This window comes from Elephas maximus, chromosome 2 (genome assembly GCF_024166365.1).
Source record: "Elephas maximus indicus isolate mEleMax1 chromosome 2, mEleMax1 primary haplotype, whole genome shotgun sequence".
Classification (NCBI taxonomy): Eukaryota; Metazoa; Chordata; class Mammalia; order Proboscidea; family Elephantidae; genus Elephas; species Elephas maximus.
Window position 1 is genome coordinate 146,950,294 of NC_064820.1, and position 259,154 is coordinate 147,209,447.

Here is a 259,154-nt window from a genome sequence, read left to right on the forward strand (position 1 = left end):
GTTCTTATCTACTGATTAATCAATAAAAAAACCCTCTCCCACCCTCCCTCCCTCCCCGCCTCGTAACCACAAAAGTATGTGTTCTTCTCAGGTTTACTATTTCTCAAGATCTTATAATAGTGGTCTTATACAGTATTTGTCCTTTTGCCTCTGACTCATTTCGCTCAGCATAATGCCTTCCAGGTTCCTCCATGTTATGAAATGTTTCAGAGATTCGTCACTGTTCTTTATCGATGCGTAGTATTCCATTGTGTGAATATACCACAATTTATTTACCCATTCATCCGTTGATGGACACCTTGGTTGCTTCCAACTTTTTGCTATTGTAAACAGAGCTGCAATAAACATGGGTGTGCATATATCTGTTTGTATGAAGGCTCTTGTATCTCTAGGGTATATTCCTAGGAGTGGGATTTCTGGGTTGTATGGTAGTTCTATTTCTAAGTGTTTAAGATAACGCCAGATAGATTTCCAAAGTGGTTGTACCATTTTACATTCCCACCAGCAGTGTATGAGAGTTCCAATCTCTCCGCAGCCTCTCCAACATTTATTATTTTGTGTTTTTTGGATTAATGCCAGCCTTGCTGGTGTGAGATGGAATCTCATCGTAGTTTTAATTTGCATTTCTCTAATGGCTAATGATCGAGAGCATTTTCTCATGTATCTGTTGGCTGCCTGAATATCTTCTTTAGAGAAATGTGTGTTCATATCCTTTGCCCACTTCTTGATTGGGTTGTTTGTCTTTTTGTGGTTGAGTTTTGACAGAATCATGTAGATTTTAGAGATCAGGCGCTGGTCGGAGATGTCATAGCTGAAAATTCTTTCCCAATCTGTAGGTGGTCTTTTTACTCTTTTGGTGAAGTCTTTAGATGAGCATAGGTGTTTGATTTTTAGGAGCTCCCAGTTATCGGGTTTCTCTTCATCATTTTTGGTAATGTTTTGTATTCTGTTTATACCTTGTATTAGGGCTCCTAGGGTTGTCCCAATTTTTTCTTCCATGATCTTTATCGTTTTAGTCTTTATGTTTAGGTCTATGATCCACTTGGAGTTAGTTTTTGTGCATGGTGTGAGGTATGGGTCCTGTTTCATTTTTTTGCAAATGGATATCCAGTTATGCCAGCACCATTTGTTAAAAAGGCTGTCTTTTCCCCAGTTAATTGACACTGGTCCTTTGTCAAATATCAGCTGCTCATACGTGGATGGATCTATGTCTGGGTTCTCAATTCTGTTCCATTGGTCTATGTGTCTGTTGTTGTACCAATACCAGGCTGTTTTGACTACTGTGGCTGTATAATAGGTTCTGAAGTCAGGTAAGGTGAGGCCTCCCACTTTCTTCTTCTTTTTCAGTAGTGCTTTGCTTATCCGGGGCTTTTTTCCCTTCCATATGAAATTGGTGATTTGTTTCTCTATCCCCTTAAAATATGACATTGGAATTTGGATCGGAAGTGCGTTAAATGTATAGATGGCTTTTGGTAGAATAGACATTTTTACTATGTTAAGTCTTCCTATCCATGAGCAAGGTATGTTTTTCCACTTAAGTATGTCCTTTTGAATTTCTTGTAATAGAGCTTTGTAGTTTTCTTTGTATAGGTCTTTTACATCCTTGGTAAGATTTATTCCTAAGTATCTTATCTTCTTGGGGGCTACCGTGAATGGTATTGATTTGGTGATTTCCTCTTCGGTGTTCTTTTTGTTGATGTAGAGGAATCCAAGTGATTTTTGTATGTTTATTTTATAACCTGAGACTCTGCCAAACTCTTCTATTAGTTTCAGTAGTTTTCTGGAGGATTCCTTAGGGTTTTCTGTGTATATAATCATGTCATCTGCAAATAGTGATAACTTTACTTCTTCCTTGCCAATCCGGATACCTTTTATTTCTTTGTCTAGCCTGATTGCCCTGGCTAAGACTTCCAACACGATGTTGAATAAGAGCGGTGATAAAGGGCATCCTTGTCTGGTTCCCGTTCTCAAGGGAAATGCTTTCAGGTTCTCTCCATTTAGAGTGATATTGGCTGTTGGCTTTGCATAGATGCCCTTTATTATGTTGAGGAATTTTCCTTCAATTCCTATTTTGGTAAGAGTTTTTATCATAAATGGGTGTTGGACTTTGTCAAATGCCTTTTCTGCATAAGACAAGGTTTTTGTAAGGATGAAATGGAAAGGCTTGCAATGCACAGCACACAGCAGGTGCCCTATAAATGGTCTTCCATTTCCCTAGGTCATTTTATAAATGTGTGCCAAGGTATTTTCCCATTCCAGTTCATGGGAACCTGATGGCTAGGAGGAGGGAGCCTGACCTGTCCTCTCCTGCATATAAATGCTCTGCAGCCAGACCCAACCAGAGCAGACTCCCTGGACTCTGCCACTGTAGTCTGGCCCTTCCCTCCTCCTGCTGGGCCCTAGACAGTGTGGCTGAAACTACCGTCTGGACCTTGACCATATATTATGGTTTTCTCCCCTGGCCTTTTCTTTTGCTTACACTGGGAGATTTTATGTGTGTCTTTATAGAGAGAAAAACAGAAATTATTGTCCCCAGTTTTCCAGTGTTAAGAGCTTTCAGAAAGTATATTCACCCTTCCAAACATCCACACCAGAGAGAGTGCAAATATGGCCTCAAGAACCCTCGAATCACTCCATTCTACAGATGAGGAAAAAGAGGCCCATTCATTTGCCCATACCACACAGCTTCTGCTGAATGGCAGAGCCAGGATTAGAACCCAGGAATTTTACCATTTTGCTACAGTACCACAACCCTGACACCTGTTTCCAGGCACTGAGTTTGGGCTTAGGAAAATTCTGTCAATTGCCAATGAGAGCCAGAGCCAGGTCTAACCAAGAAGTGATACCCATTCCCTCCTCTTGCTAGAGGAGCCTCCCCAGACTTTGCCAATGTAGGCCAAGGATGAGAAATGTTGCAGTGACTCCCTTGAGCTCATATTTCTTTCTTGTTGCAAAAAGTGCTTATTTCAGCATTCATCATCTCCCTCTTTGTTGTGTAGACAATCTGCCCTGTCAGAGGATTTGTGCTGTTATTATGAGTTTGTTTATTATTAGATTTATTTCTCCTATAAGCAAATGTGTTCACAACATTCCATCGGGGAATCTTCTTAATTGTCACATAAATGTCATTTCAAGTGAACTGAATATTTATCTTTCCATAGAAGGGTGTGTAGAGGGGAAAGAAAGAATAAACAACCCTCAGTCTTGGAGAGAGAAGGAGGTTCCCGTACCCATTCACAACTCACCCACGTGCCTTCAAAGCCAAAGGTGAGCTGAAAAAAATTCTTGGATCATCTTTGAAGGGCAGCCAAGAAGGGGGGGGATAAGTTGGCAGTGATGCTTTGGGGATGTTAAGCCGAGCTCCCAGGTCTCCCCCTTCTCCTCCCCCGCCCGACACCAGACCACCCCCTCCCCAGCTAGGGGGCAACCGGAGGAGGCTGCAGCTCCATCCAGGAGACCAGCCTTTCTCCTTCCTCGAGAGAAGGTGAGCGCGGCGGGCGCAGCAGGCTGGGTGGGTGTGGCTCCGGGAACGGCCCCAAGGCCCAGCCACCGCCCGCGAGCCGCCCGCCCGCCCGCCCGCCCGGCGAGTGCAGGCTCTTCTTCCAGAAACTGCAAGGATCGAGCGCACTGTTTGTGCACCACAAGGTCAAGTCGGGAACTGGAGCCGGAGGAGGAGGGACGAGGAGGCGAGGGGTGGGGAGAGGGGCGCCCCGCTTCCTCGCCAAGTGCCAGTCTTTGGAAGTTGCCCCTCGGTTTTTAACCCTTTAGGGGGCACTGGAGAATGGGGTGGTGACCACGGGGGACGGTGTTACCCTGGGGTAAATGAAAACTCCTACCGGGGTCAGGACGTGCACCCACCCACCACCCATCACCGCGTTCCCCACCCCCCGGAAATGCGGGGCAGCAGTGGGCACCAGGAGGCACCCTAGCAGGGGGAGGGGGCGACGACCCCGAGAGGGACCCTCTCTACGGACCGCCCCTCCATTCTTGAGGTCGCCCATAATTTCAAGTTTCCCCCGCCCGGATGTTAGTTTCCATCTGCTGTGGGTGGAGGAGGAGGGCCGCGCCCCCTCCTCTAGACTCCCGCGTGCCCCTCCTCTCCGCTCCTGCCCACACTTTCTGCTCACTTCTGGTGCTGCAAAACGCCACGCGATTTATTCGATTCGTATTTTAAAACCAGCGATTCAGGAGCTGGGCCTAGGGCGAGGGTCTTCTAACGCTGGTTCCCCGGGGGGCGGGGTGCTCAGTGCAAACCTCGTTCCCTCCGCGAGTGTCGCCTTCAGGCTGTTATTTGCAAAGAAACGTCTTTTTGACGCAGGGAGAAATGGCAAATTTTAAGTACGTCATTAATATGGCGCCAAAAGATTTTTTTAAGTATAAGCTTGCCTTTTTTTTTTTTTAAGGTTGCGGGGGGCGCCGCCCGGGTCTGGGGAGCGAAGGGGGCGGGGTGTGAGCAGAAAGTGTGAGTGAGAGAGTGGAGGGGCGGGGTATGTATGTGAGTGTGTGAAGTGTGAGCAGACCTGATGGGACTTGCACGGGCGCTGCTGCCGCTCGGGCCCTGCCCTGGGGACAGGGCGGGCTGGGGGCGCCCCAGAGCCCGTGGGGAGTCCAGGCCCGGGGTGTGGGCAGGCGGCGGCCCGGCAGAGCACCCTCCCCCTGGGACGGGTAAAGCTACCTGGACCCGCTGCGGGAGCCAAACTGGGCGGGGGGAGGGGGAACGGACGATGGGGGCTGTCGGCAGAGATCGGAGTGAATAAGAAAAAAGTGGCTACTCCCCCTCCCTCGCTCCTCCCGCCCGCCCCCACCCCCACCCCAACACATTTTTTTTTTTTTCTAAAGAGATCACAAGGAAGTCTTGGTTTAAAAAGAAACAGAAACATACACAGGGGGTTGGTGAATGGTGCCGACCGCGGCCATCGCAGTGGGAGGCTATTTTGGGGGGGGGTAGTAGCGTCCATGGAGTTACTTTGCGCCCACTCATAACGGCGCCGGCTTGGGTCCGGCGGACCGACAGTCCTCTGCAGGGGCGCGGGGCCGGGGACGCCGTGGGCTGGGTTGCCTCCCTCGCCGCGACCCCGGATGGATGCGCGCCCCCCGCTCGCCCGCGCCGGCCCGAGGAGCTCCGGGTTTCGGGAGCATCCTTCCCGCTTCGGCCCCCGCCGCGGCGCGTAGCCGAGGGCAGCGCCCTTCGGGAGGGCATCACGTTGCAAGGTAAGATCCAGTCCCCGGCGGATGGGCCCTGCGCATCTCCACGGCGTTATTTTGTGTTTTTGCAACAGATCTGCCAGCGCTCCTTGCTCCCTCGCTCTCTCTCTTGCTCGCTCGCTCCCTCTCTCTCCTGCTGGCTGCCTGTTCTAGGAAGCCAGCGCGCGGGGGGTGGGGGGGATGCACAGCACAGGGGAGAGAGATTGCGCATGTTGGTCAGTCGTGTTTTAAAGAGTACAGTGCGGGGAGGCTGAGAGGGGCGCATGCAACAACTTTTGGAAGGGTGAGCTTGGCGACCTTCTTTATTAATGACTGCGGCAAAGCGCCCCCGGACCGGCGAGGGGGCGCGGGCGGGCGGGGGCGCGGCGGGGCTGCAACTTGCCCCGCGGGTTCGGGCCGGGCGGAGGAGCTGCGGCGGGGTAAGGGTGCGGGGGGAGGTCAAGTGCCTTTTGGGGGGGAACACTCGGAGGACCCGGAGCTATCTGCCCTCCTGTCGCCCTGAGTTTCATTTTGTTGATACGCAGCACGTCCGGGCGCCGAACCGGGTTGACCGGTGCACATGACCCCGCGCAGGGCTCACGTGCAGCGGGTCCGGCCCCAGACACCTTCCAGGGGCCACAGCCTCCGCCCTGTCTCCCCCTCTCTGGGCTGGGTGCACGCGGGGGCAGCACGCGGGGGCAGCATGCTCGGCTCCGGGGCGCGGAGGCTCTGCACAAATTAGACACAGTTTTTTGGAGGGGCGTGGGACACCCTTTCCAGGTGAGTGTGGATGGTGCTCGGCCCCAACGTAGGGGGTGCAGGCTGGGGTCTAGAGCAGCTCCCCCTCCAGGGCTGCGCGGGAGTCCAGCGGGGGAGAGGCGCTGGGAGAGTGGAAATGTACCGGCGGCGGCCGGAGCGGCGGGTGCGCGCCCGCGGGGCGACGGCAGGGGGCGTGGCCCTTGTTTACCTTCTCCCAACTCTGCTGGTTCGCGTCCCGCTCTGGGGACGGCTCTGCAGTCCCCTGCCCTCTGCCTCCGCCTCTGCGCCCTGGGTGGTACCAGGAAGATGCAGGCAAGCGGCAGCCCCTGCCTGGGACGCACACACCTGACCCCCAAATGAGTGATACTGCAGCCCCTGCCCCCACCAAGCACCGCTGCAGTCCCTCTGCCAGATCCCCGGCCCCGCCCCCGGCAGTGGCATCTTCCCGGCCTCACCTCCTTCCTCCCTCCCTCCCTCCCTCCCACCCACTCGCCTGCGTCTGCGGAGCGGCTCCCGCCCGCCGCCTCCTCGCCTGGGTGCAGACTTCTAGCACCCTCCGGTCCCTTCCCGCCCATCCCTGAGCTCTGAGACAACCCCTTCTCCCGACTATGGGATAGGAGGGGTTAGCCTGGCGAGTCTCGGCTTTCTGTCGGAGTATGGGGATGTCTGTGAAACCCGCAGGAAGGCTTCACTCTAGCTTCCAGAGGCCCAGGAACTCCCCCCACCCTCCCGCCCCGCCAACCCAGTCGCCCACAACACACTGCTACCCACCCCTCAAAGGGCGCAGCTGCCCTTCCCTGCATCACCTTCCACACCGGCGTCACGCCCACCTCCCTGCGCCGCCCGGGGCCCGAACAGCCTTTTGCCCTTCCTTCGCTTGGGCCAGAGCCCCCCGCAGCCACCTCCGGCTCCTCCTCCCTGCTCCCGCGGTCGGAATCACGCCGGCGCGCCTCCAGCCTGCTGTCCCGCGGATTGCCTCCAGGGGCAGGCTGGAGGCGCGCATACCCTCCCCCTTCCCAATCCCATTAGCCAGGCGGCCGGGGCACTTTTTTACCAGCTTGGTCGTAGACCTCCAGGCGGCCTAGGGCACCTAGGGGGAAGAGGGACGCCCGGTCTCCCTTTGCTCCATGATGAGGGCACCCTGCAGCGGGGGACTCTGATCTCTGCAGATTTCCAAACCTCTCCCCCTCGCCTGGCACTCCTGGCTCATCTTCCTGCAGGATTCCATGGCTCAAAAGTTTTATCCAGGGGCAGAGTTTGCAAGGGGTCATCGCAAGGCCTCAAGTTTGTATCCAGTACAGCGCCAAAGCGGATGGAGAGGGGCTGAATGGGGCACTGCTGACCTGCCGCTCTTGTGACCACCCTGCCTTTGTTGGAGGGAAGGATGCCTATTTGAGTTAAGGCAAGCTCTTAGGACACCCCCTTAACTTAAACGTTTGCAAACTAATCCTGGGACCTGGAGGTGGTAGGGCGGCCTGGTCCCTCTCCCAGGGTGGCATTAATTTCCTCCCTTTACTGGTAAAATTCCCAGTAGGACATTTGGCAAAAGAGTGTGGCAGGGAGCTGCCAACCAGGCCTGGCCCTGTTTCCTGGGTTCCCAGGGTGCTGGCTTATCCCCTCCCCTGACTTCCTCTCTCACCTTAGGGCCCCAAGTGAACACACCATCCCTCCTGTCCCATCTTCCTCAGGCAGGTTGGGACTCGCAGAGCGGGTTGGGACTCGCAGAGCGTTCTAACAAGCAGAGGAGGAAAATAACAACAGAATAACTGTAAGGGGACGGAATGAGTAATAAAGCTGACACAGGCAGGGAGGAGGGCTTTCATGTTTAAGAGATGCTATTTGCTTTTTAGGTCACAGGCTGCAAAAACAGGCTTTGATCCGAAGTGGGCGAATAATTTATTGAGAAATTTTGCATGGTAGGAAAAAAAAAAAAGGATGTTTGTTTGATCTGGAGCCCTCTCAGTTGTCCCAAGTGCTGTTGGCTGTTGTTTTGAGTGGAAAAGCATTTGGTTCCACAGCAAATGCCTCACAGAGGGAAGTCCTTGCCCCAGGCAGCGGGGCTTGCAGTGAATGTTGGTTTTGAGGCTGTTTGGCCAAGGGTCTTCCCAGCACTTTTGGAGATGAAGTGTTTAAGGATAGAGTTGTTTGGGCTCGGGACGCAGCGAATGTTTCCAGAACATTTTCCTGTCCAATATGCTTTTCCTTTCCCTAAATTGCTTGGCTAAACTATCAGTAACACAGATCCAAGAAGCCTTCAGAAATCTCCTCCACTTGGCTTTCTTTGACAGGTGAGGTGGGACTGCTGTTCTCTAGCCCCCAGCTGCACCTCAAGGTCTTTGACACCGACTCCCACATCCTTGAAGTTGGAGGGATGGTGTTTTGGTTAACTGGTGTTCCTGTTGAATGAGAGATAGTTGACTTATGCCCCTGACCCAGGTCAGAGGCTTCCAGTTCAAATTCTCTATAGCATATCCAGCAGGCTGTTTGAGGACCTCACAGTTTTCTCTTAAGGTTCTTCGAGAAGAAGCCAGATTAGAGTTGTGAGGAGGGGGATATCCCTGGTTTGTTCGGTCCTTTGTATGAGTCTTACTATGTGGATCAAAGCTTAGGATCCCAGGTCCCAGCCGAAAGCTTAAAAAAAAAATCCTGTTGCCGTCGAGTCCATTCCCACTCATAGCGACCCTATAGGACAGAGTTGAAGTGCCCCACAGAGTTTTCAAGGAGCGCCTGGTAGATTTGAACTGCTCACCTTTGGTTAGCAGCTGTAACACTTAACCACTACGCTACCAGGGTATTTAGGAATTCAGAAACGTTAATCCGGTATTCTGAGGGAGCCCTCTTTGCTTTCTTTCAAACAACCCACAGAAATCTGGAGTACCCTCACCCTTACCCTGGAGTTGTAGGCCTGTTTACTTCAGCTTAGTGGGAATGAGGGGTATACCATCTGGAGTCAGAACAGCCTAGGTTTGAATCCTGGCTGTGCAGTTACCAGCTGTGGCAGTCACTCTGTGCCTTGTTTTTTTTTTCTGTAAAAATGCGATTAATAACAGTACCCACCTCCTGGTGGTTGTAAGGATTAAGTGGTACATTGCACAACATCAGGCACACTTGATTAGTGTTAGTCATTATTCATGTTATTAATGACCTAGGGAGGGGTAGAATACAGCTTTGACCTTTGATCTCTCACCTTTAGCCTAGCCCAGAGAGCCAACTCCCTTCTCTAAAGAAGAGATCCAATGGGTCCTGCAGTTACCTATGGGCAGCTAGCTTGGGGAGCCAGTAGAATGAGCTGTGCCCTCCCTGAGGTAGGGAGTGGGTGAGAAGGGGCTGAAGGACAAAGGAGACATAGCCCCTTTCATTCTCTCAGAATCCCCTGGCTTATGCCCTGAGAACTGGGTCTCGGGAGTAGAGGTCAGCAGCATACTCTTGGTGACGAGGTGCTCTCTGGGACACTTGGGAGTTCCAGGTGGGCAGTGATGGGTGCTGGAAGAGGGCTCAGGCTCCCCTAGGCTTGGAGAAGCAGGTTGGGGAAACAGGCTTGAGGATCCAAGGCAGCAGCCCTCTAGTCCACATGTACAAAATCATTTTTGTACCTGCAATTACAAAAATGTATCTGAGAAGGCATTAAAGTTAATGAGAGATAGGAAAGAGTGGGGCTGTGACCCCGTTAAAAGCCGTCTAAGAGTGTGCAGCTCTTGTTTTCTGAATGTCTGGCCTTCCCGACACAAGGAGGCTCTGAGGACAGGTTTTCCAGCCGAAATATCATTAAATTGTATTAGCATCTTATTACACACACGCCTTAGCAGTCTGCCTCAGACAGGGAGAGTTTTTGTTTCTCTTTGAAAGATTGTGTCTGGAATGGTAAATTGCCTGTTTGAAAGCTTTTTTTTTCAAGGAGGAGGACGAAATCCTGCTGTGTGTGGTGGCAGGCAGGGCAGGCGTGGTAGCCCCTGGAGAGCAGAGGCTGGAGGCCAGGTTGGGGTGTTTTAACTGCCCAGGGAGCTGCTGCTGTAGTAGGCCTGAAAGACCCACTGTTCCCTGGGTCAGCTGGGAGGGCGTTAATGGAGGCCCAGGGTGTTTATTTGAGTTTATTTGCGGAGAGGTCTTTAAAGGGGGCTGGCATTGGGCATTGGTGTTTCAAGTCCAGGCCCAGGGCCCCCACTAAGACCAGTGGCTAGTGTTGCCAAGAAAACATCTGCCACCAAACTGCTGCCCTATTACCGAGTTGACACTGATCATTAGCCAGGAGCCCAATCAAATAAAGCCTCCTGGAAAATGTGTGAGGCTAAGACAGGGAAGGCGGGCTGTGAAAACAGGATGAAATCTTGGGCTCTGGTGTTTGTTTCTGCAAGCTGCAGGTGGCCAGCTGGGCTGTGTGGTCCCCACACTTCTTGAGGAAGGGGGTGAGAGCACACTGCGCATTCCGAATGTATCGAGCTCCCGTTATATGCCTGGTACAGAGCTAGGGAGGCTCTCTGGGCTCCCGCAGGGATGCAGACACGCTCCTTACACTTATGGCACGTATGTTCCCAAGGAGAAGGATGTTAAACAAGCAGATAAATAAACACAGATTGTGATTGGTGCTCTGGAGAAATTGAAGGACAGGGTAGAGAACTTTCTTTAGCTAGGGTAATAGGTATAGATCTCTGGTGACATTTAAGCCCAAATCTGAAGGAGAAAAAATCGTGCATAAACTGCATAGAAGTTTATAGGCAGAGGGAACAGCCAGAGCACAAGCCTTGAAACCTGGAATGCTTGGCTTGTTTGAGGAAGTTAAAGGAGGCCAGCTGGCTGGACAGTGGTGAGGAAGAGGATAGTGGTTGATAAGAACTTGTTCAGGCAGGAGGTAGGCAGGGGCCTGATCATATAGGGTCTTGTGGTAAGAAGTTTGGGTTTGGTCTTTTGAACAGCGGGAAGTAGGGGCAGGGCATGATGTGATTTATGCTTTTTAGAGATCACCCTGTATGTAAGTTATCTAGTACCATTATAACAGAAATACCACAAGTAGGTAACTTTAACAAACAAATTTATTTTCTCACAGTTTAGAAGGCTAGAAGTCCAAATTCAGGGTGCCAGCCCTGGTGGAAGGCTTTCTTTGTCTTGTTGGCTCTGGAGGAAGGTCCTTGTCTCTTTGAGCTTCTGCTCCTGGGTGATCTTCATGTGGCTTGGCATCTCTCTTCCCCCATCTCTGCTTGCTTGCTTGTCCTGATCTTTTATATCTCAAAAGAAATTGACTCAGAAACACCCTACACCAATCCTGTCTTATTAACGTCGTAACAAGACAGCCTGTTCCCAAATGAGATTATAACAGTAGGCCACAGATGTTAGGATTTACAATACATATTTTGGTGGGGGGACCTAAGTCAGTCTATAACACCCTGGCTGCTATGTGGAACCTGGATTATGGGGGAGCCATAGTGGAAGCTGGGGATGAAACAGGCATCCAGGTGAGAGCTCAGAGTGGCTTGCTTGTTTCCATGTAGCGGCAGGGAGGGAAAAACTGGTAGATTCAAGGTGTGTGCTGGAGGGAGAGCCTCCTGGACTTGCCAAGGAGTGGCTGTGGGGGTGGAGGATGCACAGAGAGGCTGTGGGTTGCTGCTTCTCCCAGGGGACTTTGGGACACCCGCCCTCTTAAAGGACAACTTTCTGCCTGTGTCTCCATGCTGGGGATAGCATGCAAGGCTGGGGATGGTGCAAATGTAAGGAAATTGAGACCCTTTTTTTCCCGAGAACCTCCTTTGTAGGTAGGATTTGGGGAGTACTTTCTGTCCCCAAAAGCCAAACTTTTGGAGGGCCTTGACCTGGCTGGACCAGTGAAGAGGGAAAACCAGAGACCAAGATCAAATCTCAGCACCCCCAACCTCTACCTGCATTTGCAGCCCTAGGGTTCCTGCCCCACCTTGCTAGGTTGGACGGGAGATGTGTGGGGCAAAGTGCTGGCCCATGGAGGGGCCTGGGCCTCATTTGGGCCTTCATCCCCCCTATTAAGACAGTGAGCGCTTGCCCGAGGCAGGGAGGCCTTTGGAAGACTCAGTTCAAAGGAAAGAAGCTTCACTCACAAAACAGTGGCTTCCCTTCGAAGCCTAGTGATTATTTTAATTAAACCACCACAAAATTTGCTCCCTTAATAACAGCCTCCATTGGGATGGCCCTGGCACAGGAGAGTGATTCCTGGGCACTCAGGGTGTTTCATCAAAGGCAAGTTGGAAGGGGAAGTGGCTGGGGTGAGGTGCAGGTCACCTGCTGATCCCTGGCAGCAAGGGACAGCTTCAGAGGGGAAGGGCTTAGGCAAGGAGGGATGCTGTTCTAGGGGACCTTCCTTACCACAGAGAGTTACTTCCCTCTTTGTTGTAAGCTTTGAGATCTCCCCAGCTGTGCACTGGTCAGAGGACTCTTTTCTGGCCGGAAGTTGCCATTGTATTCCTAACTACTAGTACCTCAGTGGAGCTCCTGCCACATGCTAAGGGATTTGCTCTGCTCTCATTTATTCTCACCAGTTGATTCTGGCCCACAGATGTGTTTAGTTTGGCCCTCTCAACGTGTTTTAAAAATCGGGAGTCAATTGCCAATATTTTAAATGCAAGAGATTTTGTATAAAAATCCAGATGCAGCTTGTGTCCTTTGGGAGATTTGTGTCCTCTTGGAGGCTAGTGACAGGGTAGAGGTAGTATTTAAACCCAGCACCCCCTGAATCCAGAGCTCTTGCGTTTAATGCTGAGAAAGACCTTGGGTTGGAAGTCGGAGGCCCAGTTACCATCTTTGCTGGAAATGAAGAAAAATGGAGTTGATGTACAGATTACAGGAGAAATTGGGTGGGAGCATTTATAGGACCTCTCTCTCTGTCCACACCCCATCAGTGACAGGGCTGGGCTGGGAAAGATGTGGGATAGAGGCAAAGTTCTGTCATAGTCTGCTTTTGTCATGCACTTGACACTCAGATCCTGGAGGGCAGTGAGCGTGTCCGCTGTGGGTAGCAGGGCGTGATTGCCCCATTCAGTACATGACCTGGGCTGCTGGACTGCTTGCACTGTGGTGCGCAGAGGCAGGGAAGTCTGAAGGTCATGAGCGTGGTCTCCTGCGTCAGATACACCTTTTACAAACACCATGATCTTAGGCACGTCATTTAACCTCTGAACTTCAGTTTCTTCATCTGCAAAAGAGTAAAAAAAAAAAAAGGCAGCCATTATCCCCACCCACAATGAAGAACTGTTCAGATGGTTTAGTGAGGTCCCTGGGTACAAGGGTGCACCCCATGAGTGCTTAGCAATTAGCCATCATTGTTCCTGCCTCCCAGGCATCCATGCTGTTTGCATCACCACATGTCCCACCCTGGAGAGCACTTTGCTTGTGCCCTTGGAGCTGGGCAGCAAGTAGCCCCAGGAGCTTGTCTGTCATCCTGACCTGCCCTTGTGGGAATGCTAGGGTGTAGAGAGAGAAGGTCCTAGCTAAGGCCAAGTCCAAGGTAGGAGTGTCCTCATGCTCAGCTAGGTCTGGGTGGTCATATCCCGGCTTAGGGAGCTAGCACTGCTGGGTCTCTGTAGGGCTGCAGTAAGATAAGGGGCAGCCCAGGGCTCAGCATGAAGAGATTGGGCCAGGGGCAGCAAGCAGATGGCACCCAGAGCAGGGTGGGGGGACCCAGTTGGCCTGCAGGTAGACCAGGCAGAGGGGCTTTCTCCATGACACTGGCAGCCTGTCCTTTGCTGTGGCCAGTGAGGCAGCCACTGTGCCAGGACCAGCTGGAAAGTGATGAAGAACACTCTGGACCCTGAGACCCAGATTTGTTCTCACTTTAGGACTCAGCCATGGGCAGGCTAACAAGCCACTCAGGTGTGCTCCCCTCAAGGAGGAGACAAGAGCAAGCTCTGCTGCCCGGGACTTTGAAGGATTAGTGAGAGTGGGCGGGAAAGCATTTCCAGCAGCCGGAGCTGACTGAGAGCTCAAAGGCAGCTCAGAATGGGCTCAGGGATCAGACCAGTGGATTCAAATCCCAGTCCAGCCAGTGACTGGCAGGGCAAGGCACTGAGCCTCACCTGCCAGTGGAGTTAATAGCCCACAACTCAGGGCTGCTGAGAAGGAGGAATAGTGCTGGTGGACAAAGGGCTGAGTGGGTGCAAGCTGCCCTTACTGCCCTGCACTTAGGTACTGGCATTGAGATAAAGATTGTACTTTTCTCTGAGAAAGGGGTGTGACAGTGAGAGAGGTGAAGCTGATGTTTGGCCCCAGTACCTTGGGCCTGGTGTGTCCCAGGGACTCAGCCAGAGAATCCCCCACCCCACTTCCACCCCCGCTGGCTGCCACTCTCAGGATGTGCCCTTTGGGCTGGCTTGAGTTCAGATAGCATAGTCCTCCTGGAAGAACCTGTTTTGTGTCCTCTCACCTCCCTGGCATGTCCTCTCACCTCCCTGGCATCCATCAGGGCACCATTACAACTCGGGGGCGGGGGGGCAGGAGACCATGAAGTGGACTCTCTGGGTGAGCCTGAATTTTCCTGAGTGGAAGCTGAGGCCCAAGAGGTCATGGTCACTGTTCAGTTTGGGGCTGCTGACCCTCCCTTGCCCTCCCCCATATCATCTTTGGCCAGACCTCTGTTCCTCAGGAGGTGGGAGATGCAGCTCCCTCTCCCAACCCCAGGGCCTCTGAGGGGGAGGGATGAGGCTGGCAGAGAAGAAGGCTGGGGGCAGGGTCTTGTTCCCATTCTCCTGCTGCAGTGGAATGTGTGTGGGGGTTAGGTTATGGGGTGATTTTCTGAGAGATCAAGGGTTTCCTAAGCCTCTGTGAGTATAATGGTCCTGCCTTTTGTTGCAGATGGAAGAGAAGAGGCGAAAGTACTCCATCAGCAGCGACAACTCTGACACCACTGACAGTAAGGCCTTCCATTTGGGGCCCCTGCAGGGAAAGCATTTAATACTCATCATGTCCAGGTGGAAGAAGGCTGCCCCATGGCCCTAGCTCCATCAAGCAGCCAGGGGCATGCTGGTAACAGCAGAAGTCCAGTCAGGTCCCTCTGCTCCTGAGAAAGCCCTGCACTCCACCTTGGCCTCCAGGCCTCCCCATCCTCTTCACTGTACTCCCCTCACCCTCTAGGTCTCAGCTCTGGTTTGAACAGATCACCTCTCCTCTGGGCATTTGCTTATGCTGCTCCCCTCTCCTGGGAACACTTCCCTCTCCCTCTGATCCTCCAGTTGGAATCAAGACCCTGTCAGAAGGTCTCAGCACACCAAATACAAAAAACTTGTCGCTGTATTACAATGATTTGATGGGTGTCCATTTCCTACCCAGACAGTGGTGAGCTGCTTGATACAATGGGTCATGTCTTACTGCTGTTTCCTCAGCTCGCTGCTAAGGTCCGGCACACAGTAGGAGTTCAGTAAATGTTTGCTGAAGATAGCAATGAAGAAACCTGACCTTCATGGTTTCTTGGCTAGAATCTCAGAGGTAGACTTGTGTATGGGTGGGCCTGTCAATAGGACATGTGGTGGGAGAGGGCTGTCAAGGAGAATATGGAGCTTAGGGAAACTTGTGAAATTTGGAAGACAGAAGGGACGTTTGTTTGCCCAAGGCAAGAGTCCTTCTGGAGTACTAGGTCACAAGGCAGCTCTTCCCAAATGCCCCAGGAAACCAGGCGTGCCTGTGCTAGTGGGAGTAAGGAGTAGGAGGACTAGGCCTTCCTGGGTTGGAGAGGTACCCTGCCAGGAACATCCCACCTAGCAGTGCTGGCCCTCCAGGGCCAAGCTAAGGAAGGGGTTGCAGTGCCAGAGGCTAGGTCTGGAGATCTGTGCCTCTAGACTTCAGTTTATTCACACATGCAGTAAGCAAGTAGGATTAGCAAGTTCTCTTAGGCTCCTTGAGGGTTCCAAATCCTGCAGCTCCCCAGGAGTCTGTGGACAGATGATGTAGGATGGTCCCAGCCCCTTCACTATGGCAAAGCCTCTTTGTCTGCCCTTTGAGGTCTGTCTACTCATTTTGGCTCCTGTGTCCAACCTGGTCAGCCCTTCCTCCCTGCAGTAGAGGATCACAGTAGCTGGCCCTCTGTGGCCACAGCACACTCCCTGTGGCCTGGCTCAGCAGAGCCAAAAAGAATCACATCGTCCACTTGTAACTTTGTTGCAGGCAGAGTAACCCTTTGAGAGTTGAGCATGGCAAGTGTGGGTGTCTGGGCAGCCTGAACCCTGTAGCTTCAAAGTTGGGCCAGGCTGTGGCACACTCTCCCCCCCACCAGCCCCCACCACCATACCCACTGTTGGATGCTGCTCTTGTTTAGCCAAAGCCTTGGGGTCTCTCTCTAGTCCTTCTTGCTGTTCCTTTAACCCACTGGGACAGGAGCCACAAACTTACAGCCCAGCAAGAGACTTAGACCGTTATAACAGCAGCTAATGTTTATTGAGGAATCACCGTGTGCCAGGGATCATGCTAAGACTTTACAGGCATGATATTATTTAATTCTTTCAGCAACCTTTTGAAGACAATTATTCTCTTGCTCCCATTTTATGAGGAAATAGGCTCAGAGAGTTTAAGTCATTTGCCCAGGGTAACACAGCCAGTAAGTAGCCTGGTCTGTGGGTCTTCTTCAGAGCAGCACTCTTCCTGCTACCCTGCCCTGCATCTGTGTACCCACTGAGTATCATCCCAGAGTGCTGTGAAAGTACCCAACCTCGGTGGGGAGGTGGAAAGTGGGGATGGAACGTTTATTGACCAACAAGCAGGGGCCCAAAGAGGACCCAGGGTCACACAGTAAGGCAATACTGAGCCCTGGTAACTGCCTTTGATTTCCCAAACCCCTTCCGGTTGGTGAGTGGAGGAGGCCTCCTGTCGCCATTCATCAGTGGCCCAAATCAGGGACAGTTCACCAGATGCTATCAGAGCTCTCCACCTCCTGAGCATCCAAGCCAGAGCTTTCTGTTCAGGCTTCTGCTCCTTGGACATGGGTGGGTGGTGGTCTTGGCCCTCAGGGGCCCCTAATAGGCTGTGCTTTTTTTGTAGGCCACACTACATCTGCGTCAAGATGCTCCAAACTGCCCAGCAGCACCAAGTCAGGCTGGCCCCGGCAGAACGAAAAGAAGCCCTCGGAGGTGGGTAGTGATGAACATCCTGGAGAGGGACAGGAGCAGAGACCTGTGGGGAGTGAGGGGAAGACCATTCCTGGCCAAGAGCACAGTCAGTGCAAAGAGAGGCCAGCGTGGCATGGATGGGAGAAGGGTGAGGGTGGAGGTGCCAGCATACATGTCTTGTGGGTTGTTGTAAAGATATTCCTGTTGATCTGAGCAAGAGGGAAGCAGGCCATTGAAAGATTGTGAGGAAGGTAATTGATATAGTCTGATGTTTAATAAACCTATGGCTGCAGTGAGGAGGAAGGGTTGTAGGAGGGAGGGCAAGAAGTAATCAGGGAGGCCAGCGACAAGGCTGTCGGGTTCCTCAAAGTGAGACAAAGTAGTGGCTTAGATCTGGGTGGTGGTGGTAGAGTAAGAAGCAGTAGGGTTCAGTTCATTTTGGAGGTTGAGCCAAGGATGATGGGATTTGCAGATGTGGGGGTGAAGGGTGAGGTCCTCAGAGTCATCCACTTAGTCCCTCACTCATTAAGTTCATTTCACACACATCTGCATTTTGAGCCTTCCATACTTTGACCTGGAATGTTTCTTACCACCAAACCAAACCCAGTGCCATCGAGTCGGCTCTGACTGATAGCAATCTTGTAGGACAGAGTAGAACTACCTGATAGGGTTTCCAAGGAGCAGCTGGTAGTCTCAAAGTCGTAGAGCTAGTGCCTGAAGTCCTTGGGGTCAACAGTCCCAAGGACTGGGAGGCCAGAAGTTCTTGGGCCAAAGCCCCATGAAGTGGGGGAGGGTGCCTTTGTTCTAAGCCAGTCCCTATCACTCCCCATAGGCCATTACCATCAGGTAATCTTGACATCACCTTCATTAGCCAGCCCCTGTGGGGGGTCTTCCGCTGAGCCTTGCATTTGAAAAAGTACACCACCTCGGGAAGCTGCCCTACCCCAAGACTCTCCCCTTGGGATGGGAGGGAACCCTTGTGATCTGATGCCTCTTCTTCCCCTCCCCCCACCGTTCTCCCTCTCTACCACACCCTGGAGAGCTTAATTACCTTGGGATCCCAACCGAGTGCCTTCCCAGGGATCCATGGGAGGGGCGGTGGAGATGGATGGAGACGTCTCCAGGAATGCCGTTGGGGCAGGAATGCAGTGCTGGGGTAGGTGGGGGATGGGAGGACGCTCTTTTGAGTCTCTTGCTGTTCTTTTGAGTCTCTTGTTGCTCTCCAGGCGTAGACTTGATGGGAGGAGGGGGCTGGGATGTGAAGCCAGGAAGGAGGAGGCTCAGTATGCTTGGTCCTGGGAAGCCCTGCCTCCTCATGGTTGTTGGGCACCGCATGCTTCCCCCATCCCCCACTCTTGAGACCACAGAGACTCCCCAATTGATATGACAAGTTAACAAGACAATAGCCACCTTTTTGTGCCTTTCTAGCCCCGGGAGGCAGGAATTGTGCACATTTTGAAGATAAGAAACCTGCCTCTCTTAGAATCCAGCCTGTCCCCTCTGCTTTCTGTGGCTGCTCTGGTTGGAGTGAGCTGGGGAAGTTCTGGGGAGCTCCCTGGGCTGGTTGTTTCTCTGACTCTAGGGTGAGTTCAGGTCAGCCCCTCCCCGCTGCTGTGCTCCCTTCCAGCACCAGTGGGAGGAGGGGCCACCTCTTGGGGCTGGAAGATCCCAGGGGCTAGGCTGCCAACAACACCCAGGGGCATGGGTGGGAGGAAACAGGTGTCAGCAGTGGCTGAGGGGAAAGAGCGATTTGCATGGGGCAGAAAATTCCCCGGCCTCTTGGGTTTTCCAGCCCAGAGCCTTTGTACCTTTCCTTACCTAAAATTAGCATCGAACCACTGTAAAGGGTATCAATGCCTGGCCCCGCCGGGACTGCTTGCCAAGCCACACTGTGCCTGGCTCCCCAGTGCCAGCCCAGGAGCCTCTGCAGGTGGCTTTGAGGTCTGAGTGGAGGACAGTCCCCTCCCCGCCCCAAGTTCTGGGGTGAGGAAGTCCTCCCTGCCTTGAACTGTTGCCAAGGACAAGCCTTTCCTCCCACGGTAGGCTGGAGAGCAGCCTGGGAGGGAAACCTCGTCCTCTAAGAAAAGAGCTTCAGCCGTGGCCGGCATAAATTCTGAGTTACCGTGGGGTGGAGAGGAAACCATCAATGAAAGCTTCCAAATTATTTGGCTCATGAGAAGGCGGAGATGAAAGCGGGGATTTGGCGGCAGATAATGTTTCCACTAAATCTCCTCGCTGGGTTGCTCTCCTCCTTTTTTGTGAATGGACTGGAGAGCGGGGGCCTTTATAGTCTTCTGCGCTTGGGGGCCAGGGTCTTTGGACACGCTGCTGGAAGGCGACCTGGGGGCCCCTCGTGCTCATTTCCCTGACTAAGAAGCCTGTGGGGTGGTTGACAGGCTGGTCACCAGTTCTGCTCCCAGTCTGGCAGTCCCTGGTGGGAATGCTTGCAGAGTAATGTGTGTAGGGCAGGAGCCCCTGTCTGGTGGAACCATGGTTTTCTTTGACTTCTCATCTGTAAATGTGGACAACGACGGAGGTGGGGGAGTGAGGGCAGGGTGCTTGGCAGAGTACCTGCACTGGGCACACTGAAGCCAACAGCTATGGGAAGGGCTGGATTTGGGTTTGGGAGACAGGCGGGGCTGCCCCTGTGGTGAGCTGTCAGGGTGACACTTTCCAGTGTACCTAAGGGTGCACACCTAGGGATGCCCTCTATATCAGAGTGAGAAAAAAAAAAAAAAAAAAAAAAAGGAGTCAGGACCCTGGACAGGGCTGAGGCCTTGAGGCCGAGCTTCCTATCTGGCCCTAACCCAGTGGGTAGTCCCTGCCTCGGCCAGAGTGGGGGAGGGGCAAAATCTAAGTACTAAGAGTTGAAGGGACAAATCCTAGGGTTCTTGGGAGGCTGGGTTAGTATTTTTGGTGGAAGTGCATAAAGTCTTAAGTCTGCTCTAGAATCCCCTGAGCCAGTGAAAGGAAAAAGTGGGGCTGACCCCCAGGACACAGGCTCCTGCCTTCCTCTATTCTTTTTACCTGTTGTATCCCAACCAAGCTAAGGTCTGTCCCTTGGAGTGTAAGTCTGCCAGGGCACCCCTGAAGGAGGGGGAAGGGATTGGCCTGGCTTGGGGAGGTGGTACAATTGTGTAAACGTTGCTGGGGCCTTGGGTTTTTTGGCCTGATTCACCAAATGGCATAGCTGCTGTTGGTGCTTAACCCTTTGTGGGACATGGTTCTCTGAGAATGGAAGCCACGGTCCAGAGGTTCTCCATTAGAGGTTTTTTTTTTGAATAACCAATATCAGTAACCTATCCCACCCCCGCCCCCATCCCAGAGCTTGTGACTTAACTGGTCTGGAGTGAGGTCCCAAGTACCTGTAAAACAAAACAAACAGTTGCCATGGAGTCGACTCTGATTCATGGACCCCACGTGAGAGTCTCTGGTGGTGCAAATGGTTAACGATGCTCAGGTCCTAAGCAGAAGGTTGGAAGTTTGAGTCCGCCCAGAGGCACCTCAGAAGAAAACCCTGATGATCTGCTTCCAAACAGTCAGCCATTAAAAACCCTATGGAGCACAGTTCTTCTCTAACACATGGGGTTGCCAGGCACCTGTGCTTTTCAAAAGTCCCTCCTGCTGGGGTCCATAAACTTTTTCTCCTCAATTTGCCTAAGACAAGGATTCTCTGGCTTGGTTGCTCACAGGAAGCTTCCCAGGGGGGTGAAAGCTGGGTCTAGGCTGAAGGAGGGGAGGAGAGGCTTTCCAGCTGGGGTCAGTGACCTAAGCACAGGCATGGAGTGTGAGTGAGGGCAGCCCCCCACCTCCTCCCCACCCCACGGAGGAGGCGGAACTAATTTCTGCCAAGCCCTGACCCTGGAAGGGATATGAAGGGCAGCTTGGAAAGAGACCTGAAGGCCAGCCCTGCGGTTTGGAGGCCACTGTTTGGAGGCTGTGTCTTCCTCAGGCCTGGGGCAGAGAGGCAGGCGGAAGGGCAGGGCAAGCCATGGGGGTTTCCCCTGGGCAGGCTGTCTTGAAGTATAAAACAGTTTTCAGGAAGTCTGAGTCCCCAGAAGTCAGGTAGCAGGGTAAGACTTAGGTCTTGGGGCCCAGGAGCTACTGATATTGATACAATTCAGCAAGCATGGCCCAGTCGAAGCGCTAGGGTGACAGAAAGAGCGGGCCCTGCCCCCAGGTAGCTTGTCCTCTGACTAACAGCAGGATACAGGTTCTGCATAGCAAAGTATTAATTCTGGGAGGTGCAGCCTGTATGGGCTGCAGGAAACACCCAGGCTTTGCCACTGGGGTGCTCTGTGACCTTGGGCAAGTGACTGTGCCTCTCTGAGCCTCAGAGTCCTTATCTATAGAGCGCTTGCCTTCTTCCTCCACATTTGTGTAGTGCCTTTTCCTGAGGTTTGAGGAGGCTGGGGCAGGGGCCCAGAGGTGAGTGGAGAAGAGGGGTCAGTTGAAGCTGGCCTCCCTGTTATTGAAGCCTGAACAGGTCCCAGAACGGGATGGGTGGGAGCTAGGATCCAACAGTTGGCTCCTTTGCATCCCTTCGTGATGTGTTAGTATATCCCTGGATGAGGACATGGGCCTCTGTGTGTACTGGCAGGCAGTGCAGGATCCACAGGGGCCCTTTGAAGATACCTAGCCCCTTGCCCCTGGGGACAGGGCCTGGGGGTAAGAGGTGATCCCTGTGAACAGCCTCTGCCACCAGAAAAGGGGTGTCCTCTAGACCCAGTGTTCATTCAAATCTGTATATATGGACATCCTTTTTTTTTTTCCCCCTAGAAGAGGTAGCAGGTGAAGATGCATAACTTTGTGCTTTTAAACATGGGGCCCCTTTACCTCAGGTTAAGGTCGGGGCGGCTGGATTGTGTTGGGGCTGGAGTGGCGCTTAGAACTGCAAGATAAATAAGATGACTTCCTGGAGGAGCAGAGGTGTTGTCCAGATGTTTGGAATAGCATTTTTATGTTAAAATAATGGCATATGATGGAGCAAAATGCTCCTAAACTTGAGAGAAAACTGGAGAATCCAAGCATAGGTTTTGTGCTTGCCTCTGTGGTTCTGAGCCAGGTTTCCAGCCCACCAGCAGTTCCTCTCAGACCCTGTGAGGCAGGCAGGGGAGTGGGGGACAGTTCCTCTGCTGGGCTAAGTGCCTGCTTTCTGAGACTCATACTGCCTTCCTCTGGAGGTGGGGGCAGAATCCACTTCCAGTATAGTCGGAAACATTGCTGCTCCCGCCAGCTGGAAAGGCCTACTGGCCTCTGGGACTTGTCTTGCAGAAGAAATGTGCGTAATAAATTCTCTTTAAGAGCAGGAAGTGCTGTTATCCTCATGAAGGTAGGAGAAAGAGATGTTGAGTGGTTTTTTTTTTTTAAGTTCCTGACCAACTTAGCTTAGTGGTAGCTTGAAACGCAGCCTGGCTGAGGGTGGCTATCCCCAGAGCCCTTTTCTGGTGTTTTATACCTAAAGAGATTTTTTAAAAGAAGAAATATCTGGCTAGTTTGCAGGCAGTACTGCAGTGTTTAAAGGACACTACAGGCTCTCCTACAAGGTATCAGACCTGAAACAAGTGGTTTAACCTCTCCAACCCTCAGTTTTCCTTTCTGTAAAATGGGGGTATTATGGATTAGGTGAGACAATATATAGAGAGCATTTAGCATATCACCTGGCCTACCATAACAGGGCAGTTACTTCTCACCATTAGCTATTGTTTCAAATGATTTGACACACTCCATTTAGCAATTGATTGAGAAAAAAATCTGTTGCAATTTGAGGAATCTGGGGCATCGGTGGAAACCCTGGTGGCATAGTGGCTAAGTGCTACAGATGCTAACCAAAAGGTCAGCGGTTCAAACCTACCAGGCGCTCATTGGAAACTCTATAGGGCAGTTCTACTCTGTTCTCTGGCGTTACTACGAGTCAGAATCGATTCAACGGCAATATGTAATGGGGGGCATTGGTAGTTTAGCGGTAGAATTCTCACCTTCCATGTGGGTTTCATTTCCAACCAGTACACCTCTTGCACAGCTTCCACCTGTCTGTCTGTGGAGGCTTGTGTGTTGCTGTGATGCTGAACAGGTTTCATTGGGGCTCTTACAGTAGGGTAGACTAGGAAGAAAGGCCTGGCAATCTACTTCTGAAAATTAGCCAGTGAAAAACCTAGGGATCACAACAGCCTGATCCACAACCAATCATGGCGAGGGCACAGGACCAGTTACGGAGATGGCACAGGGTTGTGCATGTGGTCTCCAGGAGCTGGGATCCAACTTGATGGCAACTAACAACAACAGCAATCTGGTAGTAATTTAGTTTGTCTTTTAGGACCTTCAAACATTCTTTGAAGGTGATGGCAGTGGGGGGAGGAGTGTCGCTCTTAACTTTGCATCAAGACTTCTGGTGTAGTCAGAGGTCAAGGGAAGATGGTCCTGGCCCATTGGCTTCGGGACACTGACCAAGCCCATTTCCTGAGATCCGTCCACTTGGAAGAATCTCCCTGCCTCTACTCACCTTTTTGGGACAGGATAGGAAGTTTCAGAGTTTAATCCCACTTCAGACAAATCCTGGGATTTATTCATTCATTCACTTGTTGCACAAGCATTTTTGAGCACTGGTGTGTGCCAGGCACTCTGCCATAAATGGATAAAGCAGGATAAACGTAGTCTCTGCCTTCTTACGGCTTGATTAGTAGAGGTATTGGACATTAAACAAATGATTCCACAAATAAATGTATTTTGTAGTTGTGATAACTGCCGGGGCCTTTCCTAGTCATTGAACTTCTTGGTGCATCGTGATCTAAGATACTCTTTAATACGGTAATTCGCCCCTTGAGAAAAGGAAGGATAGAACTAGGTCCCAGGATAAAATATTCAAATAACATCTACGAATCTTGCAGTCTTGTATGAAAACTGTTAACATGGTCCCTACAGGCCATGACGTCAGCTCACATTGGGAGTTGCCTATTATTATCTTCATTTGCTTTTGGAGGCGACTCAGACTCAACTGCAAGCCTGTTTTTAGCTCTTCCTGCAGAAAGTTAGATTTTTTTGATGGTTGTAGCCTTCAATCTCAGAGGAAGCAGGGGTCAAACACAAGTGTCTTAGTTATCTATCTAGTGCTGCTGTTAACAGAAATACAACAGATGGGTGGCTTTAACAAACAGATTTATTTTCTCAGTTTAGGAGGTTAGAAGTCCAAATTCAAGGTGCCAGCCCTAGAAGAAGGCTTTTTCTCTCAGCCAGCTCTGGAGAAAGGTCCTTTGTCTCGTCCTGGTTCTTTGGAGATCTCCTTGTGTCCTGGCATGTGTCTTCTCCCGTCTCTGCTCTGCTGGCTTGTTTAATCTCTTTTATATCTCAAAAGAGATTGACTCAAGATACACCCTACACTAATCCTACCTCATTAGTATATCAAAGACAACCCATTCCCAAATGGGATTATAACTACAGATATAGAGGTTAGGATTTACAACACATTTTCTTGGGGAACGCAGTTCAATCCATAACGACAAGGTAGTGTGTTTCCAGAGCAGTGTCCCTGTATCTGGGTAGAGTAGGGTCTTCGGCCCTTCTAGGGCTGCAGTGGCACCCGTGGCACTCAGGTTGTTTATTAAATTAGTGTTTCGGACCTTGAAACATTCTTTATACTTCTTGAAGAAGCTACAATTAAAATATCCCAAGCAGCTCGGCAGAACTTGGTTGCTAGGCAGCAGACCTTTAAAGACAATTTGTCAATTTCTGCCAGAAGAGAGAAAAATTAGTAAACATTCACATTCTAAGTAAATTGCTTGTTTTTAGCTCCTAACTTTTTCACGGCACCAAGCCACCAGTTCATCAGTGTCCATTTTATTTCTTAGTTTAGAAGTTCTGCGAGAATAATTGAGCTTTTTTTCCCAAGCCTAACCCCTGGCAATTCAAAACAAAAAGGAGTTCAGATGGCAACCATATTTGTGGACAGGTTTTATATTAATGTACAGAGGCTCTTTTGGTAGATATGGAATACCCAGTTGCCCAGCTGTTACCAACCATGGCCTTGAGCAATAACCACAGAAAGTTGTGGCAGACCCACTGGGCTCCAACGTTGAGGCCCAGCCAGGCCCCACCGAGTCTTATCTTCTAATGGAATAGGCACATAGCAAGAAACCAGGAGATTCCAATACAGGGGCTATGGGATTCCGATGAGGCACAGAACCCAGCTTGGGATCGGGGAAGGCTTCCTGGAGAAGACCTGGGCTGGAGTGAGATCTTAAAGATGAAATAGGCCAGCCCATTTGGCAAAGCACACAGTGCTGGGGAGGCTGCCAATGTATCTGTGGCGACGGGGCCAGGGAGGAGCCTGCAGCCCTTTCTGAAGGCACTGGAGAGCCACTGGAAGGCTTGGGACCTGCAAGGGCTGCTGTCACATTTGCATATTCCAGCCTTTGGGCAAACCATCTGATTTGACCTAAAGTTAACTTGGGGTGTTGGGCCAAGTCCGAAAACCCCCATGAGCACGTGGCTGAAGGGGCAGGGAAGCTGGAGGTGGGGGGCGGGGTTTGATGGCTCAAGAGTGTTAGCCTGGGCTTCTCTGCAAATTCCAACCTGTAGGACCTTGAGTAGGTTACTTAACTAACTTGAGTCCAGGGTTCTGAACTGTAAAATGGGGATGTTGGTAGTACCTACCTCATAGAGTTGGTTAAAAGATTAATAATAAATTTAAGGGTAGTCCTTAGACTGGTACTCGGTACCCAGGGCTCTTCAGGTGTCATCTGGTATCATCATGAGTATGCTGTCTTCTCTAGGCTCCCAGGAGTCCTCTTCCTGAAAGGGCCCATAGTGTCTGCCTATTGCTCCCGGGGTGACACAGGACAAAACTGGGAACCCTTCTTGGAACCAGACACCTTCCTCTCTTGACTTTCCCTAACTGCAACAGGAGGGGCCTCTGGAGCTGAGCCCAGGATCCCTTCTTGCCCCCAGTTCTTGGTGCCAAGCCTGTGCCTAGGTTAGGGCCCCTCCGCTTTTGTGGCTTGGCACTCTGGTCTTTCTGAGCCCTGGTCCTTGGGCTTCAGTCCCTGTGGACAGCACTCAGGTTCACACAGTTGAGGATTTCAGCCTCCGGATGTGTCTACAAGGTGTCTTAGCCAATGTTGTTGTACGTTGTTGATTCAATTTCCAACTCATAGCGACTCCATGACAGAGTAGAACTACCCCATAGGGTTTGCTAGGCTGTAGTCTTTATGGGAGCAGATCTCTAGGTCTTTCTCCCATGAAGCCACTAGATGGGTTCGAACTGCCAGTCTTATGGCTAGCAGCTGACCACTTAACTATTGCACCACCGAGACTCGTTGCAGCCGGTCAATAAAAACTCAAACCTGTTGCTGGCGAGTCGATTTGGACTATAGCGATCCTATAGGACAAAAGAACTGCCCCATAGGGTTTCCAAAGATTGGCTGGTAGATTTGAACTCCTGACCTTTTGGTCAGCAGCCGAATGCTTAACCACTGCACCACCAGGGCTTCAGCTAGTCAAGAGAGATTCAAAAAGCACTGCCTAGGAGCCCACTGGGGGCCTCGAATTCATCAGATAATACCCCAGGGAGACCTTTTCATTTATACGTTTATTCATCACTCAGCTACTCTTTACCAAGCGAGTACTATGTGCTAGTAATCACACCAGCCGCTGAGAATACAGCGAACAGGACAAGTGTGGCTGGGGCAATAAGACAAGAAACAAGACATACGAATGGACCAGATAATTTCCAGGCATTTAAGTGTTGGGAAGAAAATGAAGGCGGGTGATAGGGTGGAAAGTGTCTCTGTCAAGGGCAGTCGGCACTCTGAGTCGGGGTGATAGGGACGGAATTCCCAAGGAGGTGACATTTAAACTGTAGCTGAGAATGAGGGAAGAGCAAGAGGTTTCTTGTTCACCTGGGCCTCTTTAGGAGGGCAACAATATCAGGGCTCCTGAAGAGTTGAATTCTGGGTAAGGAGATGGGCTGTCCCAGGTGGGCAGCTCCCTGTGTCATCTGAGGACAGCAGGGCTTTAGATGCCACTCCCCTTGGCCTGACTGAGTCTGGAGAACTTTGAGGCAGCCTTGAGCCTACTTCGGGTTCAGTTCACCCGAGGCCTACGAGGAAGTAACCTAGCCCTGGGCCTGTTGGGCATGGTAGTCTCCCGAGGCCTCAGCTGGGAAAGGCCCCAGGCAGAAAATGGGGATTGCTAGAAGACACCAGAAAGCACCCAGCCCCCCAGGCTGCACTCAAGTATTGGCTGTCTTACTGCTTGCTAATAAGATATGCAAATTATCAGGGCTGTGAAATCTTAGCCACATTCCTTCTTCTGTTTAATTAGCATTTAATCGTAATCTCATTTTAATTTTTTCACACTAGCACCCTAATTAAATGTTAGGGTGTTAGTCTTAACAATTAAATTGTATTGGCAAATAGAGTCTTCAAGAAACTTGACCTTTTTCAAGCCAGGGACCTCTCCAGCTAGATGTAAACGTTAATTAGGTTACTTCTGCAAGATGGTGCTTCCAGCCCCATCTGGGCACTATTTTAGTCTTTTTTTTATGTGTGCTTATGGCCCTCGACTCAAATGAGGCCCACACAGCCAATGAGTTTGGCCCCCAGCAGGCAGAGATTACCACTGACTTCGTGTCTCATGAGTCTCTGGAAGGCTGAGTGAGCTGACTTGGCCCCGGGGCATGTCAGTGGGCGCTGATTTGGGATGGAGGGGGTTGGCGTTTCATCTGAGGACTGGTATTCTCCTTGAAGTGGTTTTTCTTGACTCAGAGATGTGAATTCTTCTGTGACTTGTGATTCTCAAGTGATGATCACTTGGTACCTGAGCAAGTCTCATGCTGTCTTGAGGTGCCATCAAGTCCCACAACAGACCTTTGTGGGGGCCACAGTGAGATCGGTCAACTGGGGCAGGCAGCATTGCCAGTGCTGGCTGGGGCTGGGTTTGGAGATTGTTCTGGGATGGAGGGAGGAGGAGCAACAGACAGCCAATGTTGGAAAGAGCAGTTTCCTCGAGTGAGCCAGCGTCAGAAGTAAACCGACACTTCGTTGTCTAGTTACTTATGGCCTGCCTTGAGGGGATGTGGATGAGTTTGATGAAGATAGAAGGAAACCCTATACTCCTTCTGCAACACACACAGAGGGTGGTAACATAGAGTCAGTGGCAAGTTAGGAGACGTGGTATCCCTGCTCTTGAGGGACCTTGAAGGGCCTGACCCATGTGAAGACATTCTCTAGGCTGCCCCAAGCCCCACCCTCACCCTCAGCTATTTGCATAAGCTCCTGGTATTCAACCCTTGTACTCTTTCACACCTCCACTTGTGCCTGTGGTTGCAAATACACAACGTACTTTTAGGCCTCAACGGAAATTCCCTAAACAGTCACTTAATGGCAGCATTGCATTGACAGAAGCCTCTCTGCCATCCATTTTTTCCTCAATTTTTGCCTTTCTTTGCAAGTCTTTTCCTTCCATTTAGGTGCTACCCCCATCCATCACTCAAACTCTGTCCCTCAGTAGGTCAGAACACATGTAAATTCAAGCCAACACACTTATTGAACACCTACTGTTCACAAAGCACTGTGCTGGGTTTAGCCTGAAGCCACTCTTGCTCCTGACAGGTTTTTCGGACAGACTTGATCACAGCCATGAAGATCCCGGACTCATACCAGCTCAGCCCCGATGACTACTATATCCTGGCGGACCCATGGCGACAGGAGTGGGAGAAAGGTGTGCAGGTGCCCGCTGGGGCAGAGGCCATTCCAGAGCCCGTGGTGAGGTGAGCCAGGTGGCCCAGGCTGGGAGCCCATAGGGACAAGGGAGAGCAACAGAGTCTGCTTCCTAGGCAGGGGACCTACCAGTCCTGGGCTCCCTTTCTAGCTCATCTCCATTCTGTATTTGATTCTCTTGTCCCGTAAACCACTGAAATGTTCAAGAAATACTTGCAGTAGATCTTTGAGGCTAACAGTTTGGGCTTGGGATCAACTCTGGAGCCAGACTGCCTGGGTTCAAATCCTGCTTCTTACCACTCAGATTCAGTGTGACCTTGGGCCAGGAGTTTAATCCCTCTGGGCCTCTGTTTCCCTGTCGGTAAAGTGGAAATGGTAACACCACCACCTACCTCATATGGTTGTTGAGATGATTTAGAGAAACAGTGTGTGGAAAATGCCTGGCACACAGCAAGCTGTCTATGAACACTGGCCATGGATTAGATTGAAGTAGATCCAAACTGGGTCCCGAAAGCAGATCTTACTAAGAAAATCATCAGACTTTTAACTCATTTTTAACGCAGCCATGGTCTTGGCTTCATGAACTTTTCAAAAGGTTCTTAAAGGAGGAGTCAAGGCCTGGCACACAGCCGATGCCTAGGATATGGTGGCTACTACTAGCCTCCGTGGAGGGCCCCTTGCCAAGGCCAGGTCAGGATGAGTCCTCTCTGGGCTGCGAAGCATTCTGGGTTGTGTGGGGTAGAGAGCCCTTCCTGTGGCTGGAGGCTCTTGTCAGGAGGCTGCCACATGGGCACGGACTTTGCCACCAGCTGCAGAGTTCAGCCAAGTGCTTCTTTCTGCACCCTGGGAAACCCTCCGAGTCATGTCCTCAGCCAGAGGGGCCTAACGGCCCTGTATTATAGTCATGTGGCCTCAACTGGGCAGCTTGGGTTATTGACAGTTTATTCATGGCGTTGGCAGCCCTGTGGCTCTTGCTCGGGGCCATGGAGACCAGGCCTGGGACAAAAATTGCAGCTGTCACCCCCCTTGACATTGGCGCTGTTGCTTCCCTGGCAGCTGCACCCATGGCTGGCTCATATACACTGAGTGCCTGCTTGGTGCCAGCCCTGTGCTAGGCATGAAATCAGAGAGGCGGAGTAGATCCTGAGCCCGCATTCAGGTGCTATATGAGGACTGTGTGTTGGGAAGGACCACTCCTCCTCCATTGTCTCCTGCCACCCACTCCTAAGGGCCAAATACCTACCAACACTTGTCCAGAGTCGTCTGAGGATCAGGGGAGCCCAGGTCTCTCTGGAGAACCTGGGGGCCCCATGGGGGGTACGTGTGGGATTTGGAGAATAAATCTATTTTCTACACCCTTGCCCAGGGTCAGAAACCTGGGTCACACCCCCAGCCAGTCTCACGCCTTCACCTCTGCAGACTAAGGAGCTGTTTACTACCTGAATTCTTTGATCCTGCTTCTTCATCTATAAAGTGGGCATATTAACATTACCTGCCTGACCCTGTGGTTGTGAGGATTAGGTGAGACTATGTGTGCTAAGTTAGCGCCGCAGTGCCTGGCTCATGCCAGGGCCCAGGGCAGTGGGGGAGGAGCCAGCCATCAGCTGGGCAGAGAGAGGTGATTCCTGATTAGGCTCGACCCAGCAGTCTTGTCCTCCCTCCTTGATGTCAATGTCAGGTGGTTCTGGAAACATCTGCTGGCCTGGGTACTTAACTGCAGATGCTTCCACACCAGTAGCTTGGCTTCAGTCTGCCTATACGGTGTCTTATCTGTTGACATCAAGAGGAGAGCACACGTGTGCAGGCAGTTTTGGTGTTCAGATACATTCCCAGCATACATGGCTGCCCTAAGCCAACACAGCCTGCCCGTGATCTTTGCAGAGGATAGGTAGGGAGGGGGAAGGGAGGTGTTCTCTTGGAATGAGCTCATGCCGTTTTCCCTCTCCAGCCCAGCCCCTCCATCCTGGTGGGTGCGTCTCACCACACAGCCCTCATCTAGAAGCCAGCAAGGCAGTCAGCATGATCGTAATTGTTATAGGACTTTTGTTTCCAAGTACTTGCTAAGCTGAGCCTGTCATGTTCATTTTCTCATTTAATTATCATATTAGCCATATAACGTATGTATTACTGTCCCCGTATCATAGATGAGGAAGTCGGGAAATTCTGGGGACTTCCCTGAATGATCGCTAGGGCCTAGTGGGCTGGGTCAGGAAATCAGAGGCCACGGGAAGGAGCCCAGGGTGCCCCCGTGAGGCCCAGAGAGAGAGAGAGAGAGCCTTGTGCCTTGGTCACTCTGGGATGCTGACTCTGACTGCCCTCCCCCCAGCTTCTACCCTAGTCTGCCTCTGTCCCTCCCTCCCTGCCTGGTCCTCCCTGTCCACCTCATGGGAGAACCTGTTCCCGGAGACCATGAGCTGAGCTCCGTGTGGCACAAAGACCCAGCTTCTGGTGTCTGGTCTTCTGGAGTAGAGAGACCCATCCCACCTCCCCAGACCTCAGTCCCACCTACCTCCTTCCAACTGACCTCAGCCTTGCTACTGCAAGACTAGGATCAGGTCAGTCCACGCCTGGTGGGAGAGCTTCCTCCATAGCCAGAGCCAGAAGGGGCCAAACAGATGGAGCAGAGAGCTCCAGGAAGCACAGGAAGTACCTTTTGTGGTGTGAGCCCCCCGTAGCCTCAGATCCCCAGAGAGAAGATGTGATCTTGGGCCTCAAGGGGCCTGGCCAGGTGGCAGCCAACAGGGCCAGCAGGTATGAGTAGTTAGGCTGGTAGGTGGTAGGATTTCAGAGGAGGGCTGCCCAGGCTAAATACATGCTTGGGGCACAAGCAAAGCAAAGTCATAACAAAATTAGGGGCTTTTTTTCTTTCTTTTTTTAAGCATGTGTTATTTCAAATAACAGCCTCACAAGGAAAGTGAGAACTTGTTGGACTAACAATATTGCTTCTGTTTGGAATCACTTACTGGAGAGGAGTGGCACCATTATTGCTTAAGGTCTTTCTTAATCTGTCCATCTTACGTAGTACAAGGTAGTGCCAAGCTGTTTTCCCTTTCTTCCTGACCCCTCAGCCTCATCTGGGCATCCTTCCTCCCTGTTTGGACCTCTGTTTCCTTCATCTTTCATGGCCCTCTTGCAAACACCCAGGGCATTTTCTGGAGCCCAAGAGCTGGCCCCACAGCTCAGCCATGTCTTTGTGCCATCCAAGGTCCTGCCCTCTCCTCCCCAGTCTGCAGCTGAGTCACAGACCCTGGCAGCCCTGCCTGCGACCCCCAGGAGGCCTCTCCTGGGCAAGTGAGGGGCCTCTCAGCCCTGGCAGGGATGACCAGATGGAGGCCAGGCTCCGCAACAATAACCATAGCAACCAGTTGAGGGGGTGGGAAGGGTTGGCATTTTGAACTGGCTTCAGGAACTGAGGGACAGCACGTATGTGAGCCAAGGGGGGAAACTGCCCTCCCAAAGCAAAAAGCCCTTATATTCCACTTCAGAAAGTGATTAGTGATATCCAGAGGTCTTAAGATATACACTCTCACACACACATAGTGCTTGCTCTGTGCCAGGCCCTTTTCTAAGAGCTTTACATGTATTAATTGATTTAAACTTCACACCAACTTTAACAGGTAGGTACTATTATTACTCTTCCACTCTATGGATGAGGATGCTGGGCCGCAGAGAAGTGGTTTGCCCAAAGTTACACACTGAAGGGTGGAGCTTGGGACTTGAGTCCACCACACCGTGCAGCCAGGGCCCTGCCAAGATGCCTCAGAGACAGAGCCGAGGTCCCAAGGGAGGGCTGAGCTGTGGATGGGACCCTGGGACTGTAGTTGATACATCTTTGTATCCAGAGTCTCCAGTTTCGGGTAACACCATAGTGAGGGACTCCCTGATCACGGAACATTGTATGTAGGGGAAGTGCTGGCTATGCTGTGTCCCCTGTGGTGGCTGTGACCTGTTACCTAGCAAGAGTCACCCTGGGCTGCAACTATGTAGCAGGGTTGGGCAACTCAAGACCATGGAGTTTTCAGGCTGTTGGTGAAGGAGGGGCTAGGGCATATGAGGGCATGGAACCGTCCCTGGCTCCTTCCCAGCCTTGAGGGGTATGCCGAAGTACATGGAACCCAGCTGGCCCTATTCCCCTTGTACCAAAATGGCTGGCAAAGGGGTAGCCCAGGACAGGACTTGGGACACCTCCTACAGTCTTGGTCAAGGCATAGCCAGATCCTTGGGCTTTATATAGCTCAGGCCCAGCTCCGCTGATGGGAGGGCTAGCGGATATGTGCTCCAGGCAGGTAGGATGTTTATAGAATTAGCAAGGGCTGTGAATCAGCCCACTTCCATCCCCCGCTCTGCCCCAAGCCCTTTGGATCTTCAGTGTCCTTACTGTTTACCCACAGTCATGTCAGTCTGTGCTGGGCAGGGATGTGGGTAGAAGGAAATGTAAGTAGGAGATGGAAGAGGGGGCTGCTTGGCATCAAAGTCTGGTAGCCTTACTTGTCTACCAACTCCTCAGCCAACTGATGAGGGGCAGAAATTCTCACTGGAGTTCCCTAAACCCAGTGTGGGTGGCAAGCTGAGGGTCCCTCTCCTCATGACGCCCCGTCTTGATTTCCTAGGATCCTGCCACCACTGGAAGGCCCCCCTACCCAGGTGTCCCTGAGCAGCTCTGAATTTGGTGAGGGCTCCCAGCCCGATTGGCCAGAAGGCAGCCGCTATGACCTGGACGAGATTGACGCCTACTGGCTGGAGCTCATTAACTCAGAGCTCAAGGAGATGGGTAGGTGACCCACCAGGCCAGGAACAGGATTGGGGTGGGGGGACAGGGAGGGCTTTCTTCCAAACCCCAATATCCTATCTCAGAAGGGCAGTGGCTAGGACTGGACTTTGGCACATATCTGGGGCGTGAGGTCCCTACACCATTATAGATTGGAGAAATTATTTGATGTCAGTACGCCTCAGTTTCTGCAGCTGTTGATGGGAAAACTAATAGTATACGTAAATGACATTCTTGGTTCCGGGGACTACGGTAGTAAGAATGAAAGTTGTATGAAGAATACGGAAGCACACAGTGAATCTAGAATGACAAATGGGACCAGGGGTCAGCTGGGTCACTTGGTCAGAGCTCCTAGCTGGAGCCCACTCGCATGTCCCAGGGAGGGCCAGCTCTGCCATACTCAGCCACCTTCAGAGATCCCCCCATACACACAATGCAAGCAGTAGATTCTCTGGAGCCAGCCGGGACACTTCCCTACACCTGGTGATCTGCCTGTGCACATATATCTGTGTGGTCACAGGGAGGCTATCTAAAGTCAGAATTCCACAATGGACAGGGGCCTTGGAGATTGCCTGGTCCAGCTCGTTGAGCTGCCAGACAGTGGAGCTGAGGCCCAGAGACGGAGGCTGCTTTTTCACAGATCACACAGCTGATAAGTGGGAACCTTCCTGTACCTCTGGGCTGCTAACACCCTTCCCTGCTCTCCCTGCAGAGAGGCCGGAGCTGGACGAGCTGACCTTAGAGCGTGTGCTGGAAGAGCTAGAGACACTGTGCCACCAGAACATGGCACGGGCCATCGAGACGCAGGAGGGGCTGGGCATCGAGTATGATGAGGATGTGGTTTGTGACGTGTGTCGCTCTCCCGAGGGCGAGGATGGCAACGAGATGGTCTTCTGTGACAAGTGCAACGTCTGTGTGCACCAGGTGGGTAGCTCCTCAGTGTCCCGAAACCCCACACACATACACTGCCTGGGTGGGCCTCCATCCCTCTGCCTGGAGCTGGCCTTCCTGGCTGTAGGAGCACTGGGGCACTGAGCAAAGACCCCTAGGGAGGAGGGAAAAGGAGGGAGGAAGGGAATGGCGTGAGTGCCCTGTGGTGCTAGGGACACCCAGGGCCCTTTGACCCAGCCCTGCCAGTCAGACTTGAGTAAACTCCGATTGGGTGTTCTTTTAATTCTCTCTCCTGACTTCTCTCTGACATTTTCCACGGAGCACCCGGGTCCCCCTCCCCTGAAGCCCTGCTCCTCTGTTTCTTGCCATCCTGTACTTAGAAAGAGGCAGCGCAGCGTCGTGATGGAGAGTAAAGCCTGGAATCAAGCTGCCTGGTTTCAAATCATGGCTCTACTCTTCACGAGCTGGGGGACTTAGGGCCAGTTTCTTTTTTTGTTGTGCTTCAAGTGAAAGTTGACAATTCAAGTCAGTTTCTCATACAAAAACTTATACACACATTGTTACGTGACCCTAGTTGCTCCAGGGTGGAGACAGCACACTCGATTTCCCATGTGCACTCAGCCAGCTCTTATCCCCCTCTGCCTTCTCATCTCACCTCCAGACAGGTGTTGCCCAGTTAGTCTCGTGTGTCTACTTGAGCTGAGAAACTCACTCCTCACCAGTATCGTTTTATGTCTTATAGTCCAGTCTAATCTTTGTCTGAAGAATTGTCTTTGGGAATGATTTTAGTTTTGGGCTAACAGAGAGGCCGGGGGCTATGTCCTCTGGCGTCCCTCCAGTTTCAGTCAGGCTGGGCCAATTTTTTAACTTTTCTGGGCTTCTGTTTCCATAACCGTAAATAAAAGTGAGAGGATTAAGTTACTTACTTTGAGTTATTTGCTTAAAACAGCATACTAACTGACAGGGACCGTGAATATTTGTTACCATTATTGGTATTATCAACCAGGTGTGGCCTAACCAGCCCCCACCCCCTTGACCTTGGGCCCCAAATTGCTAGGTTTTTTGCATCTCTGGGCCTTGTTTACAGAAGACCTGACTAGGACCCAGGGGACCCTTCTCTGGGAAAACCACTCTGAATTTGACTTTGAGGCTGCCCTTACCCACTGCTGATGGAATCGCTGCTGGGGAGCTCAGAGTCAGGGGCTTCACCTGGCTGGCAGGTGGGTAGGTAGTACACCCCTTGTGCATCCATATCCCCAGCAACTCTTAGGCCCACATGTCTTCCCCAAGCCCTGGGTACATCAGGAGGAGCCCTGCTGACAGATCTCTATGTAAATAATCTGAACCCTCTGGGCCTTGTCCCTAGGCAGTGTACGTACTCAATTGTGTATTCAACTTAAGGGCTTCATGGACCTTCCTAAAGTCCATTACCCATTATGAACCTCTGGTTAAAGTGACTGTCCCCAGCAGGGGGCAGACCTGAGCGAAACACAGAGGACTTTTACATAAATGGTGACATTTTAGGCACACTCTGCAGGCAGAGAGCTTCCCAGGAGGCTGGAGGCAGCATAGCAAGGTAGTTCGGGGCTGGGACTGGGGCTGTTCCCAGTAGCCTGCTGACCACATGTGAATTGGCCAACGTCTCTGACTCATGACCACCCTGCTTTCTCCCCAGGCGTGCTATGGGATTCTCAAGGTGCCCACGGGCAGCTGGCTGTGCCGGACATGCGCCCTGGGTGTCCAGCCAAAGTGCCTGCTCTGCCCCAAGCGAGGAGGAGCCCTGAAGCCAACAAGAAGCGGAACCAAGTGGGTGCACGTCAGCTGTGCCCTGTGGATTCCTGAGGTGAGCAGGTGTGGAGGTGGGGCCACCCTGGGGGAACAGTCCGTAGGGCAGTGGGTCTGCATGAAACTCAAAGGTCAGGCAGCAGGGCACTGGGAAAAGAGTGCTGGCCCTCAGGAACTGAGGCAGTGGACCTACATTAAAACAGGAGGGTGTCAGGCAACAGCCCCCAGGGAACTCCGCTTGTGGACTTGGGCAGAAGTCAGATGGTAGTTCCCATGGGACAAGGAGTTATGGGGCTTGGGGGATTCAGGTCTGGGGTCTGGACAAGCAGCAGCCCGTAGGGGAAGCAGATTGTAGGTCCATCCAAATCTAGGCAGTGGTTCCAACCAATGTGAAGTTGCGGGTTTAAAACAAAAATGAGCCATTGATCTTAAAGAAAATCAGGCAGTGAGCCTAATTAAAGTTTGGGTAGTAGGTCTGCTCCAGCTGTGGGTGGGGTGGAGGGGCAGGACTGCGTCTGAGTCCAGGTGGGAAGAGTGAGCTAGCAGAGACGCTGGGTTCATGGAAGCCCATCCGATTTTATATGAAATGTGAAGTACTGAAGTTCACCAGCATTTCAGCCATGGCCCTGCTATGTGCCCCTGACCCAGAATGTTGCCCTGCTTCAGTGCTGCCTAAGCCAGGAGCAAGCAGGTGGCCCTGTCAGCAGGTGGCCCTCCCCCTGCTGAGCCTCCCATTGCAGGCTTCTGTCATGGTAGCTGTTTGTGTCAGCAATAGTCACTTGCTCCCAGATCAGCATTTAAGGGCTGGATCTACTTCTGTGTACTCTGGGCTGAGCATAGTAGGGACAGAGGAACCAGTGAGGGTCCTTCTGTGGGCCGTCTCAGCCTCAGGGTGTGGTATCCATGCAAGGGCCCTTCTTCCAGTCTTAGGTAAGAACAGTAGGGAGCAAATTGCTCTGTCTCTGGGGTAGGTGGATGGGCTGTTCCCAGTAGGAGGGAGGGTTATAGGTTCACCTGCCTCAATAGAAGCAGAAGGGGACTGAATAGAGGTACATCGCCCATGGGCTAGGAGAGCCCTGAAGTTCCCCCAAGAGATGCTGTCATGGGGCCCTTTCCTGGTGCCCAGAAAAATACATAGAATATATAAATGTTGTAATAAGAACTCTGGAGATGCTATTAGCAAAGGCCTGAGGTATGGAAGAAAGGAAGACCCTTCATACACATACACACATACACAGATGCACCTCTACCTCGAGGCCCACCCATTCACAGACACACACTATCAACCAGTCATGTGCACTGATGCACATTCTCTGGTACATTTATAAGCAATTGAAAATGAGTCACTGATGAGGACACATTACACACTCACCCAGATGGTTGACCTGGGACCGCTAGAAGGGACTTGGGCCTTTGAGCCATGCTTGTTTGGAGTCAGGAAGGATCTGGATTCGAGGCCTGTCCTATCTGTCCTCCACCTGGTTTCAGCAGACAACCCCTACTTTGGGGTCCTTGGAGACAGGCTGGGGACGAGGGCCCTGATGTAGCTCCTTGTGTCCTGCCCAGGTCAGCATTGGCTGCCCCGAGAAGATGGAGCCCATCACCAAGATCTCACATATCCCAGCCAGCCGCTGGGCTCTGTCCTGCAGTCTCTGCAAGGAGTGCACAGGCACCTGCATCCAGGTACATGGCTGACTCCACCCCCTGCTGCCAGGAGCCCAAGAAGGACCAGTGCACCCAGGGTGCTCCTGGGCAGCCTAGGAAACAGGAAGCTGCCACTATTCACCTACCTCCATGGTCACTGATGGGCCAGGGAGGCGTGGGACTAGGTCTCTACCGGGGGTGGGAGGGGCGGGGGTCATTACTCTATCCCCCATTCCTCCGGGGAGGGGTGCGGAGCTGGGGAGCTAAGGTTCACCATCCCAATACAGTACTGAGAACCTTGGCTTTCCCCAAGAGTAAGTGCTTTGGGCCTGATAAGTACATTGATCTCTCTTCTGATGTCAAACTTGATTTGTGGGAGGGGCAGCACTCAAACTTCTACTCCAGCTGAGGTAAGAGGCTCTTCCAACACAGGGCAGGGCTGCTCTAGTCTGCCTATAGCAGTGGTTCCTAAACTCTAGCGTGCATTAGAATCTTCTGGAGGCCTTGTCAAAACGGATTGCTGGGCCCCATTCCCAGAGGTTTTGGCTCAGTAGACCTGGAGTGGAACCTGAAAATTCACTCTTCTAGTGAGTTCCCAGGTGATGCTGATGCTTCTGGTCTATAAGTTGGGGGAGTCATCCTTTCTCCCCCTTATCTGTACAGGAACAGAGTTGTCATTGCCACAACTAGATGTGTCTCATCCATTCATAAACCAAAAACCAAACCCGTTGTTGGTGAGTCGATTCCGACTCATAACAACCCTTTAGGACAGAATAGAATTGCCACATAGGGTTTCCAAAGCTATAAATCTTTATGGAAGTGGATCAACAAAAGTCTTTCTCCCTCAGAGCAGCTGGTAGGTTTGAACCACTGACCTTTTGGTTAGCAGCGAAGCATTTAACCACTGTGCCACCAGGGCTCCTATTCACTTGTTCATAAGACCTTCAAAATGCCTTGCAACTCCGACATAAATGGCCATGGATAGTTGGATGGGCTGTTGCTGAACTAGTCTTCAGCCGCCCACAGCTGTCATCTGAGGCTGGGAGGGAGGCGCAGGCCCTGAGCTCCCAGGGCAAGAGGAAAAGGAAGGGGTCCAAGTCCAGCCCCACCTCCCAGAAGACAGAGCAGGTGGTGAGGGGGGTGGAACAATTGTTCTTATCTTAGATAACATTGCAGAAGAGGTAACGAGCCATGATCAGCTTTCTTTTGATGCCTTCTGATCTCAAAGCTGTTTTGCCCCTGCAAAAATGCAGCTTGTCCCCAGAGGGGTTGGCCAGTCATCTTCTGGTCATCTTCTGGTGGTCGACTTCCTCAGGATATATGGCGCTGAGCTCCGTTTCTTTCCAGGGCTCCCTGTTTCCCACCTGTCACAGCTTCATGCTCATTAGGATATTGGAAGTCCTATCAGATTTTATTTAGGGTCTCACCAGTATTCTGGGCTCTCAGTAGAACACTGGGGGAAGCACCCAACATCCTCCTTGGCCCCCACCAAGGCTCCCTTCCTGCCCGTGCTCAGCCTGACGCTGCTCTTCCTCTCCCGCTAGTGCTCCATGCCTTCCTGCATCACGGCGTTTCACGTCACATGCGCCTTTGACCATGGCCTGGAAATGCGGACTATATTAGCTGACAACGATGAGGTCAAGTTCAAGTCCTTCTGCCAGGAGCACAGTGACGGGGGCCCTCGGGGTGATCCCACATCTGAACCTGCAGAGCCTAGCCCAGCTGGTGAGGACCTGGAAAAGGTGACCCTACGAAAGCAGCGGCTGCAGCAGCTGGAGGAAGACTTCTACGAGCTGGTGGAGCCAACTGAGGTAGCTGAGCGGCTGAACCTGGCAGAGGCGCTGGTCGACTTCATCTACCAGTACTGGAAACTGAAGAGGAAAGCCAATGCTAACCAACCGCTGCTGACTCCCAAGACCGACGAGGTGGACAACCTAGCCCAGCAGGAGCAAGATGTGCTTTATCGCCGCCTCAAGCTCTTCACGCACCTGCGGCAGGACTTGGAGAGGGTAAGTACCCCTGCTGACTACCACTGCTTGGTGGGCCATCCCAGGAGCTATTTCCACTTCACACTCACTACCCGAGACTAGCTGTGGCTCACCAGGGTTCAGACTGTGAGCTCTGGCCAGTTGGTCCTGCCACAGGCACTAACCAAGGGGCTGAGGACTTCCAGGTCTTGGAAAGAATGGGGCTGGCTGATACTTTGAGGAACAGGGAGGACCCACCTTGTTGAGTCTCTGAGTCTTTCTTGTCCCAAGCCTTTCTCAGGCCTGGTGAAGAATGGGGGTCCTGCCAGGATCATGAGGCTGGGGAATACCAGCAATGGGGCAAGGACCCCAGGCTTCTGACTTGTAGGCGCTACTAACTCAGTTTTGGCTTCTCTAGGCCTTGCGTTCAACACAGGAGCTTCTGGTTAGCATCTGTGGCAGGGGAGGAACTCGGGTCTGCCAAGCTGCCGCCTTCGCCTGTACCGAGAGTCTAGGCCTCAGGTGCAAGGATTGTTGAATCAGCACAGCAAGTGTGCACTGGGCCAGGCAGGACAGACAGATGTGGGTGCTAGACAGAGGCCCGGAGGTGTCCAGTGTGCGTGAGGGTTGGCAGCAGCCTGTGTGGAGCAGGAAGGATGAGGCTGGAAAGGCCTGTCTTCACTGGTAGGTCTCAGGAGCTGGGTTGGTGAGCAAGTGTACCAGGAAGCTGCAAGAAGTGTTTTGAGCAGGAAATGCCCTGATGTGGTAGGAACTTCCGAGCACTCCTAGAGGGGGAATCACAGGGCCCTAGGTGGATGAATTGGCTGATAGCTCCCCAGCTGTGTGCTGGGGCAGAGAGGGGTAGTGGCTTGATCCAGAGTGGTAGTTTTGGGGTGAGATGAGGGGACGCAGGTGCCCAGATTTTGTGCTAGGCTGTGGAAGAGGGCAATGAGAGCAGGTTACCTGGAGCATGGAGGCCCCTCAAAGCCTCCAACTCCTCCCAATCCCCCGGAAGGAAGGTGAGGGAGGGGGCTTGCCTTCAATGGGGTGTGTCCTTGAACTTGGCTTTTCTGGCACCCCAGGCCACCTCCAGCTGGTAAATTACCCAGTTCCCAGGTTGGGGACAAGCCAAAGACAAGGCAGGATGTTGAGTCCTTGGTCCAGTCTAGTGAACCTCAAAGGCTGTTCTGGCCTTTCTTTCTCTGGGACGTTCAGTTCTTGGGTCCCAGAGCATGTGGTATCAGACACGTCACGGTGCCCCCCATGTGTACAGACGTACATGCCACCCTCTCCCCAGGCTGTGCTAGGAAACAGCCCTGAGTGGAAGCATTAAGGGAGCTTTGTGTGACCTTAGGCTGCTGCTTTTTTGTTTGCATCTCAGTTGGCAAGTCTGTAAAATGGGCAGAGCAAGTCAGCAGGTGTTGTAATATGCTGTGTAGGGGTATACCCAAGGTGGAGGTTCTAAATTTGCCTCACTCCCCTTCACCATACTCATCCGTCCTTGGGCCTGGTCAAGGGGGAAGTGACCCTGATTGACCTGGGAAGGAGCCAGCCTGCCACCAGTTCAGGAAGGGGCAGGCGGGAAGGAGAGACCACATGCCCTGGGCTCCAGCCGCCTGTCACATACGGCAGGTGTGTCAGGTACAATCCCTCTGAGAACCACAGCTGCTTGTAGAGTTGTGCTCAGGCTACCCCGTCTCCACCCCTAGCGTCTTCAGCACAGACCCCAGCTTTTGTTCCAGACCTGTCCCAAACGACTCAGCAGATCTGACCTCCCTGGTCCGTACTGGGCATCTGTGGAGTCTGCCCACGTGCCTGGCCCTGGCTAGGCTGTGTGGGGAGGCCATGGGGTGGTCTCACCTCTTTAATCATCACAGTCGCCCTGGGAAAAGAAAGGTGAGGTGGATACTGCCAGCCCTACTGAGCAGATGAGGAAACTGAGCTCAGAGAGATGAGATGACAGGGAGACTTAGGGGAACTTGTGTTCCCTAGGGTTTGAGCTCAAATTTGGACCTGAATGCTGGAGTTCTTAGAAAGAGAGATGTTGGCTTATCCTCTGTTCCGTAAATGCCCTGGGCAAGAGCATCCTTTATCAATCCCCCAGCACCCCTTCGCCAGTGTCAGCTAGTACAGGTGGGGCCAGGGGCTGGGATGCCAGTGAGCCTGCTGGGGCAAGTCTCGGGGGTTCCAGGGCAACCAGAGCTGCTACACACACCCCTTTAATGGGGGGACAGGGTCCTCGAAGGTGAGGTGTGAGCCAGTGCACTCGTCTCCAGGAGGAGGAAGCAGGGGAGACTGAAATCTGTGCAGCTTCTTAGGGCCCAGGAGGACCCTATCAAAGTTCTGCTTCCCTGGCAGCCACTGAGTTGGGCTTGGGGACACTAGCTTGATGGGATCCGGGACACAGGGCTCCAGGCACCAGCAGAGAGCAGGGCAAGGGAAGGAACAGCCCTGGCAGGACCGAGGAGAGGAATGGCATCAGACACAGCAATGTGCCAGGCTCACCCTGGCCTCAGGGCCTTCCATGGCATGTGTTGGTGACAGTGAACGAACAGGGCTGAGCACTATGCTTGTGGGGGAGGCTTTCTGGGGCCATCAGAGAGGTGTTAACAGTGGTCAGGCAGGGGTTAAGAGTGAGGCCTGGGGTAGGCTGGGTTTGCATCCAGTTCCAGCACTTCCCACACCGAGTCTGTTAACACTTCTTTCAGTTTCCCTTTCCTTGTCTGTAAAATGGGACTAAGGATCATGCTCACGTTGCGGTTGCAGGGAATATGGGGGTACAGAGCTTAGCACAGTGCCCTCAGCTGTTGGCCATGATTATTGTTGTTGCTCTAGCTGTACAAGCAGTTTGACTTCTAGAAGAAGGGAGGCCGTGTTTTGCACTCCGAGGGTGGGCTGCACCGGGGCCAACGGGGCAGGGAGTGTCTTCCCTGATTGATCATTTGCCTCCTCCCTAAGACTGAGGAGGGTGTTCTCTGAAAAGTAGGAGCTGGGACCATGCTGCCGGCCCCAGCATGAAATCCCATTTTATGATCGGCCCGGAAAATTTGCTCTCTTAAAATTTCAGCTTTAGGCCTTGGTCCTGGCAGGCAGCTCGGGAAGGCATGGCTGCTGCAGCTTCCCGGAGTTATTCACAGCTAACAAAAAAATTGCAGCAGTGACAATTAGCCCGACAAACGCTGACTGGTGTCCCCTAGCAACCACGCTGGCAGCCAGGCTGTACAGGGGCCTGCTGGCTGTGGCTCGGGATCTGGTTACTCTGAGTTTATTGGAGACTTGGCCTGGCTTGAAGAGGGGCCAGGAGAGTGGGCCAGCTCCTGGACACACATGCCCTAGATAATGGACATGCTGGAAGTCCCAAAGGCCTCTCTTCAGCAAGCTCTCCCAGGGAAAGGAAGCCTTGGCTGAGAAGTAGGTCCTGCCCTCCCCTACACTTGCCACCTGTCTCCTTGTCACTTGGCCACACCCCACTTATCTGTCCTTGGTGCCTGGATAGTGGTCCCCTTGTCCCCCTGCACCCCCCGCCAAAGCCTGCCTTGTCCTGGGCAGCCTCCGCTTGCAGACCTGGCTCCTGGGCTCGCACACCTCCCATCTCTAGGGCTTCTCCAACACATTAGCGCCCCAACCCAACCCAAACCTAGTCACCCCTTGGACTGCTGCTCCCAAATCAGTTACTTGGAAATCCTCAAAGCCCCCTTTTGACCACAGCTCCTCTTCTCCCTGTACCTTTGCCTCCTGGGCACTCCACCCTTCCCTGTCTTCACATTCCCTTCAGTCCCACCCTGTTTGGCATTAGCCCACTGCCCATGCTCTTCACACTGTGTGAAGGCCACACCCCTGTTGGAGTCTCAGCCAGGAGGAGCCGCTGTCTGCCTGGGTGTTGCAAGCCTACCAGGAGAGATCTGGTAGCAGTGAGCAGCCAGGCGCCCCCAGGGTACCTGTCAGCCAGCCTTGGGAGGGCACACCGTGAAGGAAATGCCATTCCCACTCAGCCTTTTTTTTTTCCAGTTGCTGTGGAGTCATTTCCGACTCGTGGTGACCCCATGAGTGTTAGCGTAGAACTGTGCTCCATGGGGTTGGAGATAGCAGATTTTTCAAAAGTAGATTGTGAACCCTTTCTTCTGAGGCACTGCTGGGTAGACTTGAACCTCCAACCTTTCAGCTAGCTGCCCAGCACGTTAACCATTTGCATACCCAGAGACTACTCTTTTTTGTTACTACACTAAAATTCAAGAAAGTGTAGTTTTACTTAGCCTAGCTGCCCATTTTTCCAGGAAGCTTCCTCACTACCCCCAAGTCTGGTTCTGTCAGCACTTGTCTGCTCTGCTGGATAGAGAGCCGTGAGAAGAGAGGAACCCCTGACATTATTGCTCACCGCTGAATCCAGGACCCAGCACAGCACCAGTTCACAGAGCTGCAACCTGTCCTTAGGGGCGTGATAGGGGGATGCTAGGGGGAGGGGTCCCCCAGGGTAATCACGAGGAAGTCCAGGTTTTGAGAGGAAGTTAGACCAATCTGATAGGCCACAGGCTGGGGCCAGATGATCGCAGCCGAGAGCTGCCCCCTGGGGGATGCTGACTGAGGAGGGGTTGGTAGAATTGTGTTGCAAAGGTGGGTGGTGCCATGGCTTGGTCTTCACCATCGAGGCCAGAAAGCCATGTGTCCCAGTGCCGAGTGCCACCAAGAGTCCATGCAGAGTTTATCCTGTGGAGGCTTGAGTCTGGACCAGGTATTCTGAGGTCTCCTTCGTGATTAGGCTCAAGAAGGAAAAGAAGATGCCCGTGCCCAGTGGAGAGGTCTGAAATCACGGTTACTTCCAAGCCTGGAGAAATGGTCATGCTGAGAGGCGGGGGCTCTGAAGACTGAACTAAGCCTTGAAGATGGAACCCAGCTGGAGAGAGAGGTACTAGCCTCTGTTGGAGAGACTCTGGTGGGACCCAGGATTCAAGCTTAGCAACTCTTGGCTAGCTGTCTCTACTGCTGGATGCTCTGTCCTGAGCTGAAGATGACCCCAGACCAACGAACTTATTCAAGGGTGGGGGCCTGATCTTGGCCCCAGAAGTGTGGCCCACCCTGAGAACAGCTGATGAGGGATGGCACACTGGGCTGAGGTGCCAGGTGAGCAGGCAGCAACATGACCCACACTTCAGGTGCTTCCATGCCCCATGCGCTAAGCACACTGGTCTCTGAGGCCCTAACGGGCTCTTCCCACCTGGCCTAAGAGACCTGGAGAGGCCTCTGCTCCCTGAGGAGTTCTGTGTCAGGCTGAGTGAACATGGCCATGTGGATGTGGGGCCCTTGGCTAGAGCAGCCTGGCCATGGCTTGAGTCCCAGTGCAGCGGGTGGGTATGGGCCAGCCAAGCTGGGCACTGGTGGGGCAGGGGCTACCTGTCTGCTCAAGGCTATTCTGTTGGAGCTCTCTCTAGCTTCATGTACCATGGTCATTTGTGGTTCAGGACAGGCGTTGGTTTTTGCTATGGGGTTTATGGTTGAAGAGTTTCTTTGATATGAAGGAGAGGAGACGAAGTGATGGACCTTGAGAGGCTTTGATGAGCCTTGGGCCACTGTTTCTGTAGGGGAGACCCACCATGCTGGAAGGGCCTTGGGAGGCAGTGTGGCTGACTACGTCAAGAACTTAAGACTGAGAGGAAGAGAGGTGGAATTACCATCCTGAGCTCACCAGATGCTCTCTCGTGCCCACTCTGGCTCAGCCAGGGGCCAGAGGGCCAAGGCTGTGCCTGGGCCCATGGTTTGGATCTGAGAAATGTGGTACAGGGCTGGGGTCTGGAAATTGATTCCCAGATGTCCTGGGCAGGATAGGCAGTGGTGGCAGCTGAGGCCTCTGCCCCGGGCACTGCCTTCATCAGCACAAGGCCCCCCAGAATTGGGAGGTCAGGGATGGCTGCCCATGAGTAAGGTGGAAAATCTTTCTTGTGTTTCCTCAGGTTAGAAATCTGTGCTACATGGTGACAAGGCGCGAGAGAACGAAACACGCCATCTGCAAACTCCAGGAGCAGATATTCCACCTGCAGATGAAACTTATTGAACAGGATCTGTGTCGAGGTAGGCGTCTTCCCTGCTGGCCACCAGCCATACTCTCTCTGGAATGGGTCTCAAGGAGGGTACGTCTTCAGGGCCTGTTGGGGACATGTGGGGGGAGCCAGAGACCACTGGCCCCCACCCCTACCCTCCACCATCCAGTTAATAGGCTGAGAGGGGGACTTCCCAGTGTTCTAGTTGTGTGTTGGTAGGCAGGGAGCCAGAGGTTGGAATGTGGGCATCAGTCTTCCCTCAGGGAACCCAGGCAGCACCAGGGCCTCAGTGGTTCAGGAGCAAACTGCATGTTAGCAGGTGCAGATCAGAAGTCCTAGTAGCTCTATGTTAATGCGGAGGAAGGAAGGGCCAGAAGCTGGAGAGCCTCCTCAAAGCCTACCACATCTGCCTGAGTGTTGATTCTGAAGAATGCACCTGCACCAGCGGTAGAACGTGACCTGTGTGTCCTTTCTAGCCCTTGGGACTCAGGCCCTGTACCAGTAGGTTTTTGCTTCATTTTCTTTTGATTCTCTTACCATCACATGCATTTTGGAAATCCAAGGCCAAAGAAGCTCTGATATTGCTCTTACCTATTAGTTGTAGATATTGCCAGACACAGGGCCCTTCCTGGAGTGTTGATATTTTAAGGAATGTGGGCATCAGTCTTCCCTCAGGGAACCCAGGCAGCACCAGGGCCTCAGTGCTTAACCCAAAAGAATGGTGCTTTAATGTCAAATTACATACCACAGAAATAGCTGGATGAAAAGAGCTTTTGAAATGTTGGCTGCCACTACCGGCTCTGCCTCTGAGTAAGGCTGGGCCTAGAGTGGAGGAGAGCTGTTGGGCTACCACTGAACCACTTGATTGAGGACTGGTACTGCCCAGCCCTGCCCAAGAGCTGAAATGCCTCAATTGTCTTTGGTATCACCACCCACTCTGGCGCAAGACATCAACACTGCAATGTGCCTGTGCTGAATCAGGGCAAGTTGCAGCCATGTGGATATCAGAGCTCACCATGGACCCCAGGACTGTGGCAGCTTCCTGGTTTCTCGAACTTTCCAGGCTTCCTCTTGTGTCCCCTGGTGGTTCAGTGAGCACTAAATGAGCACCAGCTGGCTTCCCTGCCAAGGCACACTGCAAGGAACTAAATGGCCAGGGTTTCTGCCCTCATGGAGCTCACCATCTGGAAGGATAAAGGAAAGTGGAAACATTGAATTGGCATCTCAGAGGCTGAAGTTGGTGCTGATGCAAGACAGAAGACATCAGGGTGGCTCCGCAGAGGCGATGGTGCTGAAGCAATATCCTAAGGCCTCCTGGCACCTCTGCTGTGGCCACACATCCAGGAGGAGACCTTTCCCAGGCCCCAGAGGCCCCACACACAATGTGCTCACAATCAAGGAGACAGAGAATGGAAAGGCATGAGCAGTGCCCTCAGGCACAGGATTCTAGAAATGTGGTCGAGAGCTTGGAGGGATCCAACCCTGCATTACACTGGTGACATTTGCAGCTCCCTGGTCTGAGTGGCAGCAACAGGCAGCCCTTTGTTCAGGGCAGGGCATTTGGAGAGAAGCCTGGTTCACCCCTGCCGGAAGCTGATGTCCACTGTTGTGACACTGAATACCTGAGGTGTGATATGGGCTGTGAGCATATTGCCAAGGCCTATTCTGGCCTGGGGGCTGAAGAAGCCCTCCCAGCGGAGGTGATATTTAGGCTGTGAGCTGAAGCAAGTAAAGGAACAGGTAAAGGAACAGCATATTTGGAGAAATAGAGGCCAAAGCATGTCTTGTTAGAGAAACTGGGGCAGAAGGAAGATGTGTAAAGTGAGGCTGAGGGGATGTCAGGGTGAGGCGGACAAGATCTTGTGACATAGGGAAGGTGCTCAGACTATTCTGAGGGCGATGGGGAACCAAAGAAGCCCCCTCCTCCCCAAGTATCTAGGCATTGATCCCATGATATAGAAGAGGAGACTGTCGTTAGGTGCCGTCGAGTCGGTTCCGACTTGTAGTGACCCTGCGTACCACAGAACAAAACACTGCCTGGTCCTACACCATGCTCACAATCATTGTTATGCATAAGCCCATTGTTGCAGCCACTGTGTCAATCCATCTCGTTGAGGGTCTTACTCTTTTCCTCTGACCCTCTAGATTACCAAGCATGATGTCCTTCTCCAGGGACTGGTCCCTCCTTACAATATGTCCAATGTATATGAAATGCGGTTTTGCCATCCTTGCTTCCAAGGAGCATTCTGGTTGTATTTCTTCCAAGACAGGTTTGTTCATTCTTTTGGCAGTCCATGGTATATTCAGTAGTCTTTGCCAACACCACAATTCAAGGGCGTCAGTTCTTCTTCGGTCTTCTTATTCATTGTCCAGTTTTCACGTGCATATTGATGTGATTGAAAATAACGTAAGTTAGGTAAGGTACACCTTAGTCTTCAAGGTGACATCTTTGCTCTTCAACACTTTAAAGAGGTCCTTTGCAGCAGATTTACCCAATGCAATGCATTGTTTCATTTCTTGACTGCTGCTTCCATGGCAGTTGATTGTGGATCCAAGTAAAATGAAATCCTTGACAGATTCAGTCTTTCTCTGTTTATCATGATGTTGCTTATTGGTCCAGTTGTGAGGGTTTTTGTTTTCTTTGTGTTGAGGTGTAATCTATACTGAAGGCTGTGGTCTTTGATCTTAATCAGTAAGTGCTTCAAGTCCTATTCACTTTCAGCAAGCAAGGTTGTGTCATCTGCATAACACAGGTTGTTAATGAGTCTTCCTTCAATCCTGATGCCGTTTTTCTTCATATAGTCCAGTTTCTCGGATCATTTGCCCAGGATACAGAGTGAATAGGTATGGTGAAAGGGTACACACACCTTTCCTGACTTTAAACCATGCAGTTTCCCCTTGAACTGTTCGAACAGCTGCCTCTTGATCTATGTAAAGGTTCCTCATGAGCACAATTAAGTGTTCTGGAATTCCCATTCCTCACAGTGTTATCCATAATTTGTTATGATCCACACAGTCAGATGCCTTAGAATAGTCAATAGAACACAGGTAAACATCCTTCTAGTATTCTCTGCTTTCAACCGGGATCCATCTGACATCAGCAATGATATCCCTGGTTCCGCAGCCCCTTCTGAATCTGGCCTGAATTTCTGGCAGTTCACTATCGATATACTGCTGCAGCCGCTTTTGAATGATTTTCAGCAAAATTTTGCTTGCATGTGATATTAATGATATTATTTGATAATTTCTGTATACGGTTGGATCACCTCTCCCGGGAATAGGCATAAATATGGATCTCTTCCAGTCAGTTAGTGAGGGAGCTGTCTTCCAAATTTCTTGGCCTAGACGTGTGAGCACTTCCAGCCCTGCATCAGTTTGTGGAAACATCTCAATTGATATTCCATCAGTTCCTGGAGCCTTGTTTCTCGCCAGTGCCTTCAGTGCAGCTTGGACTTCTTCCTTTAGCACTATCGGTTCCTAATCATATGCCACCTCTTGAAATGGTTGAACGTTGACCATTCTTTTTGGTATAATGACTCTGTGTATTCCTTCCATCTTCTTTTGATGCTTCCTGTGTCTTTAATATTTCCCCCATAGAATCCTTCACTATTGCTACTCAAGGCTTGAATTTTTTCTTCAGTTCTTTCAGCTTGAGAAATGCCAAGCATGTTCTTCCCTTTTGGTTTTCTATCTCCAGGTTTTTGGACATGTCATTATAATGCTTTACTTTGTCTTCTCAAGCCACCCTTTTAAATCTTCTGTTCAGCTCTTTTACTTCATTTCTTTCTTTTGCTTTAGCTGCTTGATGTTCAAGAGCAAGTTTCAGAGTTTCTTCTCACATCCATTTCGGTCTTTTCTCTCTTTCCTGTCTTTTTAATGACCTCTTTGCTTTGTTCATGTATCACGTCCTTGATGTCATTCCACAGCTTGTCTGGTCTTGGGGTCATTAGTGTTCAATGCGTCAAATCTATTCTTGAGATGGTCTCTAAATTCAGGTGGGATATATTCAAGATCGTACTTTGTTCTAATTTTCTTCAGTTTCAACTTGAACTTTCATATGAGCAGTTGGTGGCCTGTTCCACAGTCAGCCCCTGGCCTTGTTCTGACTGATGATAGTGAGCTTTTCCATCATCTCTTTCCACAGATGTAGTCGATTTGATTCCTGTGTATTCCATCTGGTGAGGTCCATATGTACAGTCACCGTTTATGTTGGTGAAAAAAGGTATTTGCAATGAAGAAGTTGTTTGTCTTGCAAGATTCTGTCATGCGATCTCCAGCATCGTTCTATCACCAAGGCCGTATTTTCCAACTACCAATCCTTCTTTTGTGTCCAGCCACTACTACACTTCACAATTCCAATCACCAGTAATTATCAATGCCTCCTAATTGCATATTTGATCAATTTCAGACTGCTGAAGCTGGTAAAAATCTTCAGTTTCTTCATCTTTGGCCTCAGTGTTGGTGCATAAATTTGAATAATAGTCATATTAACTGGTGTTCCTTGTAGGCATGTGGATATATTATCCTATCACTGACTGTGTTGTACCTCAGGATAGATCTTGAGATGTTATTTTTGACAGTGAATGCAACGCCATTTCTCTTCAAGTTGCCATTCCCGGAATAGTAGACTATATGATTGTCCGATTCAAAATGGCCAGTACCAGTTCGTTTTAGCTCACTAATGCCTAGGATATCCATGTTTATGCATTCCATCTCCTTTTTGACAGTTTCTAATTTTCCTAGATTCATACTTCCTACATTCCAGGTTCCAATTATTAATGGATGTTTGCAGCTGTTTCTTCTCATTTTAAATCATACCACGTCAGCCAATGAAGGTCCCAAAAGCTTTACTCCATCCACATCATTAAGGTCAACTCTACTTTGAGGAGGTAACTCCTCCCCACTCGTCTTTTGAGTGCCTTCCAACCTGGGGGGCTCATCTTCCAACACTATATCAGACAATGTTCTGCAGCTATTTATAAGGTTTTCACTGGCTAATTCTTTTCAGAAGTAGACTGCCAGGTCCTTCTTCCTAGCCTGTCTTAGTCTGGAAGCTCAGCTAAAAACTGTCTGCCATGGGTGACCCTGCTAGTATCTGGATACCAGTAGCATAGCTTCCAGCATCACAGCAACATGCAAGCCCCCACAGTACAACAAACTGACAGACACGTGGGGGATGAGGAGTCTAGAGCCAACAAAAAAAGGAAGCACCTGGCCTGAGGTTGTACAGTGGGTTAACAGCAGAGTTAGGAAGATTTTTCAGAGCTGGGGCCACACATCTCATTCAACCTTCTCTTAAACCCTTGTTTGGGAAGCCGTCTTTACTCTAACTGAGACGCTGGTTCAAGAGTCAGAGTGTTGTGGGGCTTTGCCCTCCACGTGTCCCTCCTCTGCTCTGGTGTTCCCTGTGGCTCCCTAGACCTAAGTGGTCATGGGCTGAAAGGATATGAGGACCAGGTGTGTACTCTGAATCTCTATCTACTACCTGACCTCAAAAGTAGACCAGGAGACTAAGGTAGGGGGCTGACCACTGTGTCAGGACTAGAAGCCAAGCCTGTTAACTCCTCAGGTAGTGTTCTTTCCACTTTCGTGTTCCGCTCCTTGACCTGCCCAGATCCACCCTTAGTTAGCCTTCCCACCCAACAAGAGGCCCTGTAGGATCCATAGGGTATGACCTACATGTAGGTCAGATCTATACGGGCCTCTCCTCCTGGCCTGTACCCTTCCCAAGACCCCAAGCCCTTCAGAAGCAGCAGTGGGCAGGTACCCCTCTTTCCTGCACTGGCTGTCCTCTGATCTGGAGTCCAATTCTCCCAAAATCCCCACAGCTCTCACCTGGGAAACCGGGGCAGGGCAGGGTAGCCTGGAGGGTGAGGCACTGGGTTGGTGGAGGACTCCTTGGATGATAACACAGTGATCTTGGTTCTGACTGAGACCACTTGGGGTAACCGTTGTCCCCCTCCTCTCGCTCTCCCTGATGCAGAGCGGTCTGGGAGGAGAGCAAAGGGCAAGAAGAATGACTCGAAAAGGAAAGGCCACGAGGGCCCGAAGGGCAGCCCTGAGAAGAAAGAGAAAGTGAAGACTGGGCATGAGTCTGTCCTGGGGCAGCTGGGTGAGTGAGTGGTCATGCTGGCCTGGTGGACGTGGCCGGGCTCCTACCATCACCTCGCTGTGCACCCCCCGACCCTGTAAGGCCAGGAGGACCACAGCACACCCACTGCACAGAATGGGAGACTGGGGCCCAAGGAGGGTGTGACCAGACCCTCCCAGGTGCTCATGTCTTCCATCCATAAAGGAGACCAGGGTCTCAGAGACACGTCTGACAGCCTGAGAAGCCCCCATTCTGTGAACTGGAGGCTCAGAAATTGTTTGGTCATACCCCTGGCTGGGACCCTGGATGCTAGATTTTCCCGGAGGCCTTCAGTGGGCCTCAGGGCCTTCTAGGCCCTTCCAGAAACCCAGCCCCGTGCTAGGAGGTGAGGGTCTACCAAAAGGCTCCATCCCTGTCCCCACTCTGGCAGAGTCCTGTTGCCTGAGCCCTCAGGCCCCATTTGGTGGGGAGTAGAAGCTTCAAATGGTTCTACCCCTCAATGCCAGTGAACCTTTCTGAAATCGCCCAGAGAGTAGGAGTGGGCCCTTTCCCAGCTGCCATCTTCACAGTAACCTTACAGGGTCCCCAGCATTGGGCTCTGGCCAAGCCTATCTCCCCAAGATGTTACCTGCTTCCTCCAGAGTGCTTCTCAAGGGATCCGGCTGGAGTTCCCTTCCAGACTTCTTCTCTAATATCGCAGAGGCCCGAGGTCATCTTTTGTCCTCAGTCTAATGACGGGGCAACTTGAATGGCTAATGGGAGACTCAGTCCCACAGCCATCCCCTCCCAAGACCTCAGTAAAGGAGGGAGGGCCCAAAGACAGAGCTGCCCCTGGCATCCAGGAGAGACCTCCTACGCAGATGGACCCCATCACCGCATACACGCCTGACATGTTGCTTTGGAGTTCCTGGCTTTGGAAGCTTTGGGAGGAGACATGGCTCATAAAAGTCCAGCATCCCCTGGTGGCCTGAGAACGTTACCCTCCATCTGCCTCTCCCAGGAGTGGGGGTGAGCTGGGCTGGGCTGGCTTCATGGGCATGAGGCCTGTGCAGTTACACAGGCCCCGCCCTTAGAAGGGCCTGGGCTTGGTTTAATCCTCTGCTCTTGCCAGCTTGAAATTCTTCATAATTTCTGAACAAGGGGCCCCACACTTCCGTTTTGCACTCTGCCCCACAAATTATGTAGCCAGCCCTGGAGGTAAGTGGTCCTTCTGGGAAAAGGGGTATATGGTGTGGCTCCTACTCCTTGGTGGTGTTTGCTGAAGGGATGGACAGAACAAGATACTCACTTGGGAGGGAGAGAGGGTGGGAAGCACCCAGCTGTGTGCTGGGGATGATCACAGAGGGCTGCCTGGAAGGGGGAGTGGGACACATACCTGCTGACATCTGACCTGCCTCCTCACTCTCCTTGGCCAGGCCTGTCCACTCCATTTCCCATTGATGGCACCTTCTTCAACAGCTGGCTGGCGCAGTCAGTGCAGATCACAGCAGAGAACATGGCCATGAGTGAGTGGTCACTCAACAACGGACATCATGAGGACCCCGCCCCAGGGCTGCTGTCAGAGGAGCTGCTACAGGATGAGGAGACACTGCTCAGCTTCATGCGAGACCCCTCGCTGCGGCCCGGAGACCCTGCTAGGAAGGCCCGCAGCCGCACCCGCCTTCCAGCCAAGAAGAAGCCACCACCGCCACAGGATGGGCCAGGTCCACGGACGACTCCAGACAAATCACCCAAGAAGCCCTGGGGCCAGGATGCAGGCACTGGCAAAGGGGTTCAAGGGCCACCTGCCAGGAAACCACCACGGCGGACACCTTCTCACCTGCCGTCCAGCCCTACAGCCGGGGACTGTCCCATCCCAGTAGCTCCTGAGAGCCCCCCACCACTGGCCCCCGAGACCCCAGACGAGGCAGCTCCTATGGCTGCTGACTCGAATGTCCAAGTGCCTGGCCCTACGGCGAGCCCCAAGCCATTGGGCCGGCTCCAGCCGCCCCGTGAGAGCAAGGGAAGCCGGAGGTCGCCGGGTACCAGGCCAGATACTGGGACAGGACCGCCTTCTGCTATGGCTGAAAGGGCAAAGGTCAGGCTACACTTTGACACTGAGACTGATGGCTACTTCTCGGATGGGGAGATGAGCGACTCAGACATAGAGGCCGAGGACAGCGGTGTACAGCGGGGTCCCCGGGAGGCAGGGGCTGAGGAGGTGGTCCGCATGGGCGTACTGGCCTCCTAACTCACCCCTACCCTGTCCTGGGCCCTGCCCTGGCCACTCACAAGGCCTCAGCCCAGTCACAACTGCCATTTCCAATCTCTGCTGAGTGACCCAGACCCACGAGGCTGCCACTCTGTTATGGTTTTATTTTTAATATAGAGAGAGTTTCAGATTCCACACTGTTGTCTTTCCTCTGTACTGGCCTAGGACGTTAGGATTCCTCCACGGCTCTGGCCACAAGGGCCACGCCAGGTCCTCTGCACCACTCCTGCTGGGGCAGCCTTCTTGTCCCAGGCTCGCACAGCCCCACCGGCTCCTCGCTAGATGTAGGCAAGGTGACGAGAGCCCAGGACTGCAGTCCGCTGCCACTGGTGACACAGACTTGTGAGGGCATTATTTCATGGCAGATGGGCCAGCCCAGGGCCTGCCCTGCCTTGCCCCCAGATCCCACTGGGGTCCATTTGGGGGGTCCTGCTGCATTCTACTGATCCCCAAGGAAGTATAATAAGCGATCCCTGGCCAGAGTCTACTCACTGTCACAAGCACAATGAGCTTCTATGAGAAAGCACTGAGGGGGCGCAGAGGGCCCGCTGGTTCCAGGTGAACCAGAAGCTGTTCCTGATCAACCCACATCATCTGAGGCCTGCCTGCCCACCCTGCGACCCTCCCTCCCTTGCTGCTCCGCCCTTGCCAGCAGCACCCAGCCCAGTGGTTCTGGGAAGGGGCTCCCAGAATCCTTCCTGGGCTGTGCCATTTACTCAGGAGACTCCCAAACAGCCAGCCGCCAATGCAGGCAGGGGGCTGCAAGGGAGGGCCAGTGCCCAGACAGGGGTGTGGGGCTCCAACCAGCCCACTGCAGAGAAGCACTCTGGGGTTCCAACTTCCTTCTTCCTTCGGGGCCAGTCTCTGCCCGAGTCTGGTCACTCCCAGACAGAGCTGACCAGACCATTTGCCTTTTCAAGTTTCCCAGTCCTGCTAAGAGATGAGCTGCTTCCTTGGTTTCCTTTCGGAAACTCGTCCTTCCAACAAGCAGTGGGATCCCGGGGCCCAGGGCAGGCCAGTGCTGGCCTGCTGGGGCTGTTTTAAGTCTTGCTGGATGTTCTTGTGTTCCTCTGTCCCTCAGAGCCTTAACGCCCTTCCCCAGCCACATCCCCCTCCCCACTACTCCTGCCCCACCTGTCCGCCCCACCCTTTATGTCCCAGGTAGTTGCTCTGAAGAGTTTTAGCGAGTGGCCCCAGGGTGATAGCTCAGGGAACAAACAAAAAAGGAATTCCGTGAAAACATTTTTTTTTTTTTCTTTTACGAATTACTCCTGGGTCACTTCTGCCACTGGTAAAGCCAGAACTTCTCCAACAAGAACCTTGTAAAAGTCCAGTGAATAAGTCGAATCATTCTGTGGATGCCAAAGAATATTTTGACCACAATACAGCACAGCCTGGACCTGACAACTTGTCATTTGAACTTTTTTTTTTAAATGGAGTTCTTTAGCAACCAAGTATAGCAACATGTTCGCCACACTTACCCAAGGAGACAGAGCCCAGGCTCTTCGATGCTTTTCTGCTGCTGACCTGCCCCTTGGGGTTGGACTTCAGATCCTGGTCTGGACCCCCTGTGAGCTGTCCTAATTCTGAGGCTCACAGGGGGGAAGATCTGACAGTGAAATCAGCCTGGAAAAAGTCTCATGTGGTTCCCCACACACAAATACAAAAGGCGGATATAAGCGGGATGGGGAGCAGCTTGACCACCCACCCTGACTCCAAAATGATCAAGGTACGACAGTGGCGTTGTCATTGACACTCAGTTTCATGTGAATTTTAGCAAAACAGGAAACAAAGATAATGACTCAGTTTAGAGGATGGAGCAAATGTATCCAATTGGAGTAGACTCTGAGGGAGTGGGTGGCATGGGTTCTGGGTGTTGGGATAGCATGAGCCGCCCCATAGGGCTTAGTGTACGTGCCTGTCTTGGTAGCAGTGGCCAGTGCAGTATCAGCATCAGTGTCCCAACCCCGTCTGGGTTTACTGCCTTTGAACAAACCTTCCTCCCCAATGCTTTGAGTCACAACCTTGTCTATGTTGGATTGCTCCTCTGACCCCTCAGGAAGCAAAGGGACAAGTTTAAAGAACAACCAAATTCTGCTAGGGGTTGGGCGTTCCAGGCATGGCTCAGGTCAAACAGACTAAGCGCTTGCTCCCTTACCCCTCCACTCCATCAGGAACCAGGGCCTGGGCTCTCCTGGGGAGAGGGGCCGTGAAGAATCCGGAGAGAGTGCAGAGCGGAACTGGACTGGTTAGGCCAGTTAGGGCAGCCTCCCTGCATTCTTCACAGAGCCTCTGCTCTAGCTGGCTGGCCTCTGAATTCTGGCCTCTCTTGATTGGCTGTTGCTTTCCAGTGGCCCATCCCTGAGGCCTCCCTGCCCCACCCCGTCTGTGTCCTGTGCAGAACCTAGATGTAGCTGGCTGGCGGCACCTTTGTTCCCAGGCCAGGCCCTAGAGCTGTCCTCCCCAGCCAGCTGTTCACCTCCACGTTGTCCACCAGGCTGCAAGGAGGATAAGAATACCTGTCCCTGCCCTTGTCCCCTCCCCCATTAGCCACAGTCCCTTCACTCTTGTCCTGGCCTACTGTCCACAGTTCAGAGGGCTTGGCCATCCCTGAGGCCACAGTAGGCAGCAGGAGAAGGCAGAGGCCTTTTCTAGGCCAGAGGCAAAGGAAGATCTCTCACTTGACCACCTCTGCCCACACTCACTGGCCCTCCTCAAGGAGGGAGAAGCTGCTCTGTAACACATTCTGGCCGTCAGCCCCTACTCCCGTCCTGGCCTCCCACCAGGAGAAAAACGTCTTTACCGTATGATAAAGACCCACCACGTCCTTCCCCCTCATCATGGTGAGAAGGGATAATGTGCAAGGAAAGTATTTTTATGTATCATAAATGTATTTTGAAACAAATGAAAGGTAGAAGGTTTTATTTTATTAAATGAGCTCTGACTTTGTGAAAATGTGTGAGCATTTGTGATGTCAGGGCCACAGTGTCCTTGGAGAAGCCACCCAGGTCTCCAGACATGGGTGTTCGATGTGGGCATCTGAGTGTGTACCAGGGCACCACTCGTGTGTCCCTATGTGTCTGCCGTGTGTGTGCACACTGTGGAGCCTGCTGGGGCAGCTCTAGGATATCAGCTGCACACTTCTGATGGGCGTTGGCAGCAGCTGGACTTGGCATTTCCTTGCTCTCTGCCAGATGTAGCCAACCTCTGCCCATGCCCGCACACAGCTCTGCAGAATGATCTGGACCCCTGCAGCCAGGTCCTTGGGAAGGCCACTCTCCCATGCCCCTGACCCAGCTGGCCACATTGGCCAAAGAGCCAGGGCTGGAGACTGGAACTTTGGTTGTTCTTCGAGGCACTTCCTGCCACCTTCTCCCTCAAATGCACACAACACTTTGTGCTCCACATCAGTTATGGGGGGGTTGATATGAATGTCACAGGAGGAGTTGCCTTCTGTCTTTGTTTCAAAGAAAGTGATGTGCCATTTGTTAATATACAAGAGAAATATTGAAAATATATTGAAAAGAGCAATTTTAAATTATTTTTGGCTTATGTTGCAATATTTATTTTCTTGTATTAGAAAAGATTCCTTTGTAGAGAAAAAATGTATTTTTCATTAACGCAAAGACCTATTTCCCCTTTTTGTACATTGTCCATGTTCGCAACCCTTAACAAGCAATAGAATGTATGGCCGCCTTGGTGTGGCCGACGCCCGCTGTGCCCTGCATGATTCTCTGTTGCTGCTGCTGCTGCTGCAAAGCTCCCAGCCCCATCCTGTCCTGCTCACTCCATGGGGGCCTCCAGACCCCGGCCCCTGCCAGGGCCTGGGTCTTAAAGAGCCCTTTGCGCTCCTCGTGTGTTGGCAAACGCAGTTAATAAAGCAATGTTTTCTGTGCTGGCTGGTGTGAGGCTCCATTGCACTGGGGTAAGGGACTCTGGGGGTGAGTCGGGACTGCCTCTATGTACACACCCAGCAGTGGGCTCAGTGAGTTTCCCAAGGGGACCTGCTGCTACCTCCTAAGGAATGGTAATAGTGATGCTTATATTGAGCGCTCCATATGCTCCAGGTCCTATGCTTTAAGGGCGTTATTTCATTCGACGCTCGCTGTTTAATCCCCTGCAGTTTAGAGAGGATGAGAGAGATACGTAACGTCACACATCTGGTAACAGATAAAGCTCAGCATCAAAGCCAGGACTGTTGGACTTTCCACCCCCAGTGACAGAGGGATCTGCAGAAGATGCAGTGTGAGCGGCTCCCGGACAGGGGCACCTTCACTTACCTGCTTTGCCAGGGAGAGTGGGAAAGTTTAGGGGGAGCCAAGGGGATCTGTCTCTCAATAAAAATTTTTGCCCAGGTGTATGAGTCAGAATCGACTTGACAGCAACGGGTTACTGAGCACCTGCTCCATTCTTGGCCCTGGGAAGTGTGGGGACTGTAGCCGCCATCCCTGCCCTGGGGCAGCACACCATCCAGCAGGAACACAGATACAGACGGAGGCCTGGGCTGAGCTGGGCTGGGCTCAGGAAAGGCTTCTCTGAGGCAGGGACATTCCTTTAGCAAGTAGTCTCTTGAGTGTACCCCTTACTCTGTCAGTGTGCTGGGCTGTATACTGAGCATATCACCAGACCCCTGCTCTCCTAGAGCTTCCAATCAACTGAGATCTGAAGAATAAATAGGGGTTGCTAGCCAAAGGGCCACTGGATAGGAGAAAGAGACAGAGCTTTCCTGATAGAGGGCTCAGCATGTACAAAGATGGATCAAACTAAGTCCGGAAAGGGTATTGAACCACCTCTGAGAGCCCAAGGGGAAGCTGTGTGGAAAGGGGGTTGAATTGGGACTTAGGGACTCTAGTTTGTGTATCTACTGACTTAGTTGTCAGCAGCATGGAATTGCTCCATTTCTTCACTGGTATGACAGGGAGTAGGTTGCCAAGGGCCCTTCTGGCTCCAAGGTTCTGTATGTTCACAAGGCAGAAGTCTTGGAAATAAACCTCGGGTGGATTGTGTTTGTGCCCAGCTCTGAATGCCTATGGAGGGAGGCCTCCCTCAGTGACAGTCACATCCTTGCATGCGGCCCCAGGGAACACTGACTGACTAGGGGATATGGGAGTTCTCTCAGGGCACCAAGCCAGGGATCCAGCAGCTTAGCTGTGAGTGGGAAGGGCTCGGTGCCCTCAGCTGCAGAGTCAGCGTGAGGTGCTGGTGGGAGATTGGTCCTGAGGCTGAGGGAGCTTGTGGGTCAGCTGCCCTGGGTTTGGCACCCTGGTCTCTCCTCCCAGTGCCAGCCCGAAGCCAGGCCTACTGTGGAACCACTGGACCACAAGGTGTCTGAGAGAGTGCTGCAGGGGCCCCTCCAAGACCCACAGCTGATAAATTTGAGACAGGTGGCTGCGAGGCACCTTGTGGGCCTAAAATAGCACTATTCAATAGAAATAATGCCAGCCACACACGTAATTTAGAATTTTCTAGTAGATACATCTTAAAAAGTAAAGAGAAACAGGCAAGTTTAATTTTAATAATATATTTTAACCAACCCATTACATCAAAAATATCACTTCAACATGTAACCAATATAAAATAATTATTAATGAGATATTTTACATTCTTTCTTGTACTAAGTGTTTGAAGACCAGCAGGTACTTTACACTCACAGCACATCTTAATTAGGACTAGCCACATTTCAAGTGTGCAACAGCCACGTGTGGCAAGTGGCTAAAGTATTGGGCAGCGAGCCCTAGAGATCCTATGATTCCCCCTGGGTTGTCCTTGGTTGGCCCAGGCTTGTGTGGAGAGAGGGACAGACAGTGCTGGCCCTCCCTTCCCTGCCCACGTCCCTCTAGGATGCCCTCTGCACCCATTCAAGTCCATATGGCTGCTTTAGGGTAGGGTTCTCTTGTCTGACTGGTGTTCCTGGGCCTTCTCTCCCTGGCCATCGCCTCTGCTGTCCCTGCCCTCAGAGAGCCCTGAGGACAGGATGGGCCAGGAAATGCTGGTTGCAGCTCCCCCATGCAGGCTGGTTCACTCCCAGCCAGGACTGACAGCCGGTGACATAGTGATCTGCAGAAGATGCAGTGTGGGCATCTCCTGGACAGGGACACCTTCACTCATCCACCTTCATTCATGCATTCATTCAGCCCCCGTGAAGCCCCTGCTGCTGGCCAGGAGGACGCCGTCATGACCACGGTCCCCTCATGGCCAACCAGGCCAGTCAGGAGACAAACAGATCATCCCAAATTACATAGAGACTGGGCTGCAAACAAGGGCATGGGGCAGTGAGGGAGAATAGGGAACTGGGGGCTGAGGGAGGTCTCTGCTGTCTCTGAACTTCCCTGTCTCTCAAAACTCATGTGAAGCAGAGTCTGGGGCGCCACCTGCTGCCCATCCAGGCCAGGCCCAGATGCCTCCAGCTCCAGCTGCCAAGGTGCACAGGGCCAGGGCCACCCCGTGTCCCCAAGGCTCAGAACTCCAGCCTCCCTCTTCCCTGTACTCCTTAGGCTCCTACACGCCAGTGCCTCCCTCTCCTTAGCCAGCTGGGGCAGAAAAGGTCCTCTGTCTCAGCCTTCAGGACAGGGAGGCAATTAAGGGGCAAGTTGCCTCCTGGAAGAAAAAGGTGTTGGCTGAGTCCTGCTGGGTGCCCAGCCCTGGGTGGGGTGGGGAGGCCAAGCAGACCCAGGCCCTGCCTTCTTGTTACTGCTGAAGAAAGGAAGTCAATCCTGGGTTACAGAGGGTGCAGCACTTGGTGTTCTCAGAGCTGGCCTTAGGCCCTCTTGCTGCAGCCTCTGCTAGAGGAGGAAGCAATGGCTCTGATTTTCCTGGAGATGAAGGTTTCATGAATTATAGAGGGTCCTTCGACCCATGCTGGGAAAGGCAGGTTCCTTGAAGTGGTCTGATAGTTACCCACTCCCTTCTCAGAAGACCCCCCGTTTCAGCCCACCCTGGCCAGGCTTTCGAGAGCATCCCAAGGGCCAACTGCTTCACGGTGAGAAGGCCAACTCCTTAGCTGCCCCATGTGTGGCTGCCCTGGACACCCACTGTGCCTTCCCCTGATGAGGGAGACAGCCAGGGGGTGTGAGCCTTCATGATGACTATGTGGGGGTTGCCTGATAAAAGAAGGGTCATAAAATGTGAACGCTAGGGTAACCTTTTGGGGTTCAGGCCAGTCTCCCTGCAAAGTATCAAAGGGAGGGAGGAAAGGATGGGGGTAATGTCAAGGGACAAGCTTAATGTAGCAGAATGGTGCACACCACTCAGTGCTCCATGCAGTCCTGGAGCCCAGAAGCATCTACACCAGCCCATTTTGGGGGAACATGGAAAGGGACATAGATGTCCTGGCTGCTGGCTGGTGAGGGAGACCTTCGGCGGGTGGGAAGTAGGGTTGCCAAATTTAGCAAATAAAAATATAGGATAGTTAGATTCAAATTTTAAATAAGTAACAAAGAACTTTTTAGTATAAATATGTCTTAAATATCACATCGTATCCTCCGTCGCCACTGTGTCCCAGGCAGGGGGCTGATGCTGGTGAGCAGTTGACTGTTGTTGATAAACTGGAGCAAATCCAAGACTATGCTGACAAGCCCACCATGGTCACCTGCAGTGTGAGAGCAATTGGAAAGGGGGCTGCAGCCAGGGCTCAGGACACAGAACCCAGCAGGCACCTGGTTTACCTGTGCTACAGCCTCTGTTGCATCTCATATCCCAACCCAGGGCTGAACAAAAATTCCACATCCTTCAAGGTACTCTGCTCCCAGGAGGTCTTTGAGGCCCACAAGCCCATTTACTCCCAGACTCAACATCAGAAGAATTTGGGTTGGGTCTCTGTCTTTGCTGGGATACCCATGGTTCCTTGAGTTCCCCCAACTCAAACTCAACCCCAAGCCTTTAAAAAAAAAATTATTAAACTTCTTCCCCCCAAGCACAATGCTACAGGGAAATATGGCTGACCCAAAAGTGAGGAGACCAGGGTTCTAGTCCTCTCTCTACCACTAACTTGGTGTACTCCGGTTTCCCCATCTGTACAATGGGAGAAGAGGTTAGAAGATAGCAGGTGATCTCTAAAGCCCAGCTCCTGGAAGGAGGATCTGTGATCAGAGGACGTGGTCAGTGAGGGCCATGTGAGAGCTTACCACAGCCCTTTAACTTGAAGCCAGCCAGGTGAGGTGGAGCTGGCTGGCAGATGCGCTTAGGTGATCCTCCAGATTGGATTTGACAGAGGGAGAGAAGGAAGAAGCTTTATCCACTCAACTTGAGACCTTCGCACAAGGAGAACGCCATTATGGCTGCTGAGTCATTTGTCACCAGGAGAGGGGGCCAGTAGGAGCATAGGATTAGCCACAGGAGTGATCATGGAATGATGCCAGTCCTGGCTGGGGAGGTGACAGGGTTAAGAATGGAGCAGAGCCTTTAGGCATCTGTCCTCCAGGTTCGGGAATGGGGCCCAGGTCTTTCTGGCAGGGCCAGCGCCTCTGTGGTCTGTGCAACAGCCATCCTGGGATGAGCTTGCCCCAGGTCTAGCTAGGGGTGTAAGTTCAGTGGGTGATCCCTATCCCCCTCATTCTTCTGTCTACCCTCAGCTTACATTAAGCCACATATGGCCATTCAGATCTAGAGAACCCATCCATGGATGCACCATTAGTGGGGAAATGGCTAGAAATGGAATTTTGTGGTCCTTGGGGTAATGGAAAATTAGGATCAGAATGTTTATTAATTAATAATTAATAAACATTCTGATCCTTTCTGGGCCTCAGTTTCCTCATCTGTTAAATGGGGGTGAGTTTCTACTGTGCCCACCAGGTAGGGTGGTTGAGAGGCTCAAAGTGGGCAATAGGTCTGAGAGGGACAGAGCAAGCAGCCACCGAAGGTGTTGGAAGAGTGTGGGACTAGATGGTTTTAGGAAGAGTGCTCTGACCCTGGCGGACTGACCAGAGGCAAGGAGGCCAGAGAGTTTTTTTTTTTTTTTTTTTACTAAAGATCACTCCCTGGAATTTGAGCTGGTAAGCCCCATTTGTTTACAAGTTCTCATGGGCCTCCCTAAGCCCAACCAGGACAACTGTGGTTTGGGGTCCAGGCAGGGACTGGCGGTTCTTGGATAAGGGCTAGTTGTAAACAGCTGGTGGTCATCAAGGAAGTGGTTCAAGTGATGTGTGTGACAGAATCAGCTACTTGGGCCTAACATTCACCCAGCTCACAGCATTCTGGGCTACTCAGGCCCCTCCACACGCCAGTAATGGGAGGCTCAGCCCTGTGACTGGCCTGCACACCTGAAACCTTGTAACCTAAGAAGCTGGAGGTAGCCGAATAGGAGGACATCCTTTCTGCCTCCGTCATCTCCTCTTGCACAGAAGGAACATTCCATTGCCAGGGATTGGATGTTGCGATCAACATGAGACTTAGAAGAGCAGCCAAGAGTTTGCAGGAGAAGCCAAGGGAGAAAAGTGACTCAGCATAATAAACCATCACCTGTGGGTATTCTGAACTGACATTTTGAAACTCTCAGAGATGCCCTGGTTCCCATGCTTGGCATACAAAACCTTGCTCCCCACGTGTATGTCAGACATACCTGTTGGCTTACTGGAGTGAGGTCCTAGGAGGGCGGGAGGTCTGTGGGTGGGCATGATCTCTGCCACATCCAGCATAGGAGTCACAAACGGGCTAATATCAAAGGGGAGCAGGATGCCCCTGTGTGGGCTTCAGGAATCAGAAGAGATGCTCAAACAGAAGGTAAATCTTAGAGACCCCTCCCCCTTCCAGGAGCACTTCCTTCAGTTAAGAAAAGAGATGGGCCTGGCACCGACCTGCACCACCAATCCTGGTTCCTGCTCAGCCCTCCTTTGCAGATCTTCATCTAGATTATAAGATCTGAGATTGGAAAGGCGTGGGAGTTCATCTAGTCCAACAACCACCCAGCATAGGCACCTGCTCTCAAAAGAGCCTCTGCTGCAGTTCTAGTGGCAGAAAGTCAAAGCAACTCCTGCTCCACTGTTAAGATACCTATGACAAAAAGATCTTCCTTAAATTCAACTGTACAATAATTATCTCCTTGAAACTTCTATCCAAAGGTCCTCGTGAGTCCTGGAGCCATGAAGATCAAGTCCAACCCAGCTTTCACTGGGTAACTCTGGAGCTCTTTGATGACAGCTGAAACACCCTACCCACCTTACTTTTCAAGTTCAGTTCTTTCCTAGAGGGTTAAAATGGTGGGTCTTCTCCTCCTCTGCCCTCATTACTCTTCTACTACTTGAGATAGAACCACCATACCCCTGCACTGTTCAGGCAAAGCCAGTCCCTGGTCAGTGGCTTGTGGGGAAAGAAGCCAGAGAGAGGACAGACACTGTAATATTCTCTCAGCTTCCCCCGCCAACCACCCCAGCTGTATCTTCAGTGAACTCCCACTCCCCAGCCCTAGGGCTTGGTCAGCTGTTTTGTGGGTTGGCAGTATCTGCTGTTTCAACAGTTTCAGCTTGTGTTTTTGTTTTACTTCAAACCAGAATCTTCCCATTGTCTGTGCCACACAATCTTGGGCACTTGTTCAACAGTCAGTCTGGCATTTTGAGGAGGACACATGTCTACCTGGACAGCCCCAACTTCAAATGGTCTGTCCTGTTCTGATGGCCCCATGAGCAGACTGTTTTGGTGAATCACTGGCTCCAAACTCGACTTAGAAAACATGGTCATTTGTCATAAAATGTTGGTGCTGGCATCGATGTTAGAAATAATCCAATTATCATTATAGGTGAAAAAGGTTGAAAGATGGGAATGGACCTGCTCTGGTCTCATGCTCCCTCTTTAGTTCAAGCATCATACTCTCAAGTCTTGCCTCTCTACTCTTGCTTCCTTCTAAGATGTTCTCCACACTGTACCCTTTCAGGTATCCTGAACTCTAACAGCTCTAAAATCACAATGTGCCCTTTCTGACCTCCCTGTTTTTGTCTTTGCTGGTCTATCTGCCTGGAATATCCTCTCACCAGTTACTACTCCTTCAAGATTCAGCTCTGGTGCCCCTTTCTGGAATCCTCCTCTATAACCTCAGTGTTTGAGGCCTTCTCCTTTTGTCTTCCATGCCTTGGGCAGATCCCTACCTGTTCCTGTCTGTGTGACTCCAGCCCAGGAGAGTTGACTGACTGACTGACAGACTGACGGAAAGGCAGACAGAAAGTCATACCAAGTGCCGAATCTTGAATCCAACACTTCAGCCCAGGTCTTGGTAATAACTAATGGTTTCCCATATGTAAGGCTTTTTGTGTGAGAGGGAACCTGGTAAGAACCTGCTCCCTGTTTTGCCCAGTCCAGGACTGGCACATGGAGTGCGATACAATAAGACTGCCTAGTGCCCATGCAATCAAGAGAAGGGTCAAAGCACTGCTTCTCCAAGGATGGCACATTGAGTCTTCCAAGAATCCAAGAGGGGTTCCACTACTACCCAACTCCCAGAGGACGCAAAGGGTCTGATAATTCTGAGCCTGTCCCCAAACAGAGGCTGGAGTGGAGAAAAACTCAGAAGACAGACTATTTTCTAAGTAGCTTCGTGCCCCCATCATCTGCTGCCAGGCAGTCAGAAAAGAAAGTAGCACTGCATGGTTTTCCTTAGGAGCTGTCAGAGCTGTGTCCTGTGTAGTGGATGGAACCAACAAGTTCCCCTCTACCTCTATGGGCCTGGGAGCAGGGCTAGAGCTCTCCTGCCCTACCCCTTACCCAAAGAGGGGTCTTCAGCCTCTTGGTTCTCAAAACTCCATCCTGTACCACTACCTCCCTATAGTAGAGGAACACCAACTGGCTTTTCTCCAGCTTGTGGTCAATCTGGTTTGGCTTCCTAACCAGGAGGTAAGTCTAGAGAGGCTCCAACCCAAACCCACGGGCTAGGAGAAAATCCTAAACATTGTACTATTACTTAGAAACGTTTACGGTCTCTCTGGTGTATTGCTAATCCCAGATGAAATGGGACCACAATTCCACTGTTGCATTTCACATAAATTCCTTTTAGCTCAAGAAAGCAGTGAACAAAAATCTCCATTTTGAGCCCCAAGTGCTTCTCTCCCCGTTCACCTCCAATTATTTTTTTTTTCCCTTCTTCATTTTTGACAGGCAGGTAACATGCCATATGCAAAGGTTTTTGATGGAGAAATCTGCCAATCATTAACCCAAGCCCTTTCAATGCGATCAAAGAAAAAAACTCTTCAATCTCTTTTTGCAACATTATCAACTTGTTTGTAGTGGCATATTGCCATCACTGAAGTCATAAGGACTTTAATAAACATCTTAAATTGTTCTCTATAATGCCCCTATAAAAGTTCACGTTCCATGGCAAGATCTGCTTCATTTGTTTACTAAATAATAGCCAGGAAATTATTGAGCCTGGGTGTCTAATTTTAAATAAATAAGAGAAGCTGGAGTTAAGAGGCCTTGTAAATGTAGGCCCCGACCTTTGTCAATTAACTGAACCCTCAGTTGAACACTGCATAAGAGACACTGCAGAAATAAGCCGTTTTAGGACCTTTGTTTTAATTATAAGTTTTCTTTTCTGTGTGTGTGCACGTGTGCGTGCGCTTTATGTGAAAGTTCACAGCTCGTTAATTTTTCATTCAAATTTATATACATATTGTTGTTGTAACATTAATTGCAATCCACACAAAGTGACAGCACACTCCCCCTTTCCATCCCAGGTTCCTGTGTCCATTTGACCAGCTCCTGTCCCCTCCTGCCTTAAAATTATCAGGTTTCTGAGCTGTGGCTATCACCTTTCAATTAGGATAGTGTCCACCTAGGAACTTTCCCTATTCCCCAGGAAGGTGCTGTGATGCTTGTATTACTTTACCTTTGGTAAAAATATCAGATATCCTAGTAACTAATTTTGAGAAAATGGGCTAAACTGGATTTTATATTTTCAGCATTGGTCCCTTCAGTGAAGTCACTCCTACTTGTTAATTTCAATTCAACAAGTAACTTGAGGGCCCATAGAGAAATCTCTACTTTGATGGAATGACGCGCACCCAATTGTAATAGAAGTTGTGACTACTTACATTAAAAGAGCTACTAGAATAAAGTTTGTTGTCACTGCTACACAGTCAGTGGGAAGGTAAAAGGGATGGGCGTAGAAAGGTTTTATATTTGGACTTAAGTCTCAAAACTAGTTTTTATAATCCTTACTGAAATTTTTATGCTTCAATGATTGGTCAAGGATCACTTAATATTATTAGTATTTAGTATTATTATACCAATGTTTTCTCTAAACGAAAAACCACAGACTCTAGCATCAGAAAAACCTGGGAAGCTTGTTAAAGATTCAGATTCCTGGGCCCCCAGATCCACTGAATCAGAATCTCTAGTGGGAACTTTTTTCCTTTTCTTTTTTAAGCTTCCCAGGAGTTAGAAAAATCTTGATGTAGATAAAGCCAACTGGTTGCCTTATTTTTTTACATTTCAATGGAATCAGCATTGTATAAATCCTACTTCAGTTTGCCCATAAGTTATTTTCTGTCTTACAAGGTAAATTAAGCCTTGGTACTCAAGCAAAGGTTCCTTGGGATCCTTTTACAGAAGGAAAGTTCTACCATCTTCATAATCTCAAATTCCAAGAAATTTCTAATGAGTAAAATGAAAATTATAATTAGATGATAAAAATGGAACTTGACACTGCAGTTCTTCAAAGACCAGGTTAGCATTTTATTTTTATATTACTGACAGTCGAATTCATAGGGGGTGAAAGGTAATAGAACATAATCAAAATAACATACAAACACAATTCAAGAACATTTAACAATCTATCATAATTGTTCTTTGTAAAATACATAAAAGTAAACAGAAACATCTTTATATAAATTATGCTTAATAATCTGTACACACTGTAAACCAATTGTTAAAATTCACACTAAGAAGCTAGTGCAAGCAGTGGTGTTCAAAAGTGCAAACAAGGTTAGTGATGAAGAACTTATCACTGACTTACCAGGCCAACATACTCTGCATTCAGCCAAATACTGAAGGCCTCACCACAGAAACATTTTTATCACTTTAAAGTAACCTGACTACATTCATCCTGAGTGCTCTTGCCTCAAATATGGCAACGGATTATGAGTTCAGGTTAGGAGCAGCACCAGGGAATACAGAACCCATGTGAAGTTGGCCATGCTAATGTGCATCTTCATGCTTGATAAAGAAAACAATTCAGAAGGAAACCTGTATGTCAAAAGGTACAGAATTGTCAACCACCTTTACCTTAAAATATTTAAAACTAAATCTAATTTCCCACTCCAAATGCAACCTGGAGAATCTATCCACTCCAGTGCAGTTTTTCCAAAAATAATTCTGCGTGAAATCAATCAAAAGCCTTTCTCATTTCTGTCCTAAAAACCATTTGGGGAGGGGGAAACTCCTGAAACAATAGAGTTTAGTTTGGATAACTTTGATTATCTTGGATTCTACTTAAAAGTGTGGTCAGAGCCCTGGACAATCAACCAGTAGCATTAAACAGCTACTCAGTATTCTAAATTGAGGACAAAAATTAGGTGGTTCAGAACTGCACCTTCAATAAACTAGATTCCCTTCATACTCGGGGATCTCTTTATCAGCTGGGGGCCATGAAGGAGGATGGTTGTAGGGTTCAAGAGTGGAAACCTAGTTTGAACAAAATCCCAATCACTTTACACAGAAGCACAATCACATATTCTAAGAGCTTGTTCTTCTGTTGTTGTTAAAAAGCACTAACATTTCAAAAGGAAGGATAATAATGGAAATAACCAGAAATATCAACATGTATCTTTCAGCATCTAGTCCTTAATTGAAGAAATACCATTTTCTGAACTCTCAAATTTATAGCAAAAGCTTTGGAGTTTATATTAATAGGCTACTTTTAATTCTCTGTCAATTTTGCTTAAGGAATTTATATTTGCTAATCTTTATTTTTTTAATGCATTCTTGGAGATTTTTTGAAGCTTCATCAACTTTTTTTTAGTTGAGTTCATTTCTTGAGGTCCTATTTGAGACAATGTAAAAAAAGAGAATAAAAAGATGAATCACATATGGTCACATTGGTGCCAATTCCGTCCCTTCCTCTCTCCAACATAACAGAATGGCAGCATATCTAGGGAAAGAGCAAACATCAGCTGATGACCTGCTCCGGCCAGGCCTTGTGCTAGGCCCTGAGGCTGCCAAGTGCATTAAGAAGGTTCACGTCCTTAGGAGCTAGTCGGTGACTGCCTTTTTTGTTTCTTTATAAAGAACACAAGCCCTCATGATCGAAATGGTCATCATTCGGTACAGGAATGAAACTCTGAAACATGCTAAAACTTGATCTATTTGAGAAAATGTTTTGGGAAAGCAAACCACACAGAAATACAGGGTATCCAGGAAAGAGAAACAGAGAGCAAAGGAAGAGGGGAAACTCAGCCATTTCCTTGGCATCAAACTCTAAGGTGGTGGTTGTTGCGTGCCCTTGAGTTGATTCAGACTCACAGCGACCCTATAGGACAGGGTAGAACTGTCCCATAGGATTTCCAAGGAGTGGCTGGTGGATTCCAACTGCAGCCAGGGCTCCAACTCTAAGGTACTACATATATAATCTGGTTTAGCACACTTTCATCTTTGGTGGCCGTTGTAGTCCCACGTATTCACAACAGGACTGTAAGACTTAGGAAAAGAAAATACAGGGTACTCATATAAATTAAATTTCAGATACATTTATTCATTCTTTATCTGAAATTCAAATCTAACTAAGCATCCTGTATTTTATCTGGCAACTCTAATTAGGAATTATCTCTGTATTTATAGATGCAATGTATCATCAGCTTTTTACATATGTTTAAAATGATCCAAATAATACATTCTAAATAAACTGAACACAAGGTATTTTGAGAGGCTTTCCTCTTATATAAGCTACTCTCAGTGTATCTGGTCAAATTTTATTTGGCAATACATCCTTGCAAACTTAAGTTATGTCATCACCGTGTCACAAACAACACTGAAATGTCACATGAAGTCATATTCCAAATACAGAGTTTCAGAAAATATAAACCTTTCCTCTGAAACTCTCAAATCATGTCAACTAGAAGTATACTGATTTTATTTTAGAACTTGTGAAAATGCTGGGCTTTGAATGTGGGAGATCAAATAATTTTGAGGCAGGAAAGAAACACTATTATCACAGCTATCACCCTATTGTAATGATTTACAAGTAGTTTACAGGCTGGACAGGACTAGAGAAGTGTGAGCCAGTCGAAAAGAAAAGAAACAATGTTCTGTCTTTATGTCATAAACCACAGTAAGTTTGTATATGCAGGCAGGCACATAAAACTAAAATTTAGACGTATGAAGGCAATATCTGAATTTGTACTTCTTTGGCACTCATACAAAGATACTGGTTCAACTAAACCAATGGTGAATTTTTTTTTCATATTCTTTAGGAAATGTATACCTCCAAATTAAAAAACTTCTAAAAATTCACTGAGATAAAGAGAAATTGGAACCTATCAATTTAACCAGTTATGATCCAAAAGTGTAATTAACAGTAGTCACTGATACAGATGTGAAATAATCTCTAAAAATCTAAAAGTGGGCTGAGACTTCATGCTTATAGAGTTTTGGACTTAAGATTTTAAAAACAGCAACAAAAATCTTTTGAACACTGCCCAATTTATATGGAATCCAATCTTAACTTGCATACAACTGTGTTAACATGAAATTTATCTATATCCCAACACTAGCATTTACCTACAAGATACTCCACAGGTGCACACACCGGCACATACAGAGTACGTATGTGTTTTCCCATGTGTTTCTACTGTTCCTTACTGCTCTCTCTGAAAGGGAACAGGGACCCAGTGCATGTGCTCTGGAGGAATTCTCAGCACTAGATGGTAAGCCCAGTGGCTAAGGAGCTCTGTAGACCCATCCCCCTAAAACTGAGAGGAAAGTTGGTTGCTGCTAAGTGCAGTTTCATTTCTAGAGGCTCACGCCATAGGGCTCACTTATCATTGGGAAAATACCCCCAGTGTAGCTGTGGTCCACAAAGTGACTATTTGCTTCTTTGGCCCCAGCGTCAGACTAGAATGAGGGTTCTGGAGCAAGATATTTTTTTACCAGGAAACTTTTTCCTCATTATAGGAAATACTTGAACAAAGGTATTTCCCTGAAGTTACTGATGACAGATATTATCAATAAGAGGCAGTTACTATTTTACTAAGGCTTAGTTCTATTTAGTCTTTGGGGGTGAGTAATTTAAGCTTAACCAACAGGCTGACGTGTCATTTTCCTACTTTCTACTTAGTGTTACTTATGTTTCTAGGCAGGTAGGAAGCTCTTTTATTTTCATTTAGGAAGAAACTCAGAGTGAAAAAGAACAGCCAACTTACTAAAGCCAAATTTCATGTTAAGAAATGACCCTGCCAGTTTAACTTCTCCAGTGAAATAACCAGTAATTCCCTCCACTCTTATTCCTCAATCCTTACCTGCCTCATGGGTTACACTATCAACAACAGAAAAGACTGTAACTCTGACTTGGAGGATGGCTACAGAAAATACCAATTCTGATATTAAAATTATTCTTGATGAACTGGAGCAATTTATTCTCAATGGAGTTGGTTAAATATACTATAAAATACTTGGTTTATAATCAAGAGAGAAATCTTAAGCTTGAGTCTTTAAAAATACATATTTGGCATTTACCTTTCATCTTATCTTACTAATTATGGGAATCTCAGACATATGGAAAAAAGAATTCAATGAAGAGACCACATTTTTATGAAATCATAACACTTTAGAAAAACGAACTAAAATTTTATTCCTAAATCTATCAGTGAGACAAGCATTATACCTAAAACAAAATTATACCTTTACAAAGTAACAACTAGCTGAGAGTAACTAAAAAAAAAAAAAATTCATTTTCTTGCTACCAAGAAATAAAATACACTAAAGAAAGCAAAAGAGCTATAAGATCAGAGCAAAATCCCCACGCGTCTCAGTGATGACTGAAGCAGAGCAGGTTGTTTCTTTTTCCGAGGATATGCAGTCCTTCACAAAGAACCTGTGCACAAGGCTCTACTTGTTGCTTGCCCTGGGGAATACCATTAAATGTAGAGACTGGGGAGTACCTCTAAATGTGGAGAGACAGTATGGATAACTACTTTTGGTGACAACGCATAGACTGTCAAACCTGGTACCAATAAAATTGAAGCATTTCCAAATTAGACCACTGAGATGAAGGTATAAAACCAGAAAACCAAACCCATTGCTGTCGAGTCGATTCCAACTCACAGCAACCCTACAGGACAGAGCAGAACTGCCCCATAGGGTTTCCAAGGAGCGGCTGGTGGATCTGAACTGCTGACCTTTTGGTTAGCAGCCGAATGTGTAACCACTACACCAATAGGGCTCTGAGATGAAGCTACAGGGCCTCCCAAACCAAGAAGCAACCTTGTGTTGTACTAGTAGAAGTGCCATTTTTTTTTTTTTTTTCCAGAAGGCCGATCTCAAAGGGATTAAGACATGGACCCCATCAGCACTGGTAATGGTAGCCTTACTGATAAAAACACACATGATTCAGAGATAAACGTGGTAGCAGGTGCAACCAGACACCACTGTGCTCCTGGTAAATGCAAAAGCCTCTAAAGGCTTAAACATTATTCTAAATTTTCTGAAGCAATCTTCTTTCCCAACAACCCTCTGATATGTATAATATTAAATATTCAAATTTTCAGAGGCTACTAGCTAGATAAAACACATTAAAATGAAACATTTGCCAAACATTATAGTTTGTTTTATTGCATGACGTTGGCATAAGACAAAATATTATTGAAAACTGTAGGCATCATGCAATCATCGATAAGCTAATTATTTAACTGTACTCTTAAGACAGGTAGACATATAATCTAAAATTTTAGAACTAGTTCCAAAAAAGTACATAAAAAATTTAACATGATGAGCTTTTAAATGTGGGTTATAGTTGTAGTTTTACGTAGTTAAAAAGTGCTTCAAATGTACTGCTGGAAAGTTGCTCTTTATAAATAGTGCTGGGGGGTAATGTTCGATTACAAATTGTAATAACTAATTATTTTTATGGAATTAGAAAGCTAACATTGTGATATTCAAACTTACTTGAATCAGTTTTCAATTTTCACTCAAATTAAGTGGATAAAACATTAATAGTCTAAAAAACACCTGCTTTATAGCCAACAAAAGTCTATTGAATTCAAGTTATGTATGCTGAGTGATCAAATCTCTGAGTAGGCCTGAACGGTGAGACCTGGAAGCCACATGGGTTGGTGCTAATTGATGTATTGTGCCATCCAGCGGAAGCCTTCTCCATAGCCTTGTCTTTTGAGCACACTGCACATGAAGACTTCTAAGGGTCGGGCGTTTAGTTCTTTCAGAGATATATTGCCCTAGAAGAGAAGACAGACATTATGTTGGGAGACCCCTTTATAAAATAAAAGATCCACTCCCCAGTAGAACTGCATGTTATACACCTTAGAACAAAGGGCGACTGTATAAAGCCATGGTTGCTAAGCGTCCAAATCCGCTAAATACACACAGAACCTCTTCTGTAAGTCCACCTTAGGACAGGATGGCCACTCAGTGAAAAAGACATGAGCTTGTGAGCACACGGGGATAAAAAATAATCTGACTTACACTGAAAGTTTTGATCAAAGATTCTATAGCAGAATCCTGATCAAAAAGGGGAAAATGTAGAAAATAATTTCAAATTATCACGGAATACAACCTTTCTGGCGTCACTGAGGCTTGATGAACCCCTGCAACTACTGCCCTGAGATAATCTTTAAAACTTAAACCAAAAATATCACCTGAAGTCTTCTTTAAACCAAGCAACACAAAAAACAAAAAAAACCAACTCACTGCTGTTGAGTCAATTCCAACTCATAGTGACCCTTGTAGGACAGAGCAGAACTGACCCACAGCATTTCCAAGGGGCGGCTGGTAGATTTAAACTGCCAACCTTTTGTTTAGCAGCCAGGCTCTTAACCTCTGTGCCACCAGGGCTCCTGAACTATCTCCAGAGATCTTAAAACCAAGCAATATAATTAGTAAAAAAAGTCGGCCTTGAGCACTGTGCTCTTTTAAGAACTACATACATGGGATCAAAATAACAACAGCAACTCAAAAAGTAAGAGTATAGGAAACCCTGGTGGCATACTGGTTAAGTGCTACAGCTACTAACCAAAAGGTCAGCAGTTTGAGTCCACCAAGAGCTCGTTGAAAACTCTATGGGGGCAGTTCTACTCCGTCCTATAGGGTCACTATGTGTCGGAACTGACTCAGTGGCAAGAGTTTGGTTTTGGTTTTTGTAAACATAAACTAAGGAAATGTTGCTTGTAAACTCTGGGGTTTTTCCATTGATTATCTGGGATTTTTCAACATGAAAGAGCTTTTTTTCCCCCTTAACAAATTCTAGTAAAAATGAACACAAAATAGTGCCTGGGGTCTTAAAAGCTTGCAAGCAGCCATCCAAGCCGCAACAATTGGTCTCTATTCACCTGGAGCAACACAAGAAGTATCAAGAATAAAAGGGGGATATGGAATGTGTGGCTAATTGCCTCCATGAACAACTGCCTCTTTTGCCATGAGCCCAGGAAGACCCAGATGGTACCCAGCTACCAATACTGAACATTCTGATCAACGATTCTATAGAAGAATCCTGATTAAAAGGGGGAAAATGTAGAACAGAATTCCACATTCTCATAGACTCTAGACTTCATGGAGCAATGAAGGTTGGATAAACCCCTGAAACTACTGCCCTGAGATAATCTTTAAATCTTAAGCCAAAATTATCCCCTGAATCTTCTTAAAACTGATCAATAGTTTAGCTTAACTAGTAAAAAAATGCCTGCCTTGAGCATTAGGCTTTTTTAAGAATTATCTAGAAGGGATTAAATTGACAACCACAACTTAAAAGATTAGGCAAGAAATTTAGGGGGCAGTGAATTTTACGTTAATAAAGGGAGGAACAACTCAGAAAAGGAGTGTGAGAATGGTTGTACAACTTGAAGAAAGTAATCAGTGTTACTAAATGGTACATGTAGAAACTGTTGAATTGGTTTATGTGTTGCTGTGTATATTCTCAACAACAACAAAATAAATTAAAATTAAAAAAAATTATTTTAATGTACTTCATATCTTTTCAGACTCAGGTATTATAAAACAAGTAAAATAAAATTTTCCAAGTTAAAAAAAAAAAAAGTCTTAGTTTATTACAAAATGTATAGTTCAAAAACTCCAAAATACTCTTATGCCTATGTTTATGTCTATTTATCCCTAGTGCAATCAGGACCTAAACACTGAACTATAGTGTTTACACAACTCTTGGTAGGTTTAAACTCAAGTATATTATTTGGTGGCTAATTCTGAAAATGCATGATAAATAAAACTTCAAAAGCTTTAATTTAGTTCCCCACAAACACTAGTCTTAGGTAAAACAGACTTCATACAGTGGTAGAAAGTAAAGAAATGACATTAAAAAAAGACCAAATGGTATAAAGGAATTTTTTGTTTTTTTATTGTGCTTTAAGTAAAAGTTCACAGCTTAAGGTAGTTTCTCATACAAAAACTTATATACATACTGTTATATGACCCTAGTTGCACTCTCTGTAATGTGACAGCACACTCCTCCTTCCCACCCCAGATTTCCCCTGTCCATTCAACTAGCTCCTGTCCCTTTCTGCCTTCTCGTCTCGCCTCCGGACAGGAGCTGCCCGTTTTAGTCTCATGTATTTACTTGAACTAAGAAGCACACTCTTCATGAGTATCATTTTATGTCTTATAGTAAATGACAACTTTTGTTTAATAAAAAAATAAATGATAATGGGCTTGTGCTGTTGGGACAATAGTGATTTAAGAAGACATTTGTACCATAAAGTGAAAAACTTACACTTACCAAAAAAATTTTTTTTCTTACTGTCATATATTCAATTATGTGTGTATCGATTTGGCTTGGCCATGATTGCCAGTATTGTGTGATTTTCCCGTATGTTATAAATTCTGCTTCTATGATGTAAATGAGGGCGGATGGGCCACAGTTGTGTTTGTGAGGCAGAACTCAACCGACAAGATTGGATTGTGTCTTGAGGCAATCTCTTGAGATATAAAAGATAGAAGCAAGCAGAGAGACAGGGGGACTCACACCACCAAGGAAGCAGTGCCCAGGGCAGAGCACGTCCTTCTGGACTCAGGGTCCCTGCACAGAGAAACTCCTAGCCTGGGGGAAGATCGATGAGAAGGCTGAAAGAGAGAGAACGCTTTCCCCTGGAGCTGACGCCCTTAATTTGGACTTTTAGCCTACTTTACTATGAGGAAATAAACTTCTCTTTGTCAAAGCCATCCACTTGTGGTATTTCTGTTATAGCAGCACTAGATAATTAAGACACTTGCCTTTCCTGTTGTCTGACCATATAAACCAAACATCTCTCGTAACCTCTCTTCACTGATAGCTTCAGGTCTGTCAATCTTATTCCCAAGAATCAGGATAGGCACATTGGCAGTAGTTTCATCTGTCATTAGTGACTGAAAAACAAAACAAAAAATAAGAAATTGATATGAAATCATCTAAAGGGCTTATCTTGACAAGACACCAAAATAGTCAAGGACTCACTCTCTACCATATCATGTCAGCTTTGCCAATTTTGTTTGGCAAACTCTCCCTACATTTTAAAGCGAGGAAAATGAAACCGTAAATTCACTTCTTTTGTCTTCCTAGGGCTGTTTCTGTAAATGCTCATTCTGCTCACTCTGTAAATACAGTGGCTGGAGCCAATACCTTGGAAGTAGGCAGACCAGGTTTAATTTCTGGCTTTGCTGCTTCTTTGTTGTGTGACCTTGGAGAAGTTAGCCTCACTGAACCGCAGAGAGAAGTGGGAATAGTAGCACCTACCTCATGGAGTTGATCTGAGAATTAAATGAGGTAATATATGCATAGTGCCTGGCACAAAGTAGGAACTCAGGAATTCCTCGACCTCGTTCCAGGACCATAGAACCTACCTGACCTTTTAACATAAACAAATATTTGTTTGCCTGCTCTTGGCAGGAACATGGTGAGGTCAACCTGCAGTCAAATCTGTGGCCCCAGCACTAGTGCTGACCTTGCGTGCTATTCTGGAGGCCCTTTAGGAAGCATCTGGCCAAGACAAGAGGAGGTGAGGTGAATATACATGCCACTGCTTACTCCTAGGAGTGGTGACAAAAGTGATACGTCATTCAGGTTCTGGCCAACTCCTAAAAATACTGACATCTAAGGTTGACCAGGACTCAAACCAACCCACTCCAGGTATGTAGCAGATAATATATACTACAAAAAGGCACACACTCTGCACAGGGTGAGCTCCTCAAGTGTTCAGGAAGGAAGTCTGTATTAGTACTTCCTCAACAGTTACAATTACTCCAGGTTACTCCCTCGGCATTCTAAGTAGAGTAATCACTACTTAAAGCAATTACTGAGCTCACCAAATTGCTAGGAGTTACATTAGAGACTGCAGGAAAAGCTTCACTCTGATATTTAGATCTCCAAACTATTTCCTCAGGCTTACCAGGATGATTTAACTATGTTTAGTTTCAGTTATTTAACTTACATCAAGTTCTTCTTTTGATTCTAACAGCCTTTCATGGTCTGCACAATCCACCAGAAATACAATGCCATTGATAGCAGGAAGGTAGTTTTTCCACACTCTTCGAGCTAACAAAAACAATCAGGAATTAGATTTTATTTGCTGGTCAAACCTAGCAGTTGGTTTGATGGAAAAGCCCTACAAAATAACAAGCGCAGTTATCCCTCAGCTGCTGCTACTTCACTATACACCTACTCCTTACTTATCGACTATCTTGTTACCTGACATTTCACACTTAAGACAATAGCAAAAAATCTATTACTCAACCGTTTCGCACAGTAAAGACCTAGTAACAAATGACAAGGCGCAAGCCAGGAATAACAGTGACTATGATGGTTAAGGTTATGTGTCAGCTTGGCTGGGCCACAATCCTCAGTGGTTTGGTAGTTTAGCAGTGATGTAATTTGGCAGTTATATAATGATGTGGTCATCCTCCATATTCGCATAATGCCGATTTTCATGTAACAACCTGGTCTTTGGAACCCAACCATGTCAATAAGTGAGAAGTGGGTGCATACTCAAGTTAATCTTTTACCCGACGGTACCAAAATCTTTCCAGAAGTCCATAAAAAAATTTCAGGCTTTCCTTAATTGTGGGAAAGACAAATACTTCACAACTGCCGTAATTTTCCCATATGAGAAATAAAATATTTGTTACCATTAGACAATAATGCATATTAAGTTCACTGCAGGATTGCTACTATATAAATCTAAAATATGTTGTTGTTATTAGTTGCTGTCAATTCTGACTTATGGCGACCCCGTGTGTGCAGAGTAGAATTGTTCCATAGGGTTTTCAAGGCTGTGACCTTTCAGAAGCAGATCACCAGGGCAGTCTTGGGAAATCTAAAATATAAGCAGTTAAATACATACATGCATATACATGTATATATACATACACACATATATATGTATGTACGTAATTGCAGCATTCATTTTTTCTTTAATTGTGCTTTAGGTGAAAGTTTGCACGTCAAGTTAACTTCTCATACGAAAACTTATAAACATTGTTTTGTGACATTAGTTGCAATCCTCACAATGAGTATTCATTTTTTGGACATTTCTAGTTTATTAGTTTTTTATCAGTGATAAATCTGAAGTCAGTGGCAGAAGGAAATTAGTATTAGGTACAAGCTTGTTAAGTTTAACAAAAGCAAACTATTCACAACAGAAAACAAGCTCCAGTATTAATAATTAACTGAAGTCATGAAACTATAAGGAGATTTTTTTCCTTGACATTCCTTTTAAGGGGATAAAACCATTTTGGGGATACCCCAGGGGAAATCCTAGTGGTGTAGTGGTTAAGAACTACAGCTACTAAAGGTCGGCAGTTCGAAACCACCAAGTGCTCCTTGGAAACCCTATGGGGCAGTTCTACTCTGTCCTATAGGATCGCTATGAGTCGGAATTGACTTGATAGAATTGGGTACAGGCATCCAGGGGAAAAAAAACTTTTTTTCTATGACTTGAGTTTTATGACATACTTTGAAACAATACGGTAATGAAGTCTCAGACAAACTCCATTAGGTTCCAATTCTAATTACTGTATTCTAGAATTTATATATATATTTCCAACAATCCTTATGTCTCAAATGTAACTGCTTTCACCAGCTACAACCGCTTACAGTCTTTTCAACTATAGGTCATATTGGGTTTTCAGAACACCCAACAATTCTGTAATACTCATTAGTTATCACTTACTATGTGCTGGGCACTGCCAAGTACTTTTGGAGACAAAAAAGATGAGTCGGATTTTAGTCCCAGAAAGTTTAGCAAAGGAGTCTTTTCAAACTTGTTCTAGATATGTACATAAGTGTGTTAGGTGCTATGGAAGCACAGCTGAGAGCACTCCTGCTCGGGAGCGGCTCCCTGGTGAAGGTAGCAGCACTTACTCCGGGCCCTAAAGGGGCTTACTCCTGCAAATAGGGGTAGCATGAACAAAAGCACAGAGGTGGAAGAAGGCCAAACAGGTTTGGTTTGGTTGGGGCAAAGAGAATGGGGGGTGGGGGAATAATGGGAAAGGTAGACTAAAAAAGTAAACTGGGATCAGTTCATAGAGATCCTGAATGCCGATGAGTTTGGCTTCTATTTTGTAGGCAATGAGTGAACCACTGAAGGGTTTTTTATGGAGCAGTAACGTGTTCAGAACTGTGATTATGACAGTTAAGAGGTGGATTGGAGCAGAGAGAATGGGCTAAATTTGACTCATATGCGTTACCACCAAAAGCAACTCAGAATTAAATAAACTGACCAGAGAGGGTATCATGAAAATCAGCCTCTGCTTTTAAAACATTTACCTGGGGGTAATAATTCCTAAGGAGTCCGAAGGTAACTCCTATAATTTAAGTCTACTCTGGCCTTGTTTGAAGAGAATGAGATTTCATGCATTGGAACACAATGGTCACATTTTTATGATGTTAAAATAGAACAAAGTGACTATAAGAGTAGCAGAATCTTACCTTGAACATGTCCACCCAGATCAAAAGTTGTAAAAGTCATGCCAGCAATGGTTAGTTCTTCTGAAGCTAAGTAACAATAAAAATATTTCAACAACATGAAAATCATGAATCCATTCATGGAATATATTACTACTTCATGTCTGACTGACTTAATTGCAAATAAGGTCAAGTCAAACATTTAGGAACTGATACAAGAATGCTTTGTTGTAATTAGATACATTTCAATTCACACTGATGATATAACACAATTAGTAATATTATTCTATTCTGGTATTCACTACCTACCACAAATCTAACATTTACTTATCTTTCCCTCTCTGTCCCTCCTGCTGAAAATGCTATTCAGACAACCACTTGCTGTGAATGCAAATGACTGCTTTAATCTAATAATTTTTCATGTAATTCCTCTTAAATGGCTCCCATGAAATATTTTCTCTCACAACTGCCATATCTTACAGGTAACATTAATGATAAACCAATAACGATTTTAAAACCTGACCATTATTTCTTCAAATATTTTTTCTGTCTTTCCCCCCTTCTCCTTCTGGGACTCCAATTACAGGTTTGTTACATAGCTTGCTCTGTTCATATTTTTGTCCAGTCATTTTTCTCTTGTGCTTTATTTTGTATAGTTTCTATTGCTATGACTTAAGTTCAATGGTCTCTCCTGCAGTTGTTGTTGTTAAGTCCCGTTGAATCATTTTCGAATCATAGTGACCCCACGTACAACAGAATGAAATACTCCCTGGTCCTGTGCCATCTTCACAATTGTTGCTATGGCTGAGCTCATTGTTGCGGCCACTGTGTCCATCAATTTTATTGAGGGTCTTCCTCTTTTTCGCTCTCTACTAAGCATGATGTCCTTCTCTAGGGGCTGTTCCCTCCCTGCAGTACTGGTACTATTTAATTTACGTGGGATTTTCATTTCAGGTATTATATTTCTCATCTCTAAAAGTTCCATTTGGTTCTCTTTTATAACTTACATTTCTTTCCTCATTATGTTCATGTTTTCCTTTAAAACTTTCTGCACTATTCATAACAGTTGTCTTCATGTCCCTATCTTCTAATTCCATCATCTTTGCCACGTCTAGATCTGTTTCTACTGATTGATTTTTCTCCTGGTTATGAGTCACATTTTCCTGCTTCTTTGCATGTAATTTTAGATTGGATGCTGGACTTTGTTCTGGTAGGCAAAAGAAAGCTGGACTTTGTTCTGGTAGGCAGTTAACTACTTACAGATTGGTTTTTAATTTCTGATAGGGTAGACCCAGAGTAGCCTTTACTTGGGGCTAACTTAGCCCCATTACTTAGGTATGATCCTTCTGGGGTCTCTATTGAATGCCCTGTGTATTCAACCAGGTCTCTCTATCCCAGCAGCTGGGAACCTAAATAATTCCCAGCCCCATGTGTGCTCTAAGAATTATTTGGCTAAAAGCTCCCCTATAATTGTTCTTTCTCTGGAAGTTGTTCTTCAACTGGCTTTGTGGACTTTTGCCCTACACATGCACAAGTTGATATTCACCCATGCAAATTTCTGAAGTTCTTTCTCTGCAGTGTTCTCTCCTCTCCAGTATTCTGCCCAGCAAATTCTAGTTATCTGGGTCTCCCCAAGTCTGGTCTTGACTCCTCAATTCAGCAAGACTACTGGGTTTTGTTTGGGTTCCCTCTCATTGTACCTGGCATAAAGAAGGGCTTGTTTTCCCTCTCTCAGGAATCACAGTCCTGTGCCAGCTATTGCCCAATACCTGAAAACAACTGTAGTATATATTTTTGTCCAAGTTTGTAGTTGTTCACAGCGGGAAGGAATTCCAGACTCTCTTACTCCCTCATGGCCTAAAGCTGGAGTCCCCCATAATGACAATGAAAGATTCAGTATAGCTGTTTTGGTCCCGGAATAGCTTATCTTGTTAAGAAATTCTGTACGTTAACTGCCAGCTGAATGAATAATGAATACAATCTGTGTTCAAATCATTACCCACAAGGAAAAGGTAATGCTTACATGTGGTTGGCAAACTACCTTTATGGTTATAATCCCCAATGTACTCTCATCTTTATAAAAGAAGTTCCAACTTAATTAATTAAGACATAGAACATTTTTAATATCCCAGAAAGTTCCCTCTTGTCCTTCCAAGTCAATTCCTACCCCTACTCCCAAAAACAACTACTGATCTGAATTCTATCACCATAAGTTACTTTAGCCTATTCTAGAATTTCATATAAATGGCATTATACAGTATGCAAGTTTTTGTGACCAGCTTCTTCCATGAGCATAATATGGTTGAATATGTTAGAAGTTTGTTTCCCATTATTGCTGAGTAGAATTCCATTGTGTAACCATTCTCTTTTTGATGAACATCTGGGTTGTTTCCAGTTTGGGGGCTATTACAAATAAAGCTGGTATAAACATTCTTGTACAAAGCTTTTGATGAACGTATGTTTTCATTTCTCTGGGATAAAAAATCCTAGGAGTAGATTAGAATTGCTAGATCATAGGGTAGATGTGTGTTACCTTTCCACATATGCTTTTTTTCCCTAAATTTTATTCATTTTGTTGTTGTTATTGAGAATATACACAGCAAAACATACACCAATTCAACGGTTTCTATATGTACAATTTAGTAACAGTGATTACATTCTACAAACTATGCAATCATTCTCATCCTCCTTTTCTGAGTTGTTCCCCCCTCATTAACATAAACTCGCTGCCCTCTTAAGATTTCTATTTTTTTGAGTTGCTGTTGTCAATTTGATCCCACATAGACAGTTCTTAAAAGAGTATAATGCTCAAGGCAGACATTTTTTACTGGTTAAGCTAAACTATTGTTCACTTTTGAGATGACTTGAGGAGACATTTTTAGTTTAAGGTTTAAAGGTTATCTCAGGACAACAGTTTCAGGGGTTCAACCGCATTCCATGGCTTCAGAAAGTCTGGAGTCCATGAGAATATGAAATTCTGTTCTGCATTTTCCCCCTTTTGATCAGGGTTCTTCTATGGAATCTTTGATCAAAATGTCCGGTAATGATAGCCTGGCATCATCCAGTTCTTCTGGTCTCATGGCAAAGGAGGAGTTGTTCATGGAGGCAATTAGCCACACATTCCTGACTTTCCTTTTTCCTCTGTTGCTCCAGGTGAATACAGACCAATTGTTATGCCTTGGATGGCCGCTTGCAAGCTTTAAAGACCCCAGACACTACCCAACAAAGTAGGAAGTAGAACAGAGGCCAATTAACTGGAACGTCCCATGAAACTATGACCCTACACCTCCAAACCAAGGAACCAAATCCCACGAGGTACTTGGTTGTACATAAGCAACCTCAGCAGCTACTCTTCAATTTTTGTCATTGTTGTAAATATATCCATCACACAACTTTTGCTAATTCAACTTTTTACAGGTATACAACTTACTGACAACAATTACAATAATCAGCTGTGCAACCCTACCTTTAATAGATGTGATTTTTCCATCACTGTTAACCCCCTTTTTCCCCTCCTTCCTACCCCTGGTAACTGCTAATAAACTTTGGTCTCTGTACATCTGCCTTTTCTTATCTTTTTAAGTAAGGTCATACAATATTTGTCCTTTTGTGATTGGCTTATTTTGATCAGCATAATGTCTTCAAGCTCCATCTATACTGTAGCATGTATCAAGACTTCATTCTTCCTACTGGCTGAGTAGTAGTCTAGGGCATGTATGCACATTTTGCTTATCCATCCTTTTCTTGATGGGCATTTAGGTTGTTTCCACCTTTTGGCTATTGTGAATAGTGCTGTAATGAACTTTGGTGTACAAGTCTCTTTTTGAGCCTTTGCCTTCAAGTCTTTTGGGTATATAACTAGGAGTGGAATTGCTGGGTCATACGGTAGTTCTACTTTTAGTTTTTTGAGGCACCACTACACTTTTCCACAACAGCTGTACCATTTTGCATTCCCACCAGAAATGGATAAGGTTTCCAATTTTCTCACATCCTCCCCAACATTTGTTATTTTCTGTTGTTGTTTTTTTAAATCTTAGCCATCCTAGTGGAGTGAAATATCTCATTGTGGTTTTGATTTGCGTCTCTCTGAGCATCTTATCATGTGTCTGGTGGCCATTTCAATGTCCCCTTTGGTGAACTGTCTATTCAAGTCCTTTGCCCATTTTATAACTGCGTTATTTACCTTTTTGTTGTTGTTGTTAACCCCTCCCCTTTTCCCCTACCTCTACCCCTGGCAACCACTAATAAACTGTATTCTGTACATATTTGCCTCTTTTTGTTTTTTTATATAAGTGAAGTCATACAGTATTTGTCCTTTAGCGATTGGCTTATTTCATTCAGCATGTCATCCAGCTCCATCCATATTGGAACATGTATCAAGACTATTTCTCCTACTAGCTGAGTAGTACTTCATTGTATGTATGTACCACATTTTGTTTATCCATTCATCTCTTAATGGGCATTTAGGTTGTTTCCACCTTTTCGCTATTGTGAACAGTGATGCAGTGAACGCTGGTGTACAAGTCTCCATTTGAGTCTCTGCTTTCAATTCTTTTGGGTATATACCTAGGAGTGGAATTGCTGGGTCATATGGCAGCTCTATTTTTAGTTTTCTAAGGAACTGTTACATTGTTTTCCACAATAGCTGTACCATTTTGCATTCCCAGTAGCAATGGATATGGGTTCCAATTTCCCCACATCCTCGCCAACATTTCCTTTCAGTTTTTTTTTTTTTCCATCTTAGCCATCCTAATGGGAGTAAAATGGTGTCTCATTGTGTTTTGATTTCCATCTCTCTGATGACTAATGATGCTGAGCATCTTTCCATGTGTTTGGTGGCCACTTGAATGTCCTCTTTGGTGAAATGTCTATTCAAGTCCTTTGCTCAGTTTATGATTTGCCTTTTTTCTTGTTGTCAAAGCTTTTTGCTTTTTGTTTTTTTAATTGTGCTTTACATGAAAGTTTACAATTCAAGTCTGTTTCTCACACAAAAACTTATACACACTGTTATATGACCCTAGTTGCTCTCCCTACAATGTGACAGCACGCTCCTTCTCTTGACCCTGTATTTCCCATGTCCATTCAACCAGCTCCTGTACCCCTCTGCCTTCTCATCTTGCCTCGAGACAGGAGCTGCCCACTTAGTCTCATGTGTCTACTTGAGCTAAGAAGCACACTCCTCACCAGTATTGTTTTATGTCTTATAGTCCAGTTTAATCTTTGTCCGAAGAATTGGCTTGAGGAATCGTTTTAGTTTTGGGCTAGCTGAGAGTCTGGGGGCCATGACTTCTGAGATCCCTCCAGTCTCAGTCAGACCATTAAGTCTGGTCTTTTTACTAGAATTTGAGGTCTTCATCCCACTTTTCTCCTGCTCCATCAGGGATTTTCTGCTATGCTCTCTATCAGGACAGTCATTGGTGGTAGCTGGGCACAATCTAGTTCTTCTGGTCTCAGGCTGACAGAGTCTCTGGTTTATGCGGCCCATTCTTTCTCCTGGGCTCACATTTTCCTTGTGTCTTTGCTGTTTTTCATTCTCCTTTGCTCCAGGTGGGTTAAGACCAATTGATGCATCTTAGATGGCTGCTTGCTAGCTTTTAAGACCCCAGAAGTTGTCAAAGTTTTATATATATTTTGGTTATTAGATTCTTTTTTTTTTTTTTTGAAATTGCGCTTTAGGTGAAAGTGTATATCTTAATTTCTCATACAAAAATGTATACACATATTCTTATGTGAAATTAGCTGCGATCTCTATAATGTGACAGCACACTCCCCCTTTCTACCTTTCTATCCCCGGTTTCTTGTGGCCATTTGACCAGTTCCTGTCCCTCCTTGCTTTCTCATCCTGCCTCCAGACAGGAGCTGCCCATTTGGTCTCCTATATCTGCATGAACCAAGAACCACACACTTCATGAGTATTATTTTACGTTTTATAATCCAGTCTAATCTTTGTCTGAAGAGTGGGCTTTGGGAATGGTTTTAGTTCCGGATTAACAGAGCGTTCAGGGGTAATGGCTTCAGGGGTTCCTCCAGTCTCAGTCAGACCATTAAGTTTGGTCTTTTTAAGCAAATTTGAGTTCTGCTCTACACTTTTCTTCTGCTCCACTAGGGACTCTCTGTTGTATTCCCTGTCAGGGTGGTCACTGATGATAGCTGGGCACTGTCTAGTTTTTCTGGTCTCAGGCTGATAAAGTCTCTGGTTTATGCGGTCCTTTTGTCTCTTGGGCTAATATTTTCCTTGTTAGCTTATTTATCTTTCTGTTGTTAAGTTGTTGAAGTTTTATATATATTTTGGTTATTAGATTCTTATCAGATATATGGTTTCTGAACATATTCTCCCAGTGAGTAATTTGTCTTTTTACTTTTTTGGTGAAGTCTTTTGATGAACAAAATTTTTAATTTTTATGAGGTCTCATTTATTTATTTTGTCTTTTGCTGTTAGTGCTTTTGTTATTATATTAGATAATCCACTGTTATAAGCTAGGCCTGACAGTGTTGTCCCTGCATTTTTACATATGCTTTTTTGATTAATTGAAAAACGTAAGCTGAAATAAATGTGAGGTGCAGGAAGGTTGTGACAGCTGTATCCCAGTGCCTAGAGCAATATCTGACATAAATTAGGTTTTCAACCATACTTGTTGAATAAATGAAAGAGAGCAACATCAAAAAATTAAAAAATGACTTACACCTAATATAAGACCACTCTGTAGTCTCTTCCAATTCTGCTGTTTTTGCAGACAAATTTATATACTCAATTTCATCATGATCATTTTTTCTTTAACAGTATTGTTCTTGTATCAGAATCTTATTTGCCAAGCCCCACTCTTCTCCTAATATAAAAAAAGATTTATCAATTTTATGAAATCTTCCTTTTCCAGCCTTACTTACTAACAGTTTTATAGGTAAAATGATAATTTTGGGTGTGTTTCTTTTGTCCTGTTCTCCTTTGTTCTTTGAACATTTACTGAACTTTAAATAACTATAGTATTATCTACATTTTGGTCCAGCTCCCAACTTTATACTCATTATTAAGGAGCCCTGGCGACGAAATAAGCACTCAGCTGTTAATCGAAAGGTCAGTGGTTGGAACCTACCAGTGGCTCCATGTGAGAAAAGTACTGACAATCTGCTCCTATAAGGATTAGAGCCTAGGAAACCCTATGGGACAGTTCTACTCTATAATGTAGGGTCGATATGCATCAGAATCGACTCGATGGCACACAACAACATTAAGGCCACACTCATTATTTCATAATTTAATCTGTAGATTAACTTGTCTTTAAATTCTGGATCCACTTGATTCATAATCTTTTCATTAGTAATAGCAAGGTCATAGGTTTTTGTAAGTTAGGTTTTATTTCTAATAATTTTGTCACTTTAACATTAAGTTTACTTTTTCAAACAGTACCCATTTATATAACCCATTTATATACAGGATGGCATATATCAAGAGATTTATAGAGTCATTATTAATGTCTTTCAAGTATTCTTTCTAAAACTTTCTGCATTTAAAAAAAAAAGCCCGTTGCCAATTCCAACTTACAGCGACTCTATAGGAGAGAGTAGAACTGCCCCATAGGGTTTCCGTGGAGCACCTGGTGGATTCAGACTGCCGACCTTTTGGTTAGCAGCCATAGTTCTTAACCACCACACCAAAAGAGTTTCCTCTATAAGTATAGGAGGAAAAAAAAAAAGCTCTGCTTTTTTGAGAATAATTCTATGATCTTCATATTAAATACTGCTGAAGTTGTTAGAACTAGAAAAATAACAACTGATTAATAACTTGTTGAGAGTTACAAGCAAAGTATAGTACTATAATCTGTCCACTGAGTTAATGATTAAAATAATAGTTTTAAATTTTTAAAGACATTCAGGTTATATAAACAAGGTAACAGCGTCTGTTTACAGCCTTAGCAATATCTGGTTGGACAGATCTCAATCATGTTACAGTCCTTGAGCCATTAACTCTTTAATTCCTCCACCTGGAGAGAGAAGTACTAGCTGATAAAAAGCTATAGGTATTATTTTAAGATCTAAATATACTCCTTGAGAGCTGTGTTACCTATTATTTACTATACTATGTTAAGAACAGGTCAAATCACCTGATCATAATTTATCTACCAAAAAATTTTTTAAAAAAGACCTTTGGTTAGTGCTTATAAATCAGTTATCACTTGATAAGGTGCTGCACTGTATGACAAAATATACTCACTAGGATGTAACGTTGGGACATGCTGTCCAAGTCTGTCATCTTTGAGCATGTGGAGAAGTGTTGTTTTTCCCGCATTATCCAATCCAAGAAACACCAATTTACCAGTTTTCTTATATAATCCTATAGAGTAAGAAATAGGTATTATTGCCTTTCACAGATAAGGAAACTAAAGCTAAGGTAGAGAAAGTAATTTGCCAGAGGATACGTAATTTATAGGTCTACAAAATTTTAAAGCCTCATCCTTAACTATTGGGTTATGTATGAAGAAACTCTACACAAACAAGCACTATTACATAACAGGATTAAATGGGATAACTACAGAGAACAAAGGGCCACCATTACCTAAAAACTGCAGCACACTGCTGAAACCACTGTAAATCCAGTCAAATATGAAGGACATATCCAAATCTTATAGGATCTGAAAGAGTTACAAATTTAGCAGTCAACGTTAAGTACCAATACACATTAAACACCAACAACATTAAACATCAACCCTTTGAGTAAATAATCCTAGAAAGATCTTACCACAAAGAGTCAAATACTCTTATCCAGGCTGGTCTAACCTGATCAACAATGATGTATAAAACAAAATACCATTAAAATACAAACTAAACACTATTTTTTGTCCATCAAAATATCAAAGATGAAAAAGAATTTTAACAGCCAGGGCTAGAAAGGATGTGGTAAAAGAGGCACTGCTGTGGCAGTATAAATTGGTAGAAATTTTTTTCAAAATCAGTTTGCAACAACACATCTATTGATACCATTTGAACCAAGAAGTCTGCTTTTAGAAATCATCCTGAATACAGAAAAGCATTATGTATAAAGATGTACATCACTCAAGTGTTAGGTAAGACAAATTTTGGAAATAATCTATGTTCAACAATACATTAAATTATTGTATATATGGACTGGAAACCCTGGTGGCGTAGTGGTTAAGTGCTACGGCTGCTAACCAAAGGGTCAGCAGTTCAAATCCATCAGGCGCTCCTTGGAAACTCTATGGGGCAGTTCTACTCTGTCCTATAGGGTCGCTATGAGTCGGAATCGACTCGACGGCACTGGGTTTGGTTTTTGGTTATATATGGACTATGGAATATATACCAAAACCTTGTTGTTCTTACTTGGATAGGGAGAGAAAGCATAGAAAGAGCAGGAAAAGAAGAGAAAGAGGAAGGAAGTTTATGATGAAATAGAGAGTATTCAAGTCTGAATATATCTGTGTGAATAAAAGCCCCCCTCCTTTTTTTTTTGTTTCTTTTGGTCTTTTATAGTAGTTGGTACTAGGTGGTAAGTTTCTGGGTTTGTTATCTTTCTGCATTTTTCAAATGTTAATAATATTACTGAATATTAAAAATATATATTTTAACTCATAGTGGAAAATACAGAGTATAGTTAAATTCAGCATTTGACATGTGCCTTGATAAACTAATTGGAGTAACATGGAAAATAAGAGGAAAAAAGCCTCTCGGGAAAAGATCACACATACAGAAATATACTTTTACATAAACAAAATTCATTTTCTAGAGCTCAACGGAAGAATCTAGGCCCAAAACTTGGCCCAAGTCAAAAAAGTTTGAAGGGTTGTGCTGTCTTTGACATTCTTTAGACAAAATATGATACACAACACTGCTTTCTTCTCACTCTAGTGGGCTGCCAAGCTTGACAAACATGGGTTCACCATACTCAGAATTCCTGGAGGATATGGTGTCAAGAGACCACACTGCCTTGAGAGTAAGAGAGGCAGAGAAAAGAGAGCGAGCCTACCTCATCACTTTCCAGTTTGTAAGAGATTACCTGGATCCTAGAAATAGTCTCTACCCTTTCTCCTCCCCCTTACTTGAACTAACACAACCAGATTTTTGTTCTTGCAAACAGTCGAATGCTAAGACAAGGTGTTTGGCAAAATTATGAATCATTTCATGTGTCAGTATCACAAGAATGAGAGCGACAACAGCAGCATATATATACAAGAATCTAACACCTTGGAAGTTCCTGTTTTATTCAGGTTGAAAATTTTAGTGCCTTCTGACTCAACGGCACTGGGTTGGGTTGATTATCATTCTAGGTCACGTAGAAATTGAAACTCATAATCAGAGAGAATATATACATGTGGCTTATGTTCCCTGGAGATTTTAAGATGCGATGTATGTTTTTTGAAGAGAATCATAATAGCCTTCACTGTATAGAATTAAATAAAGCAGTAGTGTGTATTATTTTATTCAATACATGTTTTTATGGATTGCACTGTGTTCCCCAAAAATGTATGGCAACTTGGCTAGCCCATGATTCCCAGTATTGGGTGATTGTCCACCGTTTTGTCATCTGATATGATTTTCCTGTGTTGTAAATCCTACCTCAATGATGTTAATGAGGCAGGATTAGAGGCAGTTATATTAATGAGGCAGGACTCAATCTACTAGGTGGTATTTTGAGTCAGTCTCTTTTGAGATATAAAAGACAAAAGTGAGCAGAGAGACAGGGGGCCTCATACTACCAAGAAACAAGAGCAAGGACAACAGTGCTTCTTTTGGACCTGGGGTCCCTGCGCTGAGAAGCTCCCAGACCAGGGGAAGATTGACGACAAGGACCTTCCCCCAGAGCAGAGAGAGAAAGTCTTCCCCTGGAGCTGGCACCCTGAATTCGTACTTCTAGCTTCCTAGACTATGAGAATAAATTTCTCCTTTGTTAGAGCCATCCACTTGTAGTGTCACAGCACTAGATAACTAAGACATGTTTACTGAGCAATTTCTTGCAGTGAACTCTCATGCTTTCTTTGGTTTCCACAGGAACCACCTAGTCAAGAATCTTACTGCCACATTCCTAAACTACCACCTTAACCTCAAAATTTGTCTCTACCCACCTAGTATACTCTCTCCAGAATGGCCTCACCAAAATGTCATCTTGAGCTTGACTTACTGCATAGTCAGGGTGGCCATGTCTCAGTCTGCCAGAGATAGTCTCAGTTTATACCTGTTGTTGTTAGGTGTCATCGAGTTGGTTCCAATTCATAGCCACCCTATGTACAACAGAACAAAACACTGCCCAATCTTGCGCCATCCTCACAATCATTGCTATGTCTGAGCCCACTGCTGCAGCCTCTTTGAGGGTCTTGCTCTACTTTATCAAGCATGATGTCCTTTTCCAGGATAACATGTCCAAAGTACATGCGACAAAATTTTGCCATCTTCACTTCCAAGGAGCATTCTGGCTGTACTTCTTCCAAGACAGATTTGTTCGTTCTTCTGGCAGTGCCAATGGTGTAATTCAAAGGCATGAATTTTTCTTCAGTTTGTTACCCCAATATAATTATTAGTAAAGCTTCCTTTCACTCTCAAAAAGGTCCTGATTTAGTTGATAAAGTATATGGCCACCCTGTACACTGTGAGTGAAAAGCCACAGGAGGTTTTTGAGCTGAGAAGTGATACAATCAAACTTCTGGTCTAGCATTCCAGAACTTCCACTATCTACCTCTTAGCTACCTTTCCAAGCTTAACATACATTAGTTCCCTATTTATAGCCTTCCCTGGGTCAAAGTGAACTGACAGCCATTCACTGCAGGTGACTTACACTTTACCACCTTAAAACCAATGTCCATTCCTCTTCCCAACATCAGAATGTTCTTCCAACATTCTGCCTGAAGTTCTCCTGCCTCAAGTACCAGCCAAAATGAAAGAAGAAATGAGTTCTTACTTGAGTTGGTATTTAAGGGATAGATGGGGGTGGAAGAACCAACGGAACCCAGAGAGTGTAAAAGAACTAGAAGAGATTTGCAAAAGTGCAAAGAAGTTAGCCATATCAAATATAGCTATAGTCACAGCTGGCTTTGGTGACAAGGAGACAAATGTTAAGAGCGTGAGAAGCCTGAAGTAGAAGAGTAGTACAGGGCTGCCTGTGGTAAGTGCTCAAGAGCAGAATAGAGCAGAGTAAGAGCCTATCTCCAGGATTAACTGCATAACCTTGAAAAGGCGTAAGTTTCTCCTACAAAATCTCTCAAGGGTTGTAAAGATCAAATGAGCTAAATTGTAGAATTTTTAATACTAGGCTGCTGTGATTATTGAGAAGTGAATGGGGTAGGTGGTAAAAGATGGAGGCAGTGAGGAGAGATTCCTCTTTCAAAAAGTTTGAAATTGAATAAGAAATAAGACTTTCTTCTTAAGGAAAGGTGAAGCTTGAGTATGTTGATAAAAGAAGAGAAGGAGCTAGTGGGAAGGGAGAAGTTACAAAGATGAAGAGAGAGAAGGAATTAACCAAATGAAAGGCACAAGGACTCAAGAGAATCCTGGATTAAGCATGCATCCCTGCATCCCTCCCTCTAGGATTAGAAGAAAGGAGGGCCAGGAAAAGTGTAGTAGAGATGGCAGGAATCCGACTTAAAAGTGAAAAATAGGTATAGAGAAATCTTGATCAACATAAAAGATTGCTAAAAAGTGCCAAGGGCTCAGCTGGGGTGGAAAAACAAACATTTGTTTCCTCTACTCTACCACCTCCCGACCCTGCCCAGCAAAACTCAGCTTTAGAGAAAGTGGAGTGACTGGGGATTAGGGACTCCAGGATAGGGGCTGAAAAAGGGCAAGGAGAACAGGGAGTTGAGAGTACTGCAGAGAGGAGCTGAAGTGATCTGATCAGAAGTTTGGGCTGAGTGGGTAAAGGTATGAAGGCAGGTAGTACATGGGGATGGGATGCAGATCAAAAACAGGCTTCTCATAGAATAGAACTGGGCACACAGGGACAAAGTCTTTAAGTCTTTAAGATGTAGGAAAACTGTGAGAGGTGGAAGGTGACCTAGAAGTGTTTCAGCAATGGAGGAGAATGTGGGGTTCAAGAATTCAAGAGAGGGTCAAATCTGGGTGGTGGCAAGCTCTAAGGCCTGGCTCTGGCATGGACAGCTGAAGAGAACCGGAAGTGAAAGATATGAGAAGCCAGGCTACAGGGTACACTGTCCACCCTAACAAGCAACAGAATCTCCTAGAAGAGTGGAGGGTATTGCTATAGAAAGCAAGACTGTGAATCAAGTAGCAAAGTTCTCACTGAAGTGGCAAAGTCCTCACTGAAGGTGACTGTTGGTAGGTGATAGTCATGAAGACTGGTGGAATGGGGTCAGCCTTGAAGGGAAAAGGATTACTACATAAGGATGGTACAGATGTGCTGTTGTAAAATCTATCCCAAGGGAAATAATCGAGTGACACATACCGGGAAACCCTGCTTTACAAGATAATCAGGGAAACATTTTTATGAAGTGGTGGTTTCTAAGAACTTCAAACTAGGAGTCATTAGAAACAGAATTAATTATTTTTAAGTAGAGGTAAAAATGCCCAACTGAGAATAAAAGCTACTTAGCTACAAACAGATATCTGAGCCCTGAGAACAGGTTACACAACACCATGAACACACTATTAAGACATGTGAAGAGCAAAGGTCAAGAACAAGGAAAACACGGACACGTCAGCAGATTTATTTATTGCATGAACACCAAACAGGAAAAGTCCCTATACAGATTAGAAAAGTGATCTACTCAAATAACACAAAAATCAGGGCAAAAGGTATAATGGAACATAACTTCTCAGATTACGAATAACTTCTTAAAGCCTTGTCCCACTTAGCTTACATGGATGATTCCATTTATACAAAATGCCCAGAATAAGCAAATTCTTAGAGAAAGCAGATTAGTGGTTGTCAAGGACTAGGAGGGGGGGAATGGGGAGTAATTGCTAATGGTTACAGGGTTTCTTTGGTGGGTCATAAAAACATTCTAAAAGTGGACAGTGGTGATGGCTGCACATTTTGAATATAATAAAAAACACCGAATCGTATGCTACAAAAGGGTAAATTTTATGGTATATGAATTATATATCTCAATAAAACGATCATATAAATTTAAATAAAAGCAAATAAAAAAACTTACATTGATTTTTAATATTTACAACTGATTTATACAAGCAACAAACGAAGCAGAACCATTTAGGTATGAACTTTAAAAAATATACCCAAGAAAAAAATACACATAAAGAAAGAGGCAATATGAAATCAGATTATGATTACAGAATCAATGTATTAATAACTTTGGAAAGCAAAGCATGATACAGTCATGTACCTAGTATAAAAATAAATCTGGATTTAAAATGCCCCTTTTCGGAATACTATAGGGTTGCTGTAAGTGGGAATCAACTGGATGGCAACGAGTTTGGGTTTTTTGGTTTATTATTTATTATTTCATTCTGGGAAAGTCACTCTTTCTGAGCCCATTTCTTCCTGTGTACACTAATGGAAACACCACCTGCCCCACAGTTGTAGTAATCATTAAATATGCTAATAAACACAGAAACACTTTGAATACTACAGGCACATATTTTAACTCATGCAGGCCAAACTTATTGCAATTGAAAACAACGGACTTTAAATGCCAATTTGCACATTAACTTCAACACTAACAACTCTTTATATGAAAAAGTTTATAACGATGTTCCAATTTTATTTTAAATATTAACACCCCATCATTGACAAACGCCAGAGAAGGTACTAGAAAAGTTTCCTTCAACTGCAGGTAAAGAAATTTCGCTAGAAACATAGTTTTCTACCAAATTGTGTCAGGTTTATGATTAAAATGTGTACAAATTCCATAAAACCAGAACACAGAATAAGTACTGTAAACTAATTTAGGAATTATGTAACCCCCACCATCACCAATTTCCAATAGTACTAGAAGAATAAAAATGTTTTGTATAATTTCAGCCAGGTCCTATGTATTACTAAAGACAACTACAATGGTGAATGTTTCAAAACAAGCAAATATTTTCCCCTAAAATTCTTAGATTTTCTTTCTACAAGCCTTTAAAGTTTTGAAACAGTGATGCAAAAAAAAAAAAACCTCAAGAAAACATCTTAGGATTGACCGTACAGCAATTATAATAATGGAACTAAGTCTTTTAATTCATATATCAACAAAAAGTACATACTCAAATTTCCTTTAGGGAAAAGTGACACTCATTTTAAAAGTGGTTAAAACCAAGACAAGTATAAATATTTGTAATATTTATTTTTAAGAATAAGAAAAGGAGAAATCTTTATTAAAAAAAATGTGAATTTGAGTACTGAACTTGCCAATACTGAAGAAAAACCAAAAAAAAAAAACCCGTTGCCATCGAGTCAATTCCGACTCATAGCGACCCTAGAGGACAGAGTACAGCCGCCCTATAGGGTTTTCAAGGAGCACCAGGTAGATTCGAACTGCCGACCTTTTGGTTAGCAGATGCAGCTCTTAACCACTACGACACCAGGGTTTCCAAATACTGAAGAAAGAACATGAAAACCTAGTAGGCAATGACAAATTCAATCCTTAAAATAATTTTGCTATACACAAGGAAGAGAAACTTTTCAACACTGTGATTTAAGATTTTCTTAGTAATGTTTTGCAGAGAAACCATTTATACGAGTTTCAGTCAAGTACTTAAAGGCAAGGGAAGACACATAATGAATCATTACTACAGAATTATGATTTGTAAGCTTCAGATGATGTGGTAGTGATTTTCATTTCCGACAGCCTAATCTTTTTGTCTCAATTCCTGCTTGAATTTATACTGCAGCACAATACTGCAAGGTAAAGAAAGGTAAACATGTGCTTTATTTAAACTGTTAATCTTCATGACTGACAATGCTTCTGCAACACTTCCAGAAGAAAGGAAGTGCAAACTTTCCTTTTCTGCAAGCTCAGAAAATACCGATTTACTATCTTACAGTCTAAAGTTCAAAATATTTTGGTGACAAAGGCAAATCCACTAAAAGGTACAATATTAGATATCGACGTTGCTTTGAACTATCAGCAGCACTAATCACTGACAAATTGTAAATCTTCCTTTATCTGTCATTTGTAAAAAAGGGATGATACTACAACCTTCTTAGGGGAACACTGTGTGCAGAGCTAGCCCTTTACACATAATAGTAAATAAATGTTCCTTTTCTTTCCTTCTTTCAACTCATTTGCTTCAGGGAGACTTAAGGGATATTTTACCGTTGAATACAGTTCAGAGAAATACACTTAATAATACAGAGTGTAATATAAGAACATGCAAATAAACAACACCAGGTTTAATTCAAGCTAAAAAGATTTCTTCACCTCATATTGCCCAATGTACCAAATATCTTAAATTCCTGACGAACTTGATTGTTTCATCCAACGATGCCACTGCCTAGCTGTTTCAAAACAAATTTCTATCTTACTGGAAAATCTTGGAACACTTTGTAAATCATTACAGTTTTGCCCCACAGAATATCTTTTTCCCACTCGACTGCGACTTGGGCTATAGAAAATGTTAAGCAATACTAGTAAGAAAACTCAGTCCCTGCCCCACCCCCCCCCACCCCTTTAAATGGAAAAGCTGAAAAAAACTCGCCCCGTCACAGCCTCTTGGGCTGTCAGTGATCTCCGCCACCTTCACTTTCCCAGGTGAGAAACTGAGGCCCAGGAGAAAGGAGCCTGCCTGCCGTTTAAAGCCGTCTTATTCTTTCCGACAATGACCAGCCTCTGACAGCGGCGGTGTCCTGCCCAGAGGGCCATCAGAGCCCCCGCGGAGCAGGGCAGGGACCCGTCCCCCTCCCGCCGCTTGATTCCGGGGCGGAAAAAACGCGCCCTTACTCGCAGGTTCACAGGCAGGGGCCCTGGGCCGGCCCAGGGCCCGAAAAGCGCGCCTTCCCTGGGATCCATAGCTGCCGCCCGCCAGTTCTCCCTGGAGGCCTTGCAGCCACTGACCTGCTACTGGAAAGAATTCAATTCCCGGCTCGGCGTCTGTCCTACACCCCCCGAGCCGCTACGGCACAGAGCGATGGCTGCCGCAGCGCCAGCTCGCATCAGCTTCTTCCGGGCCGGTGGGTGCCTCACTCGCGACGGTCCGCAGGGCAGCAGGGCCGCATGCCCACAGTTCCGCCTCCTCTCTTCCCGCCGCCAATCCTCTGTTCTAGCGCGCCCACGGGTTGAGTCCGGCATTCCTGCCGCCAGGGACCCCCTGGCTGGCAGTAAGGGGTTTTAGGCCCCGCTGGTTTTTTGGCCTAGACAGAGAAGGGACCACCAGCCCCTCGAAATTATTCTTGACATCGGTTTTTTTTAATACATTTTTAAAGTGCTCGTTTAAAAAAAAATTTTTTTTATTGAGCTTTAAGCTCAATAAAAGCGAAAGTTTACAAATCAAGTCAGTCTCTCACACAAAAACTCATACACACCTTGCTACATACTCCCAATTACTCTCCCTCTTAATGAGACAACCCGCTCCCTCCCTCCACTCTCTCCTTTGTGTCCATTTCGCCAGCTTCTAATCCCCTCTACCCTCATGTACCCCTCCAGGCAGGAGATGCCAACATAGTCTCATGTGTCCACCTGATCCAAGAAGCTCACTCCTCACCAGTATCCCTCTCCAACCCATTGTCCAGACCAATTCATGTCTGAAGAGTTGGCTTCAGGAATGGTTCCTGTCCTGGGGCAACAGAAGGACTGGGGGCCATGACCACTGGGGTCCTTCCAATCTCAGACCATTAAGTCTGGTCTTATGAGAATTTGGGGTCTGCATTCCACTGCTTTCCTGCTCCCTCAGGGGTTCTCTGTTGTGTTCCCTGTCAGGGCAGTCATCTGTTGTAGCCGGGCACTGTCTAGTTCTTCTGGTCTCAGGATGATGTAGTCTCTGGTTCATGTGGCCCTTTCTGTCTCTTGGGCTCATAATTACCTTGTGTCCTTGGTGTTCTTCATTCTCCTTTGATCCAGGTGGGTTGAGACCAATTGATGCATCTTAGATGGCTGCTTGCTAGCGTTTAACACCCCAGACGCCTCTCTCCAAGGTGGGATGCAGAATATTTTCTCAATAGATTTTATTATGCCAATTGACTTAGATGTCCCCCAAAACCGTGGTCCCCAAACCCCCTCCCCTGCTACGTTGGCCCTCGAAGCATTCAGTTATTCCAGAAACTTCTTTGCTTTTTGTTGCACGTGTTTTTTAATTCACCAATAATTTATGCAATATTAACTATGCGCCAGATCACGTGTTGGATGCTGGGTATTCAACTTTAAACAAGACTGTCTTGACTCCGGTGTTTTTGCCAATGGATTAGTGTCGCTTCCTTAAATATATTTAAATTCAGAATATTTGGTTGCCTTGAAGGGAAGTAAGATGTCAGTGTTTCCAGCCTGCTTTCTGGCCTAGGATTCTAGGTGATGGGGCCAAAACCAGGAGTTGTTTTCGGATTAAAGCAGAGGTCAGGCGGTTGTTATTCCTCAGGTTCCCAACAAATCCTATAACTGGCTCTGCCGTCTTTCCGCTCCAGCCGCAGGAAGTCTCTATGCCCCACTCCGTGCACTTTCCCTTCCCTTTCACCACTCACTCTGATAGAACCATTGAAGTTATCTTGCTTATGACTATACACTTAAATATGTGTGATTATTTTGTCTAAAGTGTGCCCCAATAGACAGTCTATAAACTTCCTGAGGTCATGCCTCTTTCTCCCCTGAACCTATTTTCAGCATCTGGCACACAATTAAAATAAACACTGGGCTGCAGTCAAGTTAATTCCGACTCATAGCAATCCTATCGGGCAGAGAAGAACTGCCCCATAGGACTTCTTTTACTTTTTTTTCAGTTGTGCTTTAGGTGAAAGTTTACAGCTCAAGTTAATTTCTCATTCAAAAGTTTATACACATATTGTTTTGTGACATTGGTTGCAATCCCCACAATGTGACAGTGCGCTCCCCCTTTTCGTACCGGGTTCCCTGTGTCCATTTCTCCACTTGCTGTCCCTTTCTGCCATCTCATCCTGCTTGCTTTTGGGCAGGAGCTACCCATTTGGTCTCAAACCCGTTGCAGTCAAGTCGATTCCGACTCATAGCGACCCTATAGGACAGAGTAGAACTGCCCCATAGAGTTTCCAAGGAGTGCCTGGTGGATTTGAACTGCTGACCTCTTGGTTAGCAGCCGTAGCACTTAACCACTACGCCACGAGAGTTTCCCCACACACAATAGGTGTTCATAAATATTTGTTAAGCAATGATTCATGCACACCATGAAGGACACGTAGGTACATTTTTGCCCTCAATGGTTGAAGAGTTTCCCTAGAGTCCATTGGTCTGAGCTGGAGTTGAAGGAGCCACGATGAGTTAGAATTGACTGGAAGGCAACAGGTTGTTCCAGTCTGGGTTTCCATCTATTCTGATTCTGCATTCTACTAGTCTTGAATTCAGTTTAGTAAATACTTTTAACTGGCTTTAGGCACTTCGCTGGGCTCTTTGGGATTACTCTATAGCTCTTGTCCTGGATAGCCTTTCTTTCCTGTTATCCCTGGCATTTTAGTCAGCCTTTAAACCAAAAAAATCAAACCTGTTGCCATCGAGTTGATTCCAACTCATAGCGACCCTATAGGGCAGAGTAGAACTGCCCCACAGAGTTTCCAAGGAGCGCCTGGCAGAATTGAACTGCTGACCTTTAGGTTAGCAGCCATAGCACTTAACCACTACACCACCATGGTTTCCAGTCAGCCTTTCAAAAATCTAAATTATGATTCCTCCTGGCTTCAACAAATTGTAAGATGACTAAAAAAAAAAAAACTAGGAATGGAGAAATGTGACAACAGGCAAGCCATAATCTCATCCCTCAAGGAGCTTTCAGTTTAGCAAGGAGATGTGCTAGGTCACAACTAAATATAAAAACAGGCAGGAGGAGAGAAAGGATAAATCCAAAGTGGTGGTGGGGTGAGGGGGTAGGAGGCATGAAATGCTAGTGTTTGTCTGAGGTGAGCCTGAAAGAATGCATAAGATTTTCCCCCCAAAATTTTTGATGATTATTTTTCTTGTTATGAAAGCAATACATGGTAATTGTAAAAAGTTTTGAAAATTCAGAAAAATTTAATGGGAATAAGATTCACACTTAGTCACACCTCACAGATATAACCAGCTTTATAAGATTATAATAATCATACTATATGCACTTAAAATTAAAAATTTAATTATAGATTTTGGGCACTTTCCCATGTAATTAAGTATTTTCTAAATCACGAATTTTAATGGCTAAGTATTTAATGGAATATAATAATTAACAGCAAAACTTCTAGCTAGAAATCATAGTTCAACGACTGGTTTCAACACTACCAGCCACTCAAAGTTTCAGTTTCTGCATGTGAAAAATGAGAACTAATATCCAGGAGGAATGATGTATCATAGTGAGAGAAGTAACATACGTAAAGGAATAGAGATGGAGAAAGCACGAAGCAAATATAGTGACTTGACTGAGTGGGTTTGGGCTGGACCATGGGGGACCTCAGCTCCCAAACCGGAGAGCCTTTTGGGGGTTTTGAGAACAGGAACATGGTCACAGTTGTGTTTTCGAAAGCTTGCTCTAACAGCAGTGTGTGGTTTGTACTGGAACAGGCCGAGACTGAAAGATCTGTAATGATGCTGCTGAAATCTTGCAGGTGAGAGGTAACAAGGACCTGGGTGAGGTCACCGGGAACAAAGAAATAAGCAGTGATGTGTGAGAAATTGCAAAGGTTGAAATCATAAAGGAGATATCAAAGTCCAAAGCTGAAACTTGGATTAGTAAGTATACTTCTTATCTCCACTAGGACCACCTTCATGCAGGTGCCTGTCATTTCTGGCCTGGGTTACTGCAACAACTCCATTCCTTCCCCTCCAATCAATTCTCCTCACAGCAGTTGATTTTTTAAAATTTTTTATTACTGGATTCATCTGAAAGCATTAATGAAATCAAGTTACTCACCTGTTTAAAATTCTCAACTGTTTCCCAAAGCCTATAAACTATTAATTCCTTTCAATGGTTTATAACGCTTTCACTGGTCTGGCCACTTCTACTTCTTCACTCTCATGCCACTCTCTGCCTTGCTCACCACAGCAAGTTCATTTCTGCCTCTGAGCCTCTGTAGGTGCTGTTTTCTTTGTCTGGAGCTCTTCTTTTCTCCATCTTCTGTATGTAGCTAGCGTTTTCATTCTTCAGAGCACAGCTTAAACGTCATCTCCTTTCTTAACCATCCTATCCAAATCATGTCCCTGCTTGTTAGTCTCTATCTCAGTCCCTCTTCTGCAATAATGCTTATCACAATTTGAAATTTTAAAATATATATTTATCTACATTTTTATTTTCTGTTTCCTCCACTGTAAACTCCACAGAAGAGGCCTTGTCTGTCCTATTCTGTTTTTACTTGGTGCCTAACACAGTGCCTAGCCTATGGAAGGCACTTCATAAATATTTCTCAGGTGAATGAATCAATTAATAAAGGAGCTGGTGAGGCCATTCAGCAGAAGTAGTCATCAGGAAAAGACAGATATAGAAAAGAAGTTAAGCCTCAGATTTCAGATACTCCGGTACTGGGGGATGGGGGGCTGAGGGAGGTACTTGGGAATAGAAAATGAAGAGTTGATATTGTATGTACTTCCAGCCCTGTCCGAGTGATACGGATTCTGACCAGAGGCTCATCATTTCAGCTACACTATCAGGCCTGTGAGTATCAGATGGGATGTAATGTAGCGTAATAGTTAAGAACCTGGAAGAAAGACTAACATAGTTCATTTAGAAACAAGTGCTATAAGTGCTGTAAGGACTTACAGCAGTGAATTAAAAGGGTCAAAATAGAACATTGGAAGAGAAGGCACTTTAAATTTATTCATTTGGAGTGTTTATTAAATACCTGTTAAGTACTAGGGCCTAAGCCACTTGCTGAAAATACATAGGTGAATAAGATATAGTCCCTGTTCTCTACTCTCTGACAGCCTGAGCAGGGAGACAGACATGAAATCAAAATGAAATGTCTTAGGATTCATGGGATGTATATAGACTTATGGAAACCTTTTTTTTTTTTTTTTTTTATATAGACTTATGGAAACCCTAGTGGCATAGTGGTTAAGAGTTCAGCTACTAACCAAAAATCTGGCAGTTTGAATCCACCAGGTGCTCCCTGGAAAACCTGTGGGGCAGTTCTACTCTGTCCTGTAGGGCTGCTATGAGTCAGAATTGACTCCATGGCAGCAGGTTTGGTTTGGTTTTTTTGGATATAGACTTACATTCCATTAATGAAAGATAAACAGAAAAAAACATGTAACAATGATGAGAAGTATGGCACAAATGGTTAAGCACTGGGCCACTAACTGAAAGGTTGGTGATTCAAATCCACTTGGAGGTGCCTTGGAAGAAAATCCTGGCAATCTACTTCCCAAAGGTCACAGCCATTGAACTCTATGGAGCAAAGTTCTACTCTGAAACACACGGGTTTGCCATGAGCCGGAATCAATTTGACAGTAATGGATTTTTTTTTCACTATCAATTTATATTCCATTGAGGAAAGAAAAACATAGAAACAAATAAGTAACAATGATGAGAAGTACCATGAAGAAAACTCAGCAGGGTAAAAGGGCTGGAGTGAGCAGGGATAATATGTTGTTGTGTAAGGTGTTCAGAGAAGGCCTTTTAATAAGGTAACATTTGAACAAAGGCCTGGAGAGTTAGGAAACTGAGCTACATGAACGTCTTGGGGAAGAGCATCCCAAGTAATGGGAATAGCAAGTACAAAGACAGGCTTGTGCTTGGGTAGCTAGAGAAATAGCAAGTGTATCTGGAGTGGAGTGAGTGAGAAGGAGTGTAGAAGAAGATAAAGTCAGAGAAGTAGCAAGGTCAGGTCATGTGGGGTCTTGAAGGCCATGGGTGGAACTTTGGATTTTACTCAGCATGAGATGAGAAAAGCCATGCAAAGAAATTTTAACTTGATGCAGTGGGCACTGGGAATAATTGCAGGCTTTGGGGCACCAGAAAGTAAAAACCGAATCAGTATTTTAGGAGCTCAGTTCAACACGTGGAATGTTCTGGAGGGAGGGAATCAGAAAGACTATTCCAATAGTTCAAATTCAAGCTGATGAAGGAAGCTAACCAGAGTGGGCAGTGAAAATGGCAAGAACTACATAAAAATGAGAAAATTCCAAAGAAAGCCATGGATTTACTGCTTGGTGTGAGATGAGTGTACATGTGATGTTGCGTCAGAGCTACTGACTTCAGATACCGACAGATGTCCCATCAGAGGCAAATGAGGCCAAAGGAACCGTGCCTAAAATGGAGCCACAGGACAGTTTCAGTGAGTGAATTGTTGACCTGTTGTTTGTAATTGAAACCATTTTTGTGTATTTGTTTGAAACAGAAACAGAACAAACTTTTTTCTAATAACTAAAAGACCTAAAATAACTTCTCCTCTCCTGAAAAGTAGACAAAATTGGTGCTGTTCTTCAGTGAACAATACAATGGTCAGGCAAAGGGGCTCTGGTGTGAGCCTAAATCCACCTTTGCATTTCTAATTTCATTTTTAGAGACAAAAATTTCTAATTTTATTAGAAATGCTTGTCTCCTTCTTTTGAGCCTGAATAAATGATCAAATGTACTGGCACAGTCTTTGTATAGTGCTTCTCCCTTTGATGAAGTACTGGTGGTGTAAGGGTTAAAAGCTCATCTGCTAATTAAAAGGTCGAAAGTTCGAATACATCATCGCTCCTTGGAAAACCTAGGGGGCAGTTCTGTTCTGTCCTATAGGACTATAAGTTGGAATCAACTCAATGGCAATGGGTTCGGATTTTCTCCCCTTGATGATGTTGTTCCTGGTCACTTATTTTGTTTATAAATTTCTTAAGAAGTGCAGAAGTTTCTGAAAATAACGTGCAGAAAATCAGTTAACGGACATGTGAAAGGTATATATGTGGCAGAAGGGTCCTGTTGTTCTAGAAAAGAAAGATAAAAAAGTGTGTATAGTATTAGGTTACCCAGAAAAACCCAGTGCCGTCGAGTTGATTCCGACTCATAGTGACCCTATAGGACAGAGTAGAACTGCCCCAAAGAGTGTATTAGGTAGATGGCACTGGGTACTGGGTAGGTAATTAACCATCTTTAACAGCTGCTAACAGCACCAACGGAAACCCTGGTGGCATAGTGATTAAGAATTCGGCAGATAACCGAAAGGTTGGCAATTCGAATCTACCAGCCACTCCTTAGAAGCTCCATGGGGAAGTTCTACTCTGTCCTGTAGGGTTGCTATAGTCAGAATCGACTCGACAGCAATGTTTTTTTTTTTTTTAATTGTACTTCAGATCAAGGTTTACAGAATCAACTAGCTTCTCATTAAACAGTTATTACACATATTGTTTTATGACATTGGTTAACAACCCCATGACATGTGAACACTCTCCCTGAGTTCCCCATTTACCAGCTTTCCTTTTCCCTACTGCCTTCTCATCCTTGACCCTGAGATGGTGTGCCCCTTTAGTCTCATTTTGTTTAATGGGCCTGTCTAATCTGTGGCTGAAGGGTGAACCTCAGGAGTGACTTCATTACTAAGCTACAACAGTGTCTGGGGGCCATACTCTTGGGGTTTCTCCAGTTTCTGTCAGTCCAGTAAGTCTGGTCTTTTTTTGTGAGTTAGAATTTTGTTCTACATTTTTCTCCAGCTGACTGCTACCCTTTGTTGTAAGCCCTGTCAGAACACTCAGTGGTGGTACCTGGGCACCATCTAGTTTTACTGGACTCAGTCTGGTGGGGGCCGTGGTAGCTGTGGCCCATTAGTCCTTTGGACTAATCTTTCCCTTGTGTCTTTCGTTTTCTTCTTCCTTGATCCCAGTGGAGTATCTTAGATGGCTGCTCACAGGCTTTTAAGACCCTAGATGCTACTCATCAAAGTAGAATGTAGAGCATTTTCTTCATAAACTATGTTATGCGAATTGAGCTAGATGTTCCCCAAGACCATGGTTCCCACAGCCGTCAGCCCAGTAGTTCAGTCACTCAGGAAGTCTGAATGTGGCTATGGAGCTTCCATGGCCTTGCTGTGGACAAGTTGTGCTGGCTTCCCCCTATATCGTGTACTGCCTTACCCTTCACCAAAATTACCACCTATCCATTGTCTATTTAGTTTTTCCATCCCCACCCTTACTCTCCCTCCTAACCATCAAAAATTGTTTCTTTTTGTGTGAAAACCTGTCATGAGTTTTTATAGTAGTGGTCTCATAAAATATTTGTCCTTCTGTGATTGATTTATTTCACTCAGCATAATACCCTCCAGATTCATCCATGTTGTGCGATGTCTCACAAATTTATCATTGTTCTTTATCATTCTGTAGTACTCTATTGTGTGTATGTACCATGCTTTGTTTATCCATTCATCTGTGGATGGGTATCTAGGTTGTTTCCATCCTTTTGCTATTGTGAACAATGCTGCAGTGAACATGGGTGTACATATGCCTATTCATGTGGGGACTCTTATTTCTCTAGGATATATTCCTAGGAGTGGGATTGCTGGATCATATGATATTTCTATTTCTAGCTTTCTAAGGAAGCACCAAATTGTTTCCCAAAATGGTTATACCATTTTACATTCCCATCAGCAGTGCATGAGTTCCAATTTCCCCACAGCCTTTCCAGCGGTTGTTATTTTCTGTTTTTTTGATTCCTGCCAGTAATGCTGGAGTGAGATAGTATCTCATTGTGGTTCTGATTTGCATTTCTCTAATGGCTAGTGATAGGGAAGTATGTCCTCTCGTGCCTATTAGCAGCTTTAATGTCTTCTTTGGTGAAGTGTCTGTTCATATCCTTTGCCCATTTTTTAACTGGATTATTTGTCTTTTCATTGTATTTGTCTGATTTGTAATAGCCAAATTTTTTTTCCCAGTCTGTAGGTTCTCTTTTTACTCTTGGTGAAATCTTTTGATGAGCATTAAGTGTTTAATTTTTAGAAGCTCCCTGTTATCTGGTTTATCTTCTGGAGTTTGTATGTTGTTAGTTATGGTTTAGTCCTGTTGATGCCGTATATTAGGGCCTCTAGAGTTGATCTTATTTTTTCTTCTATGATCTTTTCAGTTTTTAGTTTTATATTTAGGTCTTTGATCCATTTTGAATTAGTTTTTGTGTATGGTGTGAGGTATGGGTCTTGTTTCATTTTTTGCAGATGGGCATCCAGTTTTGCCAACACCATTTGTTAAAAAGACTGTCTTTTTCCTGTTTGATGAACTTCGGGCCTTTGTTGAAAATCAGGTGACCACAGGTGGATGGATTACATCTTGGTTCTCAATTCTGTCCCATTGGTCAATGTATCTGTCATCGTACCAGTACCAGGCTGTATACCATAGCTATATAGTACGTTTTGAGGTCAGGTAGTGCAAGTCCTCCTACTTTATTCTTCTTTGATAGTGCTTTACTTACCCAGAGGGTTTTTTGTTGTTGTTGTTTTTTAATAAAACTAATGGAAACCCTGGTGGCATAGTGGTTAAGAGTTCTGCTGCTAACCAAAAGGTTGGGAGCTTGAATCCACCAGGCGCTCCTTGGAAACCCTATGGGGGCAGTTCTACTCTGACCTATAGGGTCGCTACAAGTTGGAATTGACTCGATGGCAACGGGTTTGTTTGTTTGGTTTAATAGCACTAATGGAGCCCTGGTGGTGCAGTGGTTAAGAGCTCAGGCTGCTAATTAAAAAAGGTCAACTGTTTGAATCACTTGGAAACCCTACAGAGTGGTTCTACTCTGTCCCATAGGATTGCTATGTGTCAGAATCTACTCGATGGTATGGGTTTGGTTTTCGTTTTTTGATAGCACTAATGGGAGTCTGTGAGTGGTGCAAAGGCTGACATAAGTGCTCAGCTATTAACCAAAAATCAGTAGTTTGTGTTCACCCACAGGCACCTTAGAAGAAAGAACTGGTGATCCACTTCCAAGAAAGTCACAGCCATTGAAAACCCTAAGGAGTGAAGTTCTCTTAAACACATATGGTCACCAACAGTAACTGGTTTAATAGCACTAGTAAAATATCCATGCTATTTATATGGCCATATTTTAAGAAGTCAGAGAAGGATTTGATATTGTGTGGATAATACTTAATATGAAAATTACTTAATTTTTAAAATAATTTTTATTGTGCTTTAAGTGAAAGTTTACAAATCAAGTCAGTCTCTCACACAAAAACTTATACACACCTTGCTATATACTGCCAGTTACTCTCCCCCTAATGAGACGGCCTGCTCCCTCCCTCCACTCTCTCCTTTCCTGTCCATTTCACCAGCTGCTAACCCCCTCTACCCTCTCATCTCCCCTCCAGGCAGGAGATGCCAATATAGTCTCAAGTGTCCACCTGATCCAAGAAGCTCACTCCTCACCAGCATCCCTCTCCAACCCATTGTCCAGTCCAATCCATGTCTGAAGAGTTGGCTTTGGGAATGGTTCCTGTCTCGGGCCAACAGAAGGTTTGGGGGCCATGACCACTGGGGTCCTTTTAGTCTCGGTTAGACCATTAAGTCTGGTCTTTTTATGAGAATTTGGGGTCTGCATCCCACTGCTCTCCTGCTTCCTCAGGGGTTCTCTGTTGTGTTCCCCGAAAATTACTTAACTTTTTTAATACGTTGCCCTACCTTAATTATTTAAATTTATTTTCCTTCTATCCCTGATGGTGGACAGGTGACAGATGCAGCTTTCCTCATCAATATTTTAAAGCTGACTACATTGAAAATGGAAAAATCATTTGAAAAATTAACCATAATTTGGGGGGAATAATAGCAACAGAGAAACTTAGGGGTGAAACAAACTGTAGAAAAAGTATTATTTACTTATCAGTAATCTATGTTTATTTAACCTGATTTAACCAATCAGATTATTTACTTTTTTTTAAATTGTGCATTAGGTGAAGATTTAAAAAGCAAATTAGATTCCCATTTGATAGTTTGCATAAAAAGTGTCTTATAGCCTTGGTTTCATTCCCCACAGTGTGTCAGCTCTCTACTAATTTCCACCCTGGGTTCCCCATTTCCTTTCATCCTAATTTTCTACCCCTTTCTGCCTTCTCATCTTTGCTTTTGGGCAAATGCTGCCCTTTTGATCTTGTATGGTTGATTGTTCTAAGGAGCATGTTCCTCTCAGATGTTATTGTTTATTTAATGAGCTTGTCCACTGTTTGGTTGGAAGGTGGTCACCCAGAATGGCTTCAGTTCAAGGTCAGAAGTGTGTCTTAGGGCCATAGTCTCTGGAGTTCCTCCAGTCTCTGTCAGACCAGTAAGTCTGGTCTTTTTTGTAAATTTGGTTTTTTGTACTACATTTTTCTCCTGCTCTTTCTGAGACCCTCCGTTGTGATCCCAGTCAGAGTGGTCAGTAGTGGCGCCAGGCAACATCTAGTTTTTCTGGTCTAGGGGTCTCGTAGGCTGAGGTTCACGTGGTCTATTAGTCCTTTGGACTAATCGTTCCCTTTAGCCTTTGGTTTTTTTCATTCTCCTTTGCTCCAGAGGGGAAGACACCAATAGTTTTATCTTAGATGGCCACTCGCAAGCTTTTAAGACCGCAGACACTACTCACCAAAGTAGGATGCAGAACATTGTCTTCATGAACTATGTTGTGTCAGTTGACTTAGATATCCCCTGAGACTGTGCTCCTTTGCCTTCAAGCCTAGGAACTTCATCCCACGAGGTATTTGGTTGTGTCTATGAGGCTTCCCTGACTGTGCCCCTTGTGTGCCCTATTGTCTGTATTAATATATGGGGAGCACCTACTGTCATGTATGTAGAAATATCCACCACTGAGCCTGTATCTTTCAACGGGTATACTCCCTTACACTCTTGCACACCTCTTGGCATATCTATCTACCTACGTATCCATTTGTAAATTACTGCTTGTTAATACTGTTGTCATATGATTGTCTATGCTATAGTAGTTCCATTGTTGTTGTGTGCTATCAAGTGGATTCTGACTTATAATGACCCTATAAGACAGAGTAGCAGGCTGAACTCTTAACCACTTTGCCACCAGGGCTCCAGTAGTTCCATAAAACAAAAAAACCCAAACCCACTGCTGTCGAGTCAATTCCAACTCATAGCGACCCTAGACCCTATAGGGTTGTAGTTCCATAAAAAAGAAAAAAAAATTTTTTTTTTTTTTTTTTTTTTTTTTAGTTCCACAATCTACCCTTTATTCTTGTGTTCCTCTCAGTGTCCTCTCTTGCCTTGGTCATGTTGTGCTGACTTCTCCCATATTGTGTATTGCCATTCCCTTCACCAATATTAACATATGTCTTCTATCTATATAGTAATTTTCCCTCCCTCCCCCTCTCATCCCTGGTAACCATCAAAGAATTTTTTTTTCCTTTGTGTGTAAATCTTTTGTTGTTCCTTTATACTAGTGGTCTCATACAATATTTGTCCTTTTGGGATTCACTTATTTCACTCAGTATACTGTCCACGTTGTGAGATGTTTCGTGGATTCATCATTATTTTTTATCATTGAGTAGTATTCCATTGTGTGTATATACCAGTTTGTTAATCCATTCATCTGTTGTTGAGAGCTTTGGATGTTTCCAATTTTTTGCTATTGTGAATAATGCTGCAAGTAACATGGGTGTGAATATATCTATTCATGTCATGGCTCTTAAAAAGTCTACCTAGGAGTGGGATGGCTGGATCATATGGTATTTCTAGTTTTAGCTTTTTGAGGAAGCACTGTACTGTTTTCCATAGTGGTCGTACCATTTTACATTCCCACCAGCAGCGTGTAAGCATTCCAATCTACCTACATCTTCACCAACATTTGTTATTTTCTGTTTTTTTTTTTTTTAATTTGTGCCAGTAATGTCAGGATGAGATGGTATCTTATCGTAGTTTTGATTTGTATGGCTAATGATAGTGAACATGTCTTCGTATGTTTTTTTAGCTGCCTGAATGTCTTCTTTGATGAAGTAAATGTTCATATCCTTTGCCCATTTTTTGATTGGATTGTTTGTCTTGTATTGTTGAGGTACTGAAGTCTTCTATAGATTTTAGAGATTAGATCCTTGTTGGGTATGTCGTAACCAAAATTTTTTCCTAATCTGCGGGTTCTCTTTTCACTCTTTTGGAGAAGTCTTTTGTTGAGTGTGTTTAGTTTTCAGGAGGTCTCATTAATCTAATTATTCTTTTACTTTTACTTAGGTTTGGTATTTGGTTATTTACTTTTAAAATTGGCTATTCAGATTCATCAGTTTCCTCTGAACACAGATATATTGCTTAAAGAGAACAAAGTCCAAGAAAGCTTGATTTAACTAAATCAAACCCCTGTGCCAAAGTCAACAAACCAAGGTCATTCAGGAGTTGCATAGAAAAGAAAATTAAATGAACACAAATTTTTTAAAAAATAATTTTTATTGTGCTTTAAGTGAAAGTTTACAAATCAAGTCAGTCTCTCACACAAAAACCCATCTACACCTTGCTACACACTCCCAATTACTCTTCCCCTAATGAGACAGCCCGCTTTCTCCCTCCACTCTCTCTTTTCGTGTCCATTTCGCCAGTTTCTAACCCCCTCCACCCTCTCATCTCCCCTCCAGGCAGGAGATGCCAACATAGTCTCAAGTGTCCACCTGATCCAAGAAGCTCACTCCTTACCAGCATCCCTCTCCAACCCATTGTCCAGGCCAATCCATGTCTGAAGAGTTGGCTTCAGGAATGGTTCCTGTCCTGGGGAAACGAGGTCTGGGGGCCGTGACCACCAGGGTCCTTCCAGTCTCAGTCAGACCATTAAGTCTGGTCTTATGAGAATTTGGGGGTCTGCATCCCACTGCTCTCCTGCTCCCTCAGGGGTTCTCTGTTGTGTTCCCTGTCAGGGCAGTCATCGGTTGTAGCCAGGCACCATCTAGTTCTTCTGGTCTCAGGATGATGTAGTTGCTGGTTCACATGGCCCTTTCTGTCTCTTGGGCTTGTAATCACCTTGTGTCCTTGGTGTTCTTCATTCTCCTTTGATCCAGGTGGGTTGTGACCAATTGGTGCATCTTAGATGGCTGCTTGCTAGTGTTTAAGACCCCAGATGGCACTTTTCAAAGTGGGATGCAGAATGTTTTCTTAATAGATTTTGTTATGCCAATTGACTTAGATGTCCCCTGAAACCATGGTGCCCAGACGTCTGCCCCCTGCTACGCTGGCCTTTGAAGCATTCAGTTTATTCAGGAAATTTCTTTGCTTTTGCTTTAGTCCAATTGTGTTGACCTCCCCTGTATTGTGTGCTGTCTTTCCCTTCACCTAAAGTAGTTCTTAAAAAAAGTAGTTCTTATCTACTATCTAATTAGTGAGTGCCCCTCTCCCACCCTCCCTCCCTTCCCCCTCTGGTAGCCAGGAAAGAATGTTTTCTTCTCAGTTTAAACAATTTCTCAAGTTCTTATAATAGTGGTCTTATACAATATTTGTCCTTTTGCAACTAGTTTCATTCAGCATAATGCCTTCCAAGTTCCTCCACATTATGAACTGTTTCACAGATTCCTCACTGTTCTTTATCGATGCATTGTAAATGAATACAACTTTGAGACCAGGTATAAACATCTGCCTCTTTGAAGAGTGATCCTGATTTTCTGTCTGACCTCAGGAAGGTTCAGTTTCCCTCTGAGGTCTATTTTATCTTTAAAACATTGAAAGGCTTGTGTTTGTGTACCTTCTTTAAATGTTCTTGGGATATATGATTTGGGATCTTGTTATAGAGGTTCAAAACTGAAACTAGTTTGACCAAAAGTATCATCTTTATCCAAAAGAAGCCTTTGTACTTGGATCTTGTACAAAGGAGTGGTTGAATTCCACTTAATTCAAATATATTTTTAGTAAGGTTCTGAGGCAAAAAGTAACAGAAATAGAGTTAAGATAAAATATTCAGTGACTTGAACTCTTACTGCTTGTTTTTCAGGCCTGACGTAATATTTTAGGTCACACTCTTTTTGTGTGTAATATATTTAACGTTATAGAAGGCATTTGATATTAAATGAATTAGGTTACATGCACTTCACCCCAGTGTTGTAAAACTGTGGCATAACATTTAAATCAAAGATATAAATATGTAGTTTAAAAAGGGCTTTATCATCAGCTCAGGACAGGAAAAACCTAAGTAGACTGAAAGTAGCTAAGATGATTATCAAGATCACTAATGAACTATGTTTTCTAAGTGCTCTAGCTTCTGTCTCTGATCTCAAAAAAAAAAAAAGTCTACTTGCTCCGCAAAGTTTTAATTTTTCACCTTACTGTAAACTCCTAGAAGGAAAAAAAACTGCCATTTAAATGACTGATCAATGTGCTGTTAATGAACTTTAGCGTGACTATGCTATGAATCACCGAGTTTCAAACTAAAAATTACCTCTAAATCCTCCGGTCAAAAAGCAAAGGTCTCCTCCTTGACATGATTACACTTTTTAACATACGTAATTACCCGTTGCCGTCGAGTCGCTTCCGACTCACAGGGATCCTATAGGACAGAGTAGAACTGCCCCATAGAGTTTCCAAGGAGTGCTGGTGGATTCGAATTGCCGACCTTTTGGTTAACAGCTGTAGCTCTTCACCACTACGCCACCAGGGTTTCCACATAGATAATTAGACACCCCTTAAAAAAAAATTATCTTACAATTTACACCTAGAATATGATGACAAAACGTGAACATGAAATACTGTGATGAACATTAACTGGTTCGGCTACTAAAGGTGTTTAAATCTCGAGAGGGCGATAATGTCTGTCGTTTTAGGTAATCTTCACAAAAACCCGAGGAGAGGAACTGTCAGTCCTACCCCACGAAAACGGCTATTGAAACCCTGATTGCCCTTCGACCTTGGTCCTGCCCCTGAAATGACGTTTACGATGGCGGGGATTTCCGTAACGGTGACACACGCCGCTTCCGGCCAGCAGCAAGAGTGAGTGACGTGGCAGGCGAGGCCAGGCACCGTCCGTCTGCCCGGGACACCTCAGCTGTCAGGTGGCCTGGGGGCAGCGCAGTGAGGAGAAGATTGTGCTGGCAGCCGCCCGGACCGAAGCCGGAAGTGCCACGTGTCCCGACTGCGCCTGCGCAGCCGGCTGCTGACAGGCACTTCCGGCCGCGGCCTCCATCCTTCTCTCCGCTTGGCTGCGGCCTCCCGGCCTGCGGTTCAGGGCCTTACCGTCCCGACTTCCAAGCCTCAGCTCCCAGGCCAGGCAGAGGCCGCCGGTGGGCTGGGGAGAGTGCGGCGTCATGCCTAGGGCTTGATGCGCTGCCGTATCTCCTCCCCGCTTCCAATCGTAAAACGTTAGCCCCCCTCCCTCAGCTTTCAGCAATCTTTCAGTTCTCCTCGGGTCCGCTGTGGCCGACCCCCACCAGGCCCTTCCAACCCGGATAACCGCCGTCGTCATGTCCCAGCCGGGAACACCGGCCTCCGGGGGCGCCTCGACCGGTCTCCAGTCGCAGAACGGGGCTGCCTCGATCTCGGGGTCTCCCTACACCAACGGTGAGTGCCGCCCGGGTGCTGGGGTGGAGAGGCCGCAGCCTGGACCCGGGCTCGAGCTGACCTTTAGTTGCTGCTGCCGCCTGAGGCGACAGAGGAGAGTGACCTCCCGGCCGGGTCTGGAACAGGTGGTGGCGGGCGGCTGCGTCACGGAGACCGCGGCGAATGTGCGCTCGCATTCCCAGGCTTGTTTTAGTGTTTCACATTTATTCATTCCTTCAACAAATAGTTAATGAACACTTGCTATATTCCGCGCCATGGGTCACACACACACACTCGTTCCCTTCCGTCAAAACTCATTTACAGGGATCGTAGTGTGTGTTTATGTCACTTTCCCCTCTGCGCCACCTTACCCCAGGCTCCCAGAGAGTTGGATTTGTGGTCTGATTCCTCTCGGTTCTGCAGGGCCAGCCGTGGGGAAAAGGAGACATGCCACGTCTGAGTTTGCAGAGATGAATGAACGGCTGTTCTTTGAGAGACCCCCTTAAGACTTGCTCATTTCCCCCAGAACCTTTCCAGAATTGTACTTAGGCCATTTGTTCCATTTTTCAGCTTTGGAGGAACTAAATAGAGGGGAGGATTTTCTGTTTGATTTCTAGAGGTCTATTACATCACTTGGAAAGTGGTTGGACACAATTCTCTGAACCTTTGAGGAGAGTGTACATGTGGCACTATAGTTTGTCATTTGGTGTGAGGGTGTCTTATAAGTAGAATTCCTTAAATTGTCTTACAGTATGACTTGCTAAGCATAATTGTTGTAATATAGAAAGATATAGTCTACCAACAGCTTGCCTACATATTTATCTACAAATCTTTGGTTTATGGAAATAAAACAAGTGGAATAATACTAAAATTCTAAAATTGCCCATTGGTATTATGATTGCCGTAAAGTTTGAGAAAATAGCCAATGACCAAAATTGCTAATTTATGGTGTTTTTACAGTGGAGTGGGTTTGGGTGGGCTTTAGAGAATACTACTGTTTTCTTTACAAAGGATGTTCTAAAAGACTTTTAAAAATGTCTATGAGTAGGCAGATATGTGGGCTGAAGCAAGAATAAGGATAAGCACTAGGGAACTGCCAGAAATTCAAGCTGGATTCAGAAGAGGACATGGAACCAGGGATATCATTGCTGATGTCAGATGGATCCTGGCTGAAAGCAAAGGATACCAGAAGGATGTTTACCTGTGTTTTATTGACTAAAGGCATTTGACTGTGTGGATCATAACAAATTATGGATAACATTGGGAAGAATGGGAATTCCAGAACACTTAATTGTGCTCATGAGGAACCTATACATAGATCAAGAAGCAGTTGTTTGGACAGAACAAGGGGATACTGATTGATTTAAAGTCAGGAAGGGTGTATTTCAGGGTTGTATCTTTTCACCATACCTATTCAATCTGTATGCTGAGCAAATAATCCGAGAAGCTGGACTATATGAAGAAGAACAGGGCATCAGGATTGGAGGAAGACTCATTAATAACCTGTGTTATGCAGATAATACAGCCTTGCTGAAAGTGAAGAGGACTTGAAGCACTTAGTGATGAAAATCAAAGACCACAGCCTTCAGTATGGATTGTACCTCAACATAAAGAAAACAAAAATCCTCACAACTGGACCAATGAGCAACATCGTGATAAACGGAGAAAAGATTCAAGTTGTCAAGGATTTCGTTTTACTTGAATCCACAATCAACACCCATGGAAGCAGCAGTCAAGAAATGAAACAATGCATTGCATTGGCTAAATCTGCTGCAAAGGACCTTTTTAAAGTGTTGAAAAGCAAAGATGTCACCTTGAAGACTAAGGTGCACCTGACCCAAGCCATGATATTTTCAATAGCATCATATGCATGTAAAAGCTGGACTGTAGAAGAATTGACACCTTTGAATTGTGGTGTTGGGGAAGAATATTGAGTATACCATGGACTGCCAAAAGAACGAACAAATCTGTCTTGGAAGAAGTACAACCAGAATGCTCATTAGAAGCAAGGATGGCGAGACTGCGTCTTACATACTTTGGACATGTTGTCAGGAGGGATCAGTGCCTGGAGAAGGACATCATGCTTGGCAAAGTACAGGGTCAGCGGAAAAGAGGGAGACTTTGAATGAGGTGAATTGACACAGTGGCTGCAGCGATGAGCTCAAGCGTAACGGCAATTGTAAGGATGGTGCAGGACTGGGCAGCGTTTCATTCTGTTGTGCATAGGGTTGCTATGTGTCGGAGCCGACCCAAGAGCACCTAACAGCAACAACAACAAGCACTAGATGGTGGTAAGTTGAATCAATTATTCTTTCTCAAATTTATGGTAACAGATTATGTAAACTACATTTTATTCTAGGATATTTAGCAACATAAACACTGAGATTGAAATAATTTTAAGACATTTGTTTTAAGGTAAGAAAACATTAAGCAACATGTCATATGGAGTTTTCTTATTATCTGTAAATTGTAAATTCACATGCACTTTAAATGGCAAATCCTACAAGTATGCTTGTACATTTATATGTCAGTATAGTTTTGATAATTTTGAAATGTTAAAGGAATTTAACCTCTGATGTACTTTATTGAAGATGCTGTCACTATGTTGATTTGATTCAGTCCAACAGACACTTGTTACACATCTTCTGAATTCTGGTACTTGGGGATATGGAAGGGAATAAGAAAGCAGTTCCTGTTCGCAGGTTACCCAGAGCCTATTTGGGATTCAGATATGTACCCAATTGTAATGCAGGGTGATAACAGTTTGAAAAATGTGACCTGATGTGCGGAGGGAAATCTTTGTTGTTAGTTGCTGTCAAGTCGATTCTGACTGATGGCAATCCAATGTGTACAGAGTAGAACTGCTCCATAGGGTTTTCAAGGCTGTGACCTTTCAGAAGCAGGTCGCCAGACCTGTTTTCCAAGGTGCCTCTGGGTAGATTTGAACTACCAACCTTTTGGCTAGTAGTCACATGGTTGAATGTTTGTGCCACTCAGGAAAACCATAGGATTGCAAATACATTTCCCTTTCAAGATATAATTTGACAGTGTTTTTAGAAGCCTGATTTCTAAAATTTTTAGAAAATAGCATTATTCTTACTAAAATGGATAATGTTCTATATTGGGTTGCTTTATTGTTCATCTCACTGATAATTCAGAGTACGTATGTGGTGAATTGGAGGGGAGAGTATTTTTTTAGAATGTGCGAAAGTTTCAGTGCTTGAATATAGTTTCGATTAACTTTTTCAAGACAGTAATTTGCTGCTTAAATATTGAAAGTTTGAAATATTGAAAGTTCTTAAGCTTAAAATTTAATGTATCTTGCTTCATTTACATGTTATAGTATGGTTAGATCTTCAGATGTGTTTTAGATCATAATCAAAGAACTAATAGTCACCTTTTTCATTTTCCTATAGCTTGCTATATCATACACCAAGACATTTCCCCACACACCAAGACATTTCTCTCTGTGGTAGATTGTTACGTTATATTCCAGCCTAGAGGTTGTCCAGACAGGTTTTACTAAGTCTCTGTGTAGATTTGTATGTATGTGTATATATATACACAAAAACTATATATGTATATGAAAAAACTGATTGTGAGAATGCAAGACTACTTAAACTACCGATTTTCGTCTGATTATCCTGCAATAAGGCTTAAAAGCAAATAATACCACCCACTGTTACTTAGCTGCTTCACTGAGTATTTGAACCAATTTGTCAATGCAGTTTTATTAATTTTATTTTTGTAATATTTATATATATTTTTGTGTATGGAACTATATAGAAGGGTGAGAAGGATATTCTCTTCCCTCCTTCCCCCTTCTTTGCCTGCATTCCCCTGTTATATTGTAATTTTATAAAATAACATGTGTTTCCCTTTTAGACTATAAGTCCTATGAGGGCAAGAATATCTGCTTTTGTACACCATTATCTCTAATTCCTCACATGTTGTCTTATCACATTTTAGGGGTTCACTAATTTTGCTGAAGAGTTTAGGAATCGGATATTTTACAGTTCTGTTCACTAACCTTGTATTGAATTATTCATAGTAAGATTAGGCTCACTTCTAACCTATTTATTTTTTCTGGTGAATTTTTCTGTGAATTTTTGCACAATATTGCCACCCAAAACACAATAGAATATATGGATTTTTTTTCCCTCATCAGTTTAAATGCTGGAAACCCTGGTGATGTAGTGGTTAAGATCTACGGCTGCTAACCAAAAGTTTGGCGGTTTGAATCCACTAGGCACTTCTCGGAAACTCTATGGGGCAGCTCTACTCTGTCCTATAGGGTTACTATGAGTTGGAATTGACTTGATGGCAATGAGTTTGGTTTTTGGTTTGGTTCACTAACCTTGTATAGAATTATTCATAGTAATATTAGGCTCACTTCCAACCTATTTGTTTTTTCTGGTTAATTTTTCTGTGAATTTTTGCACAATATTGCCACCCAAAACACAACAGGATATATGAGTTTTTTCCACCTCATCAGTTTAAATGCTAGGCTTATGCTAATACCTGTTTTAGGAGTTACAAAAATGTAGATCTCTTTTAGATTCTCTGTGATGTAAACCATGTTTATAATTGTGTATTTAATATAGGAAGTCCTTAGGTACGATCAAAGCATGCTGTGAATAGAAACGGGCATCGTAATCTCTAACGCTGGTTGTGGCTGAGTTGCCTTTAAGTGTTTTCAGTGGGGAGGAGGGGTTTACTCTACGATTTCCATGAGATTCTTTGCATATCTCTTAGAATTTGTTGAATTCTATGTGGTAACCTTTCAGTTTCTTGTTTGTTTCTCCTCATAAACTATGAGCCCCTGAAAGACAGAAATAGTCGTAAGAGCTAACATTTATTCACTTCCTATGTGCCCAGGCACTGTGCTAGGTTGCATTATATGCATCTTCTCCTTTAATCATCGCTACAGCCCTTTGACTTCAGAGCTGTTATTTTTACTGATAAGGAAACAGGGATGAGTGGTTAAGCAACTAGATCAAGGTCACACAGCTAGTATATTGTAGAAGCCAGATTTAAACACAGACAAACAAACAAACAAACCAGTTGCATTCCAGTCGATCTGACTCATAGCAACCCTGTAGAACTGCCCTATAGGGTTTCCAAGGCCGTAGTCTTTACGGAAGCAGACTGCCACATCTTTCTCCTGCGAGTGGCTGGTGGGTTCAAACTGCTTAACCACTATGCCACCAACCACTGTACCTAAACCCAGCCAGTCTTACTTAACCCGTGTTATTCTACTTAATCTCGTTATCTCTGGATCCCAGGACCTAACACCTTGAATTAATGTCTGAACTGAGGATCCGATCCTTCTCTTTGGTTTCTCTTTTTTTTTTTTAAATTGTGCTTTAGGTGGAAGTTTACAGCTCAAGTATATTTCTCATTCAAAAGTTTATACACACATTGTTTTGTGACATTGGTTACAGTTGCCACGATGTGACACCATGCTCCCCCTTTTTGTCTCTGGGTTCCCTGTGTCTATTTGTCCAGTTCCTGTCCGTTCCTGCTTTCTAATCCTGACTTTGGGCAGGAGATGCCCATTTGGTCTCGTATATTTGTTTGAACAAAGAAGCACGTTCCTCATGTGTATTAATTTTCTTTGGTTTCCTTATGTAAATTACAGTAAATATTTACTGACATTTTTCAAAACTGGCACCTAGCTTTTTTTCCTTTGGATTATAATTAATGCCTGGCCTGCTGCTAATTTATGTTGGTGTTTAGTCTATTTCTTTGCTGTTCCAACATTATATTTCATAGATGTAGGTCCTGAAATTGCCCCTGCCCACACTTTGATTTCTGATATTTGCTTTTCCCCTTGTGTTGCTTACTTTTAAAGCCCTTATTTTAATGACTGACCCACAAATTGTACTCATGCAGTGGCATGATTTGTTGTATTTATACTTCCGTTTGGTTAACTCTTAAAGTGATCAGAGTGTATTTTGTATTTTGATGTATCCTGTGACATGACTGCTGAATTAATTTTTTTTTCCAAATAGTTAATTAGTTGTTCTTACCTGTCGTACTTAAAATCAAATACATAGAAAACAGAAACTTTGCAAGCTTAAAGTAACACATTGCTGTCTAAAATGTGATGTTTTTGAGTATTTGGCTACTTTTCTGTGACTTTTATTTCCTACCTTCATGTAGGACATGATAATTAATAGAATTGTATTTTGAAGAGCCTTGAATTGACTTCAAATTGGTGAATCACTTGGATTCAAGTATGATAGGTGGAAAGTGTGAATACTGCTTAGCAAATAGTACCTCAGTGTATATTTATTAAATGGATTAATGAATGAATGGCTTAAAAAAAATACTGCATATTAATCTTACTTGGAATTTCAGGGAAAGCCAGTCTGGGAGACATCTTTTCCCCTTACTGTTAAATTTATGTGAAAGGAATAGTTTATTTAGTGTGTTTCTGTCGCTGTTTAGTAGGCTTTTAAAAAAATTTTTATTGTGCTTTAAGTGAAAGTTTACAAACCAAGTCAGGCTCTCATATAAAAACTTACACACACCTTGTTATATACTCCTAGTTGCTCTCCCTCTAATGAGACAGCACACTGCTTTTCTCTGTTCACTATTTTCGTGTCCATTCGGCCAGCTCCTGGCCACCTCTGCCCTCTCATCTCTTCTCCAGACAGGAGCTGCGCACATAGTCTCATGTGTCTACTTGATCCAAAAAGTGAACTCTTTACCAGTATCATTTTCTATCCCACAGTCCAGTCTAGTCCCTGTCCGAAGAGTTGGCTTTGGGAATGGTTCCGGTCTTAGGCTAACAGAAGGTCTGGGGACCATAATCTCCGAGGTCCTTCTAGTCTCAGTCAGACTGTTAAGTCTGGTCTTTTTACGAGAATTTGGGGTCTGCATCTCACTGTTCTCCTGCTCCCTCAGGGGTTCTCTGTCTGGGCAGTCATCGGTTGTAGCCAGGCACCATGTCGTTCTTCTGGTCTCAGGCTGATGTAGTCTCTGGTTTATGTGCCCCTTTCTGTGTCTTGGGCTCATAATTACCTTGCATCTTTGGTGTTCTTTATTCTCCTTTGATCCAGGTGGGTTGAGACCAATTGATGTTTCTTAGATGGCCACTTGCTAGCATTTAAGACCCCAGACGCCCCTCTCCTAAGTGGGATGCAGAATATCTTTTTAATAGATTTTAATTTGCCAGTTGACTTAGATGTCCCCTGAAGCCATGGTCCCCAAACCCCTGCCCCTGCTGCGCTGGCCTTCGAAGCTTTCAGTTTATTCAGGAAAGTTCTTTGCTTTTGGCTGAGTCCAGTTGTGCTGACCAGTCCTGTATTGTGTGTTGTCTTTCCCTTCACCTAAAATAGTTCTTATCTACTGCCTAATCAGTGAAAACCACTCTCCCTTTCTTCTTCCCAGATCTCATGACCATTGAAGAATATTTACTTCTCTGTTTAAACTGTTTTTCGAGCTCTTATTATAGTGGTCTCATACAATTCTTGTCCTTTTGCAACTGACTAATTTCACTCAGCATAATGCCTTCCAGATTCCTCCATGTTATGAAATGTTTCATGGATTGGATTCATCATTGTTCTTTATCAATGCGTAGTACTCCATTGTCTGAATATACCATAATTTATTTCTCCATTCATCCATTGATGGTCACCTTGGTTGCTTCCATCTGTTTGCTCTTGTAAACAGTGCTGCAGTGAACATGGGTGTGCATATGTCTGTTCGTGTAAAGGCTCTTATTTCTCTGGATATATTCCAAGGAGTGGGATTGCTGGATCCTATGGTGCTATGGTAGTTCTATTTCTAGGTTTTTAAGGAAGTGTCAAATCGGTTTTCAAAGTGGTTGTACCATTTTACATTCCCACCAGCAGTGTGTAAGTGTTCCCATCTCTCTACAACCTCTCCAACATTTATTATTTTGTGTGTTTTGGATTAATGCCAGCCTTGTTGGGCTGAGAAGGAACCTCATTGTAGTTTTGATTTGCATTTCTCTAATGCTTAATGATCGTGAGCATTTCCTCATGTATCTGTTAGCTACCTGGATGTCTTCTTTAGTGAAATGCCTGTTCATATCCTTTGCCCATTTTTTAATTGGATTATTTGTCTTTCTGTAGTTGAGTTTTTGCAGTGTGATGTAGATTTTAGAAATCAGATGCTCATCAGAAATGTCATAGCTAAAAACTTTTTCCCAGTCTGTAGGTAATCTTTTTACTCTTTTGGTAAAATCTTTGGATGAACATAGGTGTTTGATTTTTAGGAGCTCCCCGTTATCTATTTTCTCTTCTGCTTTGATAGTAATGCTTCGTATACTGCCTATGGCATGCATCAGGGCTCCTAATGCTGTCCCTATTTTTTCTTCCATGATCTTTATTGTTTTAGATTTTATATTTAGGTCTTTGATCCATTTTGAGTTAGTTTTAGTGCATGGTGTGAGGTATGGGTCTTGTTTCATTTTTTTGCAGATGGATATCCAGTTATGCCAGCACCATTTGTTAAAGAGACTGTCTTTTCCCTTTTTAACTGACTTTGGGGCTTTGTCAAATATCAGCTGTTCATATGTGGATGGATTTCTGTCTGGATTCTCAATTCTATTCCATTGGTCTATGTATCTGCTGTTGTACCAGTACCAAGCTGTTTTGACTACTGTGGCGGTGTAATAAGTTCAAAATCAGGTAGAGTGAGGCCTCCCACTTTGTTCTTTTTCAGTAATGCTTTACTTATCCAGGGCCTCTTTCCCTTCCATATGAAATCGGTGATTTGTTTCTCCATCTCATTAAAAAATGTCGTTGGAATTTGGATCGGAATTGCATTGTATCTATAGATGGCTTTTGGTAAAATAGACATTTTTACAATGTTAAGTCTTCCTGTCCATGAGCAAGGTATGTTTTTCCACTTATGTAGGTCTCTTTTGGTTTCTTGCAGTAGTGTCTTGTAGTTTTCTTTGTATAGGTCTTTTATTCCTAAGTATTTTATCTTCTTGGGGGCTCTGTAAATGGTATTGATTTGGTGATTTCCTCTTCAATGTTCTTTTTGTTGGTGTGGAGGAATCCAACAGATTTTTGTATGTTTATCTTGTATGCTGATACTCTGCTGAACTCTTCTATTAGTTTCAGTAGTTTTCTTGAGGATTCTTTAGGGTTTTCTGTGTATAAGATCATGTCACCTGCAAATAGAGATACTTTTACTTCTTCCTTACCAATGTGGATGCCCTTTATTTCTTTATCTAGCCTAATTGCTCTGGCTAGTACCTCCAGCATAATGTTGAATAAGAGCGGTGATAAAGGGCATCCTTGTCTGGTTCCCATTCTCAAGGGGAATGCTTTCAGACTGTCTCCATTTAGGATGATGTTGGTTGTTGGCTTTGTATAAATGCCCTTTATTGTGTTGAGGAATTTTCCTTCAGTTCCTATTTTGCTGAGAGTTTTTATCAGGAATGGGTGTTGAACTTTGTCAAATGCCTTTTCTGCATCAATTGATGAGATCATGTGGTTCTTGTCTTTTGTTTTATTTATATGATGGATTACATTAATTGTTTTTCTAATGTTGAACCCACCGAAGGTACCTGGTGTGAATTCCACTTGATCATGGCGAATTATTTTTTGATATGTTGTTGAATTCTATCAGCTGGAATTTTGTTGAGGGTTTTTGCATCTAAGTTCATGAGGGATATAGGTCTGTGATTTTCTTTTTTCATGGTGTCTTTACCTGGTTTTGGTATCAGGGATATGCTGGCTTCATAGAATGAGTTTGCGGGTATTCCGTCCTTTCCTATGCTCTAAAATACCTTTTGTAGCAGTGGTGTTAACTCTTCTCCAAAAGTTTGGTAGAACTCTGTAGTGAAGCCCTCTGGGCCAGGGCTTTTTTTTGTTGGGAGTTTTCTAATTACCTTTCCAGTCTCTTCTTTTGTTATGGGTTATTTAGTTATTCTACCTCTGTTTGTGTTAGTGTAGGTAGGTAGGTAGTATGTTTGAAGGAATTCATCCATTGCTTTTAGGTTCTCAAATTTGTTAGAGTACAGTTTTTTGTACTAATCTGATATAATTCTTCTAATTTCAGTTGAGTCTGTTGTAATATCACCCATCTTATTTCTTATTTGGGTTATTTGCTACCTCTTCTGTTTTCCTTTTGTCAGTTTGGCCAGTGGTTTATCAGTTCTGTTCATTTTTTGAAAACCAGCTTTTGGTCTTGTTAACTCTTTCAATTGTTTTTCTGTTCTCTATTTCATTTAATTCTGCTCTAACTTTTACTGTTTGCTTTCTTCTGGTGCCTGAGGGTTTCTTTTGTTGCCCTCTTTCTATTTGTTCAAGTTGTAGGGATAATTCTTTGATTTTGGCCCTTTCTTCTTTTTGTATGTGTGTATGTATTAATATAAATTGATCTCCGAGCACTGCTTTCGCTGTGTCCCAAAAGTTCTGATAGGAAGTGTTTTCATTCTTAACTGGATTCTATAAATTTCTTTATTCCACCCTTAATGCTTCTATGACCCAGTTGTTTTCGAACAGGGTATTGTTCAGTTTCCAAGTGTTTGATTTCTTTTCCCTGTGTTTTCTGCTGTTGATTTCTACTTTTATGGCCTCATGTTCAGAGAAGATGCTTTGTGATATTTCAATGTTTTGGATTCTGCTAAGGCTTGCTTTATGACATACCCTATGCTCTATTCTGGAGAATGTTCCACGTGCACTAGAAAAGTATACGTGGCTGCTGTTAGGTGGAGTGTTCTGTATATGTCTATGAAGTCAAGTTGGTTGATGGTGGCATTTAGATCTTCCTTGTCTTTACTGAGCTTCTTTCTGGATGTTCTGTCCTTCACTGAAAGTGGTGTGCTGAAGTCTCCTACTATAATTGTGGAGCTGTCTATCTCGCTTTTCAATGCCATTAGAGTTTGTTTTATGTATCTTGCAGCCCTGTCATTGGGTGCATAAATATTTAATATGGTTATATCCTCCTGGTATATTGTCCCTTGAGTCATTATACAGTGTCCTTCCTTATCCTTTGTGGTGGATTTAACTTTCAAGTCTTCTTTGTCAGAAATTAATATTGCCACTCCTGTTCTTTTTCGGTTGGTTAAGAACTACGGCTGCTAACCAAAAGGTTGGCAGTTCGAATACACCAGGCGTGCTTTGGAAACCCTATGGGGCAGTTCTCTTCTGTCCTGTAGGGTTGATATGAGTGGGAATCGACTCAACAGCAACAGGTGCTATATGAAAAGCATCATTATAAATGTTTCACATAAATAAAATCTCATTCTCACATTGTATTAGTTTCCTGTTTCTCCTGTAACAAATCACTGTAAGTTTAGTGGTTTAAAACAATACAGATTTATCATCCTGCAGTTGTGGAGGTCAGAAGTCTGAAATAGTCTCACTGGACTTAACATCAAGGTGTTGTCAGAACTGTGTGACTTTTTGGAGACAATCAGTTTTCTTGCCTTTTTCAGCTTCTGGAGGCTGCCTGCATTCCTTCCCGTATAGCCCCTTCCTTTCTTTAAAGCCAGCAGTGGCTGATTAAGTCTTTTTCACATAGTATCACTCAGACCCTGATTCTGCTGCTTCTTTCTTACACCCTTTTGATTACATTGAACCCACCAGGATTATCTTCCCATTGCAAGGTCAGCTGATTGGCAGTCTTAATTCCGTCTGGATCCTTAACTCCTCCTTGACCATATAATTTGTGTATAACATGTTCCCAATCTGTAGTGCTTAGGACGTGGATATGTTTGGGAGGCCATTATTGTGCCAACAGCACACATCAACTGTATAATTTAGGTACTATTACTATTCTTATTTTATAAATAAGGAAACTGAGGCCTAGAAAAGTTCAATATTTTGCTCAAGGACAAATAATTACCACATGCCAGGGCCAGGATTTGATGACGGGTAGTTGTTCCAGGCTGTGGGCTTAATCACTACTTTATACCACCTGTTTTCGTATGTATTTAATATAGAGTGACCTTGGACTATCAGACAGTAGATTGTTTGGGATTTTTTTTTTTACATAATTTTTATTGTGCTTTAAGTGAAAGTTTACAAATCAAGTCTGTCTGTCACACATAAGCCTATATACACCTTACTACATACTCCCATTTACTCTCCCCCAATGAGTCAGCCCGCTCCCTCACTCCACTCTCTCCTTTCGCGACCGTTTTGCCAGTTTCTAACCCTCTCTACCCTCCCATCTCCCCTCCAGACAGGAGACACCAACACAGTCTCAAGTGTCCACCTGATACAAGTGGCTCACTCTTCATCAGCATCTCTCTCCAACCCATTGTCCAGTCCCTTCCATGTCTGATGAGTTGTCTTCGGGAATGGTTCCTGTCCTGGGGCAACAGAAGGTTTGGGGACCATGACTGCTGGGATTCCTCTAGTCTCAGTCAGACCATCAAGTCTGGTCTCTTTATGAGAATTTAGGGTCTGCATCCCACTGTTCTCCTGCTCCCTCAGGGGTTTTCTGTTGTATTCCCTGTCAGGGCAGTCATCAGTTGTGGCTGGGCACCATCTAGTTCTTCTGGTCTCAGAATGATGTAAGTCTCTAGTTCATGTGGCCATTTCTATCTCTTGGGCTCATAGTTATCTTGTGACCTTGGTGTTCTTCATTCTCCTTTTATCCAGGTGGATTGAGACCAATTGATGCATCTTAGATGGCCGCTTGTTAGCATTTAAGACCCCAGATGCCACACTTGAAAGTGGAATGCAGAATGCTTTCATAATAGAATTTGATTTGCCAATTGACTTAGAGGTCCCCTTAAGCCGTAGTCCCCAAACCCCCGCCCTTGCTCCACTGACCTTCGAAGCATTCAGTTTATCCTGGAAACTTCTTTGCTTTTGCTCCAGTCCAGTTGAGCTGACCTTCCCTGTATTAAGTATTGTCCTTCCCTTCACCTAGTTATCTACTAACTAATCAGTAAATAACCCTCGCCCACCCTCCCTCCCTGCCCCCTCTTATAACCACAAAAGAATGTGTTCTTCTCAGTTTATACTATTTCTCAAGATCTTATAATAGTGGTCTTATACAATATTTGTCCTTTTGCATCTGACTGATTTCACTCAGCATAATGCCTTCCAGGTTCCTCCATGTTATGAAATACTTCACAGATTCGTCACTGTACTTTATCGATGCATAGTATTCCATTGTGTGAATATACCATGATTTATTTAACCATTCATCCATAGGTGGACACCTTGGTTGCTTCCAGCTTTTTGCTATTGTAAACAGTGCTGCAATAAACATGGGTGTATATCTGTTCGTGTGAAGGCTGTTATTTCTCTAGGGTATATTCCGAGGAGTGGGATTTCTGGGTTGTATGGTAGTTCTATTTCTAACTTTTTAAGAAAACGCCAGATAGATTTCCAAAGTGTTTGTACCATTTTACATTCCCATCAGCAGTGTATAAGAGTTCCAATCTCTCCGCAGCCTCTCCAACATTTATTATTTTGTGTTTTTTGGATTAATGCCAGCCTTGTTGGAGTGAGATGGAATCTCATCGTAGTTTTAATTTGCATTTCTCTAATGGCTAATGATCAACAGCACTTTCTCCTGTGTCTGTTAGCTGCCTGAATATCTTCTTTAGTGAAGTGCATGTTCGTATCCTTTGCCCACTTCTTGATTGGGTTGTTTGTCTTTTTGTGGTTGAGTTTTAACAGAGCCATATAGATTTTAGAGATGAGGCGCTGGTTGGAGATGTCATAGCTGAAAATTCTTTCCCAATCTGTAGGTGGTCTTTTTACTCTTTTGTTGAAGTCTTTAGATGAGCATAGGTGTTTGATTTTTAGGAGCTCCCAGTTATCTGCTTTCTCTTCGTCATTTTTAGTAATGTTTTGTATTCTGTTTATGCCTTGTATTAGGGCTCCTAACGTTGTCCCTATTTTTTCTTCCATGATCTTTATCGTTTTAGTCTTTATGTTTAGGTCTTTGATCCACTTGGAATTAGTTTTTGTGCATGGTGTGAGGTATGGGTCCTGTTTCATTTTTTTGCAAATAGATATCCAGTTATGCCAGCACCATTTGTTAAAAAGACTATCTTTTCCCCAATTAACTGACACTGGGCCTTTGTCAAATATCAGCTGCTCATGTATGGATGGATTTATATCTGGGTTCTCAATTCTGTTCCATTGGTCTATGTGCCTGTTGTTGTACCAGTACCAGGCTCTTTTGACTACTGTGGCTGTATAATAGGTTCTAAAATCAGGTAGAGTGAGGCCTCCCACCTTCTTCTTCTTTTTCAGTAACGCTTTACTTATCCGAGGCTTCTTTCCCTTCCACATGAAGTTGGTGATTTGTTTCTCCATCACATTAAAAAATGTCATTGGAATTTGGATTGGAAGTGCAATGTATGTATAGATTGCTTTTGGTAAAATAGACATTTTTACTATGTTAAGTCTTCCTATCCATGAGCAAGGTATGTTTTTCCACTTATATAGGTCCCTTTTCGTTTCTTGCACTAGTACTTTGTAGTTTTCTTTGTATAGGTCTTTTACATCTTTGGTAAGATTTATTCCTCAGTATTTTATCTTCTTGGGGGCTACTATGAATGGTATTGATTTGGTGATTTCCTCTTCAATGTTCTTTTTGTTGATGTAGAGGAATCCAAGTGATTTTTGTATGTTTATCTTATAATTTGAGACTGCCAAACTCTACTATTAGTAGTTTTCTGGAGGATTCCTTAGGGTTTTCTGTGTATAAGATCGTGTCATCTGCAAATAGAGATAATTTTACTTCCTCTTTGCCAATCCAGATGGCCTTTATTTCTTTGTCTAGCCTAATTGCTCTGGCTAGGACCTCTAGCACAATGTTGAATAAGAGCAGTGATAAAGGGCATCCTTGTCTGGTTCCCGTTCTCAAGGGAAGTGCTTTCAGGCTCTCTCCATTTAGAGTGATGTTGGCTGTTGGCTTTGTATAGATGCCCTTTACTATGTTGAGGAATTTTCCTTCAATTCCTATTTTGCTGAGAGTTTTTATCACAAATGGGTGTTGGACTTTGTCAAATGCCTTTTCTGCATCAATTGATAAGATCATGTGGTTTTTGTCTTTTGTTTTATTTGGTGGATTGCATTAATAGTTTTTCTAATATTAAACCAACCTTGCATACCTGGTATAAATCCCACTTGATCATGGTGGATTATTTTTTTTTTGATGTGTTGGTAAATTCTATTGGCTAGAATTTTGTTGAGGATTTTTTGTGTCTATGTTCATGAGAGATATAGGTAATTTTCTTTTTTTGTGATGTCTTTACCTGGTTTTGGTATCAGGGATATGGTGGCTTCATAGAATGAGTTTCCAGTATTTTCTATGCTTTGAAATACCTTTAGTAGTAGTTGTGTTAACTCTTCTCTGAAGGTTTGCTAGTACTCTCCAGTGAGGCTGGCCTGGCCAGGGCTTTTTTTTGTTGGGAGTTTTTTGATTACCTTTTCAATCTCTTTTTTTGTTATGGGTCTATTTAGTTGTTCTACTTCTGATTTTGTTAGTTTAGGTAGGTAGTGTTTTTCTAGGAATTCATGCATTTCTTCTAGGTTTGCAAATTTGTTAGAGTACAATTTTTCATAATAATCTGATATGATTCTTTTAATTTCAGTTGGGTCTGTTGTGATATGGCCCATCTCGTTTCTTATTCAGATTATTTGTTTCCTGTATTTCTTTAGTCAGTCTGGCCAATGGTTTATCAATTTTGTTAATTTTTTCAGAGAACCAGCTTTCGGCTTTGTTAATTCTTCTATTGTTTTTCTGTTCTGTAATTCATTTAGTTCAGCTCTAATTTTTATTATTTGTTTTCTTCTGGTGCCTGACGGATTCTTTTGTTGCTTGCTTTCTATTTGTTCAAGTTGTAGGGACAGTTCTCTGATTTTGGCTCTCTTTCTTCCTTTTGTATGTGTGCATTTATCGATGTAAATTGACATCTGAGCACTGCTTTTGCTGTGTCCCCGAGGTTTGTTTTTTTTTTTATTAACTTTTATTGAGCTTCAAGTGAACGTTTATGAATCAAGTCAGTCTGTCACATATAAGTTAATATACATCTTACTCCTTACTCCCACTTGCTCTCCCCCTAATGAGTCAGCCCTTCCAGTCTCTCCTTTCGTGAAAACTTTGGCAGCCTCCAACTCTCTCTATCCTCCCATCCCCCCTCCAGACAGGAGATGCCAACACAGTCTCAAGTGTCCACCTGATATAATTAGCTCACTCTTCATCAGCATCTCTCTCCCACCCACTGTCCAGTCCCTTTCACGTCTGATGAATTGTCTTCGGGGATGGTTCCCGTCCTGTGCCAACAGAAGGTTTGGGGACCATGATCGCCGGGATTCCTCTAGTCACATCCAGACCATTAAGTATGGTCTGTTTATGAGAATATGGGGTCTGCATCCCACTGATCTCCTGCTCCCTCAGGGGTTCTCTATTGTGCTCCCTGTCAGGGCAGTCATCGATTGTGGCTGGCCACCAACTAGTTCTTCTGGTCTCAGGATAATGTAGGTCTCTGGTTCATGTGGCCCTCTCTGTCTCTTGGGCTCTTAGTTGTCGTGTGACCTTGGTGTTCTTCATTCTCCTTTGCTCCAGGTGGGATAAGACCAATTGATGCATCTTAGATGGCCACTTGTTAGCTTTTAAGACCCCAGACGCCACATTTCAAAGTGGGATGCAGAATGTTTTCATAATAGAATTATTTTGCCAATTGACTTAGAAGTCCCCTTAAACCATGGTTCCCAAACCCCCGCCCTTGCTCCGCTGACCTTTGAAGTATTCAGTTTATCCCGGAAACTTCTTTGCTTTTGGTCCAGTCCAGTCCAGTTGAGCTGACCTTCCATGTATTGAGTGTTGTCCTTCCCTTCACCTAAAGCAGTTCTTATCTGCTAATTAATCAGTAAAAAACCCTCTCCCTCCCTCCCTACCTCCCCCCTCGTAACCACAAAAGTATGTGTTCTTCTCAGTTTATACTATTTCTCAAGATCTTATGATAGTGGTCTTATACAATATTTGTCCTTTTGCCTCTAACTGATTTCGCTCAGCATAATGCCTTCCAGGTTCCTCCATGTTGTCCCCGAGGTTTTGATAGGAGGTGTTTTCATTTTCGTTGCATTCTATGAATTTCTTTATTCCCTCCTTAATGTCTTCTATAACCCAGTCTTTTTTGAGCAGGGTATTGTTCGGTTTCCAAGTATTTGATTTCTTTTCCCTGCTTTTTCTGTTATTGATTTCCACTTTTATGGCCTTGTGATCTGAGAAGATGCATTGTAATGTTTCGATGTTTTGGATTCTGCATAGGTTTGTTTTATGACCTAATATGTCACCTATTCTAGAGAATGTTCCATGTGCACTAGAAAAAAAAGTATACTTTGGAGCTGTTGGGTGGAGTGTTCTGTATAAGTCCATGAGGTCAAGTTGGTTGATTGTTGTAGCAATTAGGTGTTCCGTGTCTCTACTGAGCTTCTTACTGGAAGTTCTATCCTTCTCCGAAACTGGTGCGTTGAAGTCTCCTACTATAATTGTGGAGGTGTCTATCTCACTTTTCAGTTCTTTTAAAGTTTGTTTTATGTATCTTGCAGCCCTGTCATTGGGTGCATAAATATTTAATATGGTCATATCTTCCTGGTCAATGGTCCCTTTAATCATTATGTAGTGTCCTTCTTTATCCTTTGTGGTGGATTTAACTTTAAAGTCTGTTTTGTCAGAAATTAATATTGCTAGTCCTGCTGTTTTTTGATTTGTTGTTTGCTTGATATAGTTTTTTCCATCCTATGAGTTTTAGTTTGTTTGTGTCTCTAAGTCTAAGATGTGTCTCTTGTAGGCAGCATGTAGACGGATCGTGTTTTTTTATCCAGTCTGAGACTCTCTGTCTCTTTATTGGTGCATTTAGTCCCTTTACATTCAGCGTTATTTTAGATAAGTATGTGTTTAGTGCTGTTATTTTGATGCCTTTTTGTGTGTGTTGTTGACAATTTCATTTTTCCACTTACTTTTTTGTGCTGAGACGTTTTTCTTTGTAAATTGTGTGTTCCTCATTTTCATAGTAGTTGAATTTATGTTTGCTGAGTCATTATGTTTTTCTTGGTGTTTATTTTGAGTTATGGAATTGTTAGACCTCTTTGTGGTTACCTTAATATTTACCCCTATTTTTGTAAGTAAAAACCTAACTTTTATTGTCGTATATCACGTTGTTTTCCTATGCATATCACAGTTCTATGCCTTCTGTATTTAGTCCCTCTTTTTGATTATTGTGATCTTTTACATAATGACTTCAATGATTCCCTGTTTTGAGCTTTTTTTTTCTTTTTAAAATTAATCTTAATTTGTTTTTGTGATTTCCCTATTTGATATTAGGATGTTCTGTTCTGTGACCTTGTGTTGTGTTAATATCTGATATTATTGATTTTCTGACCAAACAATTTCCTTTAGTATTTCTTGTAGCTTTGGTTTGGGTTTTGCAAATTCTCTAAGCTTATGTTTTTCTGTAAATATTTTAATTTCACCTTCATATTTGAGAGAGAATTTTGCTGGATATATGATCCTTGGCTGGCAGTTTTTCTCCTTCAGTGCTCTATATATGTCATCCCATTGCCTTCTTGACTACATGGTTTGTGCTGAGTCGTCTGAACTTATTCTTATTGATTGTCCTTTGTAGGAGACCTTTCTTTTATCCCTGGCTGCTTTTAAAATTTTCTCTTTATCTTTGGTTTTGGCAAGTTTGATGATAATATGTCTTGGTGATTTTCTTTTTGGATCAATCTTATATGGGGTTCGATGAGCATCTTGGATAGATATCCTTTCGTCTTTCATGATGTCAGGGAAGTTTTCTGCCAACAGATCTTCAACTATTCTCTCTGTATTTTCTGTTATCCCTCCCTGTTCTCAAACTCCAATCACACGCAAGTTATTCTTCTTGATAGAGTCCCACATGAGTCTTAGGGTTTCTTCATTTTTTTTAATTCTTTTATCTGATTTTTCTTGAACTATATTGGTGTCAATTGCCTTATGCTCCACCTCCCCCACTCTGCATTCCAATTGCTTGGTCTGCTCCTGTGACTTCCTACTGAGTTGTCTAATTCTGTAATTTTACTGTTAATCTTTTGGATTTCTGAATGCTGTCTGTGGATTCTTGCAGCTTATTAATTTTTCCACTATGTTCTTGAATAATCTTTTTTATTTCCTCAACCACTTTATCAGTGTGTTCCTTGGCTTTTTCTGTAGATTGCCTTATTTCATTTTTGAGGTCATCCCTGATGTCTTAAAGCATTCTGTAAATTAGCTTTTTATATTCTGCATCTGACCATTCCAGGATTGTATCTTCATTTCGGAAAGATTTTGATTCTTTAGTTTTGGGAGTTGTACAACAATCATGGTCTGCGTCTTTATGTGGTTTGATATCAACTGCTGTCTCCAAACGATCTATAAGATATTGTAATAATTTATTTTGTATTTGCTCACTGAGTCTTATCTTGTTTTGTTTTCTTTCAATATACGTAGATGGGCTACTAGATTGTGCTGTCTTGATTGTTGTAGCCTTTGAATCACTTATGTTCTATTAGCAGCTGGTTTGGGCTGTTACCAGATATATAAGCCTAAGAGTCTATTCACTATTCTTGAGTAGAATCTGATTTTCAGTCACCAGGTGTGTGGTGTAGACTGTCACCTATTCACTTAGAGAAGTAGTGGTGATAGTTGTGTACACCAGATTCTAGTAGCAGGAGGGGGTCACACTCTGTGGGGGCAGGATGTTGACAGGCTTCCCCCAAGTGCCAGTGAGGTAGGTGTGTCCGTATTCCTAAAGCACTTTGGTGGGTGGACTCTGCAGCTGTACCTTAGGCACCCAATGCATGTACTTCTACAGATTGGGAGGTGTCACTATCCTCAGACCCCTATGGCAGGAGGCTAGGTGGTTTGGGTGGAGCTTCAGCCCTCAGTTCCCCATTGTGGGTCAGTGAGGGCTCTGTTTAATAGGTAGAGATATTACACCAGGGAAACTTGTCTTTCCAGTAATTGGATAAACGAATTACAGTCAGATCGCTATCAGAATTGCCTTTGCCTTATAATAGCCAGTTTGTTGCCTGTAGGGATGAAAGCCCACGACTGTGGCTCTCATATGCTTGGCTGGAGCTGGTTCTGTATTTTTATTCCAATTTCAGAAAGTCATGGAAGGATTTTTGGTCCCTGGTTTTTTTGTAGCTGCTTCTCTCAGGGCAGGAGAATGGGTTAGTAAAAGACAAAACAAACAAAAAACTGCAGAGCACTTCACTCTCTGGCCCAGGAAATTCCAATGTTAATGAAGCCTCCTGGGAAGGGGAGGGGAGGGATCAGATAGATAGGAGAGAGTGGCACCCAGGAATATAGACAACATTACTTATCTTGCTTGGTGATGACTGTTTTATCTGAGATTCCTTAGGGGCTGTCAGCCTGTGTGGGTTGGCTGGGTCGAGATTGTCCCCGTGGGTCATGCCAGAATCCTGTGCTTGTGCTGTCTCAGAAGCTGTGGTCAGTTCCTCCACTCCCAATCCAAAGCCCAGCACCAAGGTTCCCCGGCTGGGACGCCACACTCTAGGCTCCAAAACCAGTCGCTGCCTCCCGGTGACGACTTCTCTTGTCAGCCGCGTTGCTGCGCTGCCTGCGTGCACTGGCTGGGCTTCCACCGAGGTCACTTCTGGGGGCTAGGGCTGCGTCCGTGTTTGCGCCTCTCAGGATGCCGTGCTCAGCTTCCCTGCACTGAGCCCAAAGCCCGGCGCCAAGTTTTTCTGACTGGGACACTGGCTCCAGGCTCCAAAAACAGCTGCTGCTTCCCCGTGGTTGCTCGTTCTCTCGTTAGCCCCGTCAGTGTGCAGCCTGCTTGCGCTGGCTGAGTCTCTACGGAGGTTACCCCAGGGGCCTAGGGGTTAGGGCTGTGTGCCGAGGCTGCCCCACCTCAGCAAGCCGCAATCAGCCCCACCGCTCAGCACCCGGGAACCGCGAGGGCTCAAGGCTGTGGCGCGGGTCGTCAGTTCCAGAAGCAGTTGCTGCTTCAGGATGCAGCTTTTTGCTCACTTGTCACTCAGGTCAACTCTTTAGATCTGTATTTGATGGTCAGGGTTCGTAGATTGTCATGTATGTGATTGATACACTTGTTTTTCCGAGTCTTTTAGTGCAAGAGGGATCCAAGGTAGCTTCTACCTAGTCAGCCATCTTGGTCCCGCCTCGATTGTTTGGGATTTTTGACATTCTTTTAGATAATTTTTTTAGTTGTGAGTCCCAGAGATTAAACATAGACTGAACTATGGAGTTGGAATATATAGAATATGAGTAGGAGTTCAGTGAACTATATTGATTTGCAGTGTGATTTGGAACAAATTGTTTAGCTGCTCTAAGCCTAGAGTTTCTCAGGGTACCAGACTTTTTCTTTTTACATTTTATCATGTTCTAGGTGAAAGTTTACAGTTACAAATTAGTTTCTCACTCAAAAATTTATACGCAAATTGTTTTGTGACGTTGGTTGGAATCACAGCACTGTGTCAGCACTCTTCCCCTTTTCCTTTACACCTTGGATTCGCCACGCCCATTCATCTAGTTTTCCTGTCCCTTCCTGTCTTCTAGTCTTTGCTTTTGGCAGGCATTGCCCATTTGGTCTTGTATATTTGATTGAACTAAGAAGCATGTTCTTTACCTGTGTTATTGTTTGTTTTGTAGTCCTGTCTAATCTTTTGCTGAAGGGTGGATTTCGGGAGTGGCTTCTGTTCTGAGTTAGCAGGGTATCTGAAGGCATATGAGGGTACCAAACTCTCAGGATCCCTTGGAATATGGATTTTTGATTTAGCAGTTAGCATTTGATAAATCTTACACACATAAGCAAAGTGTTCTTAGAAATCGTAAAGTAGTTGGTTTCCTAGAATATATCGCTCTGATTTGTTGTTTTGGAGGTCAGCCAGAGATAGTTTAAGTAACTTATGTATCCTTTTCTCTCCTTCCCCACCCCATGTCTTTTCCAAGGATTCAAAATGGCTATAGAAATGTGTTGTGTAAATATCAAGGGGGTGAAATTGAGGGAAAATGAATAGTGGTTTTGGTGTTTTTTTTTATAGTAAGGTAGTTAAAACTTTTGGTTGAATTCCACGCATATTCAGATTAGGTCAGCTTTATGGGACCTGGAAACCCTGGTGGTGTAGTGGTTAAGAGCTACAGCTGCTAACCTGGCTGCTAATCTAAAGGTTGGCATTTCGAACCCACCAGGCGTTCCTTGGAAACTGTATGGGGCAGTTCTACTCTGTCCTATAGAGTCCCTGTGAGTAGGAATCGACTCGACGGTAACGGGTTTGGTTTTTTACGGCTACTAAGTTAAAGATTGGCGATTCTAATCCACCCAGCAGCTCTGTGGAAGAAAGGCCTGCTTCTGCAAAGATTACAGCCAAGAAAACGAGTTTTGGTTTTATGGGACCTAGGACATTCTCTTGGTTCTAAACATATAGATTTAGCATGTTCATTGGTAGATTCTCATTGCTCATGCCATTAAGCAGTGCTTTTTCCCTCTGGCAGACCTTTTTGTTTGATTATTTTAAAAGTATTCTAGGTCCAGTGGCACCAAGTAGCCCTTTCAGAGTTTCACAATACCAATTTAAAGTGGTACTTGAATACTTTAAGCATTTTTCACTTGGACTAAGGTGGCATATTCATATTTATAAATATATTGCTTTCTTAGGGTCATTAGACCTAATTATAAATAAAAATAGAAGGGTCCAAAAATTAACCTAAAATGTTCTCAGTGGAGGGAACGCACTTGCCAGGAGTCAGGACTACATGAGAGTTTATTTAACTGTTCCTTTCGGTTCCAGTGATTTTTTTCCCCTGCTGTTTGAAAAAATGACTGTGATTCTGGCAGTCTTTGGTTCTCTGACGTCCTATAATTCCTCAAATTTTAATTTAGCAGTCAAATAGGACAGGAGCCCAAATTAAATATTTGAGTCAGAATGGTGTCAGGCTTTGTTGGGGAGATTAACGTGTGTCTCTGTCCAAAGAACTTGAGATGATTGCTTGGCAATAAAACTTAGTCTATTTAGCATCTTACTTGATGAAGTATTGTATATGTTTAAATATAAAATGACCCTAAAAAAGGGCAATTCTCCATTTTCCCGTAGAGGAGATTCCGCTCCCTTCCCTCAACTTGGAAGTATGAAATTTTAGGGATGTGGATGAAATAATAAAAGGAACACTTGGCAATATTTAATGTACTATTTTATTAACACATGTATCTTTAAACTTTGTATTTAAAGATGTATAAGTAATATTTAAAATGTTACTAGAAATACTGCTTTTATACTTTTATATATCATGAAATAATTTTATTTAAACTGTTCATGTACACCTTTTTTCTTTTATTTTTAAAATCTTTACTGTGAAACATATGTACAAGAGGTATAAAACATATGTATACAGTTTAAAGAGAAATAATAAATTCCAATGTATTCACCACCTAGCTTGACAGAGCATTACCAGTACCTCTGAAGTCTGTGCACCCACCCAGATCTCATCCCCTTCCTGTCTCCAAGTGGGAACTATTATACAAATTGCTTGAATTATTCTTTTCTTTTTTAAAAAATAGCTTTATTGAGATTTAATTAATTTAAATTGTACAATTCAGTGTTTTTTTGTATACTCAAGGGGTTGTGCAACCATCACCACAATCAATTTTAGATCATTTTTATCACCCTGTTCAAAAAACCCATATCCCTTGGCAGCCACTTTCTGTGTCCCTCTTAGCCCCAGTCCCTAGGCAACCACTAATCTACTTTCTGTCTCTGTAGACTTGTCTGTTCTGGACATTTTGTATAAATGGAATCATAAAGTATATGATCTTTTATGTTTGGCTTCTTTCACTTAGCATACTATTTTCAAGGTTCATCTAGGTTGTAGCATCTATCAGTACTTCATTCCTTTTTATGGCTAAATAATATTCCATTGTATGAATATACCATTTTTTTTTTTTTTTATTGATTCATCAGTTGATGGACATTTTGGTTATTCGCACTTTTTTGTTATTATGAATAATGCTGTTATGAATGTTTGCGTGCAAGTTTCTGTATAGGTGTATCTTTTCATTTCTTTTGGGTGCGTACGTGGGAGTGGAATTGCTGAGTCATATGGTCACTCTATATTTAACATTTGGAGGAACTGCCAAACTGTTTTCCAAAGTGGCTGTACCATTTTACGTCCCCACTAGCAATGTGTGAGGGTTCCTATTTGTCTACATCCTTGCAAACACTTATTGTTAGTCTCTCTTGGATTATAGCCATCCTAGTTTTTTAGTTGATGTGAAGTAGTTTTTCATAGTTTTAAAAATTTTTTTTATTGTACTTTAAGTGAAAGTTTATAAATCAGTTCAGTCTCTCATACAGAAATTTATACACACCTTGCTCTATACTCCTAGTTGCTCTCCCCCTAATAAGACAGCACACTCCTTCCCTCCACCCTCTATTTTCGTGTCCATTCAGCCAGCTTCTGACCCCCTCTGCCTTCTCATCTCCCCTCCAGACAGGGACTGCCCACATAGTCTCATTGTGTCTACTTGCTCCAAGAAGCTCACTCCTCACCAGTATCACTTTCTATCCTATAAACAAAAACCAAACCAAACCCAGTGCTGTTGAATTGATTTCCACTCATAGCGATCCTAGAGTCCAGTCCAGTCCCCATCTGAAGAGTTGGCTTTGGGAATGGTTCCTATCTTGGGCTAACAGAGGGTCTGGGGACCATGGCCTCTGGGGTCCTTCTAGTCTCAGTCAGACCATTAAGTCTGGTTGTTTTACGAGAATTTAAGGTCTGTGTCCCCCGTTGCTCTCAGGGGTTCTCTGTTGTGTTCCCTGTCAGGACAGTCAGTCATCGGTTGTAGCCAGGCACCGTCTAGTTCTTCTGGCCTTAGGCTGAAGTAGTCTCTGGTTTATGTGGCCTTTTCTGTCTCTTGGGCTCATAATTGCCTTGTATCTTTGGTGTTCTTCATTCTCCTTTGTTCCAGGTGGGTTGAGACCAATTGATGCATCTTAGCTGGCCACATGCTAGCGTTTAAGACCCCAGACGCCACTCTCCTAAGTGGGATGCAGAATGTTTTCTTAATAGACTTTATTATGATGATTGACCTAGATGTCCCCTGAAACTATCTCCTACAGGTTTTTGAATGCACCTTTGATTAGTGTTGTTATCATTACTAGAACAGCTTTCCAAAGTACATCATCTGACTTCTTTTTAAATTGTTTGATAGACCACACTGAGGTTGGATAAGATGCTGTCATTGGAAATTTTACCACAAACCACCAAGTTCTTGTTAGCTTTACTCATTTATTTGTGTCCTCTATAATGAAGTCACTTACTATTGCTTAAATTAAAAAAAAAATTTTGGAACAATCCCAAATTTATGGAAAAGCTGGAAGTACAGTACAAAGAACTCTTTTCTGATCCGTTTGAGAGTAAGTTTCTGATATAATGTCCCACCATTCCTAAATATTTTAGTTTGTATTTCTAAAAACAAGAAAGTCGTCTTACAGAACTTCAATACAGATATCAAAATTAGGTAATTAACATTTATGCATTAAACCCCATAAACCCATTGCTGTTGGGTCAATTCCAATGCATAGTGACCCTCTAGGACAGAGTAGAGCTGCCCCTTAAGGTTTCCAGGAGCGGCTGGTGGATTTGAACTGCCAACTTTTTGATTGATAGCTGAACTCTTAACCGTTGCGCCCAATTCTCTGACCCCATTCAAGTTTCACCAGTTGTCTCCATAAAACCCTTCCTAGCTGCGGGGATAAAGAATTAACTTATTTCAGGTAATCTCGCCTTTGTTCTTGGTTCCTGAGAAATAACTCCAAATTGTTGGAATTTCCTGAGTATTTAAAGTGATTTTGTTATCTGGAAGAAGCCCTGGTGGTACAGTGGTTAAGCGTTTGGCTGGTAACTGAAAGGTCTGCAACTGGAACCTGCCAGCCGCTCTGTGGGAGAATGATGTGGTGATAGTTCACTTTCTTAAAGATTAGAGCCTTGGAAACCCTGTCGGGGCAATTTTCCTCTGTCCTATAGGGTCCCAGTGAGTTGGAATCAACTGAATGGAAATGGGTTTGGATGTCATGTAGACCTATAGACTGTACGTGAGGTTTGTGCTGGTGGGTGCAAGTTGGCCTGACCAGAAAGACTACCTCCATTTCCCCCAGGCCCCAAGCTCTAAGCAACTGCTAATCTACTAGCTGATATCACCTAACCTCAGGGGATGTTAGAGGACTGATCTAATCAATCCATGACTACATAATGAAAACAATAAAGACTCTGGACATGGAAGTTTCATGGGCTTCCTGGTTGATGAGAGACATCCATGCATGTAGGAGGGCAGTGCATCCTTTGGGACATGGAAGCTTCGTGCTGAGAACCTTCCCAGACCTCATCCTGTATGTCTCTTCATTTAATTTCTTTTTTCCTACAATAAAATTTGTAGTAGTACATATAGTACCTTCTGTGAGTTTTGTGAGTCCTTCGAGCGAATTATCGAGCAAATTAGCGGTGGCAGCCATCAGGTCAACAGTGTGGGAGACTACAGAGCTTGCTGCTAGCATCTTTAAGGGGTACAGAAAAATCCCAAATTTGTAGCCAGCAGGTCAGAAGTGAGAATGTCATTTGGACTCCCACACATGCAGCTGGCATCTGCCTATTTGGTTGTCTGAAGAACGGTGGTGACATTTTAACTTGAGACCTGACCTAGGTCCAGGTGGCTAGGATTAGAGAAGGAAGTGCTGCATAGGCATCTGGTACCAGAACTGAACAGAATAGTAGGAAAGTAGAGATTCGTTATATCCTCATAGTTGAGGACTGAATAGTGGAATTCTGAGATTTCTACAACCACACTTCGTAATAGCAAAATAATCCAGTTCAGAATTGCAGTTAGCATTTAATTTTCATGTCTCTTTAGTTTCCTTCAATGTGGGACCGTTCTTCGCTCTTCTCTTGACTTCATGACCCAGATACTTTTGAAATTACAAGCTAATTTGTTTGTAGAATATGCATCAATTTGGTTTTGTCTGCTATTTCCTACCGATTAGATTCAGATTATCCATTTATATCAGAACTGTCACAGAAGAGATGCTTTGTTCATTTCTTCGCATCCTTTTAGGTGGCGCATAATTTCAGTTTGTTCCATTGATGATATTCACTTTGATTACTTGATTAAGGTGGTGTCTACCACGCCTCTCCACTGAAAAGTTACTCCTTTTCTCTTTGTAATTAGTATTTTGTGGGAATGTACTTTGAAACTATGTAAATACTTCACTCTTCAAACTTTTATTCATTTGTTTATATTGGTATGGACCATTTTTCAGTGGGTTGTAATCCATTAAAGGTCTCTGGGTTCCTGTAGGGTCGCTACGAGTCAGACTGACTTGATGGCAATAGGATTGGGTGGCACAAATGATTTGTTCATGACTACTAGCCTAAAATATATACGAAAAAATTAAAGCCTTGGGTTGCAGTAGTGAAGGATTCTATGGAGAAAATATTAAACGACGCAGGAAGCATCAAAAGAAGATGGAAGGAATACACTGAGTCATTATACCAAAAAAAATTAGTCGATGTTCAACTATTTCAAGAGGTAGCATATGATCAGGAACCAGTGGTACTGAAGGAAGAAGTCCAAGCTGCACTGAAAAAAAAAAAAAAAAAGGCATTGGCAAAAAACAAGACTCCAGGAATTGATGGAACATCAATTGAGATGTTTCAACAAACGAATGTAGCACTGGAAGTGCTCACTCATCTATGCCAAGAAACATGGAAGACAGCTTCCTGGCCAACTGACTAGAAGAGATCCATATTTATGCCTATTCCCAAGAAAGGTGATGCAACCAAATGTGGAAATTATAGAACAATATCGTTAATATCCCATGCAAGCAAAATTTTGCTGACGATCATTCAAAAGTGGCTGCAGCAATATATCAGCAGGGAACTGCCAGAAATTGAGGCCGGATTCAGAAGAGGACGTGGAACCAGGGATATCATTGCTGATGTCAGATGGATTCTGGCTGAAAGCAGAGAATACCAGAAGGATGTTTACCTGTGTTTTATTGACTATGCAAAGGCATTCGACTATCTGGATGACAACAAATTATGGATAACATTGTGAAGAATGGGAATTCCAGAACACTCATGAGGAACCTATACATAGATCAAGAGGCAGTTGTTTGGACAGAACAAGGGGATACTGATTGGTTTAAAGTCAGGAAAGGCGTGCGTCACGGCTGTATCCTTTCACCATACCTATTCAATCTGTACGCTGAGCAAATAATCTGAGAAGCTGTGCTATATGAAGAAGAGCAGGGCACCAGGATTGGAGGAAGACTCATTAACAACCTGTGTTATGCAGATGTCACAACCTTGCTTGGTGAAAATGAAGAGGACTTGAAGCACTTACTGATGATAATCAAAGACCAGAGATGGATTGACACAGTGACTGCAACAATGGGCTCAAGCATAACAGCGATTGTAAGGATGGCACAGGACTGGATAGTGTTTCATTCTGTGGTAGATATGATCTAGGTCAAGTTACTTCGAAAGGTTTTGTTTTTATGACTGACTTAAAAAAAAACTTTTTCAATTAGCTACTAAAAATCTAAATCGTAAGACAGACATAAGACACAGTTTTTCTTGAATGAGGAAGGAACTGAGGTTCTAAGACAGCCTTACAAAAAACAGCAATTCTCAGCCATAGCCTCCAACCTGACACAAGACAGAAACTTAGACATAATGCTCTAGACCAGAAGTAAGCTCTCAGAACAAAAGGGGACAGAGAGACTACATAAACTCACTGAACAATACCACACAAAACAAGGATATGGGGATTTTAGTTTCTTTTTATATATATATATATATATATATATATATATATATATAATTTTTATTGTGCTTTAAGTGCAAGTTTACAAATCAAGTCAGTCTCTCACACAAAAACTTATATACACCTTGCTACATACTCCCAGTTACTCTCCACCTAATGAGACAGCCTGCTCCCTCCCTCCACTCTCTTTTCATGTTCATTTCGCCAGCTTCTAACCCCCTCTACCTTCTCATCTCCCCTTCAGGGAGGAGATGCCAAAATACTCTCAGGTGTCCACCTGACCCAAGAAGCTCACTGCTCACCGGTATCCCTCTCCAGTGCATTGTCTGGTCCAATCCATGTCTAAAGAGTTGGCTTCGGGAATGGTGCCTGTCCTGGGCCAACAGAAGGTCTGAGGTCCATGACCACTGGGGTCCTTCTAGTCTGAGTCAGTCCATTAAGTCTGGTCTTTTTATGAGAATTTGGGGTCTGCATCCCACTGCTTTCCTGCTCCCTCAGGGGTTCTCTGTTGTGTTCCCTGTCAGGGCAGTCTTCGGTTGTAGCCAGGCACCATCTAGTTCTTCTGGTCTCAGACTGATGTAGTCTCTGGTTCGTGTGGCCCTTTCTGTCTCTTGGGCTTGTAATTACCTTGTGTCCTTGGTGTTCTTCATTCTCCTTTGCTCCAGGTGGGTTGAGACCAATTGATGCATCTTAGATGGCCACTTGCTAGCGTTTAAGTCCCCAGGCGGCACTCTCCAAAGTGGGATACAAAATGTTTTCTTAATAGATTTTATTATGCCAATTGACTTAGATGTCCCCTGAAACCATGGCCCCGAAACCCCTACCCCTGCTACGCTGGCCTTTGAAGCATTCAGTTTATTCAGGAGACTGCTTTTGGTTTAGTTCAGTTGTGCTGACCTCGCCTATATTGTGTGTTGTCTTTCCCTTCACCTAAAGTAGTTCTTATCTATCATCTAGTTAGTGAATACCCCTTTCCCACGCTCCCTCCTTCCACCCTTTTGTAACCACAAAAGAATGTTTTCTTCTCAGTTTAAACTATTTCTCAAGTTCATATAATAGTGGTCTTATACAATATTTGTCCTTTTACAACTGACTAATTTCACTCAGCAAAATGCCTTCCAGGTTCCTCCATGTTATGAAATGGTTCACAGATTCATCACTGTTCTTTATCGATGCGTAGTATTCCATTGTGTGAATATACCATAATTTATTTATCTATTCATCCATTGATGGGCACCTTGGTTACGTCCATCTTTTTGCATGTAAACAGTGCCGCGGTAAACATGGGTGTGCATATTATCTGTTCGTGTAAAGGCTCTTACTTCTCTAGGATATATTCCAAGGAGTGGGATTGCTGGATTGTATGGTAGTTCTATTTCTAGCTTTTTAAGGAAGCACCAAATCGATTTCCAAAGTGGTTGTACCATTTTACATTCCCACCAGCGGGGATTCTAGTTTCTTAAAGTGTATATAGCAGTTTTTGGTAAGATCGACTCAATCCAGTGGAAATACCAGATTTTAGATAAAGTTTATTAGCTTGCCAGAGCGTCAGATGGAGGAATACTATTGTGATTGTTTATTGAGAAACTGTCATAAAAAAGGTATGGAGCTACCACTTCTCCCTGCGAATTTGGGCAAAACAGAGCAGTATTTTCCAGGTTTTCTCTGAGCTGCAAAAAGAAACCTACTGAGGTTTGGCTTGGATCAGCGTGTACCCTAATTGCATAAGCCTTTGCTTGTGGGTGGTGGCAGGCAGCCTAGTGCTGTAGCCTGTCTCGTGTCCACGTTATCCTGTCACAGGAGTCTTTAACACTGGTCATGAGTGCCGGCAACCACCCTAATGGCTTTTACTGGTTCACCCACACCTGAGTTTTGTGGCTTATAGTGAGTGGCTCTTTAAAAATGGAATTACCTCTTTAATGTTTCAAACACCCGAATCTGGACCTAAACCACAGTTCAACAAGAGTTACTAAATATCACTCGTAAACAAACGATGAAGCAAAAAATCTAAGAAAGATTCTCAATCAAAGAACCGGTTTTTCAAACAAATATGCTGAACAAAACTTGAGAAAAAGGACAAAAAAGATAAGCAAAGGCTCATTTTCCGAGAGCACTCACCCCGTTGTTGTCAAAGGGACACGGAGTGCCAGTGCTTAGGTTCAGAAGATAGGACCTTTCTTTTTGCCGGCTTCTCCTCTGCAGCTCAGGCTTCCTCAAGGTCGATTGGATTCATGGTTTTAGAATCCCTGCAGCAACTAACTCATGTAGGCTGAAACACCACAAAGTTTATTAAAGCAAAAAGAAAAGTTTTATTTGGCATATATTTAAAGAGGCAAAAGTAGGAAAGGGACAAGCATGCCGCCAGGGCCATGTCTGTCCGAGTCTCTGTTCCCAGTTCTTAAGAATGCATCTTAGTGGGCTGCATTTTAGGATCCCTTAAATGTTCTCCATTCTCTAGATACACAAACTTACACACTCACACAAGCTAATCTGGTGCACCAACTTAACAGGTAACTGAGCCTTTTATGCCCTCAGCAGTGAATTCCTCCTGCTTCTTAAGACTCTTCTAAGGCTTTACCTAGGAAGTACCCTGTTACTTCCCAAATAACTTCAGATTCCTAATGCCCTCAGCAGTCAGTTTCTCCTGCTTCTTGGGACTCTTCTAAGGCCTTACCTAGGCACTTACCAAACGGTCCAGGTGCGTTTCATGTTTCTCATAGAGCCATTGTTTGGATCAGGGGGAGAAGATTGGCTTTTAGAGCTGCTCCAAGGTCTCTAGGAGAAATCTGGTGGTGCCAGACATTGGGGCAGCTCTGTTTTCCAACCCACCTCAGGAACCAAACAGATGGCTCCTGGCTGGCTAGCCAGAAATGTTACTGGGCAGAAACCCCAGGTTCTTACTCAACATGACTCATACTGGCCAATAAACAAGAGACTGAGGTGGAAGAACAAGAAAGGCACCTTTATTTTGTTGTACAAGGAAATGGAGTCAGTTGAGCCACTGCTGCCAAGACTGCTTGCGAAGGGCAGGCAGGTAAGTTACTTTTAAAGTGGTTTACAAGTAGGAAGTTCATACAAGTTATGTCAGCAACATTCTTAATTATACTAGGCAGGTGCAATGGGGTTTACATATAACTTCCAAGCAAAAGCAGGATTCAAATGCAAAGCTGATGTGGAGGGAGCCCAGCAAAGGAAATGATTTTGCAGTAAACACTGTAGGTAAAGAATACAGCACTGTTGTGGTTCTCCTAGCCTGGGGTTTCAGCTACGAATGATCCATAAACAGGTGTTTGGAGTTGTAGACCCGAGACTGAAGGAGGTAATGGTGGCTGGGTTTTGAGTGGCTTGGGGAGAGTAAAGAAACCCCAAAATGGAGGACTTTCTTACGAAAACCTACAGCACTAGTGACAGGGACAGTAGACCTCTGTTCAGAGAGATATCAGCCAAGGATTGAATCATCAATTTAGTTGTTGGCAGTTTAGCACTGTAATAGGGTAGTGTAGCGATAGTAGCCCTCTGACTTCACGTCGGAGGTGTGTGGGGAGGGTCAAGAGTAGCCCAAGGCTGATCCTGTAAGGTGGAAGTCAGACATACATTCACTCTCCAACCTTTTTACCAGTTCTGACACCAACCTTTCCCCCTGTGGCACTCTCTACTTCTCTGCAGGGTTCAATAATTCATTGCAGTGGCCACACAGAACTCACAGACTATATAGATGATTATGGGTTTTATTCGGGAAGTAACAGCTTACAATTCGGATCAGGATGAACTTGGAGGTAACAGGATACAATCCAGGATATAGTTCTTCCATCAGGACAGCTCCAGTCAAGACAACTCAACTTTTCCTTGGCAGTGCCCACAGGCAGGCCTTGCTCTTGGCCTCTGCTGCCAGGGTGCTTGAGCTGGCCTCTGCCCTGCTTATCAAGTGTTAACAGCTCTTTAAAAAAACCAAACTAAACCCAGTGCCGTTGAGTTGATTCCTACTCGTAACGACCCTATAGGACAGAGTAGAACTGCCCCATAGAGTTTCCAAGGAGCCTGGTGGACAGCTCTTTAGCTACATCAATAAGTGCCTAGAGGCACCCCACTCTGCTACCAAGTTCTGCTCAAAGGAGCTCAGCTTCCTTGCTCCATGGGTCAGCGAGCCCACTGCAAACATCCTTATTGACTCTAGTAACACTGGTCAGTGCTTTTGTTTTCTGTCAACTGCTTCCAAAACTACTGAATATATTTTTTTGCTGTCTGCATTTCTTTGAGTGGTATTACTGCCTGCATACTTGTGTACCGGTATTGATAAGGAGACTTAGATCTGAAATTTAGAAATCTGATTTACTGTATCTTATTTTCTATCATTATGTTATGGATATGTGCAAACGTGCACTGTCATGGTGTAGGAAAGTGCAGCTGCCAAGGGGAAATAGTAAGCAGGATTCCTCAAAGCTGTATATTAAGAGCTATATAAAATATGCTAAAGAATCTCCTGCTGGAGTCTGATACATGATTTTCATGTTAATTATAAACCTAGATTTCCTCTTGCAGTGGAAACATCACAGATCACTGCTTTTTCTTTAAAAAGCTGATTTGCACTTAAATATTTCAACTCATGTCACAGAGGAGGACTGTCCCATAGGGTTTTCCAGGCTGTAATCTTTACAAGAGCAGATTGCTGGGTCTTTCTCCTGTAGAGCGCTGGATAGGTTTGAGCTGCTAACCTTTTGGTTAGCAGTCAAGTGCTTAACTGTTGCACCACCAGAGCTCCTAAAGCTCAGATAGCACAAATAATTTTGACTTTTGAAATTAAATTTATAATGGAATTGCATGGTGAAAAGGTTATATAACAAACAAAACCTTGCATTTTAAAAGAAATATTCTTTTATTTCTATTAAACTGAATATATAATTATTATTCCCTGTGTAACCAACTTTTGCTTGTAACTATAATTTAATTTCACATTAACAAAACACAGATGGTGAAAAGACAACTTTGTGAAGATCTAATTATAATAATAAATAATTTATGCAAGGGAAAAAAAGACTCCTTGAGCAAATATTACTAGCTAGTAGTAAAATCTTCTACTACCTGTTTGTCAGTTTGTTGTACTGTGGTGGCTTGTATATTGCTATGATGCTGCAAGCTATGCTACCAGTATTTCAAATACTAGCAGGGTCACCCTTTAGCACAGCTCCATGGAAGAAAGGCCTGGTGACCTGCTTCTGTAAAGATTACAGACAAGAAAACCATATGGAGCAGTTCTACTCTGTAACACATGGGATTGCCATGAGTTGGGGGCCAGCTTGATGGCAGCTAACAACAGCAATGTGTTAAACCTATGGTTCAGTGGTAGAATTCTCACCTTCCATGTGGGAGACCTGAGTTTGATTCTTGGCCAGTGTACCTCATGCACAGGCTCCACCCATCTGTCAGTGGAGGTTTGCATGTCGCTATGATGCTGAGCAGGTTTCAGTGGATCTTCCAGACTAAGATGGACTAGGAAGAAAAACCTGGTGATCTGCTTCCAAAAAACCAGCCAATGAAAATTTTATGGATCGTAACGATCCAATCTCATTGTGCTTGGGTTTGCCATGAGCAGGTGCCAACTTGATGGCAGCTAACAACAACAACATGTTGAACCTAATCTTAAAAAAAATTGAGCATTATGCTAAAATTTGCCCAGAGAGCAAACAAGGAACAAACAAAATCAGAATGTAGTATGAAGATTTGACTTACTTTCCAAATCAGAAAGATCATATGTATTATCCTGGCACTGACATTTTATTAAAATAAAACAAATGTCCAATATTTTTTAAAAAGAAAAGTAGGAATCAAGATTAGAGAGGGAGTGAGGGACACAGAAGGTGTTTGGCTGTGGTAAGGACTTTGGAGGGTTTGAGCAGGGGAGTTGATATGATTCATGTTTTAAAAGGTAGCAGGATATGTAGCCAAAAGGACAAATACTATATGACCCCACTTATATGAAATACTTACAATACAAAAGGAAACCCTGGTAGCGTAGTGGTTAAGTGCTACAACTGCTAACCAACAGGTCGGCAGTTCAAATCCGCCAGGCGCTCCTTGGAAACTCTATGGGGCAGTTCTACTCTGTCCTACAGGGTCACTATGAGTTGGAATTGACTCGATGGCAGTGGGTTTGGTTTTCTTTTGGGTACAATAGAAAATTCATAGAGACAAAAGTTTATTAATGGTTACCAGGGGTTGGGGGGAGGGGAGATGGAGAGTTATTATGTAGGGGGTACTGTAATGTAGTAAAAAGACTTGCTGAAATTCTTGAGGGATAAGAATCGGGATCAGCACAAAGCTGGTTCCTATGAGGTGGAGGTCAGACATACCACTCCAGTTTCTTTGCCATATCTGACACCAGCCATTCCCCCCATGGCACTCTCTACTTCCCTGCTGGGTTTGATAATTAATTGCAGTGGCTACACAGAACTCACAGATCCTACTCACTGTTACTGTGGTTTATAAGGGTAGTAACAGACTTCTCATCAGGATCAGGATCAACTTGGAAGTAACAGGAACAGTTGAGGATAGGGATGCAATTTGTCAATAAAAACATCTTTCAATCAGGACAGCTCTCTCAGCTGCTCTCTGCCATTGGCAAGCCTCTCTGCTGTATAAGCAGGCCTCTTTGCTTTCACTCTCCCTACCATCAGCCTCTCTGCAGCTAACTGGCCCTGCTAATTGCCAGTGTAGCTACCAGCTCAGCTGCTGTTCTCCTAGCAGCAGTTTTCTGCTGTTGCCAGGCTCTGCCGCTAGGTCCATTCCAGGCCTCTCGCTGCTGGCCCTCTTCCGCCGGGCCCCTGCTGGGTCTCTCGCCATCTTAAGTGTTAAAACCCTTGACTCCTATTACAGCTCTTTTAGGAAGTTCCCCTTGCAGGAACCCCAGGTCCAAACTGCTTCGCTTGAGGCTCTTCTTGGTTTTCAGGTTCTGGCCTGTCTCACTAAACCTCTGTGAGGTTGGCTGCTTAGATAAGGAAGCTCCTTGACAAATTTAAGGCATGACCCTCCCAGCAGGACCATGAAATAATCAGTACCGTCAGTGGACTGTAAGTTTCTCAGTCCTATTGGGTGGTTTTATTATAATTTTTTAAAATTTATTTTGTTGTTGTTTTTGAGAATACACACAAAAAACATACACTAATTTGACCATTTCTACATGTACAATTCAGTGACATTGATCTCTAAGGTGGTTTTACACACCACTTTTCTGACTAGTAAACCAACCAATCCCTGCAAAGTGAATAAAGTAGACCAGTCACAACTAGTCAAGAATGTCTACCCTGAGCATTATGCTCTTTTAAGCTCTATCTATATGGGATCAAATTGACAACAGCAACTCAAAAGAATAGATAGGAGCTTTAGGGGGCAGTGAGTTTATGTTAACGGGGGAGGAACAACTCAGAAAAGGAGAGTGAGAATGGTTGCACAACTCATAGAATGTAATCAATGTCACTGAATTGTACATGTAGAAACTTGAATTGGTATATGTTTTTGTCACGTGTATTCTCAACAATGACAACAAAAATAAAATTATTAAAAAAAAAAAAAAAGGCCAATTACAGGGCAGATTGTGGCCCAATCAGTCATTTTTGGAGGCAAAATTACAAACCCAGGGCCAGAAAGATGGTCAGGTGACTTTCAGACTTTGACTGTAATCTACAATAAGAAATACATTTTAAAAAAATACATTTTAAAAAGTGGTCTATACATCTGGTGTCTTAAATGCTACCAAGCAGCCATCTAAGATGCATCAATTGGTGTCAACCCACCTGGAGCAAAGGAGAATGAAGAACACCAAAGACACAAAGTAATTTTGAGCCCAAGAGATAGAAAGGGCCACATAAACCAGAGACTACATCAGCCTGAAACCAGAAGAACTAGATGGTGCCCGGCTACAACTGATGACTGCCCTGACAGGGAACACAACAGAGAACCCCTGAGGGTGCAGAAAAGCAGTGGGATGCAGACTCCAAATTCTCATAAAAAGCCCAGACTTGATGGTCTGACTGAGACTAGAAGGACCCCAGTGGTCGTGGTCCCCAGACCTTCTGTTAGCCCAAGATAGGAACCATTCCCAAAGCCAACTCTTCAGACAGGGATTGGACTGGACTATGGGATAGAAAATGATACTGGTGAAGAGTGAGCTCCTTGGATCAAGTAGACACATGAGACTATGTGGGCTGCTCCTGCCTGGAGAAGAGATGAGAGGGCAGAGGTGGCCAAATGGATGTAAAAATAGAGAGTGGAGGGAAGGAGTGTGCTGTCTCATTAGAGGAAGAACAACTAGGAGTATATAGCAAGGTATATATAAGTTTTTGTATGAGAGACTGACTTGGTTTGTAAACTTTCACTTAAAGCACAATAAAAAAATTTTTAAAGTGTCCTATAAAAAATACATATTTTTGTGCATATTTACAACTGAAATGAAAGTTTTACCCAATAATATTTGCCCTTATTATAGTAATATGCTGATATTTTCTGTTCTAAACTATTATCTTGTACCTCATTAATAAAAAAGGTAGTTTACAACTCAGTATATTGGCTTCATACCCATTAATGGTTTGCTACCCACAGTGTGAAAAATAGAGTTATTCCAGTATGAGTTATTAGAGCCTTTGTAGAGATTCATATACATTGGGAAAAATCACACCTTATAATTGAGCATTTATAGCACTTTGAATAATTGATAATCTTTTCTTTTAAGCAGTTTGAGATAGAAATGAAGTTAAATATTCCATCCACAGCAGTGACAAACTACAAAATACCTAGCAACAAAATTTAAAGGCATATCTTTATGAAAAAAGCATGAAATATTATTGGAAGAAATAAATATGGAGAGATATAGCATGTTTCTGAATGGAAAGACTTTCTATCATAAAAATATGAATCAACCCAAAATTAATATATAAATCAAATATAATTTCAATCGACATTTCAACATTTTTGGGGGGGCAACTCCATGAAGTGATCTTAAGTTTTTGTGTATATCTGAAATTTTCATAATAAAAAGATTTATAAAAAGGTCTCATACTTATTTCTCTGTAATTTGATTTTTTTCTCTTAATATTCTTTTTGTAATTTATCCTTGCTGATAGATGTACATCTAGGTTATTCATTTTACTGATAATTAACCCACTGTATGACTAATCTACAATTTATCCATTCCCCTGTTGATGAATATTTAGTTTGTTTCCAATTTTTCGTTATTATAAACACATGGATGTGTTTCTATTGTCCTGTAAGGCTACCTAAATTTATTGTTTAGCAGAGCAGTGTATATACATTAAAGTCCTAGCTGGGTGGTTTTAAACAAGAGAAATATGTTGCCTTCTAGTTCGTTTTTTTTAGTTCTGGAGCTAGAAGTCCCAGTTTATTGGCCAGGCCATACTCCCTTGGAAGCCTTTAGTGGGGGATCCTTTCTTGTCTTTCCCAGCTTCTGGTAGCCCCAGGCATTCTTGGCTTACAGATGCATCTTCACGTGGCTGTCCTTCTCTGTTTGTCTGTCTTCTCTTTTATAAGGACACTATTCAGATTGGATTAGAACCCACCCTACTCCAGTCTGACTTCATGTTGACTCAAGTGATAACATCTTCAAAGATCCTATTGCCAAACAAGATCACATTTACAGGTACCAGGGGCTAGGACTTGTGTATATCTTTTTGGGGGACACAGTTCAATCCATAACAACTCCCAACTTACATAAATCTATGTAAGTGGGTTTGGGTTTGGAATATAGTGTTGCCATCAAGTAGATTCTGACTCATAGCAGCACTGTAGCACAGCATAGAAGCGCCCTATAGGGTTTTCAAGGCTGTAAATCTTTATGGAAGCAGACTGCCACATCTTTCTCCTGTGGAGCCTCTGTTGTTTTCGAACCGCCTACCTTTCAGTTAGCAGCTGAGTGTTTTAAACCGTCTACCACCAGGGCTTCAAATATATGCTTTTGTAACCCCTACAACCTACCTGTTTTTATATATATATATATGTATATATATATATATATATATACATATGCTTGTATATTTAGATAAACATTGTGCAGTTTATGAAAGGATACAAATTAGATTGGTTGCATGGATTGAGGGTGTACATTTGGGAGAGTAATATTTTTTTATATCTTTTAAATGTAAAAAGTCTCAATGACATTGTATTCCTAAATTGAAGTGATGTTTCTAGGGATTAATTTTTTTTTTTTTAATATCAACTTTACTGAGGTGGAAACCCTGGTGGCGTAGTGGTTAAGTGCTACGGCTGCTAACCAAAGAATCAGCAGTTCGAATCCGCCAGGCACTCCTTGGAAACTCTATGGGGCAGTTCTACTCTGTCCTATAGGGTCGCTATGAGTCAGAATCGACTTGACGGCACTGGGTTTGGTTTTGGTTTTGTTATCGAGGTACAATTCATACACCATGCTATTCACCCATTTGAAGTGTAAAATTCAGTGGTTTTCAGTATAGTCATAGAGTTGTACAATTGCCATCACAATACATTTTAGAACATTTTCACCACCCCCCCCTCAAAAAAGCAACCCATATCCATTGACAGTCATCTCTGTTTCCCCCAAACGTCCAGCCGTAGGCGATCACTAATCTACTTTCTGTCTCTATAGATTCGCCTATTCCGGACATTTTGTATAAACGGGAATCATATAGTATGTGGTCGTTTGTGATTGGCTTCTTTCCCTTAGCTTATTGTTTTCAAAGTTCATCCATGTTGCAATATCTGTCAATACTTCATTCCTTTTTATGGCTGAATAATATTCCATTGTATGGACATACCGTATTTTTTCAATCTGTTCATCAGTTGATGGACATTTGGTTTGTTTTTACTTTTGGGCTGTTACGAATAATGCTGTTATGAATGCGTGTGTGCAAGTTTCTGTATGGACACACGCTTTCATTTCTTTGGGTATATACCTAGGAGTGGAATTGCTGGGTCATATGGTAACTCTATATTTAACATTTTGGGGAATTGCCAAACTGTTTTCCAAAGTGGCTGTACCATTTTTAATTCCCACTAGCAATGTATGATGGTTCTTATTTGTTCACATCCTTGTCAACACTTGTTCTCATGTGAGCTCTTTATTGTAGCCATCCTAGTTGGTATGAAGTGGCATTTCATTATGGTTTTGATTTACATTTCTCTAATAACTAGTGATGTTGAATTTCTTTTCTTGTGCTTGTTAACCATATTTATATGTTTTTTGGAAATATTTCTGAATGTCTATTCAAATCCTTTGCCCATTTTTTAATTGGGTTATTTGTCTTTTTATTATTGAGTTGTAAGAGTACCATATGTTTTCTGTATTTTTAAAAATATTGCTATATTTGTTTGTAAAACTAATTTTTTCCCCTCTTATTGAAAGGTCCTGTCCAAAATGCATTGATGTCTTCACAGTCGTCAGTGAGCCAAGGATATAATTCTCAGCTTCCAGGACCCTACCCTTATCTAATACCAGCAAAGACTTCTTTGAATCCAGTCTCTGGACAGTCTAACTACGGTGGTTCTCAGACTGTTTCTCTATTAAGTAATTATCAGGGACCTAGTCAGACTCTTAATAGACCACCCGTGGCTTCTAATACAGAGACACCGTCACTCCGTAGTGGTCCTGTTTCCCAAATGCCGCCACCTGCTTCTCAGAACCCAGCTCCTACACCAATGCCTTCTGGTAGTTTTCTTCCCGGAGTCAACCTACCACCACCACCACCTTTGAATTGGCAATATAACTATACGTCCACAGGATCACAGACAAACCATTATCCTCGTGTATCATCCCAACCAACTGTATCTGGAAATACAAATTTAACAGCAAATCATCAGTATATTTCTTCTGGAGATCCTTCACTTCAAAACAGCTACATAAAATCAGGTAATGTTATTACGTTGTTGCCATGTGCAGTCCAGTCAGTTCCTACTCATAGCAACATTATAGGACAGAGTAGAATTGCCCCATAGGATTTCCTAGGCCGTAATTATTACAGGGAGCCCTGGTGGCACAGTGGTTAAGAGCTCAGCTGCTAACCGAAAGGTCAGCAGTTCGAATCCACCAGTTATTCCTTGGAAACCCTATAAGGGCAGTTCTGCCCTGTCCTGTAGGGCCACTGTGAATTGGAACTGACTTGATGGCAGTCGGTTTGGTTTTTTGGTTTTATATACTTACTGACGTTAGTAATGTTACTTAAAAAAAAAAAGTATTTAAAATTCCATATTGAGATCTGCATGATTCTGCTCAGCAGACACCCTCAAGGAAGTGAACTCGTAAAAGCTATAATTTCAATAATCTGACATTTTGGCTATAACCGAAACCCTCAGGTAGAGCATTTGGACTCCAGCACATATGTGGAGATACATAAGCAGGTCCTATTCCTATGTAAAAGAAACGAAGAGAAAGATACATAAACTAGTAAACTAAACCTAAAATAAATCCATGGCTTCCTTTCTTTTTTTTACATGAGACCTCTAAAAACATTCTTTGTTTTTTACTTCTGTTTTTTCAACCCATCGTTAATAGTAGGTGCCTGATAGTCTGATCTCAACACTGTGAGTATCCCTTCCTTCTACAGAGTTTCTAGTCCATGTATTAAATTCTCTGAAAAAAATTTTTAATAAGCCACCTTTTAGCACCTTTACATTCTGAAACTTTAGCTATTAGTGTTATAAATAAGGATTATCCAACTTGAAAAAATGGCTATTTTCTAAAATGTAACAATATTCTTGATTCAGAAATAGTTTTCTTAAAGCTTTGAAAAATCTCTACAAATTCACTTGTATTCTTTTAAAATTAGGTTGTTAAACCTTTGTGGCCAGATATATAATGCCGCCTTTTCATGCTGAGTTGGAAATGTACCTTGCCCCTTTGTTCCTTTGACTTGTCTGTAAAGCCATAGATATGCCTACAAGCTTCTTAGATAAGGGAGTTATGTGCAAGTAATCTTTATCTTCACTTCACTAACAAGGTATTAGTCTTATTGGGAGAAATACGGTTCAATAATATAATAATTTTTCCATGGGAGAATTTGTTATAGAAACAAATCGAAAAAGTTCATACCTGGGTATCTTTATTCTTTTAATTTTATAAAATATAGGATTAATTGTATAAAACATTATAAATAAAATGCATTGCCTATTTTACTCAAAAGTTAAAAAAATCTTGGAATGAAAAATTAAATCACATATTTGTCAATCTTGTTTTAACTATATATAAACCTAGGCTTGTGTCCTGACTTTTTAAGCCTAGGAAATGTTCTTGATATAGTGTTCAAGTCATTATGGAAGGTAAACTATCTTTATTATTAGGTAAACATGGAACAGCATCTCAAATTTATAATCTCATTTTTAACAGACCATGTGCCCAGCAAAATAAAACGAAGACACAACCAGGAGAATTTAGAAAGCGTACTCTAGACCTAAACAAAAAAAAACAAACCCAGTGCCGTCGAGTCGATTCCAACTCATAGCAACCTTATAGGACACAGTAGAACTGCCCCGTAGAGTTTCCGAGGAGCGCCTGGTGAATTTGAACTGCCAGCCTCTTGGTTAGCAGCTGTAGCACTTAACCACTATGCCACCAGGGTTCCCACTCTAGACCTAGTTGATACTAATTGAATGGGCTGTACTTAATAGGGCATCAACAAAATCCTATTAATGTTAGTTTCTACTAGGAATATTTCACATGCCTGTTGGACTTGTATGATCAGTTAATTAAAAATTAATCAGTAAATAGAGAATTTTACCTACCTTAGAAGTGATTTGGGAGGCCCTGGGTGGCACAGTGGAAACCCTGGTAACGTAGTGGTTAAGAGCTAGGGCTGCTAACCAAAAAGTTGGGAGTTCAAATCCACCAGGTACCCCTTGGGAACTTACAGGGCAATTCTACCCTGTCCTGTAGGGTCACTGTGAGTCGGAATCGACTTGATGGCAGTGGGTGGGCTTGGTGGCAGTGATTGTGTGGTCAGCTGTTAATTGAAAGGTCGGTGGTTTAAACGCACCAGCTGCTCCTTGGGAGAAAGGTGTGGCAGTCTGCTTCTGTAAAGATCACAGCCTTGGAAACCCTATGGGACAGTTCTACTGTGTCCTACAGGGTCTCTGTGAGTTGGAATCAACTCAGTGGCAATGGGTTTTAGGTTTAGAAGTGATTTTTTTTTTTTTTAATTTTCATCGCTTTAATAATTGACAGGTAAGAAGTATGGTAGGAGAGACTTGGAAACCTGTGCATACAGATTAAAAAGTCATAAACCTGGAAAGTTATTATCATATTTATGGTAATTCGGTAATTATAATATAAATTTTGAAGTTAGATTTGGTAAAAGGCTAGTTTTGACCTTTGTCTTAAGATGTTAAGTGACATGTGAAAAACCAATGTTTCCGTAGGTTCTGCGCCCCCTTTAGTGAATCCATCTCTGCCTACTACTTTTCAACCAGGAGCTCCACCTGGACCCCCTCCAACTAGAGGCCCACCTCCAGTCAGAGCCCTTAATCCCCAGAAATCATCACATAGTCCTGTACCCCAACCCTCATTTAACTCAGCTATCAAACAAGAAGGTAAGCAAATTAAAAAACAAAGTCGAATCATAAAGTTTCAACTTAGGGTAGAAAGATTAATATAATGTGAATTCTGTGCATCAGAACCATATTTTTTCTTCTCAGAAAATCTAGTTGTTTGATTAGGGATACCAAAAAAAAAAAAGCTAAACATGTTGCCGTCAACCAGATTCCAACTCATAACTGTAGGACAGAGTAGAATTGCCCCATTGGGTTTCTAACCAGAAGCTGGTGGATTCAAACTGCGGACTTTTTGGCTAGCAGCCAAGTTCTTAACCCCTTGCCACCAGGGCTCCTTGATTAGGAATGGGCCTCAAGAATTGAGAGTTTTAAGAACATCCTCAGAAATTCTACTGCCCTATTTTATGTGAGGAGCTCTGTTGGCGCTGTGGTTAAGAGCTACTGCTGCTAACCAAAAGATCAATACTTTGAATCCACCAGCTGCTCCTTGGAAACCCTCTGGGGCAGTTCTAGTCTGTACTGTAGGGTCGCTATGAGTTGGACTCACCTTGACGGCAACAGGTTATGCTGGGCTGTGGACTAGCATTTGGGAACCACTGCTCTTAATGTTTTGTTACTGTGTAAATTTTAAAAAACCATGGCTATAAAGTTAGGTGCCTTTTGGAGAGGCAGTTTGAGGGAAGAAAATTTTTGCCTTTCTGGATGTGGTGTTAGAATTATCCTTTTAAAATATTGTCCCTTTTCCAAAGAAGCCATATTTTGATCACAGCAATGGTTGTATGTTAACAAATATCTATGAGCCTAAGTAAGAAGTTGAGTATATAAGCAGTTTTATTTATTTATATAATCAAATGTTTTAAAGCATCGTCTTGGGATGTAACCTTGAAACACAAGTTTATTAATTTAAATAAGATATTTTGTAAGAAATTTGATTTTAGCAGTGTTATAACCATTACAGCAAGATTTGGAAATAGGAAAATAGAGAAAAGGAGGGGGAAAGATGTCGCCCATTATCCACTACTGAATACAACCAATATTTTTAAATTTTCTTCTGGTATTTCCTTTTTTAAGTATTATGAGTTGGGAAAAAAACTGACCTGTGAATAGTTTGAAAAGAATGGTTTTAAAAATGAGTAACAAAATGATACTGAATTATCCCACTAGTTGCTAGATTATAATTTTGAACATCAAGCTAGAATAAAAAAATTATTAACCAACTAAAAAGAATCTGCAGCATGCCCAATGTTTTTGTCTTTATTTAAAAGTTTTAGTAAGGTTTTATGTATTAATGCATGACTGAAGTCATGGTGGTCTTGAGAATTGGGGAAAAAGTTACTGGCTTTGCTGAAACTATTAAAATTATATATTTCATGTTAATATGGACTGTTAAAGTTAGCACAGTATACCTCAGTGCTAGAGGTATTTCTGTCACCTTCAAATTGTTTCTGGACTCCATTCTGCTTGTTAGGTATTTCGAAAATAAGATCTTTTATCCCTACAATTTTATTTTCTTTATCTTTAAGTTGTATTGCCTTTTTCCCCCTAAATTTTATTTATTTTTGTTGTTTTTAACAGCAAAACATATACCAATTCAACAATTTCTACATGTACAACTTAGTGATATTGATTGTATTCTTTGAGTTGTGCCACCATTCTCACCCTCCGTTTCTGAGTTGTTCCTCCCCACGTTAATGTAAACTCACTGCCCTCTAAGGCTCCTATCTAATTTTTCAAGTTATTGTCAGTTTGATCCCATATACAGTGGATAGTTCTTGAAAGAGCATAAAGTTCAAGGCAGACTTTTTTTTGACTAGTTAAGCTAAACTGTTTTTTGGTTTTAAGATGATTTCAGGGGAGTAGTATTGATTTTGATGATTTTTTTTTTCCCAGTGTGTACTGCTCCTTAGATGTTGTTATTGCAGCTCTCTCAGCTAATGAAATCTTTCAGATACTATATGATTTTATAAACGCCACAAAGAACCATACATTTTCAAAGTTATTTTGCTGAAATTAGGTTTTGAAAAGCCTCACTATTTGGGCCCTTGTCGTAGACGCAATGTAAGATGAAAAAAGATTCCTTCAGAAGACTCGTGTTCTCTTTCACTGAAGCTACATCTAAATTATTTGAAACTTCTGTATGTTTAAAATCTTGCAGTTAAAAAACAAAACTGTGCAGTTGTTTGAAGTTCTTATTTTAATATATGACATTTTTACTAGGTTGTGGTTTAAACTATTTGTTGTTTGGAAAGCTGTGTTAAATTTTAGACATTAGTTCAAATTATGAAAGAAATTATAACAATTGTTCTAATTTAAATTCTGCTAATAAACTTTCCTTGTAGGTGGTACATCAAATACCAATAATGGATCTATGGTGGTACACAACAGTTATGATGAAATTGAAGGAGGTGGCTTCTTGGGTGAGATGCTATGAAAGTTTTTTTTTTTTTTTCTGATTATAAAATAATATGTGTTCATTGTAGGAAATTTGGAAAATGTAGAAACAAAGGACAAAACTTCACTTATCATGTCGTGTAGTACTACCTACTATTAACATTTTGTCTCCATGTATTTAGATTTTGTCCTAGTGTTTTGTTTTTTCCTCTAGAATTGGGATCATGGACTTTATTATTATCATATTATGACTGTAGGGCACTATTTATCAGTTATATCTATTAAAGTTTATGTAACTAGTCTCATAAGTTGAACATCTGGGATGTTTTCATTTAAAGTTGTTTGAATCAGAATTTTAGCCTGAATAGAAATTTAGTGCATGGTAAACTAACTATACAAACTTACTTTTTGTGTGTTTATAGCTATATGCTACATTAATTAGATTAATGTAGTTAATATAAATAGTTGTTACTACTATTTGTCTTATATAAAATTGATAAATCAAAGTATTAAATTATCCAGAGGATTTTGGAATTATAATCTCCTATTTTTTCCTCTAAATTTTATTTTATCGTTGTTGAAAATATACACAACAGAACATAACACCAATTCAGTAGCTTCTACATGTACAATTTAGTGACATTGTATTCTTTGAGTTGTACAACCATTCTCACTCTCCTTTTCTGAGTTTTTCCTCCCTCATTAACATAAACTCACCACCCCCTAAGGTTCATATCTAATCTTTTGAATTGTTATTGTCAATTTGATGCCGTATAGACAGTTCTTAAAAGAGCGCAATGCTGAAGGCAGGACTTTTTCACAAGTTATGCCAAACTATTTAGCTTTAAGATGACTTCAGGGGATATTTTTGGTTTAAGGTCTAAAGACTCTTTCAGGGCAATAGTTTCAGGGGCTCATCCATACTCTCTGGCTCCAGAAAGTCTAGAGTCCATAAGAATTTGAAATTCCGTTCTACATTTTCCCCCTTTTGATCAGGATTCTTCTATGGAATCTTTGATCACAGTGTTCAGTAATGATAGCCAGGCATCATCCAATTCTTCTGGTCTTCATGGCAAAGCAGGCAGTTGTTCATGAAGGCAGTTACCCACAGATTCCATATCCTCCTCCTGTTCCTGACTCTCTTTCTTCCTCTGTTACTCCAGGTGAGTAGAGACCAATTGTGCCTTGGATGGCTGCATGTAAGCTTTTAAGACCCCAGGCACTATGCAACCAACTAGGAGATAGATCAGAAGCACTAAACACGTTATTAGGCCAATTAACTGGGATGTCTCATGAAACCATGACCCTAAACCTCCAAAACAAGGAACCAAATCTAATGACATATTTGATTGTACATAAGCAGTCTCAGCAGCTACTCTTTTTTTTTTTCATTGTAAATATATCACACAACCTTTGCCAGTTCAACTTTTTACAGGTGTAATTGACAGCAATTACAGTAATCGACTGTAATACCGTTAATCAATGTGAGTTTTCCATCACTGTTAACACCCCTTTTCCCCCTCCTCCTGTCCGGTAACCACTAATAAACTTTGGTCTCTAAACATTTGCCTTTTCTTGTCTTAATTGGTTTTTCGTTTTTTGTGTTTTTTTAAATTTTTATTGTGCTTTAAGTGAAAGTTTACAAATCAAGTCAGTCACACAAAAACTTATTTACACCTTGCTACATTCTCCCAGTTGCTCTCCCTCTGATGAGACAGCCTGCTCCCTTCCTTCACTCTCTCTTCTCGTGTCCATTTTGCCAGCTTCTAACCCCCTCTACCCTCTCATCTCCCCTCCAGGGAAGAGATGTCAACTTAGTCTCAAGTGTCCACCTGATCCAAGAAGCTCACTCTTCACCAGCATCTCTCTCCAACCCATTGTCCAGTCCAATCCCTGTCTGAAGAGTTGGCTTTGGGAATGGTTCCTGCCCTGGGCCAACAGAAGGTCTGGGGTCCATGACCACCAGGGTCCTTCTAGTCTGAGTCAGACCATTAAGTCTGGTCTTTTTATGAGAATTCGGGGTCTGCATCCCACTGCTGTCCTGCTCCTTCAGGGGTTCTCTGTTGTGTTCCCTGAGGGAGCTTAATTGGTTTTTAATGTGTCGATTTGAAGTATTCTGGAGTATAAAATAGAACTTAAAAGTTACCTTGTTTCTAGCAACACCACAGCTTATGAATAAGAATCCCAAAATGGGCCGAAGTGTTGGATATTCATATCCCTCCCTACCACCTGGCTATCAGAACACACCACCAACTGGTACAACTGGAATGCCACCCTCTTCCTTGAATTACCCAACTGGGCCACAGGCCTTTACTCAGGTAAACTTTTTTTTTTTTTTCCGTATCTTCCCCCTTTTGGTTTTAACTGCTATGTACATGAAGAAGGCTTTAGGAAGTTGTATTGAATATTTTTATAGTCAACTAGAATAATAATGAATATTTAATAAGCCCTTTATTCTTTTACCTTCTTCAGAATCAAAAAATTGACAAGGAAATCTAGATTACAGTTTTGTTATTTAGAGAGAAATTAAATAACTAAGTCCCTAAACGCTTGTTTTCAACTGGAGACATTATAAGGTTATTTACTTAGAAATTTTTTATCTGTAGACTCCCTTAGGTGCTAATCATTTAACTGCAAACATGAGTGGATTAAGTCTACATCCAGAAGGTCTAAGAGTCATCAATCTTCTTCAAGAAAGAAACATGCTCCCTTCAACACCTTTGCAGCCTCCGGTTCCAAATTTGCATGAAGACATCCAGAAACTTAACTGTAACCCAGAGTAAGGCTTCAAACAGTATTTCTTATCAAAAGTTTTTCAGATTTATTTTTTAGCTTCCTGCACAAGTATATTAATTTACAAAAGTAGTTTTGCATCTAGAAAACAAAACTTTGTTACTTGCTTACTTAATTGAGATTTGAAATGTGCTAAGTCGAGAAACTGGGTTTCATCTGTGAACTGATTGCTGCCCTTGTTATTCTTATCAGCTCTAATGGGATTATGATATTCATTATCATTATGGTGGCTACAGTCTTTCTTCAAAGAAAGTGGAAAGTACAGGAATTTGAGTCTATATAATCCTTTATTTGGTCCCATTTTAAATTGCTTATATAACAAATATTTGTATAATACTCTTTTCTCCCTGAAAATTTCACTCGAGTTTGAATGTGTTTTTGTTAAGTTGAACTTTGTTATCTTTAAATAGTTTTTTTAGAACATACAGCAAAATTTAACTTTTCAGTAATAAGCTTAACTTTGAATTTTCAAATTTGGGTCATTCTCTTTGTAATTCCAGTATAATCTAGTCGTATATAAAGAAAAATAAGTCATTTGATAATCTAGACTGTTTTATGCACAAGCCATGAAGAGGCTGTATTTTAGCTAACTAATATAGAAGTATAACTGTTACTCTATTTCTGAATAGGATGTAAACTTAAATATTTTAATAGGATAACATTTGAGAGTGTCTATTGAAATTTGTCATTTGTTATCTGATCCAGTGTTAAAATGTTTACCTTAAAAATTTTTTTTGGTCCAAAAATAATCATAGCAGCAACTGACAGATGTTTTTCATTTTGACATAGGTTATTTCGATGCACCCTGACTAGCATTCCTCAGACTCAGGCCTTACTGAATAAAGCCAAACTTCCTTTGGGGCTGCTCCTTCATCCTTTCAAAGACCTAGTGGTATGTTTCACTTTTAAAAGTAAATGTCTTATGGAAAATTATCTTGGTGACAAGGAAATTTTCTGTAATAGTGCCAGAATCCAGTATACAATTATTTTGATATATCTTTAGGAACTTGATTTCTTTATTTGCATCTCGTTCCAAAATTTTATTACCAAAAATACTTTCAAAATAGGGCAAAATAAGCATATTGTTGAAAAAGCCAAGAGATACTGAACAGTTAACTGGAAGAAACTAAAGAAATGTACTATTTTAAAAAGTTACAAGTTATTTATCCATTAAAATACTTTACCCAATCCTCCAGTTCTGCTGTCCTTGGGGTAGAATTGGGTTATTAAGGAAGCTGTTGCACTTTTGTACTAAGGCTCTAAGACCTTGGCTCCTGGTTATGTAGCCTTAAGTACATCAGTGCCTGAGTGGGGTGACTCCCAAAACAGACCTCCTTATTGTGATAGGATATTATTTCTTTTACTAATTTTTGTTAAGACTTTTGAATGTTTAATATGCAAGATAGGTTTTAAATAGCATGATTGCAAAGTTTAGTTCAAAGGCAAAATTTAAGGAGAAATCCTGAAGAAAAACAATAGAGTTTAAAATCAATCCATTTCAGCTACATGATTTTTTGTGTGGCAGTTTGAACACATCTTTTTACTCTAGGTTTTTTCCTCCAGAATTATATATTCAACAGTTATTTGAAAGGAATAGATGAGTGTTTGACCTTTAAACATGATGATCACTGCCTTTAAAAATTAGTTCTGTTTTTTTAGCAATTGCCTGTGGTTACCTCCAGTACAATTGTGAGATGCCGTTCATGCAGGACGTACATCAACCCTTTTGTCAGCTTTCTTGACCAAAAGAGATGGAAGTGTAATTTATGTTACCGAGTCAATGATGGTATGTATTTTGAAACATTAAAAAACTTCTACTTACATTGTAGGAAAATCAGATATTACAGATGTGAGGTAAAACAAAAAACCAAGCACCTCTTATTTACCTGAAATCCTTCCACTCAGAAATAATTGTTGTTGTTGTTGTTGTTAGGTGCTGTCGAGTTGGTTCCAACTCATAGCAACCCTGTGCACAACAGAACCAAGCACTTCCCGGTTCCGTGCCATCCTTACAATCGTTGTTCTGCTTGAGTCCATTGTTGTACCCACTGTGTCAGTCCACCTCGTTTAGGGTCTTCCTCTTTTCTGCTGACCCTGTACTTCACTAAGCATGATGTGCTTTTACAGGGACTGATCCCCTCTGACAACATGTCCAAAGTATTTAAGATGCAGCCTCACCATTCTTGCTTATAAGGAGCACTCTGGTTGTACTTCTTCCAAGACAGATTTGTGCTTTCTTTTGGCAGTCCATGGTATGTTCAATATTCTTCGCCAACACCACAACTCAAAGGCATCAGTTCTTCTATGGTCTTCCTTATTCATTGTCCAGCTTTCACGTGCATATGATGCGATTGAAAATACCATGGCTTGGGTCAGGTGCATCTTAGTCTTCAAGGTGAACATCTTTGCTTTTCAACACTTTAAAGAGGTCCTTTGCAATAGATTTGCCCAGTGCAATGCGTCTTTTGATTTCTTGACTGCTGCTTCCATGGATGTTGATTGTGGATCCAAGTCAAATGAAATGCTTGACAAATTCAGTCTTTTCTCCATTTATCATGATGTGGCTTATTGGTCCAGTTGTGAGGATTTTTGTTTTCTTTATGTTGATGTGTAATCCATACTGAAGGCTGTGGTCTTTAATCTTCATCAGTAAGTGCTTCAAGTCCTCTTCACTTTCAGCAAGCAAGGTTGTGTTATCTGCATGACACAGGTTGTTAATGAGTCTTCCTCTAATCCTGGTGCCCCCTTCTTCATATAGTCCAGCTTCTTAAATTACTTGCTCAGCAAACAGATTAAACAGGTATGGTGAAAAGATACAACCCTGACGCAAACCTTTCCCAGCTTTGATCCACTCAGCATGCCCTTGTTTTATCTGAACAACCGCCTCTTGATCTGTGTACAGGTTCCTCATGGGCACAATTAAGTGTCCTGGAAGTCCCATTCTTCACAGTGTTATCCATAATTTGTTGTCATCCACACAGTCGAATGCCTTTGTAGTCAATAAAACACAGGTAAACATCTTTCTGGTATTCTCTGCTTTCAGCCAGGATCCATCTGACATCGCAATGATTTCCTTGGCTCCACGTCCTCTTCTGAATCAGGTCTGAATTTCTGGCAGTTCCATGTTGATATACTGCTGCAACCACTTTTGAATGATCTTCAGTAAAATTTTGCTAGCGTGTGATGTTAATGATATTGTTCTGTAATTTTCACATTGGTTGGATCACCTTTCTTGGGAATAGGCATAAATATGGGTCTCTTCCAGTCAGTTGGCCAGGAAGCTGTCTTCCATATTTCTTGGCGTAGACGGGTGAGCACTTCCAATGCTGCATCCATTTGTTGAAACATTTCAGTTGGTATTCCGTCAATTCCTGAAGTCTTGTGTTTTGCCAGTGCCTTCAGTGCAGCTTGAACTTCTTCTTTCAGTACCATCAGTTCCTGGTCATATGCTACCTCTTGAAATGGTTGAACATCGACTAATTCTTTTTGGTATAATAACTCTGTGTATTCCTTCCATCTTCTTTTGATGCTTCCTGCATCGTTTAATATTTTCCCCATAAAATCCTTCACCATTGCAACTCGAGGCTTGAATTTTTTCTTCAGTTCTTTCAGCTTGAGAAATGCCGATTGTGTTCTTCCCTCTTGGTTTTCTATCTGCGGGTTTTTGTACATGTCATTATAATACTTTACTTTGTCTTATCAAGCCACCCTTTGAAATCTTCTGTTCAGTTCTTTTACTTCATCATTTATTCCTTTTGCTTTAGCTGCTCGATGTTTAAGAGTAAGTTTCAGAGTCTCTTCTGACATCCATTCCGGTCTTTTCTCTCTTTCCTGTATTTCCAATGACCTCTTGCTTTCTTCATGTGTGATGTCCTTGCACAACTCCTCTGGTCTTCGGTCGTTAGTGTTCAACACGTCAAATCAATTCTTGAGATGGTCTCTAAATTCAGGTGGGATATACTCAAGGTTGTATCTTGGTTCTCATGGACTTGCTCTGATTTTCTTCAGTTTCATCTTGAACTTGCATATGAGTAATTGATGTTGTGTTCCACAGTTGGCCCCTGGCCTTGTTCTGACTGATGATATTGAGATTTCTATTGTCGCTTTCCACAGATGTAGTCGATTTGATTCCTGTTCGTTCTATCCGGCGAGGTCCATGTGTATAGTTGCCATTTATGTTGGTGAGAAAATGTATTTGCAGTGAAGAAGTTGTTGATCTTGCAGTTTTCTATCATTCGATCTCCAGCGTTGTTTCTGTCACCAAGGCCATATTTTCCAACTACCGAGCCTTCTTTGTTTCCAACTTTCGCATTTCTATCACAAGTAGTTATCAATGCATCCTGATTGCATGTTCAATCAATTTCAGACTGCAAAAGCTGATAAAACTCTTCAATTTCTTCGTCTTAGGCCTTGGTGGTTGGTGCATAAATTTCAATAATAGCCATATTAACTGGCCTTCCTTGTAGGTGTATGAGTATTATCCTATCACAGACAGCATTGTACTCCAGGATAGACCTTGAAATGTTCTTTTTGATGATGAATGCAGTACCATTCCTCTTCAAGTTGTCATTCCTGGCATATTAGACTCTATGATTGTCTGATTGAAAATGGCCAATACCAGTCCATTTGAGCGTGCTGATGCCTAGGATTTCGATGTTTATGCATTCCATTTAATTTTTGGCGATTTCTAATTTTCCTAGATTCATACTTCATACATTCTGGTTCTGATTATTAATGGATGTTTGCATTTGTTTCTTCTCATTTTGAGTCGTGCTACATCAGCAAATGAAAGGTCCCGAAAGCTTTACCCTGTCCCCGTCGTTAAGGTCGACTCTGCTTTGAGGAGGTAGCTCTTCCCTTGTCATCTTTTGAGGGACTTCCAACCTGGGGGGCTCATCTTCCCACGATGTATCAGACAGTGTTCCGCTGCTGTTCATAAGGTTTTCACTGGCTAATTCTTTCCAGAAGTAGAGTGCCGGATCCTTCCTAGTCTGTCTTAGCCTGGAAGCTCAGCTGAAAACCTGTCCTCCATGGGTGACCCTGCTGGTATCTGAATACTGGTGGCATAGCTTCTAGCATCACAGCAACATGCAAGCCCCCACAGGATGACAAACTGACAGACACACAGAGATAATTACTGTTAAATTTTTTCTATGCATTTGTAGCTTTATGCGTTTTAAACAAAAAAAGTTAAAATACTACCCTGAAACCACTTTTTTATATTTATTATGTTGAGTATATAATAAATGGTATATTTCATGGTATTATTTAAGCCATTATTTTAAGAAATATTTTTATTTAGAAATATCCCATACCTTTTCTCTAGGGTGAAAGAGAATAAGTCCACAGAATAGCTGCCTAATTCATTCACTGCTGTATGAAGGGAGGTGGGCAATGCTTAGAAGGTTAGTTGAATGTAGTTTTCTCAGTAATTGAGGAGGAAAATATCTCTTTCAGTAACTGTTTCACAACTTAATTTACGTTTGAAGAGTATCACCTAACCTACAAGATTTCCTTAGGTTTAGAGAAAAAAGGATATGATTATATGTACATTGAAGATTAGGTCTGTTTGGAAGGAATTTCAATAGCTTTTGGAAAAAAGAGGACTATAAGATTTTTTAAAGACTAGTTTTATTCTTTATATGTGTGTGTGTGTTTTAAGAAAGTCAGAATAGAAAAAGGACTATAGTAATTCTACAGATGGATGTATAATGTTTAGTACACCTTTAAAATGTGTATGTGCTTCAGTATACAAAATGAAATTATAATAAGGATTGAAGTCATTTTTATATAGAGATATAGACCATTTAATGAACTATAGCTAATCTATTAGGGTACATAGGGAATTGAATTTCTAAACATCCCAAGTTACTAGGAAGATAAATGCAATGATAATTGAGAAAATACTCTTTGAACACTAGTGTATTATAATAGGTAGGCAACTCATGTTCCATAAAGGTCTCATTAGTTAATGAAACTCACTAAACCCTATGACGTTAATCTCTGAAGTATTTTTACCATAGCACTCTAGGTCCAGTCACCCCACCAAAAACAAAAAAACACTAAACTCGTTGCTGTCAAGTTGATTCTGACTCATGGTGACCCCATGTGTTGCAGAATAGAACTGTTCCATAGAGTTTTTAAGGCTATGAACTTTCAGAAGCAGATCGCCAGGCTTTTCTTCTGAGGCACGCCTGGGTGGGTTCAAATCTCAAACATTTCAGTTAACCATTCGTGCCACCCAGGGAGTCTGCTAGCTCCAACCAGCCTGTGAATTTCATATGTCAAATAAGAAGTCACTAAAAAAAAAAAAAAACTCTTTTTTTTTTTTTTTATCCTTGTACAGTTGTGAAATTTAAGATAAAGTTTAATCTTGGCATTTAAGAAAATAATTTGCATTTGATAAGTTTGGTCATCCTTTCAAGCTATTTTAGAAAAGCAACTTTAGCAGAAATGAAGACAAAAAGATTATCAGGAGATAGGAAAAGAGAAATTGCAGTGATTATAGTTGTAAATGAGTATACTGATTAAAATGAGTATACTGCTTATAGGTCACCGTCCTATAGCGACCCTGTAGGACAGAGTGGAACCGCCCCATATGATTTCCAAAGAGCAGCTGGTGGATTCGAACTGCTGACTTTTTGGTTAGCGCTGTGTCTCTTAACCACTGCGCCACCAGGGATCCACTATATATAGTTGTAAAAGCAAGACATATTTAGTCCCACATCCATTGAAACTCAAAAATCATGTATTTATTTCTTTATATATAGTCTATATGGAATTATTTAAATTATTTATAAATCCTGTAATTACAAGTGGGATTTAATACACCCAAATGCAAGGTGTATTAAACTTAATCCTGTCAGTTTCATCATAATGTGTTGTTACCTTTACATAGTTCCTGAAGAATTTCTGTACAACCCTTTGACCAGAGTTTATGGAGAACCTCACAGAAGACCTGAAGTACAAAATGCTACTATTGAGTTTATGGCTCCTTCAGAATATATGGTAAGCTTTCATTTTTTTAAACAGTATGCTCATTTCAAAATGTTTTTATTGTTTTTAGGTGTGTTTTAGTTGGTTCTGACTCATAGCAACCCTGTGTACAGCAGAACATAACACTGCCTGGTCCTGCACCATCCTTACAACCATTGCTATGCTTGAGCCCGTGGTTGCAGCCACTGTATCAGTCCATCTCGTTGAGGGTCTTCCTGTCTTTTGCTGACCTTCTACTTTACCAAGCATAATACCAAAAGAATCCCATTGCTGTCGAGTCGATTCTGACTCATAGCAACCCTATAGGACAGAGTAGAGCTGCCCCATAGAGTTTTCAGGGAGTGCCTGGTGGATTTGAACTGCTGACCTTTTGGTTAGCAGCTGTAGCATTTAATGACTACGCCACCAGGGTTTCCACCAAGCATAATACTGGGTTTTATTCAGAACAATATATCATTTAACAAAATTGTATGTTTTTATAAAAAAAAAAATTATAAAAGTGGTTAATTCATGTATAAGGGTAGGTTTGAAAAGTAAAAGTGTGTGTAAGTTCCACTTAAGTGTTATGTGACTGTCCAGAAATTTGCAGTATAAAATATTAGGATCATAATTACTTTTAAGTCACTTTTGATTTTTTCTGTTACAAATAATGCTGTGGCGTATATCCTCTTGTAAATACTTTCATACACTTGTGTGAGTATCTGAGGTCTTGCCGTTTAAAAATAATAATAATAATTATGCCTGACATTTAATTAGCACTTTAGATTTTACAGTGCACTTCATAGTTTTGATGCTCACAAACAGTGCTCTGAAGTAAGCTAGGGAAATGCTGCTAATGCTATTTTATTTGCCAAGCATCACTTATTAAATGGTGGAGCTTGCGTAAAAATCCAGACCCTTTGGTTTGGTTACTCTTTGACAATGCCATAATTGCCTCCAAGGAAAGGAGAATATGAAAATAAGACCTAGTTTTTTTTTCTTCTAAATTTTGTTTATTTTCTTGTTTTTGAGAATATATACAGCAAAACATACACCAATTCAAGTTTCTACATGTAGAATTCAGTGACATTGATTGCATTCTACAACCATTCTCACCCTCCTTTTCTGAACACATAAACTCACTGTCCCCTTAAGATTCCTATCTAATCTTTCAAGTTTCTTTTATCATTTTGATCCCATATAGGTAGTTTTTAAAAGAGCATAATGCTCAAGGCAGGCCTTTTTTTACTAGTTAAGCTAAACTATTACTCATTTTTAAGATAACATCAGGGGATGTTTTTGGTTTAAGTTTTAAAGGTTATCTTAGGACAAGAGTTTCAGGGATTCATCCAACCTTCGTGGCTCCAGAAAGTCTAAAGTCCATGAGAATTTGAAATTCTGTTCTACATTTTCCCCTTTTCGATCAGGAGTATTCTATGGAATTTTTGATCAAAATGTTCAGTAATGGTAGCTGGGCACTATCCAGTTCTTCGGGCCTCATGGCAAAGGAGGCAGATGTTCATGGAAACAATTAGTCACACATTCCATGTCCTCCTCCATATCCTGACTCTCCTTCTTCCTCTGTTGCTCCAGGTGAATAGAGACCAATTGTTGTGCCTTGGATGGCTGCTTGTAAGCTTTTAAGACCCCTGGTACTACACAGTGAACTAAGAGGTAGAACAGAAGCAGTAAATATGTTATTAGCCCAATTAACAGGGATGTCCTGTGAAAGCATGACCTTAAACCTCCAAACCAAACAACCAAATCCCATGAGGTGTTTGGTTGGACACTAAAACCAACTTTTTTTTTTTTTATTGTTCTTTAGATGGAGGTTTACAGAACTAGTTTCTCATCAAACAGTTACATCACATGTTATTCTATGACATTGGTGAACAACCCCATGACGTGCCAACACTCACTTCTCAACCCTGGGTTCCCTATTACCAGTTTACCTGTTCTCTCCTGCATTCCAGTCCCTGCCCCAGGGCTGATGTGCTCCTTTAGTCTTGTTTCATTCCGTGGGCCTGTTCAGTCTTTGGCTGAAGGGTGAACCTCAGGAGTGACCTCATTACTTACCTGAAAGGGTGTCCAGGGGCCGTACCCTCAGGATTTCTCCAGTCTCTGTCAGGCCAGCAAGTCTGGTCTTTCTTTTTGAGTTAGAATTTTGTTCTGCATTTTTCACCAGCTTCACCCAGGACCCTCTATTGTGATCCCTGTCAGAGCAGTCAGTGTGACACCAACTTTTAATGTTTTATTTTGGCTTATTTTTGTTGAATTATGTTTCACTATCTGGGCAATTGAGGCCTTTTGACTGTGAAACTTACAAGGTGTCAGTCTCTTTTCACTACAGAGAAGTTTCAATGCAGAAAACATCTTGTGGCACTTTAGTGGTTAGTAGTAGCTTTCTATGGTGTAATTGTTCCTTCGTTGAATTAAATCCAAAAAGCAGAAGTATTTTTTCTTTTGAATTGACCTTCCCTTTGTTTTGGAGACTTGCCTATAGCAAAAGATTTTTGCTCTTTTCTGGCTTACCTCTTGACAGGTTCTATGAATTCAGCAAGTAATGATACATAGAAATACATATAAAAGCTAATAGACTACATGCCCAATTCTGATTTTGGATATTTGATGCTTTTTATGGAATTGAAAATAAATCTTTGAATTTACAAGTTTAAAATGCAGAGTATTACATTTTTATGGAATCTGCCCAAAATGTGTTGGTTAAATTACCAGCTGAAGCTAACTTGATTTGTCAGTTTTAGAACTATAATTTCCCTAAATTGTGAAATATAGTCATGTATCAAAAGTCCACAAGACATAAATGTACAGGTTACCAAATAATTATAAACATCTGTATTAGTATCACCTGTGTCAAAAATTGAATATTGCCAATACTCCCAGAAGCTTTTCTCATCTCAGTCCCTCGCCTTCCTGCCCTAGAGAAGACACTCTTCTGACTTAATGGCAGTCATGTGCTCATTTGTCTGTCTTAACTGCATCTGTAAACAGTATAGTTTTACCTGTTTTTAAATTCTGTTCTTTCTATATTTTTTATCCTTTATTGCCTATTGTAGTGTCCACTCAATCTGAAGTAATGCTTATTTTACTGTATTTGAACACAATATCTTAGTTATATGGCAAAGACAAGTGTAAATTTAATCTGTTAAATGTATTTAACGAGATCCTTTTCGTTTCTTCAGTTACGACCACCTCAACCTCCCGTGTACCTCTTCGTATTTGATGTGTCTCACAATGCAGTTGAAACTGGATATTTGAATTCAGTTTGCCAGAGTTTGTTAGACAATCTGGATTTGTAAGTGTCTTAATTCAGCTTAAATCTGAAATTAACTGTTTACAAAATGAACAAATAGTTTCTAAAATACAAAAATAATCATGTAATTTTTTTTTAACTACATGTAAATCACTTGTTATCTTAGATCTCACTTTCCATTAGAAATGTTACTTTATTTTAACTCTTTATTATGGCAAAAAATTTCAAACGTATAGTAAGTGGAAAGAATAGCGTAAGGAACCTCCACTTGTGCTTGTCCCCCAACTTGGGTGTTTCCACCATTCTGCTGCTCTTGCTTCATCTGATATTCCACACACACTTTTATTTCTCTCTTAAGTATTTTAAAGCAGATCTCAGACAGTATGTTATTTCACTTGTAAATACTTTAGGGTTGTCTTTTTTTTAAGCCCTAACTACAATACTAGTATCATACCAGATAAAATTAGTAATAATTTTATGATGATCTAATACCCAGTTAATTTTTTATTCCTGTTATATGAAAATGTCTTTTTACTGTAAGTTCGTTGGAATCACAATCCAAACAATGTGTACACATTGCATTTGGTTGTCATATCTCTTACGTCTCTTAAAATAACTGTATTTTAAATGGTGCTTAGATACTTAGTGTAATTCATAAGAGCTAGTGTGACCTTTCAGTGTAATGAAATATAGTGCTGTTGTATGGTACGGAAGCATGTGAAGGACCAGATCTCATCAGAAAGGGAGTAACTCCCTGACTCTGGTGAAAAGGGCATTATTTTTCTTACCAGTATGTGCATTTTTAATGTTGTAGATTGTGTGTAGGTAATTGTCTATTGATAAGAGAGTCCACTCACTCACTCCAGGATGAGGAACAAGGATGAAAACCAATTTTGTCTTTCCTGTTATGAAACTGTAGATTCACATATTTAAGTTGTTTAAAACAGATGCTTTGCTGCTTTTGATCTTAATAAATGTGTTAAACAATTTAAGAAGAGATTTGGGCAAAATTTTCAAAGAGATGCACTACCTGAATTTATATTACATTTTAAAGTTGGCATATAGTAATTTTTAAGCATTTTTCATAAAATAAGTTAAGATCATCTGCAAAATTTTATACGTATTTATCAGTATTTTTATTTTAATATTTTAATAATTATTAATATAATATTTGTATAGAAAATATAATTTAAATAATTATATTTTTAAAAACCGATGCTATTGGGTTGATTTTGACTCCTAGTGACCCTATAGGACAGAGTAGAACTGCCCTGGAGGGTTTCCAAGGAGTGGCTGGTGGATTCAAACTTTCAATCTTTTGGTTAGCAGCTCTTTAACTGCTATGCCACCATGGTTCCAAATAACTATATATAGCTTTATATTACAAAAAAAAAAACCAAACCCATTGCTGTCGAGTTGATTCCGACTCATAGTGACCCTATAGGACAGAGTAGAACTACCCCATAGAGTTTCCAAGGAGCGCCTCGTAGATTCGAACTGCCAGTGTTTTGGTTAGCAGCTGTAGCACTTAACCACTACACTACCAGCGTTTGCAGGTTTATGTTAGTGTAATTGGTTTTGGTTTGCTGGGTTATTGCTGATTTTTGTTGATTGTTTGGCTTATGTGTAGTGTTTCCACTTTGAGTAAGGTGTGTTTTCAGGGTAGTTAGACACTGGGCTTATTGTTTCTGTCTATGTTAGGTCAACTTCCATAATGCTAAATTAGATATTTGCTTGTAGCTCTTAGTAGATATTTTATTTACATATGTATGGGAAAATTTGACAAAATACTCTTAATTTTTTTTAGGCTTCCTGGTAACACTAGAACAAAAATCGGATTCATAACATTTGACAGTACAATCCATTTCTACAGTCTTCAAGAAGGTCTCTCTCAACCTCAGATGCTAGTAGTTTCAGATATTGAAGGTATATGTTATATATGTAAAATTACTGAACTGCTTTAGGAAATTTTGGCTTTAGAAATATTTCATGACTATTTGACAAATTAAGGAGTATATAGTGTGATTCTACTATATTAAGCAAAATTCTGAATATAAAATCATAAGATCATTAGAGCTGTAAGAATCCTTTAATTCAATATCTCATTTTTTAGAGTAGGAAACAGCGTTATGGAAGTAAAATGAATTCTGAACAAGGCAACATGAACAAGTTAATGTTAGAACTCAGATTAAATTAAGATCTCTTTGTCCCTTTTTCCCATTCATTCATTCATTCAGTATTTGAATGCTTACTGTGGCTCTGGGGCTATAATAGTGAACAGGGCAGACAAGGTCCCTGCCAGTGTGTAGCTTATCTTTTAATAGAGGAGAAAGACAAAGAACGAGTAATCAAATAAACACTATAAGTACATTGAGTTAATTACTTTGAAGGAAATAAACAGGATGAAGTCAGTAAAAATGAAGAGGAGAACTACTAGATGGACTGAGTGGGCAGAGGAGCCTTTTTATTTTCCCCTATATCTTTTTTCTCCTGCAACATCTTAATGTGTGTTTGTATGTATATATATATGTATGTATGTGTGTATATATATATAAATTAGAGTTGAGATCTAAGATTATTCTTTTTAAAGTTTAAAAGTGTGTATTTAGATCTATTCATGTGGTAAGATTTTCATGAGCCATAAGTGAATACTGATGTGAAAGCTGTTTAATGTCATATTTCTGTTTGATTGCATCAGGCTAAAAAATGTGGTGCTTGTGGAGTTTTAGGATTACAGGCTTTCATGGAAGCCTCTTATAAAATGAGACTTGACTGGTTCATCTGTAAGATATTTTTCAGCTCTTAGTATTCTGTGGTTTGAGTCAATATTTTTCATAAAGTACATTTGGTTAGATATCATAGGTATCAAGCTAAACAAAACTGTACTGTGCCCAAGTAATTTATTATTTGGTAAATTTTTTTCCCCATTTTTCTGTATTTAATGACTGTCTATAACTGGAAAGAAAACCCTGGTGACATAGTGGTTAAGAGCTACAGCTGCTAACCAAAAGGTTGGCTGTTCAAATCCTTCAGGTGCTCCTTGGAAACCCTCTGGGGCCAATTCTACGCTGTCCTATAGGGTTCCTATGAGTCAGAATTGACTTGACGGCAATGGGTTTGGGTTTGTTTGTTTGTTTTAATAACTGGAGCGTGGGAACATTTCATTTGATTTAACTTTTGTTATTTTCTGGAGCCCTGCCAGTGCAGTGGTTAAGTGCTCCAGCCGCTAACCAAAAGGTCAACAGTTCAAATCCACCAGCCACTCCTTGGAAACTTTATGGGGCAGTTCTAGTCTGTCCTTGTAGGGTCGCTAATGAGTCGGAATCAACTCAATGGCAATGAGTTTGGGTTTGGGTTTTTTGTTATTTTCTAAGGCTAAAGAGTATAGTGCTTTATTCAAAAAGCAGCCTACCCTGCTCAACAAATAGTGCTGGGACAACTGGATATCCATATTACAAAAGAATGAATTTGGACCACTACCTCACACCATATACAAAAATTAAAATGGATCATAGACCTAAGTGTGAAACTAAAATTATAAAACCAGTAGAAGAAAACACAGAAGTAAATTTTTGTGACCTTAGATTAGGCAACGGTTTCTTAGCTATGACACCAAAAGCACAAGGAACTAAAGAAAAATAGATAAATTGGACTTCCTAAAAATTAAAAACTTTTGTGTTTAAAGGACACAATCAAGAAAATGAAAAGATAATCTACAGAATGGGATAAAATATTTGCAAATCATGTGTTTGACAAAGGATTTACCTAGAATATATGAAAACTCCTACAACTAAAAAAAAAAAAAGAACCCAGTTAAAAAATTAGCAAAAGATTTTAATAGGTATTTCTTTATTCAATATACAATATTCTCTATATACAAGTGGCCAGTAAGCACATGAAGAGATGTTCCACATCCCATTTATCAGGAAAATGCAAATCAAAACCACAAAGAGATACTACTTCACACTCACTAAACCAAAACTCAAACCTGTTGCCCTTGCGTGGATTCCTATAGGACAGAGTAGAACTGCCTCATAGGAGCAGCTGGGGATTCAAACTGCAGACCTTTGGTTAGCAGCCCAGCTCTTAACTACTGTGCCACCAGGGAGCCTCACACCCACTAGGATGATGGGAAAAAAAACTAACACTGGCAATTGTTGGCAAGAATGTGGAGAAACAGGGACCCTCATACATTGCTAGTGGGAATGTAAAATGGTGCAGCCACTATGGAAAACAATTGGCAGTTCCTCAAAAAGTTGCCCTGTTGTTGTTGCCATGTGCTGTCAAGTTGATTATGACTCATAGTGACCCTATAGGTCAGAGTAGAACTGCCCTATAGAATTTCCTAGTTTCTGATCTTTACGGAAACAGATCACCAGGTGTTTCCTCCCAAGTTGCTGTTGGCGGGTTCAAACCACTGACCTTTCCTTTAGCAGCTGAGCACTTAATCATTGTGCCAGCAGGGCTCCTTCAGAGTTGCCCTATGACCCAGGAATTCCATTCCTAGGTATATACCTAAGAGAATTAAGAACATATGCCTACACAAAAATTTGTACAAGAATGTTCATAGTAGCATAGCCAAAAATTGGAAACAATCCAAATGTCTAGCAACTGATGAAGAGGTAAAATATCCATATGTCATAGCTATCTAGTGCTGCTATAACAAAAATACCACAAGTGGATGGCTTTAACAAAGAGAAGTTTTTTCTCTCACAACCTAGGAAGCTATTAGTTCAAATTCAGGGTGCCAGCTCCAGGGGAAGACTTTCTCTTCCTGTCTGCTCTGGGGGAAGGTCCTTATCATCAGTATTCCCCAGTTGAGGAGCTTCTCAGCACAGGGAACCTGGGTCCAAAGGACCACTATTCTCTTGTTTTTTGTTTCTTGGTGATATGAGGTCTGCCTATTTCTCTGCTCACGTCTTTCTTTTATATCTCAAAAGAGACTGACTCAAAATACAACCTAATTTTGTAGATTGAGCCCTGCCTCCTTATCATAACTGCCTCTAATATTGCCTCATTAACATCACAGAGGCAGGATTTACAACACACAGGAAAATCACATCAGGTGTCAGAATGGTGGACAGTCACACAATACTAGGAATCAATGACCTAGCCAAGTTGACACACATTTTTTGGGGACATGATTCAATCCATAACACCATGCAATAGAATATTATAAGGTAAAAAAAAACAAATGGAGCACAGATAGATGTTACAACTCAGATAGACCTTGAAAACATTATGCCAGGTGAAAGAAACTAGACACAAAAGCCCACATATATGATTCCATTTATAGGAAATGTCCAAAATAGGCAAATCCATACAGATAGAAAATAGATTAGTAGTTGCCAGGAGCTTGGACATAAGGGGCTAAAGGGAAATAGGGAGTGACTGTTAATGTTTATGGGGTTAATTTTGGGGATGATAAAAGGTTCTGGAATTACGTAGTGGTGATGGTTGTGAAACTCTAAATATTAAAGTGTGAATTTTATGGTGTGTGAATTGTATCTTAAAACAGCTGTTATTATTTTTTTTAATTTTAACATACAAAACTTGATAATGAGCCTTATTTTTTTGTAATCCGAAACAGTGCAGAAATGTAGAAAGTGAGACCCTTGTAATCGTCCACCACCACCCATGTTACTTTCCCAGATTGCTTCCATCTAAGGAAGGGAATTTAATTCCTAAGCAAGAATAAATTCGAATCCTGAGAAATTCATTTGATGTGTTCAGTTAGCATACCTTATTATTCACTTAATTTTGTAGTCCCATTAGTAGAGGCTGATGGGAGCCTTTCTTATCAGAAACCAAACCAAAAAACCAAACCCATTGCCATCAAGTGGATTCCAACTCATAGCAACTGTATAGGACAGAGTAGAACTGCCCCGTAGGGTTTCCAAAGAGTGGCTAGTGGGTTCCAACTGCCAGTCTATTGTTAGCGGCCAAGCTCCTAACTGCTGTGTCACTAAAAAAAACTGTGTCACTAGGGCTCCCTTTACGAGAAAGCACCTGCTTTTTGAATGACAGTGCTATTGGTTAGCTCTATTACTTCTGTGTAAAAGCATAGCATTCTTGTATGTTTTGTTAGTCAACATATTTTTTAATGCCAAGAGTGTGTCTTTGACTGGCTTCCAAGCCAAGCAAGGTAGTAATCTGGGATTCTAAATTATCTTTAACCTCGGAAGCAGAGCAGTTGCACAGACCCTACTGGAGTGCTTACAGATCAGCATTTTTTAATTGGGCTTTTACAAGGTAGCAGACAAGAAGCAGATAAGATGCAATGAATAGCTGAATCGGTGTTCTTTTGTTGGCTCTTGGGACATAAGTAGACAGTACTGTAAGAGTGGAAGAGGTGGCTTTTCTTTATATGTGGGAGTAGTTAATTTGAAACATCTTAAACAATGAAAATTTGTTTAAAATGAATGTTTATTTATTCTTTCAGATGTTTTTATACCTATGCCAGAGAACTTATTAGTAAATTTAAATGAAAGTAAAGAGGTAAGGCACATTTTCCTCCCTGACATGTTTAATTGAAATATTGAAGTAATATATTTTTGAAATGAACTTTAAAAATTTGCTTCTTTCTGTGACATTTCTGAGATGCATAGCATTTTATATTTGATCAGAGTTAAAATTCATCAGATTAAACAGCTCTCAAGTTTGCCCTTGAGCTGATTGTTTTTAAGTTGTATGTAGCAAGTTATTTATGGTAGGGTAGAAAATAAGCCTAGTCCATAAAGGAGGGAAACCTGAAGGAAACCTGTCTTGCCAGCCATTTGGGAAGTTGGGAGGGTTGCTGAGATAAAGCTTCTGGTCACAACATAGAAGCACATTAGCTAGGCTGCTTTCAGTGCCCTTTGCTTTTCTGATTCACAGAGTGTCATTGGGGTCAGTTCAGAAGAAACTCTTATTACCTGCCTGGAAATTGCCATGACATAATACAGTGAGAGGTGAACAGAATGTGTCTGAAGGGGGGATGTTGTCTACCCTGTACATGCATATATGCCGTAGGGGTAACATTTTAACTAGCAAGTCTATGGTCTCAGCTGTTGGCAATGGTGGAAAGTGTTTTTTTCCCATTAACTCTATTTATTTGTACAACCTAACTTGAATAGGTAGTTGTTTTTCATTTTGTTTTTCTTTTGTAGTGGTATTGCTAGTTGGCAAATTTACTGGATATTTTAGATTTTGCAAGAGGGAAGAGTTAAATTCATTTGAAACTTGAAAAGAATTAAGTGTGTAGAGGTAATTGAGAAGGCCATATTTCATGGCATTAAAATAAATCTAAACTGGGGTGGTTCTTTTGGATAAATTTTGGACTTATAGTCTTGCTGGACTATTGCATGTGAAAGAACTGTAAGGCCCCAATTTTGATTTGTCTTGCTTGCCAATTTATAATGTTGACTTAAAATGGCTTTCTTGTCATTTGACCAACTTCATTGTTTACTGTACTGTCTGTAGATTCTCTGACCATCATCATGATTTAATGTCTTGTCTGTTATATTACTGACTTAGGGTGAAAAAAAATTTTTTTTTAATTGTAACATTCTTGAGTTTTCTTGCTTTATTTCACAAGCTTGTCCAAGATTTACTGAAAACTTTGCCACAAATGTTTAACAAGACTCTGGAGACCCAGAGTGCATTGGGCCCTGCACTTCAGGCTGCCTTTAAGTTGATGTCCCCAACTGGTGGTCGAATGTCTGTCTTTCAAACACAACTCCCAACTCTTGGAATGGGAGCCCTGAAACCACGAGAGGAACCCAACCAAAGATCATCTGCTAAGGTTAGAAAGTTATCAGATATGTAAGATTTATGTCGGTACTCAGGCCCTTTGATTGCAGAGCCTGTTGTGTGTGTGTGTGTGTGTGTGTGTGTGTGTGTTTTCAATTGCAGAGAAGAGGGAATGGTTAAAGATTCTCTTTTATGTAGACATTCCCATCCTATTCTATTATTCTCTAACCTGATTTACCCTTCCCTTGTTTTTAGATTTTTAGCAGGCCACTATCAATCCAACCTGCCTTTGATAGAAAAGTCTGGCAGACTAAAACAATATGCTTGCTAGGGACAAAGTAGAACCCAAATGACCAGTTAGGAATAGTCACGATTTGGTATGTTGACTGCCATGGATTGCATTTGAGCACCTTATGCATATAAACTTAATGCTCAAGACCTGTCTTTTGCAAAAGATTATGTGAGAAAGGCTGTATACTACAATGGTATCAGTCCTAGAGTCAGACTGCCCAAGTTCCACTGCTTATTGGATGTGTGACCTTGAATCGTTAATTTCTTTGCCCCTTATACAGTGTGTGTGTGTGTGTATATAAACCAAAAACCAAACCAAACCCAGTGCCGTTGAGTCGATTTCGACTCATACCGACCCTATAGGACAGAATAGAACTGCCCCATAGAGTTTCCAAGGAGCACCTGGCAGATTCGAACTGCCAACCCTTTGGTTAGCAGCCGTAGCACTTAACCACTATGCTACTAGGATTTCCATACATACATACATATATGTATACATATGTGTATATATGTATGTATATATACACATAAAACGACAAATAATGATAGTACTGATCTCTCTTAGGTTAGTTGAGAGGATTAGATCTTATGTATAAATTATTTAGAACAGTTTCCAGCATAATAAGCATTTAATAGATTTCAGTTATAATAATAATGATGATCACCAATTAGGAAATTAGTATAATAGATACATTTCTTTTTAAAGTTAAAAAAAATAGAAAATTACTTAAGCAGTATACATTTCTTAATGAAAAATCAGAAAATATAACAAAGCAAAAGGATTTTGTATAATGCCCAGAGACAATTATTATCAGCAATGTAGATGTATATTTAAAATTTATGTCAATTAATGATTTTAAAAAGTTACTCTTTGTATTTTGTTATTAATAGGAAATACACCTGACACCATCCACTGACTTCTATAAGAAATTAGCCTTGGACTGTTCTGGTCAGCAGGTAGCTGTTGACTTATTCCTTCTCAGCGGACAGTATTCTGATTTGGCTTCTCTCGGTGAGTCTTCCTAATGATTATTTTTCTCAAACAAATATCAAATAATATTTATATGATAGTGTTCTATGCAGGGGACAAACTAAAAGAACTTTTCTTACCTTGAAGAGTTAGTCAATTTAATCTATTATAAACCTTTTAGTCTTGTATTTTAAATGTTTAGTAACAGAGAAATTTCTATATTACCATTTAAAGGAATGAAATATTCTTTTTGATAGTACCCTGGGAAGTTAAAGAAGGATTGATCCAAATGATTTGGTTACTTTGGTCTAGTAATAATAGCTAACGGGAGAGAGGGGGCCAAGACGGCTGACTAGGTAGATGCTACCTCGGATCCCTCTTGCAACAAAGACTCGGAAAAACAAGTGAATTGATCACATACATGACAATCTATGAACCCTGACCAACAAACACAGATTTAAAGAGTTGACCTGAGTAACAGAGACTGAGAATGAACAACCACGGGGAAGCAGCGACTGTTTTCGGAGCCTGGAGCCAGCGTCCCAGTCAGGAAACCTTGGCGCCGGGCTTTGGACTGGGCGCAGGGGAGCTGAGCACGGCATCCTGAGACGGCGCACAAATGGGGCGCAGCCCTAGCCCCCTGAACTGACCTCGGGGGAAGCCCAGCCAGTGCACGGCTGACAGGAGGAGAAGTCACCAGGAGGCAGTGACTGGTTTTGGAGCTGGGAGTGCAACGTCCCAGGTGGGAAACCTTGACGCTGGGCTTTGGCCTGGGAGCGGAGGAACTAACCGCTGCGTCTGAGACAGCGCAAGCACGGGGCGCCGGCCTGACCATCAGGGACAATCGCTACCCAGGCAGCGCACACAGTCGACGCGCCCCTCGGGAATCTCAGATAAAACAGTCATCCCAAGCAAGATAAGTAACTTTGTCTATATTCTGGGGTGCTACTCTCTCCTGTTTATCTGAACCCGCCCCTCCCCTTCCCAGGCGGCTTCATTAACATTGGAATTTCCTGAGCCAGAGGGAGAACTGCCCCTCTGTTTTTCTTTTCCTTTTTTTTTTTTTTTGTCTTTTCCTAACCCATTCTTCTGGCCTGAGAGAAGCAACTACAAAACACCCAGGAACCAAAAATCCTTCCCTAATTGGACTAAAAACACAGAACCAGCTCCAGCCAAGCATATGTGATCCACAGTCTGGGGCTTTCATCCCTACAGGGAAAAAGTGGCTATTATAATGCAAAGGCATTTCTGATAGGGATCTGACTGCAGTTGTTTTATTGGATTTATTGGAAAGACAAGTTGCCCAGGTCTCCTATCTCTGCGTATTCAACAGAGCCCTCACTGACCCACAACAGGGAACTGAGGGCTGAAGCTCCCCCCAGTCGACCTAGCCTCCTGCCTTAGGGGTCTAAGGAGGGTGGCACCTACAAATCTGTAGAGGTACTTGCATTGGGGGCCTAAGGTCTGGTGCACACAGCTATCACCACTACTTCTCTAAAATAAAAATAAAAATAAAAAAACCTTCTCTAGGTGGACGCAAAATCAGATTCTACTCAAGAACAGTGAATGGACTCAGGCTTATATATCTGGTAACAGCCCAAACCAGCTGGTAATAGGACATAAGTGAGTCAAGGGCTACAACAATCAAGACAGCTCAATGTAGTAGCACATCTACGTATATTGAAAGAAAACAAAACAAGATAAGATTCAGTGAGCAAATATAGAATAAATCACTACAATATCTTAGTGATGGCTCAGAGACAGCAGTCGAAATCAAACCACATAAGCAGACCACGATTGCTTCTACAACTCCCCAAATTAAAGAATCAAAATCTCTCCCGAATGAAGATACAATCCTGGAATGGTCAGATGCAGAATATAAAAAACTAATTTACAAAATGCTTCAAGACATCAGGGATGACCTCAGAAATGAAATAAGGCAATTTACAGAAAAATCCAAGGAACACACTGATAAAACAGTTGAAGAACTCAAAAAGATTATTCAAGAACATAGTGGAAAAATTAATAAGTTGCAAGAATCCATAGAGAGACAGCATTCAGAAATCCAAAAGATTAACAATAAAATTACAGAATTAGACAATGCAATAGGAAGTCAGAGGAGCAGACTCGAGCAATTAGAATGCAGAGTGGGAAATCTGGAGGACCAGGGAATTAACACCAATATAGCTGAAAAAAAAATCAGATAAAAGAATTAAAAAAAATGAAGAAACCCTAAGAATCATGTGGGACTCTATCAAGAAGAATAACTTGCGTGTGACTGGAGTCCCAGAACAGGGAGGGATAACAGAAAACACAGAGAGAATAGTTGAAGATCTATTGGCAGAAAACCTTCCTGACATCATGAAAGATGAAAGGATATCTATCCAAGATGCTCATCGAACCCCATTTAAGATTGATCTAAAAAGAAAATCACCAAGACATATTATCATCAAACTTGCCAAAACCAAAGATAAAGAGAAAGTTTTAAAAGCAGCCAGGGATAAAAGAAAGGTCTCCTACAAAGGAAAATCAATAAGAATAAGTTCAGACTACTTAGCAGAAACCATGCAGGCAATAAGGCAATGGGATGACATATACAGAACACTGAAGGAGAAAAACTGCCAGCCAAGCATCATATATCCAGCAAAACTCTCTCTGAAATATGAAGGCGAAATTAAGACATTTACAGATAAACACAAGCTTAGAGAATTTGCAAAAACCAAACCAAAGCTACAAGAAATACTAAAGGAAATTGTTTGGTCAGAAAACCACTAATATCAGATACCAGCACAACACAAGGTCACAGAACAGAGCATCCTGATATCAACTCAAATAGGGAAATCACAAAAAAAAATTAAGATTAATTAAAAAAAAAAAATGCTCAAAACAGGAAATCATTGAAGTCAATATGTAAAAGATCACAATAATCAAAAAGAGGGACTAAATACAGGTGGCATAGAACTGCCATATGGAGAAGGATACAAGGCGATATAGGACAATACAAGTTAGGTTTTTACTTAGAAAAATAGGGGTAAATATTAAGGTAACCACAAAGAGGTATAAGAACTCCATAACTCAAAATAAAAACCAAGAAAAACGTAATGACTCAGCAAACATAAAGTCAAATACTATGAAAATGAGGAACACACAATTTACAAAGAAAAACGTCTCAGCACAAAAAAGTAAGTGGAAAAATGAAACTGTCAACAGCACACATAAAAAGGCATCAAAATGACAGCACTAGACACATACTTATCTATAATTATGCTGAATGTAAATGGACTAAATGCACCAATAAAGAGACAGAGAGTCTCAGACTGGATAAAGAAACATGTTCCATCTATATGCTGCCTACAAGAGACACACCTTAGACTTAGAGACACAAACAAACTAAAACTAAAAGGATGGAAAAAAATATATCAAGCAAACAATAAGCAAAAAGAGCAGGAGTAGCAATATTAATTTCTGACAAAATAGACTTTAAAGTTAAATCCACCACAAAGGATAAAGAAGGACACTACATAATGATTAAAGGGACAATTGACCAGGAAGATATAACCATATTAAATATTTATGCACCCAATGACAGGGCTGCAAGATACATAAAGCAAATTTTAACGGAACTGAAAAGTGAGATAGACACCTCCACAATTATAGTAGGAGACTTCAACACACCACTTTCGGAGAAGGACAGGACATCCAGTAAGAAGCTCAACAGAGACATGGAACACCTAAATGCTACAATCAACCAACTTGACCTCATTGACTTATGCAGAACTCTTCACCCAACTGCTGCGAAGTATACTTTTTTTTCTAGTACACATGGAACATTCTCTAGAATAGACCACATATTAGGTCATAAAACAAACCTTTGCAGAATCCAAAACATCGAAATATTACAAAGCATCTTCTCAGACCACAAGGCCATAAAAGTGGAAATCAATAACAGAAAAATCAGGGAAAAGAAATCAAATACTTGGAAACTGAACAAATACCCGGATAAAAAAAGACTGGGTTATAGAAGACATTAAGGAGGGAATAAAGAAATTCATAGAATGCAACGAGAATGAAAACACTTCCTATCAAAACCTCTGGGACACAGCAAAAGCAGTGCTCAGAGGTCAATTTATATCCATAAATGCACACATACAAAAAGAAGAAAGAGCCAAAATCGGAGAACTGTCCCTACAACTTGAACAAATAGAAAGCGAGCAACAAAAGAATCCATCAGGTACCAGAAGAGAACAAATAATAACAATTAGAGCTGAACTAAATGAATTAAAAAAAAAAAAAATTACAGAACAGAAAAACAATTGAAAGAATTAACAAAGCCAAAAGCTGGTTCTTTGAAAAAATTAACAAAATTGATAAACCATTGGCCAGACTGACTAAAGAAATACAGGAAAGGAAACAAATAACCCGAATAAGAAACGAGATGGGCCGTATCACAACAGACCCAACTGAAATTAAAAGAATCATATCAGATTATTATGAAAAATTGTACTCTAACAAATTTGCAAACCTAGAAGAAATGGATGACTTCCTGGAAAAACACTACCTACCTACACTAACACAATCAGAAGTAGAACAACTAAATAGACCCATAACAAAAAAAGAGATTGAAAGTGTAATCAAAAAACTCCCAACAAAAAAAAAGCCCTGGCCCGGACAGCTTTACTGCAGAGTTCTACCAAACTTTCAGAGAAGAGTTAACACCACTACTACTAAAGGTATTTCAAAGCATAGAAAATGACGGAATACTGCCTAACTCATTCTATGAAGCCACCATATCCCTGATACCAAAACCAGGTAAAAAAGACATCACAAAAAAAGAAAATTACAGACCTATATCTCTCATGAACATAGATGCAAAAATCCTCAACAAAACTCTAGCCAATAGAATACAACAACATATCAAAAAAATAATCTACCATGACCAAGTGGGATTTATACCAGGTATGCAAGACTAGTTTAATATTAGAAAAACCATTAATGTCATCCACCATATAAATAAAACAAAAGACAAAAACCACACGATCTTATCAATTGATGCAGAAAAGGCATTTGACAAAGTCCAACACCCATTTGTGATAAAAACTCTCAGCAAAATAGGAATTGAAGGAAAATTCCTCAACATAATAAAGGGCATCTATACAAAGCCAACAGCCAACATCACTCTAAATGGAGAGAGCCTGAAAGCATTTCCCCTGAGAACGGGAACCAGACAAGGATGCCCTTTATCACTGCTCTTATTCAACATTGTGCTAGAGGTCCTAGCCAGAGCAATTAGGCTAGACAAAGAAATAAAGGCCATCCGGATAGGCAAAGAGGAAGTAAAATTATCTCTATTTGCAGATGACACGATCTTATACACAGAAAACTCGAAGGAATCCTCAAGAAAACTACTGAAACTAATAGAAAAGTTTGGCAGAATCTCAGGTTATAAAATAAACATACAAAAATCACTTGGATTTCCCTACATCAACAAAAAGAACATCGAAGAGGAAATCACCAAATCAATACCATTCACAGTAGCCCCCAAGAAGATAAAATACTGAGGAATAAATCTTACCAAAGATGTAAAAGACCTATACAAAGAAAACTACAAAGTACTAGTGCAAGAAACGAAAAGGGACCTACATAAGTGGAAAAACATACCTTGCTCATGGATAGGAAGACTTAACATAGCAAAAATGTCTATTCTACCAAAAGCCATCTATACATACATTGCACTTCCGATCCAAATTCCAATGACATTTTTAAAGTGATGGAGAAACAAATCACCAACTTCATGTGGAAGGGAAAGAAGCCTCGGATAAGTAAAGCATTACTGAAAAAGAAGAAGAAAGTGGGAGGCCTCTTTCTACCTGATTTTAGAACGTTTTATACAGCCACAGTAGTCAAAAGAGCCTGGTACTGGTACAACAACAGGCACATAGACCAATGGAACAGAATTGAGAACCCAGATATAAATCCATCCATACATGAGCAGCTGATATTTGACAAAGGCCCAGTGTCAGTTAATTGGGGAAAAGATAGTCTTTTTAACAAATGGTGCTGGCATAACTGGATATGCATTTGCAAAAGAATGAAACAGGACCCATACCTCACACCATGCACAAAAACTAACTCCAAGTGGATCAAAGACCTAAACATAAAGACTAAAACGATAAAGATCATGGAAGAAAAAATAGGGACAACGTTAGGAGCCCTAATACAAGGCATAAACAGAATACAAAACATTACTAAAAATGACGAAGAGAAAGCAGATAACTGGGAGCTCTTAAAAATCAAACACCTATGCTCATCTAAAGACTTCAACAAAAGAGTAAAAAGACCACCTACAGATTGGGAAAGAATTTTTGGCTATGACATCTCCTACCAGCACCTGATCTCTAAAATCTATATGATTCTGTTAAAACTCAACCACAAAAAGACAAACAACCCAATCAAGAAGTGGGCAAAGGATATGAACACGCACTTCACTAAAGAAGATACTCAGGCAGCTAACAGATATACATGAGAAAGTGCTGTTGATCATTAGCCATTAGAGAAATGCAAATTAAAACTACGATGAGATTCCATCTCACTCCAACAAGGCTGGCATTAATCCAAAAAACACAAAATAATAAATGTTGGAGAGGCTGTGGAGAGATTGGAACTCTTATACACTGCTGGTGGGAATGTAAAATGGTACAACCACTTTGGAAATCTATCTGGTGTTTTCTTAAAAAGTTAGAAATAGAACTACCATACAACCCATAAATCCCACTCCTCGGAATGTACCCTAGAGAAATAAGAGTCTTCACACAAACAGATATATGCACACCCATGTTTATTACAGCTCTGTTTAGAATAGGAAAAAGCTGGAAGCAACCAAGGTGTCCGTCAATGGATGAATGGTTAAATAAATCGTGGTATATTCACACAGTGGAATGCTACGCATCGATAAAGAACAGTGACGAATCGGTGAAACATTTCATAACGTGGAGGAACCTGGAAGGCATTATGCTGAGTGAAATTAGTCAGAGGCAAAAGGACAAATATTGTATAAGACCACTATTATAATATCTTGAGAAGAACACATACTTCGTGGTTACGAGGAGGGGAGGGAGGAAGGGTGGGAGAGGGTTATTTACTGGTTAATTAGTGGATAAGAACTACTTTAGGTGAAGCGAAGGACAATACTCAATACAGCGAAAGTCAGCTCAACTGGACTGGACCAAAAGCAAAGAATTTTCCGCGATAAACTGAATGCTTCGAAGGTCAGCGGAGCAAGGGCGGGGGTTTGGGGACTTCTATGTCAGTTGGCAAAATAATTCTATTATGAAAACATTCTGCATCCCACTTTGAAATGTGGCGTCTGGGGTCTTAAATGCTAACAAGCGGCCATCTAAGATGCATCAATTGGTCTCAGCCCACCTGGATCAAAGGAGAATGAAGAACACCAAGGTCACACGATAACTATGAGCCCAAGAGACAGAAAGGGCCACATGAACCAGAGACTTACATCATCCTGAGACCAGAAGAACTGGATGGTGCCCGGCCACAACCGATGACTGCCCTGACAGGGAGCACAACAGAGAACCCCTGAGGGAGCAGAAGAACAGTGGGATGCAGACCCCAAATTCTCATAACAAGACCAGACTTAATGGTCTGACTGAGACTAGAGGAATCCTGGCGGTCATGGTCCCCAAACCTTCTGTTGGCCCAGGACAGGAACCATTCCCGAAGACAACTCATCAGACATGGAAGGGACTGGACAATGGGTAGGAAAGAGATGATGATGAAGAGTGAGCTACTTGTATCGGGTGGACACTTGAGACTGTGTTGACATCTCCTGTCTGGAGGGAAGATGGGAGGGTAGAGAGGGTTAGGAACTGGCAAAATTGTCACGAAAGAAGAGACTGGAAGGGCTGACTCATTAGGGGGAGAGTAAGTGGGAGTATGGAGTAAGGTGTACATAAGCTTATATGTGAGAAACTGACTTGATTTGTAAACATTCACTTAAAGCTCAATAAAAATTATTATTAAAAAAATAATAATAATAGCTAACGGCACAGCTTTTAAGGAGTTTGCATTCTCTTCCAGGTTGTATTTCTAGGTATTCGGCAGGTAGTGTCTATTACTATCCCTCTTACCACCATCAGCACAACCCAGTCCAAGTACAGAAGCTACAGAAGGAATTACAGAGATACCTCACTCGGAAGATTGGCTTTGAAGCCGTCATGAGGATTCGGTGTACCAAAGGTGGGGACAATTTTTTTTTTTTTTTTACATAGGAGTAAATGTTTCTGATACCAGAAAATATACACGATTTTATCTAGCCTTATGAGATTTGTTCTTCCATGTTATTTGGTAACTGAAAGAATACACAATTAAGAGAAGAAACACTGTGGGAAAAAAAAAAAAAAAAGCAGGGACTATTGTGAATATTGACAGTGTTGCCCTGCTATTCATATGGATTTCACTGGCTGATTCTTTTCAGAAGTAGACTGCCGGGTCCTTCTTCCTAGTCTGTCTTAGTCTGGAAGCTCAGATAAAACCTGTCCAACATGGGTGACCCTGCTGGTATTTGAATACCGTTGGCATAGCTTGCAGCATCCCAACAACACACAAGCCCCCACAGTACAACAAACTGACAGACATGTGGAAGAAGTCTGAGCTCCACTCAAGGCACTGGTGAAAAACCAGGCTCCAGGAATTGACAGAATACCAGTTGAGATGTTTCAACAAACAGATACAGCATTGGAAGTGCTCACTTGTCTATGTCAAGAAATTTGGAAGACATCTACTTGGCCACCTGACTGGAAGAGATCCATATTTATGCCTATTCCCAAGAAAGGTGATCCAGTTGAATGTGGAAGTTATCAAACAATAACATTAATATCATATGCAAGCAAAACTTTGTTGAAGATCATTCAAAAATGGCTGCAGCAGTGTATTGACAGGGAACTGCCAGAAATTCAGGCTGGATTCAGAAGAGGATGTGGAACCAGGGATATCATTGCTGGTATCAGACGGATCCTAGTTCAATGCAGAGAATACCAGAAAGATGTCTACCTGTGTTTTGTTGACTATGCAAAGGCATTTGACTGTGTAGATCATAACAAATTATGGATAACATTGCAAAGAATGGGAATTCCGGAACGCTTAATTATGCTCGTAAGGAACCTGTACACAGATAAGAAGCAGTCGTTTGAACAGATCAAGGAGTTATTGCATAGTTTAAAGTCAGGAAAGGTGTGCGTCAGGGTCGTTTTCTTTCACCATACTGTTTCAGCCTGTGTGCTGAGCAAATAGTCCAAGAAGCTGGACATTATGAAGAACGGGCCATCAACATTGGATGCATCAACAACCTGCGTTATGCAGATGACACAGCCTTGCTTGCTTAAAGTGAAAAGGACTTGCAGGACTTACTAATGAATTTCAAAGACTACAGCCTCCAGTATGGATTACACCTCAACATAAAAAAAAACTAACTGGACCAATGAGCAACATCATGATAAACGGAGAAAAGATTGAAGTTGTCAAGGATTTCATTTTACTTGGAAGCAGCAGTCAAGAAATCAAAAGACCCATTGCCTTGGGCAGATGTGCTGCAAAAGACCTCTTTAAAGTGTTGAAAAGCAAAGCTGTCACCTTGAAGACGAAGATGTGCCTGACCCAAGTCATGGTGTTTTCAATCGGCTTATACGCACGTGAAAGCAGGACAAGGAATGAGGAAGAGCAAAGAAGAGCTGACGCCTTTGAATTGTGGTGTTGGCGAAGAATACTGAATATACCATGGACTGCCAAAAGAAGGAACAAATCTGTCTTCAAAGAAGTACAACCAGAATGCTCCTTTGTAGCAAGGGTGACAAGACTATGTCTCACATACTTTGGGCATGTTATCAGGAGGGATCAGGCCCTGGAGAAGGATGTCATGCTCTGTAAAGTAGAGGGTAAGCGAAAAAGAGGAAGACCCTCAATAATATGGATTGACACAGTGGCTGCAACAATGGGCTTAAGCCTAACAACAACTGTGAAAATGGCACAGGATCAGGCAGTGTTTAACTCTGTTGTACGTAGGGTCACCGTGAGTCAGGATTGACTTGACAGCACCTAACAACACGTTGTGAATATGTTTAAAAAAAAAAAACCCACTGAATTTGTACACTTCTAAAGTTTAGATGAATTTGGGTGAATTTTATGACATGTGATTATATCTTAATTTTTTAAAAAAGGGACCATGTCCTCAAAGAAAATAAAGCATGGTGGGTTTTTATTATATTTATCGAATAGTAGTATCAAGAGATTTTTTAATCTGTGCTCTTCACACCCTGCATCTGCTATTACTTGCATCTGTATCTGCTTGCCTCAATGTTGCTTTGGAAATAGTCTGACATTTTCAGAATGTTTATGTCCAATTTATGTTACAGGGTAAACATTCTGTGGCTGCTAAATGATCATTATTCTGTTATGAAAACAAGAAGTTACAATCCTTGGTTTTTTCGTTTCTCCACATGATCAACCTTGTTCTAAGTTTTCATTCGGTTTTGAAAATATTCGTACTCTGTTAGCAGTTGTGAGACAATCATTTTTAAAAATGGAAAGATTATATGAAATATGTAGCTAAAAAAACAGATGTGAAGTGATAAGGGTCTACTCACGTATCCGCTAAATGTTAAAATATATATCGGTGAAACCAGGTGCCATATGAAGTTCTCTACTACTCATCACTGTAATAGAAAAACATGGTTAAGTGAAACAACTGAAAAGAAAATATGTGTTATCTCTTATATAAAAAAACCAAACCCATTGCTGTTGAGTCGATTCTGAATCATAGCGACCCTATAGGACAGAGTAGAACTGCCTCATAGAGTTTCCAAGAGATGCCTGGTGAATTTGAACTGCCAGCTTTTCGGTTAGCAGCCGTAGCTTTTAACCACTGTGCCACCAGGGTTTCTTCTCATATATAAGGTTTCAGATAAACAGGATATTGCCACAATTTGGCATATTAAGTTGAAAACTCATAACCAATCACTCTCACAGTAGCATTGTTTTTTTTAAAACAGCTTTGTTGAGATATAATTCACATATCATAAAGCTTACCCATTTAAAGTGTACAATTCAATGTTTTTAGTGTATTTGCAGGGTTGTACAACCATCACCATAATAAAGTTTTAGAACATTAGCAGTCACTCCTCATTTTCTCCCAGTGCCCCTAGCTCTAGGCGTTCACCAGTCTACTTTCTGTCTCTGTGGTTATGCCTGTTCTGGACATTTCGTATTAATGGAATGATAGAATATGCAGTCCTTTATGACTGGCTTCTTAGCATAATTTTTCAGTGTTCTTCCATGTTGTAGCATGTGTCCATACTTCATTCTTTCTGCTGCCAAGTGATATTCCATTATACAGATATACCTCATTTTGTTTATCAATTCATAATGATCATTTGGGTTTTGACTTTTTGGATATTATGAATAATGCTACTATGAACATTCATGCACAGGTTTTTGTGTGGGCATGTTTACATTTCTCTCAGGTAACTTAGAGTCTATACCTGGGTCTTATGGTAACTCTATGTTTAAGTTTTTGAGGAGCTTCCAAAATGTTTTCCATAGTGGCTGCACCATTTTCCATTCCCACTATTGCATGACAGTTCCCATTTTTCCACATCCTCACCAGTGCTTGTTATTGTCTGTCTTTTTTATTTTAACCATCCTAGAGAGTATGCAGTAGTACCTCATTGTGGTTTTGATTTGCATTTCTCTAATGACTAAAGATGTTGAGCATCTTTACTTGTGCTTATTGGCCATTTGTGTATTTTCTTTGGGGGGATATCTATTCGTATTTTCTGCCCATTATAAAATTTAGATTGTCTTTTTATTATTGAGTTGTAAGAGTTCTTTATATATTTTTAGATACAAATCCTGTATCAGGTACATGACTTCCAAGAATTTTCTCCCATTCTGTGGGCTGTCTTTTCATTTGTTTAATGGTATCCCTTGAAGCACGCAAGTTTTTAATTTTAATGATGTCCATTTTTTCCTTTTGTCGCTTTGCTTTTGGTGTCACATAGAAGAAACCACTTCATAGTCCAAGGCTACGAAGATTTATGGCTATATTTTCTTCTAAGAGTTTTATAGTTTTAGCTCTTATGTTTAGGTCTTAATCCACTTTGAGTTACTTTTTGTAGTTGGTATAATGTAGGGATTCACTTCATTCTTTTGCATGTATATATCCAGTTGTCTCAGCAGCTTTTACTAGACTCTTCTTTCCCTCACTGAGTTGTCTTTGCACCATTGTAAAAACCAATTGATCAAAAATATGAGAGTTTATTTCTAGACTTTGAATTCTCTTGATCCGTGTCTCTTCTTCCATTACCACACTGTCTTGATTATGTTGCTTTGTAGTAAGCTCTGAAATTGGGAAGTATGAGTCGTCCAATTTTGTTCTTCTTTTTCCAGATGATTTTGACTTTACTGGGTGCTTTGAATTTCTGTATGAATTTTAGCATCAGCTTGTTCATTTCTACAAAGAAGCCAGCTAGAATTTTGAATGGAATTGCATTGAATCTATAGATCAGTTTGAGGAATACTGCCATCTTACCAATATTAAGATTTATCATTCATGAGCATGGGATGTTTTTCTATTTATTCAGATCTTCTTTAATTTCTTTCAACATATTTTTATACTTTTCAGAATATAAGTTCTACGCATCTTTTGTTAAATTTATTCTTAAGTATTTTATTCTTTTTGAAATTATTGTAAATTTGTTGATTTCACTTTTTGTTCGTTACTACTGTATAGAAATACAGTTGGTTTTTGTATATTGATGTTGTATACTGAAACCTTGCTGAACTTGTAGTTCTAATAGTTTTTTAATGTTTATGCCTTAAAGGGCACTTTTGAGGTATCCCATTCTTCAAGATTGCCAGACCTTTTAAGACTTTTTCTACTTGGCAAGAGACAGGTTATTTTATATGCCCCCTAACTTTGCATAAAAGGAGCCCTGGTTGTTCAGTGGTTAAAGCCACTGACTGACAAACAAAAGGTTGGTGGTTCAAAACCACCAGTGGCTCCATGGGAGAAAGATGTGGCAGTCTGCTTCCGTAGAGATTTACAGCCTTGGAAACCCCATGGGGTTGCAATGAGTCGGAATCAACTAAATGGCTGTGGACTTCTTCTTCTTCTTTTTTTTTTTTTTAACTTTGCATAAATGTGTCTTGAAAGAAGTACAGTTAGAATGCTCCTTAGAAGGGGGGATGGCAAGACTTCGCCTCACATTGGATATGTTATCAGGAGGGGCCAGTCCCTGGAGAAGAACATTATGCTTGGTAAAGTAGAGGGTCAGCAAAAAAGAGGAAGACCCTCAACGAGTTGGATTGACACAGTGACTGCAACAGTGGGTGCAAACATAGCAACAGTTGTGAGAATGGCACAGGACTAGGCAGTGTTTTGTTCTGTTGTGCATAAAGTTGCTATAAGTCGGAACCAACTCTATGGCACCTAACAACAGCAACAATTTTGCATAAAGAATTTGGGAGTATGCCAATGAATCAGCCTTTGTCTTCTTCCTAGAGGACTTAATTTAATAAAGCTTTGCAGTTAACCTATTTAGGCTTCTGTTTTTCTGTTTTATAGTAAATTTCATTACAAATCAAATACACGATCTTGGTAATGTTAAAAAAAAAGATAAATCCTTGTTTACAAAAGCATATAAAGATATAAATTAAGTTATAAAAAGATACAGATATAAAATGAAAAGATATAAAAAGCTACAAAATGAAAAGTCAAAGTTAAACCAATTTGTTCTACACTAAAGTTTTTTGTATGTGTTTCAAAATTTTTCTTATGTATGTATAAATCCTTATATGCATATCTTTTAACCTTAATTTTAAATTAAAAAATGAGGATCATAGCTGGCTTTTTTACCCCACTATCTGGATACCTTTCTGTATTTGTATATATAAACCTGCTTTTTTTTTCTGATTTCTGTTTTAAAGTTGGTTTTTATTTCACAAGCAAAATATGCATATGCCTTTTTGTAAAAAATAAAAACATTATCAGTAGGACTAAAGTCCTCTTTTACCATTTGTACAAACATTTGTACTCCATGTGTCCCACCATTCTTATATAGTCACTGTAACCGCTTTGGTGTCTATCAGACTTTTCTTTATGTTTACATACTTATGTACATCTCTATGGAAAATACGTAATATGCTATTCTTGCATAATATATTATATATATTTTTACTCAATAAGTCTTGAAGATCCATTAATTTTAGTACGAATAGATCTATCTCATTCTTTTTAATTTCTACCTAGCATTTGGTAGACTTCATAAATCACAGTTTATTTTCCTACTGATAGGCTTTGAGGATAGTTGTGATTTTTTTGCTCTGACAAGCAGTACTGCTTAAAAGCTTTGCTTGTATAAATTTGGCACTTGTATGAGTAGAAAAAAAAAAGATTTTTCTTTTTTTTTATGAGTATGATGTCTGTAGGTTAAATTCTTAGGTATAGAATTGGTAGAGCCAAAGTAAACACTTTTAGAATAGTCATAGATACTGCTGAATTATCCTCCAAATAGGTTTTTTGAAGATTTGTACACCTATCTTCAATGAAGAAGATACCTATTATCCCTCACTCTTACTAAATACTGTGTATTATCTAAAGTTTTTACTCTCTGCCAGTCTGAAAAGTGACCAGGATAAAATGTAAATATCCATATGTAGGTGTATATAGGAATCATTTTGATAACTTTTTCTCTTGTAGGTCTTTCCATTCATACCTTCCATGGGAACTTCTTTGTTCGGTCAACAGACTTACTGTCTTTGCCCAATGTAAACCCAGACGCTGGATATGCAGTACAGATGTCAGTAGAAGAGAGTCTCACTGATACTCAGTTGGTTTCTTTCCAGTCAGCACTGTTGTATACAAGCAGCAAAGGTAAGTTTTTGATGTAGTTATATATTCCATGGCCTGTGATAAACTCCCTCTTCTCTTGGTAGAGGGTTAGTGAAAACAAAGGAAACTCAATGAGATGAATTGCCACTGTAATTGCAACAGTGGGCTCAGACATACTAATAATCATGAAGATGGCTCAGGACCAGACGATTTTTCGTTCTTTTACACATAAGGTCACCATGAGTTGGAGCCTACTTGATGGCAGCTAACAACAAGAACTCATTTTTATTAAGCCAATAGAGTATTCCTAATCATAGAACTTTATTGCTGCTCTTGATAAAGCCAAGATATTTGGTGTTAATTTTCCTAAATCATAGTATTTATTCATTTATTTAAGCCATATTTATTGAGAGTCTACTATGTGTTAGGTACTCAGATATGTTCTGATGATACAGCAGTTAATAAAACTGAATAAAAAAAATCCTTGCCCTCATAAAACTTAATTCTAACAGGAGAGACAGACATCAAACAGGATAGTAAGTAAAATAGTATGTCATATAGTGATAAGACCTAAGGAGATAAATAAATCAGGGAAAGAGGATAGGAAATGCAGGTCATGTTTGTGTAATATGTTGAAGGAGATCATCATGAAAGATAGGAAAGATTTTTTTAGGGTGTTATTCCAAATTAATTTATAATTTCTGTTTTGTCCTAAGGTAATATAAAGGAAGTTAAATTCATTTTTTTTGTTTGTTTGTTTTAAAAATTCACAGCTCCCACCTTCTGTTTTATTGCTTTAAATTTTTTTTTTTGAGGGGAGGGTGTTTCTGTGCTTTGCCTACTCAACCTTTACAGGGTTTCCAAAATGTATAAAAAGTATATAGTGGGAACATTTTAATGAAAACCTTTAGTATTAAGAAGTTCAGTTTTTATATAATGGTTATAATTAATGTAGCACATCTTAAACATAGAAGTTAGATTTCTGTCTTAAAAAAACAAACCAAACCCATTGTCATTGAGTTGATTCTGATTAGTAGTGACTGCATATACAGAGAGGTATAGGTATATATACAGTCACTATGAATATATGTATTTTGTCTTTAGACACCATCTTTTATTTGTAAAAGAACAGCTCAGTCCCTTTTCTACTCATTGATTTTTCTTAACATTTTAAAAAATTAATGTATAATTTACATGCAGTAAAATCTACCATTTTTAGTGTACAGTTCTACAAATTCTGACAAACTCATATCTTGTGTAACCACCACCACAATCAAGATACCAAGTCAGTTTCATCACCCCCAAAATTTTCTCGTGCCCCTTTGTAGTTAACACCTCTCCCATCCTCAGCACCTGAAAACCACTGATCTGTTTTCTGACCCTGTAGTTTTGCCTTTGTAATAATGTCATATAAATGAAATCAGACAGTATGTAGCCTTTTAAATCTGGCTTCTTTTTCACTTAGCATAGTGCATTTGAAATTCATCCATGTTGTCACATCTACCAGTAGTTTTCTTCCTTTTTATTCCTGAGTAGTATTTCATTGTATCCAGTTTGTTTATCCATTTCCCAGTTGGATTGTTTCAGTTTTAGACACTTTCAAATATAGCCACTACAAAGAATTGGGTACAGGTTTTTGTGTGAAGATAAATTTTCATTTCACTTGGTAGATACTTAGGAGTGGGGTTGCTGGGTTGCGCAGTAAGTATATGTTTAATTTTACAAGAAACTGCCAAACTGTTTTCCCAATTAGCTGTACCATTTTGCATTCCTACCAGCATTATTGTTCAGTGTTTTTGTTTGTTTGTTTTTTGGGGGTATTTTGGTTATAAAACCCCAGTGCCTAGACATTTTAATAATTGTGTAGTGATACTTCTTTGTGGTTTTAATTTGTATTTTTCTAATAACTAATGTTGACATCTTTTCATCTGTTCATTTGCCATCTTTCTATCTTTTGTGGTATTTAAATCTTTGCTCATTTTTTAAAAAAAAGGTTCTTGTTGACTTTTTAACTAGATGTTTGTGGATAAATCACTCTTTTGTCCTTGACCTTTATGGAACACATTAGCTCCTTGTGTAGCTTTTGGCTTTTGTCATTCGAACACATTATTCTTTTAAAAGCAGATGATATCTTTTATATATTGCAAAGTAATAATTTTCATACAATACCCTTATTGTTGAATGTTGAGAAATACCAAAAAATAAGGAAGATATAAAACCCAGTACCCAGTGTTGTTTTTTTTTTAATTGTAATTATCCTACGTAACTGTATAAACTGTTTTCTTTTTTTCACCACTGTGTACACATTCCCCATACCCTTATATTTTCTTCAAAAATATGAGCTTTAACTCATGTTAAGTTTAACTGTTAAGTTGTAAAACATTCCACCATAGTTTATTAATTTCCATATTGCTAGAAATTTAGGTTATTTCTAATATTTTGCTTTTATGAAAAATGTGATTATAGTTAGTATCATGTGTACAGATCTTTGTGTCATTTCTGATGATTCCTCTAAGATGGATTCTTAGAAACAAAAATATAGGGTATAGGGGTCAACTGTTTACAAAAATCTTGGTATTGCCAAGTTGCTTTTCAGAAAGATTTTACCAGTTTATGTTCCCATCAGCAGTATGTTAAAGTGTCTTTTTCATTGCAGCTTCTGATTGTGTGTGTATATGTGTGTGTACTTGTATATAGTTGTAGTTGCCAATATGATAGGCCGGACATTGTATCCTTTTCTTTTAGTCATCATCAGTGTTTTTATGTAGAAGTTCTATAAAAAATGTTACCTGTTTTTTGCAGATACTGTTTCTTGTCTTTAAAAGTAATTGATATGAGCTCCTCATATATACACTTTCATTAGTCTTCACTTGTCAGTTTAGTTGTAATATGGGTGTTATCTTTAATTTTACTGTTCTTTTTCTTTGGTGTTCAGTTGTCTTGCTGATTAGGATTTTTTAAAAGGTAGAAATTATGATACTTGAAAATTCTCAAAGGTTTTAATTTTTGTTTCTTGTATTTATTGAGTTTTGTGTGACTATGAAAGAGAAGGCATAGTGACTATTTATTTGGTCTATTTGTTCAAAAATATTTCTGTGATTAAGGAGAAAAGTATGATTTTTCTGGACTTTATATGTCAAAACAGGCTATAGAACACATTTTGGAGTAGAATAGCCATGTCTTTTACCATACATATTAACTCAAAATATAACCAAGAAGTTCAAAAAGAGACTTTTTAAAAAAAAACTAGCATATTACTATCACTCGAGTATAATCCCTGTTACCTTTTTTAGTAAGAACTTGAGTAAAAGGAATTTTGTAGGCTGTAAATAAAACTTCACAGGTCTTATGCATTAAACTTTTGATACTATCTCTGCTTACTATATAACTCTATTGAGTTCTAAATTGAAAAAAAGTGATTTCTTCAAGTGACTTTGATATAAACAGTTTTTATATAGTCATTCCTTACCATCATTTCTGTTTTTTCTCGGAAGGTGAACGGAGAATCCGTGTCCATACTTTGTGTTTGCCAGTAGTTTCAACTCTGAATGAAGTCTTTCTTGGCGCTGATATTCAAGCAATTTCAGGGTTATTGGCCAATATGGGTAAGAGTTATTAAAAAAAAAAAAAAATTTTTTTTTTGAGTTATTACCACGTGTTATATTTTGCAAGTAATACAATTAGACAAAGCCACATAGTTTTATTTTCCTTTAAATAATTAGCTGTAAGGGTTTCAGTGTTTTAGATTCCACAGGTACCTGTTAAATAATTATTGGAATGAAAGGATCTTTTGCAGATGATAGTCTGTATTACTGTATTCCATGGTAAGAAAGAATATTTTTTTCTTGTGTGTGTTTGTGTCTGTGATGTGTTTTGCTTTAAGTAAATGACTTTATAAACAGCTTTATTGAGGTATAATTTATATAGCATAACATTTCACTCATCTTAAGTGTACAATTCTGTTGTTCTTAGTATATTTACAGAGTTGTGCAGCCATCACCACGGTGTCATGTTAGAGCATTTCCATCACCCTAAAAAGAAACCTCATGCCTGTTGGTAGTCATGGCTCACTTCACACCTTCCCCCACTGGCCTTAGGCAACCAGTAAACTATTTTCTGTCTCGATAGATTTATCTATTCTGGACTTAAATAGGAAACCCTGGTGGCGTAGTGGTTAAGAGCTACGGCTACTAACAAAAAGGTCAGCAATTTGAATCTACCAGGCGCTCCTTGGAAACTCTATGGGGCAGTTCTTTTCTGTCATATAGGGTTGCTATGAGTCGGAATCAACTCAATGGGTCTATGGTGGGACTTAAATAACCTTTTCTCACTTAGTGCTTAACACTAGTGCCTAATAGCGTTTTTATAAGCTCTATAACTTGGATTACAAGAGCTAGCAGTGTACCATAAAAATCATTAGACTTGGAGTAGTGGAATTTGAGATTGTAAACCAGTTTACTGCCACACACACACGTTTGCAGCTTTGGCCAGATCATGTGGCCAATGATCTGATAACTCTACCTTTTTGTTTCCATCTCAAATAATAGTTGCTGTCTTGACTTTTTTTTTTTTTTTCTCTTTTCAAATACATAGAGCTTAACATCAGTTTGGTTCTTGCATCCTTTCTCTTTCAAGGAAGACTGCCAGTGAGTTATTAGCTTAAACTCAAATCTGAAAAGAAAACATTTTACGTACGCAGAAAGGCATATAAACAGAGTGGCAGGATAGATGATGGAAATCTGTCTAAATAGCTCCCTATGAACTCTTAAAATAAGTATAAAATAAAAATTTTGTGTGATAAAAAAGCATTGTTTAATTCCAATGTTTTTTCTGTCTCAATGATACGTAAAATAAAGTGGTAGATTATAATCAGTAGCATTTTAGATTCAGTGAAATACAGTTTTCCCATTTTACAAATAAGGAGACTGAAGCTCAGAAAGCTTGATACTTGCCAGATTGTCGTACAGCTAGGAAGTAGCAGAGCAGCATTTCAACAGTGATTGGTTTGATTCTCCAAAGCATGTGCTTTTAATTGCTTTGTTTTGGCTCCTTGTGTATGTAATCAACTAGAGAAAGACTTTGAATAATTTTTTAAAATGACCTTTTCTGTTCTTAACAGTGGGGTTGCTAAGCCTTTATCTTGTTTCTCTTTTGTCCCTACCTCCTCCACAATTAGCCGTTGACAGGTCCATTACTGCCAGTCTGAGTGATGCTCGCGATGCCCTAGTAAATGCCGTCATAGACTCTCTTTCAGCATATCGTTCTTCAGTCCTAAGTAACCAGCAGCCTGGACTCATGGTTCCTTTTTCTTTGCGACTTTTCCCACTCTTTGTGTTGGCTCTCCTTAAACAGGTAAGGCAAAAGAAAAGGAAAAAAATGAAACAAAACAGGAAGTAACAGAGAAAATGTCAAATGCCAAATGTTTTATCCTTTGAACCCCTAGACATTGTCCATGAAAATTTATGCCAGTTACATTTTCTGAGGACAGGGACCTTAGCTCTTAAGTGAACTTCGAACAGATTTATGACCAGAGAAGTTTACAAATAACTGATTTAAAGCACAGGCCTGTTCATAAGAGATGTTTACTAAGTGTTCAGTAGTGTTATTTAAGATTCAAAAGATGACCAATTTTCCAGTTTTCCAAAATAAGAATAATTTATTTTGAAGCAAGAAGTCACACGTGAGACTCTTTATGGCTCTGTCCTGCTCCCCGCATTATCTCAGCTACCTTACACTTCTTAATTTTCCTTAGAGATGCTTTCTCATATCTATGTACCTATTTCCATGGCCTAGACTGCACTTCTCTATCTTTGTCTTTAAGCTCAAATGTTGCTTCTCTGGCACTTGCCTTTCCTTCTGTGGTCTTGCAGCTCTTTATGTATAGCTTTGCTATAAAGTTTTCCATTTGATACTTACTATTTATATCTCTTCCTGCCTGCCCAACTCCTGCCCCCCTAAAAAGAAAGAAAACTCTGGACTGTGGAGAAGGCTTATTTTTCCAATGTCCTAAATCAACCTGTCTGTATGTAGTCTCTTCCAGGTGAGAAGGGTAACCTGCTACTCCTTAATCTGAATGGCTTTTGAATCTACAGTTACAGTTTCTTTTGCTCAAATTATGTGTTTTTACTTCTGAATATATTCAGTGTAAGCTCATAGAAATTAAATATTTGAATTTTAGCATTTACAAATCTGAGCTCTTCCCTCTCCCTCAGGTCTTTCCTCAAATGCTGTCTTTTCACTTTGGCTTGCCTTTTTGATCTCCCTATTTAATATGCAACACTTTCTCCCCACCCCACCCCACCCCTACTCTACCCTGATGTTCTTTATCTCTCTTCCCTCCTTTATTTTTTTCATTAGCACTTACCACTGACATTTTACCTATTTATTTTCTACCTCTACCTTACTAGGACAGGGATTTTAATCTTTTTCATTCACCACTGTGTCCCAGCACTTAAAACAGTTCCTAGTACACACCATTACTTTCAAGTTGATTCTGACTTATGGTGGCCCCATATGTGTCAGAGTAAAACTGTGCTGCACGAGGTTTTCAATGCTTGATGTTTTGGAATAAGATCTCCAGGCCTTTCTTCTGTGGCATCTCTGGGTAGACTTGAACCTCTAACCTTTCAGTTAGCAGCTGTGTGTTAACAATTTGTACCACCCAGGGATTCTTCCTGGTACATAGTGGTATTCATTTTAGTCAATAAATGGACCTTTTCTTTCATTTCCCATAGTACTCTTTTCTCTTAATGACTATCTATGTACCAGTTTCAAAAATCTTAAGAGCCTTTTCTAATCTTTCTTTATCTATAGTCAGTATATTTGTTTTAATGCATAATTTCATTGCTCTTCTCTCTACCCCTTTTTACTTTTTCCATCAATTTAAATGCTTAAAATCTTACCTCAAAACTTTGTGATTCTCTGTGAAGTTAATATATCAGTTAAATCTTAAAATTACTTATTTACTCTATTCTGCTAATAAGCAGCTATCCTCATTTTTATTATTTATATATTTTTCCTGCTTGATCTGTAAGTTTTGTTGCATTGTTTAACTTCTCTAATTGTGTGAGAAACAAAGACAGTCGCCATTACTTATCACCTAGCATTTATTTATTTGGGCCTTCATACATGCCTTTATTTTGTCATCTGCAGTATAACTTGATCCTTCTCTTGGTGTTGCTTAGGTTGTTATGGGACTATCACTATATGGTAGGTGGTAGATAGGGTGTTTAGATCTATTTTACTTATTAGAAAACAGACACCAGAGAGATCATATGCCTCTGCCATGGTCAGGTAATTAATTTTTCAAGACTTTTAAGTGGAAAGTAGCCACAATTTAATAGATGTGATATAGTTCAAAGAATCATTAACAGTAAATTTGCTAATTTTATCTAAAGATATTCTTCTAACAATTGGCATTTGTAATGTTCTTTATGTATTTTTTAAATATATTTTCTCTCTTGTGTGGTGGGATTGCTTTTTATTACAGAAATCATTCCAGACTGGGACAAATGCTCGTCTAGATGAACGCATTTTTGCTATGTGTCAAGTGAAAAATCAACCCCTGGTTTACCTTATGCTATCAACTCACCCCACTTTGTATAGAGTTGACAATCTCTCAGATGAGGTAAGATTGCTTTCTTTTTAGTGGCTTGTACTTGAAGATTTATAAGCCTAATTATATAGAATCGAGTGCAGAAATGAGAAGGGGTTTGTTTGTTATTTAAAGCTTTATATTTTATTCCTTAACTAGGTCTGAGTAAAGAAAAATTTTAAATTAATTATTTATTTATTGTGCTTTAGGTCAAAGTTTGCGAATCAAGTCAGTCTCTCATACAAAAAGTTATACACACCTTGCTATGTACTCCTAGCTGCTCCCCTCCTAATGAGACAGCACATTCCTCCTCTCCACCCTGTATTCCCCTTGTCCATTCTACCAGTTCCTGTCCCCCTCTTCCTTCTCATCTCACCACCAGACAGGAGTTGCCCACATAGTCTCAAGTGTCTACTTCAGCCAAGAAGCTCACTCCTCACCAATATTACTGTCTATCTTATAGTCAAGTCCAATCCCTGTCTGTAGAGTTGGCTTCGGGAATGGTTCCAATCTTGGGCTAACAACGGGTCCGGGGACTGAGTAAAGAAATTTTGGTTTAGTGAAGCACTTGAAAATAGTGCCTTTCATTTAAATTTCCTCAGACAGGTCTCTAGAGCATACCTAAGTAAAGGAAGAGATTGGCAAATTGGCCAGAGTAACCAATTATATGTTTATTTAAACAAATTATTCTGAAAGGAATATCCTGGGATTGAAATTACATCTGAATATCCCAGGTCAGTGTTCAGTGTAACACTGTCCTTGAATTAAAGAAAAACGGTTCAGGTTGTAACATTATTTGCCTTTGATAAGAAATTTACTTGAGTTAAAGCGATAAGCATGAAAATGTTAAATCATACATTTTTCTTTCAAAAATTATGACCAAGTTAGGATATATAAATTGGAAATAATATTTTGGTTAAAAACATTGCGAGGTTCAAGAATTCAGGAAATCTTGCATATATAAAGGAGAAATTGCTAATGAAATTTGAGGTAACTTTGTAGCAAAGCAAAACTATTAATGACATTATTGTGTTTGTAGTACAAAAATAATAACTATACATTAATCCTGTGTTTAGCAAATCCGGTTAACTGGGTGTACCGTTTTCTCACATTAAAAAGTAGGAAATTAACAAAAATATAAATGTAAAATAATGGTATGTTTATAATAAAGAAAACACCAAGAAGAAAAACAAAGAAACAAAAAAATCGTTTATACTTTTATCCAAAGAAAGGCATTGTTAACATACCAGTGGTATATCTATCAAGACTTTTGTCAATACTAGGGGCCCTAATATAGGGCATAAATGGGATAAAAACCATTTATCCTAACAATACACAAACACCAGAATATAAGCTAAATAACTGGGATTTTCTAAAAGCTAAACACTTAAGCTCATCAAAAGACTTCACCAAAAAAATAAAAAGAGAACCTACAGACTGGGAAAAAATTTTTGGCTATGACATATTCGACAAAGGTCTAATCTCTAAAATCTGTAGGAAAATCCAACAGCTCTACAACAGAAAGACAAATAATCCAATTAAAAAATAGACAAAGGATATGAACAGACACTTTACCAAAAAAGACATTCAGGCAGCTAACAGACCCATGAGGAAATGCTCACAATCCCTAGCTATTAGAGAAATGCAGATCAAAACTATAATGCGATACCATCTCACCCCAACGTTACTGGCATGAATCAAAAAAACAGAAAATAACAAATGTTGGAGAGGTTGTGGGGAGATTGGAACTCATAGGCACTGCTGGTGGGGATGTAAAATGGCATAACCATTTTGGAAAATGATATGGTGCTTCCCTAAAAAGCTAGAAATAGAAATACCATATGACCCAGCAATCCCACTCTTAGGAATATATCCAAGAGAAATACGAGCCATCGTACAAATAGGTATATGCACACCCATGTTCATTATTCATAATAGCAAAAAGATGGAAACAACCTAAGTGCCCATCAACAGATGAATAGATAAACTATGGTATATGCACACAGTGGAATACTATACAGCAATAAAGAACAGTAGTGGATCTGTGCAACACTTCACAACATGGATGAATCCAGAGGATATTATGCTGAGTGAAATAAGTCAATCACAAAATGGCAAATACCGTATGAGACTATCATAAAAACTCGAGAAAAGGTTTACATACGGAAACAATCTCTGATAGTTATGAGGGAGGGGAGGGGTGCGGAAGGCAAAACGCTAACTAGAATAGTAGGTAACTGGTAACTTTGGCGAAGACTAAGACAGTACACAATACTGGGGGAGTCAGTACAACTTGACCAAGGCAAAGTCATAGAAGCTTCACAGACACATCCAAACTCCCTGTGGGACCGAGTTACTAGGCTGAGGGCTGGGGACCATGGTCTCAGGGATATCTAGCTCAATTGGCATAACATGGTTTATAAAGAAAATGTTCTACGTCCGACTGTGGTGAGTAGTATCTGGGGTCTTAAAAGCTTACGAGCGACCATCTAAGATACATGTACTGGCCCCATCCCTGCTGGAGCAAAGGAGAATGAAGAAAACCAAGGACGCAAGGGAAAGATTAGTCCAAAGGATTAATGGACCACAACTACCACAACCTCTGCCAGACTGAGCCCAGAAAAACTGGATGGTACCTGGCTATATCACCAACTGCTCTGACAGGGATCACAATAGAGGGTCCTTGACAGAGCAGGAGAAAAATATAGAACAAAATCCAAATTCACAAAATAAGACCAGACTTGTTGATCTGAGAGAGACTGGAGAAACCCCAAGACTATGCCCCCCGGATACCTTTTTAACTTCGTACTGAAGTCACTCCTGAGTTTCACCCTTCAGCCAAAGATTAGACTTGTCTATAGGGCAAACAGTAACACATGTGAGGAACATCTTCATAGTCAGTCATGTATGTGAGGCTAAATGGGCGCACCAGCCCAAAAGCAAAGACAAAAAGGCAGGAAGGGACAGGAAAACGGATGAATAGAAACAGGGAACCTGGGGTGAAGAGGAGGAGAGTGTTGACACATTACAGGGTTGGCAACCAGTGTCTTAAAACGATGTGTTACTTGTTTAATGAGAAACTAATTTGCTCTGTAAACTTTCACCTAAAGCACAATTTAAAAAAGACTTTTGATTGCATGTAAGCTTAGGCAAAAGCGGGACTGGAATGATATTCAAAAACAAACCACAGGAAAGGCAAGAGTAGAACTAGACCCTGAATCTACTAGATCTTCAGATTCAGAACTCTCTGTGTGAGCTTCATTCTTTCAGATTAGCCTTCTCTACAAAACTAGGAAGCATAACCACTGATAGCTTTCCTTCCTCACTATCTGAGAAAGACAAGGCTCCCTTTTTTTTTTGTTCACATTAGAAAGCCCCAAAGGAACACTTCTGATTGGTTGTATTTGGATTGTGGTCTTTCCTCTGTCCCCCACCTTCCCCAAGGCCAGAGGTCTTAAGGTACTGTGATTAATAGCCCCTGTTAGAACTAGAACCTCACCATTGAAGTGGGAAGAACAGGTCTCTCAAACAATGAGGAGTGCAGGAACAAGGGGTGCCGAAAGGACAGAACAATAAATGTCCTCTACAGGTAAACTTTCTTCCTATCTTTATTGTCTATGGATAGTTTTTGTTTGCTTTACTTAATTGTGGTCATACTATGTGAATCCGGCTGTTTTTGTAGTTTTGAACATTAATTAATATATGTAAAACTCTTAGAACAATGCCTGGCTAAAATAAGCACCACATAAGTAGCCAAACCAAACCCATTGCCGTCGAGTTCGCTCCAACTCGTAGCAACCCTATAGGACAGAGTAAAACTGCCCCGTAGGGTTTCCAAGGAGTGCCTGGTGGATTCGAACTGTCGACGTTTTGGGTACCAGCCATAGCTCTTAACCACTGAGCCATCATCACCGTCATCATCATCATCATGATCGTCATGATAATTAAGCATATTTTCATGTGTGCAAACATTTTTTTAAAGCATACATTTTAATGACTTTACGAAGTCATTAAACCATTCTACTATTGTTGGACTGCCCAGTGTTTCCACTTTTAACCACCTATATTCACATAACATCACTATCACTAGGCTATATAAATAAATAAATAAATAAGGCTAGATACTAGGTCTATATTTCACTTCCTCCCTTGGGTAAGGCTCAATTACATACCTAAGTTTATTTTTGATCCAAAATAAATAGTTATGAAATTTTTTAAGATTTAAAAAAAATATTTTCAGATAACAGTGCTAAGAGTCATTATAAATGAGCATTTTCCATTTCTGGCTTTAATAAATAAATGTCAAATTGGAAAGAACTGTTAAAATCTCATTTACATTTGTGGTTACGAGAAGGGGGAGGGAGGGAGGGTGAGAGAGGGGTGTTTACTAAATAGATAATAGACAGGAACTACTTTTTTTACTTTAGGTGAAGGGAAGGATAACATTCAACACAGTGGAGGTCAGCACAACTGGACTAAACCAAAGCAAAGCCGTTTCCTGAATAAAATCTCATTTACATTAGATGTTTTTCCTTCCCTCAGGATGTACATATGACTTCAAACCAAGCAAGGTCTAATCTGAACCAATTTGTAGATTTTTGCTTGGATTTGAAAGAAATATCCTCATATTTTCTGTCTCTCTCATAAACTTTTTATTTTGGAATAATTTTAGATTCTAAAAAAAGCTGCAAATATTACATAGAAAATTCTCATGTACCTCTCACCCAGTTCCCCCTATTGTTAAAAATCTTACATAACCCTGGTACTTTTTTAAAAACCAAGAAACCAACATTGGTACGTTATTATTAACTAAATTCCAGACTTGATTTGGGTTTCACTAATGTCATTTATCTGTTCCAGGATACTAGATTGCATTTATTATATTAGTTTTTTGTTGCTGTTGTTGAGAATATACACAGCAGAACATATACCAATTCAAAAATATCTACATGTAGAATTCAGTGACTTTGATTTCATTCTTCAAGTTGTGCCACTATTCTTACCCTACTTTTCTGAGTTGTTCCTCCCATATTAACATAAACTCACTGCCTCCTAAGTTACCTTCTAATGTTTCCAGTTGCTGTTGTCAATTTGATCTCATCTGGATAGATCTTAAAAGAGTACAGTGCTCAAGGCAGATATTTTTTACTGGTTAAGGTAAACTATTGTTTAGGTTTAAGAAGACTTCAAGGAATATTTTTGGTTTGAGTTTTAAAGATTATCTCAGGTCAGTAGTTTCAGGGGTTCATCCAGCATCCATGCCTCTAGAAAGGCTGGATTCATGGGGATTTGAATTCTATTCTGCATTTTCCCACTTTTGATCAGGATTATTCTACGGAATCGTTGACCAAAATGTTCAGTAATGGTAGGCACCATCTAGTTCTTCTGGTCATATGGCAAAGGAGGCAGTTGTTCATGGAGGCAGTTAACCGCGCATTCCATAGCTACCTCCTGTTCCTGGCTCTCCTTTTGTTGCTCCAGGAGAATAGAGACCAATTGTCGTGCCTTGGGTGGCTGCTTGCAAGTTTTTAAGACCCCAGGCACTAGGCAATGAACTAGGAGGTAGAACAGATGCACTGAACACGTTATTAGGCCAGTTAACTAGGATGTCCCATGATACTGTAACCCTAAATCTCCCAACCAAGGGACCAAATCCCATGAGGTATTTGGCAGTACATAAGCAACCTTAGCAGCTACTCTTTTTTTTTCTTTTTCTTTTTTTGTAAATATATCTATCACATAACTTTTGCCAATTCAACTTATTACAGGTATACAAAACTTATTGACAGCAATAAATCAATGTGATTTTTCATCACCGTAAACTGAAACTAAGCATATTGCATTAGTTTTTAAAACAATAGCTAAGATCAGAGGTTAATTTGGCTTTACAGAGATTCACAGTGGCTTTGTTCAAATAAGTGAAAAGTGTTTCTTCATCTTCTTTATATTTAAATGTGAATAATTGGCCCAAACTCTTGGAGGGAACATTTATTGATACATTTTGTATGTTTAACTGTGACTCCATATTACCTGTATCTAAAGGCTTTAATCTTTTACTTAATTTCTTAGGGAGCTCTCAATATCAATGATAGAACCATACCTCAGCCCCCTATTCTTCAGCTTTCAGTGGAGAAACTGAGCAGGGATGGAGCTTTCCTCATGGATGCAGGCTTTGTAAGTAGTTTGGCTGAACCTGACTCTTCTATCTGCCTATTACTGTACCTTTTTACTTGTTAGCATTTGGCTTCGTGCCCCTTAATATTCTTCTTCCTGGACAGATGATGTACTTTTTAACCTATATATTTTGTATTTTGTACTAGCCCTCATTCTCCCTCCATAGCTTCCTTTCATGCCAAGCATATAATATCTTATCACTAAACTTACTCATCTTTTGACCTTCTAAAACGTGTGTGGTAGAAAGTGACTGAACAGACTCAGTGTTACAGTATCTCAAAATAATTTTTTGTCCTATTCTCCAGGAGATGATGCTTTGGGTTGGAAAAAATTGTGGACAGAATTTTCTCAGCCAAGTTCTAGGAGTTCAAAGCTATGCATCAATTCCACAGACTATGGTAAAGTTGATAATAGGATATTATGAAATTAGAACATAATTCCAAGAGTTTTTTAAAAAGGAAAATATCTCTACAGGTTTTACTTCTTGCTGAGTATAGTCATATTTTAATAGCATTCTTTAGATTGTTTTGTATCATTGACTTAACTGTTCTTATATATGGAATATTAATATTCATAGTTACTATTGTAGAGAGAAAGGAATGAATTTAGTTAATGGCAAAAAAAAAAGCATGCTGCAAATGGCATTAGTTTGACTTTTTTGTTTTTGTGTTTTTTTTTCTTTTTGGCAAGTGATTGCATTGTCTCTTCAGCAGGGTCCCCTTTTTAAGAGGTTTTTTTGGTAAAATATATATAACAAAACATTTATTGGCCGGATCCCTTTAATTGCTGCTGTGGAGTAAGAAATAAGCTAATTGCCACACTGGAGTACCTAGCAAATGACTGGTACTCAGTGGCAGTTGAATTAATATTGATTATTGTAGACAGTAATAATGGACTCTGCCTGTCACTAGCTATATGACCTTGGACAAGTCACTAATAGCCTCATACCCTCATTTGTAAAATAAGAATGCTCTTGCTTATGGAGGAATATTTGAAATGATGCATGAGAAAGCACTTGTTCAACTGTATGGCATTTTAGATAATTTTGAATTATAAAGTTAGAATTAATTATAAAAGATGGTCTTATTTATATGTCATATATTTCAGTCCCTACTACCAATTTGTAACTAAGTTTGGAATGTGCATTTTATGTCAACACTTTTTCATATTTATGGGTTTAACTCCATTCATAGAGCAGTCTTATTTTACAAATGAGGCTATTAGTGACTTGTCCAAGGTCATATAGCTAGTGACAGTCAGAGTCCATTATTACAGTCTGCAATAATCAATATTAATTCAACTGCCACTGAATACCAGTCATTTGCTAGGTACTCCAGTGTGGCAATTAGCTTATTTCTTACTCCACAGCAGGAATTAAAGGGTTCCAGCCTATAAATGTATTCATAGGGTATTCATGTATTTTACCTTGAGCAAAACTACTGGACTGAATGACTAGGGGTTTTAAGTAGTGAGGAGATGAGAAATGGTGATATTTGTAATAACCACCTGAATGAATCAGTTAATTCTAGATCTCATAATAAAATGAAGAGAAGAGCTAGGAAGTTCTTCTAGATCAGGGTTCAGCAAACTAAATAAAGTTGTATTGAAACATAGCCATGCGTATCATTTATGTATTGTCTATGGCTACGTTAATGGCAGAGTTGAATAGTTGGAACAGAAAGAAATGACCTCCAAGCCTAACATACTTACTATCTGGTCCTTTCAGAAAAAATTTGCCTGTACACCCATGTTCATTGCAGCATTATTTACAGTACCCAAAAGGTGGAAACAACCCATGTCCCTCAACAGATAAATGGATAAACAAAATGCAGTGTATACATACAATGCAATATTATTCAGTGATAAAGAGAAATGAGATTCTGATACATGCTACAACATGAATGAACCTTGAAAATGTCATGCTAAGTAGAATAAGTCAGACACAAAAGGAGAAATGTTGTATGATTGAAATATCTAATATAGGCAAATGCAGAGAGACTAAAGTTTATTAGTGATTACCAGGGGCCGAAGGTCCCTAGGTGGCAAAAACAGTTTATGCTTGACTGTTAACCTAAAGGTTAACCTAGCCAGCAATACCTTGGAAGATAGGCCTGGCGATCTGCTTCCACTAAGATTACAGCCAAGAAAATTGTACGGGGCAGTACTACTCTGCCACGTTGAGTCACTATGAGTTGGAATTGACTCGACATCAACTTAAAGCAGCAACAACAACTAGGCATTGGAGGGAGAGGAGAAGGAGGTAGTTATTGCCTAAGGGGTACTGAGTTACTGTTTGGAGTGATGAAAAGCTTTTAGAAATGGGTAGTGGTAATGTTTGCACAATATTGTGAATGAAATTAATGTCACTGAATTGAATACTTAAAAATAGTAAAGAAGGCAAAATTTTTGTTAAATATCTTTTACCACAATAAAATTTAAAAGAAATTATATCAGTTGATGTAAGTGAAACAACAGTAAAGGTTACTATGCATCTTTTTCTAAGAAAAAATGTTTACCAACACTTGTTCTGGATCCTTACTAGAAAACTGTGGTTTTCAGCCAAGTAGCATGTGGTATGCATCACCTTAAACATGCAGAATCTCAACTCCCTACCTCCTACATCAGTGACTGCATTTCCGTAAGATCCCCAAGTGATTCATATACATGTTAAAGTTTGAGAACCGCTTATAGATGATACATTAGACATATGATTAAAATAAGTCGGATATTACTGGTTTTCCAGACGGGTCTTCCAGAACTTGATACACCAGAATCTACCAGAACAGTAGCTTTCATCTCTTGGCTTAGAGAGCAGAGACCATTTTTTCCAATACTTTATGTAATAAGGTAAGTTGAATTTTTCACTTATTTTTAGTGAACCAGTTTGTTTTGCCCTGCAGGGACCTGTTTTGAATCAGATATGTATGCGATTTATTGCTTAAGCAAACTCTTCAGGAGGATATAGGAAAAAGAAAAAGAATTCTTCTCAGTAAATAAACCAAACCTGTTGCTGTCGAGTTGATTCCGACTCATAGCGATCCTATAGGACAGAGTAGAACTGCCCCATAGAGTTTCCAAGGAGTACCTGGTGGATTCAAACTGCCAACCTTTTGGTTAGCAGCCAAACACTTAACCACTGTGCCACCAGGGCTACTCTCAATAAATAGTAAGTACTAAATAAATATTGCTTTATATCCAATGTGTGTTTATGTCACAAGTATTAGAATTCCTAAATTTTTAATGAACTTGTTAGTAAAAAACTTAACTATTTCTCTTTAATTCCACTACAAACTTTCCCCTATACAACATGAAGTTATCATTATCTCCCAAGTATTGTCAGAGAAAGTATGTAGAAGTAGCTATTTGTATGGTAAATGTTTTGATGGTTATCAGAATATGCCAAAAGCCTTGTGACACCACCGTTTATTTTATTATTAAATTTTATCTAATGCACACAAATATTTTTACCTTTTATTCCTAAGGGATGAGAATCCAATGAAGGCAACCTTCCTTCAAAACATGGTAGAAGACAGAACAGAATCTGCGTTATCATACTATGAATTCCTCTTGCATATACAGCAGCAAGTGAATAAATGAGCAAATGAAGAAATTTTACTTATATAATGTGGAACACCTGAGAACGTATAATATCTTCCTTTTCTATTAGGTTTTTGGACTAATGTGATGATTAAGATGTTCTCACTGTGATTTCGACAAGCTATAGCAAATAAAGGACCATAGCCGAGAATCAAACATGCAACTCTGAATACTGTACTTTTCAATTCAAAATGTATCTACGTATGATTGGATACCTTTTTTCCTTCGTTGCCAGTTATGTTTGTGTTGTTATGGATTGAAATAAGAAATGAGACAATATTGCAGAGGCAAAGTACATTTTGTAAAATAAAGATTTCTGTGTTCAAAGTGTATATTTGTCATTTTTTAATTTTCTGAATTTTTGGCTGCTACATTTAAAACCTCACAAGACTAAGTGTTGCAGGGAAGTTATAAATCTATTGATAAAGATCTTAAAAAAAAAATTTAGAAGGGAATAGAATGTAGACAAAGTAGAATCTATCTCCTGTACCTGTTTTTTTTTTTTTTTCTTTTTTAAGGAAGGAAAAGGATCATCATGTTAACTAAAACTAGAGTAAACTAACTCTAGCTTAAGAAGAACAATATAAATTCAAGCTTTAAAATCTGTCAGTATTCTTTATACTTGAAGAACAAAGTCACTTTGATTTGAAGTGAAAACTATAATGAAGTGGTTTTCTGATTTGCCTCAAGAATTCTTGGACATTCTGTCTTACTCTGCAGTGAAAAGAATTGGAGCTGTCTTCATAAATGTATTGGGACTGGGCAATGATGATAGGGAGATGGGAACTTTAATTATCTTGATTGTTTAAGTGGGCTTTGTTTGGAACAATTCTGCCCTGTGATGTATAATAAAAGTGTTATTTTGGTGAAATGAGGGTGATTGAAAGAAATTAAAGGTTTTAAATGCTGTCTCAAATGCATCAGTAACATTTTTCTAAGGAGTTTAATAATTAAATTGGAAGTCGCTCATAAGAAATTTTTATTCTTGGATATAAAAACATTAAAACGTGAATGCTGCTGTTTGATTTGGTGGATATTAAGATCACACAAATCTGATAACAGTGAAGTTATGAAAGAAACTTGATTTCTGAACATGCTTAAAGACTGCTTTTTTGATTCAGAGAAATATTATAGTTAAAAGTGTTAAGCGAATTTTGTTTACAAATAGGTAAATTATGCGCCTTTTTATATTTAAAGTGCTGTGATACAATATCTTTAAGAGTTTGGCTCAGTTTTCACAGATTCAGTTTGTCTTGTATGAACTTCTGAAAGTAAAAGATGTTCGTGTATAATATTTGATAAAAAGATTTTTTGTTTTAATGGGTTGGAAAATGTGTTTACAATTTTGGTCTCATATGATCACCAACGAAATAGTAACTTTCAGGTTTACATCAACATGAGCTGACTTCAACTGAGATGTTCTGGGATGGGAAAAAAGGTGGTCCCACTAGAGTGTACAGCTACTGCTTGCCAACTGGATCAGAATAATTGTGTTTTATAAAAATATCATCTCCCTTAAGCAGTGTTAAGGTTTGTTTTCAGTGTGCAAGTTGTACATTGAACTGCAAGTTTTCTTCAAAACAGCTTCATTTTTTAGGAAGCAAATTGCAAATTATAGCAAATTAAAATAAATTTATATTTTCCCTTTTAAAGAAACTAAGAGTCACTGTTATGCACTGGTTTTTCTTAAAATAACAAATTCTCTTCTTAATGTGAATTTTAAATGTTGGTATTTGTAAGTCCCTTCTTAACAGTAAAGGATCTCTCAGAGGGAAAAGTTTGTGCTTCTAGGGACAGTAATCTTCCTTGTGCCTCACACTTCATCCCTAGGTGGATATGACTCTCGTTATTACCACATGCTTTGTTAGCATATTTGACAGATTTACTTTAAAATTTTTACTTTAAAAATTATTTCAGGTATTGTGTAACATGTGCAATCCAGAATAATTTGATCGTAGCCAGGTCATAAAAATTCCTTTTGTGTTCACAATACTTTTCATCTTCAATCTCCAGATAATGAAGGAATGAATGAACCTTTTGGAGACATTGATGTTAAGCAATTCTTTGCAATATTGAATGTGATTTTTAGTTTGATTTTTTTCTTTTTTGGGGGGGCAGTGGGGCAGCACCTCCTATCTCATCTTGTATTACTTTTTGATGTAAAGCAACTAAGATTTACAATATGCCATATTTTTTTTATGATAGTTGTAAATTATCATGAAAGATCCTTGAATTTTCTACAGATCTACAACTACTAAAGTAAAAGATAAGGGCAATCTTGGTATTTAAATCTGAGCATGACGGTTATACCATAAAAAGTACTCTATTTTTCTAATTTCTAGGATTTTTAAAATAACATTTCTGTACGTCTGACATACTAATACCATTCAAGCAGTACCAGTTATTTTAGTTTGCATATATTTTCATTATTTTTAATTTAATATAATGTATTTAGTCTAATAGACTGTTTTGCAATAATTAGAATAAAAGATTTATTTCTTCTAATCAAAGATGCATAACAGCTATTATCTAGGGGACCACCAAATGTGATTTTAAGATTTTGTTAACTATTACAAATATAATCCTTATATCGAAGTTTTAACTTTGTAAAGTAGTGTATAATATTGTAACATTAAATTCTTGTTCTTAAATTCAGATGTATTGATCTTCAATGTGTTGTGTTAAATCTTGCTTCTCTGAAATGTTAAGAAACAAGATTTGTCCTCCTTTATACAGTTTGTAATTTTCACTGTTTTATTCCTGTTAAAAACAGTCATTTGTAACCCATGCAAATAATCATTTGATCTGTGCTAATTTATGAGTTTGGCTATTCAATAAAGTTAATTGAAAGAGATTACATACAGTGACTTGTTAAAGTGATATAAACAATTTGCCAATGCCAACTACGTTGTGCTTACAAGTTAAGTCAATTGTTGAAGGTGTTTTAAAACTCATAAGTAGGTGCCTGGGAGGTTAAAGGTTATTTTTTTCTCGGTGTTTTAAAGATATTATATAATCGGGTAGCTTCTGTCTGGAGGGGAGATGAGAAGGCAGAGGGGGACAGAAGCTGGCTGAATGGACACGGAAATAAAGGGTGGAGAGAAGGAGTGTGCTGTCTCATTAGGGGGAGAGTGACTAGGAGTATATAGCAAGGTATATATAAATTTTTGTATGAGAGACTGACTTGATTTGTAAACTTTCACTTAAAGCATGATAAAAACTAAAAAGATATTATGTAATTGTCTTCTGGACACTTTTTTACTGATCAGAAAACTGTTGCCAGTCTAATTGTTCATTTGATGATAATCCCTGGTATATTTTAAGATTTTTGTTTTATTCTTAAAGCTCTATGGTTTTACTACTCTGGGTTTTGTTGTTTTTCTGCTTGTTATTCAGAGCACACTTTTAATTAATTTGAAGATTGTTGTCCATCTTCAATTCTGGGAATTTTTCAGCTATTTTCCCTGTAAATATTTCCTTCTCTGCCATTCCCTTTATTCTTTTGTTATCTCCAGAATTCCTATTAGTTGTATGTCTTCACTAATTCCTTTTTTTCTTTTTTACTATGTCCAAATTAGAGTTTAATCTCCTGTATTGAATTTTGTATTTGCATAGCTACATTTTTCATTTCCGAGACTGATTTTTATACCTTTTTTTTTTTAAACTTATTTCTACCTGTTTTGTGCCGTAATGCTTGCTTGTTTGTTTTAATAATATTGTGTTTTAGGTGAAAGTTTACACAGCAAATTAGGTTCCCATTCAACAATTTTTAAAAATTTTTTATTGTGCATTAGGTGAATGTTTACAGAATTAGTTTCCCATTCGATAATTTGTACATAAAGTGTCCTATGATATTGGTTTCATTTCCCACAATGTGGCAGCGCTCTCCGTGTTTCCATCCTAGTTTCCCCGTTTCATTATGATTTTCTACCCCTTCCTGCCTTATTGTCTTTGCTTTGGGGCCCTTTTGATCGCATATAGTTGATGGTTCTAAGGAGCGTGTTCCTCTCAGGTATTATTGTTTATGGGCCCGTCTATGTATGGTTTGCCTAGAGCCCTGGTGGCATAGTGGTTATGAACTCAGTTGCTAACCAACAGGTCAGCAGTTCAATCCACGAGTCAGTCCTTGGAAACCCTGTAGGGCAGTTCTACCCTGTCCTCCAGGATCGCTATGAGTCAGAATCGTCTGGATGGCAACAGGTTTTTATGGTTTTGCTGAAAGGTGGTCTCAAGGAATGGCTTCAGTTCCAATTCAAAAGGGTGTCTTAGGCTGCTCCGACAGGGATCACAATAGAGGGTCCCAGACAGAGCTGGAGAAAAATGTAGAACAAAACTCTAACTCACCCACACACAAAAAAGACCAGAGCTACTGGCCCAACAGAGACTGGAAAACCCCCAGAGTATGGCTCCCGGACACCGTTTTAGCTTAGTAATGAAGTCATTCCTGAGGTTCACCCTTCAGCCAAAGATTAGACAGGACCATAAAACAAAATGAGACTAAAGGGGCACACCAGCCCAGGAGCAAGGACGAGAAGGCAGGAGGGAACAGGAAAGATGGTAATCAGGAACCCAAGGTTGAGAAGGGAAAGTGTTGACATGGGGCTGTTAACCAATGTCATAAAATAATATATATACTAACTGTTTAATGAGAAGCCAGCTTGTTCTGTAAACCTTCATCTAAAAGTACAATAAAAATTTTTTTGGCAAAAAAACAGGGTGTCTTAGGGCTGTAGTCTTGGGGGTTCCTCCAATCTCTGTCAGACCAGTAAGTCTGGTCTTTTTTTGAAGATTTTTTGTTCTACATTTTTCTCCTACTCTGACCGCGATGGTCTGTTATGATCCCAGTCAGAGTGGTCGGTATCCATTTAACTATTTTTATACAAATGGTTCTGTGACACTGGTTACATTTCTTTATAATGTGTCAGCATTCTCATTCTTTCCATTCTGTTTGTTCTATTTCCATTGATCTAGCTTCCCTGCCCCTCCTTACCTTCTCATCTTTCCTTTAGGGTAAATGTTAACCATTTGGTCTCATATAGTTGATTATTTAAGGGAGCAAAGTACTTCTGGGTGATATTTTATAAGCTGATCTATCATTTGGATGAAAGGTGAGCTCGAGGGGGCTGCTTCAGTTCCAAGTTCAAACGGTACCTTAGGGCAATAGTCCCAGGGGTTCCTCTAGTCTCTATCAGTCCAGTAAGTCTGGCCTTTTTTAGGAATTTGAGTTTTGTTCTACATTTTTCTCCTATCCAGGACCTTCTATTGTGTCCCTGGTCAGAATGGTCAGTAGTAGTAGCTAGCCACCACCTAGCTCTGGTCTCAGGCTAGATGAGGCTGTGGTTCATGTGGGCTACTAGTCCCATGGACTAGTTTCTTCTTTTAGTCTTTGGTTTCCATCTTCTTCTTTTGTCCCTGGCAAGGAGAGACCAATAGTTGTATCTTAGATGGCTGCTCGCAAGCTTTTAAGACCCCAGACACTATGACAATACTTACCAGACTAGGATGTAGAACATCATGAACTATGTTATGACAATTGACCGAGTTGTCCCAGGAGACTAAGGTCTCAAGCCTTTTAACCCAGTAACCCAATCCCGAGAGGTGTTTGGATGTGTCTAGGAAGTCTCTGTAACTGCCCCCATGTGCTTTATTTTACATACATAAATACATGAATATATATGCAGTACACACAAACACGTATGTACATATGCGTGCCTATAGGTACACTTCTACATGCATGCACATGTACCCACATATGCCTTCCTATCTACATATACATATGTGTCTACCTATGTAACCACACACATAACTTTTTGGTTGTTATTACTGTTGTTGCAAAATTGTATGTTATAGCACTTACTGATACTGTCCCTTATTCTGGAAACCCTGGTGGCTTAGTGGTTAAGCTATGGCTGCTAACCAAGAGGTCAGCAGTTTGAATCTACCAGGAGCCCCTTGGAAACCGTTTGGGCAGTTCTACTCTGTCCTATAGGGTCAGTATGAGTCAGAGCCTTAGTCAAGTTGTGCAGACTTCACTCATGCTGAATATTGCCTTTCGCATCAGGAAAATATAACAAGTGTCCATCATCTCTTATTGGGACTATTTCAGTAGACTCCTGACTAATTTTCCTGCTTCAATTCTTGCTCCTCTTTAGTTTATCTTCAGCACAACATCTAGAGCTGCACTGTCCAATATGGTAGCCATTAACCACATGTGGCTATTTAAATATAATTTTAAATTAACTAAAATAAATTTTAAAAATTTCAGTTCCTCAGTCATACCACATTTCAAGTGCTCAGTAACCACACATTAAACCAGTTGATATTGAGTCCGACTACTGGTGACCCCATGTGTGTCAGAGTAACACTGCGCTCCAAAGGGTTTTCAGTGGCTGATTTTTCGGGAACTAGACCACCAGGCCTTTTTCTGAGGTGCCCCTGAGTAGTTTTGAACAGCCAACCTTTCAATTAGCAGCCAGGTGCATTAACCACTTGTGCCACCTGAAGACTCCAGCCACATGGTGGTTGCCGTATTTGACAGCACAGACAGAACATTTTCATTACTGAAGGAAGTTCTATTGGGCAATACTGATACACAGTGAGCCTTATAACACCTAAGTCACATCATGTCTCTCCCCTGCTCAAAATACTCCAATGACTTCCCATTATGCTTAGAAAAAAAAATCCGAAGATCTGACCATCATCTACAGACATTAAGTGACCAGGTTCCCTCCTACACCTTCTATCTTTCTTCCTATTGCTCTCTCTCTCTTTCCCTGAGTTTTTCAGCTACCAGTCTCTGACATCCCTTGAATATACCAAGCATTCTGCTTCCTCAGGACCTTTGCCGTTCACTATTCCCTTGTTTTGAACAGTCCTCCCTTTAATAGTCACCTGGACCAGTCCCTCACTTCATTTAGATCTCTGCTGAAACGTACCCTCCCCCAGACTACCTTATCCGAAAAAATAACAAGTGTCTACTTTTTTTTACTCTCTAGAAAGTGATTCCCCCTTCCTCACCCTTTCATCCCTAGTAACCATCGAACAACTTTGCTTTCTGTGTGTATACCTATGCATGACTTTTTATAAAAGTGAGACCATACAATATTTGTGCTTTTGTGATAGACTGATTGCACTCAGCATAATGTCCTCCAGATTCATCCATGTTATGTTTCACAGACTTACCATTCATTATCCCTTATAAAAACAAAAACAAAAGAACCAGTTGTCATTGAGTCCATTCCAACTCATGGCCGGCCTATAGGACAGAGTAGAACTGCCCTACAGAGTTTCCAAGGAGCGCCTGGTGCATTCAAACTGCCTACATTTTGGTTAGCAGATGTAGCTCTTAACCACTACACCACCAGAGTTTCCATTATTCTTTCTAGTTACATAGTATTCCATTGTATGTATGTACCAAAATTTGTTTATCCATTCATCTGTTGATAGGCACTTAGGTTGTTTCCATCTTCTATTGTGAATAATGCTGCAATGAACATAGGTGTGCATGTGTCTATTTGTGTCACTGTCCTTATATCTCTAGAATATATACCTAGGAATGGGATTGCTGGGTCATAGAGTATTTTTATTTCTGACTTTTTGAGGAAGCGCTATATCGTTTTCCATAGTGGTTGTACCATTTTACAATCCCACTACCAGTGTACAAGAGTTCCAATTTCTCCAAAACCTCACCAGGATTTGTTGTTTTCTGTTTTTTTTTTTTTATATAAGTGCTTTTTTGCAGGGGTGAGATTGTATCTCATTGTAGTTTTGATTTGCATCTCTCTCTTCAGAAATGCTAATGATAAGAGCATCTTTTCCTGTGTTTGTTGGCTACGTGAATGTCCTCTTTGGTGAAGGTTCTGTTCATTGTCCTTTGCCCATTTTTTGATTGGATCGTTTGTCTTTTTGTTGTTGAATTGTTGAAGTTTTCTACATATTTTAGAGATTAGATCGTTATCAGATATGTTGTTTCCAAAGATTTTTCCCCAGTCCGTAAGTTCTCTTTTTACTCTTTTTTTGTGAAGTCTTTTAATGAGCATAAGCATTTAATTTTTAAGAGGTCCCAGTTATCTAATTTGTCTTCTGTTGTTCATGCATTTGTAGTTGTGTTTCATAGACTATTTATGCCAAATATTAGGTCCCCTAGTTTTGTCCCTATGTTATCTTCCAGGAACTTTACAGTTTTAGCTTTAACATTTAGGTCTTTGATCCATTTTTAAGTTAGTTTTGTTTTTAAATTATTTATTGTGCTTTAAGTGAAAGTTTACAAATCAAGTCAGTCTCTCATACAAAAAGTTATACACACCTTGCTATGTACTCCTTGCTGCTCTCCTCCTAATGAGAGACATTGCTCCTCTCCACCCTGTCTTTCCCGTGTCCATTCCACCAGCTCCTGTCCCCCTCTTCCTTCTCATCTCACCTCCAGACAGGAGTTGCCCACATAGTCTCATGTGTCTACTTGAGCCAAGAAGCTCACTCCTTACCACTATCATTATCTATCTCATAGTCCAGTCCAATCCCTGTTTAGAGAGTTGGATTTGGGAATGCTTCCAATCTTGGGCTAACAAAGGATCCGGGGACCATGACCTCCAGGGTCCCTCTATTCTCAGACCATTAAGCCTGGTCTTTTTATGAGAATTTGAGGTCTGCATCCCACTGTTCTCCTGCTCCATCAGGGATTCTCTGTTGTGTTCCCTGTCAGGGTAGTGATCAGTGGTAGCCAGGCACCATCTAGTTCTTCCAGTCTCAGGCTGATGGAGTCTCTGGTTTATTTGGTCCTTTCTGTCTCTTGGGCTCATCTTTACCATATGTCTTTGGTGGTATTCGCTCTCCTTTCCTCCAGGTGGTTTGAGACCAACTGATGCATCTTAGATGGCCGCTTGCTAGTGTTTAAGACCCCAGAAGCCTCTCACCAAAGTGGGATGCAGAAGTTTTCTGAATATATTTTGTTATGCCAATTGACCTAGATATCCCCAGGAGCCATGGTCCCCAGATCCCCATCCCTGCTACTCTTGCCTTCGAAGCATTCGGTTGTATTCAGGGAACTTGTTTTAGTTTTTGTATATGATGTGAGGTATGGATCTTGTTTCACTTTTCTGTAAATGGATACCCAGTTTTGCCAGCATCATTTTTTAAAGATACTGTTCTTCCCCATTGAATGGGCTTTGACCTCTTCTCAAAGACCAGCTACCTGTAGATGGATGAATTTACTTCTAGATTTTGGATTCTGTTCCATTGGTTTATGTATCCGTCGTTGAACCAGTAGCAGGATGTTTTGATTACTGTGGCTGTATTTTTTTTTTTTTTTTTATGATAAGTTTTGAGATCGGGAAGTGTGAGGCCTCCTACTTTGTTCTTCTTTAATATTGCTTTGGCTATTCGGGGCCTCTTTCCTTTCCATGTAAAGTCAGTGATTAGTTTTTCCATTTCATTAAAGAATGTTGCTGGAATTTGGATCAGGATTGCATTATATGTATAAATTGTTTTTGCTAGTATTGACATTTTTCACAGTGTTAAGTCTTGCAATCCATGAGCATGGAATCTTTTTCCATTTATGTAGGTTTCTTTTAGTTTCTTGCAGTAGTATTTTATAGTTTTTCTTGTATAAGTGTGTTACATCCCTGGTTAGGTTTATTCCTAGGTATTTTATCCTTTTGTGGCTATCGTAAATGATGATATTTTCTTGATTTTTTTTTCAGTGTTCTCCTTGTTAGTGTAGAGGAACCCCACTGATTTTTGTGTGTTGATCTTCTACCTTACCACTTTGCTGAATCCTTCCATTAGATCCAATAGCTTTCTTGTGGAATCTCTGGGATTTTCTATGTACAGTTGGCCCAGCCCTCCTTATCCACGGCTTCTACATCCACAGATTCAACCAACTGCAAATTGAAAATATTTGGGAAAAAAAAAATTTTTGTCATTATTCCCTAAACAATACAGTATAATGACTATTTACATAGCATTTACATTGTTTTAGGTATTATAAGTAATCTAGAGATGATTTAAAGTATATGAGAGGATGTGCATAGGTTAAATGCAAATACTATGCCATTTTATATAAGGGACTTGAGCAACCAAGGATTTTGGTGTTCATGGGTGTACCTGGAACCAATCCCCCATAGATACCCCGGGATGACTGTATAGGATGATGCCATCAGTGAATAGAGATAGTTTTACTTCTTCCTTTCCAATTTGGATACCTTTATTTCCCTGTCTTGCCTCACTGCTGTAGCTAGGACTTCCAGTACAATATTGAATAAGAGTGGTGATAATGGGCATCCTTGTCTTATTCCCATTTTCAAGGGTAAGGCTCTCAATCTTTCTCTGTTGAGAATAACGCTGGCTGTTAGTTTTTCACATAAGCCCTTAATTATGTTGAGAAAGTTCCCTTCTATTCCTATTTTGATGAGAGTTTTTATCAGGAAAGGGTGTTGGATTTTATTTTATTTTAAGTGGTGAATTACGTTGATTGATTTCCTAATGATGAACTACCCTTGTACCCCTGGTATGAATCCCACTTGATCATGATGTATTGCTTTTCTCATATGCTGCTGAATTCTGTTGGCTAGAATTTTGTTGAAAACTTTTACGTCTATATTCATGAGGGATATTGGTCTTCAGTTTTCCTTTTTTGTGATGTCTTTGCCTTGCTTTGGCATCAGGGTTATGCTGGCTTCATAGAATGAATTAGGGAGTATTTCTTCCTTTTCTATGTTCTGGAATAGTTTGAGTAGAATTGGTGTCAGTCAACTCTTCTTTGAAGATTTAGCAGAATTTCCCAATGAAACTGTCGGGGCTGGGGCTTTTTTTGTTGGGAGTTTTTTTTAAATGACATCTTCAATTTCTTTTTTTTTTTTTAATGGATCTATTTAGATTTTCTACCTCTATTTGCGTTAGTTTAGGTAAGTAGTGTGTCTCTAGAAATTTGTACATTTCCTCTAGGTTTTTAAATTTGTCAGAGTACAATAATATGTATATTTTTAATGGATGAGATTCCTTTATTTTTAAGTATCTCAAACAGTTATCTCTTATGTATTTCTATTGTTCACGCGCCAATCTATTATATAGTTGAAAAGTGACCTCCAGGAGTAGTTTCAGTTCAAAGTTTAAAAGTTATCTCAGGGTAATAGTCTCGGCGGTTCTTCTAGTCTCAATCGATCCAGTAAATCTGGACTTTTTAAAAATTTGAGTATTTTTCTACATTTTTCTCCCATTCTATAAGGGTTCATCTATCGTGTCCCTGGTCAGAATGGTCAGTAGTCGTAGCCAGGCACCATCTAGTTCTTCTGGTCTCAGGGTAGATGAGGCCATGGATTGTGCAGGCTATTAGTTCTGTAGACTAGTTTTTTCCTTAAGTCTTTGGTTTCCATCTTTCTCTTTTGCTCCAGATGCGTAGAGACCAATAGTTGCATCTTAGATGGCCACTCTCTAGCTTTTAAGACTCCAGGCACTACTCACCAAACTAGGATGTATAAACTTTATGAACTATATTGTACCAAGTGACAGTTGTCCCATGAGACTGTGGTCTTAAGCCTGCAAACCTAGAAAACCAATCCCGTGGGGTGTTTGGTTATGTCTGAGAAGTAACATACTATTTAAAAATTGTTCTATAAAATTAATTCCTTCTGTATTGAATCCTTATTCTAATTTTTAATCTTACTGGCAGAATTTAAGTGTTCTACGTCTTCATGTTTTTTGGAATTTGAGATATTGCCATTCCAGCAACCTACAATGGGAAGTCCAGTTGTTGCCCTCTTCTCTGCCTCCCTAAGCTCACAGTTTCTTGTAAAGCCGAAGTCCAAGGCTGTGTGGTTCAATAACAACGATTATTCTGAACATTCTCGGAGAGAAGGCAGATTTCAAGCAGTCCTCCCTGTCTCTTATGTCAAGTACTTTTAGTGCCTATTACCCCACAGGATGAGCTGCTGTTGGCTGATTCTGAACCTGCAGCGTAACAAGCACCTGAGACAGCACAGTGCTTTGTGTTTCTGATACTTTGGTCTGCTGAGATGTTTCTCTTGTTTTTAAGTCCAGCTATTATGGTTTTTCTCTTTTTATATTTTTAACTGTTATTATTACATGTTATTTAATGTGTGGAGTAGAAAGGGGTACAAAGCATCAATTTACTGCCTAACTTTAATCCCAGAAACTGAATTTTAGTTTTGGTTATCATTTAATTCTTTTTTTCAATAATGTTATGTTTTTGGTGAAAGTTTATACAGTAAATGTCTTAAGTGGATGACTTCAACAAAAAGAAGTTTATTCTTTCACGGTCTAGTAGGCTTGAAGTCCAAAATCAGGGTGGCAGCTCCAGGGCAGGGCTTTCTCTCTCTGTCAGCTCTGGAGAAAGGTCCTTGTCATCAATCTTCCCCTGGTCTTGGAGCTTCTCAGTACAGGGATCCTGGGTCCAAAGGAAGCGCTAGTCTCCTGGTTCTTTTTTCTTGGTGGTATGAGATCCCCATGTCTCTCTGCTTGCTTCTTTTGTATCTCAAAAGAGATTGGCTTAAGACACAATCTAATCTTGTAGATTGAGTCCTGCCTCATGAAGATAACTGACACTAATCCCGTCTCATTAACATCATAGAGATAGGATTTACAATGCATAGGAAAATCACAGCAGATGACAAAATGGTGAACAATCACACAATACTGGAAATCATGGCCTGGCCAAATTGATACACATATATTGGGGGGACACGATTCAATCCATGACAGTAAATTAGTTTCCTGTTTGACAACTTCTATACAAACTGTTCAGTGACATTAGTTATACCTTTCACAATGTATCAACGTTCTGTTTGTGTTCTGGGTGTTCCATTTCCAGTACTCTAGTTTCCCTACACCATTATCTTCTCATTTTTGCTTTACTGTAAACAGTGACCTTTTGGTCTCATATAGATGATTTTTTAGTAGAACACTGTACTTAGAGATATCATTTATTTTGTGTGCCACTTTGTTGTTTTGCTATGTGGTGATGTCAGGGAATAGTTTTAGATCAAAGTTTAAGGAGTATCTCAAGGTGATAGTCTCAGGGAGTCCTCTGGCCTCAACTGGTCCAGTTAGTCTGGCCTTTCTTAAGAATTTGAGTTTTGTTCTACATTTTTCTCCCACTCTATCTGGGACCATCTACTGTGATCTTGTCCAGAATGGTTGGTAGTGGTAGTTGGGCACCATCTAGTTCTTCTGGCCTCAGAGTAGATGAGGCTGTGGCTCATGTAGGCTATTAACCTTCTAGACTTGTTTCTTCTCTGAGACTTTTGTTTCCTTTTTACTGTTTTGCTCCTGATGAGTACAGACCAATAGTTTTATCTTATATGGCCATTTGCAAGGTTTTAAGACCCCAGACAATACTCATTTCACTATGATGCAGAACATGAACTTTGTGAACTATATACCCACTCTTCACTTATTGTCATGGTTAGGTTCCAAAGACCAGGTTGTTATGTGAAAATTGGTGTTATGCAAAAATGGAGGATGACCACATAAGATCACAAAATGGAGGATAACTGCTAAACCACTGAGAACCATGGCCCAGCCAAGTTGACACATAACCTTAACCATCAAAGCCAGCATTACTCTTGCCTTGCACCTCAGCCTTTGTTACTGCTAGATGTTTGTTGTTAATATGCAAAATAGTCAGATACTAGAATTTTTACTATTGTCATAAATGCAAAATGTCAGATAAAAAGATAGTCATTAAGTAAGGAGTAGGTGTATTATGCCAATTAACTGTGTTGTCCCATAAGACCAAGGTCCTAAGCCTTAAAACGTAGAAAACCAATCTCGCGAGGTGTTTGGTTATGTCTGAGGGGCATCTTTATTTGTGTATTCTATGAATATATGTGTCTGCACACACATATCTGTACTTAAAAAAAAACCATTGCCGTCAAGTCAATTCCAACTCATAGAGACCCTAAAGGACAGAGCAGAACTGCCCCACAGGGTTTTCAAGGAGCGGCTAGTGGATTCAATCTGCCAACCTTTTGGTTAGCAGCCGAGCTCATTACCATTATGCACCAGGGCTCCATATCTGTACTTACACGTATATTTAGATACTTCTATCTGTGCACACATATGTATACACCTGTACCTACCCATGGAAACCCTGGTGGCATAGTGGTTAAGTACTATGGCTGCTAACCAAAAAGTCAGCAGTTCAAATCCACCAGGCGCTCCTTGGAAACTCTATGGGACAGTTCTACTCTGTCCTATAGGATCGCTATGAGTCAGAATCGACTCGGTGGCAATAGGTTTGGTTTTTGGTTTGGCACCTACCCACATACGTCTATGCCAGTACACACATGTGACCAGATGCTCTTTTTTTTTTGGTGTTTATTGGAGTTGTTGCCAAATTATATACGTCGAATTCTTTAGTACAAGCATCCTTTTCTCTTGAGCACCTCTAAGCAACATCATTTACTTTGGTCAGTCTGTGCTCACTACTCCCACATTTGGTGCCACTTTTCCCATCACTGAAAATAACAAGTTTCTAAGATCTAAAGTATGATTAACCTGCCCCGAACCGCTCCTTGGTAACCACCAATGAACACTGGTCTCTTTATATATATCTATTCTTGTCTTCTCATAAAAACGGGATCATACATTTGTCTTTATGTGATTCACTTATGTATTTCACTTAGCATTATGTCCTCCAGGTCCATCCATATTATGTTTCGTGGACTCATCATTGTTCTTTATGGTCGTGTACTATTCCATTGTATACATGTACCACATTTGCTTATCCATCCATCAAGTTAATGGGCATTTTGATTGTTTCCATTTTTTTTGCTATTGTATCACTTAATTTGAAGGTGCCCTGGTGGCGCAATGTTTAAGTGTTTGGCTGCTAACCAAAAGGTCAGCAGTTTGAACCCACCGGCTGCTCCACAGGAGAAAAGACCTGGGAACGTTAGTCTGTAAAGATTTCAGCCTAGGAAACCTGATAGGGCAGTTCTGCTCTGTCCTATAGGGTCACAATGAGTCAGAACCTCTCTATAGCACACAACATCACTTAATTCTTAACATTAAATCTGTTCAGTTTTGTATCTAGAGTTTAGCCTACTAAAAATGCTAGGGTCAAATAAAAATTACATGTAAAACTCATTAAAAATGCCAATTTCTGACAATTCCTCTAAATTTCTGTAAATATTTATCTAAGTTCAGCCAAGTGTTCTCCGTGCTAGGGTTGGGGCAAAGAGATAAGTAAATAAAAAGAAGATGGGCTTGCCCTTTGGAGTTAGTCTAGTGAAAGAGACAGAAATCAATGTAACAATTTTAAGTGGACACATGATTTACCAAAGAATCACATGTATCACTGATAAGTGCTAAAAACTGATAAGTGCTAGGAAGGATAATTGACAGAATAATCCCCACAGTAAAAAGGTTTCCCAGAAATTAATAAGTAATATGAAATCTTGACAATTTTAACCGAGTCATCATACATCAGCACTTCCATCCAGTGAACTGAAATTTTCATCTGGCTTGCATAGGCTCTCAAGTGAAGAAATTTTTTGTTTATCCTGGAATTGTATTTGCCCAACCTTGTTATTAAGGGAGAAAACGCTGAAAAAGGAGGAGGTATGTTATTTGTATATTTATGAGGTTATCTTTTTTCCAGGGAGATAACCACGACCCTAAGTTAAAAAAAAAAGTTAAGGTTCTCCTAAAACGCTGCTACGGACAAGAGGAGACTTCACTTCTCCAACGTGAGGACGCCTGGGGAACAAATCAGGCGAGCATTTGGGAGACGAGCACTTAGGTTTCATGCATCAGCAGCAAGGATAAATTCCAACCGCCAAAGCTCCCTAAAGCGTCACACCCGAAATTACGTATTCCCACCGCCTATAAACAAAGCCGCAGGAAAAAAAAAATTTTTTATAAACAAAGCCGCAGAAGGTCACTGGAATTAAGTGCCTATCGCTGCAACCTCCATTTTACTTCCTGGCACCAATCTAGGAATCTAGGATTAATCTACTCCCTACTGCCACCCTTGTCCCACTCGTCAGGCTGTGTGTCGGTTTTCTTCACTTCCGAGTGAACACCAAAAGAGACGTGGGGGCGGAGAATAAGAGCAGTTAAGGCCAGCGGAGATGCGGAGCATCACTGCTGCCCTTCTTTAAGATGGCGGCGCAAAGCCATGCGCTTCGTCCCATCGGGCGGCGCGCGCGTGCTTATTCCGCAGTCTCGGGGATCGCGCTCCGGGGGCGGGTCTACAGTGGGAGGGGACGCACTCCCCGTGGCTCGGCCTGAAGTCATCCGAGCCGTTGCTGTCCTCGCCACTACTACCACAGCTCCGTCTCCCTGGCTGTGGAAGGGAGGATGGAGCCGGTGTTCGTCGCTACCGACGGCGGGGACCGTCCGGGGTCACCTGCGGGCTCAAGCCTGTCGGCTTCCCAGCGTCGGGCCGAGCTGCGGCGAAGAAAGCTCCTCATGAACTCGGAACAGCGCATCAACCGCATCATGGGCTTTCACAGGCCCGGGAGCAGTGCTGGTGAGAGCCTCCGTTTCCCCTCAGTCTTTCGCCAACCCCTTTTAAGTGTTCAGGAACATTCTTTCCCCCACCCTGCCGACCACCTCCCTATTGCCTCTGCCATGGTTGCCTCTGTCCCTTTACCCTGAGAACGACCCGTTTCTTCATTCTGCACTCCCTCTCCTCCCCTGAACGGCGCACGTTTTATACCGTCAGACTGGTCTGTCCACTGCGTCTTTCAAGATTGCTTTCCTTTCTTTCCGGTCCAAATGCTTTCCTTCCAATGCCTTCCCTAGCGTCTGCCTTATGCTTTTTGCTTTAATTCTGTCCACACCAGGTTGTCTTTACTGAACTGAGCCTGAGTCCTTACTTTGTGTTTCAGGGATTCTGTGTTCAGTGCCCTCAGCACTGTCACCTACGTGTTTCGTAGAAGAGGTGAAAAAGTACTAGTATTGTTTATAGAGCCAACAAGTGGGAAGTGCCCACCTGAGGCCTCCCCTCCTAACGTGCTGAGATTGATGGCCTGAAGTGAAGTTAACCCTAAAGGGGAGTTCCTCATTTCTTCCACAATGATGTGTCCAATAAGGTTCTTTAAAAAATTTTTTTTGTTCATGTGAATTTTTATTGAACACAGTATGTGCTAGTATTCTTTAAGATTCCATTGAGTGTTGTCTTTGCTTTTAGTAACTGGACTTTTGTCACAGGTTGCAATCCCCTTTGGTCTTTGTGACTTATATTCTGTTCTCTCAGGCTAGATATATAGCCCTGAACTTTTAGGCAGTTTATAGGTTTGAGGCTGAAAACTACCAGGAAAGGTAAGAGCACTGTTTCAAATTCTCCTAGAACAGCGTCATAAAACTGCTTCAAGTCACTGCTACATGGCTTGCGGACTGCAGTAGTAGAATTACATAAACAGTAGCTGTGAGCTGTGCCACGCCCTATGCTGACAGAACCCTGGATTCAGATATCTAATTTTAAAATTCAGATTTTTGAAAGCCTTAATAATTTTATATTTTGAACAATATAAACTAGAGCAGGCAATGCAGACATACTTCTGGGATATAATATCCATGAAAAATTGGTCTTTATAGCTTGTTCCACTGTTTGAAAATTTTTCTCAGTTTTTCTACCAGTGTTACCTCCTATTTCCAAGGTTTGGGTTATTTCCTTAGCAGGAATACTTTTTGGGTGATAATTTTTTTTTTAACTGTCTTTTTTTTTGTTTTGTTTTATTGTGGTACAAGTATAGCTAACAAAACACTTGCCATTTCAGTGTTTTTTTACATGTACAGTTAGTGACATTAATTATATTAATCATGTTGTGCAGCCATAACCACTGATTCCAGGTTTTTCCATCTGGGTGATATCTTTTGAGAGTATCAAAAGTTCCTTTATAGAAGAAGAAACTAGTTTAAATTGTATGCAGAATTAGTACTAATTTAGATTCATAACTTACGAGTTCTACCTGCAGCAGCATGTTTTTTAATGTTAACATGGAAAGTGTTTCCTCAGTGTCTAATACATCAGGTTTTAAATTTTCTTTTCTCAGAAGAAGAAAGTCAGACAAAGTCAAAGCAGATGGACAGTGATAAACTGAATTCCCTCACCGTTCCTTCAGTTTCAAAGCGAGTAGTGCTGGGTGATTCAGTCACCACAGGAACAACTGACCAGCAGGGTGGTGTGCTTGAAGTAAAGGGGACCCAACTGGGAGACAAACTGGACTCTTTCCTGAAACCATCTGAGTGCAGTAACGATGTCAACATTGAGCTCCGGCAGCGAAACAGGGGGGACCTGACAGCGGACAGTGTTCAGAGGGCTTCTCGCCATGGCCTAGAACAGTATCTCTCCAGATTTGAAGAAGCAATGAAGCTAAGGAAACAGCTGATTAGTGAGAAACCCAGTCAAGAGGATGGAAGTACAGCAGAAGAATTTGACTCTTTTCGAATATTCAGATTGGTGGGATGTGCTCTTCTTGCCCTTGGAGTCAGGGCTTTTGTTTGCAAATATTTGGTAAGAAAAGAACTGTAAACTAACAATGGAAAATGCAAATTGGTTATAATAATGAGTGGTTCTAATCTATAGAGTTCATTATCAATATTACCTTAATATTTACTGCATTGTTGTGGTTGGAGATATATTATAAACTTTGCTATTCAACTTAGTTATAGAATTAGGTGTTCTGGTTAAATACAGGGAAACCCTGGTGGTGCAGTGGTTAAGAGCTACGGCTGCTAACCAAAAGGTCGTCAGTTCGAACCCACCAGGTGCTCCTTGGAAACTCTATGGGGCAGTTCTACTCTGTCCTCTAGGGTCGCTATGAGTCGGAATCAACTCGACGGCAACAGGTTTGGTTTTTGGTTAAATACAGAGCCTAATAATTAATAATAATTACAAAAATATACCATTCTAAGTACTTTATATGTATTAATTAGTTTAATCTTCGTACTTATGAAATAGCTATCATTTGAATCCATGTTTTATAGATGAGGGATTGGAGGCTCAGAGATGTTCAGTAATTTGTCCAAGGTCACACATCTGCTAAGTAGCAGCTGGGATTGAAACCCAGATAGTTTCATTGCAGAACCAAAGGAATTGATTTGGACTCATAGTGATCCTGTAAGACAGAGTAGAGCTGCCCCATAGGGTTTTCACGGGGGCCTGATGGATTCAAACTGCCGACCTTTTGGTTAGCAGCCAAACTCTTAACCACTATGCCACCAGGGTTTCCAGGCTACCTACATATAACCAAAAGCCATTGCCATCGAGTCAATCTGACTCATAGTGACCCTGTAGGACAGAGTAGAACTGCCCGGTAGGGTTTCCAAGGAGCACCTAGTGGATTCAAACTGCCCAACTTTTTGGTTAGCAGCCATAGCTCCTAACCACTGCGCCACCTACATGTACTGTACATTAATTACAAATTTTTAAATACGGTCATGTACCACGTAATGTCTGTTCAGATGACATCCTAGCGCCTATACAATTGTAGTCCCCTCAGTCCATTCTTAAGTACGAGTTGTCCGTAAGTTGGATGCTGGTAACCTGGAGACTGCCTGTAATAAGGTGTTCGCACAGTGTCCAAATCACAGAGCATATCGTGAACATTAAGTGATGCGTGATTGTAATTTGAAACATTAAAATGTGTTCTTGTGATCCTGAACATGACATCATTTGTTTATGCTTTAGAATGCCTTTCAGCATTTTATAATAATATAATGATGTAGTATTATAGAGATAGTTTTCATTGTTCTGTGATGTACCATGGCTCTTCCTTGAAAGGTGGAATTTAATGGTTCTTCTGTTTCCAGTATGTAGAAGAAGGCAGAAAAGCAGAGCTCATAGTTCACTGTCTTGCCCTTTGAGGTATTTTAGTTCAGTCTGTATTTCAAGATACCCTACCATGTACCAGGCACATAAATACATTTTCCAGATAATTAAGGTTTTGAAGTAGTTAAATGCTCGGCTGCTAACCGAAAAGTCGGCAGTTCAAACCCACCAGCAGATCTGCGGGAGAAGGATGTAGAAGCCTGCTTCCATAAAGATTTACAGCGTTGGAAATCCTGTGGGGCAGTTCTGTTCTGTCCTACAGGGTCACTGTGAGTTAGCATCGAATTAATGGCAATGGGTTTGGTTTTTTTTAATCATTAAGAAAAAAAGATTTTTAAAATCTATTTTTGTGCAAATATTTCAAAAAATAGAATCTTTTGAGCGGATTTGATTTTTTTCCTATTGATAAATGGCCATCCTTACAAAGAGCAGTGGGTGATGCTTTCAGTATTTCGTGAGAGGTACAGCTGCTTTTTGTCTCTAAGAGGCTCTGTGCTGTCTTACTTTAAAAGTTGTCATGTCCTATTTTTTTGTGGGCTTTTTTTTTTGCTATCAGATTTTCAACTTCTCACTGCTCTTGCCGTATTTCTAATAGTGTTTGCTCCTTCGCTCCCTTCATAAAAACAAAAAAAAAAACCCAAACTCATTGCCATCGAGCCGATTCTGACTCATAGTGACCCTATAGGACAGGTTAGAACTGCTCCATAGAGTTTCCAAGGAGCGCCTGGTGGATTTGAACTGCCGACCTTTTAGTTAGCAGCCATAGCACTTAACCACTATGCCACCAGGGTTTCCATCATAATATTTTTCATTTTAGCAGTAATTATGTTTAAATTAATATTATTTTCATCTTTTGTCTGGGAAGGCATATAACCAAGCTGTTTTATCTACAATAAGAACAGCTCATCATTTAAGGGTCAGAGATACGTGGCTGTAAGTTAATTCCTTGCCCCAAAGTCTTAGGAATATAGGACCTTGATTTTGAGTGCCCAGGCCTTTTATGTGTGCTTGCAACTTGGCAGTTCAGTCCCTCTGGATGAGGGAGCTAGTACTGCATGTGTTATGCATCTATCACTGTTGACTACTTTAAATAATTTAAAAGATAAGTTTTTATGAGAGAAGATTTTTTGGGACATTAAAAGAATGTGAAAGACTTGTATGACTTGAAAAACATGTTCTATGATTAGGAAACCAAATCCCTGAATTTTCTTTATGCTTCTGCAGAAACAGGATCACTTTCAAAACTAATTATTTTAATTACAGTTTTTGCCTGGAATTTTATAGCTGTTGTTAGTTTGATATATTGTTATTTGAATAATTATGTTGGAAATGTGTAATTTTGTCTTCTTTCTTCACAGTCCATATTTGCTCCATTTCTTACTTTACAACTTGCGTACATGGGACTATACAAATATTTTCCCAAGGTAAATTTTTTTTCTAAATTATGGTGATGTATTTAATTGATGAATGGCTAGCTAACTTCAGGAACTTTAAAAAAATTTAGTTTAACTTGTGGTCTGAGTCAGTGCTACTCAAGGTATAGATTGCCCACCATTGCCCTGTGTTCAAACTATCTTTCTGTTTGTGATAAATTCAGAAAGTGAGTAAGAAATAAGAAAGTTTTAATCTGATAAAATTTGACATTGCCCTATTTTTATTTTATTTTACAAAAATGTTCACAGTGAATTGGGGAAAAAGCTGGTTCCTTGTGACAGAGTTTGAGTAGTACTTATCTGAGAAAGTTTTCAATTTAATTACCTAGTAAATGTCGTACATTTTATACATAATAAATGAAATTAATTTTAAAATATATTCAAGTATCTCACTGTGCTCCCTACTGGACACTTAACAACAATGCACTTTATATTTAATGTTAAAAGCCTGATATTTGCAAGAAATATTTTGTGAAAATTGAACAAGAGAATGATGATGAACGTCAGTGTTTACCTGCTTTGCGTGACTGCAGATATATGCACGGTTTTGTGGGGCTTGGTTTGCCTGGTTTAGAAGATAACCTTAATGATGGAATTTATATAGTTTTTTTTGCTGAAAAATGGCTACCTGGCTGCTTGCTTAATAGTTCTAGTGGTTTTAATGGGTTTGAAACATACTTTTCAGGGGTCTGATCCAGAAAGTAAAAGACTAAAGAAAGAAGTGTAATTTTTATCAAAATATTTGTTTAGAAATTCACCCTTGAAACATTGATGGTAGTTTTGCAATAGCAGAAGTTTGGAAACAACCTAAATGTCATTAATAAGTGACTAGTTGAAAAAATTATGGCATATCTATTCAGAAGGATGAAGCGCTCCATGTATTAATAATGATAAGCTCTGCAAGCAATATTTAGAGAAAAAAATGCAGAATAGAGTTTATTGTATACTTTATTTTGTGAAAACGAGGAAAATAGTATATATTTGATTTTGATTGTGTGTAAAGAAGCTCTGGAAGAATATGCAAGAAACTATTAACAATGGCTATTTGTGGTAGGGGCGTAAGGGTTACTAGGTGGATGGAGGAGAGAAAAGGGAGACTTTATTTTATACTTTTCTTCCCAATTTTTGTTATAACAGTTTTTAAATATATAGAAAAGTTGAAAGGCTATGCTGTGAACACCCATATATACACACCACCTAGATTCCACAATTAAGATTTCACCGTATATATACTTTTGATACTGTGCCATCTAATTTTTTTTATCCATTTTTAATCCCTGTTTTTTAAAAATGCATTTCAGAGTATGTTGTAGGTGTCAGTATCGTATACCTCAGCCCTACATGCATCAGCACTTATGTCACTAACTACGGATCAGTGTTTGTTTATGTTTTTTTTTTTTTAAGGTAGAATTTTCATACTGTGAAATTCACAAATCATAACAAATCTCAAGTGTACCTTGATGAGTTTTGACAACCTGTGAAACCCAATTCCCTGTCAAGGTTTAGAAAATTACCATCATCCCAGAAAGTTCTATGATGCCCCCTTTCCAGCCAGCCCCAGCCCCTACTCCTCAGAGGTCTGATTTTTTCCTAACATAGATTAGTTTTGCCTACTTTAGTGGTTCATATCAATGGGATCATTCCTGTATGTACTTTTTTGTACACGGTTTCTTTCATTCTGCATGGTATTTTTGAGATTCACTCATGTTGTTGAGTGATGAACAGTTTGTCCTTTTTTTTTCTTAATGCTGTGTAGTATTTCACTGTATGAATATATCACAGTTTGCCTGTGTAATCTATTGAGGGACATCTTGCTTGTTCTCAGTTTTTGGCTATTATGAAGAAAGCTGCTAAGAACTTTTTTGTTTGAGTCTTTTTGAGCATAGGCTTGGGTAACTATATCTTTTTTATATTTTCAGAATTTTTGAACCATATGACTGTGTCACCAAATGAATAAATAAAACTTGAGCTTTGAATCACTTAAAAAATGAGACTAGGAAGTTAGAAAATAAATGTTCTCCCTTCCCCTAAAAATATTTTGAACTGTTCAGTGATACCCTATTGCATGTGTAATCAAATGTGAATTTCTTTGTATGGCACTTAGGACTCTATAGGTTGTTCCTATGATTCTGTTACAGATTACCCATGTCCTCAAATAGACCTGGCATTCTTCTGCCTCTGGCTTTTGCCATCATGAGACTTACCTTATACAAAGATTTCTCACTTTTGCCCATCTAAATTCTGGTCATCCTTGAAGGCTTGTTTTTAATTCCACTTGGCCCTGAAATCCTTCCCTGAGTTTCATTTACAAATAAAACCCTGGAGCAATTTCTATCTCCTTTGAACTCCTATGCCACACCTTATCCATGTCATTCATTTAGCAGCTATTTATGTCCTGTCTATTGATATGTTTCCCGTTTTGGTCTTGTGCTGTTGTTTAACTCTTAAATTATTATTTATGTCTTGCTTCTAAGATGATACTTTTTTTTTTAATTTTTATTGTGCTTTAAGTGAAAGTTTACAAATCAAGTCAGTCTCTCATACAAAAATTTATATACACCTTGTTATATATTCCCAATTGCTCTCCCCCAATGAGATAGCACACTCCTTTCCTCCACTCTCTCTTTTCGTGTCCATTCAGCCAGCTTCTGATCCCTCCATCCTACTATCTCCCCTTCAGGCAGGAGATGGCAACATAGTGTCATGAGTCTACTTGATCCAAGAAGCTCACTCTTCACCAGTATCATTTTCTATCCCATAGTCCAGTCCAATCCCAGTCTGAAGAGTTGGCTTTGGGAATGATTCCTGTCTTGGGCCAACAGAAGGTCTGGGGGCATGACCACTGGAGTCCTTCTAGTTTCAGTCAGACCATCAAGTCTGGTCTTTTTACGAGAATTTGAGGTCTGCGTCCCACTGTTCTCCTGCTCCCTCAGGGGTTCTCTGTTGTGTTCCCTGTCAGGACAGTCATCAGTTGTAGCCAGGCACCATCTAGTTCTTCTGGTCTCAGGCTGATGTAGTCTGTGGTTTATGTGGCCCTTTCTGTCTCTTGGGCTCATAATTGCCTTGTGTCCTTGGTGTTCTTCATTCTCCTTTGCTCCAGGTGGGTTGAGACCAATTGATGCATCTTAGATGGCTGCTTGGTAGCATTTAAGACCCCAGATGCCACTCTCCAAAGTGGGCTGCAGAATGTGATGACAGATTTTTTTTTAACTTTTTAGAGTAAGAATGGAATCTCTCCCTACTGCCTAGCACAGTTTGCTGCTTTACATATTGTATGCTTAGTAAATATTAATATACTGTTTGATGTTTTGAAACTTTATTAATGATTTCTAAAGCAGTTAGGCAAAAGTAACAGTACTGATCGTGTTTTTATAGAGCTTAAGTAGTCTGCTGAAACCTGTGAAAATCATTTGAGTCTTTCTCTATACAGAGTGAAAAGAAGATAAAGACAACAGTACTAACTGCAGCACTTCTATTATCTGGAATTCCTGCTGAAGTGATAAATCGATCGATGGATACCTATAGCAAAATGGCCGAAGTCTTCACAGATCTCTGTGTCTACTTTTTCACTTTTATCTTTTGCCATGAACTGCTTGATTATTGGGGCTCAGAAGTACCTTGAACCCTGCAGAACTTGGAAGGAGAAGCTTACAATAAACAATTTCTTTTGTATATTGCCATGTCTCTAAAGGAGACAAACTGGTTACACCTTTATGTAATTCTTTTACTTTATAAATAAGGGTTGTAAAATCACTTGATTCAGAATGCAATGGCAGGTTCCCTGATTGAAAGGGTTGAGTTTGTATTAGTACTGATGTGAAGAGTAGAATACCGATGTCATTGATTTTTCTCGTTTAATTAGAATCCCTAGTCTTTACCTTTCCTGTTCCTTCTCAGTTTTGTAATTCCTCTTTTGGGGGCTGAGCTAGCGCTTTTAGGAGAACAGATAAACATGTTCTCCGCTAGCCCTAAGAACTGTTTCTTGTATTTGTGTTGCTCTGTCCTGAGAAATGGAGCCATCTTAAAAATAAAGAAATGGAATTATGTAATGTTAAGTCTGCACATTATAACTTACAAGGACTGAATAATGTCGATTTTTTTCTTGTTGGGTCAGTATCCTAATTTTACTCTAACGCAGTTGTTATTTAATGGAAGAAATGTTTGCGATTCATACGTGTGAAATTAGAAGGTGTGTATGAAGTTTTTATTTGCTAGATGCCAAACTCAGAATTGGAAATGTTCACTTTTGAGTTCAGTTTTCAGAAGTATATTTTTAAAGCAAACTAGAACAGAGTGATTAAATTTAAAACTGGGATCTGAAGAAATAAGCATATAACCCAGTAGTATAAATATCCTTTTAATTAACTTGGTAACACTGTCGTATCTGGAAGACGTGTCTTGTAAAAATGGCATGGCAGGGGCATCTGACCTCTGACTTCACAAGGGCAAAGGAGAATCAAGATCAACAGCCCAAGGCTGATTCCTATGAGGCTGAGATCAGACATGCCTCCACCTTCCAACTTTTTTTTGCCGATTCTGATACCAACTGTCCCTCCCGCGGCACCCTGTACTTCTCTGCTGGGTTCAGTAATTTGTTGCAGTGGTCACACAGAGCTTACAGAAAATACTCAACAATTATAAGGTTTATTAGTGAAGTAGTAGGTTTCAATTCAGGTTCAGGAATGCCCAGGATACAGTTCTATCAGGACAGCCTCTTCTCAACCATGCCTGTAGGCACACCTCACTCTGGCCCCTATAGGCTTTGCCCTGCTCAGGCAAGTGTTATAAAGCTTTTTTTAGCTCTGCTGATAAGTTCCTGGAGACACTCCACTCTGCCAGTAAGCGTCCTGCCCAAAGGCACTCAGCTGTCTCGCTCTGGATGCACCCCAATCTGCCAGCCAACCTCTTGGCTGAAGGTACTCAGCTTTTTGACTCTGTGGGCTGGGGAGCCCACCACACTGTCTCCTGCTGGTCTCCTGATTCTGCTACCAGTGCTGTCACTATTTTTCTGCCACTACTCACCGTCTCCACTCTTACAGCTCTGTCTCTGTCTCCTTGATCTAGGAGGTTCTTAGTGCAGGAAATCCGCGTCCAAAGAATGTGCTCCACTCCTGGCTCCTTTCTTGGTGACGTTGAAACCCTCGCTTCGTACCTCTGGGGTGGCTTGTTTTAAGACTAGTGAGATGGCAAACTGACCAGTCCCCTCATTAGGGTTCCATGCACCATATTTACATGGCCCCACCCCCCACAAGGGTGCCAGGCACCTTATTTACATCATTAGAAAGCTATCCAATCCCCTTGGTGGGCCAGGAGCACCTGGTTTGCGTAGTCCCATTTGTTCATTTGGTGGGAGTTAAAAAGACTATGGCTAGAAGGTCCATACAAAATAATTCACACGACTTAAAAGGGTATGAAACAGAAGTGGTATGTCACTTGGTATTTACAGGTTTTTGTATGGTCTATTTGGTTAATTCTTGTGATATTAAAAGCACATACACTTTTTTTGTTACTAAGTCTTGATTTTTGTCCTATTTTATTCTGAACTAGAGTAATGGAAAATAAGTGTAATAATTTAAGTGTGTTTAACAGTTACACGTATTTCATGATTTCATAATGAATCTAGTATCTAGAGGATTGAAAAGCATTCTTAGAGTTGTCACTTCCTTCCCTAATCCCCGGGAAGACAGTATAACAGGTGTCAATTATTGAGTCATTTCCGACTCATGATGACCTCATGTCTATCAGAGTAGAACTATGTTCCACAGGCTATTCAATGGTGGATTTTTCAGAAGTAGTTCACCAGCCCTGTCTTCCCAGGCACCTCTGGGTGAACTTAAAGTTCCAGTCTTTCAGTTAGCAGCTGAGTGTGTTAACCATTTGCATCACCCAAGGACTCTGGTGAAGATACTAGTGTGATCTTCCAATTACATATGTTTGCAACTTCTGTTTCTTTAAAAAAAAAAAAAAGCCTCAGCCTCTGACACACTAAAGAATAATTTACAAGAATCAGCACAAAGCTGGTTTCTACGAGGCGGAGATTAAAGATTTCCCAAATGTCCAGCTTTTCCAAGCTGTTGTACCACTCCATCATCTCTAACGTCAACTACTCCCCTCAGTACTGTCCCTCACGAACCGTGTAAAGGAAATGGCTCACGAGGTTGTAGAGGCTAGCAAGTCCCAAATTTGTGGGTCAGGCATAGGCTTCTGCCAACCCACGTGGCTGACTAACACAAACCAGTTCAGACCACAAGCTGCTGGTTCACAGGGCTGTGGAAGCTGGTGAATCAGGTCACACAATAGGCTGCCAGCCTAGGAAGCTGTGGAAGCCAGCGAATCCCAGAATCAGCAGGTCAGACAGCAGGTCTCTGGGGAGGTCAGTTGATCAGGAACTGAATGTGGGATCCAGATACAGAGAACTTCACCAGGGAACACACATATATCTTAGATGTAGGCCACACCCCAGGGAAGGGCATAACTTTAGTAAGGGTGGGACTTGAATCACGCCCTCCTACAAGGCTGCAATAAAAGACACACCTTACATCGATCTTGCCTCATCAACATGTGGAGGTAAGGATCCACAACACATAAGATGGAGGACAGCCACAGAATACTGGGAATCATGGCCTAGCCAAATTGACACGTAACCCCAACCATCACAGGTTCCATATACCTTACTTGCATAGTCCCACTCAATCATTGTGTGAGTCACAAAGACCATGGCTAGGAGGGCCATATTAAGTAATTCATTGCACAGCACACACGTAAACTTTTAGTACTTGTAGATCACTACGAAATTTATATTTCAAGAAGAGCTGTAAGATGTGTCTTATCAGTGTCACTTTTTAACTGATTGACATATCCCTAATCATTTGCTTAAGCGTGTTGAATAATTTAGAATGGGAATGGAAATATCTTTGTGTTTGGACTAAACTAATTAAATTTTCATTTAGTGACTTCAGAGAAGGAGCTCTGGTGGTGTGGTGGTTAAGCACTCAGCTGCTAACCTAAAGGTTGATTGTTCGAACCCACCAGCTGCTCCCCAGGAGAAAGATATGGCGGTCTGCTTCCATAAACTTTATAGCATTGGAAACCTACTGGGCCGTTCTACTCTGTCCTGTAGAGTCACTATTGGTCAGAATAGACTCGATGGCAATGGGTTTGATTTTTTTAGTTTTAACTTCAGGGATTTGAAATATATATGGGTTAAAACTAGACTGAAAATGGTGGCTGTTTAGAGATGATATCTTTGAGCATCTGTAACTTTTTAGTTTGATTAGTTGTACAAATGGACATGTGTGCATCACATACCTGTACCCATTGCTGTCAAGTTGATTCTGACTCATGACCATCTCCATGCTTACAGAGTAGAAGTGCTCCATAGAGTTTTCTTGACTGTAATCTTTATGGAAGCAGATTGCCAGGCCTTTCTTCTATGTTGCTGCTAGGTGGGCTCAAACCACCAACCTTTAAGTTAGTAGTTGAGTGCAAATTATGCCACCAAGGGACCTGTGTGCATCACAGTTAGTACTAAAACAGCAAGAGTATATGAGATACTAAGAACTGGGTAGTTTAGCCAAAATTGAAATCTTCTCCCTTGGGAACCAGGGCAGATTCCCATAAGTGAGGGATTCTTGTTTCTTAGAATAATAGTATTGAAGACACAGTGGAGTACAATAATTTCTTTCACGCAATCACAAAAGCAGCTTCTTCCAGGATATAGAAGTGATGTAAACTTATCACAAATATATTTTAGGTATAAAATATTTCAGCCAGTCAGAATCATCATATGTTATCTTAAAAGGGAATTAGAAGTAAAATATCTCAAAAAGAGCTCTGGCTTAAGTGTTACATGCCTGAATTCTGGTCCCAACAAGATAGTTGACCTAGTACTACATATGTTTCCTGATTCTCAGTCTTCACACTTTAAGACTGAGGTTCAAGTCTGTGATTTTAAAAATCTGCTCCATTTGTAACATTATGTGATCCTGAGCAATATTCAACTTGTGTTAAGTTGAAAAGTTAAAGGCCTATTTCCATTTATTTCTGCACGGACTCATCCCATCCAGTTCCATGGTTTCAAATACCATATATTATACATTCTATAAAATGTTGATGACCCTTATCTCTCCACTCTATATTTCTCCCTTGAACTCTAGACTGATATGTCCCCTTGTTGTTGTTGTTAGGTGCCGTCAAGCCAGTTCTGTCTCATAGTGACCCTACGTAGAACAGAACGAAACACTGCCCAGTCCTGCGGCATCTTCACCATCATTGCCATGTTTAAGACCATTGTTGTAGCCACTGTGTCAGTCCATCTCCTTGAGGGTCTTCCTCGTTTTTGCTGACCCTCTACCAACCATAAAGTCCCTTCTCCAGGGACTGCTCCTTCCTAATAACATGTCCAAAGTACATGAGAAGAAGTCTTGCTATCCTCACTTTTAAGGAGCATTCTGGCTGTACTTCTTCCAAGGCAGAGTTTTGGCAGTCCATGTGTCTTAGTCTGAGTTCCCTAGATAAGTAAAACCAGTAAAGTATATTTATGTGTGTATATCCACCAGGTGCTCCTTGGAAACTCTGTGGGGGCAGTTCTACTCTGTCCTATAGGGTCGCTATGAGTTGGAATCGACTCGACAGCAGAGGGTATGGATATATGTATACATACACACACAGAGAGAGATTTATAGGAAATACCTCACGTGGTTATAGAGGCTGAAATGTCCCAAGTCCGTGGGTCAGGATAGAAGCTTCTCCTGATTCACATAGCTGCAGGGGCTGGTGAGCCCAAGATCTGCAGGTCAGAGAGCAGGGCTCTTGCTCCCAGGCTGGGAAGATCGATGAATCCCAAGATTGGCAGGCTAGCCCACAGGTAAGCTGCTAGTTGAAACCCCAGAAGTGGAGGTCAGACAAACAGGAGCCAGTTGCAGGATCCAGAGTGAGCAAAAGCCCCCAAGCCTTGCCAGAATGCTCACTTATATTCAATGTAGGCCACACCCCCAAGGAAACTCTCTTTCAACTGATTGGCCACTCATAGCAAGTGTCACCACGGAGTTGATCAAATTATTTTAAATCTCATCATGGAAGTGATCACACAACATCATACGACTGCCAAACCACTGAAAATCATATCCCAGCCAAGTTGACACACAACCTTAAAATCACAGTCCACCCTTTGTCAGCTTGGCACCTGTACACATCTCCTTAAACCATACGTAATCTCTGAATAAAGACAATTCTAAAGTCATACTTGTGCCTAACATGACACAATGAACACACATACAACTGAAAATGCACTGGCCTCTTTCACATATTTTATAAATGAAGAAAACAAAAATATTTGATGCCTACATACAAAGCAGAAACACTCATAACAATTATAGTCCTCATTTCTGCAACTGGTCCTGTGATCATAACCGGTATTTAGAACCACCTTCTTTAACCATCTGTTCCCTATTCCCTTTGCACTTAGCAACCATCTCAGCAGGTCATAGTTCTTTACCAGGTGGGGTGACCCAAACCTTCATTCCTGAAGGGTCTGGCCCATTAGTAGTCATGCTGGAATTGGGTTGCTGTAGCTTTCCATTGACTTTAATCACAGGGTTTGGTAGTACTAAGAGATATCCTAAGGAATCTCACATATTCCAAAAATACTCTTCTTTACCTCCATTATGTAATATCAATCTGATTTCCTCTTGGTAATCAGGATTGAACACACCAGTTAGTATGGCAACTCCCTTCTTTGCCTGTTGATTCAGAGGCATAAGGAGCCCAAAGTGGCCATGTGGCATTCTTAGCTTCCAGTTCAACGGAATCAGTGAAATTTTCTCCAGGTGGGAGCATTCTTCCCTTTGGAACTAAGACCTCTAGACCTGCACAGCGTAAGGTTGCAGGGACAGGTAGGAAAAGTTTTGCAAGTGGGCCCCTAGGGGTAATAGTGAGTGGTTCTACTTCCATTCCCACTCCTTGATTCCTGGACCCATGAATCCTGGCTATGGGAGAAACAGCACCACATACTGAATGCTGGTTTAGAGCATATATAGCCTCCTAGAGGACATCATCCCAACTCTGCAAGGTATTGTCACCTAGCTGACACTGTAATTCTGTCTTTAGAAGGCCGTTCTGTTATTCTATCAAACCAGCTGTTTCAGGATGTTGGGGAGCATAGTAAGACCAGTGAATTCCATTGCCACAATTCGTTTGCTGTGAATTCATTCTCGTGATCCAAGGTGATGCTGTGTGAGATACCATGACTGTGGATAAAGCACCCTGTAAGTCCACAGATGGTGGTTTTGACAGAAGCATTGCTTGCAGGGAAGGCAAATCCATACCAAGAGCAAGTGTCTATTCCCATAAGAACAAAAAGCCACCCTTTCCATGATGGAAGTAGTCTAATGTAATCAGCTTGCCACCAGGTTGCTGGCTGATCACTTTGAGGGATGGTGCCTTATCGGGGACTCAGTGTTAGTCTCTGCTGCTGGCAGATTGGGCACTCAGCAGTAGCTGTAGTCAAGTTGCCCCTGGTGAGTGGAAGTACATGTTGCTGAGCTCGTACATAACCTCCCATCCCTGCCACCATGGCCACTTTGTTCATGAGCCCATGGGGCAATGGCAGGAGTAGCTGGGGAAAGAGGATGACTGGTTTCCCCAGCACGCGTCATCCTATTCACTTGATTGTAAAATCCCCCTCTGCCGAGGTCACCCTTTGGTGAGCATTCACATGGGACACAAATATCTTCACTTCTTTGGCCCATTCAGAGAGGCCTATCCGCATACCTCTTCCCCATACTTTCTTGTCTCCAATTTTCCGATCATGTTCCTCCCAAGCCCCTGACCATCCAGCCAAACCATTGGCCACAGCTCATGAATCGGTATACAATCACACATCTGGCCATTTCTCCTTCCAAGCAAAGTGAACAACCAGGTGAACTGCTTGAAGTTCTACCCATTGGGAGGATTTCCCTTTACCACTGTCCTTCGGGGAGGTCCCAGAGAGGGGCCATAGGTCTGCTGCTGTCCGCTTTCGAGTGGTACCTACATATCACACAGAACCATCTGTAAACCAGGCACAAATTTCCTCTTATTCAGTCAACTGATCATAAGAAACGCTCCATGAGGCCATAGGTGCAGACTGGAAGATGGAAAATAATGCAACAGGAGTGGAGACCATGGGTATTTGGGACACTGTTGTAGGGTAAAAACATCACAAAATTTAGTAAAGCAAAAAGAAAGTTTTATTTGGCATATGTTCAAAGCAGAAAATCAGACAAGCATGCTCTAAAGCCATGTCTGCCTGAGTTCAAGGAATGTCACAGAGTCATCAATATATATTAACATTAAAATGAGCAAAACCATTTTCACAGATTGTCTAGCAACTGTTAAATCACCATAATTCTACATTTTGAATTGTCTTTCTTAACAATCATTGGTACTGCTTTCAATTACGACAGTCAGGAGGGTCTTCATTGGTCCAACAAATCTTACTATTCACTAAAGGCTAATAAAAAAAAAAAAAAAAAGATGAGAACCCCAACAAAACCAACCAAACGAAACCCACTGCCATTGAGTCGATTACGACTCATAGTGACCCTGTAGGAGAGAGTAGAACTGCCCCATAGGGTCTCCAAGGAGCACCGGGTGGATTCGAACTGCTGAGCTTTTGGTTAGTAGCCATAGCTCTTAACCACTGCACCTCCAGGGTTTGAACCCCAACAAGACTAACATTAATCCAAAAAACACAAAATAATAAATGTTGGAGAGGTTGTGGAGAGACTGGAACACTTACATACTGCTAGTGGGGATGCGAAATGGTACAACCACTTTGGAAATTGATTTGGTGCTTCTTTAAAAAGCTAGAAATAGAAGTACCGTACAATCCAGCAATCCCACTCCTTGTTATATATCCTGAAGAAAATAGGAGCCGTCACACGAATAGATACATGCACACCCAATGTTCATTGTGGCACTGTTCACAGTGGCAAAAAGATGGAAACAACGTAGGTGCCCATCAACGGATGAATGGATAAACAAAATTATGGTATATTCACACAATGGACTACTATGCAATGATAAAGAACAATAACAAATCCGTGAAACATCTCACAACATGGATGAATCTAAAAGGTGTTAAGTGAAATTAGTCATAAAAGGATAAATATTGTATGTGACACTATTATAAGAACTCAAGAAAAGGTTTAAACATGGAAGGAAACATTCTTTGATGGTTACAAGGGTGAGGAAGGAGGGAGAGGGGAATTCGCTAACTAGATTAAAAAAAAAAACTAGATAGTAGACAAGAATTATCTTAGGTGAAGGGAAGGACAACACACAGTACAGGGGAAGTCAGCACTACAGGACTAAACCAAAAACTAAGAAGCTTCCTGAACACTACCAAACACTTTGAGGGACAGAGTAGCAGTGGCAGAAGTCTGGGGACCATGGTTTTGGAGAACGTCTAGGTCAATTGGCATAACAAAGTTTATTAAGAAAATGTTTTGCATCCCACTTTGGTGAGCAGCATCTGTGGTCTTAAGAGGTTTCAAGTGGCCATCTAAGATGCATCAATTGGTCCCCAAAGGCCCACATAAACCAGAAACTCTATCAGCCTGAGGCCAGAAGAACTAGAAGGTGCCCGGCTACCACCAATGACTGCCCTGACAGGGAACACAACAGAGAGCCCTTGGCGGAGCAGAAGAAAAGTGTGGTGCAGAACTCAAATTCACATAAAAAGCCCAGACTTAACGGCCTGATTGAGACTAGAGGAACCCCGGAAAACATGGCCCCTGGACTCTCTATTAACCCAGAACTAAAACTATTCCCGAAGCCAACTCTTCAGAGAACAATTAGACTGGGCGATAAAACATAAAAAAATACTCCTGAAGAGTGTGCTTCTTAGTTCAAGTAGATACGTGAGACTAAATGAGCAGGTCCTGTCCAGAAGCGGGATGAGAAGGCAGAAAGGGACAGGAGCTGGTTGAATGGGCATGGGAAACTCAGGGTGGAAAGGGCAAGTGTGCTGTCACATTATAGGGATTGCTACTAGGGTCACATAACAATATGTGTACAAATTCTTGCATGAGACATTAACTTGAGCTGTAAAGTTTCACCTAAAGCACAATAAAAAAGAAAAAAAAGATAAGAATGGAAAGTACGTGGGTCTTTTGTACTGTGTTTTATGACTTGTTTATGTGAAAGTTTCCTTAAAAGATGTTTTCCAAGATTGTCCTAGCTATTGTCTTTACACCTCAGGGCCCAGTTGATGTGACCTGGTGAGTCCAAATCCAGCTGGGTCACATTCTCTATGCTCAAGAACAGGGTGTAATGGCTCCAATACTATCTCCTAAATCACCACTTCCTCATGCAACTTACTTGTGCCTTCAGGTCCTGCTTGAGCCTGATTCACGCATACCACTTCCGTTTAATGATGGAGTGCTGCTGTGCACGTCCGACTTTATGACTCTGTGAGTCAGACAAAAACCATCACACTATTGTATCCCATTAGGTAGCCATTATCTCCCAGATATCTAATAGGCATCTCAAACATAACGTAACTATCACAGAACCACCAAATTTCTCTCCTTCCCCAAATTTTATCTTCATAAATTTACCACAATCCACAGTTGTTGTTGTTGTTGTTAGATGCCATTGCATCAGTCCAACTCATAGCAACCCTATATACAACAGAAAGAAGCACTGTCTGGTCCTGGGCCATTCTCCCAGTCCTTGTTATGCTTGAGCCCATTGTTGCAGCCACCGAGCAAATCTATCTCCTTGAGGGTCTTCCTCTTTTTTACTGACCCTGCATTTTACCAAACATGAAGTCCTCCTGATTCCTCCTGATAACATGTCTGAAGTATTTTAGACGTAGTTTTGCCATCCTTGCTTCTAAGAAGCATTCTGGTTGTACTTCTTCCAAGACAGATCTGTTCATTCTTTTGGCAGACCACGGTATATTCAATATTCTTTGCCAGCACCACAATTCAAAGGCTCAATTCTTCTTCGGTTTCCTTACTCATCAATTAGCTTTCACATGCACATCATGTGATTAAAAACACCATTTCTTGGGTCAGGCACACCTTAGTCTTCAAGGTGACATCTTTGCTTTTTAACATTTTAAAGAGCTCTTTTGCCGTGTATTTGTCCAATGCAATGCGTCATTTGATTTCTTGAGTGCTGCTTCCATGGGTGTTGACTGTGGATCCAAGTAAAATGAAATCTTGACAACTTCAATCTTTGTTTATCATGAGGTTGCTTATTGGTCCAGTCGTGAGGATTTTTGTTTTCTTTATTTTGAGGTGTAATCCATAGTGAAGGATGTGGTCTTAGATCTTCATTAGTGAGTGCTTCAAGTCCTCTTCATTTTCAGCAAACAAGGTTGTCTCATCTGCATGACACAGGTTGTTAATGAGCCTTTGTCCAATCCTGATGCCCTGTTCTTCATATAGTCCAGCCTATCAGGTTATTTGCTCAGCATACAGATTGAATAAGTATGGTGAGAGGATACAACCCTGATGCACACCTTTCCTGACTTTAAACCACGCCATATCCCCTTGTCCTGTTCGAATGACTGTCTCTTGATCTATGTACAGGTTCCTCACGAGCAAAATTAAGTGTTCTGGAATTCCCATTCTACAAAATGTTATCCGTAATTTGTTACGATTCACAAAGTCAAATGTCTTTGTATAGTCAATAAAACACAGGTAGACATCTTACTGGTATTCTCTATTTTCAGCCACTATCCGTCTGACATCAGCTGTGATATCCCTGGTTCCACGTCCTCTTTTGAATCTGGTTTGAATTCCTGGCAGTTCCCTGTCGATGTACTGCTGCATCTGCCTTTGAATGATCTTCACCGAAATTTTACTTGTGTGTAGTATTAATGATATTGTTTGATAATTTCTGCATTAGGTTGGATCACCTTTCTTTGAAATGGGCATAAATATGGATCTCTTTCAGTCAGTTAGCCGGGTAGCTTTCTTCCAAATATCTTGGCATAGACAAATGAGGATTTCCAGGACTGCATCCATTTGTTGAAACACCTCAATTTTTATTTCGTCAATTCCTGGAGCCTTGTTTTTCACCAATGTGTTCAGTACAGCTTGGACCTCTTCCTTCAGTACCATTGGTTCCTGATCACATGGTACCTCCTGAAATAGTTGAACATCCACAAATTCTTTTTGGTACAGTGAATCTGTGTATTCCTTCCATGTTCTTTTGATGCTTCCTGTGTTGTTTAATATTTTCCCAGTAGAATCCTTTAATATCGCTGCTCCAGGCTTGAATTTTTTCTTCAGTTCTTTCAGTTTGAGAAACGCCAAGCGTGTTCTTCCCTTTTGGTTTTCTGACTCCAGGTCTTTACACATGTCATTTTAATACTTTGTCTTCTCAAGCTGCCCTTTGAAATCTTCTTTTCAGCTCTTTTACTTCATCATTTCTTCCATTTGCTCTAGCACCTTGATGTTCAAGTGTCTCTTCTGAAATCCATTTTGGTCATTTCTTTCTTTCCTGTCTTTTTAATAACCTCTTGCTTTCTTAATGTATGATGTCCTTGATGTCATTCCACAACTTGTCTGGTCTTGGGTTATTAGTGTTCGATGTGTCAAATCTATTCGCAAGATGGTCTCTAAATTCAGGTGGAATATACTCAAGGTCGTACTTTGGCTCTCTTGGACTTGTTTTAATTTTCTTCAGTTTCAACTTGAACTTGCATATGAGTAATTGATGGTCTGTTCCACAGTCGGCCCCTGGCCTTGTTCTGACTGATGATATTGAGCTTTTCCATTGTTTCTTTCCACACACGTAGTCAATGCGATTCCTGTGTATTTCATCTGGCAAGGTCCACTTGATAGTTGCTCTTTATGTTGTTGAAAAAAGTATTCAAGATGAAGAAACTGCTGATCTTGCCAAATTCTAGTATGTGATCTCTGGTGTCATTTCTACCACCAAGGCCATATTTTCCAACTACTGATCTTTCTTCTCTGTTTCCAACATTTGCTTTCCAATCACCAGTAATTATCAATGTATCCTGATTCCATGTTCGATCAATTTCAGACTGGAAGTTGGTAAAAATGTTCAGTTTCTTCATCTTTTGCCTTTGTGGTTGATGTGTAAATTTGTGTAATAGTCGTATTAACTGGTCTTCTTTGTAGGCATATGGATATTATCCTATTGCTGACAGTGTTGTACTTCGGGATAGATCTTGAAATGTTTTTTTAAATAATTTTTATTGTGCTTTAAGTGAAAGTTTACAAATCAAGTAAGTCACGTACAAGCTTATATGCACCTTACTACATACTCCCATTTACTCTCCCCCTAATGAGTCAGCCCACTCCCTCACTCCAGTCTCTCCTTTCGTGACCGTTTTGCCAGTCTCTAACCCTCTCTACCCTCCCATCTTCCCTCCAGACAGGAGATGCCAACAAAGTCTCAAGTGTCCACCTGATACAAGTAGCTCACTCTTCATCAGCATCTCTCGCCAAAACATTGTCCAGTCCCTTCCATGTCTGATGAGTTGTCTTCGGGAACGGTTCCTGTCCTGGGCCAACAGAAGGTTTGGGGACCATGACCACCGGGATTCCTCTAGTCTCAGTCAGACCATTAAGTCTGTTCTTTTTATAAGAATTTAGGATCTGCATCCCACTGTTCTTCTGCTCCCTCAGGGGTTCTCTCTTGTGCTCCCTGTCAGGGCAGTCATCGATTGTGGCCTGGCACCATCTAGTTCTTCTGGTCTCAGGATGATGTAAGTCTCTAGTTCATGTGGCCCTTTCTGTCTCTTGGGCTCATAGTTATCGTGTGACCTTGGTGTTCTTCATTCTCCTTTGATCCAGGTGGGTTGAGACCAATTGATGCATCTTTTTAGATGGCAGCTTGTTAGCATTTAAGACTCGAGATGCCGCACTTCAAAGTGGGACGCAGAATGTTTTCATAATAGAATTTATTTTGCCAATTGACTTAGAAGTCCTCTTAAGCCATAGTCCCCAAACCCCCGCCCTTGCTTCGCTGACCTTCGAAGCATTCAGTTTATCCCAGAAACTTCTTTGCTTTTGGACCAGTCTAGTTGAGCTGACCTTCCCTGTATTGAGTTTTGTCCTTCCCTTCACCTCAAGTAGTTCTTATCTACTAACTAATCAGTACATAACCCTCTCCTACTCTCCCTCCTCTCGTAACCAAAAAAGAATGTGTTCTTCTCAGTTTATACTATTTCTCAAGACCTTATAATAGTGGTCTTATACAATATTTGTCCTTTTGCATCTGACTGATTTCACTCAGCATAATGCCTTCCAGGTTCCTCCATGTGATGAAATGCTTCACAGATTTGTCACTGTACTTTATCGATGCATAGTATTCCATTGTGTGAATTTACCATAATTTATTTAACCATTCATCCATAGGTGGACACCTTGGTTGCTTCCAGCTTTTTCCTATTGTAAACAGTGCTGCAATAAACATGGGTGTGCATATATCTGTTCGTGTGAAGGCTCTTATTTCTCTAGGGTATATTCCGAGGAGTGGGATTTCTGGGTTGTATGGTAGTTCTATTTCTAAGTTTTTAAGAAAACACCAGATAGATTTCCAAAGTGGTTGTACCATTTTACAATCCTACCGGCAGTGTACAAGAGTTCCAATCTCTCTGCAGCCTCTCCAACATTTATTATTTTGTGTTTTTTGGATTAATGCCAGCCTTGTTGGAGTGAGATGGAATCTCATTGTAGTTTTAATTTGCATTTCTCTAATGGCTAATGATCGAGAGCATTTTCTCATGTGTCTGTTAGCTGCCTGAATATCTTCTTTAGAGAAGTGAATGTTCATATCCTTTGCCCACTTTTTGATTGGGTCGTTTGTCTTTTTGTAGTTGAGTTTTAACAGAATCATATAGATTTTAGACATCAGGCACTGGTCAGAGATGTAGGTAGGTAGTGTTTTTCTAGGAATTCATCCATTTCTTCTAGGTTTGCAAATTTGTTAGAGTACAATTTTTTGTAATAATCTGATATGATTTTTTTAATTTCAGTTGGATCTGTTGTGATATGGCCCATCTCATTTCTTATTCAGGTTATTTGTTTCTTTTCCTGTATTTCTTTAGTCAGTCTAGCCAATGGTTTATCAATTTTGTTAATTTTTTCAAAGAACCAGCTTTTGGCTTTGTTAATTCTTTCAACTGTTTTTCTGTTCTGTAATTCATTTAGTTCAGCTCTAATTTTTATTATTTGTTTTCTTCTGGTGCCTGATGGATTCTTTTGTTGCTCACTTTCTATTTGTTCAAGTTGTAGGGACAGTTCTGTGATTTTGGCTCTTTCTTCTTTTTGTATGTGTGCATTTATGGATATAAATTGACCTCTGAGCACTGCTTTTGCTGTGTCCCAGAGGTTTTGATAGGAAGTGTTTTCATTCTCGTTGCATTCTATGAATTTCTTTATTCCCTCCTTAATGTCTTCTATAACCAGTCTTTTTTGAGCAGGGTATTGTTCATTTTCCAAGTATTTGATTTCTTTTCCCTGATTTTTCTGTTATTGATTTCCACTTTTATGGCCTTGTGGTCTGAGAAGAAGCTTTGTAATATTTCGATGTTTTGGATTCTGCATAGGTTTGTTTTATGACCTAATATGTGATTTATTCTAGAGAATGTTCCATGTGTACTAGAAAAAAAAGTATACTTTGGAGTTGTTGGGTGGAGTGTTCTGTATAAGTCTATGAGGTCAAGTTGGCTGATTGTAGCAATTAGGTCTTCCGTGTCTCTATTGAGCTTCTTACTGGAAGTCCTATCCTTCTCCAAAAGTGGTGTGTTGAAGTCTCCTAATATAATTGTGGAGGTGTCTATCTCACTTTTCAGTTCTGTTAAAGTTTGTTTTATGTATCTTGCAGCCCTGTCATTGGGTGCATAAATATTTAATATGGTCATATCTTCCTGCTCCATTGTCCCTTTAATCATTATGTAGTGTCCTTCTTTATCCTTTGTGGTGGATTTAACTTTAAAGTCTATTTTGTCAGAAATTAATATTGCTACTCCTGCTCTTTTTTTTGATTGTTGTTTGCTTGATGTATTTCTTTTCAACCTTTGAGTTTTAGTTTGTTTGTGTCTCTAAGTCTAAGGTGTATCTCTTGTAGGCAGCATATAGACGGATCATGTTTCTTTATCCAGTCTGAGGCTCTCTGTCTCTTTACGGGTGCATTTAGTCCATTTACATTCAGTGTAATTATAGATAAGTATGTGTTTAGTGCTGTCATTTTGATGCCTTTTTGTGTGTGTTGTTGACAATCTCATTTTTCCACTTACTTTTTTGTGCTGAGACGTTTTTCTTTGTAAATTATGTGTTCATCATTTTCATAGTGGTCGAATTTATGTTTGCTAAGTCGTTATGTTTTTCTTGGTGTTTATTTTGAGTTATGGAATTGTTAGACCTCTTTGTGGTTACCTTAATATTTACCCCTATTTTTCTAAGTAAAAACCTAACTTGTATTGTCATATATCGCCTTGTTTTTCTCTCCATATGGCAGTTCTATGCATCCTGTATTCAGTCCCTTTTTTTGATTATTATGATCTTTTACATAATGACTTCAATGATTCCCTGTTTTGAGCACTTTTTTCTTTTTAAAATTAATCTTAATTTGTTTTTGTGATTTCCCTGTTTGAGTTGATATCAGGTTGTTCTGTTCTGTGACCTTGTGGTGTGTTGGTATCTGATATTATTGATTTTCTGACCAAACAATTTCCTTTAGTATTTCTTGTAGCTTTGGTTTGGTTTTTGCAAATTCTCTAAGCTTGTGTTTACCTGTAAATGTTTTAATTTCACCTTCATATTTGAGAGAGAGTTTTGCTGGATATATGATCCTTGGCTGGCAGTTTTTCTCCTTCAGTGCTCTATATATGTCATCCCATTGCCTTCTTGACTGCATGGTTTGTGCTAAGTCGTCTGAACTTATTCTTATTGATTGTCCTTTGTAGGAGACCTTTCTTTTATCCCTGGCTGCTTTTAAAATTTTCTCTTTATCTTTGGTTTTGGCAAGTTTGATGATAATATGTCTTGGTGATTTTCTTTTTGGATCAATCTTATATGGGGTTTGATGAGCATCTTGGATAGATATCCTTTTGTCTTTCATGATGTCAGGGAAGTTTTCTGCCAACAGATCTTCAACTATTCTCTCTGTATTTTCTGTTATCCCTCCCTGTTCTCAAACTCCAATCACACGCAAGTTATTCTTCTTGATAGAGTCCCACATGAGTCTTAGGGTTTCTTCATTTTTTTTAATTCTTTTATCTGATTTTTCTTGAACTATATTGGCGTCAATTGCCTTATGCTCCACCTCCCCCACTCTGCATTCCAATTGCTTGGTCTGCTCCTGTGACTTCCTACTGAGTTGTCTAATTCTGTAATTTTACTGTTAATCTTTTGGATTTCTGAATGCTGTCTGTCTGTGGATTCTTGCAGCTTATTAATTTTTCCACTATGTTCTTGAATAATCTTTTTGATTTCTTCAACTGGTTTATCAGCGTGTTCCTTCGCTTTTTCTGTAAATTGCCTTATTTCATTTCTGAGGTCATCCCTGATTCTTGAAGCATTCTGTAAATTAGTTTTTTATATTCTGCATCTGGCAATTCCAGGATTGTATCTTCATTTGGGAAAGATTTTGATTCTTTAATTTGGGGAGTTGTAAAAAAAATTTTTTTTTTTTTTAGAAGCAATCATGGTCCGCTTCTTTATGTGGCTTGATATCGACTGCTGTCTCCGAGCCATCTCTAAGATATTGTAATGATTTATTTTATATTTGCTCACTGAGTCTTATCTTGTTTTGTTTTCTTTCAATATACGTAGATGGGCTACTAGATTGCGCTGTCTTGATTATTGTAGCCTTTGAATCACTTATGTCCTATTACCAGCTGGTTTGGGTTGTTAGCAGATATATAAGCCTAAGAGTCCATTCACTATTCTTGAGTAGAATCTGATTTTGGGTTACCAATTGTGTGGTGTAGACTATCACCTATTCACTTAAAGGAGTAGTGGTGATAGTCGTGTGCACCAGATCCTAGTAGCGGCAGGGGGTCACACTCCAGGGGGGGCAGGATGCTGACAGGCTTCCCCCAAGTGCCATTGAGGTAGGTGTGTCTCTATTCCTAAAGCACTTTGGTGGGTGTGCTCTGCAGCTGTACCTTAGGCACCCAATGCATATACCTCTACAGATTGGGAGGTGTCACTATCCTCAGACCCCTATGGCAGGAGGCTAGGTGGTTTGGGTGGAGCTTCAGCCCTCAGTTCCCCATTGTGGGTCAGTGAAGGCTCTGTTTAATAGGTAGAGATATCAGACCAGGGAAACTTGTCTTTCCAGTAATGGGATAAAACAATTACAGTCAGATCACTATCAGAATTGCCTTTGCATTATAATAGCCACCTTGTTGCCTGTGGGGATGAAAGCCCTAGATCGTGGATCTCATATGCTTGGCTGGAGCTGGTTCTGTGTTTTTATTCCAATTTCAGGAAGTCAGGGAAGGATTTTTGGTCCCTGTTTTTTTTGTAGCTGCTTCTCTCAGGCCAGGAGAATAGGTTAGGAAAAGACAACAAAACAAAAAATTGCAGAGCACTTCACTCTCTGGCCCAGGAAATTCCAATGTTAATGAAGTGGCCTGGGAAGAAGATGGGAGGGATCAGATAGATAGGAGAGAGTAGCACCCAGGAATATAGACCAAGTTACTTATCTTACTTAGTGATGACTGTTTTATCTGAGATTCCGGAGGGGTGTATAGCCTGTGTGTGTTGGCTGGCTGGGTCGAGATTGTCCCAGAGGGTCAGGCCGGTGTCCTGTGCTTGTGCTGTCTCAGAAGCCGTGGTCAGTTCCTCTGCTTCCAGTGCAAAGCCCAGCGCCAAGTTTCCCCAGCTGGGACGACACACTCCAGGCTCCAAAACCAGTCGCTACCTCCCGGTGACTTCTCCTGTCAGCCACGTTGCTGCGCTGCCTGCGTGCACTGGCTGGGCTTCCCCCGAGGTCATTTCTGGGGGCTAGGGCTGCGTCCCGTGTTCGCACCGTCTCAGGATGCCGTGCTAAGCTCTGCTGCGCCCAGTACAAAGCCCAGCGCCAAGGTTTCCTGACTGGGATGCTGGCTCTTGGCTCCGAAAACAGTCTCTGCTTGCTGGTGGTTGCTGGTTCTCTCGTTAGCCGTTGTCAGTGTGCAGCCTGCTTGCGCTGGCTGAGTCTGTCACTCAGGTCAACTCTTTAGATCTGTGTTTGACAGTCAGGGCTTGTAGATTGTCATGTATGTGATCTATTCACTTGCTTTTCTGAGTCTTTGTTGCAAGAGGGATCCTAGGTAGCTTCTACCTAGTCAGCCATCTTGGCCCCGCCTCTTGAAATGTTTTTTGATGATGAATGCAATGCCATTCTTCTTCAAGTTGTCATTCCCAGCGTAGTAGACCATATGATTGTTTGGTTCAAAATGGCCAATACCAGTCCATTTCAGCTCACTAATGCCTAGGCTATTGATGTTAATGAGTTCCATTTCATTTTTGACAACTTCTAATTTTCCTAGATTCATACTTCATAATTCCACGTCCTCATTATTAATGGATGTTCGCAGCTGTTTCTTCTCATTTTGAGTCATGTCACTTCAGCAAATGAAGGTTCCAAAAGCTTGACTCCATCTACATCATTAAGATCAACTACTTTGAAGAGGCAGCTCTGTCCCTTTCACATTTTGAGTGCTTTCCAACCCGAGGGTCTCATCTTCCAGCACGATATGAGACAATGTTCTGCTCTTATTCAAAGGTTTTCACTGGCTAATTCTTTTGAATTTAGCTGGGTCCTTCTTCCTACTTTGTGTTAGTCTGAAAGCTCAGCTGAAACCTGTATGCCATAAGTGGCCCTGTTGGTGTTGAATACTGGTGGCATAGCTTCCAGCATCATGGTGACATGCAAGCCCCCACCATAGGACAAACTGACAGACATATGGGGGACAATCCACAGTAGCTATTGCCAAAAACTGGGAGTCATCTTTATTCCTCCTTTTCCCTCACAGTATACATTCAGTTTATTACGTAGTGTTTTGAGAGCTGCCTCCAGAATATATCCAAAATCTGACCACTTTTCTCTGTCTTTATAGTTTAAGTCAATAGTGGTTTCCTTTTGCTCTTAGACTGAATCCACACTCCTTACCTTCAGTCCACATCCAAGCAATTGTAAACTGTTTCAACTTACAATGTCTCTGATAACCTGACACTCCTTAGTTTCCATCTTGTCACACAATAGTGCAGGCCTTCCTCATCCTTGTCACGGACTGCCAGACCTTCCAGATTCTTCTCACTGTTGCCGGAGATAAGCACTATGCCACGAAGGAAGAGCAGAAACTCATTTTGGAATCTTACCTGTTGGTGTCTTGTTATTTTTAATCACCTTTATTGAGGTAAAATTTACATACTACAAGGTGCACCAATTTCAAGTGAATGAATTTTTACAAGGGAACATATCGATACAACTGATGCCAGAATTATGATACAGAATGTTTCTGTCATTCTTAGGTGTAAGAAAGTATAATAGCCCAGACTCATAAAGCAAGGGACTCTTCCTTAGGGACTCTATGACAGTTTTCTACAGAAACAACTGTTAGTAACAGGTCAGTTTCCTCTAGGCCAGTCATCTTCTACCTTGACTGTACTTTATAATCAACTGTGAAGCTTAAACATTCCCAACGCACAAGAAGCAACTTGGACCAATTACATCAAAATATTGGGATGGATCCCCGGCATCCACACTTTTAAAAAATCTTCTTAGTGCAGCAAATGTTGAGAACCTTTATCATCTTTTGCTAATGTACTTTTCAGCATCTTCTCCTTCAGATCTCACCTCATAGAACACTTCTAAGACATAGGTCCCCAGGTTTCGGAAAATTCCACCACCTGAAGCAGCTTGCTGGCATGCCCATAACCTTACATTAAAATCCTGGTTCCCCTCTTCTTAACAGCTACCCCAAACTAGAAGAGATTGGTGGAAACTGGTTTAGGAGCCATGTTGACATTCAGGATAATCTTTTAGACCCCATACATACTAACTCCTCTGGATGGAGTTTAACCGCCATTTTCTGACGATGCCATGGATGAAGTTATATGCAAACCCCATTGTGCTAGCATAGTATGATTAAAAATGTTGTTGATAGAACTTGTATGAGCTTCCTACTTGTAACCCCCTGAAAAATAACCCTCCCCTCGCCCTCGCTGAGCAGTCTCCGTGGCAGCAACCTGACTCTTCCTTTCCTTGAGCAACCAAATAAAGGCTCCTTTCTACTCTTTCACTTTGGCCTCTCTTTATTGGCTGAGGTGAGTGGTGACAAGCAGAACCTGGGGCTTCTACCGTGCACAATTTCCACAGAGAA

At 41.9% G+C, this 259,154-nt stretch overlaps 5 protein-coding genes across 14 annotated transcripts; 3 read left to right on the forward strand and 2 right to left on the reverse strand.

Annotated features, from left to right (window-relative positions):
- The first annotated feature begins 3,585 nt into the window (after positions 1-3,585).
- JADE2 (jade family PHD finger 2) lies at positions 3,586-58,023 on the forward strand. 8 transcript variants are annotated; one of them, XM_049873666.1, is made up of 13 exons: positions 4,856-5,211; positions 7,113-7,345; positions 14,749-14,806; positions 16,924-17,012; positions 28,598-28,755; positions 33,316-33,476; positions 34,186-34,397; positions 36,040-36,207; positions 37,716-37,832; positions 39,338-39,802; positions 45,706-45,823; positions 51,776-51,904; positions 53,299-58,023. In XM_049873666.1, the coding sequence occupies exons 3-13, from the start codon at positions 14,749-14,751 to the stop codon at positions 54,111-54,113; spliced, it is 2,490 nt and encodes an 829-aa protein (XP_049729623.1). In that variant the 5' UTR covers positions 4,856-5,211; positions 7,113-7,345; the 3' UTR covers positions 54,114-58,023. The 8 variants fall into 8 exon arrangements, with proteins under 8 accessions (XP_049729625.1, XP_049729623.1, XP_049729622.1 ...); XM_049873665.1 differs by having other exon boundaries at positions 7,164-7,345; XM_049873664.1 differs by lacking the exon at positions 4,856-5,211 and adding an exon at positions 5,424-5,488.
- LOC126067043 (WW domain-binding protein 11-like) lies at positions 5,206-7,214 on the reverse strand. The gene is made up of 4 exons (XM_049868631.1): positions 6,998-7,214; positions 6,750-6,919; positions 6,152-6,288; positions 5,206-5,913 (listed from the first exon to the last, which is right to left on the reverse strand). Exons 1-4 carry the CDS (start codon positions 7,212-7,214, stop codon positions 5,511-5,513), a joined length of 927 nt encoding a protein of 308 aa, XP_049724588.1. The 3' UTR covers positions 5,206-5,510.
- Positions 58,024-67,781: 9,758 nt separating the features above from the next.
- On the reverse strand, positions 67,782-97,235 carry SAR1B (secretion associated Ras related GTPase 1B). Its single transcript, XM_049873672.1, has 7 exons — positions 97,119-97,235; positions 88,715-88,790; positions 88,373-88,492; positions 80,188-80,253; positions 77,693-77,796; positions 76,500-76,631; positions 67,782-73,498 (listed from the first exon to the last, which is right to left on the reverse strand). The coding sequence occupies exons 2-7, from the start codon at positions 88,770-88,772 to the stop codon at positions 73,382-73,384; spliced, it is 597 nt and encodes a 198-aa protein (XP_049729629.1). The 5' UTR covers positions 88,773-88,790; positions 97,119-97,235; the 3' UTR covers positions 67,782-73,381.
- Positions 97,236-113,042: 15,807 nt separating this feature from the next.
- Positions 113,043-216,401, forward strand: SEC24A (SEC24 homolog A, COPII coat complex component). Of its 2 annotated transcripts, XM_049873673.1 has the most exons (23): positions 113,047-113,609; positions 153,761-154,264; positions 156,766-156,936; positions 159,237-159,314; positions 161,446-161,606; positions 161,895-162,067; positions 162,871-162,973; positions 163,741-163,867; positions 168,980-169,089; positions 172,257-172,369; positions 174,135-174,253; positions 178,770-178,825; positions 179,904-180,110; positions 181,241-181,361; positions 189,411-189,569; positions 196,084-196,257; positions 199,710-199,820; positions 201,392-201,567; positions 203,705-203,842; positions 209,879-209,983; positions 210,289-210,381; positions 212,727-212,830; positions 213,466-216,401. In XM_049873673.1, the coding sequence occupies exons 1-23, from the start codon at positions 113,513-113,515 to the stop codon at positions 213,578-213,580; spliced, it is 3,315 nt and encodes a 1,104-aa protein (XP_049729630.1). In that variant the 5' UTR covers positions 113,047-113,512; the 3' UTR covers positions 213,581-216,401. The 2 variants fall into 2 exon arrangements, with proteins under 2 accessions (XP_049729631.1, XP_049729630.1); XM_049873674.1 differs by lacking the exons at positions 179,904-180,110; positions 181,241-181,361; positions 189,411-189,569; ... (6 more) ...; positions 212,727-212,830; positions 213,466-216,401 and adding an exon at positions 179,204-179,873 and having other exon boundaries at positions 113,043-113,609.
- A 13,368-nt stretch (positions 216,402-229,769) lies between these two features.
- CAMLG (calcium modulating ligand) lies at positions 229,770-240,294 on the forward strand. Of its 2 annotated transcripts, none has more exons than XM_049873675.1 (4): positions 229,770-230,069; positions 231,598-232,058; positions 234,734-234,799; positions 238,239-240,294. In XM_049873675.1, exons 1-4 carry the CDS (start codon positions 229,898-229,900, stop codon positions 238,428-238,430), a joined length of 891 nt encoding a protein of 296 aa, XP_049729632.1. In that variant the 5' UTR covers positions 229,770-229,897; the 3' UTR covers positions 238,431-240,294. The 2 variants fall into 2 exon arrangements, with proteins under 2 accessions (XP_049729632.1, XP_049729633.1); XM_049873676.1 differs by having other exon boundaries at positions 231,601-232,058.
- Positions 240,295-259,154: the final 18,860 nt, after the last annotated feature.

Coding starts and splice junctions, on each gene's coding strand:
- LOC126067043 (XM_049868631.1), bottom strand. CDS start 7,214: ATGACCCCTTGCAAACTCTGCCCCTGGATAAAACTTTTGAGCCATGGA. Junction 6,289..6,749: donor GCGTGACGCCGGTGTGGAAG/GTGATGCAGGGA, acceptor TTTGGGGGTCAG/GTGTGTGCGTCCCAGGCAGG. Junction 5,914..6,151: donor ACCAGCAGAGTTGGGAGAAG/GTAAACAAGGGC, acceptor TAATTTGTGCAG/AGCCTCCGCGCCCCGGAGCC.
- JADE2 (XM_049873668.1), top strand. CDS start 14,749: ATGGAAGAGAAGAGGCGAAAGTACTCCATCAGCAGCGACAACTCTGAC. Junction 33,477..34,185: donor CTCAGAGCTCAAGGAGATGG/GTAGGTGACCCA, acceptor CTCTCCCTGCAG/AGAGGCCGGAGCTGGACGAG. Junction 36,208..37,715: donor GTGCCCTGTGGATTCCTGAG/GTGAGCAGGTGT, acceptor TGTCCTGCCCAG/GTCAGCATTGGCTGCCCCGA.
- SAR1B (XM_049873672.1), bottom strand. CDS start 88,772: ATGTCCTTCATATTTGACTGGATTTACAGTGGTTTCAGCAGTGTGCTG. Junction 88,493..88,714: donor CAGTGTGCTGCAGTTTTTAG/GTAATGGTGGCC, acceptor CTTACTCTATAG/GATTATATAAGAAAACTGGT. Junction 76,632..77,692: donor AATCAAAAGAAGAACTTGAT/GTAAGTTAAATA, acceptor TTTGTTTTTCAG/TCACTAATGACAGATGAAAC.
- SEC24A (XM_049873673.1), top strand. CDS start 113,513: ATGTCCCAGCCGGGAACACCGGCCTCCGGGGGCGCCTCGACCGGTCTC. Junction 154,265..156,765: donor AAACAGCTACATAAAATCAG/GTAATGTTATTA, acceptor ATGTTTCCGTAG/GTTCTGCGCCCCCTTTAGTG. Junction 162,974..163,740: donor ATCCTTTCAAAGACCTAGTG/GTATGTTTCACT, acceptor CTGTTTTTTTAG/CAATTGCCTGTGGTTACCTC.
- CAMLG (XM_049873675.1), top strand. CDS start 229,898: ATGGAGCCGGTGTTCGTCGCTACCGACGGCGGGGACCGTCCGGGGTCA. Junction 232,059..234,733: donor CTTTTGTTTGCAAATATTTG/GTAAGAAAAGAA, acceptor CTTTCTTCACAG/TCCATATTTGCTCCATTTCT. Junction 234,800..238,238: donor TATACAAATATTTTCCCAAG/GTAAATTTTTTT, acceptor TTCTCTATACAG/AGTGAAAAGAAGATAAAGAC.